Below are 288,358 nucleotides of genomic sequence, written 5' to 3' on the forward strand. Positions count from 1 at the left end.
TGGCTCTTAGAAGGTGAGTAGGAACATTGCATTAATTTGACCCAGACATCCGTGCACCAATGACCTCGGGGTTAAAGTAGAAGTCTGTCGATTTAAAAAATTTGTCAGCTGACAGGGGGGAACATAATGAACAATCAATATTTACCTCTCCCTGTGCCTTTACAGCGCTGTCTTACCACTCCAGGACTCCTGCCAGGCTCTAGGATGTCCTTTAACTGCGATGTCATGACCTGGTTGATTGACTGCCTTTTCAGCCAGTCAGTGACTGGGGTGGGACATTGCTGCAATCACTGATTTGACCCCTGGGTCCTCAAACTCCCGAAAAATTGCCTTCCAGCAGGGGTCCCAGAGCCTGTGACACAGCACTTTGTGGCACAGGAGATGTAAGTAGGGATTGCTTATTATGTTCCCCCCTGCCCCCTCTGCATAGGTGTAGCTACCATAGAGGCAGGATAGGCAGCTGCTATGTGGCCTGGGGATGCACAGGGAAGATAAGCGGCCACCTGTGTCCTTCTGCTTAACCCCTAATGTACTGCTGTGTGTAAGTGACCCAAAGTTCATTTACATGCTGCAGCATAGAAATGGTTTAATAAGCAGAAGACAAGGCGATCTCTGCTTAACTGCTCTGATAACCCCTGTCATCTGTTCTCCTGAGCCCTGCAGAGGTAAGGGGTTATCAGTGCACGAGCCATCTCCCTCTCTTCAGTCCTGTTTTTTGAGAGACTGACCCATGAACAGGACGACTGAAAAAAAGGTAATGGATAATGCAAATCATGTTATGGCAATTTATGGCAGCATGGCTTTTTTAGCCAAAATGAGGCCAGGCTGAGCTTACAACCACACAGGCCCAGATTTATCAAAGTGTGTAAAATAGAAATAGGTGTAAACTGCCCTCAGATCAGTTTTATTTTGCCAGTGCTGAAACCTGAGCTGTGATTGGTTGCTATGGGCAGTTTGCACCAGTTTTTACACTTTGATAAATTTGGGGCAATATTGTATATCTTTTGTGTTTTTTTCTGGTAAGAATTCAGGGTCGAAATGATTGTAAAATTTGTAAAATTTTGTAAAATTTAAATTGTTTTCTGTACCTATAGTTTATTTGATATAGATTTTGTTTTTATGTGAATTGACATTGCTTCTTAAAACTAAAGCTGGATCAAGTAGTTACACCTCTAAAGATCCTTTTATATTGATTATTGGCTGACATGAACACTCAATGCCAATAACTGGCAAATTAAAAAGGGCCTTTAACCAGCTGATGAATGAGAAATCTCTTGTTTGATTGCATCTTTTGTACAGTTGTTTAAATTATAGTAAGTCAGCCACGCCACTTCCTATGTAAACTTTTATGAAGGTAATGGTCTACACTAAGGGTGGTATTACACGGGCCGATGGGGGCCCGATAATACCTGTAAACGAGCGCCGATCTGCTACATTGGTGCTCGTTTACTGGGCCTATTGCACGGCCCGATAATCGTTTAACAAGGGCTGCGGGGACAGCGTTACCGATGTCCTTGCAGCCCTTGTTTAAACTGTATACATACCTATCCAGGCTGCAGGGCTCCTCTTCCTCTGTGCTTCTCCCCGGGTCCCGCGCGCTCCAGCTTCACAGCGGCTTGTCTCAGCTGAGAGGCCGCTCAGCCAATCACTGGCAGCGGAGGTCCTGGCCTGTGATTGGCCGAGCGGCCTGTCAGCTGAGACAAGCCACTGTGAAGCTGGAGCGCGCGGGACCCGGGGAGAAGCACAGAGGAAGAGGAGCCCTGCAGCCTGGATAGGTAATGTATTCTTTTTTGCATATTGTCAGCGCCGGCTGCGCACCGCTATTACACGTAGCGATGCGCGGTCGGCGCCCAAATATAATAGGTCAGAACCTATATCAACGATCAACCGATGACAATGATTACACAGAACGATAATCAGCTGGATAGGGCCGATTCGGCCAACTATCATTCCGTGTAATAGTACCCTAAGGATACCTCAGAGATGCGTGCAGTTAGGTCCCATAATTGATTGAGCCATGTATAGAGTCTGCAAAATCGTTTCCGGCAATAGTTGTGCAGGGGAAAAAGGCCATAACTGCAGCGAGCATAATGCTAATTTTTAACTTTCCTAATGCTTGCCCCCCACTTTGGAGGTAAAGTATACACGCTAATATATTGCAAAAGAGCAATTACCTAATTACCAAAGGCAATTACAACTTTTTGGCCCCTGGAGCCATCAGCAAGTACTAGATTTGCATTTAAAAGAGTCTCTGGTTGGTCTACTGGGTGCTGGCTACAGACTGTCCAGGAATGTTGCTTGTTGATTTCTGCAAGAAGGTTACAGGGAATTTAACATTCCTACAGATAGTCTACATTATTTTAAAATCAGTCCTGAATACAAGAGGTCCAAAAAACTATACTGATTAGTATCTTCACCCCTTCCCTACATTTATCATTTATATCCTGGTAGTATGTTCTTCCTACACAGTGCCATACATATATGATGTGGGAATGGATAAGCTGAGGTCCCCCTACAACAGCCCAAATCCTTGATAACTGTTAATCCTATGTTAGCCATAAACATAAAATACATAAGGACAAAAAAGGCTCCAAAGAACAACACTGCCACAAACTCCAGGTAAATCTTCTTTTCTTAAATTAATTTGTATATAACACAATTTCAGGGGGGTTTCTCTAGCTTTATCAGATCATATATGCCATGTTCACATAGTAGGAAAAGTATTCATTAATTCTGGAGCAACTACCAATATTGATGCCAATACACTGGGACAGTTGAAATGAACAACGTGTGACTTACGTTTCTGTGGTCTCTATAGTTTTATTGTTACCAACTTGTAGTTATATATAGAAAACAGGCTGAGTGAACTTTAATGGGTGCAACGTTTTGTGGACAGTTCTCTGCAGAAGTACCCAGCAATCATGTAAACTGGCTGCCGATGGGGTGAGAGAGCTCCTCAAATCCCTTACATGCCACAGTCAAGATTTATCAACAGCATATAGGGGGTTAAAGGGGTTGTCCAGCGAAAATACTTTTCTTTCAAATCAACTGGTGTCAGAAAGTTATATAGATCTGTAATTAACTTCTATTAAAAAATCTCAAGTCTTCCTATACTTATCAGCTGCTGTATGTCATGCAGGAAATGTTTTATTTTCAGTCTGACACATTGCTCTCTGCTGACATTTCTGGCCAAGAAAGGAACTATCTGGAGCAGGAGAGGTTTTCTATGGGGATTCATATAAAACTGAGGCAAAGTTCCTGTCTCGGCCAGAGATGTCAGCAGAGAGCAGAGTGTCAGACTGAAAATAAAAACATTTCCTGCATGACATACAGCAGCTAATAAGTATGGGAAGACTTGAGATTTTTTAATAGAAGTAAATTACAAAGCTATATAACTTTCTGATACCAGTTGATTTGAAAGAAAAAGATTTTCTCTGTACAACCCCTTTAGACTGTCAGGAACTAAGATTTTCCTGGACTGGGGCTGCTCTGTTATGCTGACAGCTGAGCTCACAATTTGGGGGCAGGAGACCCATGCTGGGCAGCTAGGCTGCCACCATAAGGTTGTTTATTGACTGCTGAAAAAACACTGGTAGTCAGTCACTAGGGGGGATAAAAAGTAATTAAAGACATAAAGACCTACAGAGGCACTGAGCAGAATCTATACTGAGTGACTGGTGCAATCCCGCAAGTGTCGTAAAGGTGGAGCAGGCTGTGTCAGGGGGTAGGCTCCAGAAGACTCACAGCAAAACATAGGAAGGACAAGAGCCATTGTGGTCTTTGGCCAGTGATGTTGATGTTGATTTGTCGTGACGCCAGCACTGTAGTAGTGCACAGGTGTGATGTTGGTACCTGCTTTGTGGTCGGTTTATGTCCCTAATGGTCGGTAACCTCCGGGCTTGTTGTGGGTCCCTTGGGCACTTGTCACGGCAACCTGGAGTGGTAGTAGACCCACCCGGGATGTCGATATTGCCACCTACAAGGAGAAAAATAACCCAAGGTAAATGGTGGTGTATGTGTGGGTGCAGGTGCAAACAGAGGAAGCAGAGTCCCGTGCATTTCATATAAAAATAGAACAGTTACTTAACAGGATTGCCAGGGAACAGTACACTCAATACAGATGCCAAATCTTGACAAACTTGGTTGCTGACAAGAGAGTTGACTTAGTAAGGAATAGGTGCCTGAAGGAGTAAGTGCTTTGCAGAGGTAGAGAGAAGAAGAGAGGAGTTGCCAGAGGAGCCCTTCCCAATGTAGATCCTGTACTCTGCCGGAACTGAAGGATATATAGAGATAGATAAGTGATACTCGTACTCAAGTTTAATCTAAGTCTGACCGCCTTCTGTCCCCTGGTATCGAAGAACCCGTCCTAGATGGGTAGCACAAGCCCCAGTTTTTGGTTATCTGGGTGTGGAAGACTTCCAAGGTTACCTGGTCATCTTGCGCTGCGCAGTAGGATACATACTTTTACTTTTGGTATCTTTGTCCTACTAAGATAAGCTCCTCTTGTTTCAGGAGTCTGCCCTGCATGTTTTTGAGAGGTTCCTGGTGTGGGCTAGGGTGATCCTAAGTGGCTTCTCCCCCCTACTTGGCCTTAACACTGCATAACTGTAGTAGTAGTTTGTATAGAGAAAATCTCTCTCTGCATCTGTCTCTGGTCCCTGTCAAGGGCCCTGGCCAAAGCCTGGCCCTTGCTTAACTTCTGTAGGAACTTGGGGAAAGATTTATCAAACATGGTGTAAAATGAAACTGGCTCAGTTGCCCCTAGCAACCAATCAGATTCCACCTTTCATTCCCCACAGACTCTTTGGAAAATGCAAGGTGGAATCTGATTGGTTGCTAGGGGCAACTGAGCCAGTTTCACTTTACACCATGTTTGATAAATCTTTCACTTGGTCTCTGTGTGTCTTCTCTCACTGAAAACTTATCTAAGTCTGAACTACTTCCTCCACCAGATTAACTCCTCCTACAGGGCTGTATCTAAACCCTCCTGTGAGTGGTGGGACTGAGTGTGGGTGAGAGAAAAGGAGAGGATAGGATAGAGAGAAAGAGCACCTGTAACTGGTCAGAAGACATCACATGACACACACAATTCACACTTTGGTTCTACAGCTGTGTATACAGTACAAAGACAGCAGAAATCTAAGGCACTTCATCTCCCACTTTAACCCACTCCCACGTGAACGACTAACTGGGGTGCATATACAACACCCGTGGTGGGACATAACACCATGGTCACTTTGGCACAACCAGGTGGATGGACCTATAGGCATACTCTGAGGACTACTGAGAATTTTGTCATGCACTCTTGAAACCAGCAAAGTTCTGTGTAACTCAGAACAGAAGCTTTTGTGTGTGTATAAATCACAAGATGACACAAAGCAATGTTTTATAATAGCTGATCATTCTGTTTAAAAAAAACTTTCATGAGTAATAGGAAAATATTATAATCAATGACATATGTTTTTCCAGATCAAGTAGAGGACAGAATTATGGAATTATTCAATGTTTAGGAAACTACAACATCAAAAAAACTTCTTAGTACTGCTCCTCCTTGGGCTTTAAAGCAGCACTATCAGCAGGTTCTTTGCAGAGAACCTGCTGATATGCTGCTGCAGCTGCCTCCCTCAGTAGTAGATTGCAGTTAGTTACAGCCCTGTACGCCCCCCCCCCCCCCATTGTTTCTAAAAACGCTAAATGCTCTTATGCAAATTAGTAGCATAAGAGCATTTAGGGCGTTGCTCTGGGCCAGAGAGCATCGCCGCGGCCCGCCCACCATGCATATTCACATCGCATGCACGATCCCCCCGGGCCGTCGCCGATCCTCCCAGCGGTCACTTAAGACGTGAGTATAAGATAGTTATACTCACATCTTGAGGGACTTCCCAGAGGATCAACGACGGCCCGGGGGAATCGTGCATGCGCAGGAAGCAGCCTGTCTCTGACGGGCCTGCTTCCCTGCGCAGCCGTCCTGTATAGAGCCCACCATACAGTTATGAATATGCAGAGTGGCCAGGATGGCAGGGGGCAATGCGGGGGCATGCAGGGCTGTAACTAACTGCAATCTATTACTGAGGGAGGCAGCTACAGGGAGCATATCAGCAGGTTCTCTGTAAAGAACCTGCTGATAGTGCCGCTTTAATGGTGATCTGAATTCTTTGAAGGATGGAATCTCTAAGGATAAGCAATATTCTACATCAAATGGGTGGCAATTTTTCTTAAAGAGATTTTAACAGATAAGCTCTTCAGGAACTAAATAAAAATTATTAAAAGTGATTTTTTTCCAGATTGAGATATTTGCCTTTAATAAAGGCTTTGTATGTTCTTTCATCCTGACGTAGTTATGATCGCATTGGATATCTTTGCTGGACCAAATGTACCTCTACTATGTTACTATCACGATAGTTTAATAGACTTACCTCTTTGCTACTGTGGTTTAGTGTGTAACCACACCACAGAATCTAAGAAGCCCCTGGTTCTTTATCCCTTACCCCCAGCAAGAGGGCATGGATGTCTGTGGCTTGAAATTCTATGGCCACTACCCTTAGAATGGTGATTGCTGGCAGCTGCTAACAAGGATATTGTGTGTTACAGAATGTAGAAAAGACTTCTAGACAGTAGGTCAAGGTTGGCAGATCATGCAGATGCAGAGTCCCAGAAACCATGTGCAACTGCCATGTGCTCACGTATGTACATTGGCAATGAATGTGTGCTTTTTGCTGGTTTCCTCAGGATGGTGTCTTACTGCCTTTGGTCCACAAGATGGCTCTTACTGTTTTTCTCCTATATAGAAAACACACTGAAGGACATTGAAGGGGTTAATTGTTATGTAACAGATAGAAAAAGCAGAATCCCTAAAGGAGTCCTTCCCAGGGCCTGGCCCTTAGGCCAGGTGCATGAGTCACTGAAAGCTTTATCTTGATTCTTTCTACAAGTTCCTGCCAGCCAGGTTATTGCTTGTTAAACTACTTTAGGGGTAACTACTGTACCTCTAAAGAGGGGGTCCAACCTGTCCACGTTGTGAGGGATTGTTACTAATCAAGGATCTGAAATCTTGAAGGCTGAACAAGGAGTTATATACACAGCAGTTTCGAGAACTGCGTTTAGCCTATGCGTCCCATTGACTACTGCTCGGTGTTCCTGGATAATTTGAGGGACTAGATCTGACTGGTCGTGCAACCCCAGGGCCTGTACCACTGCATCTGCCACTCTGTGATCTCCTCAGCATTAGATGGGACTTCCTAACAGAGCTCTGTGCATATGAGAGTGGTCCCCTTCTGATAGCCCCCCAGCCCCCCCCCCCCAAGCCTTATCTTAAGTCAAAAGTCTCTCTAAAAATTACAAGACTCTTCAACTCTAAATTGCTAAAAAGTACTCTTACCAGAAACCTATTCAAAAGAAAAAAGCTGGCATACCTTACTCCAAAAACATATTGTGGCTATGTTCACACGTTTTTTCAACTCCGTCTAAAATTTTGTCCGTTATTTTGAGTCTAAAATAACGGAAGTTATTTAGCTGTCTGGCCTCCCCTGCAATGATGACTGTTGGTACATTATTCTAGTTTGGGGTTACTAATTGGTCTTTGGGTTGTGGCTTAATTGAAAAGTCCATGGAATTTAATAGTAAAAAGAACGGTGACAAAAGAAAAACTGTGTGAACAAGTAGTAAAAAACGTCCACTGTTTGCAAAAGTCGTCTGAAAATAATTGTCATGATCATTATTTTGACATCCATTGGACTGCATTGCATTGCAGTCAGTTAAATCGCGGCAATAACAGACGTTATTTTAAATAGCAAAAGTCTTTTTTCTATTTTTGACGTTGTGTGAACATAGCCTGTCTGTGACTTTAAGAAAGCTGCAAGTAAACGTGTTACACTGGTTAAGTTACTCCACACTCTGCCTTTATCTACTACACAGGCAACACTTGGATCAGGGCCGCTTTAACCAGAGGGCAAAAGGTGCACGTGCACCAGGCCCACTGGTTAAAGGGCCCCCCTGAGCAGGCCGGCCTTTGCTATGTGCGACCAGTGCGGTCGCACAGGGCTCCGGCCACCAGCCTGTCAGGGGGAAGCGCCATGGATGGGTAATCTACTTACCCATCCATGGCGCCCCCTGCAGGGCACCCTCCCCCGGCCACTGCTGCACATTGTAACTATGAGCGCTTGGGGGGCTATATATTACAGGGGGAGAGCGCACAGGGGGCTATATACTACAGGGGGAGAGTGCACAGGGGGCTATATACTACAGGGGGAGAGTGCACGGGGGGCTATATGGGAGGGGAAGAGCATACAGGAGGGGCTATATACTACAGGGGGAGAGCGCACGGGGGGCTATATGAGAGGGGGAGAGCACACAGGGGGGCTATATACTACAGGGGGAGAGCGCACAGGGGGGCTATAAACTGCAGGGTGAGAGCACACGGGGTGCTATATGCTATTGGGGAGTGCACAGGGGGGCTATATACTACTGGGGGAGCACAGGGGGTGTATATTCTTCTGGGGGAGCACACAGGGGGCTATATACCATTGGGGGAGCACAGGGGGGCTATATACTACTGGGAGAGCACAGGGGGCTATATATTATTGGGGGAGAGCACAGGGGGGCTATATACTACTGGTGGAGCACAGGGGGCTATATACTTCTAGGGAGTGCACAGGGGGATATATACTACTGGGGAGCACACAGGGGGCTATATACTATTGGGGAGATCGCATAGGGGGGCTATATTCTACCAAGGAATGCACAGGGGGCGATATACTGCTGGGGAGAGGGCACAGGGGGGCTATTTACTACTGGTGGAGCATACAGAGGGGCTATATACTACTGTGGAGAGCGCACAGGGGGCTATATACTACTGGTGGTGCATACAGAGGGGCTATATACTAATGGGGAGAGCGCACAGGGGGGCTATATACTACTGGGGGAGCACACAGGGGTCTATATACCACAGGGACACCTTAAAACTATGGGGGCACAGAGGGGTGTAACTACTATATTGGGGTACAGAGGGGTGTAACTACTATATAGGGGTACAGAGGGCTGTAACTACTATATAGGGGTAAAGAGGGGTGTAACTACTGTATGTGCTGGAGCCTAAAATATTTGTCTGGCAGATTCTGGAGAGAGGATTCACAGCAAAAAGACTTCAAGGTGGCCCACGCTGGATGGAGGAAAAAGAGAAAAGTTGGCAGACTCTCATCGGGGAAGACGTCCCCTGTGAGTTACTGGATGTAACTGCACTCTGTTATAGGATCTGTAGTGATAGGGGTCATGGTGTGGCGGAATTATGTAATGGTATCATTGGTGATATCTTTCTGTTTTGTTCAGTGCAGTTTTCATGTAATATGTAATCACTGTATGGTGGAAATATTGTTATAAGGTAACTACTGTATGTATTGGGGCTCTTAATACAGTGTGGGGGCACTTTCAGTACATTATACTGTGTGTGGAGCTCTGATTCTGATAACCCGTGGGGAAGGGAAGAGGGGGGAACACTCTTGAGGGCTGTGCACCGGGCCCACCAATGTATTAAAACGGCCCTGACTTGGATTACCCTTTAACGGCGTGTTGGGACCTAAGAAGGATTTATACTACTTCGAGCTCCATGACAAGTGCCGCAGCAATACCTTACCATCAGCCTTTGTAAATCTACCTAGAACCCTTGGGTCACCACATCAATACATGAGATGGACAACAGGTTAGGGCAGGCAAAGTCAGGTCACAGTTCAGGGCAGGCAGCAGACAGAAGGGTGATCAAATAACAAGCAGGGACAAACAGAGGAGAAACATGCACAGACACACCTTTACACATTACTATTATAATAGTACCAAGAGAGATAGCAGTTATGCTTTTTTTGCATTTGGATCTTATAGGCACAATGCTGGATGCTCCATTTTATGCTTTGCCTTTTTTTTTTCATCCCCTTTGCAGCTTGGTCCTTTTTTGGTGCTACCTCCACTCATTGACTTGCAACAGTGTATAAGGCTGCAATAGGGACCTTTTAAGGTAGGATGAAGATCAGAGTAGTCTCTATTGATATCTGAAGGGTATTAGCTTTTTAGTTTGACTATTTAGTTTTGTATTTTTAAATAATTGCAAGAATAAAAAAAAGAAATGTTATGTTATTTTCTATTTCTATCAAATTTATGAAGACCACATTTATCTTTGGTTTCTAAGTAGTAATGTCAGACAGAAGCGATAATATACAAAGCAGGGGGAACCATGGGAATCCATAGTAAAAGTGAGAATGACACCAGACAAAAGTTGCAGCATGATCTCCTTGACCAGTGCAGACTGGTGAAAACTGAATATGACTTTCATTCAATCCTCCACATTCCATGATCACTTTGCCTCAACACCCACAACAACCACCACCACCACCACCACCACCACCACTGTACCCTCATATTAAAAAATATTGACTCCTGTTTCCACCCCTTTTGAATTTTATTTGTTTTCTTGTGAATTTTCTGGTTTTAAGGCATCATGGTTTGAGTGTTCTGTGCTGACACTTTGACATCTACACCTACCTGGTGTAATAGGAGATAATGAAAATGAAAGTTCATTCAGTTAATTGATAAGTATTGCAGTGTACTCCAGAAAACCCCTTAAATTGCCTTTGCTATTGTGCCCCGGGGAACCAACACAACATGTTTACATACTTCTTATACTTGCGGTATGTATCTTTACAATCCTACTGAAACAATAGGGACAGCACTGTACTCTAACCCAGGAAGTTTCCCTCACCTTCCAAATCATAGCAGATCTAATTCAGGCTGGGGCTTGCATCAGGGCACAGGACTGTGGAGGTAATCTCTTAGCTCATAGCTTAATCTTATAACTGTAACCCCTCTCCTCACAGACAGAGAGCGCTGCTATACTGTGCCCACATCTGCCCTGCTCATTCCTTCATGCTCCCTGCAGTCTCTATCAGCCCTTGTGTTTCCCATCCTCTCCATGCCTGCTAGAATGTGCCTGCACTTACATTCAGCTATACATACTGCTGCTATAATGTGCCTGCACTTACATTCAGCTATACACACTGCTGTTATAATTTGCCTGCACTTACACTCAGCCATTCACACTGCTGTATAGAACATTTTTTGTCACTGTCCTCCTGCACAGCTCTGTGATTCTCACTTCATGATTAGTCCATGCTGAACACACCCCATTCCGAATTGCTGTCATGTGACCACACATACCTCTGACAAACTGCTGCTGTTTTTTGAGGTTTATGCACAAACTAATTGCTATACTGGACAGTAATTTATAACATAACATATTCAGCTGTTTCTAATTATTTGTTTCATCTGTTTTACTTGTTATTCAGAACAATAAATCATTATTTTTGTGGTGTGGAACCAATTGTCTGCATTTCAATGATTTCTTATAGGAAAATTTGCTTTGGCTTGAGAGTGGATTTGGATTACAAACACAGTCCCAGAACGAATTATGCTCGTAATTCAAGGCACCACTGTATAAACCATTATAAAGACACCCAATGACCATTTTTGTCCTCAGTTTGGGTGTGGAATTGCAGCTTAGTTCCATAGAAGTGAATGAAGCTGAATTGTAATACCTTACACAACCTGAAGACAGGAGTGGTGCTGTTTTTGCAGAAAAGTAGCTGTTTTTTTCTAACTCTGGATAACCCCTTTAAATTCAAATTTGTGCATAACTGTACCAGATGGGCATCTAAAGGTATAAAACACATCTGTAAATTATATAATGGATTCTTCGTATTCTAGTTTCCAGCTTCACAATCTAGATTTAGGTTGCAAAATGCTGGCATATTTTTATATCTCCAAGTGAAGCATGCCCTACATACTTCTAATGCTTTTTTATGAACATACCCCAGAATGGCATTTTAACTGTACTCCCTATTTACTAGTACCCACAAAGATATTTCTGTTTTGAGGCTTTACCTTCTATTCTTTTCATGAAGGTTCCATGCTCCTTTGGGAGAAAGATCTATAACTGGACATCTCTGTTGCCTACTGGAAGCTGACATTTTGCATTATATCTAATCTAACACCATCCCCCACCACAATGCCATTTTGGACAGTAGTTAGTCATATATTTATTGCGGCTGATTCCTCAATCTCACAAAACTGGAAACTGGACACACTACCTTCCATACAGGTCATCATTTTGAGAGAAATAAACAGTGGCCCTACAAATAAGCCAGGTAAAATCACTATACAGTGGGGCCTTGAATTACGATCATAACTCGTTCCGGGGCCGCGCTTGTAATCCAAATCCACTTTTAAACCAAAGCAAATTTTCCTATAAGGAATCATTGAAATGCAGACAATAGATTCCACACTCCCAAAATAATGATTTTTTTTATTCTAAATAACACGTAAAACAAATGAAACAAACATTTAGAAAGCTGGATATGTCATAAGTTACTGCAATGATAGACAAAGTGGTCGGCATTACTAGGCAAACAATAAAGCTTGAATAGGCTGGGAGGACTCTTTGGATAATATAGTGCAGACGGGGGTGCTCTCTCTCCATGTACAGGTACAGTTATTTCACTAGAACATCATATAGAAGAAATTAGCTGGCACTTACCCGTTTCTTGAAGTTTCACTGCACTTTATTTTTCATTGTTCATATAAAAGACTTTGGTGCAAACACCGCCGGGACGCCAACACCCTGCACCCTCGTTTCTTCTATATGATGTTATATTGTAAGTTACTGTGCTGTAGCAATCAGCATGTGGAGTATAATGTATAGTATGTGGATAAAGCACAAAAAACAGCAGCAATTTGTCAGAGGACTGGGGAGAGGGGGTGTGTTCAGCATGAACCAATCAGGAAGTGAGAATCACAGAGCTGTGCAGGAGAACAGTGACAGTGTGAATGGCTGAGTGTAAGTGCAGGCAAATTATAACAGCAGTTTGTATAGCTGAATGTAAGTGCAGGCACATTCTAGCAGGAATGGAGAGAATGGGAAACACAAGGGCTGACAGAGACTGCAGGGAGCAGGAAGGAATGAGCAGGGCAGATGTGGGTACAGTATAGCAGCACCCTCTGTCCAGGGAGAGAGGGGTTACAGTTATAAGATTAAGCTATGAGCTAAGAGATTACCTCCACAGTCCTGTCCCCTGATGCAAGCCCCAGCCTGAAGTGGATGTGCTATGATTTGCAAGGTGAGGAAGACTTCCTGGGTCAGAGTACAGTGCTGTAGACCCCGCTATGCAGACCATGCCCCTCCTTCACTCGCGCTCCCACCCAGTACAGGGAGCTCTTACACCAAAGCAATGCTCCTAAACCAAGTTACAATTTTGAAAAACTGTGAGCTCTTCTTGCAAAACGATCTCAATCCAAGTTACTCTTAAACCAAGGTACCACTCTATATGGAATAAATGAGAAGAACATAAATTATATAAAGCAGATAAAATAATGGAAACCCTGGAAATGTATTAGAGAATATAAAGCTTTCCTAATGAGACAACTCAATTAAAGATATTTATGAAACATCCTTACAGCTTTGTGTTCTGTAGCAATAATAAAGTTATAGGGCTGACATCAATATTGGGAGTGTTTGGCTCTAACACATCACAGAACTTGTCATCAAACATTAATTAATCTGCTTAGAACACCAAACATACAATCTTTGTAGTACACACACATTTCCCTCTAGCCTAATATGTTTGTGATCCTAAAGCCATATAATTAAAGTCGTTTTCTCAAGCCTTCTACTGTGCCGAGGAACCAATGTAGAGGCAGCAATGAGAGGCTTTTACATCATAGGGATGCAGTGCAATGTATTGATACAGCAGATTTAGGCTATGTTCACAAAGTAAAAAGATATCAAAATACTGTTGTAATTTTGAGTGAGGACGTAGTTCATTTGGGTGGTTTTAATCAATTATGGACATTATTTTATACCATGGGAATTTCCAGCCCTCCAACTGTTGCAAAACTACAATTCCCATCATGCCTGGACAGTTGAGAGGGGAGGCTTGGAAACAACAATGTGCACTCAACTGTTTGTGTAGATCCCATAGAGAAGGAATAAGCTGACATTTCCTGTTCTGTAGTAAAAACTTTTCATCAAACAGGTTGTCCAGGTGAAATTAACTTGTCCCCTATCCGACTTGTCCCCGAGGATCTCCGCATTAGGCCTCGGTTTCTTTGTTATGAATACAGCCATGGGTACGGCACATGACTCTCAGCCCAATACATTCCTATGGAAAGTCCTCTTTCTGGCGGCTCCATGGGAAGGAATAGAGCCAAGTTATGGCACGTTGTATTCATAGCAAAGAAGCTGGGGGCCCAATACGGAGATTAGCGGGGGTACAGAGGTCAGGCCCCCTGCAATATCTTACTTGTCCCCTATCCTGTGTATAGGGGACAAGTTAAATTTGCCTGGACAACTTCTTCAATCTCATTATCATCACAGAATTGATTACAGTGAAAGGTGACTCCTGGGAGTTAGAGGACACAGGATCTACCTCTAATCACTATAGCTGACAGTAAGAGCTCAGCCTAACCCCGTCTGCACAGGTCACATAGCATGCCTAGAAATTGCTATAAGGCATATCTCTAAATGCTGTTAAATACAGCTCAGGCAAGATTGCTGCTCCCCATATTATTGTACAAATAAAATAAATGTAAAAAATTACAGTGAGACAATAGAATCAGTTTAGAGATAAAGATCATGTCTCAGTATCTGTTTATAGCGAGTAAAATAAAATACAAAATGTTAAAACTATTTGGGGTTCCCATCACTTCTCTGGAACCCACCAAATCCCCTATCTTATCTACATATAGGAGAGGTGGCCACTCATGTCACTCTATCAACTGAAGTCTTGAAGCACTATAGATAGTCAGTTCAGAGTAATAGACTACCTACTGTTGGCTGGATAGAAACAGCAATCTTAATAAGAAACGGACTTGAGGGACCAACCTGGGCCAGGAGGATGAGTACTGCAGGTCCCTTGCATCCTGAGTCTGCATTATATGGCTACAAATGTAGCCGTTATACACCAACAATGTTGGTGAATTTGGTAAGGGTGGTTGTTTATCCTGCACAGACTAGTAATAAAGCTGGCAGTCCTACTTCAGTCTACAGTGTCAGGAAACTACCCACCAAGGAAAATGTGCTTTACAGTGAGGTGACCTTCACCTATCCCTAGAGACGCTACAATGTTTTACATCAGCTGCAAGCTGGTTCATACTTGCTAACACTGTGCTATATGTAGCAGGGTTCAAGGTGTTGCACTGTTATCCCAGTTACTTGAATACTTTGCACTGCTGCTATGTACAGATGACCTATTAAATTGCCCTTTAGGTTTTGAGTAATCAGGAATTATTTGTTAAAGTGAATGTACCACTAGGTACAAGGCTTTGTGTTTTTTACACGAACAGACCAGCAACAGCGCGGGGATGCCAGTGCCGCAGTCCTTTTTTGAACTGCAGCTCAATTCCCAAGCTTGGTGCCGGTCTATTCCCGAGCACCGGTCCAGCATGAAGCTCTGGGGACGGGTCCGCTGGCCCCCAGTGTGACGATCTCCCCTCTGTGATGCAGCTCCATTGATTCTAATGGAGCTGCGTCACCGAGAGGAGGGGCTTTCGTCACACTGGGCACTGGCGGGCAGTACCCACATTTTTTTTTCTTTCAAATCAACTGGTGCCATAAAGTGCCAGAGATTTGTAATTCACCTCTATTAAAAAATCTTAAGTCTTCAGTACTTATCAGCTGCTATGTGTCCTGCAGGAAGTGGTGTTTTCTTTCCTGTCTGACACAGTGCTCTCTGTTGCCTCCTCTGTTCATGTCAGGAACAGTCAAGAGCAGCAGCAAATCCCCTTAGAAAACCTCTCCTGCTCTCCAGACTGGAAATAATACAACTTCCTGTTGGGCATACAGCAGCTGATAAGTACTGGAAGGCTTGAGATTTTTAATAGAAGTAAATTACACATCTCTGGCACTTTATGGCAGCAGTTGATTTGAAAGAAATTTTTTTTGGTGTACAACCCCTTTAAGATATGGATACATACTAATGTAATGAGATCAAAGTTTTACAGTGAAACTTTACATGATGCGATTGTAGAAGAACACAATTTAGTGTTCTTCTACAATGATATTAGTGTGCTGTATCAATCATTACGATATTGTTATAAAGTAAAAAATAAACTATACAAAGACATAACCCATGCAATAAAACATATAGTATTCTGATACTAGAATATAAAATGGTTATAATAGTGACTGTCCTGCTACTGCTTCAGTAAGTCAGGAAAACAGGATGCCAGGAAATAATTAACAGGACTGCCAGGGGCAACTATAGAATTGACAGAAACCATGCAAGGACAAAAACATCAATAGATCCTTCATTTTCCTAATCCGCTGCTTGCTTAAAATGCAGCTTGTGTTGGGGAAGCCGTCTTCAAATTATTTATTGCAACATTTTTCATTATGCCATATTGTTAATAGTTCTTATATTTTCAGTCAACAATGGTGTTTTATGGCGTCCTCTCTCTCTTTTTCATGACACTGGCTGAAAATATAAAGGATGGCATTGTATCTGCCATATGATTCCGCTCTGTTCTTTTGTGACACATGGATTCTATGCAAAGACATTAGTCAAACCAGTTAACCTCACCGCACAGTTATTGTGTGCCACACTTCTTACCATGTAAATTAAACATGGAATAAAAAAAAAATACAAATAATGGTTATGTTAAAATATAACCATACAATCATAAGCAACAACTACTTAGACAGAGCTGGAGTTTTGGACATTTAATAATAACAGAGGAACTACAGCGGAAAACAGCAGAAAGTTTTTCAGCTGCACAGTACCTCTATACAAGTGATCCACAGGTGTAATAAGATTAGGAGTCCATAGTGCTCAATGCCAATGTCCTATAGCACTGCTTCTATGACTGTCTAGGAAAGTCAAAGCACCACCATAACAATGCCACCTAGACACAGTGCCTCTAGTTATTGCTATCCAAAGTGTCCTTATAAAAGTGCTGATTAGGCACATAAGCTATAGTAAAAGAAATCCATGGTGCCAAAAATGTTATTCCCTTAGCTTATTAACAAGCTCCGCTCCAGGAAAGCACTCCAAACCCAAATACAGTTCTCCAGCCGGAGCGTATGCCACGTGTATACACTCCGGTCGTGATTCCTCTGACTTCAATGCAACGTACATTTTTAATTAATCACGGCCGTTGCTGCAATTAGCAACTATGGCCGTGATTAATAGAAAATATACGTTGTGTTAACATAGCCTAAAAATTGAGTCTTAGACTAAAAACCATATAACTAGCAAATGATACCAGGTTAAACAACCATATTACCAATACTGGCTCTTGGGTCAGGATCATGTAGCAGGCAGTTAGCATAACCAGCATTGTAAAACTAGCCTGACTTTCATCTCACTAGGTGACATTAACCTGAGCATCCTTTTGCTATGGAAACTGAGAGCAAACCAAGTCTGCGTGCCTATTTAACAAGGCGAGTGTCTCCTGACCCTGTGACCCTGACTATTTTTAAAATGTACCACTAACCTGTAATTAATTTGTCAGCCTTCCAGTGTTTGACCAAGGATTGAGGGTTTGCACTGTGCCCCTTGTTTCACTACATGAATCAGTTGCTCTTTTCTCTGGTGTGGGTGTCTGATACTGGCTCCAATTCTTCCTCAATAAACATCCAGTCCTGACTTTACCATAGTACCACCTATGCATCACTGGTAATGCATCTTGCTATTCCAAATGGTGGCTATTCTGAGAACTGAACCAAGTCCAAACTTCCTTGCATGGAACCCTGGCGATAAACACTCTCCACTCCACCAGTGCCAGACTGATCACAGAGCTAAGGTTCCATTTTAAGGGTGGGTTCACACTACGGAACCCGAGGGGAGAATTTCCGACGGATTCTGTAGCTTGTACCTGTTCGCGGCTGCGCGCCTTTCCGCTGGCTCCATAGACAGCATTGTATGGGCGTCCCGATTCCGCTATCCGCCGAAGGAATTGACATGTCAATTCTTTTGGCGGAATGCAGAATTCGTCCACGCATAGAATGGTGTCTATGGCATGGCGGGGAGGCACGTGGCCTTGAACGGGTATGCGCTACAGAATTCGTTGGAAATTCTCTGCTCGGGTTCCGTAGCGTGAACCCACCCTTAAAGCATGCCTTATCTAACACTTACACTCAGGCCAGGGAATCAACTGCTTAATTGACTTCTCTGCCAATAAAAGTTTATGATCAAGTTGCATAACAAGGTAAAATTCAGCAGAAGAATATCCAGTTCCTTTAGAGGATTTCCTTTTGTTTAAATGAACTCCACATTGCACTCAGATTACCTTCATTATTTTTCTTCTCCCTTGAGAAGGCCTGGTCTGGGCGTAACCTCTGTGGGAATGCAGTGTTGATCCTGCCATCTCTTTACTACAACTTGTCCTGGTATCTTTTTATAGGAGGTTTGAGGAACCTGGGAACTCATACACCATTGCCACAGCTGAGATATTGCCTCTTCACTGGGTGCCATCATTCGGTGGATATGTGCTGCAGGGAGAGGATTTATCCAGTAGGTTATAAACATCCATTGGCAGAGCAACCACTTGAGCTGTTGGTTTCATGGGCTGCATATACTGTAAAGGGGCTTACTGATTCCAGATATTGACGGCCATGTTCACAGCATTGATCTGGCCATGGCAGCCCTGAAAAATGGTGGATTGTTTGGGGTTCCCAGTATATAGAATCAGGAAACTCTGTTCCTTGATAGGGGAACCTTGGAGCTGCAACTGGTCTGGCATTACCTAAAGTGAGATGAAGGGGAAAATATATAGGATCTTTCCATTTTCACCAGAAACACCTGGAAAATAATTTCAAACAAAAAAAATATAAAAAAATATAAAAAAATATGAGAGCGAACTTTATATCTGATAAAATCATAAATATGTATCGTTAAAAAGGGAGCACAGATGTTACTCACGCTGAGGAGGGGAGTTTTGGAACACTCCCCTCCACCTCCAGGTTCTCCTTCAGAAAGATCTCAGCAGGCATCCAGTTCAGTCTTTGTTTCTTGTAGCTACCTTTCAGCATCTGGAGAGAAACACTGGGATTCCTGTATCGATTTCTCAAGTAAATTAGGGTTCTGTATACACTTTACTAGGTTTTATTCATGGAAAATAATTTGGATCTCCAGGTTGTAGTCTTCTTGAGCATTTTGGCCCACCTATTGCAGAACAGAGGGGGGGGGGGGAGCAAAAACTGCACCAGAAAATTTATGTGGTCAAAGAGGTATTTTTATTAGCCAGATTATAGCATCTTTTTCATTATTTCTAAACCACCAACTATAATGTACACAGGAATGTTACCATTTAAAAAAAATCTATCGTTCTAGTAGTAGCCTGTAATTATATAGTTACAAAGGGTCACCAGGTGTTTGGACAATGAGGCAGGACTCCAGAGCAAAACAACTCAGAGACCTAGAAGCTCCTCCGCCCCGGGCAGAAAGTCTTGGTGCCTGTGGATTACGTTTTAATCTAGAGACAGCAGGTGATCAGATAAATACCAACATGAAGTGGGTGTACGTGACTGGCTGCTTCTTCCAAAGACAATGACCTGCCTATTCACAGATATTGCACATCAGTCCCATTACTGTCTTGGACACAACCCATGGACAAGTATGGCTTGTTTCTAGAAGAATACACCATATTTTACTAATCCATAGCGCTGCACCAGGCATGGTCATATCACTAATCCCACATTGAAGTGTATTTATCTCTACAATGGAGATTTTGAGTTTTGTGACAGAGGGTATAGGAGAGAAGAGGTGGAGATGGTAGAAGAGGAGGTTGGTAAGATTCAGAGAACAGAGCTATATAAGTAACGGGGAAAACGTGAGAACAAGGGACGTATCATGTCTGCTTCTAAGTTTGATGGACATGCTAATACTTAAAAAAAAAGAATTTGAAACATTGGTCCATGTTGAAAAGTGATAACAAATATAGTAAGTTGTTCATTGATACACCTATGTTCACATACAGAAAGGGTAGATCTATTGCCAATATGGTGATATGATCAGACAAGACTCTGACAGATGAAACTGAGGTCATGCCGTAATGGGACATTCCCATGTCTCTTCTGCAAAAACTGCAGCGGTATCCTCAAAGGTGATATGGTTGCCCACCCCCATAGAAGACAAAGAGTGCCCATTAGGGGAATGCCTACTTGATACCCATTAGGGGAATGCATACTACATACCACTAACACAATTTATATATTGAAATGCCCATGTGGCCAGACTTATGTTGGCCAGACCACTAGGGTGGTGAAAATCAGACTTAATGAGCAACGTTCTGCTATTCGGTTGTATGTTCAGAAATTGAGACAGGAGACTGGAGAAATAGGATGTAAAGACCATAAGAGCTTTTGTGAGACTTCTGTAGCACGCCACTTCCATGAATGTGGGCATAAGGTATACGATCTGAGATGGTTGCTATTGGAAGAGGTTTCTGTGAAAATGCCAGTGAAAGGTAACTTTTTGGATTCATAGTCTGGAATCCTTGCACCCGAAAGGATTAAATGAACAATGCAACTTTTCTGTATTTCTGTAATAGGTTAGTGATTGTAGTCATGTTTAACATTTCATGACTATAAAAATAGTGACTTTTTGTAATCAGATTTTATATATATTTTTCAACTTTGATATGTGTTATATTTATTTATGCTTTTGTATGTTGTTGCATCACTAACTTTCCACTTGTTTGTTATTTTCCTATAGTGAAGCGTTATGTTTACCTAAATAATATAAATATGGTGGTGCGTACTCCCAACAGTAGCGCTTGGAGGGTGAGAGTCTCTATGGACATCTGTACTCGATGAGCGCTGCAGCTGCAGAATGAAGACCAATACCGTTGTCCGCTGTTGGGTGATGTTGTTTTTGTGCATTTTGAAAGTGATGAATTGTCTGTTCGTATAAGAATTTATCAAACAACGTTTTGCATAGTAGTCTGTGTCCTGCTTTTATGTGAAATGAACATTTTGATCCAGCGCTCAGAAGGACAAAACACAGCTTAATCTGCAGATTTTCTGATTATTTCATATACTCTAATGTCGTGCTATGTTATGGCAGAATTCCCCAACCTTCTCAAGATCAAGACCCACTTTCACACAGCCATTGGCTGTCTGGGCATGCTGGGAATTGTTTAGCAACAGCTGGAGAGCCACAGGTTGGTTTACAGCAGATATCAGACTATACATTGGCTTTTTATCTATTTTGTTACATTACAAACTGTGTTAAATGTTTTTTTTTATCTGAATTGGGTGTGATGCATCCACACAGAATAGTCTAAGTTGGTGTCACTGTAGTTATAACTTTTAAAATCTAAATCAACAGTAGATGTGATATAAAGCAAGGCTGCAAATTTACATTCATACTTGTTTTCTTTAGTTAACATGCTTTAAAGCGACTTTCCTTTTTTTCTGTGCCCTCAGTGTCCGACTGGCCCACCAGAGGATTCTGGGGGGGGGGGGGGATGACTTTCGCAAGTCACTGTAGTTGGAATTATTCTGGCAAATTCTAACACAGTGTCATTGGCAATTTTAAGGAAAACTATCACCAGGTATTTCTTATCTTCATCCTCAGGGCTGTTTCCTTGCAGTTTGTAGTTTAATACAGAATCTAATAAGGCTGTTTAGAGTACTGTGGACACTGCAGGATACATGATCTGGGGGCATAGCTACAAACCGCCTTACTAAATGCAGTATTAAACTACAAACTGCACGGGAACAGCGCCGAGGATGAAGGTAAGAGTCATACCTTCATCCTCAGCACCCTGTGTGCTATAGGGACATATCAGCAGGTGAGATTCCTCAAACTTGCTGATAGTTTCCCCTTAAATTCTCTTGTTTAGTCATAAACTAAATATAGAACTCATTTTTAGAGTATATATTTTATTTATTCTAAGCCATTTTTCTCTTTTTATTTTAGTTGCCATAGCTACATCACTTTACAAGTACATATCCCTAGTACAATTTTGTTTCCTTACTTTTTATTAAGTAGCGACAAGTGTTCGTTTTATGATGCAGCCTTTTTATACAAAATGTGTCAGAATCCCTCAGACTGGGGTGAAGATTTCAGAATGATCCTAAAGGAACCTAACTATACAGTCAAGGCAAAATTTGCTCATTATTTACAACCAGTTTTTGCTAAAAAAAAAAAAAAAGCAGTCCCCCCCCATACATTTAATACTGATGGCCCAACATCAGTATAAAGTATATAGGGACATTTAGAAACACTATGGGGGAGATTTATCAAACTGGTGTAAAGTAAAACTGGCTCAGTTGCCCCTAGCAACCAATCAGATTTCACCTTTCATTTTCCAAAGAGTCTGTGAGGAATGAAAGGTGGAATCTGATTGGTTAGCTCCTATATTCTTATATTCAGAAAGTGGTATTCCTGTAGCTCTGTATAACATGAAATGACTTGCCCATGTTAAGTGAAAGTCTAATGCAGTAATATTGTATTTCTAATTACAGACTAGAGAATGGCGTGCAGGCCAGCAAAAAGATATTTATTTGCATCCTGTATAGTAACAGGGTGGCTTGAGCGCTTTCCATAAGAAAGGCAATGTGATTGGTCCATTCCCCATTTGCTTTCTCAAAGGTTTTAATTAAATGTTCTCTATATTCATGAGCTTGCATGTGTGAAGCTCAAATTACATTTAATTTAATGCATACACATTTCACCTTTCAGGCTCGGCAGGTTTCCTTCAGCCTATGTTTATGATGAATTAGTAGGTCAGTGGAGTGATGTTTTATTTTTTTTGCACAATGGAAAGGATGCCTTACCTACATGAAAGGAAATCGGAGTGGCAGCGGCGGGGGTGGCGATCGGGGTGGCGATCGGGGCGGCGGGGGTAGCGATCGGGGTGGCGCAGGGGGCTGCGGGCGCGCAATCGCAAAACGATCGCAAAACGATTTTTCTGTACGATATATCGTACCATCTAAACGCTGATCGTTATAAAAAAAAATTGTTACTTCGAAATCGTTAATCGTGCGATCGGGCCAATAATCGCCTCATGTAAACTTAGCATAATGGTGCATTTACACAGACAGATTTATCTGACAGATCTTTGAAGTCAAAGCCAGGAACAGACTATAAACAGGGATCAGGGCATAAAGGAAAGACTGGGATCTATCCTCTTTTCAAATCCATTCCTGGCTTTGGCTTCCAAAATCTGTCAGATAAATCTGTCTGTGTAAACGCACCCTTAACTCCTCAGCCCGCTTCAAAGATCCCCTGCACATTATGACATGCTGGCCCGCCGTGCAGGGCCGTATTTACCACTAGGCACCCGTGGTCCGGTGCCTAGGGCAGCACCTTGCAGGGGGGCAGCACCAGGGAGCAGGGGAACAGAAAATTTTTTTTTTTTGTTTTTATTTTTTTAGTTTCCCTCCTCCCGTTCAGACTTGCCAGTAAATCTGGTGTCTTTTCCAGGGGGGTGGGGGGTATGGTGGTATTGGTCAGGTCTGGTATCGCCAATAGGTGCGTGCCAATAGGTGCAAACTGCTTTTCATGACGAGACGCTCCGTAAAGCAACAGGAAATTGCAAAGAAACTTTTAGTTTAGATGCATTAGCATCAGTTAAAATTTTTTTGCCAAAGTGTACATACCCCTTTAGCTCTCTCAGCTAACATCTGGCTGCAGTGTTTTTTAGCCAAGGTTTTGACATTTTTAGAGAGTTTTTTTTTTTTTTGCGACCAAAAATGCACAATTTTGCACTTTGGATTTTTTTCTGGTGCTTACGCCGTTTACCGTGCAAGATCAGTGTGTGAATGTGATAATTTAATAGTTCAGGTGATTACATATGCGGCAATACCAAACATGTTTAGTTTATTTTTATTTATAAAATAGGAAAAGGGGGTGATTCAAACTTTTATTAGGAGAGGGTTTTTGTTTATATTATTAAAAAAAACAATTTATTTATTTTTTTACACACTTACTAGAAGTCCCCCTGGGGGACTTCTAGTATAGCCACATTGATCTCTCATAGGTATACTGCATAGATCCATGAGATCAGTGTTCTACTGCTCTTGGCTGCTGCAGCCGAGAGCAATAGAATGCTGAGACGGGATCAGTGCCATTACAGCGCAGACCCGGTAAAGATGCGGGGATTGCTCCTCCGCGACCGCAAGTTTCTGGGGCTGTTTTATGGTTTGCATATTGCATAACAGCATTTGATGCTGGGAAAAACTGCCCACAGCAACCAATCACAGCTCAGCTTTTTAGCTGCAATAAAGTGAAAGCTGAGCAGTTTCTGGTTTACACAGCTTGATAAATCTGGGCCAGTATCTAAAAAAAGGGCTAAAAACCCTGCTATGTTCCCACAATGTAATTTTTCAGTCATATTTTCAGATGATTGTAATTTTGACCTTGAAATGACAGCCATCCAAAAATACATCCGAAAACAAATGTTTTTGGCCATTTTTTTTTTTTTTTTTTAAATCTAACCTCATATGTCCCTTTTGTGCATGGAGCCTCCAGAGCACCCTGGCTGGCCCACTCAGTTGATATTCATTAGGAGGAACGGGCTGGCTGGGGGTACATTGGTGCTCTGGGGGCAGTAAAATACTTACATTCATGCTCAGCGCTCTGTGCACAAAAGGGACATATCAGCAGGTTAAATTGGTCTAACCTGCTGATAGTTTCCTTTTAAGACTGGTGGTGTCAAGCCTCCTTCATGTGGCACCACACCAACTTCGCCCACTCAGTGGAAAGTGTCAAAGAAATTGCATCAGAGGCTACGACCGCACAATTTCTTTTTTTGGCCGTTTGACAGACATTTTTTGGACAGTCATAATTTCGCACCCAAATAATAGCTGATAACGGCCATTATTTGGACACAAAATGACGTCCGTAAAAAATAAAACAGACAAAAAAGGCGTTGCGTGCTCATGGCCTATTGCTAGAATCAGAATAAACAAGTGGCAGTGGGCAAGGACAGCAGTGAGTTATTCTCCTGAAGGTCAGCACTTCTGCAATTATCTCTTTCCTGCCTCACAATTTCTGCTATATGATACTGCATTTGTGTGTGTGTGTGTGTGTGTGTATATATATATACAATCAACACAAGCTTGTTACCTGTGTAATATAGATGCCAGACTGCAGGTCTGATTACCTGAACTGACAGCTGTCACCCCTGGTCTTGTGTCTGTAAATAGGAGGCACAAATCCTCATGTAACAGGCTTGTGTGAAAGAGGCCTATGTTTGTATATACTGTACATGGTTTATGTATACACTCTCTTCTCCTGTTCTAAATTTAGCAACAGAGGCCGATGATTGCTTGGTAGACTTTGAGATTTTTCCCTACATTAGGATCATTTCTAACGAGAAAATTTTCCATGTTGAGAAAATAAAATATCCGAAAGATGTTTTAATCAAAAATACTCCCTTTAAAAAGATTTCCATTTCTTTAAAAATTATATTTTTCATTACATCTTCAGGACAATGGCAAGGCTAAAACTGGTGACTGAATAGTGAGGGAAATACAAAGCAGCTGCAGCCTTGCAAAAGTTTGGTATTTAAAGGGGCATTGTGATGTATATAAAATATGAATGTAAGGATGGGATAAAATAAAAAATAGAAAAAAAATGTATACTTGCCTACACCTGGTCCCTCGGTGGTCCTGCTGCAGCTCCCGTTCTTCTGCTGCTGATCCCCCTGCCACTTGTCTTGTCAGATCAGCAGGATCTGCCGGCAACCAGGGGTAGGTAAGTATAGCTTTATTTCTATTTATTTCATTATATTATACAATATAAAATATTTTAAGGGGAATTATTGTGCATGGGGTCCTAAGGATGAAGGTATGTTTCATACCTTCATCTTCAGCGCTGTTACCTTGCAGTTTTAATGTAATCCTTGTTGGGGTAGGGCCTTTTGGAACACCGCCTCGCCCCCAGAGTGCCAATTCGTCCTGCTACATTGACAGTTTCTGACATGAACAAAGGTGGCAGCAGAGAGCACCGTGTCAGGCTGGAAATAATACACCACTTCATGCAGGACATACAGCAGTTGATAAGTACTGGAAGGTTTGAGATTTTTCTATGACTTTTGTATAACTTTCTGACACCAGTTGATGTAAGAAACAATTTTTTCCCCGGAGTACCCCTTTAATTGAAATCTATATATAATCTTATGTATCAATTTCTGTGTGATTTGTTGAATGTTATAATGTGAACATGGAAAAAGTTTCTGTTTGATCTGCTAGCAGCTTGTGTACCTTCTGCGGCTGTGATGAGTGAGTCAATGTTTAGAGCAAAGGTCTTTATGTTTCAGAGCGGCAGCCCATAACACAGATGCCTGCGCTTTTAATACTCACCTGGTCTAAGCCTTTGGATTTTTAACAGTTGATGGCATTTTCCAAGGATACGCCATCCATGTGTGATAAGTGGTATTGCATCTGTGTAACAGAGCTTTCCTGTAATACCAGACAGAGCAGTCAGATAAATCATGTAATATTAGTGAATGATCCTCAACAATCTAAAAGTACTGGCAAGTTCAATATGTTGGTATTTAGGATAAAGGGGTTTTCCAGCATTTTTTTTTTTCACTTTAAAGGGGTAACATGGTTAAAAACAAACAATCTTTAGCTCCCCATACCCTGCTGCCAGGGCCGGCGTCAGCACAGGGATTACTGGGGCAAGTGCCGGGGCCCACAGTGCCACTAGGGGCCCAGAGAGGGGCCCGGTGTTCTGATCTCATCAGGAGAAAGAGAAAGAGCAGGACATGTCAGCCTCCTGCAGAGAGAGAGGGATGAAAGTCCTGATCACATGACCCACAGGTCCTCAATACTACAGTGTGGAGACCAGCCCAACAGAGAGGAAAAGGGAGAAGACTGAACTGTGTGTGTGTCAGTCAGTGTGTGTGTGTGTGTGTGTGTGTGTGTGCGTGTGTGTGTCAGTCAGTCAGTAATGTGTATGTCATTAAGTGTCTGTGTCAGTAATGCGTGTGTCAGTCAGTAATATGTGTCAGTCAGTCAGTAGCTGTGTGTGTAAGTCTGTACTGTGTATGTCATTAAGTGTCTGTATCAGTAATGTGTGTGTGTGTAAGTAGGTAATGTGTTTGTCATTAAGTGTCTGTGTCAGTAATGTGTGTGTCAGTCAGTAATGTTTGTCAGTCAGTAGGGGTGTGTGTATAAGTCAGTAATGTGTATGTCATTAAGTGTCTGTGTCAGTAATGTGTGTGTCAGTCAGTAAGTGTGTGTGTGTGTGTGTGTGTGTGTAAGTAGGTAATGTGTGTGTCAGTGTGTGTCAGTACTGTGAGTTTGTGTATGTTAGGGGTGTCTCAAGTGAATGTGCATAGTTGATGGATGAGGGGCCTACTGCTACTCTGACACCACCTGGGCACCTGCTGATGCCTGCTTTCCAATATCTGGTCTTGAAAATGCCAGGTCCACCAATCACTGGTAACTTGTCTCAGACAGTGATTGGCTGAGCAGGCATTCTCAGTCATGTTTGTGTATTGTAGCCACGCACCACGACACCAAGGGGACCTGAGCTTTGCCAGAGCAGCGTCAGTGAGACCAGCCTTTTCTTATAATAATAATTAATAATAATAATAATATTTATTTGTATAGCGCCAACAGATTTAGTAAGACATGCCTATAATGAGAAATATCAAGCTTGCTAGCACCCACAACCCCAGGTCTTCTGAACATAAAAAAGACCCCTGTGGAGTACAGTGGTCTCCTGCAAAGCCTGTTCATTGGCCCTGAGCAATGAAACAAACACATAAAGGGTTCTGTATTTCTAAAATCTCTATCGATACTTTAATTCTTTAAGGTGATAACAATGTATCCATTGCAATGTATGAACTCCACATAAGGAAAATTGATTTTCTATTAAAAGTACATTCAAAGTTATATTGATGTGTCTATATAATGTATTATCATATCTGTGCGGTTCTGCCACACTGGTAGCTGATAGAAATCCAGGAAGTGAAGAAAAATGGCCTTTGTGCCAATTCACATTGCCTCCTGCTCCAACTGCTCTCCCACCTTTGGAGACAAATCTTCCATGCCTCTGTCTCACATTGTGTGTGTTTGCTGAGCACAGGCTGATGATGCAGACAGGGGGCAGGGCATGAGGTCACAGGAGGCTTGGCTGGATCCCCCAATCCCCTGAGTGATCCACCATCTCTGACCGGCCAGAAACAGGTGCAGCAACTTCGGCAATTGTGCAGAAGTCTGCAGTGAAATTATGACTATGTTCACACATATTGGAGTTTTATTGCAGTACTGCAGCGTCTTCACAAAAATGATGAAGTAACAAAATTAAATGATGCTAAATGGCAGAGAGGATGAGAGCCAACACTGCCAAACCCACCTGGTCAAAAAACAAGACATAAACAGTATACCCCATGTAAGATAATATCGGATAAAGTCCTTATTGTGGGGCTCAACTTCAAAGATAAAAGATGCTCGATCATAATATGTGCGTGAAAATGAAAAGAAAAAAAATGAAATTCAAAAAGTTCTTTACTTTATTCCAATATCAGCGTTACAGGTAGAGAATACAGCGTGCTGTGTGGTGTTACAGGTAGAGAATACAGCGTGCTGTGTGGTGTTACAGGGAAAGAATACAGTGTGCTGTGTGGTGTTACAGATAGAGAATACAGTGCTGTGTGGTGTTACAGGTAGAGAATACAGTGTGTTGTGTGGTGTTACAGGTAGAGAATACAGCATGCTGTGTGGTGTTACAGGTAGAGAATACAGCATGCTGTGTGGTGTTACAGGTAGAGAATACAGCGTGCTGTGTGGTGTTACAGGTAAAGAATACAGCATGCTGTGTGGTGTTACAGGTAAAGAATACAGCATGCTGTGTGGTGTTACAGGTAAAGAACACAGTGTGCTGTGTGGTGTTACAGGTAGAGAATACAGTGTGCTGTGTGGTGTTATAGGTAGAGAATACAGTGTGCTGTGTGGTGTTACAGGTAGAGAATACAGCGTGCTGTGTGGTGTTACAGGTAGAGAATACAGTGTGCTGTGTGGTGTTACAGGTAGAGAATACAGTGCTGTGTGGTGTTACAGGTAGAGAATACAGTGCGCTGTGTGGTGTTACAGGTAGAGAATACAGTGTGCTGTGTGGTGTTACAGGTAGAGAATACAGCGTGCTGTGTGGAGTTACAGGTAGAGAATACAGTGTGCTGTGTGGTGTTACAGGTAGAGAATACAGGGTGCTGTGTGGAGTTACAGGTAGAGAATACAGTGTGCTGTGTGGTGTTACAGGTAGAGAATACAGTGCTGTGTGGTGTTACAGGTAGAGAATACAGTGCGCTGTGTGGTGTTACAGGTAGAGAATACAGTGTGCTGTGTGGTGTTACAGGTAGAGAATACAGCGTGCTGTGTGGAGTTACAGGTAGAGAATACAGTGTGCTGTGTGGTGTTACAGGTAGAGAATACAGGGTGCTGTGTGGTGTTACAGGTAGAGAATACAGTGTGTTGTGTGGTGTTACAGGTAGAGAATACAGTGCTGTGTGTGGTGTTACAGGTAGAGAATACAGCATGCTGTGTGGTGTTACAGGTAGAGAATACAGCGTGCTGTGTGGTGTTACAGGTAGAGAATACAGCGTGCTGTGTGGTGTTACAGGTAGAGAATACAGCGTGCTGTGTGGTGTTACAGGTAGAGAATACAGCATGCTGTGTGGTGTTACAGGTAGAGAATACAGTGTGCTGTGTGGTGTTACAGGTAGAGAATACAGCGTGCTGTGTGGGGTTACAGGTAGAGAATACAGCGTGCTGTGTGGTGTTACAGGTAGAGAATACAGTGTGCTGTGTGGTGTTACAGGCAGAGAATACAGTGTGCTGTGTGGGGTTACAGGTAGAGAATACAGTGTGCTGTGTGGTGTTACAGGTAGAGAATACAGTGTGCTGTGTGGTGTTACAGGTAGAGAATACAGCGTGCTGTGTGGTGTTACAGGTAGAGAATACAGTGTGCTGTGTGTGGTGTTACAGGTAGAGAATACAGGGTGCTGTGTGTGGTGTTACAGGTAGAGAATACAGCGTGCTGTGTGGTGTTACAGGTAGAGAATACAGTGTGCTGTGTGTGGTGTTACAGGTAGAGAATACAGCGTGCTGTGTGGTGTTACAGGTAGAGAATACAGTGTGCTGTGTGTGGTGTTACAGGTAGAGAATACAGGGTGCTGTGTGTGGTGTTACAGGTAGAGAATACAGCGTGCTGTGTGGTGTTACAGGTAGAGAATACAGCGTGCTGTGTGGTGTTACAGGTAGAGAATACAGTGTGCTGTGTGTGGTGTTACAGGTAGAGAATACAGCGTGCTGTGTGGTGTTACAGGTAGAGAATACAGTGTGCTGTGTGTGGTGTTACAGGTAGAGAATACAGGGTGCTGTGTGTGGTGTTACAGGTAGAGAATACAGCGTGCTGTGTGGTGTTACAGGTAGAGAATACAGCGTGCTGTGTGGTGTTACAGGTAGAGAATACAGCATGCTGTGTGGTGTTACAGGTAGTGAATACAGTGTGCTGTGTGGTGTTACAGGTAGTGAATACAGCGTGCTGTGTGGTGTGACAGGTAGTAACAGTGTGCTGTGTGGGTGGGAACACAATGAAATGATAAAGTACTGCAAATAATTCAGTAACACAATAAAACTGCAATGTGTGAACACAGCCTAATGGTGCTTTTACGCAGACAGATTTATCTGACAGATCTTTGAAGCCCAAACCAGGAACAGACTATAAACGGGGATCAGGTCATTATGCAAAGACTGGGATCTATCCTCTTTTCAAATCCATTCCTGGCATTGGTTTCCAAAATCTGTCAGATAAATCTGTCTGTGTAAACGCACCCTATGGGAGGCATTTATTAAGTCCGGCGTTTTTTACGCCGGACTTAAAAATGCCCCCGCAGCTCCGGCGGTACGGGGATTTATGTAGAGGCGGACTGCCTGTACATAAATCCTGTGCGCGCTGGTGCGCACCGCCGAAAACCTACGCCAGCTGAGGACTGGAGTAGGTTTTCGGCGTACATTTGGGCGGAACGGATGATAAATCGCGCGGACTCTGAGTCCGCGCCCTCCGTTCCGCCCACTTCCCGCCTACTTTCCGCCCCCTGGCGTACTCGGCGCAAAGTGCCGATTTGCGATTATTTTATTCGCAAATCGGCCATTTGCGTATAAAATAATACGCAAATCGGCACTTTCCGCCAAAAATCATCCGTCCGCCGGATGATAAATGTGGCCCTATATGTTCTGCAACAGATCTGGGCGGGGAATGGGCAGGGTGGAGGACTGTGATGAACCGCTGAGGGAAAGCATTGCATTCTGGAACCAGTACTGCATTCTAGGAACATCTCAACCAGGAAGTACAGAAACGCAGTACAGGGGGGATTCTTCTCTTTTTTGTTATTATAGTTTGGGTGTTATTGATTGTATATTGGATGGATTGTCCTTATCTTTATATGGAGTCATTCCAAGTCATGTTTCATGCTCCAAGCAGTGAAATCAAGTAAAGTAAGGCATGTTTAAATTTTTTTTAACCAGTTTGCTCCTGTTAAATGACAATCCATTAATGTTGCATATTTAATGGTAATAATTGCTGACCTGCTATCCTGTGTCTATAACAGATGGCACTGCATTCACTGGTGATACATGTGCTATATAAGAACTCTTTGACGCTACCCCTGGCATGTGCCTGGTCTGGCCAGTGTTCCCCATCCTGTGGCTCTCTAGCTGTTCCAATACTACATCACCCATCATGCTCTGACAACTCTCCAGCTTTTGCAACACTACAACTGACAACTCTCTGGCTGTTGGAATACTACAACTCCCATCATGTAGTGACCAATCTTTGGCTGTTTTAGCACTACAATTCCTATCATGCTTTGACAATGCTCTAGCTGTCGCAACAGTACACCTCCCATTGTAACCCTGCAACTCTTCAGCTGTTACAGCACTACAACTCCCATCATGCCCTGATAACAAGCCAGCTGCAGAAATACTACAACTCCCATCATGCCCTGATAACACTGCAGCTGCAGAAATACTACAACTCCCATCATGCCTGATAGCACTCCAGCTGCAGTACTACAACTCCTACCATGCCCTGATAGCACTCCAGCTGCAGTACAACTCCTACCATGCCCTGATAGCACTCCAGCTGCAGTACTACAACTCCTACCATGCCCTGATAGCACTCCAGCTGCAGTACTACAACTCCTACCATGCCCTGATAGCACTCCAGCTGCAGTACTACAACTCCTACCATGCCCTGATAACACTGCAGCTGCAGAAATACTACAACTCCTACCATGCCCTGATAGCACTCCAGCTGCAGTACTACAACTCCTACCATGCCCTGATAGCACTCCAGCTGCAGAAATACTACGGCTCCCATCATGCCCTGATAACAAGCCAGCTGCAGAAATACTACAACTCCCATCATGCCCTGATAACACTGCAGCTGCAGAAATACTACAACTCCCATCATGCCCTGATAGCACTCCAGCTGCAGTACTACAACTCCTACCATGCCCTGATAGCACTCCAGCTGCAGTACTACAACTCCCATCATGCCCTGATAGCACTCCAGCTGTAGTACAACTCCCATCATGCCCTGATAGCACTCCAGCTGCAGTACTACAACTCCCATCATGCCCTGATAGCACTCCAGCTGCAGTACTACAACTCCTACCATGCCCTGATAGCACTCCAGCTGCAGTACTACAACTCCTACATACCCTGATAGCACTCCAGCTGCAGTACTACAACTCCTACCATGCCCTGATAGCACTCCAGCTGCAGTACTACAACTCCTACATGCCCTGATAGCACTCCAGCTGCAGTACTACAACTCCCATCATGCCCTGATAGCACTCCAGCTGCAGTACTACAACTCCTACCATGCCCTGATAAAACTCCAGCTGCAGTACTACAACTCCTACCATGCCCTGATAGCACTCCAGCTGCAGTACTACAACTCCTACATGCCCTGATAGCACTCCAGCTGCAGTACTACAACTCCCATCATGCCCTGATAGCACTCCAGCTGCAGTACTACAACTCCTACCATGCCCTGATAGCACTCCAGCTGCAGAAATACTACGGCTCCCATCATGCCCTGATAACAAGCCAGCTGCAGAAATACTACAACTCCCATCATGCCCTGATAGCACTCCAGCTGCAGTACTACAACTCCCATCATGCCCTGATAACACTCCAGCTGCAGTACTACAACTCCTACCATGCTCTGATAGCACTCCAGCTGCAGTACTACAACTCCTACCATGCTCTGATAACACTCCAGCTGCAGTAACACTACTATTCTTATTATATCCGGACAGCTATCAGGGCATGCTGGGAGTTGTAGTGTTGCCGCAGGCTGGGAAGCCCCGGTCTTACAGGAGTGAGTGTATGCTACAGGAGGGAACGGTCAGACGCAGAAAGATACCGAACCCGGGATTGCGCGTTCACGCGCGGGGCTCCCATTGCGCATGCGCGGCCCTCAACCTAGAGAGGAGAGCGGGGACGCGCACGTCGGCTGGGGATACCGGGGATACCAAGTTGCTTGTAGTGTAACACCTGGGCAGAGGGCGTTTTCCTTGGACATGAACAGAGCCGAGCACCGGAGGTGACAGGCAGCGGAGATACACCGGAGTACGGTCTGTAGAGAACCCCCCGCCTGGAGCCATCCTGCACAGTCCGGCAGGAGAGCAACTGCCCCCCGAGCAGCAGCACCATTCAGTCCTCACAGGGAAGAAGCCCCAGGTCAGTGTGCTCGCTCCGCGGCGCGCACTCACTGCTGCAGCCACCTGTGTACCTGATCCAGTGCAGCAGCAGCGTGTGTCAGCAGTGCCGCCGCAGCCTGGCATCCTCCCCCTGTGCCCACTACTGCCCCCCAGTATCAGTGTGTCTCTCCTCCTCCTCCTGCCGTCCCTCTCCGTGCTCTCCTCCTCCCCTCCCTCCTCTCTCTCCTCCGTGTGTCTGGAGCAGCCTGGCCGCGGACCTTCCTCTGGGACAGCCGCGGGATGAGGGGGGGCTGCCCTGGGCTGCTGCCGCCGCCGTGCTGCCGGGGATGGTGGGGGCGGATTGCGGGGGTGTGAGGTAGGTGCGGGGGTGTGAGGTAGGTGTGGGGGAGCGGATTGCGGAGGTTTGTTGTTGGGTGGGAGCGGGGGGTGGTGAGGACTCAGCATTGCAGAAGGGCCAGGCTGTGCGGGAATGTGCTGCAGGCAGGCGCTTCTCCCTGCTGGAGGGCTGCTGTGCCCTGTGCACCCATCCTGGCCTCCACATCCCCAGGCACAGCGCTGAGCACACGTCCTGGCTGGGATCCACTCTGCATGTGTGCTGGGATCCACTCTGCATGTGTGCTGGGATCCACTCTGCATGTGTGCTGGGATCCACTCTGCATGTGTGCTGGGATCTGCAGATGCAGAGGCCTCCATGGTGACTGACATGAGATCTGTCACTCGTGTGCTGGCAATGCAGCTATGGTGGATGGGCCTTTCCTGTCTCTGTTGCATTGGGATCTAGCATGCTATCCTCCTATCATTGCTGTAGGATGTCATAGGAGAAACTTTTAACTCCTTAAGCTCCCAGATCTGTCAGAGACAAGGACGTGACTGGTCACCACATCGGTCCCTCAGGACAACTAAAGAAGCTGTAGAGTGTGACTGTCCTATCAAACAGCTCCTCATAGCTCACGTAATGTTAGTGCTTGGATCTATGGCGTAAAGTAAGTCTTCCTTCACCTTTTAGCTTATTGGCGTCTTAGACCTGTTGCTTTCCAGCTGTTGGGAGACTACAGTTACTGGATGCCGTCAGGGCTTGTTGAGAGTTGTAGTTGTTGTCACAGGGTGGAGAACACCGTCTTAGGGCTGGGTTCACATCTAGATTCCATACAGCTAGTGGATCCGGCCGCTTTGCTGCACAATGGACACCAATGCAGCCCGAAAGACCCTATTTACTTTAATGGGGTCCCATTGTTTTTTTTTTGTTTGTTTGTTCTGCAACCAAGGCTGTGAATGGACCCTCTGAGGAAAATGTGAATGCAGCCTGAGGGGGATCACTGTGTTTGTGTATACATGTTACTGGTTTTCACTTTGATGTGTTTTTTTGTTGTTGTATAGTATGTAGTCTGTGCTTTTGTGTCCAGTATACCTTGCAATGCATTTTTTTTAATAATGTAAGGATTCTGCCCTACGACATCAATTTAGTGCATATGTTTTAATTCAAGAATATAGAACATTTAGATGAGCCTTGGAGAATAGTTACGTAGAAACCAACTACAATTAATACTCTTTAAAAAGACCACCTCTATGAGAAGACCACCCCTTGTCCAGACCTGATTCCTATATGTTCCACCATATATTATACATAGTGGTCGTCATCATCATCATCATCCATCAACCCCCTAGAAGACCACTTTTCATTGGGATGTTGGGTGGTCATCACAAAGAGATTTGGTAGAACAAGGGGGCACTTGCAGCACTTTTGTTATAGTTACGTACGGCTGTTTTAGTGGTGAGTAGGGGTCTTGGATAAGTAAGTTCCTATGAGGCAGTAGGTTGCACCAGCTGATGCCCGGCTGGCACGAAAGCGCAGTCACCATAATGAGCCTATTACCTCCTGACCTTCTTATGCATGGTCCGCTGATAATATCTACAGGATGTCTACTTCCTGAATTGGCTCTTGGATATCTGCCATGGGTTCACATTTATTGCAGTACGTCACCCTGTCAGCAATGGGGACTTTTGCATATTTTACTTGTGAGCTTTATCTCCGAGTTTTATACCCGACCACAGGTTAGTCCGTTTCTGGCCGCTCATTTGCAGGAAAGTTTTGTGGAAGTTTTTGGACCATTGGATGAGAGCAGACATCAGCTGTGTATTATACCTTGTAGTATACTGTGACATGTTTACATGGTAGAACTTCTAAGGCCAGTATTGGGCGAGATGTTCCCCAGGGCGAGTACAGGCTGTTGTTGGATACATGCGAGTTGTAAATACTTCAGGAGTCACATCAGCACTCGGCCCATTGGCTGCTCTCATCATGTATTACTTTATTATTATTATGTATCCATCAGGTATGCACTGTGTAAGAGTAGAGTTATGCAGTTTACTTCCACTGTAAATAGTCACTGCTGGAGGTGACTAAGAATTTTTTTTTATGTATTCTCTTTATTTACCTGCATGCTTAAATGGTCACTTGTTTAAACAACTTCCCGCCATATGGTAGCCAGTGTGATATTTTACCAAAAATGACTCCTTACTCCTAATAAACAGCTGTAAAGTTTTGGTCACTAGTTGTTTCACTTCTGCCTGTTAGACTCAGTCTGTCTCTATAGTAACTGCTAGATCAGGATGAAACACAGAAAGTGGGAGTGGGGCTTACCTAGTGTTCTGTGCAGGAGAGGGGAAGAGCAAGCCTGGGCTGTCTACCTGCAATCTGTATCTGTCCTCCAGAGGCCCCACACTAAGGGGGACAGTCACATGTTCCTCAATTATGGTCTGTGCACGGACAGTGTGCTACGGATTAGATTTTGGAACTCCCAGCATCATCATTCATGATGATGCTGTGAGCTCTGAAACAGATTAGGGTAACCCCTTCTAGTTTTGCTCCCATAGCAGCTTGCAAAGCCAGTGCATTAGTGACCCCTTATGCCTCCCCTTGCCAGCTGTAGTAGTGTACTATAGTGCTAGCCTGTTCAGTCTAGTGCACTTTAATGGGGTTTTCTAATATACTGTAATCAGTACGACCTGTTGCCACGGTCCTGTTGTTCCTGCTGTGCTGCACTCCGTTTTGCCTGTGTTGGTGCAAGGACTTCCTGCTCAGCCAGTCAGTGATAGTTGTGGTGTCCTACCCCAGTGATTGATTGGCTGAGCAGGAAGGTCCTTGTGCTGACCTTAACACAAAGAAGTGCAGCATAGAGATGACTGACAGTGACTGGGCAATGAGGAGAGTAAATCTAGGGTTTTGTCTATTTAAAGGTGTTATTCAGCGCTACAAAAACATGGCCGCTTTCTTCCAGAGACAGCAACACTCTTGTCTCCAGATTGGGTGGGGTTTTGTAACTCTGTTCTATTGAAGTGAATGAAGCTTAAAGGGGTTATCCAGCACTACAAAAACATGGCCACTTTCCCCCTACTGTTGTCTCCAGTTTGGGTGGGGTTTTGAAACTCAATTCCATTGAAGTAAATAGAGCTTAAAGTGTCACTGTCGTGAATTTTTTTTTTGGCAGAACTCAATAGTCCAGGCGATTTTAAGAAACTTTGTAATTGTGTTTATTATCCAAAAATGCATTTTTATCATGAAAAAGCAGTTTGAAGCTCTCCCCCCTGTCTTCATTGTTCTCCTATGGAGAGAGCTAAAGAAAAGACCAAAACAGGACAACAAAGAGTTAATCTACAAATCCCTCACGGGATATCTCCTGTGACAGTCACCAGTGACCTCTCTGAGCTCAGATTACAGCTGTCACCCAGCTCTGTGCCTGTAATCCTCTGTTATCTGCTTTCTGCTGCCGGCTAACTCCCTCCTTCCTCCTCCCCCCTCCCCTCTCCCTAGAGCAGACAGGGTACGTCTCCTGCAACAAGTCACAATTTTCAGATTTTTCAGAGTGGATGAAAAAGAGGAAGGAGGGGGGACCTGGGAAAAGGCTTTTTACATGCAGATAATGGCAGATTTGGCTAATAAACCCAATTACAAAGTTTCTTAAAATCGCCTGGGCTATTGATTTCTGCAAAAAAAAAAAAATACGACAGTGACTTTTTAATTGCAAACCGCACCTGAACTGGAGACAACAGTAGGGGGAAAAGTGGCCATGTTTTTGTAGCGCTGGATAACCCCTTTAAAGGGAATGTACCATCAGGCCCAGGCTAAAGCACTGGAGGGGGGCCAACCCACTCCCAATGGGAGGAAACCCCCGCCCCTCTATGACTGATTCTAATGGAGCTGTCTCATAGAGGGGCGGGGGTTTCCTCCCACTGGGGGTGGGTCGGCCCCCCTCCAGTGCTTCAGCCTGGGCCTGATGGTACATTCCCTTTCCACCTGACCTGGAAACAAGAGTGGTGCTATCTCTGGAATAAAATGGTCATGTTTTTGTAGCACTGGATAATCCCTTTAACTAGTGTTGTCATGGCTTAGCAGTAAGGAGTAGGTGCTGTGATTAGCCTGACAAGTATGGAAAAGGACAGACCCCACCGATTTCCAGAATTGTAATAGACAAAACAGCAGGCCATAACATACAGTGTGCTTTGCTAGTCTGGGGCCTGCCTCCCCCTTCCCCTCAGACTAGGACAGATCATCCGCACTTAGCATTGAGTTCTCCTTCCGGCAGCCTCTGAGGTTTTCCACCTCTATTGACTTGTGTCTTGGATGACTCCCTCTCTACAGCCAAGTTCCTGGCTGTCTGTACTCATACTGATATACACAGCATATCAGAGGTTACCAGTAGTAGACATTTGATGGCTCACTTATTCTATTCTCATTGTGTGATGTGGCTGACAGTCATAGTGTTTCCTATATGGATTCCCGAGTGGCTCATGACTGCTCAGTAATTCTCGGCCGTTGCCCGGAGTTAGACTTTAAATGACCAGCTGCTGAGGCATCTGTATTCCTAAACCCAATAGTGCACTTTGGAGGTGGCGGTCTAATTTGAGCTGACATCGGTGAGTGGCTATATTATAGAGGGTGATTGGCAGATGCTTCACATAATCACAGAATTGCTGCTTGTCTCCTTGCTGTGGAGGCCTTTTCCTGACTGCCTAAGTAGCCTATAGCAGAAGATACATTGTGTACTTCATGGCATTTGTTGTTTTTGCTGCTTCCAGGGTTACAAATTAAATGTTATTACACTTTGTATTTTATGAAATTAGCAAAGTTAAAAATGGCAGATATCATGTTCATTTTATTTAACTGCTGGAATCGGTCTTATTATTGTAGTGTAATGAATGCAGGGAACTGCAGAAAGCCAGGATTGTAATCTACGTGCGGCAAGAAACCCTAATCCAATAACTTTGGCTGATTATGGCATTTAGACTGGATGGCTTGCTTTCTTACCGGAAAAATGTGCTTGTTTGTGATGTGTGATTTGTTTTCTTTATTTATTAAATGTATTATTTAGTTGAACCTTTTTTAATATATTCTTTATGTATTTTACTTTTTAATCTACTTTTGTTCATATGTAATTGTTCTACACTGTGTGTCAACTTTATTGTGGACACCCATCCAGTAGCATGTCAGATCTCCTTTGCACGTCACAATCGCAGTCATCTGTCATGATATAGATTCATCTAGGTGTTAAAATTGTTCTGCGGTAATATTTGCCTTTGATGGAGGTACTGAGATGCTCTGTAGCATTAAAGTGAGACTGTACCCACAATCTGACCCTCCCCCCAAACCACTTGTACCTTCAGATAGCTGCTTTTAATCCAAGATCTTTCCTGGGGTCCATTTGGCAGGTGATGCAGTTATTGTCCTAAAAAAACAACTTTTAAACTTGCAGCCCTGTGTCAAATTGGTGTGGCCTAGAGTGTGTGCCTTAGACCTGTACCACCCCTCCGTCCCTTCTCCCCACCCTCCTCACCATTAGGAATGCTCTAGGCAGTATTTTTCCTATTCATCACTTGTGTGAACCCTGCACAGGTGCCTTAACGATCCAACATGTGAGCAGTGTTCACAAAAGTGATGAATAGGAGAAATCCTGCCAGGTGCATTCCTAATGATGAGAGGGAGGAGGGAAGGAGAGGCGGTGCATACACTCGAGGCCACGCCAATTTGACACAGGGCTGCAAGTTTAAAAGTTGTTTTTTAGGACAATAACTGCATCACCTGCCGAACGGACCCCAGGACAAATCTTGGATTAAAAGCAGCTATCCGAAGGTATAAGGGGTCAGATTGGGGGTACAGAGTCGCTTTAAGACCTAAGAAAACTCACTATTATGTTCCTAGACCAATCCATGACTATACGACCCTGCCATGAATGATACAAACTGGCACAAAGCTCAATGCTGGAAGCCAAGTGGAGTGGGGAAGAGAGGAGGCATGTATGCTGCAGCTCAGCACAGTCTCTTTGACAATTGTGCTTGGAAGGAAAATGATTTTATAGGATAATATAATTTGTTTTATCTTATTATCAGCTATCTGCCCATACCTGCACCTCTGATATAGTATGATATACAGTTGACAGATTCCCTTGAAGAGGCATGTGTATGAAATACCTTCCAGTCCTTGTAATGGTTTGCTGTACCCACCTCCCGACTCTGATACAGGAACATAATGGATGAATATTTGTGCTTGTTCTAGCACTGGGGAGTGGTAACACTGTTGCTTCCTCTTGGGCACTGGAGTGGAAAGACTGGCAGCACCAATCACTACATGTGGGTGACATTAAGATCTTTAGTAGAGCATTGAGATCAGTTTAAGTTACATGCATGGCTGTATTTCTTAAAGGGATTGAGCAGGAGGTCTAGATGTGTAAATTCACACTTTTTCTTTTATTTAAAATGTGTACACCATAAGCTTGGGCACAGAAGTAGCATGTAACTGAGCAGCAGTGAGCTAGGATCTGTTACATAGATCCAGTATAAACAGCTTTTTGCCTATGGCTCTGGCTATTACTCTGCTTACATAGTACATTTAGAGCATGCTTTATGACTTAAAGGAGAAGTACATAGTACATTTAGATCTGCTTTATGACTTAAAGGAGAAGTCCGGTGAAAATTTTTATTTAATTATTGTATTGTCCCCCAAAAGTTATACAAATCACCAATATATACTTATTACGAGAAATGCTTATAAAGGGCTTTTTTTCCCTGCACTTACTACTGCATCAAGGCTTCACTTCCTGGATAACATGGTGATGTCACTTCCTGGATAACATGGTGATGTCACGACCTGATTCCCAGAGCTGTGCGGGCTGTGGCTGCTGGAGAGGATGATGGTAGAGGGATGCTCAGTGTCCCCCTGCCATCATCCTCTCCAGCAGCCAAAGCCGCACAGCTCTGGGAGTCGGGTTGTGACATCACCATTTTATTAAGGAAGTGACATCACCATGTTATCCAGGAAGTGAAGCCTTGATGCAGTAGTAAGTGCAGGGAAAAAAGCACTTTAAAAGCATTTCCCGTAATAAGTGTATATTGGGGATTTGTATAACTTTTGGGGGACAATACTTTGGGGGACAAGCAGCGTTAGACATGAATTCGGTAGAAAGTCTGCAGTTCTTCCAAATAAAGTTCTTTTAGGTTTGAAGAGTGTCTCCGTAATACACCCTCTATGGGTCTTTAGATATTGGGGAAGTGACATGAGAATGCCAGATAACTGCGTGCAAAAACTAGGCAGGAACATAGGTTTAAAAACATGATAAACAAAGTTCTGCAGGAGATATCAAACAATAAAGCATAAGAAATGATCTAATAAAGAGTTTAGAGCTAGGGTCATACCCGCACTGTTTGTTCTGTTCTTCTGTCACACTGGACACTTTGGCAGAATCCAGATATCACAGATTAGTCGTTGACTAGCTCAGTCTGGCAAAACATTAAGGGGGAAGTGAGCACCAACCTGTCAGGTCCGCACTCGCAACCCGCCAGCTAGCCAGGAGCAGCGGGAGGGGCCGTGGGGAGCAGCGGGAGGGGCCGTGGGGAGCAGCGGGAGGGGCTGCTCAGATTATCCTTAGATTGTCCTGGCTGCCCATTGAATTCACCGGTGGTCTGCTGCTGACACTATTGTATGTAGTGTAGTGATGTAAGCAGACTGTCAATGACATGTCAGTTGCGTTTGAAAGACCACGATCACCGACATTGTGTATATTGGCTGATCTTGGTCCTATTACACCAAAGGATTATTGACTGGCAATTGGCCAAGTACAGACGATAATCGTTTGGTGTAATAGGGCCGTTAAACGTTGTAGCTTAGCCTGCCTCTTTTTTTCAAGCTTTCTGGGCCTACCTTGCAGCTTCTCTACTATAACTAAAGGTGTGTTCTGTCCTTTGCTTTCCAGGCCTAGTAACATGCAGATGCACCAGTTCTTGTACTGGAACCTGTATGATTATAGCACTTGATATGTAAGATTGGAATATTCAGTGGTAAATCTATAAATTTGTGAAGATTAACTGAAATGTATGCCATGAGTAGGTGTCAGGGTTTGGATTAGTTCTGTTTGAGCAAAGCTTTCATAACATAGAAAACATTTGCGCCAGTATTTGTCTAGTGTCATGTTCAAAGAACACCATAAAACATGCTTATCTAGCCCAGTTCCAGGGCTAAGACAGTTCATATACCCAATTTCTCCTTAAAGTGTCACTGTCTTTTCTTTTTTTTTTTTTTTTTAATCAATAGTCCAGGCGATTTTAAGAAACTTTGTAATTGGGTTTATTAGTCAAATATGCCATTATCTGCATTCAAAAAGACTTTCCCCAGGTCCCCCCCCCCCCTCCAATTCTCTCTCATCCACTGATCATTATCAGGAAATCTCGACTGGTTTATATCAGTCGGGCCCTGTCTGTTCTATGGAGAGGGGAGGAGGAGGAGGAAGGAGGGAGATTAGTCGTCAGCAGAGAGCAGAGGTTTACTCAGCGGGAGCTGTGTGAACCCCTATTCAGAGGTCAGAGAGGTCAGTGCTGACCTGAGAGGAGATAGCCTGGTGATGTAGCTGTAAATTAACTCTTGCCCTGTTTTGGTGCCTCATCTCCCTCCACCCTCCCCTTTCCATAGAGAACAATGAAGACGGGGGAGAGCTTCAAGCTGCTTTTTCATGATAAAAATGCATGGTTAATAAACCCATTTACAAACCCATTTTTGGTTAATAAACCCATTTACAAAGTTTCTTAAAATCGCCTGTACTATTGATTTCTGCAAAAAAAATGTAAACGACATTGACACTTTAAGACAATCAGCTCAGTGCCATTCCCCCTTTTTTCCTTGGGCCAAATAATAAAAAAGTGCCATGCCATTGAGCTTACAAGTGCTCGAGAATGTCCTTGTTCATTGTTTCACATGTCAAAACTTTCAATCTTTCCACTTGGTGATGGGAAGTTTGGGGCCATGATTTTAGGTATCCTGGTCACTTAGTCATTCGCTTGCTGGCAGGTATAAATGTAGTGTCCTCCGCTTGAAATTGTAAACACTGCAATATAGACAATGGTGTAGGACGTATGCGCTCAGGCTCATGCCCTCCACGTTCGCGTGACTCTTTGACTGGAGCTTGTTGGATACTAATCTCCACAATACACTTTGTTCTGTTATGTTCTTGGAGACAAGATGTCCAGGCATGTGTCCAGACATGGTCTGGTGTTTGGTGTCTTGTGATCAGCCAGTCCCGCTGTGATAATTTTTGCCCTCTGCAGTACACACATCTCCGGTCTTCTTTTCCAGCGATTACTTCCATTACTTGCTTATGTGAATCATGGAAAAACAGCATGGCTATTTATTGAACTGTATTAGTAGTTAAAGGGAACCTGTCACCCCCCCATGCCGGGGTGAAGGCCGCCCGACCCCCCGCTAGAGTCCCTTATACTTACCCCATCTCGCCAAGTCCTGTTCCTGGAGCCCGGCGCGCGTGCTGCTGAGGTAAGTCCGACGCCCATAGAGAATGATGGCTCCATTCATTCTCTATGGACGTCGGACTCATCTCAGCAGCTCGCGGGCCAGGCTTCAGGTGGGGATATCTCCCTCCCGAGACGTGGCGAGATGGGGTAAGTGTGAGGGACTCTAGGGGGGGGGGGGGGGGGTTGGGCGCCTTCACCCCAGCACGGGGGGTGACAGGTTTCCTTTAATAGAAATAACATATGGGTATAGAATAAACTGGTGCAGTTGGGTGTGGTTGAGAGAAATGCATTGCATGTGATCCATCTGGGTTTGTAGCTTGTGTAGTTGCAGGAAAAAAGTAAGTGATCCCTTACTATGTCACCTTAACGTGCTTACTGTATACAGATACAGGATTAGACCCTGTCTCATATGGGACAGGAAAAAACAATAATACTTGCTGTGTTAAAATACTATGGCTGTCTTGCATCTGGTCCAGAAAATGTTAGAGGAACTATCGCCTGTTTTCCCATCGCCCCCTTTTCAGATGCGTCCTCATCCTGGTTTATCGGAGAGGGGGGGGAGCACAAGGGAGGGGGCGAGGATGGGACGCATGGGCACTGCTGTGTTTCCATCTGACGTTACACATGCCTCCAGGGAAAATCCAAGCCCTGGAGATGTGTGGGATGTCAGCTGGAGACTTAGTAAAGCTTCTGACCACCCCAGTCTTGTTACTGTCTGACCATCACTCTGAGAGCAGTGGTCGGGATCCTAGGCAGAAGCTGTCTTTTCGGTAATGAGAGAAAGGGGACAAACTTTGACAGGAGTCCCTGCTCCTGTATGAATTAGTTGTTGAGTATAAAACAAATCTGATGGAAGATTCAAGCAAATCTTCCAGAAGCAAACTTCAAGAGACATACCTCTCTAGTTATATGTTAGTATAAATGATTTACTTCAGTAATGTCAAACCTGTCACCCCTTGACGGCCCCCTAAACCCACCCCACCCCTGGATAGGGCCCCCATACTTACACCATCCTGCCGCGCGGGCGGCCATATGTCCACTGTGGGACCGACCTCAGGACGGGACCAGCAGGATGGGGTATGTATGGGGGCTGTATCCAGGGGCAGGGTGGGTTCGGGTGCCGTCCAGGGGTGACTTCTAGGCCGCAGGCAAAGGTGGCCCCTCACCCTCCTCCCCTACAAGCACATGAGCGCAGGCAGCACCATGCGAGGGGCCTTCTCCACAGGCAGGCTCTTCTCTATAGGCAGCAAGAGAACTAACTGCCCCTGTCCCCAGCAGAGGTATCAGCAGGGTACAGAGCACAGGCTGACTACTATATGGAACACTATTCTGGGGGGATGGCTACTATATAGGACACTATTGTGGGAGGCTGGCTACTACATGGGGCACTATTCTGGGCGACTGGCTACTATATGGGGCATTATTGGGAAGGGTGGCTACTACATGGGGCACAACTCATGGGGGCTGGCTAACTATGTGGTGCACTATTGTGGGGGCTGGGTAACTATATGGGGCACTATTGTGGGGGTTGGATAACTATATGGGGCACTATTGGGAGGGCTGGCTATTATATGGGACACTTGGGAGGGATGGCTACTATACGCAACACTATTGGGAGGGCTGTTTACTATATGAGGCACTATTATGGGGGAATGGCTACTATATGGGGCACTATTGTGGGGGGATGGCTACTATATGGGGCACTATTGTGGGGGGATGGCTACTGTATGGGGCACTATTGTGGGGGGGGGGGTGGCTACTGTATGGGGCACTATTGTGGGGGGGGTGGCTACTGTATGGGGCACTATTGTGGGGGGGGTGGCTACTGTATGGGGCACTATTGTGGGGGGATGGCTACTGTATGGGGCACTATTGTGGGGGGATGGCTACTGTATGGGGCACTATTGTGGGGGGATGGCTACTGTATGGGGCACTATTGTGGGGGGATGGCTACTATATGGGACACTATTGTGGGGGGATAGCTACTATATGGGACACTATTGTGGGGGTCTGGCTACTATATGGAACACTATTGGGAGGGCTGGCTACTATATGGGGCACTATTGTGGGGGATGGCTACTATATGGGACACTATTGTGGGGGGCTGGCTACTATATGGAGCACTAATGGGAGGGCTGGCATCTATATGGGGCACTATTGTGGGGGGATGGCTACTATATGGGACACTATTGTGGGGGGGATGGCTACTATATGGGACACTATTGGGAGGGCTGGCTACTATATGGGGCACTATTGTGGGGGGATGGCTACTATATGGGGCACTATTGTGGGGGGATGGCTACTATATGGGGCACTATTGTGGGGGGATGGCTACTATATGGGACACTATTGTGGGGGGCTGGCTACTATATGGAACACTATTGGGAGGGCTGGCTACTATATGGGACACTATTGTGGGGAGATGGCTACTATATGGGGCACTATTGTCGGGGGGATAGTTACTTTATGGAGCACTATGCTGCTTGTGTGGCTTTGTCCGTGTTTTTAATTTTGGCCCACTGTTTGACACCCCTGATCTACATAATAAGGAAATGCAAGAGGTTTCATTTTACATATCCCATAGCAACTGGCTACATGCGGACGTACCATTGGTGTATGTGACAACCAAACAAAACCTAATGGTTTGAGGCAAAAATGCTAAATTCCTCCATTATGGTCTTCAAAACAGAACATGTGACTGTGGCCTTACATTGCTTTCTTTTCCTGTCCCTCCGAGGCATAGGACATTTATGGAAAATTCAGCAAACAATCAGACGTGTCTTCATAATATAATCCGTAATGACAAGCGCAATCTGACATTTTCATCGTTTGCCACTTTTGCTAAATAGTATCTACAGGGAAATGTCATTATTTTCTTCTTTCTCCTGCACTGGGGACTATTGTAGGCTCTAGCTTTTCTCACATATATCTTATGCCGGGTTTCCCTTGACATCCACATCCTTCCCCTTTTGGATCCTGAAATATAGTTTATTGACAATTTCCTGTGTGCATACTGATGTATTACTTGTGTGTGTAACATAGCCTGCCCAGTGATGAATTATTCCCTGCTATCCGTCCTGGAAATATTTAATTTCTTTCTCTTTTATGGCTCTTTGTCATCTGCTTCTCGCTGATTATATCCTTGAATCTCTGGAAGCGTCATATTTTCTTTCCTTCCAGCTGTAACGTTCTGCGGGGAAGAATAATGTCGCCCGCTTTCCCGTTTCTTAATTTCCATGTTGTTGTGCGGCAGATGACACACGAAGATGGGTCAAGGGTATCTACAAATATTAACAAGAGAGGGAATTTGTGCAAGCCTCAGCTGGGTGACAGAGTGAATTAATAGTGGATGTGGTGCCCACAAATCACATCCGGTCAGGTTTTAATTGGAAGCCAAATGTCACTGAGGATTTTCTTGAACATGTTTATAGGCCAGGCTGTCAATGTAATGCCTGAAGATGTGGACTGCTAAAATTAAAGAACGGAACTTGAGGTTCATATTTGGGGATCTTAAGGACATGCAATAAAGTTAGAGATTTTGTATATGGTTGTGCTGTGGTCTTAGCACTGCAGTTCTTATGATGCCGATCATTGAAGCTATATGTTCTGTCGCATCAAAGGTATTGGGTGCAGTACAGAGAATATATCAGCATTAAAGGGAGTTCCACATGCAGGGTCAGTATAATGAGTATCTGAGCCCTGGTATTAATAGAATTGCTGTAAACATGACCTCTGATAGTGTCATATCGCAGGCTGCCTTTTTTTATAATCCGTTCCTGTTTTCATTCTTTGTACATAATGATGCTGGCAGCCATATTGTTTGAGCGTCTGCTCTGTTAACAGCGTTTACAGCAGGCATGGGGAACCTCCGGCCCTCCAGCTGTTGCACAACTATAATTCCCATAATGCTAAAGCTTTGACTGCCCAGGCATGATGGGAATTGTAGTTTTTTAACAGCTGCAGGGCCGTAGGTTCCCCATCCCTGATTTAGAGAGAGACTTAATAGCAGCTGCATAGGTGATAATAGGCTGGAGGAGTTTTCTCTGGAAAAATGTTGTAGGCATGCTTTGTGACCTGTGCAGGAAGTGGTAGGTGCTGTGACCGTCCCCTCTTATTAACGGGGTGATCCTGCCCTATCTGTATACTGGTTTTACCTTTTACTTTAATCCTGTCTGTGATAAGGAAACTGCTGAAAAGTTTGGAGTGTTGGGGCCAAGTGTTGGAGGCCACAATAAAAATTGAAAGATTTCAGGACACCAAAGCTCTTTAAAATTAGGTTTAAAGTGAATGTACCTTCACCCTACATAAAAATATATTTTTTACATGACCTGGTTGGCACCAGCACCCAAATCCTGGTGGCACCGTCCATTTTTCAAACCGCCCCGGTTTCCCCAATCTGTGCCGGTTTCTTGGGTTGCTTGCTGCACTGCAGGTGGGTCCAAAGCCCCCAGTGCACAGATATCAACCCCTTAAAAAAATGTAGGGAAGAGGTACATTTGCTTTAACATAAAAACTGATAGGAAATAGGTAATTTCCTAAGGCGTTTTCCCTTGAAAACAGGCAGTTTATTTTAAATATAAGTAATTGATCATCCGGCCATTCCCTGGCTGCAGCGGTAAGGCCACATTCCAACATGTGGGTCATCCCTTTCAAGGGTGCGTGCACACTGAGGAAAAAGGAAATCCTCGGCGAAACCCTCAGTAAAATCTTCACTGCGGACTCCACTTCGAATTCCGTCTGCCTCAGTGTCTCAAAGTATAGGGTGCCTTTGCTAAAATTGCAATTTTTTTGAGTGGAGAGCAAAGGTGCCCTTTACTTGACATTGAGAAACTGAGGCAGGCAGAATTCGGAGTGGAGTCCGTGGCGGGGATTCCACTTGGAATTTGTTTATTTTTCTCAGTGTGCACGCACCCTAAGAGTATCATTTGTAGATACTATTATGTCATATTATATTATATCCATAATGTTTCCCCTGCTGTCATTTTTGTTAAGTTTCACTTAACAAAAATGACAGCAGCCCTGCAGCCGCTCACCTGTCCCGCCGCAGCCAGCCCACGCTCATCGCTGTCCCCGCGTCCCGTCGGGCTCCCGCGATGTCACCCAGCAGCGCTCCTCACCTTCCTGGCTGTGGTGAGTGCCCGGGGTCGGAGGGTCGCACTGTGGTGAGGCTTTCGGGTGCCAGTGAGGGGGTGGCCTTAGACGGCAGAGACCCCAGAATCGGCCCTGATTATATCATTACACCTAACTGTAGAGAGAGGAAAAAAATTAAGAAGTTGTTTTATTTCAGAAATGGTGCCACTCCCGTCCATAGGCCTTGTCGGAAAGTGCAACTTGGTGATGATTAGGGCACAGGCAGTATCACACAGGAGCTCTGTCCTTGTAGCAACAAGTAGCTGGCCGTGGTCATGTTCTGTATTTAAAAGGGAGAAATGTTTCCAAAATATTAGGTTTTATATAAACCAAAGCTGCAATATCAGGACACAGTTCAGTGTGTTATTGCTACTCATTATGTGTTTAGGAAAGTCTACCTGAGGTGATACGCATCGGAGTTTGTTGCCCTTATGTCTACCGGCTACAAGGAAACACGCGGCTGCCTGAAAAGTAGCAACAAATCAGTTATTTTTGCTGTGATTAAACCCTATAAAGGCCTTTATAAGTGGAGCTTAGGATGAGACAAGTAAGGTTTGTCTAGAATAACAGACACCATGCTACTTTGTTTTATACTACATTCTGGGACAATTGACATACCTGCAATAGATATTAGTGCTGATGTAGACCCTATGTGAACAGTGTGATCTAAAACCAATTGGTGGATGTCTACACTCATGCATATATAGTTACATTGAGGGTACAAACACACACCGTATTTGCAGGGTATATTCTGCTGCGATACGCAGCAGATTACATCTAAATAACTGAACACAGCATCAAATCTGCTGCAGATCTGCTGCGTATACGATGTGTGTGTTTGTACCCTAAAGGGGAACTATCAGTAAGTTAGATGAATCTAACCTGCTGATAGCCCCCTATAGCATCCGGGATGCTGAGGAGGAAGGTATTTGTCTTACCTTCCTCCTCGGCGCCGGTCCAGCGCTCTTAGGGTGCATGCACACTAGGGAATCCGCGCTTACGACCCACCGCGGATTCCGTCGCTCGTACCCGCTCGCGGCGTTGAGCATCTCCGCCTGTCCCATAAACACCATTTTATGGCCGGGCCAATTCCGCCGTCCACCAAAAGAATTGACATGTCAATTTTTTGATGGATGGCGGAATCCATCTGTGCCTAGAATGAAGTCTATGGCACAGGCGGAGATGCGCGCGGCGAGCAGGGGCCAGCAACGGAATCCACAGCGGCCTTTCCGTGCGTATTCTATAGTGTGCATGCACCCTAAGTCGGTGTAATCTTTGGCCGGGAGAACTGTTCCGCCATCCAGTCTGCCCACTCCCTTGATAATCAACCGGATGAAGTTGTGGGGCTGTGGCAGTGCTCTTAGCAGTGCTTCCAGATAAAAATTACGCCGACTAACAGTGCAGGACCGGCGCTGAGGAGGGTAAGACAAATAGTTTCCTCCTCAGTGTCCTGGACACTATAGGGGGCTATCAGCAGGTTAGACATCTCTTGTTCTCTTGCTCTGTCTTATTTAATTGGACATGAATCTTGATAAACGATCGTTTAAGACAGACATACCTGTGCCCCAATCCAGCCCCAATATAGGTAATTTGTGCTTATTTAAAGAACCTATAAGTTATGTTCACACATAGCATTTAGTCTTAATACAAAAAGAACTGGTATCACTCTCCTGACCTTCTTACTAATTATTAGAATTACAGTCTGACTGCTGTGACTTTTTGGGGTCATACATGCTGTATGTTTGGCTGCCTGCCCAGTGCATTATCAAATGTATATGAATGGCTAAACTGGTGAGAAGAGTCTTCATTGTATAGCGTCTTACAGTAAAGTGTGTGGGGCATGTAACAAGGGCTCTCACTTTACCTCCCAATGAGAGAACCTAAAACCTATTGAAAACAATATATAAATGGGTATATAGTAGATTGTGTGTGGGTAGTTCTGGATTTATAGGCAGCTGAAAGCCATTTATAATGTAAAATAGTCAAGTGGAATACTGGGAAAAACTGAATTCAAAAGATCTCAGAATCATAAATTTTTCAAGCTACGTGTGTACTAAAAACAAATGTCCCCTGACACTGGTGAACGTGCCACATAAAATATGTTTTCTCCATTTCCAATTGAGCAAATCATTGTCTGTCTAAACATTGTCGTCCACTGATGTTATTTTAAGGACCTCAAGCGTGGAATGCCCTGAATTCGCTCATGTCTTTTTCTTGATTTTCACCAGTATACCATTTACAGAAATTTTTTTCCTATTTCCTATCATGGGAATTGCTTTTATTGTGGCAAAAGATTATTTGCATATTCTTCTTTATACCGCTTGTTGATAATGTGGTCGGATTAGGGACATTGGTATTGATGGCATCTGAAAGATTTATCAGTGTGAATATTATCGAACATTGTCTTAGGGCCCTGCAATGCAGAGCAATAGTGTAGTAAAGACGACGATCAGCTGATGACAATGATCTAGCAGATCGATACTGGCTTACATCAAGTAATCGGGTTGTGTATTATGGCCTTTATTGTTCAAATCTGTATGTGTCTTCAGACAGCTCTATTACTACACTGCCTGTTTTTTGATAGAGGTAGACTTGTTAATTGTCCAATAAAGGTGAACTTATGTCAGCCGAACCCAACACTCGTGGCCGATTCAGACGTCAGTATACAGTGCATGGCGCTGTCCCCAGACTCCATTGACAGATGATATTGGTGGAGATAGGGGTCAGGCATCATGGAAAATTACTGCCCAACCCCTTGTTCTCTGATAAATCAGCCATTGCCAGATCAGTCTGACTGCAGCTTATCCCTCTTCTCCCTGTAGAGTAGGACAGCAGATACAAATGTTGGCCAAATTATCATTTGGCCGACAGTTTTTGAAGGTGTATGGCTACCTTAAAGTGGTAGTGCCAAGGGCAACAGGTTATGGAACTATGCTACATATGGGGGATAAGTGAGTCTATATCTCTCAAACGATACATTTTAGGAAATGTTTGTTAATTTGGAATATGTTTTATTCAACATAATGCATAATTGTAGTCCTAGTTTTCTTCGTGGCACCACCCTTTAAAGAGCCATGCCTAAACCTCTTTACCTTTTGTGTGGTATAAATAAGTGAAATTTCTTTAGGTGCAACGTTCTGATACCAAGCCATATCACTTCCCTGATGGTTGCTATTTAATGCTGAAGTTGGCCAAAAAATTTTGGCATCTAATTTTCCCTTGAAGTTGGTGATTGTAACTTACATGTAAATTACTCCTAGAAACTTGTACTGGGTAGGTTTTCCCATCTGAGGAAGTTAACCCGTAGGAGCGGATACAAGAAGCTGGAACTCCCACCAATCCTGAGAGGTGGACAAAATTGTCCCCAAAATGAATGAGGACTTTGTTTTCTCTGTGGCAGAAAGCTGATTAAATAACTTGCTCCATTAATTGTATGTCTCTATAAAGACTTGCTTTTTAACTGGAGATTTTATTTTAGGGATAAAATTTCAATTGTGTGTGAACATGTTTCCTGTTTACTAAGGTAATCTTTGAAGAATCTTGTTTTTTCTTTTCTAAGGATTGCTCCACAATTCTTCTTAAATATCATGATGCAAGCCCTCAGCACCTCTATTATCCAATGGAAGTCTTCTTGTAACTGTGCCATGCATTGTATTATAACTGTCTTATAGTTCTGGTATGCTTACAATGCATTGCCATTGTTCACAATGCCATTTCTATTATGTGTACACAATTAAATAAGAAATAAAAAGCTAAAGAAAGTCAGTATATAATTCACTTACTGGCCCAGTATAAATGGCCTTTGAGGTTACACTTGGGATGGAGGTTATTGGGCATCCATACTTTGTGCAGCTCTTTTCTATAAGGCCACATGGAGTGAGCGGCAGGAGGCCTCGATACCACTGTGTTGTAGTTCAAAACTAGGCCAACGTGATACTTGGCCAACCTCTATACCGCCTGCTGATCTCCAGATTTGGCCCCCTGGTCCTCTGTTATGACCAAAGCCATGGGTATGACACGCGACCCCGGCTCTATTAATTCCTATGGAGCCGTTGGAAAGAGCCTAGTGCTGTACTTTGCTTTCTCTGGCGATTCCATTCATATAAAGCAGAGAGGTCCACAGCTCCAAATAAGACTTCCAAAGTCTATTTCTTGTCCCGAAAATACATAACAAAGTTAAAAAGTACGCTGATGCGTTTCAGGATAAACTCCCCTAATCATGGCAATAGTAAGATCATTTTAGAAGTTATCTCAGAGCTCATGGCCAATAAAATGGAGGACGTGGAGAGTCTAGAAGTTCTCATGAACTGTCATCATTAGGTCTAGTTACAATTAAAGGGTAGCTATTGCTTTAAGAAAAAACAAAAAACTATTGACATGTCATATGTTTTGATCAGTGGGGATCTGGGAGCTGAGATCTCCTCCTCAAAATGCTAAAATGAATTGTCCAGATGGGAACAAAGGTCCCTTTACATTGCCTGATATGGGGCTGTGCAAGAATCAGAGATAGGAGTACCTTTACAAGACATGATAAATCGTGTGACCGGGCTGCACTAACGGTTGCTTGCTGCATTGTTTGTGCGGCCATCAACATTAGTTGTTATAAGCCGCATGTCTCCTGTTTACACAGAGAAATGTGCGCCCGTTAACTATGGATTTTCCCACTGGTTACAAGATCCTATCAGCCGAGAAGTGGCCATTTTCCTGATCCTCGGCGGATCGCTGACACTATTTACACAAGACGATTATCAGTCGGAAGAGCATTTTTGAAATGCTTGTTTCTGATAATAAGCCTCTTTAAAGGGGCTTTAACCCTATACAGTATGCCTATAATTTCATCAAAGTCCTCACATGTCAGTATTTTTGTTGGGGCTCTAGCTGCGGAGACCCCCGCCTATTGTTAAAATGAAGAGACAAAAGCTCCTTCCTCTCCATTCTGTGCCCTTCAGGAAGCCAAAGTGAGCAATATATAGACTCATAGACTTTTGGGGCGAAATTTATCAAGCACGGTGTAAAGTGAAACTGTCTCAGTTGTCCCTAGCAACCAATCAGATTCCACCTTTCATTCCTCACAGACTCTCTGGAAAATGAAAGGTGGAATCTGATTGGTTGCTAGGGGCAACTGAGCCAGTTTCACTCTACACTATGTTTGATAAATCTACCCTTTGGTGTATATCAGTATATTGCTGATATCCATATATACGCTCTGTGACCTGTATAGATAATTCTCTCTAGCCCATGATTAGGTGACGTCACAGGCACATAGAGGACCCTGTAATCTGTGTGCTAACAGATGGCCCAGGTAGAGTTTGACCTGTCATTTCCAGGTTAATAATGTATAGTTATGGACCGTTTTGCATCCTAGTACTAGAGACTGTGTCCAGCCGGCCCCTTCCTAGGTGGAGCGCAGCCTCCATGCTGTATGTGCATGATGTTCTTTTGGAGAAGAGCTGCTGATGCTGCGAGCAGCAGATCCCTGGCTCCAGCCCGGCTTCCCACCACACCTCCTCTCTCCTCCACACTAAAGCCATTGTACACATTCCTATCTTGTTTGTTTGTGGCCTTATCTCGGAAAGGTTGTGTTTAGTGCCCATGGTGGACAAGGCTTGTGACAGCTGTCTCCATGGCAACGATGCTGCATGATGTCACAGGCATGACGACGGAGTCCGTACTTGTTCCCAGGCAGAACTCTGTGTGTATGTGTGTGTGGGAGGTGAACACAAAGGCAAACTGAGTGATCAACAGGCGGGAGACCCAGCCATACAGAGAACGTCTATTACACTTACTGTTAATACAGAACAAAATCCAGCTCTGCTTCCTTGCATGCAGCAGACTTCCCAACACATGTTGTTCTACTTTGCAAACTGCGGCTTTGTCTTTCTTGTAAAAGCAATGTACTCTCTGTGGAAAGCGTCCTTCTGTGAGGAAAGCACAGGGTTGTACAAAGAATGGCCGTCACATCACTCGCTGTCCTAAGGCTTCAGCTGTTTCCCAGTCTCACATGCCTCCTAGAGCCGATACGTATTATTGGAAGCCATGTAACCTACCTGTATTTTTTAGGTAAAACCCTCATAGCTGTAGTCCTAGTCAGGCCCACCATGCTCCTCCTGCTTGACATTGTGTGTGTATGTGTATATATATATATATATATATATATATATATATATATATATATATATATATATATATATTAATTATACACTAATCTCTGAGTAAAATACCCACTGGAGATGGGTGAAGTGCAGAACTATCGCCTATGTATAATGCAATAAAAAGAATGGCCAGCACACCAATACCACTATGCACGTTATGCAGGGCCATGCTGCCATGGCTAAAATGCAGACAAAAACTAAAAAGTGCAGGGGAGTATACTTCTCAGGGAATATTTACAGTAAGGGTAGCTTCACACGTACCGTATCGCTGCGTTTTTGCTGCGTTTTTTACATGCAAGTTTTAATTTTCACATGAAAATCATGAGAAAATCAATGCCCATGTAAAAAACGCAGCGTTAGAAACGCAGCGATACGGTACGTGTCACAGATACGCAACCACAGACAGTTTTAGGAACCTTTCAAATGTATGCAGCCATTTACTTGCCAGTAAACATGTGAGGCGACCAGCGTGGGAGGAGTAGGCAAGTAGTTGTCTTCTGCAGTCCTGTCATCTCTGCTGGAGGGGGGTGCTGGACTTCTATTGGAGGATCTGTGCCGTGATCCTCATCTGGACATCGAGGCGCGGATCGTGGCATGGATCGTGTGAATGAGGCCTAAAAGCCCTATTACATGAAGGGATTATGGGCCATATTCTGCCGATACTGACCGTTACGGATTATAATCGCTTTGTGTAGTAGAAGACAACGATCAGCCGACGTGGACAATGTCAGCTAATCGCTGTCTTTAAACAGGCTGAAACGCTAACAATCAGCCTGTTAACGATCCGCTGCCATCGCCACGCGTAATAGGAGCAGCAGCTGAAGACCACCTCTCTCTCCTATGGGCTGCCCACACGATCTGACGTCAGGGGAATGAGGAGCAAGCGAGCACTGACCGGACAGGTCGGTGCTTGCTTGCTCTTCACATCTTCCCCTGTGATAGGGGCTTTAGTCCTAGCACTTTCAGGTTGCTTTTGGACTATTCTGTTTTTGGTTGTATTTTAGGCAAGGCAGCATGCCCCTGCGTAGTGTCAATAGTGGTATTGGTGTGCTGACCATTTTCAGGTTATTTTTTTTTTGTTTTTGTTTTTTTGAGTTCTCTAGCATATGTCAGAAGGTTTTCTTAAAGTGACTAGGACACTTTAAACACATTAGGTGGGTGTTCTGAGACTGAATCAAATTAACACAATACAAGGATTGTTTACCGGTAGGGCTCTGTTCACATCTGTGGCTTACAATTTTTAATCAAAGATTTTGATATTCTTAATGCATGAATAGTGCAGTCTGCTCTGCTGTTCTGCTGACAAGCATAATGGAAACCTGATGGAGCCCATTACATGTTAGTAGAGTCAGTCAGGATCCGATAAAAAACAGATCCAACCTAGCTGTCATGGCTGTGTTTATAGACTAAATCCGCGATGAGGTGTGCCTCATCTGTGCTATATTCACCACTGGACTCTGGGGCACCTGAGTAATGTAGTAGTCACAAGTACTGTCCAGGCTCTATGTAGCCAATGTCTATTAAATTATTATACTCCATATGTAATAAAATACTCTGGTCCCAACTGGGTAGATGATTTTGCAAGGCTTCAATAGACTCAAAACTAGAGAGAATTTAAAGTAGGAATGAAGCGAATAACTTTGTACCTATCTGCATTCTGCTCATCTGGATGCTGGCTTTCACGTCTGCTCAACTCTGTGTCGCTCATCCCCGGGTGCTGGGAAAAGATGGATCCAGTCCTCGGAAACTGGAAGAAGTTTCCCAGGACTGGATCCATCTTTTCCCAGCACCCAGGGAGAATCAGCACGGAGTGGAGCAGACGTCAAAGCCCGCAGCCAAATGAGCAGGATGCAGATAGGAATGAAGTGATTTGCTTCGTTCCTACAGTAAATTTACTCATCTCTACTTAAAACACCTAGCCTGTGCAATACAGGAGAAGATTAAAAGGGTCCTCTGGAGAAAAAAAAATTAGCTGGTGTCAGAAAGTTATACAGATTTGTAAATTATGTGTGTTAAAATTCTCCAGTCTTAGAGTACTTATCAGTTACTGTATGTTCTGCAGGAAGTGGTGTATTCTTTTCAGTCTGACACAGTGCTCTCTGCTGCCACCTCTGTCCATGTCAAAAGCTGTCCATATCAGTAGAGGTTTTCTGTGGGGATATGTGTTCAGCAGCGGTATGTGGTTGACAATAGATATTGATTTAAGTGTAGATTTATAAACCCATTTAAAGTGCATTAAAGGTTAGAAAAGCGAAAATATGTGAAACAGATTTATCAAACAGGCATAGTGGGGTGCTTCTCTTAAGCCGGACATATACCTTCAGTGGCCTTCAGTTATCTTTTCTCCCTGGCCCCGTCCTTCCCATACTCAGGAACGTTCGGCACGACCAATCCATTCTTGTGTTCTCTATGGGGAGGGGTAAGCTGCAGCTTGAGAGCTCTGTCTGGGACTTATATCTTCCAGAATGAAGGAGTTGGGCAGTAATTTTTCTGTCACGCCCAGCCCCTATTACAACCATCATCATCTGTGTATGATACAGAGGTATGATGTGTGTATGTAAATCAGTGCAGTACTTATACAACCTCTTTTTCCCTTCTATATGATATAACCTTGCTGGCGGCATTTGGTCCGCATTACGGTCCCAGTGCCTCCTGTTTTCATTTTAATGAACTGTTTGTAATTTGGAGGCCTGGATGTTAAGAGTCCGTCCTTTCTGCGGATGCCAGAGAATGTGTTATTTATATGGCTTCAGGGTTTTGACTTTTCCCCTAATAAATCCTGTGTAGGCTATTAAATAGACATAAACGTAAAGTCTTTGCAAGTAAGTGACAGCAGTTAGTATTCATGCTGTCTCCCACGTCCAGCGGTCATTGAGGAAGCCTGTATTGGAACAGGATGTTCAGTGTCTTGGATCTGATGCACAGAACGGATAAGCCTTTCCCTAAAGTTGATCTCTGTGATAGCAGACCCCTTTCTGATGAAGTCTCCGCTTATCTGTTTCTAGTTACTAAGCTGTGTTGAAAGACTCTTGAATTAAGGCTGAAGTGTTATTGTATTACTCAAGAACTCTTTGCTTATGTGGGTTGTCTGTTCTGAGGAAACGCTTTAGATAACATTTTTTTATTATATATATCTTTGTATTGTATAGGTATGTATATATAAACAAACACACATTACACACTACTGCATGTTTTGACTTCTTGAAAGGGGTTATCCAGGCTAAGAAAAACAAGGCTGATTTCTCCCAGACTCAGCACCACTTCTGCGGTTTGGTTGTGGTTTTGAAGGTGAGTTCCTTTGAAGTGGATGGAAATGAACTGTAATACCACACACAACCTGAGGACAGTGGTGGTGCTGTTTATGCAATAGAGAGTCTGTGTTTTTTTGTACTCCTGGATAACCCCATTAAACCTGTGCACATCCCTGTTGCTCTGGATTACTTACTCTCCCCATCAGAATCTGCCATTGTAGATTTTGAGTGAATAATAATCCCCCCCCCCCCCCTCCTCTTAGGGCCCTATTACATGGAACGATTATCAGGCGAAAGATCGTTATATCGTTTGAATTTAAATGATAATCGTTCTGTGTAATTGCAGGCAACGATCGAAAAATCGTTCGAATGTCGTTGATTTAGATCTGAACCTAAAATTATCGTTTATCGTTTGCTGTAATTCCACATTCGTTTGCTCCAGTTTCGCATTTGTTCACTAATCGTTCAGTGTAATTGCACATTGTTCATTGTTTTGCTGGGATCAGAAGGAATAAATGATCATAGTAACGATCGCAATAACGATCGTAGTAACGATCATAACTAACGACTATTGTTCTGTGTAATATGGTGAACGATTTCAGGTTAACGATAAACCATCTCGTTTGCGATCGTTTATCGTTAGTCGCTCCGTGTAATAGGACCCTTAGGGAATCTGCTATGAGATTTGCTCGATTTGTTGTGGATTTGTCTTGCAGATTTTACTGATGATGGGAAGAAAATTAAATGTAATTTTATAGTTAGAGGGTTTGTTAGTTTTAGCTTGTAGTCGACTACAAATGTACTTCCAGCCGTGTATGGTCATCATCTGCCAAATGACAGTTGTGGTGTCTGTTTATTGTATGCATTGTAATAGCGTTTAGACACTTTCCAAGCAGTGGTTTCCCTTCTGACTATTCTTGTACTAATGTGTTTTCTGATAACATTATTTTGCTTTGCAGGTGCCCTATTGAAATCTCTCCCGATCTTCCTCCCAATGCCACCGAATTAGTAAGTTCAGAATCAGAGGTCCACCCCCACCTCTCCACCAGACGGAATAAATGCCGTGTATCACCTACACAGCCGGGAGCTTCTGGGAAGCTGCCACAACTCACTCAGGAGAGGTTGGTACCGACATGTTTTTTTTAACGCACATGCTCGATCCACTGATTTTTGATGTATATGTGTACGCAGGTACTTTTATCCGTGAATGACAACTGTACAAAGTACCTTTTTAGCCAAATGTATAGAGAGAATTCTTTACACTGCCTTTATAGCATTGACTTTTACTGTTGACTGTATCTGTCTGTGAACATTTTATTTCTTTTCCTACCCACAGCAGAATGTCGTGGTTTAGTGGCATCTTGGTCCCCAAAGTGGACGAACGTAAAACAGCATGGGGGGAGCGCAATGGGAAGAAAGGCAAGCGCAAAAACACATCTTTGTGTGGCCCCCGTTACATGAGCTGCCTTCAGGACCCTGAGATGGAGCGCAACAGCCGCAACAACTTAGGCCTTCGATGTACATGGCAAGAGGACCATTACGGAAAGAAAGGGATAGGGGGTGACCTGGGACTAAAATCTGTGGCACTTGGCTTTGAGGACGGCGAGACCAAGGGCTCCAAAATGGATTCAACTGAAGCGGTTGGCATGGATGAGAACGAACATCACCTAACCCCTAGAGAGTGTTGGGCAAGGTTTCTTCAAGTGTTCCAATCAAAGAAGTTTCAGTCCCCCAAATTGGAGCGCTTGTATCAGCGCTATTTCTTCCAGATGAACCAGAGCAGTCTGACTATGTTAATGGGTGCCCTTGTGCTGGTGTGTCTGGTCATGCTCATTTTTCATTGCACACATGGTGAGCCCCAGGTAGTTTACGTTTCGGTACTTGCTGTTGCTATGGCCCTCTTTTTGTCACTCATGGTGGTGTGTAACCGTAATGGCTTTCACCAAGACTATATGTGGATTGTTAGTTATCTAGTTATTGCCGTCCTGTTTGCAGTGCAAATTCTTGGGGTTTTTATGGTCACCCCACGTAGTGCCTCTGAAGGGATCTGGTGGAGCGTTTTCTTCATCTACATCATTTATACCCTGCTTCCTGTGCGCATGAGGGCAGCAGTGTTAAGTGGGGTGATCCTGTCCTCTCTACATCTTATCATATCTTGGAGGCTTAACATGGATGATGACTTTCTTTGGAAGCAGGTAAGAACCTTTACAACTTTACGTCACTTCTAGCACATGTAACATTGGCGAGACAAAGAGTATGGCGGATTTTGGACTGCTTCTGAACATAGTTGGTCTATGCTATATCTCAGGCCTATATCAAGCGTCTGACTACTTTTTCCTATTTTGGGGGAAAATGGAGTAGAATCTTGAAGAATCCTGAAATTTAACTAAATCAGAATGCAGTGATAAAGTTTATTTCATTTTGAATGAAGTGAAGAAGCGCACACATGTTTGATAGAATTCATGTTTAGGTCTGGATTTTACGTTCTGGTTTCTCAAATGTCGATAGGATTTATAAAAATGATCTCACAAGTGTTTGTCATGGTTTGGAAATATCTTAAATGTTGTAAAGCCTCAGATGGTAAGATATTAAAAGAAATCTAATGGTATGGCAGGAAAGCCTCAGAGCATGAGAATGAAGATCGCCGACAGTGTTCAGTGATTGAACTTTAGAAATAGATTGAAGTTATGTGACAGATGTTTTCTTCAGCAGTGAATGCAAAATTTACTTTAGCTTAAAGGAGACCTGTAACCCCCCGTGATCCCCTTATACAGACCTCATCTGGCCGAGTCCCGCTCCCGGAGCCGGTCCCGGGACGGAGATATCCCGGTCACAAGCCGGAGCGCGTGCTGTGGGGAGAGGTCCGGCGTCCATAGAGAATGAATGGAGCCGAACTCGTCTCTGCAGCACGCACACTGCTCCATTCATTCTTTCATTCATTCATTCATTGCGTGTGCCGGTGGATATCTCCGTCCCGGGACCGGCTCCGGGAGTGGGACTTGGCCAGATGAGGTTAGTATAAGGGGATCTAGCTGGGGGTCGGGAGCCTGTCACCTCGGCACGGGGGGTGACAGGTCCTCTTTAAAGGAAACCAATCAGCCCAGTCGGGCTGATATGGTTCTCTAAACTGCTGTATACAGCTCCTGCAGCAGCCGTGGCACGTACCAGCTGCAGCAGGAGCTGTGTACCAGAAAAAAAGGACTTTAATCCCCCGTGCGCGTGACAGGCAGCAGCGGTGAAGTAGCCATCTGGGCAGCTCCCTGCCCGTATCTAGTCACAGGGCTCTGCATGTCCGCCTGCTCCAAGGGGATGAATGACAGGCAGAAAGGTCCTTTACTGGCCTCTCTGCCTGTCAATCATCCCTCCAAGCGCAATGACATTAGGAGAGCGGTGAGTAGATACGGGCGGGGAGCAGCCCAGATGACTACTTCACCGCTGCTGCCTGTCACGCGCCCGGGGGATTAAAATCCTTTTTTTTCCGGGTATACAGCTACTGCTGCAGCCGGTACGTGCCACAGCAGTTTAGGGAACCATATCAGCCTGATTAGGCTTATTGATTCCCTTTAATGTGTGGGAGAAGAGAAGGTTGTTGAGGCTACCATGCTCCCCCTAGCACCCCTAATCTTGGATGAAACAAATAAGACTGATAAAACCAAATGGGGGAAGGTGATCACAGATTAGTGTATTTTATGCCATGTTAGTGTGACACCTTCATCTGAAAATCTGGAGCCTCTTTCACTACTTAGTCACCCACCAATTGTTAGAACCAGCAGGGAGAAGCGCACAGCTGAGCCCTGCATCTCCACATACAGAAGTAGTGTCTGTAAACTTTTTAAAGTACCTCTTTCGGTTCTGTGTATAAAGCCCTGAAGATCTCTTGCTTGCAGCTTAGACTGCTCACCACAGCTTTATCATGGCTTCCATGGTGCTGCTTTATTAGGCCATGCACAGACACAGAAGTGCAGGATCTCTTCCTCAATGCCGGCCCACACAATAGATGTTACACTGCACCCATCAGTGGGAGAACTGAGTATTAGATTTAACTTACAGAGCAGAAATCTGCTGAATATTGCCATACCTGGGATATTGCAGATTTGATCAGGCTAAAAACAGATACAGGGGCACACCATAGGGGTAAGATCCTCAGAGACAATCCAGTATATATGCAATGGAAGGGCTCGCCTTCTGATGATCTAAGCACAACACCTTGCAGCCTGGTAAAATAATACAAAACCGATGCTTGTGAATCCCTCAGGTCCTGAGGCCAAACGGATACCTGGCAAATGAAGATTAGAGAGCACACTCACAGTGATAGCCATCTATCCGAGAGGGCAATGAAAAGCGTACTGTTGCACCTTTCCTTGCCCATTCGGATAGTCAGCCATCAGCATGAGTCTGCATATAGAATATACATGATGTCCATGTAGAGTTCTGCTCCTCATGTACACACACATCGTAGTTTATCCTAAAACAACACTTGAGGATGTGAATAATGTACCATTCAAACATTATGTAATGTTTTGAGGATGTGAACCTTCATAGAGCCTATGTAACTAGGTTTACAAGACTTAACGTGCAGCAACACAATACCTGTTCTCCAATACCCAGACAGTATAATATTTGCTCATTTAATAAAACCTTTCTTACTCTGCAATGTACATAACAGGTGGGGCTGGTCTATCATTTCCTTATTAGAACACTGCTTCCTGTTCTCTCTACCTGGCCGCAGCAGGAATGTCGCCCGATTCACCTGGTTCTCCCCAGTTTGGGTATTAGCTAAAATGCAAGCAAACAGGTGGATGCAATATACCAACAAATAACATAAAATACCACATGGTTTTTAAAACCTCTTCTATTGTCTGTTTAGGAAATAGACCTATTTAGGAGAAAACAAAAATTCCAGCTGTATTAAATTTTACTTTCAAAGGGCCTTTAACCCCAGAGCTTTAGTTCTGGGCTTCCATTGCAGAATCTATAAAAACAACCTAGTCAACCCGATTTTTCTGGTCCAGTGAAATGATGCTCACCAGCCAGAAACCTGCCGGACCCTGTTGAAGTTGTGCACACCAGCCAGAAACCTACCGGACCCTGTTGAAGTTATGCAGTAGATCAGGTGGCACCTTTTACCGCTGCTGAACAGAATCTGCCGTGAGGCCTTGAAGAAAACCTTCAATAGTTATGTGAACCTATCATTGTCACTTTGTAGCGACGGGACATTGTCACATGTGCAGTCTAGTGGTAGAGCAATGTTCATGTAAGCTACTGAAGTATAAATAATAAATCTGAGAATATATTAACCATATCTATTGGAAAATACCATTCGTGGTATGTAAGCATGGTGCGCATGGTTACAAGTTTGTATCAAGTTGTTTATTAACTTTCCAAGAAAGGGTATCTACTGTGGATGTATGCCTAGACTATACATAGTACAATCTTCTGTTGCTTAGCATTGTGCATGCTTGGTGGCTGCTTTCCGAAACACTATCCATCTTAGATGTAAGCTCGCATCCACACGAGGAATTGGCTGTTTTTAACAACCAAGAGGTAATTTTTTAAAATTATGTAAATAATTTACTCTAAATATAAAAAAAAAAAAAAAGTTAGCGCTTAGGTTTGTAGAGCCAGATCAAGTCCCCAGTGAAGTTCTCACCTCATCTCTGGTGCAGGTCGTGGAATTGAAAGAACAGAATGACAACCATGGGGGCGAAACCTGTGCCATTTTTTTTGCCCTCTTTGCTGTATGGTAAAGTACTGCTGTATCATCAGAAAGGTGATAAGCAATTCCAGTGCCGTCATGGACAGCGTTCAGTGGTTGGAGGTGGGGAATAAGGGAAGGTCACTTTGGTAAAGCAAGGAAAATTAAAAAGTGCATTTAAAATACCGCAATGAAATGATTTATGACTTGCTTACAGATGGACATATTAAAATAAAGAACAGTGTCCCCTACACAGAGGTCAGATGGGTAGCCAGGTTAAGCCCCCCGGCATCACTTGGTGTTTTACCAACAAACAACACAGGCAGGTGATAAGGGCTAAAAGGGAACACTATGTTCCTGCAAATCTGTGCATACCTGGATCATACAACCCAAGACATGATGCAATACAGCAAAGCACTTATACAGATTGCAATATCAAAACCTATAATCCACATAAGCGCTATAGGTAAAATGCTAAGGTTAATACCTGTCTGTCAGTCTTTCACACTACAGCTATTGTTTGATCTGGGAAAACTATGTGAGTGTGTCAGATAAAATAACGTCACGGTCATTACAGGTGACATTTCTGTATAAGCGCTGTGGAATAAATGTATTGCTATTCTAGGTTTTTTCCCCCCAGTTTTTTCCTCTCTAGGCTCCATATCTAATTTTCAGTTCTCCTTGAACACAACTCTAGCTATGTACGATATGTTACTCTGAAATGAAGGATGGACGTAGAGTCCCATTTGGCACGCCAATGTATTGCTTAGTGAGTTTATTTAAAGGCAATCCATTTAAATAGCTTACATTATGTCTTGGTCACATTGACCACCTTCTGTTGTTCAGATTACTAAGAGAGCAGTGAAGTTAAAGGGGTTGGACATGTGGAAGGAACACAGCCTTACAACTATGACGGGTTGTGTTCCCTCCATGATCCTTTGCTTCCTTTTGACTTCACTGACTTTCCAGCAATCCAGTCATCTAAAGAAGGTCAGTGTGACCAAAACATAATATAAACTATTTGAATGGACTTCCTTTAAATTCACATTAACAAATACATTGGTTTGCCAAGTCTGACTTGAACACATGAACACAAAGACTAGCTACCCCAGTCTACCCAGGATCTGATCATAGGAAAAACAGTAGAGGGCCTAAAAACAGTTAAGACAAGTTTTTAGAACAAAATAACATAAATGCATATGTATAGAACCTATCCATCATCCCTGCCCCTTCCCTCCATCCATCCCCTCCTTGGTTGAACTTGGACATGTCTTTTTTTCAACCATACTCTGTATGTAGCTGCAGTTGTGTCTCATTTACGTAGCACATTGAGAAAATAGGGGATCTTGCTCTCATGTAGGATGTTCAGGTATATGGAGAAAGTGCACAAAAAAAAAGTGCCCACCCTAACAGTGCCCCAAAAGACCCTCTTTTGTCTCTGTCGGCCATCAGAGACCTTTAGCTACATTCAGCACATGGGCTGAAAGCTTTCCTGGTGGATACACTGAACTTGTTCACCCTAATGCCGTGTAAACATAACTTTATTGTGATGTTGACTTTAATGCAATGAAACGAAAATACATGCCAGAAGGTTTCTTCCACTTTATAGGTCGCTGTTACCTAGCTACCTAGTTTCTTAGTCATATCCATTTTCTGTGGTTATTCATAAATGGTTGCCTATAACTTCAATGATTATGAGATGGCCTTCAGGAGTTTTATTTTTCTTCTCACAGAGTAATGACCGTGAGTAAAGTGTGACTGAAATGTTCTGAACATGAGTAATGTCAATATACAGTCATACAAGAAGTAATGCCAGCAGCATAGCGGTATTGTTGTTGTTCCCAGCATCTTTTAGACAGAAAGTCTACGCCTAAAACTTCAGCCCCTCCTATAGTCTGGTGAAATGATGGTCTCTAGTACCATTGTTTCTACAACAAATGTGTATGTACTTACATATAGGCAGTCATTTCTAAAAAGAAACTAACATAGTATGTGGAATGGACAGGATTTAATGCACCTTCTCTACTACTTGCTTACAAAACTTTCAGCAACATTGACCGCCTCCATAGGATTATTGTAGCCATCTGTGAGCTTTTTGCACCTGTCCACTGGTTGCTTCTACTTCAATTCTTTCAACCCCTTGTGTTCAAAGCTCCTTTTGTTTTCAAGGTTGCTTTTCTCAATAACACATTTTTTTTTTCTGGTCCTGGATAGTGTTGAGCGGACTTGCCTATCTATTTTGGTTCAGCAACATTCTCCGAACCCAAATGCCTGAAAGCTGGAGAAGTTGGGTGCCACCGGGTTAGAATGGATATAGCCTATGGCAAATCTGTTAAACAGTAGTCCTGAATAACCCCTTTAAGCAGTGGAGTCCTACCTGTCCTTCACTTATACAGTTTTTAGTAAGCAGTGTATGGTACAGAACAGTCTAGATGTCTCCAGCTTGGTTCTTTGGATATTGTAGTTGGTTTCTTCCTGAGTTGGTTTTCTCATCATACCCCCCTCCCCCATATCCTATAAGATTCTTGATTGCTGTACGACCAGGAATCTTCTTGATAACCTTTCAAACTACTAAGGTCAGGATTCCAAGGTTTTTAGACGTGGTCTTGTGCTCTTTAGACTCGTTGTCCTTGGTGTATAATGGCATTTCTGTCTGCCTAGACAGCTCTTTTATCTTTGTCATAGGGAAAAAGAAACAGGGATTAAAACTCTCCTTAAAGCATTAAATACACCAGCTATAGTCTGATTAAAGTCATGTGACCACAAATATGGGAAGCTTATTTCTAATTTATCACAGGTTAGTCTGATTTTGTCCTTTGTTTCACAATAAATGTGGGCCCTGGATTATCCCAGTATTAATTTTGTATGTGTTTCCTCTGACAAGCTTCTTCTTTTTTTATTTTTGTTTCAGACCTATGAGTATTGTTAGACCAAAGATTTTTACCTTGTTGAAGTTTCTGATGCAAAACTTATAGAGCTGCATAGCAATAAATAAGATGATGATATTGCTCTGCAAAGAACCAGATAAATGAATATTAATGTACTTAGATCAGAGGTATGGCTAAAGCAAGTTGCTAATCTTGCTGCACGTAAAGCCTATTTATATAACTTGGAAACTTTTAAGGGAAGGGAACTGCTCAAGGGTTCCTATAGTCCACGTGTGATTTGTTGTGTTGTCCATTTAAGTGTTTAACATGGAAACCTATGACGTTGTTTGAAATACAGGAAAAGTGAAAATTCCAGGAACAGTACATTATAACAAAGGGTTAATGTCTGTAGAGATGTTTGCGTGAAAGAAACCATCTGTGACTGTTTCTGCTTAGTGACGGGGATTCTGTGTATATAACATAAGATGGTATTGTTTATTGCCGTACTCTATTCTGCTTCCTCATGGATGGACTTGGGAACATCACTGAGACAAAACCAAGAATCGACATGTACAGTGGTAAAAAAATGTTTTTTTGGGGGTCTGGACAAGGAAATTTTATATATATATATATATATATATATATATATATATATATATATATATATAAAAATTTACCCAGCGCTGCCCGGGTATAAAGTGTCAGTGTGTTAATTTAGATTTGTTCAAATCTATGCCCTTGTTTGTTTTTTTTAAGGGGAAATCACCAGGAGCCCTATATACCCCTTTATACGCTATATACCCCGACAGTTCTGCACGGTTTATGTAAATAGAATTAGAAATAAACTAAAAACTTTAAACATCCTAAATACCTAATAGCCAAACTGAGATGTTATGTGATCAGACTGTATACAGAGCCTGGTTATATACAACATTGGCAGTTTTATATACAGAGCCTGGTTATATACAACATTGGCAGTCTTATATACAGCCTGGTTATATGCAACATTGTCGGTGTAATATACACAGCCTGGTTATATGCAACATTGGCAGTGTTATACAGTATACAGGCTGGGTATGTACAACATTGGTAGTGTTATGCTATGCCTGGTTATATACAGCATAGTCAGTGTTATACAGTATACAGCCTGGTAAACAACAATAACCGTGTAATACTGAGCCTGGTTATATACAACATTGTCAGTGTTATATACAGCCTGGTTATTTATAACATTGGTAGTGTTATACAGTGCCTGGTTATATACAACATTGGTAGTGTTATGCTGAGCCTGGTTATATACAACATTTACAGTCTTAGTGGAGGTCCTGTATACCTGTAGTATATAGTTGGCTGGGGTCCTGTATACCTGTAGTGTAAAGTTTGCCCCCCCCTCACCTGCTGACTGTAGACCATAAGTGTGTGTGTGTGTGTGTGTGTGCAGAAAGCCTGCAGCTTATAATAATAAGTGCATACACAATCCTGCATTATCATAATCTGGCCCTCTTAGGCACTACCTTTTATCCTTGGTGAGGACAACACAGAAGAGGTTTCAGAGTTTCTAATACTGTATACTCCTTCTTGCAGGTAGCCCCCGGACTGTATACACTCCCCCCCCCCCCCCCCCCCCCCCCCCCATTGCAGGTACTCCTATACTGTATACACTCCCTTCCTGCAGGTAGCCCCCATACTGTATACACCCCACACCCCCCACATATACATATATATAATTATAATTATTAGTATTAGATTTTTTTTTGCATAGAGTAAGAATTGATTGGTTCGATGTCTGCTTTCCATAGTGTCTATAAGAGTTTGTTCACATAATGCATTGAAATCCTATGTATTTCAGAGTTTAAAGAGGATGTACCACCAGGTACATCCTCTTTAACCTGAACCCACTGATCGAACGGCGCCAGCACGGGGAAGCTGGTGCCGCGGTCCGTTTTTTCAGACCAAGGCCCGGTTCCCATGCACGGCGCTGTTCTATGCATCGGTTCTATGCACCGGAACCGGACGGTGCTCAAGCACTAGAGGCCGGCCGGGCCACTCCCAGTAGGAGGGAATTCCCTCCCCTCTATGACGCGATTCCGGTGCATAGAACGGCGCCGTTCACGGGAGACGGGCCTCAGTCCGAAAAACGGACTGCGGCACTGGCTTCCCCGTGCCGGCGCCGTTCGATCAGTGGGTTCAGGTTAAAGAGGATGTTCTGCCATTGAAGTGTGTGGCAGATCTGCAGTATGTTCGCTGACCATACATAGGCTGTGTAGACGAGCACAGATCTAGGAGAGTTACAGCGAGGTTTGGGACATGTAAATATGGCCTTAACACATTCCACACAACTAGGATAAAAAATCTCCCTAACTTTCTTACTACTTTGAGGTCAACTTTGTTGTGTACAGTATGTAAGGGGATTACCTGACTCTTGCCTGGTGTCTGAGGGAAAGAGGGTTCAGGCGTGGTGGTTTTCAGAATGACGCATCCTTTCTCCCTACAGAATTGCTGCATCATATTTCCCTCTGTTTTAAAATAAGCCTGCATGTTTGGGCAGCCAGGTGATCGGCAAATTCATGGTGAATGATTGGGTGAAAAAGTTGTCAGCTGGCCTGCAATGGCATACTCTTGCCATAAATCCCTTAGGCCCCCTTCACACGTCCGGAAAATCTGTCCGGATTTCCGGACTCGTAGGCTAACATTAGACACGGACACCCTTCCGGTCCTTCCGGAAAATAGGACCGTATTTTTTAGATCCTGTCCTATTTTCGTCCAGAAATCCGGCACGGACGCCCCCATAGAAGTCTATGTGAGCGCCGGAATCACGGGCATTTTCCTGATGTATATCAGGAAAGTGCCGCGATTCCTGACTGGTAGAGAGCCAGCCCCGGCCGCCGTCCGATCACCCGCACACCCCCATCCCCCCCGCACCGCAACGCACCGCACACTCTGCCCGGCACTACAGGGCTGGCCGCCCCCCCCCCCCCCGCCGCCGCTCACCACCGGAACTGCGGCTCTCTGTCATCTGATCCTCCCCCCCCCCCCCCCCCCCCCAGGGAACTCACCACCGGGCCGCCCGCCGGATGCGCCGCACCTCAGCACTGCACTCTGACCCGGACCCCAACCTCGCGGCCCCGACAGAGCAGGATCCAGGACAGGTGAGATTACCCCTTAGGACTACTACTCCCACCATGCTCTGCTGGCAGGCCATGATGGGAGTTGTAGTTCTGCAGCCTGTGGCCATCCAGGTTGCAGAACTACAACTCCCACCATATCTTGCTGACAGGTCATGATGGGACTTGTACTTCTGCAGCCTGTGGCCATCCAGGTTGCAGAAGTACAACTCCCATCATGGCTCTGCTGGCAGGCCATGATGGGAGTTGTAGTTCTGCAGCCTGTGGCCATCCAGGTTGCAGACGTACAACTCCCATCATGCCTTGCTGACAGGCCAAGATGGGAGTTGTAGTTCTGCAGTCTGTGGCCATCCAGGTTGCAGACGTACAACTCCCATCATGCCTTGCTGACAGGCCATGATGGGAGTTGTAGTTCTGCAGCCTGTGGCCATCCAGGTACACGGGTACCTGTGATTTATGTTGGCATACTAGACCATATTATCTCATCAGGAAATCCTGAAGGTTTTTCCTGATGGTTTCCTGATGGTAAAAACGGATTACTGTCAGGAAATCCTGATACTTTCCTGATGACATTTGAGGTCTCCTGATCAAGATTTCCTGACAGTAAAAACTGACACGGACGTGTGAATGGGGCCTTAGCCATCAGTCATACTGAATTACAGTGAAGAGCAGTTCTATCAAATGTTTTTTTCCCCACTTTTAAATATCTTTAAAATGTTGGATGTGCTCAATGCACAAGGCCAATATCTGCCACATTTTTGATCACCTCAAGTGGCAGATGACTGTATGAATATGCAGTTTCTATGTGTGCTCTGTGTTCCTCACCAATTCTACATAGTTCCTAACCTACCCTTTAAGTAGCTCTAAATAGATACATAGGATGCACATAAAACCACAGAATAGACCCCTTCAAATACTACAAGTGGGTGACACAACATAACACAGCCCTTCTGAGGTACAGTACTTGTCTGAAATGTATGCAGCAGATTTCACCTTTGGTTCATTTTCCTTCCCCTCCAGCAGACTCCCAGAAGGACTCGCACATGACTTGGACCTGAGAGGCACCTGTATTTTTAGATCTGGTACTGAATAATTATTTGGCTTCATTAAACAAACCTAATTATCCTTAAAACACGACTTCATGGTTCATTGAAGACAGGATTACCGGTGCCCTGGGATTTTCCCAAATAATTCTCAATTACCTGGTCTACCTCATCCTCGTGACAGCCATTGGTCCTGGGTATACACTGACTCTCTAATTCTGTCTAAAAGAAAAAGTTTTTGAAAGGATGGTTTAATTTTCGGAGAAACAAAGCATGCATATAAGGAAATTTTGTGTGTGTAAATTATTCCATATGACCATTAAGAAGGATAAGAAATCATAGCCATAGAAAAGCACCAGGCTGAAGTAACTGAGGTGCTCCTTACACAGCATTGCTAAGAGTGAAATTCATTGATAAAACCTGCACTACATTGAACACATCCTCAGCATACACTGATCTCTATGCAGAATCATTTCACCTATGTGCTTATTGGGTTTTGATAACCTTATCCATACATTTTTTATTCTAAATTGCTGCATTTTCACAATGTCTATCAAAGTAATAAACCATGCAACAATTAGTAAGATGATGGTGGTCGTTTATTTTGTTATGAACCTATTAAGTATCTATAAAGGTGTGGTTAGTAGAAATCCCTTGAATGATCAGTATGTCAGGGGGGATATCCCCAGTAGTTATGCACTTCTCTGTATTAGAGTATATGGTAGTATCATATATAACAGTATAAAATGTGGCATGATTAATGTATAGGAGTATTCTATTAGTAGCTCTGTCTTATAAGATCTCTATGAAAGCTCACAGCCCTAAGGGCTTTGGTGACAAGGTCTAGTTGCCCTAGAGAATACATTGCCACAATTATTGAGACGGAGATATACACAGGATAGGATGTCAAATGCCTCTTCACACTCTTGAGGCTTGTTAGAGCCTTGCAAAGTGATTTCTAAGCCTCTTGTTGACTACGGACTGTTTAGATGCAACAAGAAAACAATTACCACCACCAAGGGTAGGTTCTCATTATTCTCAGGTTGAATTATTAGCACGTATAAAGACAAGGCATGGGAGAAAACATTAAAACCACTGACAGGTAAAGTGATTGATTATCCACCGACAAGGAGCAAGTGAGCAGGCCGTTTTTGTTGATGTGGGAAGCAGGAAAAATGGATGTGAGTGACTTTGACAGAGGCCAAATGTAATAGAATCCCCCAAACTGTGATGCTCCTGGTATGTTCTGATTTGTACCCAATAAAAGTGATCCAAGGAAGAACATGTGGTGAACCTGTGACAGGAACATGTGCGCCCATGGGCTTATTGATGTATGTGAGTTTACTAAGGTAGGCCAAGCATGCAAAGTTCAACTGCAATCCCCAGGAAGTTCTGGTAGTTGGTCTCCACTGAGCCTGCAAACGAAAACAGTACAGGGAAATAAACACATTTTTACTCCATTACATGTGTGTGTGTATGTGTATATATATATATATATATATATATATATATATATATATATATATATATATATATATATAATATTTTTTTTTTTTTTTTTTACCAAATCTGTTTTATGGGGCAACTAACTCCTTTTAAGTTTCTCTAAAAGTTTGCATTGGAATAGAATCAGGGCTGCAAGTTAATTTGATGTGACCTTTCTCAACTCTGCTAAATGTTGTAGGAAGGGGCTTGTATAGCACCTTGTCTCCCAGCTCCCCATTTGGTGTTGTGGTAGCTATTTTATCAGGTACAAGTACATTTAATTTGATTTTCATATTATATATTTGGTAGCAAAGTTTGTGTTCTTATGTTAGTTTTAGTTTTATGTTTGTTAAAATAAAATTACTATAATCGCGCTGAGCCACAGATGCCTTTTTTGCCTTTATTGTACTGGCTTATCCATAGCCTAGCTACATCTGAGTTTTCTTCTTGTGTTGTACATTGAGTTGGACACAGTCTGAGACAGCATAGCCCTCAGGCACGTCTTCAGAAACAGCCAGGGCAAAGGGGCTCCAGTGACGCAGAGCAGGCCGCTTTTGTGTCTGGAAATAAAATGGAGGAAGTGTCATGCAGCAGAGAAGGAAGGCAGACGCCATAGCTCTGGGGCTGAAACTCACATTGAAAGACATGTGTTTCTTATCAGAGCCTGTAGTGCTGCACATAATCTCCGAAACCTGCCAGATTTCTTCTGCATTCGGCCCCTGCTTCCTCTTCTCTGTGATCCTGGGTGAGCCCATGTCCTACATCCGCCACTCTCCTCGCTCTGACATTTAGCATTCTGTTTAATAATCATATCCAGACTGGTGCCAAAGACGGCAGTGTTCACGGAACAAAAAGTGTTAACTCCTTCTTCTGTGATGAAGCAACTGGTAAATAATCCCATTGTGCTCTTTGTGGAGCAGTTTAGCCCCATCTTCTGCAGGGACCTGCTGCTATATATTCTGTTTGTTTCTCACAGTAGTGTGGAAAATGTTGGACGTTGTCTCCTACCGAGAGCGACAGCGTTGGCATTGGTTTACAAAATGACTGGGAGGTTCTAGTGGTGGTTAATTCTGTGCCTGACTCCCAGTAACCCCCAATTGTTCCCCTACCATTGTGGCCGCATCCAGCTGTAGAAGACTATGGCATGGTGGAGGTGACTGCTCATTGACTATTGTTGGCTCTGTGTTCAGTACATTGTGTGGGTGCTGATTTTGATCAGGTCTGTGACGTGTACATGTTTAGATGGGACCTGTCATACTTTTGTTTCCCCATTACTTAGTTATTCTTGTGCACCCTTTCTTTCTTTCTTTATTTTCTTTAACTGCATGAACAAATTAAAGAGGAAGTCCCCCCCCCCCCCAAAAAAAAAAATGGCAGGAAGGCCGGGTCCCGTTCACAGCAGTCAGCTGTCATTCTCTGATGGAATCCGGGTCCGTCACATACCCGGCTTTTCCAGCTGCAACGTCATGGCCCTGCTAAGCAATTGCCCGCTCAGCCAGTCAATGACTGGAGCGGTGTCCTGACCCAGTCACTGATTGGCTGAACGGGCAACATTGCAGTTAAGGCCCTATTCCACGGAACGAATATCGGCCGTATTCAGCCGATAATCGTCCCGTGGAATAGGAGGCAACGATCAGCCGACACTGTTATTATCGGCTGATTGTTGAAGTCATTTGTCTTTCAGCATGTTGAAAGACAAACGACTTATAGCAGCGACCCTCCCTGTAGCAGCGGCCCTCCCCGGACTTACCTGCTCGCCGCTGCCGCGTGTAATAGCACTGACAGCGCTCTTTTGCTCCTCACTGTCGGCCCGTGTAATAGGGCCTTTTAGGAGAGCTGTGGGACATCGCTGGTGTGTGAACATGGTCGTGGACTTATGGTTGGTTGTAAAAAAGAAAAAAAAAAGCAGATGCATGTAATCTTACACCACCCTATCACACCCAACTCTGTGTATGTAGAGTTAAAGGGACTGTACCCACAATCTGACCCCCCCCCCCCGAAACAACTTGTACCTTCAGATAGCTGGTTTTAATCCAAGATCTGTCCTGTGGTGAGCTTGGCAGGTCATGCAGCTATTGTGCTAAAACGGGAGTGGCCTAGATTGTGTATGAATTAGGCTGGCCCAACCTCTCTGTCCCTCCTCCCCACCCTCTTCATCATTAGGAATGCTCCAGGCAGATTGCCTTTTATTCCCCACCTGTGGCAGCCCGGCACATGGGCTGGATCATTAAGACACCTGTGCAAATGTTCAGCATGGAGAAAATGTTCCAGTGGCATTTCTAATGATGAAGAGGGTGGGGAGGAAGGACGGAGGGGTGGTGCAAAGTTAGGGCACAGATACTCCTGTTGGGCACGGGGCTCCTAGTTTAAAAGTTGTTTTTAGGACAATAACTGCATCACCTGCCAAACGGACCTCAGGACAGATCTTGGAATAAAAGCAGCTATCTGAAGGTACAAGCGGTTTGGGGGGGGGGGGGTCAGATTGTGGGTACAGAGTCGCTTTATAGCACCAATGCAATAGGCTTGTATGTATTATCTAGGAAATAGACACTTGTACACTTTACATACAACAACCTTTGTAACGCAAAAGTTGGCAAGCATTACATTTCCTTTTGAGCTTTTTTGTACAGTATAGGAGCTGTACATTCTACGTTCTCATCATCTCATTTCATTGTCTCTTGACTTCCGGTGAGTTTCAAATTAAACAATGGTGACTCTGTGCTCAGTATAGTGACTAGAGGAACTAGCGTCCGTACGTTGTATGGAAGTAGTACATATTAAATTCACATAACATTCACCTGTGATACCCAGTTTACATAACACAATGTACATATAAAATGGAGTTGCTTTGTGGGCACATTGCAAGTCATTGTGTGCTAGTATTCAGCCATAGCCTAGAGATGCTTCCACAATTTTAGAGGTATTAAAATTCATCTCTCCCAGCAGTCCATACAGGCTGAATGTCAGCTCAGGTGATTGTAAGTGCTTTGCAGCAGACACTTTATGGTCAGATTTTGGAAAAACTGACCATACGGGTGCAGGAGCCATCATCCATCAGCTGTCTCCTAGCTAAGTGTTTGTGTTCTAAAGAAAAGGTGCATTCAGACTATGGAATCTGTGCCGAGAACATCCTGCTGATTTTGTCCCTTGCCCCCATGCACTCCTGCTTGACTCTCCGTCCATGTCATAAACTTCATTCTAGGCTCAGGCGCATTCCGCTGTCTGCTCAAAAAATTGACATGCAGAGTGACCATAGAATGAAGTCTATTGGACAGGCAGAGATGCGCGCGACGGAATCTGTTGGATGTACTTTGTGCGGTTTCTGTACTATGAACGCGCTCCCCAAAAAAAGAAGATTCCAGACTCTTGGCACAGCTTATCTCTCTGCGAACAAAAAGATCAGGCAGTTGAGATCCAACCCTTCTCTCCTCTGTTAGGGGAGAGTTGGGAGTCCCTAGTACACATAAAAGGGGTTATCCAGGATTAGAAAAAGCACAGCCACATTCTTGCACAAACAGCACCACTCCCCTTCCGTATCACTGTACGGCCAATTCCGACAATGTAAATCTATGAGGCTACTTTTGTCGGAATTAGTGAACAGCCAGTAAGTGGATCGTGCTGCCGCTGCAGTCTCTCACTGGCTATATCTCTTGATCGCAGTGGGTCTCAACAGTGAAACCAGCAGTGATCAATAACTTTTCACATGCCTGATGACTTGTCAAGAGTTATTTGTAACCACAGTGACTCTTTTAAAGTAATTTAAGTTTTATTTTAACACTAACTGTAGAAGGTTTTTAATCGGAACATCTCCTTTAAGTGCAAAAATATGCGAATAAGTCCAGTTCGTGTTTTCTTCTAATAACCACGCGCCAAATGATTTCATCTGAATGTAATTTTGGTCGTACTGCAATTACTGTTGCCGGTTATATCAATAAATAAACACTCATGTTGCATTTTGTGATTTGGAGGTTTTGTAAGTCACTGTTAAAGGGTAAAAGAAATCTGGTATATTCCTTATGCACCTTCATTTTCCAAAGCAAAGCACACAGTGAGCAGCATTGTCTTGTGGCAGAACATGGTGATCGGTCCTTGCGTGAATTGTGACAAGAGGCCATTGTATGCAGTGACTGCTTTCTCGATGGCACATAATAAAAATCAACAGTTGCTAGATAAAACTGAACTCTCCTGAACCCAGACTGCACAATGCGGAATGGGCAGAAGCAACTCATATACAGTAATGTGATTGTGTGCATGGGTATACTTTTATAAGCCATACAAGTGACTGTCTTACTCGTCTCTTGAAAGAGGTAGCTATCTATTCAGCTGTGCCTTATGGAGTGCTCTCTTTATCTCAGCCCAATAGCCCCTATAAGTAACCCTACCTCACCCATATACTAAATAAAGGAGAAGCCCATTTGCCTTCATCGTTCGTCAGCTGATCACCAGCCCTATTTGGCCGATAATCGCCCCCATGGTTATATTGGTGGTGATGTCACCTTTGCATCCCTGAACAATATTTATTGGCCTTAGAGAATCATCCTTATTTAAATCAGCAATGAACACATGATTCGAATTAAACAACAGAAACAGGCTACGTTCGGAACATGCTTTCCTAGGAGTATGTGTCTGCCATTTCAGTTTTAATGGCCAAACATAGTCAACCAATGACTGTTTGTTTGGTCCATTTCCCACATATAGTTTTACAGGACTCAAGAGTGTGGTCTCCTTAGACTTTTCTCTTTTTAAATCCATTTCTTGCTTTGGCTTCAAAAACTAATAATGATAAAACCTGGATGGATGTACCCATAAGCCTTCATGCTTGCACGCAGCAGGTGTTTTTCTTACCTTTGGGGAGGTGCTGTGACAGCAATAGGACAAACAAGGTTCTATGAGATTGGTTAAAGTGTTTGTTTGTTTTTTTTATGTCAAAAGACTTATTGGTTATGGTCTGGGGGCTCAGATCCTCATCAGTCACTAGAATGAGTGTGGAGGTACATGCAGATGAGGTTCACATGTGTGTCAGGGGCTACAATCCCGAGAGCTGTCACCGATTCTCCTCAGCAGCAGTAAATGGAGACTCTCTGCAAGGGTTCGGCTGGTTTTATTTTATTGGGTTTTAACTGAACAGAGAAACATGTTGACCATGTTTTTAGTCTGGTTATATGAATAGATTTTGCAGTGGAGACGCTGTATGGATGCATATCACGAATCGGTCACAGCTGCTTTCTTTTAGGGCTTGGAGGCAGGAGATTTGTCATTAAACTACCCCTTTAGCTATGTATAACGCCTGAGCTGCTGCAACTAGTTCCCCTTTCCTAAGACAGGGCCTTACCTGTCGTAGCTCCTTTTCATGTGCGGTTGTAAAGCCATACCCTCCTTTTTCCCAACTTTTTCACACGTCAGGAAAAAAATCATGCGGAACTTGATAAATCTAGCTTTCAGTCTGAGCACCAACCTTTTCAATGCAATTGAAGACTAACGTCCCACTTGTCTCATAAATCTTGTTGTTGACCATCGTGTCACGGTCCCGTGTTCTACTTTGTCATCTTCTGACGTCCATGGTTTTGCAATCCTCATTGGTCCTGTTCAGCGTAATTTATGGGAAAACGTTCTACTTTAGAGTTGCCAGAGCACTGGACAAGAGCCAGTTGCTTTTCTGAAGGTCATAGTATTTTTAGAATTTATTATCTTCATATTTGATGCCGGTTGCCAAACTTTACATCCCTTGCACTGGCTGAATCTTACCGCGTAGAGAGGTTCTGTGTATTGTAGGAGCTGTGGCTTGATATGTTCCAGCAAACTTGCACTAACATGGTTCTTGCAGTTGCTACAGCTACCTAAGAAGAATTAAAGTTTTTAAGCATTTTACTATTAGAGACTGGCGGTTTTGATTTTTATTTTTATTTTTTGCTAGAGGTTGAATTGGATTTATGCTGAGGAGGTAGGAGCTGAACCTTCACCCTCTTTGTGATACACAGTGGAGACTTTGGATGGTCTATCTCATTTGCACAATGCAATCATATTATCAAACCCTACTTCCTCAAGGGTATGACAGTCTGTGTGGATTGTGTTGTGTTAGACACAGGCCAGTTTCCCATAAGTGTGAAACATAGCTGCTGTCTTCTAAAAACAGTGCCGCCCCTTTCTTCAGGTTGTGCTTGGTAACTACAGTCCAGCTCCATTCACTTTTGTTAGTTCTTCGGCAGACCTGTGTCCGTATTACACAGATTGGACAGATAACTGGCCAATGTAATAGGGCCTTAAAGTGATCCTTGCACCTGGAAATTGAGTAAAGAAATTGCTGACCGTGTTACATAGTTCTTGAGAAAAGAATACACACATTCCCTCTCATGTAGCTTTCTGTGAGTACAATGTGATAAAGGCCCTATTACACAGAATGATTATCGACCGTATTCGTGTTGAAAGACAAACGACTGTGATAGCAGTGATCTGCTGCCTTTGCTTCGCGGAATAGGAGCGGTGGCAGCAGACTGCCGCTATCCTCTATGGGCTGCCCGGACGATATAGCGATCATACGGGCAGCCCCCATACTTTGTGTGAACATAGCCTAAAACAGCATTTCTTCAGCAAATTACAGTCTCAGAAAGCTACATGAAATAATGTTTATATTTTCCTATAAAACTATGTCAGCAGCTTTTGGTTCACTTTAAGGATATGTTCATTTTAAATAAATTTGATTTATTTTGATGCAGAATTGCAGCAAATCCACATGTGTACATACCCTAGGGTTGGAGATCCAAAATCTGAGGCACCCTGCTATTTTTTTATTTAATTTAATTTACTAGTTTCTAGTATATTGTGCAAGTTATTTGCTTTCGCTCCTACAAGTAATTCCTAAAAGGAGCACACCACCTGTTCGTCTTGCATTATGAATACATAGGAACCCATTTACCAATGGAAAATACCATCTCCTCACATATTTGGCAACAATAAGCCATTTCATAATGTTTGCATGATTATATAATACACAAGCAAACTATGAAACAACCATGCTCCCAGCTATGGGTGTAACCTGGCATTGTGAGCAGTAAAACAGCATCTCCTAGTCTGTAACTTTGCATGAGAGACACTGACTTCCTTTTGGAGAATATTCCTATGTCCCATTCTGACAAATGATAGCTTTATGATGTTTCCAGCGGACGCCTCTGTTACCCAGGAGCAAAAAGAATGCAGTGTTGACCCACAGAATCGATTTTCTAAAGTAGGACTGTGAACTGCGAGCCGCTCTCACCGGGCAATTTACAAGTAGTTGAGAGAACGCCACCGCTGTGCTAGGGACCTATTGTGCCACATTTATGTGCAAACACAGATTCCTTAGGCATGAATCATATGAGCTTTTTAACCCAGCAGATTGTCATCCGCCAACAAGCTTTCATTTACATCCTTGTTGACAAAAGTATAATTAGATATGAAAAAGAAAATGTAATGGCGCCATAAATAAAAAATTTTATTACTACTATTGTAAAGGTCCTCTTACATGTACCAATCTTGGGGCAGTCACAAATGAGTGCTGATCAGCAAGACTGATGCTCGTCTGCAGTGCCTTTTAAAAGTCACTATTGTGGTCTGTTTTCACACCCGATAATTCGCCCAGTTGAACGATTAACGATGTGTTGTTTTTTTATAACGATCAGCGTTTAGACGGAACAATATATTGTTTGGAAAAAAACGTTATTGCGATCGTTTAAGATCGCTTAAGCCCATCTCACACATAGGGTGAACCGTTGAAAGACTGTTTACATGAAACGATCTGCGAATTTTCCGTGAATGACCAACAATAATTTGAGAACCTGTTGAAAGATCACGATGAACGATTTATCGTTCGTCGCTTGATCTTTCGCTGTGTTTACATGAGCCAATTATCGCTCAAATGTGATAGTTATCGTAAAAATTTGAACGATAATTTTTCCGTGTAAACGCAGCATTAGTCGTGCAGCGGGGCCACATGAACAATCCCTGCATTGTTTGTGCAGCCGGTAAAATATATTGCTATTGACCGCAAATCTCCTGTTTACACAGACGTGTGGCTGATAGCAATACATCTTTAGCACCACATGAAAGATGCTGATGAGAGAGTGTTTTCCTGCGTATCAGCTGATCACTGCCACTTTTACACAGGCCCAATGAGCTTTTCTGGGAACTCTTATTGACAATAATCGCCCTGTGTAAAAGGTCCCGATATGTTTCAGTTAAAGGAGTATTCTTATCTCAACTACCATAGCTAAAGTAAAAGTCATGCAGGGGGGTGGGGGCAGCAAAATTATAAAACAAGGTAAACTTAATTATCCTGGTGTCCCGTAGAGCCGCTCCCAGGTCCCGGTGACAGCCACCGGTGTCCCGCAGCTCTCCTAGCTGTAACATCATGTGCTCGGGTGAGTGATTGCCGCTTAGCAGGGTCTTGACATTGCAGCTGGAAGAGCCAGGTATGTGACGTACCTGGTTTCCAGCAGAAGATGACAGCCGGCCTGGCGGGACCCAGAGTGACGCAGTGGAGACACGAGGAGGAGCAAGTTTACTTGTCTGTTATTTTCTCGCACCCTTCTGTCGTTTTTCATTTTCTTTGGACTTCTTCTTTAAACTTGTTGGGCATATCAACGTAAATATTTTTGCTAATACATTTATTTCGCAAATTTGTCCCTTTCTACTGATGGAATATACATAGCTATAATGTAGATGTTTAGAAATACAGTGTAAATATACTGTAGAATATCTGCAAAAGACAAAGTAGGGGATATATTATTGAACATGGCATACAGAAATCACAAGTAGAAAGGAGGCATGGCCTAGTAGGAAGAAGCGACCACTGCCAATTTACGAAAGGGCTTCAGCTGAAATGCTTGGTTATTGATATAAATTAGGGATGGTCCGAACCCGCTGAGGTTCGGGTTCGGCTGAACCCGAACGCTCGGCATCGGATTACCGCTGTCTGCCCGCTCCGTGCAGTGGGCGGATACAGCAGGAGGACCGCCTAGAAAACTGGGATACAGCCTATGGCTATGGCTGTATCCAGGCTGTTTTCCAGGCGTTCCGCCCGCTGCACGGAGCGGGCAGACAGCGGTAATCATTGCGGATGGTTCAGGTTCGTACGAACTCCGTACGAACTTGGTTCGGACCATCCCTAATATAAATGTTAAAAAAAATAAAAATAAAAATGTTTTGTATAAAATAAATAAATAATAAAAAATTTTGTATAAAATAAATAATATAGCTTTTAGTCCTGATGTAAAATTATGCCTATTAACCCAGTTTATTAACCCAGTGTCCCTACAACGAATGTGGAACTGCAGCCACTACTCCTGCTTCAAGCTCCTAATAATAATATGGCTGGGTATTGTTCTTTATGCCGATCCCTGATAGTATCAGTCAGGTGGAGATAGTGGCGGGGTTGTTGCTTCCAGTATTAGTTGCTGTCACCTTAGCAGGAGTGGCACTGCTGGTAATTGCACAGGTATTATCTCTGCAAACACTGTGCTATATATAGTAGCTGCAGCTGCAGAGGGATCCCTGGAGCCATTCGCAAAGTAAATGTAGATCTCGATTATCCGACAATGCTTGCTGCAGGGATCTGCCGCTCGCCATGGTGTGCTGAGAGAGTGCTGCCATCCTCAGGTATTTTTGGGTGTGTTGCAACAGAAAAATAAACAAATAAAACCAGAGAAAAATAAAAATTATAATTAAATATACAATGAACATTTATTCCATTGTTGAGCAGAAGTGTGGCCTTTGCTGATAGAAAATCCATGTATTTGTGAAATGCTTCAGCACTGAAATCACGATATGAAGGGTGACATTGGATAACAAACAGCCTGTCACTCAGAAGAGCAGGGGAGGCGTAAGGCTGGGATAGAGGAGGAGGACGCAGTCGGCTTGGTGGCTGCCCAGTGGGTCAGTAGTATATGGCAGCAAAGTGGGTTTTCTGCCATCTTAGCCCACACTGCAGGTTGACAAACATATGACACAGAGGGTGCCCAAAGTGTTTCCGCAGAATTCAAATTGCTTTCTGAATGCATGCATGAACAGCCTGGCCATGTTTCGCCCAACATGAGGCCACCAATGAACCCTGGTCAGTGAGATCGCCGCTTGATTGCTAGGCCTTTACAATCAAATATGCAGCCAGGCCTCACGAAAGATCCCTGTGCAGTTTGTGTGGCCCTTAAATTTCCTTATAGTGGGCTGCACAGAGAAATAAAAGCAGCTGGCTAATGATGACTATAATATCCATGGCCATCGTTCCTGTGTATGAGGAGGACAGGGAGACATAACTGATGTCAGTTATTGAAAGTGTATGGTGGGCCTTAAAGGGGTACTCTGGCGCTGATAAAATAGTTTTTAGATTTACCATCCCTCCTGATTCTGTCTCCATTTGAATTTCCTGCTGTTTACAGGTCACTGAAGCTCCAGTTGGTGTCTTAATTTTTTCTTCCTGGTTTGGGCTTTCCCATGATGCACTTTGTCTCCTGTGATGTCTGACTCTGTAAAACTGTTAGATGGCTTACATCTTGCTCAGCCAATCAAAGCTGAGCAACCTGTGTCATCTGACAAAGGGAGGCTGGCTTAACAGGGCTTAGACCTGCCTCCCTCTTGATGATGTCATTGTCACAAAATGGCTGCCACAGAGCAGCCTGGTGTCAACAGTCATTAGGTAAGAATGAGTTTTCTTCACTTTCTGGTGGGGGATTGAAGGGGGAAAAGGTAGGAAAGGGGGGCAGATAGGTGATTGAAGCATATTACACAGTTCTATAACTTTGTAATGTGTTTCAGTTACTGGGAAAAAGCTTTTAGCTGGAGTACCCCTTTGAAACAGCCTTAGATCTGCAAACAAGAGGGTATGTTTTCCTGTGTGACTTCATCAAGGGCTGCAGTGAAATCTGCATTAGGGTTAGATGTTGCAGGGCACATGTGGTCGGTAATACAGTTATAAAACGTTGTGCTATAGATGTTTACTGTTGCTTTTTTTGACTATTAATAACATGTAACCTTAGTATAGTATCCTGTATGTCTTGTGATTATAATTTCTAGCATTACAGCTATATCTTAATACATGATATCTAGTTTAGCCAAGCCTGTATACATTTTTGAACTAGTGCTTGTCCTTATGTTTTTGTGTATGATTTCTTATTTTATTTTGTCTTTTCATTACGATATTTTTGCAATAAAGATGTATTGATTCTGAGCCTTAATAATAATTCAAATGCAACAATATATAAAACTAAAGGCACACAGTAACAGCATAAAACTCAGAAAAAAACAGCCGTAGACATTCAGTATTTGCTGACTGAATGCATTTTCTGCCTACAGCTAAGTATGCTGTTTTGGTCCAGCTGAATATGCAGATCAGTTCTGAGGAAGCGGTGGAATAAGCACCTGCCAGACACCTCTGGTGCCAGTTATCTCTGAGGTAACAATAGCCACAGTCTGCCGGCTAAATGTGATCTCCCTAAGCTTTTACAATTACGCTTAATATCCATGCAGCCATCCATTTCTGTATAGGACAGCACAATAGTACGAAGTGATGACAGCAATACAGCTCTCCGTATACTATGGGCATTCTTGTGGTAGCGCTGGCAGCAATATTTCATGATGCTGTTTACTTGTACTGTTTCTAGAATAACTTATTAAAATATTTTTCCCAAATATTGCTTATAATTTAATGCTAAAATGACGCAGGTTGGGATTGTGGTGTTGACCAATGCCATTCCTGAGAAGGCTTGCATTCCTGGTAGGAGATCATGGGGCTGATAGCATGGAATAAAGAATGCTGGCCGTACCTGTTTACTCAGTATCACATTCACTGGGCGAACGCTATTAGGTTCTATTTTGTAAATTACACTTGGAGGCTTTAGTAGCATCCAGTCATTTTGTGAAGAGTCAATTATTATTGTGATTGAGAACGATGGTATAAAGAGATGTGAAAAGTTCTTTTATAACACTGATAGAAGTCTGGCGTTGAGTGGTAGCTAGTGTGCTGAGAAGGAAATGAACACATCATCATGGGTTATGAAATATCTGGAATTGAACTGATGGAACGCACAGTTTTGTGCATAGAACATAATTCACATAGCTCGGTTGTATGGAGCTTCAATAGGGGTCCTGGGGTCTTTACTGCACTTAAATATGTCTGATTTATATATATGTATAATCCCAGTTCTATATGTGCGTTTATAATCTGCAAGTTTTGCTAAAGACATCTTTCAGAATTGAAGGGATTTTATATCTAACTATTTTGTTAATTAATATAGGGACACATGGTAAAATGTCACGGGGTGTCAAGTGAATGTCATATATAGAAGAGATGAGAGACACAAAGCTTAAAGGGATTATCCAGGATTAGAAAAATGTCAACTTTTTGTACAAAAACAGCCCCACACCTGCCCTCAGGTTGTGTATGGTATTGCAATTCCACCTTATTCATTTCAGTGGAACTGAGCTGTAAAACCCCACACCCAAACTGAGCACAGGAGTGGTGGGTGTTTTTTTTTTAAATGGGCCAGTTATAATGCAGGAGTGTTTCTATAAACGCCCCTGCAGCCGATAATTGGGCCGTGTAAAATTGACCTTGATCAGGCGGTGTGCAGGAAAACGCTCAATCCTTGGCTGATTTGCATCTTTCGGGCAGGCTTCAAAATGTATTCTTATCAGCCCCATATCTTCCTGTGTAAACAGGAGATATGTGGCGGATAGCAAAGGTAAAACTGACAGCACAGAAATGCATATATTCATGCTGTCAGTTTCCTGATCCCAAGTGTTGTATTCTTAACTTCTGCACTGCTTGTGATCCGGCATCCCCTTTTTTCCAGCCGTTGCAGTACGTTCAGGCCACCACCGCCTCCTCCAGAATGTGTGATAGCTGAAGGAGGCGAGGGTGGCGGCCGCAGCTGGACTGGAGAGCCGGATGCTAGATCATGAGCAGTGCAGAAGGTAAGTATGCACTGCTTGTAATCTGGAAACTGACAGCACAGATATATACATATTCCTCATTTACAATCCTTGTATCGTTCATACAGCTTGGCAACTGTGTTGTGCTTTGTAAAGGCACAGCAAATGAGCATTTCTCCAATCGGTGCTCGTTTGTGTCCTTCTACAGTCCCATGTCGGGCCATGTTAAAAGGACCCTTAGTGTCTCCCTACTCTGTCATCACTTCAGGAGAATAATTTCTATAGAAGTCTATGAGACTGTCTCTTGCAACAAGGCAGGGAGAGAAGTGATCACCTGCTAACTTCTTCCTGCTGATCCTAGTGATCGGTTAGGTTTAGACCACAGACGCCGACCAATCAAAACTTTAGTCATTTGTCGAGGACATGTCAAAGTTTCTTTAAAATAACTGAGCATACATTGTGCTTTAACTTCCTCACAAACATTGTTAGGTTTAGTTCTTGTAGCTTAGAGTCCATATTTATCTTGAGAGGATTTATTGACTGGTTACACCCTTAGGCCTAAATGAGTGTATACAGCCCATAATAGTGTCTGTATAGACGGCTTCACTTTACTGAACAGGTGGAATGATTGACAGCTTTGCTCACTGACACTTTATGGGCTGGTAGATTTATATATGGTACTTCATCAAAGCCCTGGCCAGCAGCGGAATATGTTGTTGCCTTGGCTTTTTGTCTCCTATTTGTTGTTTTAGCTGTTAGTAATAAAGTAATACATTACATATTAACCAAGGCTTCAAGGAATGTCTACCGCAGAACAATGTAGTATTATTTTTGCTTTATGGTTCATAGCTAAATATTTGAAGCATTTTATAGACAATGGGAGTCGATTTTCATAGTTAAAAGGATTTTTTGCAACTAAGAAGCGTAGAATTGGGAATTATGCATGGTGTTCTATTTCATTGTGGTTTGTGACCAGTGGCCTGAGGCCTGCAGAGTGGCCCTAAAGATACCTCCCTGTCCTGTAGGCCTTTCATTATGTTCAGAAACTGAGATATGATATTATAATGTTAAAGGGGTATTCCAGTATCAAAGCTTGGTCCCCCGCAGCTCCAGTTCCAGAACCTTCTGGTCCCTCACTTCTTGTTGCTACTTCTGAGATAAATCCTCACAGCATGACCTGCTTGCTCAGTGGGAAAGGACGCTGCTGTGACAAATTATTGGCTTAGCGGGCAGATCTTACTCCAATGTCTTGCCCCTGAAGCAGCAACAAGCTTTGATCAGCGGAGGAGCGGAAATGGGAGCAACAGAAGAGACCATGGTGCGGGTTGTGGCACAGATCATGTGACTGGCTGCATTCACATCAATGGTCCCCACGGACAATTTTACTGAACGTGTGAATGCAGTAAATAATAAACATATATACTTACCTGCCCACACTCCCTGGTGTCCTCTTCCCTGTTGCGAGCTGACCGAGATGGAACAGCACCGCCAGTTTGCTTAGTATACGGGGGATGCCTAGAGACTGCAGTGCAGAAAGGTTTCCCCCGTTTGTTTCTCTATTGAATGGTCCCTTATGATAGCTGTGACAGGAGGAACGTTCCATATTTCAAGAAATAAATTCTTATGCGTGCCAGGTAGACAGTACAGACTAGAAGTTACTGTTTAATCTTTTTAATGCACATCTCTCCCAATTTATTATTCCCCTTCCTTTGATGTGACCTCTACCTGGTGCGTTCAATGCATTGACCTGACTGAGTCTTCTGTCCTAGTGCTATGATTGTCCTCTGGCGATATTGCTTAGTAATTGTGATAATGGAGTGGTTGCCTTTGTACAAGAGATTGCATACACAGTGCTTCAGCCTCCATAAAGTAAAGTATATGTGTGGCGCCTGCATGCAGCGTTGAGATGTTTTCTCAGCCTCTCCCATATAGGAAGATTTGTGGGTCACTCTCTCTAGTAATTAAATTCTGGTTCTCAGAAGGGGTGTTACTCCTTAGACCTTAAATTATCACTGGGCCATGCTGTGAAGGGCCTCCTGTGTTACTGCAAGCCTTCATTTTCTGCAGGCAAATTCTAAATATAAGCTGTAATTGTCAGTTTGAGTGTGTGCGTGTGCAAGCGAGTGCAGGGGAGAGACATCAGGAAGGGGATACAAGAAACCAGTCGTTTTGCTTCTCTTATCACACTTCAAAAATTTATCAACTTTAACCATATTTATCAACCTTAAAAGTGAATATTAGGCAAGTAGATTTTTCGTTTCTTGGAGCCTGCTTATAGGAAACAGCCTGCTATTTCATGAAAACATTATGCTTTGTGTACGCCACAAGTTTTATCATTAAAGTTAATATAGAGAAAGCACAAGAAGATCTTGATATTGGGCATACGATGAATCAGAAAGGCCATATGTGTAATTACTCTTTTACAGTATTCAGCTGTTAAACTTTAATGAATAAGATTATACTTACCCTGGAGTTCCACACCATGCTGCACACCATGTTAGTGGCGGTTTAGTAATGTTAAGACCAGATGTGTCAAACTCAGGCCCTCCAGCTGTTTTAAAACTACAATTCCCATCATGCCTGGACAGCCAAAACTAAAGCTAGACTGTGGTTTTACCCCCCAACCACCTCATACATAATTTCTGTCATCAGATTATTAATTATATCTATTCCTAATTATTTTTTCCTGGCCGTTAGTAGGTGATCAGCAGGGTGGTGACACACGCAGCGCCCCTGCAGATCAGCTTTTCTGCACAGCTGCAGCACTGGATGTAAACACAGTATATGTCGCAGTGCAGTACCCTGGAATCGCCACTACACAATGTATGGCACTATGGCTTTTGGCTCTGTACACAGATTTTTTTCTAGCGCTGCAACTGTACCAGTCATCTGATCAGCTCGGGTGCTACATGCTATTAATGGGTCCTTCCTGGAAAACCCCTTTAAGGTACTTATACATGTACAGGATTTGAAGAAGATTTGATGCTGCAGATTTCAATGTAACTAAATGATTGCGCATAGCATCACATCTGTTGCAGCTCCTGTATGTCTGAATGTACCCTCAAATGGCTATTCCCATATAGTTATACTCATCAAGTTAAACATTTTTGCAAATACATCTATTTAGTAAACTTGTCTCCTTCTCTTGATATGCTGCTCTTTCCTTCCCATTGTTGACAATTCGTCGTCTAGGTTATTGACCACCACTCTGCTCTAAAAACAGTGGTCTGGCTGGTGTATGTATGGCTATATATAGTATACATACCTATACATTTTATACAGTGTGTGTATATCTCGCTATACGTCTCCGTTATAGTTATACATACACCAGCCAGAGCAGAGTGGTGGTCTGTAACCTAGACAACAGGCTGTCAACAATGGGATGGAAAGAGCAGCATATCAGAAGGGGACAAGTTTGCTAAATGATTGTGCAAGTATAACTATATTAGCTGAGATGAAAATACCCCTTTTAATAAATCTAATGTGAAGCGCACAGTACTTTTAGTTATAAAGAACTGTACAAAAGATGGGAGATATATCTTATTAAAGTGAATGTACCATCAGGCCAGGGCTGAAGCATTGGAGGTGGGCTGATCCACTCCCAGTGGGAGGAAGCCCTCGCCCCTCTATGATACGACTCAATTGATTCTAATGGAGCCACGTCATAGAGGAGTTGGGGTTTCCTACCACTGCGAGTGGATTAGCCCACCTCCAATGCTTCAGCCCAGGCCTGATGATAAATTCACTTTAAAGAAAATTCCTTTTCCTCCATTTACCAGACTCCTCTACTCCCCACTGCTCCATGCACTGAACACTCACACTCTATCACATATGACATCCTTAACAGGAGAGAGAACTTTATTTTCACTAAAAGATCAGGTTACAGCTGCTGACCATAGAGGTTTATGGAGAGAGGAGGAGGGAGCATGGACAAAGGAGAACAGTGCTCCCCTATTTCTCATACACCCTAAGGTCGAGCAACATTGAGGATATTTTACAGCTTTAAAGAGCGTTACCTATAGGGAATAGTCACAGCCTGTACACCCCCCATCTGCCACTGCCATTCTGACCAGCATCACCTAGAAGTGACCCTGAACCCTTATAAAATATTTAACCTGACCAGGATTTACATTATAACAAAGTTTTCAGAAGTCTATGAAAAGTTACATTTTGGTTACTGTTCGGTTGTTATCATCACAGCCAAAGGCTGGTGCAACCATTTATGTATCAGAGGCTAGTTACTTATTTACATTTCTGATATGGGTCTTGTATAACCATGTTTGCTAAATAAATGGGGTAATAATTAAAAACATCTCTTTTACATTCAATTATTTTTTAGAATTAAAAACTTTACAACATTGTGTCATTTGTATACTCCCCTCTTGAACTCTGTCTGCCAGTCTGCTATCCTACATTATGTATGCCCCCTTGTTAGCCTGCCCAAGTTGTAGTCCTGTGATCTCTGCAGCATAGGCAATGTAAGTGCCTTTGATAGCTTGATAGCAAGTGTAGTACCTATCTACAAAAAACTATTTCCTAAGCATCGTATAATTGGTTTATTGTGGTTCATGACCCCAATGCTGCATAAAGGCCATATTACACTGCATAATAATAAGTGGAAGTGAGTGCTGACCTGTCGGTTCAGTGCTCGCTTCCACCTACTACACGCACAGACAGGGAGCAGCACAGACTTTCCTTAGATTGCTCGGGCTGCCCATTGAAGAAGGCGGTGGTCCGCTGCCGCCACTCCTGTTGCGCGTGATTCTATTATGACGTGATCAGGATTTTTCAACAAGTCAAAGGACCCCCATCTGATCATAGTCATTGAACAGGAGCTATCATACCAAAGGATTATCGGCCAGAATGGCTGGTAATCAGCCAAGTACGGTTGTTAATTGTTTGGTGTAATAGGGCCTTAAGATCTATTACAAGATGTATTACAGTACAGTCTTATAGGCGGCAAATATAAAAGACCTTCAACTAACATTCATAGGTAAACATTTGACCAGGTTTATCAGAGCTGTATATCTTAGATCCTTTTTCTAGGACAACAGACTTCCTGTAGATTAATTCCATTGAAGGACACTGTAGCCAGCCTCAGTCCTGAAGAAAAGGCCAGATAACTCCACAGTCAGGTCAGTGGCACAGCAGTAATACAACATGAAATCTCATGCTAAGAACTTTTATTTCGCACAGCCACTTAAAGAGAACCTGTCCCGAATTTTGGCCTGTCTTTTGTAGAAAATACATGCAGTGCTCATGATGAATAATTTGGAATTCCCTCTTTTAAAGCTCTGTGATGTGCCTGCTCCTCTGTTTGTTCTTTCTTGAAATGTATGGCTCAATAACCAATTGGGTGTTGCCAGTTTAGGGGGGGGGGGATGTTACTATACTGCCTAACACTATCCAATCAGAGATGGTGGTCTAGGGATACAACCCCAACTGGTAACACCCAGTTCTTTATTCAGTCATACATTTCAAATAAGAATAACAGAGGAACGGCAAATCACAACGTTACATGGAAAGATGTTCTAGAATAGTCATTTCATAGGGAATACAATAAGTATTTACTAAAACAGACCGGTCAGGAGTGGTGAAAGGTTGCTGTTAAAGGGCTGCTCCATGGATTTTTTTTTTTTATTCTAAAACTATGCTTACGCAAGTGTTAAATAAAAAAAAAATAATACATACTTCCTTGCTTCCCCATCTCCACTGCTGTAACAGAGTTCCTAAACCCTCTGTGCAGCACTTCCAAGATTGTGGTCAGTGCATACAGTTGCCCCCTTGCTGCAACCACTAATTGGCTGAGTGGGCAATTGCATGTGCAGACCCAAATCGTAGAAGTGCCATGCAGCTAGACTGGAAGCCCCCTAAGAATGGCTAAGCAGAGGGAGTGAGGAGACTTAGGGCCCGATTACAAGGGGTGATTATCGTATGGAAAATCGTTAGATCGCTTCAGTTTAATTCCATGTAATTTCAGACAACGATCAAAAAATCATTTGTGTTTCGTTGATCGTTCAGATCTGACCTGAAAGTCATTGTTCGCTAATTGTTCCCTCCAAATTTGTTCGCTGTAATACCGCATTTGTTCACTAATCGTTCTGTGTAGTTCCAAATCGTTCCTCCTTTCGCTGGGTTCAGATGCAGAAAATGATCGATATAACAACTACCGTTCTGTGTAATATGGTGAACGACTTCAGGCTAACCATAAACATTCTCATTAATTGCGATTATTGCATTATTGCGATCGCTAATTGCTTCATCTAATAGGACCCTTAGGGTACTATTACACGGAATGATAATCGGCCCGATTATCGTTCTGTGTAATAAATACAATGATCAGCCGATGACAACAATCATCGGCTGATCGTTGATATAGGTTTGAACCTATAATTGTCGGGCGCCGACCGCCCATCGCTATGTGTAATAGTGTAACTGACGATTTACCTATCCAGGCTGCAGGGCTCCTCTTGCTGTCTTCTTCTCCCCTGGTCCCCCGCGCTCCAGCTTCAGAGTGGCCTGAGGTGACAGGACGCTCAGCCAATCACTGGCCAGAAACGCAGCAGCCAGTGATTGGCTGAGCGGCCTGTCAGCTGAGACAGGCCGCTCTGGAGCGCGCGAGATCCAGGGAGAAGACCGCAAGAGGAGCCCTGCTGCCTGGACAGGTAATGTATAAAGTTAAGCAAGGGCTGCAAGGACTTTCGGTAACAATGTCCCTGCAGCCCTTGTAAAACGATAATCGGGCCATGTAATAGGCCCAGTAAACGAGCGCCGATCTAGCAGATCGGCGCTCGTTTACAGTTATTATCGGGCCCCCATCGGCCTGTACAGATATGCGCCTTGCTGTAATGACAGTGCCGTGTGGCTGATTCATTACAGCGTGCCGCATATCTGTACAGTTCACCCGCTTTTCCAGCCAGGAATGGTTTTGAAAAGAGGAGAAATCTCAGTTTTTCCTTTGTGACCTGTTCCCTGTTTAGTCTGTTCCTGGCTTTGGCTTCAATGGTCTGTCAGATAAATCTGTCTGTGTGTAATTGGGCCTTTAGACACTCCCAGGTTTTACAGTATAGCAATGCTTTACAGCACAGTATTTTTTAATTCTGCATGTGGGGAAAAAAAATAATACTCCTGTATAGATGATATTGTTTTCCTTCTCCATGCAAGCTCCAGGCCAGGGCCGCTTTAACCAGAGGGCACATGGTGCACGTGCATCGGGCCCACTGGTTAAAGGGGCCCCCCCGAGCAGGCCGGCCGTTGCTATGTGCGACCAGTGCGGTCGCACAGGGCTCCGGCCACCAGCCTGTAAGGGGGGAGCGCCATGGATGGGTAATCACCTTACCCCTCCATGGCGCCCCCTGCAGGGCCCCCCCATCCGCCGCTGCCCCCGTCCGCTGCTGCTGCGGCGCTTCAGCGCTGCAGCAGCAGCGACACTGACAGAGAGAGAGCCATTGGCTCCCTCCCTGTCAGTCACTCTTGTGGCCGCACTTCCTGCTATCACAAGAGGCCGCACTCTCCCTCTCGCGCCCGACGTCACTGGAGCGTCGGCGCGTGGGTAAGGGGAGTGCAGCCTCTTGTGACTGCAGGAAGTGCGGCCACAAGAGGGAAGAGAAGAGGAACGCGTGGACCTAGGTGAGTAAGTGTTTGTTTTTTTTCTTTCTATGTTATATAGCAGCTATATACTATTGGGGAGCACAGGGGGCTATATACTATTGGGGAGCACAGGGGGGCTATATACTATGGGGGAGAACGGGGGCTATATACTATTGGGGAGCACAGGGGGCTATATACTATGGGGGAGCACAGGGGGCTATATACTATGGGGGAGAACAGGGGGCTATATACTATGGGGGAGAACGGGGGCTGTATACTATTAGGGAGCACAGGGGGGCTATATACTATGGGGGAGAATGGGGGCTATATACTATTGGGGAGCACAGGGGGGCTATATACTATGGGGGAGAACGGGGGCTATATACTATTGGGGAGCACAGGGGGCTATATACTATGGGGGAGCACAGGGGAGCTATATACTATGGGGGAGCACAGGGGAGCTATATACTATGGGGAGCACAGGGGGCTATATACTACTGGGGAGCACAGGGGGCTATATACTATGGGGGAGCACAGGGGGCTATATACTATGGGGAGCACAGGGGGCTATATACTATGGGGGGAGCACAGGTGAGCTATATACTATGGGGGAGCACCGGGGGCTATATACAATGGGGGAGCACACAGGAGGGCTGTATATAACTGGAGGAGCACATGAGGGTCTATATACTACAGGGACACCTTAAAACTATGGAGGCAAAGAGGGGTGTAACTATGTAGGAGTACAGAGGGGTGTAACTACTGTATAGGGGTACAAGGGACCTAACTACTGTATGTGTTGGAGCCTAAAATATTTGTCTGGCACATTCTGGAGAGAAGATTCACAGCCAGGAGAAGACTTCAAGGTGGCCCAGGCTGGATGGAGAGAAAAAGAAAAGGTAACAGACTCTGATCGGAGAAGACGCCCCCGGTGAGTCACTGGATGTAACTGCACTCTGTTATAGGGTTGTACTGATAGGGGTCATGGTGTGGCGGTATTATGTAATGGTATCATTGGTGATAACTTTCTGTTTTGTTTAGTGCAGTTTTTATGTAATATGTAATCACTGAATGGTGGAAATAGTGTTATAAGGTAAATACTGTATGTATTGGGGCTCTTGATACAGTGTGGGGGCAAATTCAGTACATTATACAATGTGCAGAAAGGTAAGGGGGGGCCCACTCTTGAGGGCTGTGCACTGGGCCCACCAATGTATTAAAACGGCCCTGCTCCAGGCAGTACACTACCATAATATAGTACCCATAGAAGACTATGGCGCTCCACGGCTGTGTGCTTTCCTCTAATGTAGTATGAATAAATTGGATGAAATTGTGTCTCTCAAGCTGCGATCCCGTTTACATGTTAAAGGTTTAAACATTTGTTTGTACTAGACATAATTGCCGAGTCCTGGGCACTGTCAGCCCAATGAAAAGTACAGGTGTTGGAAAGGCTTTGGTAAATGGCTTTTTGTTGGACAGCCAATAGCCCAGATTTTCCATTACTGTCCTGGAACCGGTCTGTAAACCCTGACAAGAGCGGCGTTTGTGTATGCATATTCCCTGTCCATTACAGGCGGCTTTTAACTGGTGTTAATATCTCACAGACACGGCAGCAAAGTTATTTCGGGGTCTGTGCACCGCTCTCAGGCGTTTAGCATTTGTCAAAAAATGACACAACTTGGCCAGAAAACAAATGGCAAAAGCTACGTTATTCCGACTCTCTAAACATCGGTGACGTTTCTATACATCTCAGCGTCGTCTGTCATCACACTCCTCTCATTGTATAACCAGGGAGCTCATTATTTTAGGAGATGCTGTAAATGATGACCTGTTCTGACGGGTACGTCTTTCTCACAGCCATGGATTCAGACATCTTGTGTTAATGTTTATCCATCTTGATGTTTTTCCCAGTGCTTTGTTCAGTAGGGAGAACATAGTTTTTAGAATTGTCATAATTTTTCCTATGTTACTGTGAAGAAATTTAGTCATGTAATTAAATATGAGCAATGTGGGAAAAGAGAATTTCAATCATAAAGGGTTTTTTAATGGTCATGGATTATTCTTCTGAGACTGACTATGATGGAGGGCCCAAGTCCTCCACAGCCCTGCGGATAAATTGTGGCTGCAGAGAACGCAGATCAGTTTACCCTTTAAGTGAAATTAGTAGGTCCTTCATTCTGCTGGTTGGCAGGGGGCTCCTGGAGTCGGACTATCATTCTGACATTGACATAAAGTCCAGTATTTGCATGGAGAATTTTATGTGCCACCTACAATTTGCTTAAAGTCCAATACTCAGGCCTTCTCCAGTCCTACATCCATTAATGATGACAGTTTGTGCCTCTGTGGTCTGAGGCTATGAACCAGAGGGCAGCCGGTGAACTGTCAGCATGGTAATGGGTGTCAATGGCTCATTGATGTGCATGGGTAGAGAAGGCTAGACTCTTCCCACAGGTGAGGATTTGCACCACAACTTGCTGATAAAGTTTTTGCTGACTTTAACAGAAAGGTGTCCGACCAGATTGTGCATCACAGCTTGCTGGTTGGAGTGCTTGTGCTGACCCTTGCCCACGGCAGAAAACTCCTACTGCAGGCACATGGATGGCGAAGCAAGGGAAGAAGTTGGTGTGATGGAACACCTCTGGAGTTGAGCAAACTTTGAGCATGCTCGAGTTCATCTAAACCCAAGCATGCGGCATTTGGTTAGTGGAGGCTGCTGATGTTGGATAAAGTGCTAAGGCTGTGTGGAAAACATGGCTGTATCCATATTTTCCAGGCAGTCACAGGGCTTCATCTAACTTCAGCAGCCTCTGCTAACCAAATGCCGCATGCTTGTATTTGGATGAACTGGAACATGCTCAAAGCTCGCTCAAATCTTGCTCAAATCAAATCACCTCTCTATTACAACATGTAGATGGCTGGGTGTGTGTGTCACTTACCAGGGGAAGAGATGATACAGAAAAAGTAGAACATTAAAATACCTATCATATATAAAGAAATAAAGAAAAAACAAAAACACTTAAATGTTGGTATATGTTGTTACATTATACCAAAAGGGGCCTAACCCAACATAAGAAATGTTCAGAAAAATGGGAAATGGCTGCTTCTGTTCTTCTCTAAGGGTCCTCCAGCTGACAGACCAAGAAAGCGGGATACCCCTGGCATTTGTCCCCCAAACTTAGGGTCACATGACTGGGGAGGACTCATTCCTGAGCCCAGTGTCGAGCAGACTACATCTGAAAACTGCCCGGTGACACCTGCCGCTGGCAACCACGACAGCCTGCCACTAGGCAGCTCCAGAGTTACTAACTCTTCATGAATGGTCAATCATGGGTGAACTGTAATACCATGTTGACCCCTCCTGAAGGGTCTACTAGTACAGGTTGTAGGTGAGCTGTATGGACATCACTATTTTGTCTCTTATAGTGCGTTTACACAGAGATTTATCTGACAGATTTTTAAAGCCAAAGCCAGGAATGGATTTAAAAAGAGGAAAGATCTCAGTCTTTCCTTTATGACCTGTTCCCTGTTTATATTCTGTTACTGGCTTTGGCTTCAGAAATCTGTCAGATGAATCTGTCTGTGTAAAGGCACCATAAGGTAAGCTACCTGTGAGATAATTCACCTGGCAGAATGTTTGCCCAGCACAGATCTACAAAGACGTACTGGATGTATTGCTGCTCTCTTTGACCCGCCTTGTTCTGTTGTTGCTGAGTTAAACAGCTCCCACTGGTTATGTAATACTTTCATTTACCAAACATTTACCGATTTTGCTTTTCTAGCCCAGGAACCGAGTAGAATACATGATGTTAGCATGTAGGGTGCTTATTGTGTAAATTGAGAGCAGAGCTGCCTCTCCATCAGTATTCTTGTTAGGCCGAGGTTACACGCTGCTATGCTATATATATTGTGTACCTTGATGCTTTGATCGTATTATTGTAAGTGGATATACAATGTGTGTTCACAAACCGCACTCTGTAAAGTATGTAAATAATTTGGTTATAGCAACAATGGCATTCTTGGCTGTTTGTGCTTATGCTGATGGCTAAGATAGGCTCTTGTTCACACAGTGGTCACCACCATAGTTAGAACGCTACAGGTTTAAAGTAACTCTGTACCCACAATCTGCCCATCCTAAACTGCTTGTACCTTCAGATAGCTGCTTTTAATCCAAGATCTGTCCTGGGGTCCATTCGGCAGGTGATGCAGTTATTGTCCTAAAAAACAACTTTTAAACTTGCAGCCCTGTGTCAAACTGGCGTGGCCTAGAGTGTCTGTGCATTAGGCTGGCACAACCTCTCTGTCCTTCCTCCCCGCCTTCTTCATCATTAGGAATGCTCCAGGCAGGTATTCTCCTATTTATGTGCTGGATTGTTAAGGCACCTGTGCAGTGCTTACTGCAGAGGATTAGAAAAAATCCTGCCAGTGGCATTCCTAATGATGAAGAGGGTGGGAGGAGGGACGGAGGGGTGGTGCAAGGTTAGGGCACAGATACTCTAGGCCACGGCAGTTTGACACAGGGCTGCAAGTTTAAATTTAGTTTTTTAGAACAAAAACTGTATCACCTGCCGAACGAACCCCAGAACAGATCATGGATTAAAAGCAGCTATCTGAAGGTACAAGCGGTTTGGGGGGGGGGGCAGATTGTGGGTACAGAGTCGCTTTAACCAAGCAGAGTAAATTTTAAAGTTGAATGGCAGAAGTTAGCATAGTCAATGGTTTTTGATGCCGTGAGAATTGTTTCTCGCAAACCTGTAGGCTTTGTGTCAGTTCTTTTTCTTTGACTATTTCACCATTGCACCAGAATCGCTCCAGTTACGTGCGATAGAGGACTTTAGCCTCATCTACCTCCATATCTTTCATAAGCTCCTGTATGATCAGGATTGAAAGCATGGCTTGTTGTATCTAATCTGTAATGTATCTGTAAGACGCATTACAGTGCTCCAGCAGATGGTGTATCACGGCGTTACAGTAATCTACCGTACAAGTCCTCCAATCAAGGGGATCAGGGAAAAGTAGCACAGATTTTTGGATTATGTGTCTCAGTCTGATAATCTGTACACACTGTTTATCCAAACTCTAAAATATTGGATAATCCTAAATTCCAAATGGCTAATATCCAATAGAGCTGGAACTGTGAAAGCACAGGCTATGTACGCATACATTTTACCATACCATAGAAAGTGGCCATATTTACAGTTATTAGATACTTTAATTCATTGGGATTGTCCCAGCGGACAGCACTTGGACATTACAGAGGGAGAGCTGCAGGTCACATATTAGTAGAGAGTCACTGAAAATACACTCAGTACTTTGGGTAATGGGAATTTGTAAATTCTGATCTGCTTACATGTAGCATCTGGCCAATGCAGTAATTTAAAGGGGTATTCCAGCCATTAAATACTTACCCTCTATCCCTGTCTGACCTCTGGAACCAACTGTGGTCCCAAGAACGGGGATCCAACTCTCGACTCCGCTACAGCTATTGGTTATTTCCAGTGGCTCCATAGAGAAAGAATGGAGTGTATGCCAACCCATTGCGCTGCGGAATCTGTTGGCGCTATACAAATAAATATTATTATTGGTTATGTTAGGGGGAAATAATCAGATCATTGATGCAAGAGGGAGGGTTCTGGTATCTCTGTCCCTATTAAAGGGGTTATCCAGCGCTACAAAAACATGGCCACTTTTCCCCCTACTGTTGTCTCCAGTTCAGGTGCAGTTTGCAATTAAGCTCCATTTACTTCAATGGTACTGAGTTTCAAAACCCCACCCAAGCTGGAGACAACAGTAGGGGGAAAGTGGCCATGTTTTTGTAGCGCCGGATAAGCCCTTTTACCCCTGTTAAGGGACCTTCTGCAGAAAAAGATCTTAAAGGGATTGTCTCCCAAATTCAGAAGAAGCCAAGGTGGTGTTTACCATTGTTCAAGATTTTTTTAAGCCATGGGAATTAGACGTTTGGGGGGGGGGGGGGGGATTCCTGTTTTAGGGCTTTGACCTGCACTTATTTACAGAGCCTTTAGAAAGGGTTTATCGTGCAGACTGGCCAATCACTGGATTGTTCATCCACCCCTTTATTTCATCATCGTCAGCTGCACATTCTCGTTTACACAGAAGGATGGCCAACTAGTGATTACAGATGAGAGCAACCTAAAGGGATTATCCAGAATTTAGGGTAGCTTCACATGTACTGTATTGAATCCGCAGCAGATCTGACTAAATGAATGAACACCGCATCAAATCCGCACTGTCAAATCTGCTGCAGATCCACAGCAGATGTGATGCTGTGTTCATTCATTTAGGGCTAACACGTCCGTACGTGTATACGGGGCCGCAATCCGTGCCACAAAAAAAATGGACATGTTGTAATGCGGACCGTTTTTTTGCGGTACAGATCGCTTGGGGTAATGATGTGTGAACATAGTGCTCCGTGAAGCACGGAGCACTATGGATACACATACGGTAGTGCGGTCCGCGGCCTTTAGTCTAATTGTGGCCTTTTGTGCCTTTAGTCAAATCTGCTACAATGCGATACGGTACGTTAAACATGTTATGCTTACCTCTCTGCGCTCCTCTGGTGTCCCGATGTCTCTGCTGTGTCCCTCACTGAAAGCAGCTCCTCTACTTCTGAGATGAGTTTGTATTGGAAGTACCAGAGCTGCAGTCAGCTGTAGTCACCAGAGGGGTCACACCAGGACACTGGGGGAGGGTGGAGAGGTAAGCATAACATGTTTATTATGTTTACCAACCGGCCAGCAATGTATTAAAACTTTTTAAACACTGGACAATCCCTTTAAGCAATCCACTCATTTGATACAGCCCTAGGGAATCTGAGAAAACATGGATACAGCTTATGGTTGTATCTACGTTTTCCCGTGTACATCCTAGGGCTGCATCTAACTTCTTCAGCCACTGGTATTTTAGTGCTGAACTGTCGAACTCGAGCCATCAGTATTCCCTAGTAAAACATACAGCAGCTGGTTGTTATGGGAAAACCACCTTTACATATACCATATGTTACTGTTGTATTTTAGGGTAAAACTGGACCTTTAATTCTGTGTCTTGAAGGTTAAAGTGTGTCTTCTAGGTTATTATGTCACAAACCAGAGCCGGAGCTATGATCACATGGAGTGCATCTAATGCATATTACATGTGTTTTCATTTAGGGCTAATTCAAGCACAGGAAATAATGCAGAATGCATTATGGTACATTTACACAGAGTGATACTTCGCCCGATTAACGATTTAGAATGAACAATGTTTTTTTCATAACGATCAGCGTTTACACGGAACGATACATCGTACGGAAAAATCGTTTTGCGATCGCTTAAGCCTATCTCATACATAGGTGAAATCGTTGAAAGACTGTTTACATGGAACGATCTGCGAATTTTTTTGCGAACGATCAACGACCATTTGAGAAGTTGTTGAAAGATCAAAATGAATGATTTCTCGCTCGTCGCTTGATCGTTCGCTGCGTTAACACGTACGATTATTGTTCGAATTCGACCATTATCGTGCAAATTCGAACGATAAATCGTTCCGTGTAAAACCACCATAAGGGTACAAACCCACTTGACGTATTTGCTGCGTGAATCAGTCTTAAAAATAAGCAGGCAAAACGCAGGTTGGCTTTATACGATTGTTCTGCGTTAAAATACGCAATTGCGTATTTTTGAAGCATGAAGCTTGTTGTTAGCAAAGCATCAGTTGTTAACAACCTGTGTGAAAAACGCATGTAGCTTCATGCTTCAAAAATACGCAATTGCGTATTTTAACACAGAACAATTGTATAAAGCCAACCTGCGTTTTGCCTGCTTATTTTTAAGACTGATTCACGCAGCAAATACGTCAAGTGGGTTTGTACCCTGAGTAACAATTCGAGGCACAAACTGGAACACTTGAGTCCTATTTATCCATAGAGTGTAATGGTGCGTTTACACAGGCAGATTTATCTGACAAATTTTGGAAGCCAAAACCAGGAATGGATTTGAAAAGAGAAGAAATCTCAGTCTTTCCTTTATGACCCATTCCCTGTTTATGGTCTGTGCCTGGCTTTGGCTTCAAAAATCTGTCAGATAAATCTGCCTGTGTAAACGCACCATAACACAATCTAATATTCCATTGGTTTAGTAATGCATCAAAACCATCCCAAAAGGCCATCTCTTTGTGTGGACCATGTAAGTTCTGTTATTTAGTATGTCATTTTAAAGAGGATTTATTATACTGTAAACCAGTTCCAGAAACTCTATTGACTTCCTCTGCCAATCTGTTCACTGTGTGCACTGCTCAGTGGGTAGGGCCGAGAAGTACTGAGAAGAGAGACAAACAAAAATAACGCTGCCTGTTTATTTCAGATATCTTTAGGGTCTCTGCAACAGGACCCCCACCGATCAAAACCATGGTGCTAGACGGTGTCTTTTTTTGCATTTTCCCATTAGATTATATGCACATTCTGCTGAGCTGAGTGCACATGTATAGAAGGGGGATCGGGAGAGTGCTGTCAGCCGAGCGCTCAGCTGTCATGAATTGTGTACTTTTATTGTAAGATGGATGTGCATGTGCTTGTTTTTCTCTCTCTTTCACCGGGGTATGTGGAGGGATCCCTGGTGTGGGGAACTGGCTGCCTCCTGAGGCTGCAGCATTGTCTTCTTACCAGAGGAAATTCCTCCATATATCTGGTGTGGCAAGAGAAGCTAGACTATAGGCCCTATTCCACGGAACGATTATCGGCCGCTACGGACGATAATCGTCCCGTGGAATAGAGTGCAAGGATCAGTCGACATCGTTCATGTCAGCTGATCGTTGCAGTCGCTTGTTTTTCAACATGTTGAAAAACAAGCGACTGATATAGCAGCGATCTGCTGCTGTCGCTCCGTTGAATAGGCGCCATACTGACAATATTCCTAAATATGTAGTCATAGGAGCAAGATGTGGAAGTACAAAAAATGTTAATGATTTGGGCTTTCTAGGTTAAAGGGATTTTCCACTTAACATTTTTAGTCTGTACCACTGACTGTTACTGCTGCCTGTGGTGCTCTGAAGCCCTCTTTTACCGCTCTTATGCGCACCCTCTTGGGCACTCACATTACGCTACTTCTCTGTCCTGTATTATAAAGTGGGTGGGTCCACTTATTTATATGTGGATTGTTGGATAGAACACTTATTTAAAATTTAAATATTTTAGTACAGGTGTCCTTGCTGATGTCTGATGTTTGAGGTCACGTGTCGGTGATGCCCCACTGATGGTGCTGATGTAATCCATCCTTACCAATGGCTACCAATGAAGGGGCAGGCGGTATCCATGTTTTCCATTAGACACTAGGGCTGCATACAACTTCATCAGCCATCAGTAATCAAATACCAAGTGATCGCCATGCTCACACTCCTCTCTACTACCCACATTACGTTTTCTTTGTTTTAAAGGGGTTATCCAGGATTATTAGTTACATTGATATCTGCCCCATCAAATATGCTGCGGATCCTGTACTGTGTAAACGTACCCTAAACTAGGGAGAGATGACCGCCCCTCCGGGCAGTAGTGGCAAACCAGTCCTTCCAGCAGTGTTTCTATTACTAGACAAAGGCCTCGGACCAACGTTGATTCCGCCGCTGCTTGATAAGTATTGAAGGAAGGAAATAAATAAATGTTTGACCTGTGAGGATGTGAGTGTGAAGCCGCAGATGCAGGAACAAACAAGGAAGTAATTTAACAATGTAATGTAATCCATTAGCCGCCACAAATCCCACTAATACAGGCTTACTTTAATGGAGGGATGTTTCTCCGGAGCGACTATTTTACATTTGATATGAAAGATATGAGTTATTTAAGAAAGTAGCGAATCTGGGTTGAAAGCTGTAGAAGGGATTATTTGTAATTATACACTGTTAAAATGTCATCTTTTTTTTAGGGAAAAATCATTGGAATAGGACTTTACTCCATACTGCAACAATATAGAATTCTGTGCGGTCCAAGTCCTTTTTTTTAAGTTTGTTAGTACTTTCTTAGTACATACTTTGGGGGAGATTTATCAAACATGGTGTAAAGTGAAACTGGCTCGATTGCCCCTAGCAACCAATCAGATTCCACCTTTTATTTTCCAAAGAGCCTGTGAGAAATTAAAGGTGAAATCTGATTGGTTGCTGGGGGCAACTGAGCCACTTTCATAAATCTCCCCCTTTGTCTCTTTCTAAAAAGGCTTGGCTATAAATTTGCTATAATAACGTCCCCTAGAGGGGGCTTCCCCCAGCTTTCTCAGCCTCCTTTAGGCTGGGTCTGCAGTAATATGGAGGTGTGGACAGATGGCAGGTTTGCCTGTCAGGGCAGCCTCTAATGGTGGTGACATTTAGCTATCTCTGAAACCGATATAACTCTGAATAGACTGAACTGAATTTTTAAATAAAATGAGACTTTTTTTTTCTCCTCTGTTTCATTAGAAATGCGTTTTGTATGCAAATATGTTTCATGATCTTGACTTTCATTCACATTTCAGTGTTATATGTAAAAGTCATATGTAAAAGTCATATGTAAAAGTTATATGTAAAAGTCAATGACATTATCTGTTGCTAAAAGTTCTAGAACAGCAAACACCCAAGAGACTAAATCGGCATTATTGTTTAGGACTATACTCTCCCTTCCCTGTTTCCATGATGCTCTGTTTTGTCTCCTCTCCTACTTTTGCTGTTAAAGGACACGCCATACTGTGTTAACCTAATATACATTACATTAAGGAGATGGCTTCTAATTCAGAACGAAGCCATTCCGTTCAGGTTGTCTCCTTTGATTTTGACCAGGCTGTTGAAACAGTGCCACGATAGAGCTGTTTGTAAAGTAAGAGTTTATTGGAAAAGCTGGCACTATAAATTAGGACTTGTAAAGCCTGACGTGCTAGCAACAAGCATTTGTTATTGCTGGTAACAACCATCTATGGAGTATGTATCATGACATATATTATTAAGGGGGAACTCCAGTTTTCACATTAGCTGGTTTAAAAAAAAAAAGTTATTTAGATTTATAATCCTATTTGGAAATCACAAATCTTCCAGTACTTATTAGCTGCTGTATGTCCTGCAGGAAGTGGTGTTGACACAGTGCTCTCTGCTGCCACCTCTGTCCGTGACAGGAACTATCCAGAGCGGAGGAAGTTTTCTATGGGATTTGCTACTGCTCTGGACAGTTCCTGACATGGACAGAGGTGGCAGCAGAGAGCACTGTGTCAAACTAGAAAGAAAACATAATTTCCTGCAGGACATACAGCAGCTGATAAGTACCGGAAGACCTGAGATTTTTAAACAGAAGTAAATTAAAAATCCATTTACCTTTCTGACACCAGTTGATTTAAAATAAACATTTTCTCTGGCGTTCCCCTTTAATGGGTGGGTGGGTGTGTGTGTGTGTGTGTGTGTGTGTGTGTGTGTGTGTGTGTGTGTGTATAAAATATATATACAGTGGTGCCTTGGATTACGAGCATAATTTGTTCCGGGGCCGAGCTTGTAATCCAAATCCACTCTTAAACCAAAGCAAATTTTCCCACAAGAAATCACTGATATGCAGACAATTGGTTCCACACCCCAAAAATAATGATTTATTATTCTGAATAACATGTAAAACAGATGAAACAAACATTCAGAAACAGCAGAATCTGTGATATTATAAGTTACTGTACAGTAATGGAGAGGATGGGAAACACCAGGGCTGACAGAGACTGCTGGGAGCATGAAGGAGTGAGCAGGGCAGATATGGGCACAGTATAGCAGCACTCTCTGTCTGGGGAGAGAGGTTACAGCTATGGTGAGATTACCTCCACAGTCCTGTCCCCTGATGTAAGCCCCAGCCTAAAGTGGATCTACCATGATTTGGAAGGCGAGGGAGACTTCCTGGGTCAAAGTACAGAGCTGTAGACGCCGCTATGCAGACCATGCCCCTCCTCCACTCGCGCTCCAACCCAGTACAGGGAGCTCTTAAACCAAAGCAATGCTCTTAAACCAACTCACAATTTTGAAAAACTGTGAGCTCTTAAACCAAAACGCTCTTAAACCAAGGTACCACTGTGTATATATATATATAGAGAGAGAGAGAGAAAGAGAGAGAGAGCATTGCTACCTATCATTTCATTTAAAATTTCTGTTTCCAACCCAATCTCTCTGATGCGGTAGTGGAGAGGCGTCAGTGTCATTAGTTAGCCAGGACCCCCAGACTGTGTGTATAATTCACATATGTCATAGGCTCGAAGATAGATCACAAACTCTGCTAATTCACTCATAATAGCCAAACCAGCGTTTCCTCCAAAAGGAAGAGTCTCCTTTCTGTATACATTGCCTGAAAAATAAGTTGTCATACCACTGATCTCTTCACTGAAGTCTGTATTCTCCCCAGATCTCCCACCTAAAAAAGACAGAGGTCCCTAAAGTTCAGCAGTCAGTGCTGTAAAAAATAAATAAAACCAGAGAATTACTTTATCAAATTTAAAGGAATCTGTTAGCTGTGTTAGCTGCTAAGAGCTGCAGATAGTATTGGATAACTGGTATAAAAGTAAGCTTTACCCTTCATTGAGCTGATGCTGGTTGGTGGACTAAGGGCCCATTAACACTTAAGCCCCTATTACGCGGGGCGACATAGAGGAGCAAACGAGCGATGTCAGCGCTCGTTTGCTCCTCGTTCCCCACTCACTGCTGGCGCTATTACACAACGCAACAGCGAGCAGGTGAGTACAGTGGAGCTGTTGCTATCACATTCGTTTGTGTTTCAACATGTTAAAAGACAAACAACAGCAATGATCAGCCGACATCGTTCATGTCGGCTGATCGTTGCCTTTTATTACAGCCATATCGCCCGAATAGGGCAGATAATCATTTGTGTAATAGGGCCTTTAGTAAAACAGGCTGAAACTCAAAGGGAAACCCACGACGCGAACTCTGCGTCTGAACTCCATGTAATGTGTTGCGCCTCTGTTCTCCACTCTGAATTTCCTCCTGTTTTACTCCCTTGTACAGTACTCTCTCCTTTTATTTCTCAAGTTTCAAGAAGGTGAAGCCAAGCTGCTTTAAGGTGAACTATCAGCAATTTAGATGAATCTAAACTGCTGATTGACCCCTATAGCACGGGGGACGCTGAGGAGGAAGGTATGAGTTTTACCTTCCTCCTCGGCACTGGCCCTGCGCTGTTAGTTGGGGCAAACTCCGCTCCAGAGCACCGTTAGGTGCACTGCCATGTCATCCAGCCCGCCCCCTCCTTTGATTATCATTAGAAGGGTCAGGCCAGATGGTGCAGCAGTGCTCCAGAGTGGAGTTTACCCCGACTAACAGCGCGGGACTGGCACCGAGGAGGAAGGTAAGGCGCATACCTCCTTCCTCAGCCTCCTAGGCGCTATATGAGGCTAGGAGCAGGTTAGTTTTGTCTAACCTGCTGATTTTTCCCCTTTAAGTGCCATACTCTGACATGCCTCCTCGCTTGCTCTTACCTCCCAGCCCATTCTTCACTAACGTACTTGGCTCCAGAACCATATGGTCCTGGTTTTGCTGCTATAGTATAGTCGATAAAGTATGGCCGGATTATTGATGCTTAAATCCATCCTTTTCCCAATCCACAACCCCTGTAGCTTAGGGCATCCATCTGTTGCCCTCTGGTGCTATTACAAGCTCCTGTGCAACCTCCCAGACTGCCCTATCCTTGCTTTAACATGTTTATAAAGGTATCTGAGTGAGAAGAGAGTAGATCCATGGTACATCGCCGCTGAGGATACAAGAGGGTAACTATGGTAACAACATCTGCTCGCGCTGCCTGGCTTGCGTCGCTGTTACATTTTTAATGTTCGGCATTAGACAGAGCTGCAGAGGATAGCAAAACTTTCATTTCATGTGTTTGGATGAAAGAGATTTTCACAAGGATTCCTCCGTTTTCACTAGAGAGTTCCTCATCTTCTAGATGCACAAGAAGCCTTTTAATGAAGTCCTCTTATTACCAGAGTCTCCAGTCGTCTTACAAGTGGGACACATTCTGCCGAGGCCTCTGGACATTTATTCAGCTTTTAGTCTATAAAAGTAATATAAAATTAGTTTTGTACACTTCAGATTATGAAACTTTACGTGCAACACACAATATACACTTTGCCGCACTGAGATGAAGTATAGTTGAGCTGATGAATTTTGACTTGCCGATGTGTCAGACACTAAAAGGAGAAGTCCATCCAGACCCACAAGTGCTGGGTAATATACGAGTTTTTGATATTGGTGATATTGGGTACATGTTCTACTGTTCCAAGCCCATGCCTACTTACCGGGTACCAGCAGTGCCAAATGTAATAGCCAGATAGAGAAAAAAGAACACAAGGGGACGCCTAATAGGTGTAGTGTTACCAAACTGGAGGTGAATACGCAGGAGAACATAAAAGTAGGTCAAACTATAACCTGGCTGAGATGTGCAGACAAGCAGGCACAACTTTACTTAGGGCTTAGCATATAGAATCTGCTGCCAGGCCGGGGAACAGGTGTGCACACACTTTATGGCACCAGCAGCCTCAAATAAGTGCAAGAAGAGCAACCGAAAAAACCCATACGTGTCAGGCGCAGGATTAGAAGGAACTACAGGTCGAACTGCTTACTCGTTGCATTTTTTTTTTTTATTAGCGATGTGTTTCGATGCCGTTGTCTGGTACTAAACCAACATAAAACTTCTTGCACATTTATATATGCAGGTCCCAGAATTAATATATGTTTTACATAAGGGAAGCTACATATGAAAACTTTAAGTGCCGGATAACCCCTTTAAGTGCTGTAAGTTGTCCGGGCACTCCTAGTCCTATTTTTGTCCCCTTTCTTTTGTTTTACTTTTCTTTTGCCTATGGTGTTTACATAATTCTAAATGTTTAATCCTGAGGGATCACAACCGCCTGTCTCCTAAGATTAGAGGAAGGACAGAGCCTCGTTGAAGACATTACAAACTCCACAGTATGCGACTATAAGGCACAGCAGCCTCTTGCAGTGACTTCTACCAATAGTGCTCCACTACAGGACTGATTACAAACATTCCCGTCATAGCTGTCACAGTCATTCTCTAGACCTCCTCATTGAGCCGGTGGAATGCACTTAGTTATCTCTAATAGCAATCTAGTACACCATAAATGTTTAATGAACTATTAACTTTTAATAGAGTTAATTTAGAAAGTAGAACACACTGACTCATATGTCTGGACTGGCACATGTCACTTTATATAATGTGGACAATGTATGTGTGTGTGTGTGTGTATGTATATGTGTGTGTATATATATATATATATATTATTTATTTATTATCTTTTGTAATCCTTAAGCGGTTTGTGCTATTTAAACTCCTGTGTACTGAAGCAGGGGCAGATTCTCTTTGCCAAAATGACTGGCAGCAGCAGTGGTCTCCCTGCTTACACGTTCCTGGCGGCTGTACTATTTCTGAGGAGAAGTAGTCTGTCTGTCAGTTTCGCAAGGTGTCTGAGCTGGTAGAACTGCACCAATTCCAGCTTCAAATTTGTTATCACTAATTATTGTACACGATCCATTTATAATGGAGATGGAACTGGATTCGGATGTGTGGCTTACTTACTCCACATACCATCTACAATATTGTGTAATGCACAAAATGGATCTCTCAGTGTTGTATCATGTTCAGGTAACTGATAGGGGTATAAAACAAATATCACTTGTCTTTAAGATGATGGCTGTCTGCAAAATTATAGCATCATGTTTTCTTTCCAAGTGCTGTTGTCATAGACACTATGCTGAGCTGCAGCATGCATGCCTCATTCCTCCTTGCTCTGTAATTGGTGTACAGGGTTTGGTTTCCAGCACTGAGCCTTGTACATCAATCATGCAGAGAGCAGTGTTTGCTGTCACTCATGTGGGTTTTGATGGACAGTTTTCTTTGTATTTGTTTCATTTTGTCTTTTTTTCATCTATGTTGAAATAGATATATAAGTGTATATCCTGTGGTAGCAAAACCCACATGGAACATAAAGTTGTTAATCGTTTTAGTACCAACTAGCTGTAAAGGAGATCTCCACAAAGTTGTAAAGTTCCTTATAAACTCTTGAGTTCCTGTATAAGACAGTGTTATTTGTTATGTCTAGTTTAGTTATTTTTCTATTGTCTGGCATTATTTCTTTGCTATTATCATGTTCGCACGTTACTGAGTGTTCTGATGTCTCTTAACAATTTGTTCTCCAAGATTCTGGCTGATTCTCCTAGACATTGTTGGGGAATATAGTAGTTTCCAAGCTGTGATCGCAGGTGGTCTGTTCATAGACAAATGTTTCATGGATAGGAATTATAGGCCATGTACCATAGACCAATAAACAGTAGAAAACATGTATTTCTTTTAATAACCTGTATCATGGAGGGCCTTTTTGCTTGAAATGCTTTATCTTATTAACCGGTTCATCTGTCTTGTCCATCTCCTTAGCCTCAGGTACTGTAGACAAAATGATACAGAACGAGGCATTTTACTATAAAGTATGTCTCTGCCATAAAGACTCATTTCAGATTTGTTTACAAAATTTAATAAAATATGTAAAAGGTCATTTTATAGCTGCCTTTGCTTATCAAATTTGATTTCTACCCCTAAATAGACTTTGGGGGAGATTTTTCAAACATGGTGTAAAGTGAAACTGGCTCAGTTGCCCCTAGCAACCAATCAGATTCCACCTTTCATTCCTCACAGACTCTTTGTAAAATGAAAGGTGAAATCTGATTGGTTGCTAGGGGCAACTAAGACAAATCTACTTTACATTAGTTTGATAAATCTCCCACATTGTGTCTTAAAGCAATTGTACCATTAGGTACATCATTTTTTCTTTTTTTTTTTTTTTTTTTTACCTTAGCCACTCTGCACTCACGGGGATCCCTGCGATCTGGGACGTTTTTTTTCCCAATCATCAGCTCAGAGCACTGGGGGGCGGTGGGCCCGCCCTCTGTGCTCCGAGCTGGAACAGTGCTCACAAAAAGACCGACGCCAAGCACAGGAATCCGACGACTTTTCCAAAAAAAGGGCCCCCCACTGATCAGAAAGCGATGGCAAGGATATTCCATCGCTTTAACATTTGGAAGCCAACTTGTGTCATCAGGATGGGTGACGGTGCTCAGTTGAGTGCTTCTGTCCATTCTTCTAGCAATCGGCGTGGTTTCAGTGGCTAGACCCCAACCGACCACAACTTGTGACTCCCGAGAATTAAATGGTGGAGTTACCACTTATGAACATTATTCAACTGACTGGATTTGGGAGAACAAGGGGACATATGATTGACATAATGGGTCATTTTTTTTTTAAATTTACTGACTGTAAAAAAAAAAAAAAAAAAATCTTCAGGGTGTATTATTTATTATCTACTTTACAAGAAGCAAACTTTTATCTACAGATATTTTTTACTGAATTAATATTTCTTATTGCAAGAATTGTAATGTAATTTGATACGTTGGTGTATAGACAGTTGTCATATACTGGCAGGATAAGATACTGTGTATAAATAACCAATGTATTCATGTCTGCTGCGTGATAGTGATCGGATCATGTCTAAAGGTTAGCCGTCTGTCATACCCACTCCTTAATACAAATATTTCTTCATATTCGCTGCATAGTCACATCACAACTGGTGCCTGGTCGAACAGACCCTGCTCTATGTGTATAGAAATGTTTCACATGTTCAAAATGGAAAATTTTACCTTGCTTGTGCTTTTAACCATTTTGATGTCGCAGGAGTTTCGCAAGGTAGTACAAGACGTTTGTTGTTGAATCCCCAAGGATACAAAGAGGCTCATTTTAAGGCATGTCAAGGTGATTTAAAGCAGTGCTATTTTATTTGTGTTGTGCAGAACATCGGGCACTCCTGTAACACATCCACATAGCGACCCAGGGACAGTGTGATTTATACGAAAACTTCACATATTGTCCTCCGCCGTCTGGGAGTGACAGACTTCTCTTCCACATGTGATATGTGGACGTGACTTTTATTTTTTCCCTTCATTCCAATATGAATATGTAATAAAGATATAAAAATTCCTCTTCGGTCTTAGCTGCAAGGAAGCCTAAACCATGAGGTTCCCTTAAATGGACATTGAAATGTAGGTATGTAAGAGTTTTAATAGGCACGTCAATGTAGTAGGCCTTATTATATGCGGACATTTTCCATTCTTAACCAAAAATGGGAATTGATCCCAACAGAAAGGACCATGTTAGCCATGACTTTCTTCCCTGGTATCAATTTCCATTTTCGGTTAAAAGTAAAGATTGTATTATTCTGACAAACAAGTCCGTATGCAGAAATGTGTCTACCGCACCTGGAATTTCCCTACTGAGGAAAATCTAAAGGATTACATACATGGTGTCATCTAGGAGTCCGTACTGTACATGTGTGTGCCCCAGATTTTATGTGGCGGCACTGAGTCTCCTTTTCATGGAATCCTTTAAAGAGAATGTATGACCAAATTTATTTATTTTTTTTACTAATCAAAGCCAAGTAATAACTATTATTTTATTTATATAGCGCTAACATATTCTACAGCACCTCAATTCTGGGTGTACATACATTGACAAAACCAGACATTACAGAGATACACGTGTAGCCGTGAAGTTAAACATGAGGAGTGAGGGCTCTGTTCTTGTGATCGGTTGGGTCTGGGTGGTCAAAGGTCAAAACCCCATTGGTTAGGCTAGATTGGTATTCAGAGAGTCTATAATTGTGCGGCCAGGGCTGTGCAAGCATCACTAGGTTGTTTGTGCAGTCCTTTCCTGCAGGCCTTACTCACAGTTCTGCGTAAAGGTCTGCTATTTTTACTCTGTGATCCGTGCAATTTGGTCCATAACTGCATCCTAGTGCATCCGTATCCACATCTGCATAAAATCTTGAACTGGTTAAAAAAAAAACTGACTAGTTAGCTTTCTTTGGATCCGCATTTTTCACGGTCGTCATAGAAGTGACGTCTTTGAAAAACACAGAACCCATTCTACTGGCCAATCTGTGATCACGTCTGAGTTATGACATATCCTATTTTTTCCCGGCATGGGTGGTCTGAATTGACTCATAGGTTTTAATGGTCCCTAAAATTGTCCGTGGTCGTGGATCCGCTATCATGGACAATTTCACAGAACATGTGAATGCAGCCTAAACCTGCTATCAACTGCACATCTCCAATTACACGGAACGATGTGCAGTAGAGATGAGCGAACCGGGTTCGAGTCGATCTGAACCCGAACGTTCGGCATTTGATTAGCGGTGGCTGCTGAACTTGGATAAAGCTCTAAGGTTGTCTGGAAAACATGGATACAGCCAATGACTATATCCATGTTTTCCACATAGCCTTAGGGCTTTATCCAAGTTCAGCAGCCACCGCTAATCAAATGCCGAATGCTCTGGTTCGGACGGATTTGAGCATGCTCGAGGTTCACTCATCTCTAATGGGCAGCCAATGGCAGATTATTTTTTTGACAGGTTTGAAGTGAGTGATTAGCTGAAGAGTGAGAATTTGCTCGTTCATTGACTGATCTCTGGCCTTATTAGACAGGGCAGTATCTGCCTGTATTTGGCAGATAATCGTTTTGTGTAATAAAGCTTTTAGGGGATTACTTTTAGGGAATAACCCTGTTCAGATTAAAAAATTGTCTGGTATGTGCTATATTCTTGCTTTTTGGGGCACCACATCAGCAGATTAGAAACCTTTAACCTGCTGGTAAGTCTCCATAGTGCATAGTGAAGCAATTTTTAACAATAAACGATCTCAAATGAGATTGCTTATCATTAACCTGAAATCGTTCACCACATTACATGGAACGATAATCATACTCAACGTGATCCCAGCAAAAGAGAGAACGATTTGGAATTACACTGAATGATTAATGAACGAATGTGGAATCACAGCAAACGATTAATGATGATTTTAGGGTCAGATGTAAATGAATGATCAACGACACACAAACTACTTTTCGATCGTTGCCTGCAATTACACAGGGTGATTACCATTTAAATTTAACCAATAAAACGATTTTTCGCATGATAATCGTCCGGGGCAGATCTGTGCAGTGAGGGCTGTAGCCCTCTCCCCAGTGCACCAAAATGAGAAACTTACATCCTTAGTACCCCATACACTATAGGAGACATATCAACAGTTTAGATGCTACTAACCTGCTGATAGTTTCCTTTTAAACACATGATCAATATGTCGGAAGAATTCAGAACTTTCTAAATAAAGGAAGAAAAAATACTGTTTAGTAAATCTGGGCCAGTGTGTTTCATTACATGGTAGCAATAGTTATTAGCGGAAACCATGAAATAATCTCATTCATGGGGGAGAGTGTCATGTGTGGCCCCCTAGCCTTTGGTTGTAGATTGTTGGCCTATAGTACTGTGACAACAAAGTACAGTTATCTGTCTGTATTTAGTCTTTTATGTGTTCTTCCTCATATCTATATCACTCTAGCATACTCCTCTTTGACAACCTTTTCCCGTCTAGGCTATAGGGCAAACATAGAATTTGGTTTATTTCCTATGGAAAATAACTGGACAGCTTCTCTGTATGTTCGTGTGCTGTATTCAGGGTGACCTTGTATAGAGAATTCCCTGTGATGATAATATTCCTTGTGCGCTTGTCTCTGGCTTGAAGCCAAAACCCATGATGCGGGGTGATATTTGTGAGATGCCTGGTAGGACCATGCTGTACGTTCCTGCACTAGTTTATAGATCCATCTAGCAGTGGCAGTGATAACAATGTAGAGTCATGGAATCGATTACAGCGGCGTCTGGCGACTGTGTGTTCTTTTTAATTGTCCTCTGATCATGTTACAGTGAATCCTGAAAGTAGTCTTGGTTATTTCATTGTTACTTTACATAATAGAAGTTCAAGGTAACCCCCTACCCCAGGAGGAGGAAGCAGATCAGTCATTAACTAGGTCAAGGCCACATGGTATAAAGAGATTCTGGAAAAAGATGTCTTTGGTGCCGTCATCTCAAATGCCACATAAAACTGCTCTGGTTAACCTTCACCAGCCTCCATCTAAATGGCTCCAGTGTGCGGATCTGCCAGTTATATGATGTACTTTATGACTTTTTTTTTACAGTTCAATCCACTATATTGTTCTTGCCTCCTCCTTATGAGTCATATTCAGTTCTGAACTATTTCTTGTGACTTTCTTATTGTTAATTATGTAACTGAGCGATGATGGCTGAATTATATGCATAGCAAAAATGCTGATCGCTAGACTACTGCCTGTAGTCTTGTCTTGTAAAAACTGAACTGTTTGGCCGGAACATGTTCATAATATAGCTGGGTGGAAGAAAGTCATGACAATTGTAGGCAACGTGTTTGAGGGAGAAAAAAGCGTTACTGTGGTCTATGACACAGACATGTTGAAACTTTGGGTCAGTAGTGTTCTTTGTTGCTGATACCCCCACCGATCTTTTGATGTAGTCAGGAGAAGCACGTGGCTGAGTGGTTCTTGCCCTAGCTCTCGGTTTAATCTAACTTATTCAAGGAGATGGTTTTCATTGAGGGTATTTGCACACTGAGGAATAGGTGAAGGAATTGAGGATGAAGGCTTTTTCTTTTTGAAATTCCTCGCCTATTCAGCTCTGGCAGAATTTGGGTGGGTTCATACTACGGAATCCGCGCTGATAATTTCCGGCAGATTCCGCCGCTCGTACCTGCTTGCGGTGGCACGCATCTCTGCCCGTGTCATAGACACCATTCTATGCATGGGCGGATTTGCCGTCTACCGAAAGAATTGACATGTCAGTTCTTTCGGCAGATGGCGGATCTCGCCCACCCATAGTCTATGGCTTGGGTGGATATGCGCACCGCCTTAAGTGGGTATGAGCTCCGGAACTGTGCCGATTCCGTAGTGTGAACCCACCCTTTGAGTGAAATTTGAACAGCATTCAAGACCCATTGACATCTATAGGATTTCTGTAGCGGAATCCGCCTAAAGAATTGACATGGGCAGGCAACAAATCCATTACATTCATTAATTCCTTCCCCGTCTGTAACATCCCCAAAATTTGCGGACGTGAGAATGCCCCCTTAGTATGCGGAGTCTTCTCCTGCAATGTCCATTTGTACATACATTTGTCAGAGTTCAATGTGGAGAATAAGATAAATGTGTCCAAGTAGGGGGAGATTTAGTATTACAGACTTTAAAAAAAAATCTCAATTGCAGGTGGCGTGGTAAAAATAACAAACTATTTATACTCACCTTCCCTGCCGCTTCAGTCGTGGTGGCTTCTTCCTGATTCCTATGACATCACAACTGTGTGGCAATTGCACCACTCAGCCAATCACTGCCCAAGATAGCACACCACCATAGTTTCTGATTGGCTAAGAAAGGTTGTTACATTACATGGTGGCGATGTTAGCAAGAAGATGAGAATATCAGCCGAGATGGGGGATGGGTAAGTATAGCTTGTTTATTAGATTTACTACACCATCAGCCTTGTGAATTTCCCATTCCCGGACAGCAGGATATGTATCTGATCACACACCCTAAATAACATTTTATATTAGGAGTCAGGTGTATATCTATAGAAGTCCCTACATTGTTACGGGCTAAAGATTTTAGCAGTTTAGAAGTGTGGCTGGAGGGGACTTAGGGGTCATGTGGCATCTTTAGTATAATTCCGTAGCATTTTATCATGTGTGACATCTAGCTGTATTCCTGACATATACATATGTAGTGAGGGTTGAGACTGGAGACGCATATACTGTGGGTTTTTCCAGCACTGGACGCCTGTCATAGCTGCATGGCACAGGGCCAGACTCCAGCTGGCTGCGGTTAACCGCACTTACCACACAGGAAGGTGTAGCTTGTGCAAACCTTTGGCTGAGGGATCATTTCTCTCCCGGTTTCTTCTCTGTTCTCTCAGTGGAAACTGCCTGGTTCTCACGAGTATTTCTAGTTATTATTGCTTCCTTGTCTGTCATTGCTGTTTCTTTATGCTACAAAAGTGGAAAATCTAATATCCACTGACTAAAAGGAAGGCACCCTCCCTCCTCTTTGCTTTTATTTATGTATTTTTATTTTATTTTTCTCCTGTTTAATGCCTTCGAAAAGGGAAATCCCCTGTGTCCAAAAGTCAGTATTTGTTTCCAGAGCATTATACAGAACATGACAGAGTAAATGATAGACTGGTACATAGGCATAGAGGACCCTGCCTGCCAGGGCTTACAATCTTAAAGAGGATGTACCACCAGGTACATCTTCTTTAAGCTGAACCCACGGATCAAACGTGCTCAAGCACTGGAGGTAGGCCGGGCCGCCCCCAGTGGGAGGGAATTTCCTCCCCTGTTTGACGCGGCTCCCTTAGAATGAATGGAGCCGCGTCATACAGGGGAGGGAATTCCCTCCCACTGGGGGCAGCCAGGCCCGCCTCCAGTGCTTGAGCACCGGCCGGTTCCAGTGCATAGAACGGCGCCGTGCACGGGAACAGGGCCTCGGTCCGAAAAACAGATTGCGGCACCGGCTTCCCCGTCCTGGCGCTGTTCGATCAGTGGGTTTAGGTTAAAGAGGATGTACCAGGTGGTACATCCTCTTTAATTGCAAACTACACCTGAACTGGAGACAAGAGTCGGGTTGTCTTTAAAGGGGTTATCCTGCGCTACAAAAACATGGCCACTTTTCCCCCTACTGTTTTCTCCAGTTCAGGTGTGGTTTGCAATTAAGCGCAACAAGATATGATGGCTCTCTTTTCATTCATCTGAGGATCCCAATGTTGTCTGCCGATGTTTAGGGGAGATCGCTAGTCTCTCTTAGGTGACCTAATTTGACAGTGTTGCATTTCTTTATGTGGTTACCAGACTGCCCCAGGATGTGATAAACCTTTGTGTAATAAATATGTCAGTACACATGTGTTATAGGTCATGGACTTGGCCCAGGCAAACATGGCTTCCTTTAGCTGCACAGTCTTAATGTAACCCTTCTAAAGTTCTGCAACGTGCAGTCATTCACACGGTATAAATAGAGCCCATCTCTCCGCAGATCTTTCCTCATGTACTTATTATAGGATTTCATTGTTATATGGCAGAGTTTTATCAGCTTTAGGGTAATACTGTTTCCTCTGCTAGCAGATAATGCTTGTGCTGTGTAATTATCATATGTGCTAGAATTTCCTTCCCTTTCCTTACAGTGCCCACAGTGTGTAAAATGGCCCAAAGCACTGTCATAATTTTTTTTTGCTTTGGGAAGTCCATTTTATAATGCAAATGAAGGATGCCCAGTAGGCCTCATTGGCTGAAATGGGGTCCCTCCACGTACCCGTCAAAATGTCCATTTTCAGCAAGATCAGAGCTACATATACAGTGATCCCTCAACTTACAATGGCCTCAAGATACAATATTTTCAACATACAATGGTCCTTTCTGGACAATCTTAACTTGAGACCAGACTCAACACAACAATGCTACAGACAGTCAGGATCTGCTGCACATGTAAATAACTAGATGATCAACCAATGAAACTGGCCATTTTACTGGTAAAACCCCAGTATTGGTGAAATGCATGCACTGGTTGGCTGTCTAGTAGTGGTTCTCCAAGTATAGTGTGATACTACATGTCCTGTGCTGCTCTTTACCTGGTCCAGTTTTCCATAGAATTAGACACAACATACAATGGTCCTCCTGGAATCAAGTAATATACCTTTTCAAAACTCCCGTGGTTCTGCACTCAGTTCTAAAGCGAACCTAGTATGGACCTGCCGGAAGCTTTGTAGGCTGAACTGTAATAAACGTACCATGCAGCCTGTAGAGCTTCCACCAGGTCCATACTAGGCTCGCTTTAGAACGGAGTGCAGAGCCGCGGGAGTTTTGAAAATGTATCCATCAACGCAAATTAAATGGTAGGTACCTTTTTAGGCTCATAGATATTGTTGTGTTTGGTGACTTAGATCCCCAAAAGGTGTCCATGACCACACCGCATTGGAGAGATATTCTGGCAGCAACATTTGCCGTTCTGTGCCTAAGCAGTGCAGCTTCAGGCCTTCATATAATCATCCCCCAACATAAAAATAAGATTAAAAAGCAGTTCCACATTATTGATATGCGCTAAAGCCTTTTTTTCTTCAGATTGATCTCCTTTAGTAGAACAAATCTGTGTAATATGTGCCACAAAAATGATGAATAATACTAATTATATCTCTATCAAGGACACGCATAATCTGGGCACTTGCATGGTGCTTGTCATTATGTGTAATGACATTTCCTTCTGCTTTAAATAAAACATCTAAAATTTTGGCGGGGTTCCAAAATGAACATACATTTTTAAATGTTGGAAACAGGTTAAAAAAAATAGTAATACTCCTCTACCTTGGTCCCCCTCAGCTCCCATTCCAGCACCTTCCGGACCCCCGCTGGTCACTGCTTGTTGTGGCTACTTTGACAAAACACGATTAGTCAGTGATTGGCAGAGCAGGCAGGTCCTGCTGGGAAGACTTATCCCAGAAGTGGTGACTAGCAGGAGACTGGAAATCTCTGGAATGGGAGCCACAAGGGACTGAGACAGGTGAGTATGACTCAAGTATTTGTTGATTATTGGAATACCTCTTTAAATTCCATTGTATATGCAGTGCAGAACACTTTAGCTTAGATGATCTCTTCAAACCTTGAATTGAGTTTTCAGCTGACCACTATTTCTTTTGTCCCTCATAAACTATTTATACATATACATATTTATTTCAAGGGGAAAATGAGAGTAAAGTATCTGGCAGCAGATTACCTATCACAGTATTAATGGATCTAACACAACCAATTTAAAATTTTCATCACTTTAACAGTAGACTTCCCCATGCACATGGATAATTGTCCCTCATTCTTACAGAAATTTGTGTATTTGGATAACTTAAATATGTGTGTGGTGAGTTATGGACATGTACTTACATATTATCATGCCTCAGGTCAGGGGTGTCAAACCCAACTACAAAGTGGGCCAGAATTGAAAAGTTGTGGGCCAAGCTTGATATTAAGCATGTGTATAAGGCTGGGTTCACCCTGTGTTTTTGGAATCTGTTTAACGTAGACGTTTTATGGAAAAAATACGGGTGCAAAACAAGGATGCGTGTCATCCTTTTGGATCCATTTTTCCATTGACTTCCATAAAAAAAAATCAAAAAATCTAAATGGATGCGTTTTTTTAACAGACACAAAAGTAGTGTTGACTACATTTTTCTGTCCGTTTAAAAGTAACCAATTAAAATGGATATGTTGAACAGATTGCAAAAGCGCAGTGTGAAGCCAGCGTAAGGCATTCATAGTGTGTGCACTATGAAAAATGATATCATAAATTGCTATGACAAGTATAGGATAAGAAGGTACAGGGCACGATGTGGGAAATTTTTGAAAGGGAAGTATCTGCATCACTGCTACATGTACGGCCATAGGGATGGCTGGGCCGTGGCCTAGTATGTTGGCTTCTCTGTGAAACATCCAGCATCATGGGCTATACGTATGACTCCACACAGTAGTTAATCACATAACAGTGCCCTATACAGTACTCAATTCCCCCATTAGTAGCCTCTAATGGGCCTCCTTGCCTGTCAATCACCCCGAAAAGTGCGCTGACAGGCAGAGAACTGAGACTAGTTACAACCCAAATGACTAGTTCCCAGTATATGTTATAAGTTACTGGACAAACAACCCCAGACATGGTAGGGGGGCTTTTAACATAACCTATTAGTTGCTGCTGGGAACTTAATCAGAATAATTGTGCTGATTGGTTCCCTTTAACTCCCCCAGTAGTGCCACAATACTGGCCCACAAGTTGTTAAAGCGACTCTGTACCCACAATCTGACCCCCCAAACCACTTGTACCATCGGGTAGCTGCTTTTAATCCAAGATCTGTCCTGGGGTCCGTTTGGCAGGGGATGCAGTTATTATGATAAAAACAACTTTTAATTCTGCAGCGCTGTGTCTAACGGCCGGGGCTTACATTTGTATATGCATTAGGCTGGCACCACCTCTCCGTCCTTCCTCCCCACCCTCCTCATCATTAGGAATGATCCAGGAATGATCCAGGAACATTTACGTTTGAGCTTTGCACAGGTGTATTAACGATCCAGCCCATGTTCAATATACACCCAGGTGGGGAATAGGAGGCAATCTGCCTGGAGCATTCCTAATGATGAGGAGGGCAGGGAGGAAGGACAGAGGGGGTGTGCCAGCCTAATGCATATACCAAATGTAAGCCCCGGACATTAGACACAGTGCTGCCGGATTAAAAGTTGTTTTTATGACAATAACTGCATCCCCTGCCGAACGAACCCCAGGACAGATCTTTGATTAAAAGCAGCTATCTGAAGGTACAAGTGGTTTGGGGGGGGGGGTCAGATTGTGGGTACAGAGTCGCTTTAACTCCCCCAGTAGTGCCACAATACTGCCTGCACAATTTACAATTTTTATAAGGATGGCTGAGAGCTGGTTCAGGCTGCGGCATGGCCTCGGAGCAGAGGTTGGGAGCATCTCTGCGGTGAATTTGGAGCTCATGTTTCTTCCCTATACATGCAGTAACAAGTAAAGGAAATCTAGTATGGGCAACACTTACCAGAGGATGCGATGATCTCCTTGGCCCCTCAGAAATTACTGATATGCTGCCGCTTCACGCTGACAGAGACTGGCACCTCTCCGGCTCCCCTGTATGCTGCTGCCTAGAATATTATAATATGGGCGGTCCGCTTGGCCATTCAGACCACCCATATTGTAATCCACTGTGACATCCTGCGGGCCAGCTTAAAGGGGGTAGTGGGGAGCAAACATTTCTTTTTTTTTTTTTTTTAATCTAGCGCCACATCACAAAGTTTGTATAACAGAGTTTGACATTCCTGTCTCAGGTTCATTATTATGTATTCCAGATTACCAGTCATATTCTAGTGTAGGAAATAACAATCTGGTCAACCCAGTGTGTCCATCCATAGAACAAATGCAATCGGCATTATAAATATTTAATATTCTGCACGTTTTATCAAGACTACATTTTATCTACAGGATCATTCTTCAGTGTGATTGCCTGCAATGTACGTAGGTGGGAGCTGCAAAATATTTAACAGTATTTACAATGAAGCTGGCTAGAAGCCATAGATACTTCAGATCCTATTTAAGTTGTCTGTAGGTGATAATGTGCAAGGTTCTTCATTTGCAAGATCTCATTGTTGAGCTGTCATGAGGCAACCACTTAAAATGGTTATGATTACTGTGGGTGATGTTACGATGATGTCATGAATTTTTATATTTCCACTGTAGTTTACCCTCTAAACCCCCACCAGTTATGTAAAAAAACGGCCTAGTCACCCAGCTGTGCCAGAGAACTGCAGCATAGCAATAAGGCATCACTTTATGACATAGGACAGGCATGTCCAAAGTCCGAACTTTTACGGCCCCCCAGGTATCCGGCAGCAACAGATACCTTGCGCCACGCCACTCTAGTGCACAGAAAAGGAAAGCCGAAATCTCGCGATGTCCGAGATTTCGGCTTTCCTTTCCCGTGCACTAGAGCAGTGTTTTTCAACCAGTGTGCCGCGGGTGCTGTCCCCCTCACCTACTGGCCCGGACGTGCTCCTCCAATCAGGGGAGACCAGGAGCGTGGTGCGCCACACACCACGCTCCCGGTCTCCCCTGATTGGAGGAGCACGTCCGGGCCAGTAGGTGAGGGGGATGGTGCCCGCGGCGAGCATCTCAAGGAAGGTGAGCAGGGATGAGAGAGAAACAGGAGAGAAGCAGGGGGGAGAGAAACATGGGGATGGGGGAGAGAAACATGGGGATGGGGGAGAAGCAGGGAGGAGAGAAACATGGGGATGGGGGAGAAGCAGGGGGGAGAGAAACATGGGGATGGGGGAGAAGCAGGGGGGAGAGAAACATGGGGATGGGGGATAAGCAGGGGGGAGAGAAACATGGGGATGGGGGAGAAGCAGGGGGGATAGAAACATGGGGATGGGGGAGAAGCAGGGGAGAGAAACATGGGGATGGGGTAGAAACAGGGGGGAGAGAAACATGAGGATGGGGGAGAAACTGGGGAGAGAAACATGGGGATGGGGGAAAAGCAGGGGGAGAGAAACATGGGGATGGGGGAGAAGCAGGGGGAGAGAAACATGGGGATGGGGGAGAAGCAGGGGGGAGAGAAACATGGGGATGGGGGAGAGAAACATGGGGATGGGGGAGAAGCAGGGGGGAGAGAAACATGGGGATGGGGGAGAGAAACATGGGGATGGGGGAGAAGCAGGGGGAGAGAAACATGGGGATGGGGGAGAAGCAGGGGGGAGAGAAACATGGGGATGGGGGAGAGAAACATGGGGATGGGGGAGAAGCAGGAGGGAGAGAAACATGGGGATGGGGGAGAAGCAGGGGGGAGAGAAACATGGGGATGGGGGGGAGAAGCAGGGGGGAGAGAAACATGAGGATGGGGGAGAAACGGGGGAGAGAAACATGGGGATGGGGGAGAAACGGGGGAGAGAGAAACCTGGGGATGGGGGAGAAACGGGGGAGAGAGAAACATGGGGATGGGGGAGAAGCATGGGGGAGAAAAACATGGGGATGGGGGAGAGAAGCATGGGGGAGAAAAACATGGGGATGGGGGAGAGAAGCATGGGGGAGAAAAACATGGGGATGGGGGAGAGAAACAGGGGAGAGAAGCATGGGGGAGAAAAACATGGGGATGGGGGAGAGAAACAGGGATATCCCTTTTGTGTTTATCGAAACAGGCCCAGGTTTCACACTGAGTGAGTATAAATACATTTAGAATCTATATTATTAACTATATGTATAATATGTACTGTTTTAGTGTCATTTTGTGCCATTTTGGTTGGTGGTGTGCCCCGGGATTTTTTAAGTATAAAAAGTGTGCCGTTTTCAATAAACTTTGTAAAAAAAAGTTTATTTGCATTCATTTTAATGGTCCAAAGAATGTCAAGCAAAATGGTCGGCCCTCGCACATGTTCACTTCATCAAATTTGGCACTCTTCGAAAAAAGTTTGGACATGCCTGACATAGGAGACCCCCTTTTCTTACGGTCTTAAAACATGCAGCTGGTCCTCATATGACTCTGCAAGGATTGATCTGAAGATCCTTGCTATGTCTGCAGCTGCAATAATATAATTGCCTGCTGAGCACCATGTATATAGTGTAAGAGATAGCCATGACAAACAGATGTAGCTGGTACCAACTTTTTAGATGGTATGTCTTTCGCAAAGTGCCTCATATTAGTATACCTCTCTTTGAAGGGAGCAAGGGAACATGGCTTTGACAAGGGTCCTTCCTCTTGTGTGCTGACTTTCCTGCTTAGAATCTGGTGGCATGGACTCCCTCCGTGCTTCTGTTATGTACATTGCTGGCCTGAATGACTTGCTGAGTGTTTTGCAGTAGACACAAATAATAAAGAAGAAAGAATTTCTCTGTTTATTTCTGAGGGGTGGTACAGGCTCCCTGAGTCGGCAAAGATCACCTGTAACAGTGAGCTAGTGACGAATAAAGCATTACTGGCTTACTGTTCTGATTTTGACCGGAATCTCCAGCCCCACTGAAAAGTTTCTGTGCTGCTCTGCATGCTTGGCATAGGGCACCACAGAAACTGTGTATGCATTGCCATCACATTCACAGCTCTATGCAAAATGAAAATATGAGTAAAGATAAAATAAAAAGTAATTAAAAACCAGAATGAATCTGATCATGATAGATGTGTGATGTCTCCAGTTTCCAGGCATCACGATCACTGTCCATTGATACATTAATAATCTTGTACATTATATTTAAAGCAGCTGTTTGCCATAGTTGCTTTGGCTCCATATTAATAAAACCACTAGTCACTACCCTAGAACTACACTCTAGTATTGGTAAATGGCCCCCATTGTGTCATTTCCTTCAGCTGTTTCTCGGACGTTCAACCTGTTCATGATTAGCTTTATGATCTGATTGTATAGATTATTACTTTTACACTCACAGCAGGACAGCTGGATTTTATTTCCATTTGTAAGTGGACATGACTGTATTTACTTCCTGTACTGAATATAAATGCGTCTCTTAACAATTAAGTATGTGCATACAATTGCCATTCTTATTTCTTGTTTTTTTTTTTCTTTTCTAGTTAAGCGCCAACGTGCTGATCTTCCTTTGCACAAATATTATTGGAATTTGCACCCACTACCCTGCAGAGGTATCCCAGAGACAAGCATTCCAAGAAACAAGAGGATACATCCAGGCCAGGCTGCACCTCCAGAGAGAGAACCAGCAGCAAGTAAGTGTCGACTATATGTGCCCCCTTGGGCAGCACTACTGAGAAGAGGGAGTAGAGGTCCCAAATGCAAAATTAATAATAATGCCTCACATCTGCCATGTGCCATTCATGGTATCAGTGCTTAGGTGGCAGAAAGGCCTTTGTGGCACTTCAGGGACCAGGGCATAAGTCACTGCATCCCTATAGCTGCATCCTGCAACTAAAAATGATGTCCAAAAATAATGTGTCTCTTTTCCAGAAGGAATGAGCTTTCTCCCTAGTGCCACTTAGTTTTTTTTTTCTTTTTTTAAAAAGTCAGGGTCTTATACTATTTTTTCTCTGAAAAAAAGGGCTTGTTTTGCTGTAGGTCGTATTTTCAGAGAAATGCATTATGCCCCTACACTGTACACCCTCTCTATACAGTAGCTAGCCAACATACTTTGTCCCACTGTTTTTAGGCCCCCATACTGTAAGTTCCCCTGTAATTGGGCCTCCATACTGTATACCTCCCTCTCCATTTGTAGTTGTTCCCCATCTCTGCAGTAGGGCCCCAATACTGTGCACATCCCCCTCTGCATGTAGTTCCCATATATACCTCCCTCCCCCCTCTGTAGTTGGCCGCGTACCCTCTGTTCCTCTGTCCCCTCTGTATTTAATGTCCCCTATTATGCATCTGCCTACCCCTCCTGCCTCCCCTGAAGCTTGTGAAGAGCAGGTGGGGGTGAGGTATAACAAGTCTGGCACTGATTGGCTGATACTCAGCACCCAGTGTCAGGGATCTGGTCAGCTGACTCTAACTAGGGCTTATTTTTGAAGTAGGGCCTGCATTTTAAGCCTTCTTCAAAAAGCCTGCAAAATGAAGCCAGGTCTTATTTTCAGGAGTGGTCTTATCTGGGCAGCTTGCAGACGTGTATATTTCCCCTCTCGTTCTCTGGATTGTGAGGGTTTCAGACGTTTCCGGCATGAATGTTGGTGGTGGAAGAGGGGCCCATAACACCCTTACTGCTGCCAGTCAATGTGAAATAGTGTGCATATAAAAAAAAAAAATGTACACTACCGTTAAAAGGTTTGGGGTCACCCAAACAATTTTGTGTTTTCCATGAAAAGTCACACTTATTCACCACCATACGTTGTGAAACGAATAGAAAATAGAGTCAAGACATTGACAAGGTTAGAAATAATGATTTGTATTTGAAATAACATTGTTTTTCCATCAAACTTTGCTTTCTTCAAAGAATCCACCTTTTGCAGCAATTCCAGCATTGCACACCTTTGGCATTCTAGCTATTAATCTCTTGAGGTAAGCTGGAGAAATTGCCCCCCACACTTCTAGAAGCAGCTCCCACAAGTTGGATTGGTTGGATGGGCACTTCTGGCGTACCATACGGTCAAGCTGCTCCCACAACAGCTCAGTGGGGTTCAGATCTGGTGACTGCGCTGGCCACCCCATTACCAATAGAATACCAGCTGCCTGCTTCTGCTGTAAATAGTTCTTGCACAATTTGGAGGTGTGTTTAGGGTCATTGTCCTGTTGTAGGATGAAATTGGCTCCAATCAAGCGCTGTCCTCTGGGTATGGCATTGCAAAATTGAGTGATAGCCTTCCTTATTCAGAATCCCTTTTACCCTGTACAAATCTCCCACCTTACCAGCACCAAAGCAACCCCAGACCATCACATTACCTCCACCATGCTTAACAGATGGCGTCAGGCATTCTTCCAGCATTTTTTCATTTGTTCTGCGTCTCACAAACGTTCTTCTTTGTGATCCAAACACCTCAACTTAGATTCATCAGTCCACAACACTTTTTTCCAGTCTTCCTCTGTCCAATGTCTGTGTTCTTTTGCCCATCTTAATCTTTTTCTTTTATTGGCCAGTCTCAGATATGGCTTTTTCTTTGCCACTCTGCCCTGAAGCCCAAAATCCAGCAGCCACCTCGTCACTGTAGATGTTGACACTGGTGTTTTTCGGGTACTATTTAATGAATCTTCCAGTTGGGGACCTGTGAGGCGCCTGTTTCTCAAACTAGAGACTCTAATGTGCTTATCTTCTTGCTTAGTTGTGCAACGCGGCCTCCCACTTCTTTTTCTACTCTGGTTAGAGCCTGTTTGTGCTGTCCTCTGAAGGGAGTAGTACACACCGTTGTAAGAAATCTTCAATTTCTGAGCAATTTCTCGCATGGAATAGCCTTCATTTTTAAGAACAAGAATAGACTGTCGAGTTTCAGATGAAAGTTCTCTTTTTCTGGCCATTTTGAGCGTTTAATTCACCCCACAAATGTGATGCTCCAGAAACACAATCTGCTCAAAGGAAGGTCAGTTTTGTAGCTTCTGTAACGAGCTAGACTGTTTTCAGATGTGTGAACATGATTGCACAAGGGTTTTCTAATCATCAATTAGCCTTCTAAGCCAATAAGCAAACACATTGTACCATTAGAACATTGGAGTGATAGTTGCTGGAAATGGGCCTCTATACTCCTATGTAGATATTGCACCAAAAAAACAGACATTTGCAGCTAGAATAGTCATTTACCACATTAGCAATGTATAGAGTGTATTTGTTTAAAGTTAGGACTAGTTTAAAGTTATCTTCATTGAAAAGTACAGTGCTTTTTCTTAAAAAATAAGGACATTTCAATGTGACCCCAAACTTTTGAATGGTAGTGTATAAATAATTTATTGAAAATTTATCACAAAGTAATATAACTTTATTAAAGCAATGTATTAAAAATAAACAAAATTGTTACTCTCCAGAGTATTCATTTATTCCCTGGAATTATTGTTTTGGAACACATAGTCCTCTTTTTATGGGTTGCTGCTTTCTACCTCTGTAGCCAATAGATCTATCTCCGGTCACTCACTTGGAAAATAAGAAGGTTGTATAGCACCGTAACATTGTTTGCCCCATGAGCAATTCATTGTTTCCAATGAAAAAAGAAATGTACGCTCCATGTGGTTCCTATTTACTAATTGTCCCATCCACTACCTGCAGCTAATATTTTTGGCATACAGGAGTGCCAGGTAACTGGTTGTGTGTGTTTTTTTCTGTTTATATGACTGTACTTCTCTCCTGTGCAGGAGCGCCTCCTACTGTCTGTGCTGCCTCGTCATGTCGCAATGGAAATGAAAGAAGATATAAACACCAAAAAGGAGGACATGATGTTCCACAAAATCTACATACAGAAGCATGACAATGTCAGGTATTACAAGCTCTCGTCTACAAGTAGTAATTTTTTTATTTTTACAATCATTTGAAGAATTGGCGCTAGTTTGTGTCAGGACTGCCAATCTAATGATAAAAAGTAGCAGTGTCATTTTGGGAGTTGAAGTGGCTCATAGTGGCTTCATTTATGGTGATCAGGGAATGCTAGAACTCAAGTACTGTGGTAGAGGACTGGAGAAAGTTTAGCAGTCTAATAAAACAATGCATAATCGTACAACATATTGGAGATGCCATACTTCAGTAAATGAGAAATGCATTGCTGATCGGACCGTCTGTCTCCTTGCAGTATCCTCTTTGCTGACATTGAGGGGTTCACCAGCTTGGCATCACAATGTACGGCACAGGAACTCGTGATGACTCTGAATGAGCTTTTTGCACGTTTTGACAAGCTAGCCGCGGTAAGACTAATCAATATGAGCTTTCTGTTAAATGCATAAGTATTCTTGAAGTGTTTGTCACCAAAAACAAATTTCATTTGTCACATGTCCCCATTCTGTGTCTGTATGAGCAAGACAGCCCCATAGACTTACAATATGCGGGGGTGTCTCAATGTCAGGTAGGCGGGAGAGAATGCGCAAAGCACACACTTTTCTCAGTCCTTTTTCCTGATTGGTTGCAGTCTGAACACTCTGACCCCAACCAATAAAATTTTTAATATAGCAAAACTTTGTAGGGTTTTTTTTTTTTGTGTGACAGTGGACATTTAATTAGAGCTCCGCTTTATGAAGCACTCGTATCCAGGCTATCCTAAATCCACCCAGCAAAGAAAGCTATATGGATATGTTTTTTTTTAATTGCTATATTTTTCTATGAATGGTTATGTAGAATGTCAGAAGACCACCCAGAGCTAAAACCTCAGGCTTAAAGGGGTACTCCAGCGGGGGGGGGGGGGCACTTTTTTGCTGGGACCAGGGAGGAGGTGGCCGAGGGAAAAGACGTCCACTCACCTCCCCGGTTCCAGCGGCGGTTCCCGCATCGCGGCGCTCCTGTGGCCGGTTCCTGTCCGCTTCCGGGTGTCTGACGTGGGCCTGAAATGTGACGTCTCAGGTCCGCTCAGCCACTCAGTGACGGAGGCGGGATCCATTTCAAGTCGTATCGTCTCGGGCCCGCGTTAGACACCCGGAAGCGGCCGGGAACCGGGCACCGGAGCGCCGCGATGCGGGACCTGCCGCTGGAACCGGGGAGTCGAGTGGACGTCTTTTCCCTCGGCCAACTCCTCCCCGGTCCCAGCAAAAAAGTGCTGATACAGAGCAAATACAAGGCAGTCTGCTGCAGAGAATCAAAGTATGCACAACCCCTTTAATGAAGAGCTATGAAGATTTGAATTCAGAGAAATAAAAAAAACATCAGTACAGAGGTGTCCATATTACATTTTTATGTGTATAGGTTTCCAGCTGTAGTCTCCATGCTTGTTTAGAGCCAAACAATAAAAAAAAATAAAAATTGGCTTCTTTAGATATTGTGCCACACACAGCCTACACAATTTCTAAATGGTTGCACACGAGGAGGAGGCCCCCTGGTGAGGTTTGGCAGACAGACTGCAAACAGATTCTTTGGTTGCCTAACATTCTGGCATTTTAACTTTTCCTTGGAGCTTGTTCTCGGTGGATGCAATTTCATGGTTCTTCTAATTATGTTACTGAGTCATAGTTTAATAATTTTTTTTACATGATCCCACTTTTTTTTTTTTTAAGAATCGAATCTGTAATAAAAATGTCAAAAGCATGAGGTACATCTAGAGCCCAAGGGGGAGGGGGGGGGGGGGTAATAAGACAGCCTTTCAACTAACAATACAATGTACCTATGAAGGTCTTCTCAGAGCTGAATGTATTGCCCTGCATCCCTGCTATGTATTTCCATAATTTCCTAACTATCACTTTCTATTTTAAGGAAAACCACTGCTTGCGCATTAAGATCCTGGGGGATTGTTACTATTGTGTCTCTGGATTGCCTGAAGCCCGCGCCGACCATGCTCACTGCTGCGTGGAGATGGGAGTTGATATGATTGAGGCCATCTCGTAAGTGGACCTTTGCCTAAAGCATAGTTATATAGGCTTTACTAAGCTATACTTGTGACTTCAGTCATTTGCTATTATGGCAAGAAAGTCACAAAAGCAGACTTTCTAGAATATTCAAGAGTTACCTCCATATCAACAGCTGACATGCTGGTGTAGCTACAAATGGAGTAGGCTTCTAAAGTGTAATTATTTATAATATTTTTTTTTCACATAAAGGAGTTCCCCACTTTGGACAATCATTATTAATGTTATAGTCAATTGACACAAAGCTGAAAAATATTTTAATGATTAAAACTGCTCAGCATGGCAGGAGTGTATAAAAAGAACCTGTATTTGTCTGCAGCTGATCCCCTCACCAGTGCTGACTGTGGGGTGGTCCTGGTCCTAGAGCTTCCTGTTCACCATCCTGACACATAGGAAATGTCCTCTCAGCCAGTCACGGGCTGCTGTGGATAGCGATTGGCTGAGGGATATTTTATGTGTCAAAATAGAGAACGGAAAGCTCTGAGCAACAGCAGGGGATCAGCGCTAAATGCTTCTAGCTCTATTCACTGTGTAGTGCGGGCACCAATCAGTGACTGATCACCTATCCTCAGTCGGTTTTGCCTGGGTAGCCCCTTTAAGGATGGTTATGGTTCTAAACTGATCCGCACACCCATATATTTGCCAGCCACATATTCGTCTCAGATATATGTAGTCCATTAGCCCTGGCGCAAGGAAGATAATTCAGTTATATGTGGCGAAAGTTCAAAAACACTGCACTTTTTAGGATATGTTCACATCAATTTGAGATATGATAGATTTAACCATACTTTTATGCTTTTCTTGATAATGCTGTGCTCTTGACTACCATGTCTTTATATCACAGGCTAGTAAGAGAAGTAACAGGGGTAAATGTGAACATGCGAGTGGGAATACACAGTGGACGAGTTCACTGCGGTGTCCTAGGTCTGCGAAAGTGGCAGTTTGATGTCTGGTCTAATGATGTGACTCTGGCCAATCATATGGAAGCAGGTGGTAAGGCAGGGTGAGTACAATCTCATTCTAAACTCAATCTTGTGGCACATTTCTATATTACTGATCAATGCAAAGCTCAGAACTATACTTTTGTATTCATTCCTTCATTGGTGTTCTAAGTATCCTATCCTTTTTTTCCATTTAGGCGGATACACATCACAAGTGCTACGTTAAATTATCTGAATGGAGATTATGAGGTGGAACCTGGTCATGGTGGAGAAAGAAATGCATATCTCAAGGAACACGACATTAGAACCTTCCTGGTGACTGGATGCAGCCAGAAAAGGGTACAGGCACAACCTATTAACCGCATCAGTTTAAATAACACTGACTGGTGTCCTATCAGGCCTTGTCTTCCCAAAATCACATTGTAACTATCTGGGCAATAGGATGAGAGAGATGCCCCCCCCTTCCAAATTAGTATTTTTAACCACGTAGATACTTCAGTTGCTATTGACCGCTGCATCTAAGGGTCCATTTACACAGAAAGATTATCTGACAGATTATCTGCCAAAGATTTGAAGCCAAAGCCAGAAACAGACTATAAACAGAGATCAGGTCATAAAGGAAAGCCTGAGATTTTTCCTCTTTTCAAATCCATTCCTGGCTTTGGCTTAAAATCTTTGGCAGATAATCTGTCAGATAATCTTTCTGTGTAAATGGACCCTAAGGGCCTTATCCCATGGGACGATTATCGTTCGCATAATTGTTAACGATAAACGATCCAAACGACCGCTATTACGAAAGACCTGAAATCGTTCACCCATTTAGGTGGAACTATAGTCGTTACTTATGATCGTTCTTGCGGTAGTTTTGTCTTCGCTATTGCGTTCGTCACTACTGCGAACGACGTCTTTTTCAATGCGAACGAGCAACGATAAAAATAGGTCCAGGTTTTATTAAACGATCAACGATTTCTGGTTCGGTCGTTAATCGTTAACTGCTTTTCAAATGAACGATTATCGTTTAGATTTGAACGATTTAACGATAATCTGAACGTCCCGTGGAATAGGGCCCTAAGAGACTTAACAGCCGGGATCTGAGCTATCTCTGATCCCAGCCTTTGTAGCATAAAGTCAAACACACTGTAGCAAAGTACTTATGAAGTCCACTAATTCCTATTGCAGCTTTAGTATTTTGATCGATCACTTGGAGTGAAATGCTGAGTTTTTTGCACTTTGCACTAGGTCTTTGCACTTTTTTCATGAGTATGTAAAAAGTGCATAACTGCTGTTTCTGCCACCTGAAAGGCCTGCTCTTAAATGTAAATTGTGTTCCTATGTGTTCTCCACTTCAGAAAGAAGAAAAGGCCATGCTGGCTAAACTACAGAGGGCCAGAGCTAACTCAAATGAAGGCCTTACACGAGTCTGGGTTCCTGAGAGATCCTTTCCACGCAACAAAGGTTCAAAAGCATTTCGGCAGATGGTGAGTGTTAAACTATAAAGCACCAGTAAACTAGTGTTAAGGATAAACTCTGTGGTCTTACAACATGCTACAATCTATATTATATTCTTCATTGCCACTCTGTACAGCGTAACATTCTGCAACACTTAAAAGCCTTTTCACCAGAGGTTTCTGAAGCTGGACCAGCAATCTGCTAACAGTTGGGCCATTCTTTTATATTAATAAATTCTTTTATTTTTTCAAAGATTTATATAGACCAAAAATTAAAAGGGTTCTAAGGATGGTAATAGAGCAATTTTAAAGTGTTTTGTTTTATTTGATTGCTTAAAAAAAAAAAAGTTATACAAATTGCCTATCACTAAACATATATAACATGCCAGTTTTAACCAAAATGAAAAAAAAAATAAAAAATAGGTTGGTCACTGTAAAGTACAATTGGTATCACAACAAATAAGGGATTGTGTGGGTATGTAGGTGAAAAAAATTCAAGCGCTATGGAGGAAAAAATTTAAGTGCAAAAAAATAAGCCTGGTCATCAAAGGGTTAAAGAAGTCTGGGCAGGCATCCTTTTTTCACAAGTGTTGGGGAGAGGAAGGATAAAAGAAATAACATGCTTTCACCTTTCCGATTCCAGCGGTGGGCGTCGCATACCGCCAATTCAGTCCCTGGCCGCCTCTTGGTCGGAATGGGGATCCACTCAGACCAGGAAGCAACCAGGGACCAGATTAGCGCCGTGTGGCCACCAGCACTGGAGTCTGGGAGGTGAGACCATGTTATTTCTTTAATCCTTCCCTTCCTCAGCACTTTTGAAAAAGAGGACTGCTGATAGCACTTTTTGAAAAAGAGTCTGCCAGGACTTCTCCTTCAATGCTGGTTATAACCCTATTTTATGTACTCTGACAATACTATGATTGAACAAAACCAGATCGCAAAGCCACCTCAAAATGTGTTTGACTTAGAACGTTATTTTTATGTTTGAAACAGACCAAATGCACACAATGAGAGTTTTCTTCAGCTTGCCAGGTTCTTTGCTTAGCATACCCTGTAACCTATGTTTGCAATGTGCACACTGCAGCGAGTCAGGCATGGTGTGTCTTATATAGTATACAGTATGACAGTAAAGCTACAGTGTTAGTGTTTCCTGAATCCTTGGCCTCACGCAGACTGCTGATTTTCCCAAGGACTGAGCGTGAGAGAGGCCCCCTGGTGAGGCCAGGCTGAGACAACAGAGGGACGCACAGCGCTTCTCTCAGAAACACTTAATTAAATAGTTCGTCAGAGGACCTCCTGTGGGATCTGCCTAATGAGACATGCCAAGGGGCGAGGAACTCTCGAGTCACATGCCTTTCTCTGCCAAAGCTTTCCTAAAGGCATGATGCAGCCTTGTCGCATATACCCTAAAGACTGTCTATTTAAAATGTCTTATGCTTCAGTAGATTAATATGGAGGAGCGAGTGAGTCAAACTGCAGAGCGCACACGTGGTACCAGGAGGTATTTTACCCATTCTGATGTCATGCCGTAGCAAAGGCTAAAGCCCCTGGTAATCTATCTATAATAAATAAGCAGTAATTACTGATTCCATGTGAACATTCTGCCGACTAATGAGCAGAGCATCTGTATTAGAATAAGCTTCACAGTACACATGCTATACTCCAAAGAGAGACACGCTCATAGAGATTGAGCACATTAAAGCTCTGAGCTTCAGAAGGGGAGATCTGTAAAATCAAGATATATGTTGTGACAGATGCTGTCCTATAATAAACCCGGTAAATCTACCAGAATCCCATGTGTTGTATTTTTCCATAATTGTCTCAGTGTTAATGGGGGTCGTCTGTTTCTTTCTTGATGTAAAAAAAAAAATATATATATATATATAAATGGACCTGAATTCTTCTGCCAGATTCACCACTGCTGCTGTTTTGACTTGCACAGTTCCTGCTGCACACCACTTTCTGTTCTTTATCTTAACTAAAGGAAATGGCCACTCAGCCATTGAGTGCCTAGGGCAAGCCATTGCTGTAGCCAGAATGTGGTATGATGAGCAGTAGGGACTGGGCACCATCAAAATGGCAGTGGTGGGGGATCCAGCAGGTGAGTACAGATTTTTCTTTTCTCTTATCCTGCCGTGGTCACTTTAAAATAAACCAAAAAATGACAGACAACTTTAAATTGGCACATCATGGAGACATATAGAAAGTGTAAATCAGTGAGGGTTTGAGTGTTCAGTTCCCAAGTATTCCCTATAACTAGGCAGGAGAAATGCATGCTTAGTAGATGCTCTCCCACTCTGTGTCACGTGACCGAGCAGGTATTACAATGCAAGTGTATATTAGGGATTACATTCTAAATTCTCAATTAAAGGAGAAGTCGATTGAAAATTTTAATTAAAGTATTGTATTGCCCCCCAAAAGTTATCAAATCACCAATATACACTTATTACGGGAAATGCTTATAAAGTGCTTTTTTCTCTGCACTTACTACTGCATCAAGGCTTCACTTCCTGGATAACATGGTGATGTCACGACCCAACTCCCAGAGCTGTGCGGGCTGTGGCTGCTGGAGTGGATGATGGCAGAGGGATGCTCAGTGTCCCTCCAGTGCCCTGTGTCCCTCAGTGTCATCATCCTCTCCAGCAGCCACAGCCCGCACAGCTCTGGGCGTCGGGTCGTGACATCACCATGTTATCCAGGAAGTGAAGCCTTGATGCAGTAGTAAGTGCAGAGAAAAAAGCACTTTATAAGCATTTCCCGTAATAAGTGTATATTGGTAATTTGTATAACTTTTGGGGGGCAATACAATACTTTAATAAAAAATGTTGCCGGACTTTTCCTTTAACCTATCAGTAGGTCTATAAATTGTGAAAGGGAACTGGAGTACATGCAGGACCCACACAAACATGTGAAGAACATATACCTGCCTTGCAGATGTTGTCTTTTGGTTGGGTTTGAATTTGTGGACAACCCTGTAACATGTAAAGGGCCTCCCAACAGATCTCTCCAGCAGATAATGTCAGGGGAGAGAAACTTAGGGCATGGTGAATTTCTGCTGCTTATCCTTTTGTTCTCAGAAGAAACAAACTGGTACTACAGATCTTTCCCAATCTGCAATTAAAAACACAGGATGAAAGTAAATTTCTTATCTCAGCGCCGGATTTTAGGACATTTTGTTGGTTATTTCCTATGCTAATGATGAGTTTTGGTGCACTGGGGATGGGGCTGCCGCCTTCAGTGCACTGGTGCACCGATTCGCCCCTGCCAGCCCCTCCTAACGAATATGAGTCCCAATATTCATTAAGAGGGACAGGCTGGTCAGGGTGGACCATTGCACTGAGGGTGGTTGCCAGCACCTCTTAAAGAAGCAGGTTAGATGCTTCTTTAAGAGGTGAGTCTTGGAAGGTTGTATGTATTTGTATCTATTTATAATTAAACCTGTAGATTTATTAGGGTATCCATAAACATTACAGATAAATGTTGTTATCCTACACCATGGTTACATGGAGATAACCTCTGTGCACAACATTTAATTGGCCAGTCCACTTTCTATCGACAGCAAAAAAAAAAAAGTTTATCTCCAAGCAGCCATAGTTCCAAAAACCACACTTGGGGGCTTCATTTTTATATAGGGTATTTTGCTAAGTGATAGCACGTCATTTATTTTATATATTTTGGTAGGAGCCATTTTAGTATCCCTGTCCATCATATTGCACATGATTAGAGTTGTGGTTCAGCAATCATTCAGGAGGCTCCTTAGATCTGGCTCATATCAATTTTCTGTTTACAAACAATTTTTTGGGAACGTGCGATGCCAAAAGTGACATCAGTTCTGGATGACTGGCCAGAATTATCCATGATTTAATTGTTTCCTGTGATACTCTGCAGCATACCAGTTCTTATGAGCAGATGTGTGCTTGGAAACCGCCTGCATGGGAAGTTATAAATAAACTATTGTTAGACGTGACTAATTACTCGCTCTGTGTACGCGCGCTAAAGAGACGATATTTTTAACATTTTATTTTTCTATTTAAGAAAGAAACTGACTTTTGCAGAAAACATCTAAATATATTTCAATGTGTTGGGTAGTTTTATTAAAGTGACAGGTTGTCGTGGGTAAAAATAAAACCCAATCTCCTAGTGATGAGGCACATACAGCTAGGATAATCATCATTTATTTATAGACTGGGCCATGATTTCTTTTTTCTGATACTAATCAGACTTATGAACTCGCACCACAGTAGAGTGTACTAGTATGAACATCCCTCTTTATGAACAGCGCGCACATTTTTTCACCACAAAGTTCTACTTGAATAAGGCATGAACCTGATACAACACGTTTTTTGCCCAGAATGGGGCCTTCCTCAGGTGTGTGCCGTTTATGCAGGAACTGGTCCATGGCTACGCCAAAAAAAAGGATTTATTTTTCCCATACAAGTACACTGTACTGAGGTTTGAGTTCTTCAGCTAATAAGAGATGTCTCCCATCAGAGAAGACCCAGGCTGGGACAGGAGACTTGCCATAGTTTGCCATGCCATTGAAGGTGTCAGGCTGTATGTGTGTCTTTTATATATTTTTTTTTTCAGGGTTCTGCACAAAAGTACTTTTTTTTTATGGTTTTGTCATGTTCTTGATATATATATATATATATATATATATATATATATTTATTTTATTTTTTTGTAATATCCTTCTGTTGACATTTTTTTCCTTATTTAATTTTTTTTTGCCAGTCAAACCTATATCTGGTAAACAAACATCCTTGGAGAGGTCTAGTGTTCTAAGTTTCTCCCTTGTCTTCCTATGCTCATTGGTGGGGATGAATCGTGCTGAGCGAGCAGAAGTACACTAGCGGCATCCATTAGCATACCAGCTAGACCAATTAGCATGTCAGTAACAGCAATAGAATGCTAAGTATAGAGTCACTTACAGAAAAGGAATCTGGGTGCATTCTGTTATTTGAGGAAAAAATTCCCAGAAATATTAAGTAAGCATTTTGTGGTTAAATTATATGGTTTTTCACATTTTATGTTAAGACCGTGTGAAAAATATATATAAATAAACAAACATTTCCTCCATTTGCTGATTTATTGAACTAGAAAGCCTAAAATATTGCATAGACATAAGTATTCAGATCCTTTACTCCGTACTTAGCTTAAGCCACTTTGGCAGTGATTATAACCTCTAGTCTTTTTGGGTATGAGATCAGAAGGTTCAGACAATTACATTTGGGGATTTGGCCAACATATTCCACAGAACTTTATGGTTCTGGTCCCTAATTCATTTTTTGATGTTGAGGTGGTGTCCATAAGGTCATTGTTTTGTTAGAAGCTGAAACTTCAGCCCAGTCGATGGTCCAGATTCAGATCCAGCTTTTCGTGAATCATATCTTTTTGTTACATTCAGTTTTCCCTCCAACCTGATCAGCCTTCCTGTCCCAACCTCTGAAAAACACCCCCACCACTATGCTTCACTGTAGGGATGGTAGTGGGCAGATGATGTGCAATGCCTGGTTTCCTCCAGTCATGACACTTAGATTTAAGGCCAAAAAATTTAATCTTGGTTTCATCAAATTTAATGCGGCATTCATCTCTCTTACTGGGGAGAGGCTTCTCTCTGGTAACTCTGCAGTAAAGCCCAGATTGGTGGAGCTCTACAGTAATGGTTGACCTTCTAGAAATTATGGATCTGCCATCAGAACATATATTAGAGAACATATTGCATCAGTATTGCATCCTTATCTCAGACCTGTAATACTTGTGCTGCCCCCAAGAGGGGAAATGGAAACACGTAGTATGCATCCATATTCTCAGCATGCTCCATAGATATCCACACAGTAGTCTTTTTCCATCTGCAAAACAGACAACAGTAGTCAAATGCTTAACCAAAATACACGCCTCTTTTATCCATAACCCTATATAGTGCCATTCTCTCTGTACTACAGACCAAATAAACAGTGGTAATGGTAATGAAAACCCTTTTATATAATGATGCCCTTTTATATAGAAGAACTTTGTGTTTTCCTATGTATCCTATGCATGGATCTATTATGCCTTAGCCTGATGGTGATGATAATAAAACTTAAGGCCCTTTTGATACCACTAATGCCTGCTCATCGGCTGATTTGATCTTTTTATGCGATTGGTAAAATTATTGGTCACACATCTAAACAGGAGCTGATAACAATGAATTTATTGGCCAGACTAACAATACAGCAATCATTTATGCGGCCCAACCTCTCTGCCCAATTGTGCTTCGTAAAGGCACTGCAAGCGAGCCTAATCTGGAAGCTGTCCCACATCTTACACCTAAGCAATACAATACTTTTCTCAGTTTAGTTTTGTACACTGCATTATTGGCTTTCAGCTTGAAGTAATATGTGCACAACAAATGTACACGTATAATAATAAAACATATTTATATCAGCGGAATATTAATTGTAAAGGGTTAAAACCCTTAACACTGTTGTCTTTCTTTTTTTCAGGGCATTGATGAATCAAGTAAAGACAAGTAAGTAAAGGACACAATTGTGCTTATATACTGTTTATACAGATCACTGCTGTGTACACTTGCCTCTAAAGGTGCCCATCCACTGTTTTGGTCGACCGCTCTCTCCTCCAGTCTCTTATTACACGTGAGCATTGGACATGACCAAACATTCATGTGTTCCCTATGGGAAAGAGCAAGCTGCAGGCAGCTCTGATGCCAGCTTATCTTATGAGAAGGAAAGGTTTGGCATGCAAAAATCCAGCATACCCAACTTTTCTTTGCAGGGACATCATCTAACGAGAGAGTCAGGAGGCCCCCATATACCTTTTACTGTAAGCTAACATTAGTATACTATTTATGCACAACCAAAAGGGGTGGTGTCATAAAGAAATCTAGGTCTGTAGTCATGCATTATGTTATCATATAACTATACATATCATATAACATTACATATCAATGTAACTAAATTATGGAACACAGCATCAAATCTGTTGCAGATCCTGTGCATGTCAATAGAACCTAACCTGTTTGGGAGTTGGAATATGCTAGGAAATTTCAAAAGTTTTGACAGTGCCATCCATGTATAGCCATTAGAATGGAAACCATGTACTACCCATTGGTTGTCTCTGATGTGTCAGTACTAAACCAATGATGTTAAAACCCTGAACACTGAAGTGGTACAAAGCCACCACTTTACTGCTTATGCTGCTAATAGTCAGACATGTTCACCTTTTATCATTCAGCTTTTTCCTATTATAAAAAGGACCTGTTGTGTCTAGATGTAGACTTTACATTTATAGTTTTGCCTTTTCTCTATCTTACAGCAGGAACACGCAGGAAGCCCTAAATCCGGAGGACGAAGTTGATGAGTTTCTAGCCAGGGCCATAGATGCACGAAGTATTGATCAGTTGCGAAAAGATCACGTTAAAAAGTTCATCCTCACTTTTCAAACCCCAGACCTTGAGAAAAAGGTAACACACACTAAATGATAAAATCTCATGGTGCCTCATTGACTTGCATTGGCATTGCAGCCATATAACAAAGACAGTTCAGATACTTCATCCTATTATCCAAATGTCACTTGTTTTTCTTGCGGTAATAGAATAAAAAATGAATACAAGGAGCATAGCTAAGACTTCTCTAATGGAAATGAAAAGGAAATTGTGGCCAATTACCTTCATTTTTATTGATGTTTTCAGTTTAATATGAGCTTACAATAACTGCTAAAGTTATAAGGTCTTTGCATTTTCATAATTCTCTTGACCTTGCAACCTCGACTCCATCTTATTTTCTAAGTTTTTATGCACAAAGACACATGGACAGAAAATTAGATCTGCAATATGAACCTCTATTGGAGTCTGTGTGTCTTTGCAATATTTTTATGTGACATGGTATTTTCTAATGGAATACTATGAAGGAGAATTCTGTCTGATATCACACACGTTGACAGCTATAAGTTGTTTTATTTGCAAGGTAGTCATATGCCTTCAATTCTTCTTCTTTTGTGTGTGTTACAGTATTCTAAGAAAGTGGATGATCGCTTTGGAGGTTACGTTGCCTGCACCTTGCTAGTCTTCTGTTTTATTTGTTTTATCCAGATAGTCATATTTCCCCAGTAAGTATACAAGCACTGGACACTAAAATGGTTGTGGTCTTTTGACCACCTCTTTGATGCTATTATGGCATATGATGTTTATAAGGTGTGTGTCCATCAGGGACCTTCAGTAAGGTGTTTTTTGCTGTTTAATGGAAAAAACAGATACATTTATGTGCATCCATTTGGATATGTTTTTCCATTGACTTTCATTATAAAGAGACTGCTCAAAACGCATCCATTTTTTTTAGCATACACAAAACATAATGGAAAACCAAATACACACAAATACATCCATTATTCTATTAAACGTATCTGTTAAACAGACAGCAAAAACAGTGTTAACCCAGCTTAAGGCCCTGTTCACACTGAGCAAAAACGGCTGAATTCCCCAGTGTCCTGCATTGTGTCGATGAGAGGGCGCATGTGCCTCCGCTCAAAGAATTGACATGTCAATTCTTTAAGCGGAGAGTGGCGGCAGCGGAGGCGCGTGTGCTCTCCCATTGACACAATGCAGGACACTGAGGCGGACGGCGGACAGCTCTGTCACAGAATTCCGCTGTTTTTGTTCAGTGTGAACGGGGCCTATGGCAGAGTGGAGAACTGCTGTAAAGAGCATTTTTTGGGGGGCTGGTGGACTTAAAATGATACTGTCACCCCCTTTATGGGGGAGATTTATCAAACATGCTGTAAAGTGAAACTGGCTCAGTTGCCCCTACCAACCAATCAGATTCCACCTTTCATTCCTCACAGACTCTTTGGAAAATGAAAGGTGGAATCTGATTGGTTGCTAGGGGCAACTGAGCCAGTTTCACTTTACACAATGTTTGATAAATCTCCCCCTATGTCTGTATCTCCGCACCTATACCCGTATCTCCGCACAGCAGCTTAGATGCTGCACATTCACTGTATACCTGTATAACACTTGGCTGTGTAGTTTTTCTGCTCTAAAATTCCTTCATTTTATTGATGGACAGTGTCAGCTAGGTGGGGCTTCATGGCATTTGGGCCATCTCTCTTGTATGGTGAGTGCAATTATCTAACGGGGTGGTAGAAGGCCTAACAACCATGAAGCCCCGCCTAGGTGACACTGTCCATCCATAAAGTGAAGTGATTTTAGAGCAGAAAGAAGACACAGACAAGTTTTATACAGGTATATATTGAATGTGCAGCATCTAAGCGTGTGGATGATGTGGAGAACTGTACATAGAGTAAGATGGGGTGACAGTATCCCTTTAATTGAAACACTCATTGATTAAGTTTAGTGCTATGTAATAATTTGTTTTACCTTTTCATTTAAATATAGTTTAAGAACCATATTAATGGCATCCATCAGAGACCCGTTGAGCTCTGGGGCTGAATGAGACTGTAGGGTCCGACTGAAAGTGTCAACAGCTAGAACTTCCGTGATTCAGATACCTGAAGCATGGATCAATCTAAAACCAATGATTTCATGAAATTACAGTGGGCCGCTGCAGTGATCAATAAACTAATATCACAAATTGTATTTTCTTCGTGTCAGAATTGATTCAACTTCAATAATTGACAGGATGTGGCAAGAGATATTACCTAATAATTGCAATCTATTGAGCTTGGGGAGATGGCACTTATAGCTGAATTTCTCAAGTAAATTGTGTTTTCTCTCTGCAGTTCCTTCCTCATGCTGGGAGTCTACACCAGTATCTTCATTATTTTGGCCAATATCCTCTTTGTGTGTGCCGTGTATTCCTGTATAAAGGTGAGCAGGTGTGGAAATGATAAAGAACTGTAGGGGATGTTTCTTTTTCCATAAGTCGTTCATCATCTTGCTTTTCTAAAACAGCTGTTTCCATTAGTCTTGCAACGGGTGTCTCGAAAAATTGTCCAGTCACGTACCAACAGCACCCTCATTGGGATCTTCACCATCTTACTTGTGTTCATATCCGCTTTTGTTAACATGGTAAGTTCTAACTTATTCCAACCTTGGAATATCAGTCGTTTTAAAGTTTACTGTAGATAGTGACTCCTTGGCGCTTGTATTATTGAGGAATTAGTGCTATGGATTATAAAAGGGGTGGCTGTAAACAGTCATTTTGGCCAATGTACCATCTAATTGTCTTTCTGGTATTTTCTGGGCATTCCCACTATTATATCGCTGTCATCCATGTGAAATATGATCAGAGTCTTTGATCTCACAGTCTCTTATTTTCTGTTTCTAGTTTGCCTGTAATCACCAGAGTCTTGTTGAATGTGCTGCTCAAGAACTGAACATCAGTACGGATTCTGTCAATGCCTGCCATTTACAAATGCTTAACTATAACCTAAGCATGGAAACTGCTCCCTGCGGATCTGACCGACCAACTTGCAACTTTCCAGAGGTATGAATGCAGGCAAATAAGGAAACTGATGAAGAATTATAGTTAATGCAATATGAAGAAAAATAGATGCAGTCACTCACCAGCCATCGGCCATCAGACTCTCCTTCTGTTTACATTATAGTTAATGCACGGTTAGGAACAAAAAACCTTAGCAAGTGACTTTCAACATTAAGTGGGTTCCAGGACAAGAGGTGACTGGCTCAATAAACTATATCCACCATCTAAATCAGTTCAAAGAATGATATATGGCACTTTGTCTTCTCTAAAAACAGAAGTTTTGCTTCTTACTCTGGAGGATATTTTGTTTTCTTTGCTTTTTTTTTTTTTTTTTTAAATCAAGTGGTTTCAGAAAATCATACATATTTGTAAATGACTTTTACTTAAGTACTTGAAGGCTTGAGTATTTTTATCAGGTTTTCTGTGGGAATTTGTTATGGTTCTGAGCAATTCCTGTCACTGACAGAGGTGGCAGCAGAGAGCACTGTGTCAGAAATCTCAACTTCCTGTAGGGCATAGGTAGCTGATAAGAACTTGAAACTTGAGTTGCTTTTATTATATTAAAAAAAAAAAAACACAACTTAAGTTTCAAGTACTTATCAGCTACCTATGCCCTACAGGAAGCGGAGATGTCTGACACAGTGCTCTCTGCTGCCACCTCTGTCAGTGATAGGAATTGCTCAGATCCATAGCAAATTCCCACAGAAAACCTCAGAAAAAGGTGGCAGCAGAGAGCACTGTGTCTGACTGGAAAGAATACACCTCTTCCTGAACGACATACAGAAGCTGATAAGTACTTGAAGGCTTGAGTATTTATGAGTAAAAGTAATTTACAAATCTGTATAATTTTCTTGAAACCACTTGGGAAAAAAAAACTATTTACAAATCTGTATAACGTTCTGACACCAGTTGACTTCAGTTGACTTGAAATTATTTTATTTTCTATGGAGTACCCCTTTAAGATAGTGAGTGCTGAAAACAACAATGCAACCAGGTGTTGTATGCAGGATGACTGGGACACATATAGCAATTCTGTACTATTTTCTTTTTGGCAGTACTTCAACTACAGCATATTGCTGAGCCTGCTGGCCTGCTCCGTGTTCCTACAGATCAGCAGCATTGGGAAGCTGGCGCTGATGCTCTCTATCCAGATTCTCTACATTATCATTGTGGAAGCTCCCGAGGTTGTGCTGTTTGACAATTATGACCTGCTGGTGACTGCTAATGCATTGTAAGTCTTAACCTTGCAAGATGTGTATGAACCTTCATGTCCTGACATTGCAGCTAAAACATTTGATGTCTGCCATTCATTTTCTGGGCCCTAAAAAGTGAGTATTGTTATGTGAAGGCTGCCATAGAGGTGCAAATAATTTGGCAGACAGGGTGGAAATCAACAAAAGGGCACAAATGTATCAGTAACCCTTTTATAACACGAACATCATTGAAAATCTATTAAAAGAACTTACATTTGTAGAAAGCAGAGATAACTTTTGAACCTTTACTGTATAGAAGTTAAGAAAAAGTGTCCTTTTCCTAATCACAGCAAAACTAAACTATATAATTTTGTTTTAAAGGGGTTATCCAGCGCTAAAAGAATGTGGCCATTTTTTTGTAGCACTGGATAACCACTTAAATGAAAATATTAAACAAATTTCTAACCCTCATGTTAAAGGAGTTATTTTAAGGTTAGAAAAACACAGCTACAAAAGCAGTGCCACCCCTGTTCTCAGGTTGTGTGCAGTATTACAATTCAGCTCCAGTTACTTCAATACAACTGAGCTGCAAAACCCACAAAGAACCTGGGGGAAAAGTGGCCATGCTTTTCTAACTCTGGATAACACCCTTTAACTAGTTAGTATTTATTTCTGATCAACCAGTGTTCTCCCTATAAGGCTATGTTCACACAACATATCAGACCGGCCGTTCCGTGACCCCGGCCGGGTCACGGAACGGCCGGTCTGTGCCCGGATCATCGCGTCCGGTACTTAAGCATCAGCGCGCGCCTGCATCAGACCTTCCCCCTGCACACTATGAAGCAAGCGGTCGGAGCCGCTCACTTCATAGTGTGCACTGACAGGGTTTCCTACAGCTGCAATTCATTGCATTGCAGCCGCAGAAAACTGACATGTCAGGTATTTGCGGGGCCGCATGGGATCCCGGCCGGAGCGTATACTATGTGCATACGCTCCGGCCGGGATCCCATTGAAACCAAGGCATTGTTCCACCCCGCAAAAACTACGGACATTGTTGCCATCAGCAACAACGGCCGTAGTTTTACGTAGTGCGAACATAGCCTAAACGTGTACATTCAACTTGGCTATGTGCATATATTATATAGGGTTGGAAGAAAAAGGACAGATAAAATGCAAACCTGCTGGACTGCTCTTTTCTTCCTGTTAATGCTTGAGGCTGTGTCTAATAATTACGATCAGCTTAAAGGGGTTATCCAGGATTTGAAAAAGCACAGCTACTTCCTTGCAAAAACAGCACCACACCACCCCTGTCCCCAGGTTCCTTAAAGGTCAGCCTTTATTGACCTAACTGGACTACTTCATTTAAAGGCTATTTGTTAATACTATATATATATATATATATATATATATCCAACAAAACATAACAATCACTGAACTCAGGGAGAACAGTGAAAAATTCCAATGGAGGGACTATGTATCAGGGTGGTTTGGTGCTCTCTCCACTAGGAGGCACCCCTTGGCAATGGGCTTCCTTCTCTGGAGAGAGGGATATCTGGCTATTTCCGTGTTTTGAGACTCGTAACTGAGGCTCCACGGACCCCTTTTTTGCATATATATATATATATATCTTAAAATCTTACACTAAATAGAGCTAGGTACTAAAAATGTTTGAGATTTCTGCACAGTGTTTAGAGATATGCATTACAGCATAGGTACAATTAACTGGAGGTGACCCTATTGACTTCTCTGGAAGAGAAGCACTCTTTATGGATAATGCAGAGGTCATTGTGCAGGGAAAAAGAGGAGGCCAAGTTCTGTCCATCACCTATTGTGAATGGCCTGATCCCATCTATACACAGATTTCACCTTTCACTGTACTCCTATCTAAGATAGGGAGATTGCAGCTGAAGGCTATGTTCCCTCAATGTAAAAAATAAGGGCAAATAATGTCCGTTGTTGAAAAACAACATCCATTGTTAATTATCATGATTAATAATAAAGACCTTTGTTTTGCTACAATGGCTGTAATATGCCCTTATTTCTACATTGAAATAGCCTATAAGGGATCTCTGCAGAACTGGAAATGCCAGCTTATTATTAGGCTTAGTGGCCAAAATAAAAGGATTCCAGGATTATAAAATATCGCCAGTAAAATATAGCTTTGCAGTTACAGCCACATTTACATGTGAGGCATAGTGGATAGAAGTTGTGTGTCAATTGCAATGTATTTGGTTAAACACAAGATCATGGCCACCGAGAATGACCCCTCTATTCTCTTACTAAAAATCTTCTACATTAACTTTTTTTCCCCTACATTTTACCATCTTGCTCACATCATCTGCTTCAATGAGAATCCCTCCAGGCGCTCCAGTTTTTGAGTAAATTTGATGTAAAGTAATCTTTGTACGCATCATTACAGATGAGTGCTCTGTAAATTATAAAACGCTTTTCTGGAACTTGTAACCCCTCTTTGGCTGGGTAATGGGGGGAGTTGTGTGCAGCCCAGGTAGAACTGGCACAGAAGTTTCTATGTTGCTATATCTGAACTAAAGCTTACCATGTTCCTTCCCTGTAACATTTCATTCTTGGTGAGAGATGATCCCCTAAGTTTTATGCAGCCATTATCTAGAATCTAGAACTTGTAGCGCAATGTAAATGCCGAAAGAGCATTATCCTCTTCATAAAAAACTTTCAATTTGGTATTTGAATTTCTCACAATCTTCCAACATTCCTGCATGGAATGGAAACCTTTATTTGCTTCATTGTTGTTTCTGGGGCTCCTAACCCACCCCGATGGTTTCCTGCTCACACAGCTGACTGGTTTGTTACATGTTCTAGTCAATGTAGTCTCTTGGGCTGAATTCAAGGTTTGTAGATCCTATCTGCACTGTAATAAACTTTGTCAGAACAGGACTAGATCCGGAAAAGGTTTTCAGCCTCTGAATATAAACAGTAAATGTTTGTATTCACTGACAACAAGTTTACTGCAAGTATACTGTGCATAACTACAACAATAGCGCAGAGCCTTTAAAAAATAAACACCAGAAGTTCTTAAATTTGTTTAACATAAAACTTTAAAGCGAATATACCACCAAATACATCGCTTTGTGTTTTTTACATGAACAGACTGGCGTGATGATGCCGGTGCCGCGGTCATTTTTTTTTAACCAGGCGGTGGTTCAAAAAAAAGGACAACGGCGTCCCTGTGCCAGCGCTGGTCTGTTAATGTAAAAAATACAAGGCAGTCTACCTGGTGGTACATTTGCGTTAAACAATAGGTAATTTTCTGATGATACATTCCTTCCCAGGTCAGGGTCTCTAAATGGGCTGAAAATGTTGATGGGCCACATTCTTGTCAAATTCAAAACAATGCAGAACTATTGTTAATCAGTTATTTTCCCCATTTAGTAGTAAGACGTCCACGTAGTAGTAATGCCCTATATAATAATAATGCCCACTGTGTCCCACATAATAATAATGCCCCCGTGTCCCATTAGTAGTAATGCCCCATATAATAATAATAATAATGCCCACTGTGTCCCACATAATAATAATAATGTCCCCCTGTGTCCCATATAGTAATATTCCCCTCTACCAACCGGTCCCCATTTAGTAATAATGCCCCCCTGCCCCCATTTAGTAATAATGCCCCCCTGCCCCCATTTAGTAATAATGCCCCCCTGCCCCCATTTAGTAATAATGCCACCCTGCCCCCATTTAGTAATAATGCCCCCCCCCGTGCCCCCATTTAGTAATAATGCCCCCCCGTGCCCTAATATAGTAATAATGCCCCTGTGCCCCCATTTAGTAATAATGCCCCCCCCCGTGCCCTGATATAGTAATATTGCCACTGTGCCCTCATATAGTAATTATGCCCCCATTTAGTAATAATGCTCCCTGTGCTCCCCTTTAATAGTAATGCCCCTAGCGGTAGGGTAGGACTGTAAAGTGTCCATATTACATAAATGCTGATGGTGTGTTTATTTAAGATTTAAGCATATATTGTATCTTTAAAGAAGGCCTATCCTAACTTTTTATAGCGAATGCTTGCATTGTTTGTGAAATCTTTTTCTAGTAGCCCTGTTTTAAGATGTTCCTCTGTTACTCTTACTGGAAATGTGTAAATAGCCATCTGGGTGTTATTGGAATACTGTTATCTGTGATTGGATAGTCTCTGTAGGGACATGACCCTAATTGGTAACACCCAGTTGGTTATTTAGTCCAATGTTTCAAGTAAGAGGAACAGAGGAAGGAATGAATAATGGGGACATTTTGTGGGATTTCCTTAAAGTAGTTGCACTACAAAGCATTGACTTATAGTTGATAGGAAATAGCAATAGTAATATTTGCTGGCAAAGTAGATGATTGTAGTTTTTAGTACGGAGTCTATGCTAATCTCAGGGAACAGTATAAATACTTGTGTACCTTCCAGTTTTAATAAGTAATTTTTTTTTCCCCCAGTTCCTTCAATCACACACAAGAAGAGGAGCTGTGGTAAGTGACAACCAGTTAGACATGTTCTAGATTTCCTTCTATGTAATGTTCTAGCAGGATGTACAGTCTCTAAGTACAGTAAGTGGGAACATTATTGTATGTGACTTCTTAGGCTATATTGACTATATCTGTTTTGATGTCCTTAAAGTGACTGATTTAGCACCCTCATTATGTTAATTTTCCTGATCCTACGAAAGAACAAAAACATGGAAATATTGACACTGATGTGAACCCAGTTAGGACGGGTTCACGCTGCGTTTTTGCTGTCCGTTTAACAGAGCGGTTTTTAAATTGTTACTTTTAATGTACCCTTAAAACGTGGTCAACCACGTTTTTGTGTACTGTAAAAAACTAAAATTTATATTGGAAGTCAATGTAAAAACGGATAGCCACAAATGCAGATGAATCCACTTGAATAGAATGGATAGGTGTAGAATTAGTATTACAGGTTAGAGTATGACCACATTTATTACTGTGTAAAGCTGAATGTTTGTAATGATTTCTCCTGCTGGCTGTCTTTTATTTGTAGTCTTGTGGACAATAAGATACATCTGAAGTATGTAACTCCTGTCATCTTGACTGTGTTCGTTTTGGCTCTGTATCTCCATGCTCAACAAGTGGAATCCACTGCTCGTCTAGATTTCTTATGGAAACTACAGGTATATCTGACAATTGTAAAAGGAATATTATTATTTATAAATATATACCTTTGAAAAATGCTAAACTAGTGGTCATTAAAATTTGATTAGCAGCAGTACTATAAATTGTCACATGGTGCCCCCCCCGTAAACTCTCCGCCATTCAACATGACCATGATGCCATAATAGCTTTTAGGACATTCTACTTCCAAGAGTTATGGAGCGCGGAAGCATGTAGTTTGATATTTTATGTTGTAAGTCAAAAACACTGATCTTAAAGTGAATGTGTCGCCTAGTTTTTTTTTTTTGTTTTTTTTTATTTAGAGCCAGATGCTGAATTTTTTTTTCTACGCTTCTATTTTCTGTTTTTATTTTTATTTTTTTCAACTTTTAATTTACATTATGGGTGCAGCCATATTGCCTGAGCTGCTTATAAAAGGAAACTAACAACTTAGAAGACTGTAACCTGCTGTTATGTTTGTGTAGCATATAGGACGCTGAGAATGAAGGTAATTTTTTTCTTACCTTAATCCTCAGCACAGTTTTCAAAAAATCTTAATCAATATACAGTGGAGTGACGTCACGGCAGAGCACCGCCTCAATATTCATGAGGAGGGTTGGCTCGGTGCACTGAGGGCAGTAGACCCCCAGTGTGCCAAACTGCCTAATTTGCATATTATATAAAGTAAAAATTTTGTGAAAATGGCACAGGTGATGGAGTTAAGAAAATTACCTTTGGTCAAGGATATTAAGACCTTACGGCACAGCTTTATGGCTGCTCCTCACGCTTCTTCCAAGGTTTAGGGCTCCAGCCCTGTTTGGTTTGGTTGGTTTCATATTTCATTTAATTTTGAACCCTTTTTGACAATTTTGTTGTTGTCTATTTTATATGATGTACTCGCGTGTTGTACTCTTCTTATATACAAAATTTTATAAATTCTGAATTAAAAAAAAGAAAATTACCTTAAAGGGGTTGTCCAGCGAAAATCTTTTTTCTTTTAAATCAACTGATACCAGAAAGTTATATAGATTTGTAATTTACTTCTATTAAAAAATCTCAAGTCTTCCCATACTTCCCATACTGCTGTATGTTCTGCAGGAAATGTTTTATTTTCAGTCTGACACAGTGCTCTCTGCTGACATCTCTGGCTGAGACAGGAACTCGGTTTTTATCAGTCCCCATAGAAAACCTCTCCTGCTCTGGACAGTTCCTGCATAACTTTCTGATATCAGTTGATTTAAAAGAAAAAGATTTTCGCTGGACAACCCCTTTAATTCTCAGCATCCCTTCCACCCTACTGTCAATTTAACAATATTTAGAGAAATACTTTACTGCAAGCCTCATGAACATATGCACAATGGTGTGAAAAAGACCCTATGGAAATCTATGGTGTTTTGTAGACACCATTACTTACTGGGTCTTAATTGTCCAATCCCATGATTTTATATATTATATATATTTATTTTCTGGTGTCAATTTCCACTGTAATCCTTTCTGTGAAGATGTGATGAGACAGGTGAAAAGTAATATGTACAGAACAATATTTGTGGCCTGAATTAAAAGTGCAAGATTTTACAATTTTTTTTATCATATACTTATTAAAATGAAAAATTAGAGACAAAAATTAACCAAAAGTTCTTAAAAAAATGTTTAACTTGATTTTAATAAGTTGGTGATTTTTTGGTGACATGTTCCATTTTAAGGTCTGTATTTGTGACAGATTATTGAAGAATTAGGCTAGGTTCACACTGCGTTTTCAGCATCCGTTTAACGCATCCGTTTTTTTGCAAAAAACGCATGAAAAACGGATTGCAAAAAACGGATTCATTTGTGTGCATCCGTTTTTCCATTGACTTCCATTATAAAAAAAAAACGGATCCGTTTTTTTTGACGGACCAAAACGGACCAAAAAACGTTGCTGACCCTATTTTTCTGGACGTTAAAAAAAACGGATCCGTTAAACGGATGCTGAAAACGCAGTGTGAACCTAGCCTAACAATATAGTTCATGGGCAGTGACCTAGCATTGAGTAGTACCCATCATTTACTATGCATCAGAAGAGAAGATGGTGTATTACTAGAGCCTTACTATTGTTCTAAAAGAAATGCCTGATATTGTGATTTGTACTTGTGTCGTTCTATCCTAAACCTATAGTGATAACGATAATGGAAGGGTTTTTGTGAGGTCTTTTGTTAATTATATTTTGTGTGCATTTAGGCAACTGGAGAAAAGGAGGATATGGAAGAGCTGCAAGCATACAACAGGCGTCTTCTGCACAATATCCTTCCTAAAGATGTTGCAGCTCATTTTCTGGCCCGGGAACATAGGAATGATGAACTGTACTATCAGTCCTGTGAATGTGTGGCTGTAATGTTTGCGTCCATCAGTAATTTCTCCGAGTTCTACGTCGAGCTTGAGGCGAACAATGAAGGAGTGGAGTGTCTACGATTACTCAATGAAATTATTGCAGATTTTGATGAGGTGAAAATTTTGCTTGTGGTTTACTGTTTGTGAATATAGAAAAGCTAACCCTGATTTTAGGAAGGGCCTATTACTTGATTGAAGGGGGTTGCAGCAAGCTGAGAGTAGAACTGAGCTAAAGGTAGCTGCAGTACCAGGCACAGCCACACTATGTACAGAGTTATACCTTGTAAACAATGAACTTGCCCTCGGTTCATTATCCAGCTAGTACTCCAGCATTATGCACACTGATCGCCAAACTGAACCCAAGGTAATTATTAAAAACTGTTAGCATAGCCTCCCGACATGTTTCACTACAGAGCAGCAGCATCCTCAGATCAGTGGGGCAATTGGCCATTGCCCCATTGTGCCACTTATGCTTGTGCACCTGTAGACTGTGTAGTCGACCAAATATATAATGTAAGTTGGCTTATTTTATGCCAGAATATACACCAACATTTTGGTATTTAGGCCATACCCCTTTCTAACATGTCCCATCACATTGCACATGGCTGATTTTGTTTTACCATTTTAAGGCTTGTCCATTTATACAGCAAAAAAAGATCACCTCCTGTTGTCAGTAGTTAGTTTCTCAGCTTGAAAAATTTTATAGATGCCAGTTGGCATCAGTACAATTCTTTTCTATCAATACAAATTTCTTAATCACTTGAACTGTAGGCGAATCTGATGCAGATTATCATAAAGTCTTCAATGTGTGAACATGGCCTTAGAGTGCGTTTACATCTATTACATTGTTGAATGATTTACCTTCACCACTAAAAAACATTCTTGCCAATGGAATTATTTCAGTCATATAGTCCCCTTGAGCATGCTTGAATCCAGTCGTTCGGTATTTGAATACTGGTGGCTGAAGAAGTTGGATGCAGCTCTAGAGAGTCCCAGAAAACATGGATACAGCCTTAGGTTCTCTTAGGGTGCAACCAACTTCTTCAGCCACGGTTATTTAAATGCAGAGTGATCAGAGTCAAGCATGCTCGAGTTCCTCTCATCTCTAGTCTCCTCCATCCCTTCATTAAAATGATTGTCTACAGCCACAAAGAGGAAAAATGTGTTTTCAACCTAGGTCATGGGTCTCCAAACTGCGTCCCTCCAACTGTTACAAAACTACAACTCCCATCATGCCTGGACAGCTAAAGCTTTGGATTTGGCTGTCCAGGCATGATGGGAAATGTAGTTTTGCAACAGCTGGAGGGCTGCAGTTTGGAGAACCATGACCTAGAAGAAGCATGTTTTATGTGTAGGGAAGCTCAGGACTACTGTATACATTACAGACATAAATAACCTTGCTAACCTCTTCTACAGATCATCAGTGAAGAAAAGTTTAAGCAGTTAGAGAAAATCAAAACCATTGGCAGCACTTACATGGCGGCTTCAGGGCTGAATGATACAACTTATGACAAGGAAGGCAAATCACACATTACTGCCTTGGCAGACTACGCAATGAAGCTGATGGAGCAGATGAAGTATATCAACGAGCACTCCTTCAATAACTTCCAGATGAAGATTGGTGAGTATTGCTATATCAGAGCACTTTTTTTCTCTACATACTGGAAAATTTTCCATTTACCTTCCAGTCACTTCCATAAATTCAGCTTACAAGTCTCCTCTCCCAGATACACAAGAATATAGTTTATTATCGCCATCAGTAGAATTCACAACTGTGTTTTCTTTTTAATATCCATTGAGGTAAAGGGGAAGTTATGGACCTCTTTATCACAAGGCATAAACATGCCATCACTATCAAGGCCTTATCAATAAGAATTTATAATTTATAACTCTGCAATTTCTTTCTTGCTATGGAAGCAGCTTCCTAGATGTCATAGATTGTGTTTCTCCTGCAGGACTTAACATTGGTCCTGTGGTTGCTGGTGTTATTGGAGCCCGTAAACCCCAATATGATATTTGGGGAAACACTGTGAATGTAGCAAGTCGAATGGACAGCACCGGGGTACCAGACCGCATACAGGTTAGTGTCTTATATTATAACAACCATCCACTCTCCCAAGGTAAAAGGTACACTGCCTACACCCATCTTCATTGACGTCACCATTGAACTACACCTCCTAGCAATGCATAGTAATCTTATAGGTTATGAAGTAGATGATAAAAACTCATTCTCATTCTGATATGTTTCACTTTGCCTAATTTCCAGAAAGAGTGGCTATATGGCTGAAGGGTTCACTGTGGGTGAGAACTGAGTTTACTGTAGTTTACAATGGTAAAGCTTACTTAAAGGGGTACTCCAGCGGAGGGGGCATTTTTTTCCTGGGACCGGGGAGGAGGTGGCTGACGGAAACGACGTCCACTCACCTCCCCGGTTCCAGCATCGTGGCACTCCAGTCCCTGGTTCCCGCCCACTTCCTGGTGTCTGACGCAGGCCCGAGACGTGACGTCTCAGGTCCGCTCAGCCACTCAGTGACGGAGGCAGGATCTGTATCGTCTCTGGCCCAAGTCAGACACAAGGTAGCGTCCGGGGACCGGAGCGCTGCGATGCGGGACCCGCCGCTGGAACCGAGAAGGGGTAATCCACCCAAGAGCTAAAAAAGTAAATGCTCCCAAATGTGTCTTTCTAGCTTTTTCTAGAAGTTTCTGCCAAGTATCCACCTTATCTTGTAGTATCTGCCCATCGTTGGTTTAATCTGCTTCTGCTTAAGGGTATGTGCACACTAAGGAATTCTCGCGGATAACTTGCCGCGGGTTACGTTGTCTTCCCTGCACGCTCACATGGGACATGTCGATTCTTTGGGCGGATGGTGTAATGTACCTGAGCATAGAATGGAGTCTTTGGCATGGGCGGAGAGTGAAGCAGGAGCGCGGGAACAAACGGCGGAATCCGCTGCCAGTTATTCAGCAGAATTCCTTAGTGTGCACATACCCACAACAAAATATCTATTTATCTATTCATCTACATAAATAGATAAGAAAGAGAGACAGAGATGAAACAACAGTGTCTCCTTCCCTCTATACTGCTGAGGAGGCTGTCACTGTTCTGTTATTTCTAGAGATGAGCGAACCGGGTTCGGGTTCGAGACGATCCGAACCTGAACGTTCGGCATTTGATTAGCTGGGGCTGCTGAACTTGGATAAAGCTCTAAGGTTGTCTGGAAAACATGGATACAGCCAATGACTTTATCCATGTTTTCCACATAGATTTAGGGCTTTATCCAATTTCAGCAGCCACCACTAATCAAATGCCGAAAGTTCGGGTTTGGATCGACTCGAGCATGTTCGAGGTTCGCTCATCTCTAGTTATTTCCTTGGCCAGGTGCTCACTGATTGGTGTCATGTCAGTGGTGGGCAGGTTTACAGATGAGGTGTTACAGCAAGTGAGGATTTTTAGCAGCTACAGGGTGTGAGTCAGGATGTGCTGCAGACATACGGCCCAATTCATGTTACATAGTTACATAGTTAATACGGTTGTAAAAAGACACATGTCCATCAAGTTCAACCAAGGAGGGAATGGATACAGGGAAGGGGGAGGGGTGATAGGTTCTATACATATGCATCTATATTATTTTGCTCTAAGAACTTGTCTAGCTCTGCCTTGAAGCCCTCTACTGTTGTTGCTGTGACCAGATCCTGTGGTAGACAGTTCCACAGATTCACAGTTCTCATGGTAAAGAAGGCTTGTCGCCTCCGGAGATTGAACCTTTTTTTCTCTAGGCGGAGGCAGTGCCCCCTTGTCCTTTGAGGGGGTTTTACCTGGAACATCTTTTCCCCATATCTCTTGTAGGGGCCATTTATATATTTAAATAAATTAATCATATCTCCCCTTAAACGTCTCTTCTCCAGACTAAACAAATGTAATTCTTTTAATCTCTCCTCATAACTAAGATGCTCCATTCCCCTTATTAGTTTAGTTGCCCGTCTTTGTACCCTCTCCAGCTCTAGAATATCCTTTTTATGAGTCTGGTTCCAAAACTGGACAGCATACTCCAGATGAGGCCGCACCAAAGCTTTATAAAGCGGTAATATTATATCCCTGTCCCGTGAGTCCATGCCTGTTTTAATGCATGACAATATCCTGCTGGCCTTAGAAGCCACTGACTGACATTGTGTGATGTTCTGTAGTCTATTATCTACAAGTACACCCAGATCCTTCTCTATCAGTGACTCTCCCAGAGTAACTCCCCCCAGGACATATGATGCATGTGGGTTATTAGTACCCAGGTGCATAACTTTACATTTATCCACATTGAACCTCATTTGCCAAGTGGACGCCCAAACACTCAGTGTGTCTAAGTCATCCTGTAACATCTGCACATCCTCCATAGACTGTACTGTACTACAAAGCTTGGTGTCATCTGCAAAGATAGAAACATTGCTGTTATTTCCATTCTCAATATCATTAATAAACAAGTTAAACAGAAGGGGGCCCAGTACTGACCCTTGGGGTACACCACTTATTACCGGGGACCATTCGGAGTAGGAATCATTGACCACCACTCTCTGGGTACGATTTTTAAGCCAGTCTTCAATCCAGTTACACATTAAATTTTCCAAACCGATAGACTTTAACTTACCCATCAGACGTCCATGAGGAACTGTGTCAAACGCATTTGCAAAATCCAGGTACACGATATCCACAGCAGCGCCGCCATCCAGGCTTCTACTTACCTCTTCATAGAAACATATTAGGTTGGTTTGACAGCTTCTGTCCTTAGTAAAACCATGCTGGTTATCACTTATAATACTATTAGCCACTACATATTCCTGGATGTAGTCTCTTATAAGCCCCTCAAATAGTTTTCCCACAATGGACGTTAAGCTTACAGGTCTATAGTTACCTGGGGAAGTTCGAGAGCCCTTTTTGAAGATCGGCACTACATTTGCCTTACGCCAGTCCATCGGCACAATACCAGTAAGCAAAGAATCACTGAATATTTTATACAAGGGTAGAGAAATTACAGAACTGAGTTCCCTAAGAACTCTGGGGTGCAATCCATCAGGCCCTGGAGCTTTGGTTATATTGAGTTTATTTAATTTATCTTGGACCATATCTATAGTAAACCAGTTCAGTACATTACATGTGTTAGCAGCACTGGCCCCACCCACCTCAGTACTGGCCCCACCCACCACAGCTCCATCCTCTTTTGTATATACAGAGCTGAAGAACCCATTAAGTAACTCAGCTTTCTCCTGATCCCCAGTTATTAATTCCCCGTCGCCATTATTTAGGGGTCCTACATGCTCTGACCTTGGTTTTTTTGCATTAATATATTTGAAGAATTTTTTGGGGTTTCTTTTGCTATCTATAGCTACCTGCCTTTCATTGTGAATTTTTGCTGCTTTTATTACATTTTTACAGGTTTTGTTGACTTCTTTGTAATGTTTAAAGGCTACAGCTGACCCCTCTGATTTGTATTTTTTGAATGCCCCTTTTTTCTCATTTATAGCCCTTCTAACCTCGGTAGTAAGCCATGTGGGATTGGATTTTAACCGTTTATATTTGGCAGTACAGTTATTTAATGTGGATTTGAAGATTTCCCATTTATTATCAGTATCAGTATGTGACAGCAGCCGCTCCCAGTCTATGCCCTGAAGTTCAGCCCTTAACCCAGGAAAATTGGCCCTTTTAAAATTAAGAGTTTTTGCCCTCCCAACATGTTTTTCTTTTCTACACTTTAAGCTAAAAGTCACTATATTGTGGTCACTATTACCCAGGTGTTCATGGACAGTGACATCCCCAACCAGCTCAGCGTTGTTAGAAATAACCAGATCCAACAAGGCATCACTTCTAGTTTGCTCCTCCACAAACTGGCCCAGAAAATTATCCTGCAGGAGGTTAAGAAATTCCCTCCCCTTTGTGGTTTTAGCTGAAACGTGACCCCAATCTATATCTGGGTAGTTGAGGTCCCCCATTACCACTACTGTCCCCTCCCGGGCAGCCCGCTCTATTTGTCTATTCAACTGGCCATCTACCTCCTCAGTAATGTTGGGGGGTCTATAGATTACACCAAGAATAATTTTTTCACTCTTTACCTCCTTCTGTAGTTCTACACACAATGCTTCCACATCATCACAGTCATCGCCCATAATAGAAGCCTTTTACACTCAAGCTTAGATTATGGGGGGGGGGTGTTAAACAGGGTTACATCTCCCTTTAACTCTTACTTTGCCATGAACAGAATGCAGGTAATTTGTCATAAATGGCCGAACATAGAAGAGAGACCTGACACAAGGTTATTGGATATATTGCGTTGGGAGCACCTTCATTTTCTTACGTTTGGCTGTAGGTTCACATTTTAATTGATGTTTAGTGGGAGTTCCCATTCTGCACTCTTAATTCCTATCATTCACACTATATAACAAGTATCTTACACTCCTATGTAGTCAACACTGTATGCAAACACCATTAGCATTGCTCACCTGCCCTTCCCTTCCCTAAAGCAGTGATTAAAAAAAGTTCCTTTAAGTGCTTGGAAATTTTATGATATATAAATAAAGATATAATAATTATGACATCATAGCCCTCTTTCTTTGGGCTGTGAAGATAACAGTTTGTTGTTGTTGTTGTTGTTGTTGTTGTTGTTATTATTATTATTATTCATTTTACTTTAGGTTACCACTGATCTGTACCAGGTATTGGCAGCCAAAGGTTATCAGTTGGAGTTTCGAGGAGTTGTGAAAGTTAAAGGCAAAGGAGAAATGACCACCTACTTCCTCAATGATGGTCCAGCCAGCAGTTAGCAGGAACCTCTGCTCTAAGGGGAAGGAGGAGTTGAAAACCTCATATTGACCCCACACAGAGTATCCAGAACAATAAGGAAGCTACCTACATCTTCTGCAACAGTGCAGTTGCAAGGGGGCTCAGTGGTGCCAAAGCCTCGCACCTGAGATGGAGAGCTTGGCAGGGGAGTATATGTGTGGTGCTGTACTCAGTGTCTGTGCTGCCCTTACCCTGGAGACTGTCTCACCTGTACAACAAAAGCCCAGAGAAGCCGCTTTTCACGCCGGCACTTGAAAACAAAACACTCACAGGCGGTACTTGCAAATTATTTATTGTGAACGAGACATTATGCTATTTTTTCTTTTGTCTTTCTCTTCTTTTTTTAATTATTTTATTGAGATAAATACAGCAAAAGAATATTTTTTTCAGTAGACTTAAAGATGAAGCTTCTCTAAAAAACTGACCAAAGAGCCAGAAGTACGGGCCACAGCAGGGAGCGTGGGCATTGCCTTGTACGTTATTATGCGCTGTATGTTTTCTCTGGGGAGCAACATGTCTCCAGCAGCAGGTGGGAACAAGACGGTTCTCCATAGGATCCTCATCACCACCCACAGGGACGCGAAAGGGCAACAAAAATTCTGCAGCTCAATTCTTTCCTTCCATTCCACATCCCGAACCCCGATCTCTCATGTTCCACACTTCCTCACCTCCAGCTAATGGAGACTGACAAACAGGAGCAGGGGGATAATCCTACACGGATCTCTCAGGAGGTTCCACTTCAGTGCATTTTTTTCCTCTTTCTGTTTTAACTAGGAAGTGTTTTCGACAGACTCTCTGAGATCCCCTAACATCCATGGAGAGTTGCATGGGGAACCACATCCTCAAAGCAGATATCAACAGTCTTTGCCTTTTTGCCCCATTCCCTCAACTGCCTTTTATTCTGTGGAATTACATAAGCAGAAGGGTGAGGAAAATGATGTGCTTGTGTGTCCACATCCGACAATGCACTTGTCTTTTTTTCACTGTGAAGCTGTTGTTATCTTTGTCTCATTTGCCAAAATTCATTTCCAGCCTGTAGATTTATAGAGTCTCGGGTCTGGAGACAAGGGATAAATGCCTCATCCATTTGAGGCAACAGACTGTATTAGGTACTAGCTGGCCTAAGAATTCCTCAGGCTGCAAGGATAGCCAGCGCCTTAATCTTTATATTGTAGAATTGGTTCCTTGTACTTGTTCTGTAGCCATCAGATGGTCAGTCATATGGTAGTCCTTATGTAAATGATATCCGCTTGAGGTTAGTTTGCACATTGAGAAGAGGTAAGTGTGAGCCTCTCCAATGACGGAACATTGTGAAACAATACGCTGCTCAGATTTGACTCAAACGGTTACAGTATAAACGTGTCTCAACTAGCGACTCGAGAAATATGGTTGAGCTACAATTATATTCCAAGGTATTGCCTATGGTACCTTTGGTCTTTTCTGCGTGTTTTGCAAGATTTATAGCAGCAGTCAAGGGTTTTATGAAAACGTAGTCTCGGATGTAGACAAGTCTTGATCCCTAAATAAAGGGCCTAACCCAGACACCTTTTAGCAAAACATAAAAATGGAATATCACAGGGGAGTGCAATTCCATGTCTGGTGCCAAAGAAGGAAAAAAGTTACAAAAATACACTTGGGCTGCTTGTGTTGGCGCTATCATGTATTTTTTTACTATTTCTCCTCAGAACTGTTCAACCAACACTAAGTATTTTAGGGAAGATGTTGTAGTAAACTCTTTGTAGAGTTGTGTTTTATTTGTCTTTAGTGAAAGGTATCCTCTGGTTTCATCATAGCCACTGTTCCAGCACACTTTAGAGATATGCTAATAAAAAAAAAAAAGTATGCAAGTTGTTTCATTTTTGGAACACTGGGGCTCTGTGGCTGTTGCGGAATTACAAATCTCAGCATGCCTATGCCAGTGGAACTATAGCTAGTTGATGCCTGTTGTAAAGTCTCCGTTCAAGACTTTTTTTTTTTTTTTTTTTTCAAACATAACTAGGTGGTGAACTAACTCTGTTAAGTACTTTCTCGGTCTTTTATTAGATATGTTATGTGGAAATCCATTGTAATGATCTGAAGGACTTCGCTGCAGCCAGCATCTTTGTGGGAAACAGAGTGAAGTGCCTTTTTCAACTAGAAAACATATTTGGTATTAATACCAGTCTCCCAGCTATTACTACTTGGTTATATTACCCTATCTTGGTATCCCATATTGTGCGTATACATTCTGCCTTAGTAATTTATCTGCATCCATTAGTTCCTATAAGGTGAAATGCTCTGTTTAGCACCAGGTTATGGCCACCAAGTAATGTAGGAGGTAACTGTACTAGGTGGGCTTGCAAGGCCTGAGAACCAGTTTGGTGGGTACATTATCTTGAAGTTCTTGGACTCCATTTGTATCTTTATCCTAAGAATAATGACCTGCGATCTATCTGCTGAAACTCAGAGAAAGGGGTGAAGAATCAGGCAGATGAAGAATAGGGTAAATGCACATTAGACGGCTTACTAAATTGACAATGCAGATTCTTAAAGGGGTTATCCAGCGCTACAAAAGCATGGACACTTTTCCCCGTACTGTTGTCTCCAGTTCAGGTGCAGTTTGCAATTAAAGGGAACCTGTCACCCCCCGTACCGGGGTGACAGGCTCCCGACCCCCCGTTAGAGACCCCTATACTTACCTCATCCCGCCGGGTCCCGCTTCTGGATTCGGTCGGGTCCCGGAGATCTCAGCCGCTGCAGCCCGGCGCGCGCGCTGAGAGATGAGTCCAACACCCATAGAGAATGACAGGAGAGTCCAGCGCTCCGTCATTCTCTATGAGCGTTGGACTCATCTGTCAGCGCGCGCGCCGGGCTGCAGCGGCTGAGATCTCCGGGACCCGACCGAATCCAGAAGCGGGACCCGGCGGGATGAGGTAAGTATAGGGGTCTCTAACGGGGGTCGGGAGCCTGTCACCCCGGCACGGGGGTGACAGGTTCCCTTTAAGCTCCATTTACTTCAATGGAACTGAGTTTCAAAACCCCACCCAAACTGGAGACAACGGTAGGGCGAAAGTGGCCATGCTTTTGTAGCACTGGATAACCCCTTTAAATCCGCACCGCAAGTCAGTATCAGACAGGAAAATTTCTGCTATGTGTAGATGAGATTTCATAAATCACATAGACTTTGCTACCACTGTAATCTGCTGCAGATTTGTACAAATTTCCATGTGGAAAATCAGCTTCATCAGGGTACAGACACACACACCGTATACGCAGCGTATTTTCTGCTGCGATACGTAGCAGATACGCAGCAGATTAGATGTAAATAACTGAACACAGCATCAAATCTGCTGCAGATCTGCTGCGTATCTGGTGTGTGTGTTTGTACCCTCAAATTTGTTTTGTGCATTTACCCTTAATGTCGCAGCTTATCGCAACATTAGGGCCAGTTCACATGGAATAAAATCGCAGGAATTCCGCAGCGGAACTCTCTGCCACAGAATCCCGCCTGCTTCATGTAAATTGTTTGAGTGGACAGCCGCGGAGAGCTCTCCTATAGAGAAACAGTGTCACACTGAAGCAGGTGAGATTCCATGGCGGAGAGTCCCGCCACGGAATTCAGCAGATTTTACTCTGTGTAAACTAGCCTGTAGGGTCTTTGTCCTCGCCATCTCGATAAAATCTCTGCAGTTACCTAGGTGTCCATACAGACTGCAGTGTGGCCATCTGCAGACTGTAGAAGAGTTCAGGGTAGGGGATGAATTAGACCCTAGAAAGCTGTAACATGTACAGAAAACATTATTTTTATTGTTATTTTGATAAAGGAACGGCTCCCATCATCTTAGCTGATAAGCCAGATTGTGCAGTATGTTACAAGGAAACTATAAGTACAAGTGGATCTAATGTAAAACTTTGTTTCTGTCCTGTAACATTATAGTGTTTACTTACAAGCTTGTCACTATTTCCATGTGTGTGCAGTAGGCCTCGGTAGATTTAAGGTACTATTCAGGTATATCTGTGTCTGCATAGCAAAATCAATCCCACATTAACATGACTTCTGAACTCTCTTAAAGAGTACCTGTCATTAGAAAAATATACTTGTATACTTACCTGTTTCACTCCCCCACCACTGCTGGATCCCAGTCTCACCGCTCTGCACCTTTGTCAGTGTTTTTATAGCATCCACTGACATCCTGTTCCCATAGGAATTGATTGATCAGCATAGACTTTATACTGAGTGGCCATTTCCTGTGGAAGCAGTACGTCACCGGATGTTTTCAAAACACTGACAGCAGCACAGAGTGGGCAGCCTGGGATCCAGCAGTGGTGGGGGAGTGGAACAGGTAAGTATACATCATTGTCATGTCCCCGGATTTGTCCTCGAACAACCCCTTTAAGGAGATAAGCTGCTGACAGAGCTGTCTAGCAAGAGCTTACCTCCTTTCTCCATGTAGAACACATGAAGTTCTGGCCATACCAGACACTCATGTATAGAAATATAGAGAGTATGAAGAGAGCATGGACATACCTGTATAGTAGGTAACCTGGGGAGCCCCAGTGGCTTGTGCAGATTTACCTTAGTGTTAAATATTCTTTAATCATTGTAGTCTCATTGTACATCCTCCACCATTTACTTATGTTTTTACCATAGGAATTTCATGGTTATGTTCCATACTTTTGATACTAAATTCAGTAATAAGCCACACCCCATCTCCAAGACAGAATTAGGGAGGTTTTCGATATCTTAAGCTAATCCCAATTTTTTGATACATATAGATTTTTAGGATTCTGTTACTCCAGGTTTATATTGTAGTGTTTCTGTCACTTTAAAAAAAAAAAAAAAAAAACCTTCTGACATGTCCTAGAGCCGTTACATAGATTCGAGAGAAGCGCTTCACGCCTAGTCTTGCTACAGGAGTCTGCCTTGATTGTAAGAGTATGGAGACTGTCACTTGCAAGAAGATAGAGATCACATCGAAGCAAAGAGTGAAGCTGTTAAAGGGGTTATCCAGTGCTACAAAAACATGGCCACTTTTGCCCCACTCTAGTCTCCAGATTGGGTGGGGTTTGAAACTTAGTTCCATTGAAGTAAATGGAGCTCAATTGCAAACCACACCTGAACTGGAGTCAAGAGAGGGGGAAAAGTGGCCATGTTTTTGTAGCGCTGGATAACCCCTTTAAGGCTGCATTACATTTCTCGTAGATCGCCACTTGCTTAAAGAGCCAATTTCACAAATATTGCTAAATTGTTCCTGCAGTCCCGATCAGCCAACAAACGATTGTTTGCTCGATCATCAGTCGATCGCTTGCACTATTGCACAGGGAGCGATCTGTCTGATTTGTCAGGTGATCACTCTGTGTAATAGGGCCTTTTAGCTAAGTGCTTCTCCCAGGTAAAGGTCTGGACACCCATACTCTGACTGATCAAAACCTAGAGATATGTCAGAGGTATTTTTTTCAAAGTGTCAGTGCCCATTTAAATGATACACTAGATAGGTTCCTATTTGTAGTCAGTCACTAGTATTCAGTGGGCTCCATGTTTGAGAACTGTCTCTGAGAAAAGGCGACCTTATCTAATGCAGCCAAGACAGTAATGGCTGAACTCTGATTGCCATATGTAATAAGACCACCTCTTCTTTGGGACAGCTTTGATTCACGAGGCCCAATGTGCCTTAACCAATGGGCTTTATCATACTTTCTTCATGAGAAAAAGTGTTTCAACTCTATGTGCCATAACCTGTAAAGATGAGATGATCTTAGGAGGACCCTTCTGTAGACTGAGAGGCCACGTCGTCGAGGAGATAATCAAGACATGTGCGGCTTCACTACTTCTATTTGCTAAATACTCTGAAAGTGGAATCCAGTATGTTTAAAGTACTACTTTTCTAGATGTTTTAGAATGACATATATATTTATAAAATATAATTTAAATATATATATATATATATATATATACTATAATCTATATGTTTAAATTATATCAGATGGGGATATATAGAATGTAAATGTATATATATTTATATATGACTTTTGTAGAAATAAAAAACAGCTGTCACAGGTACTTGCGGACCGTGCCGATTGCTGTACACAAGATGCTCATTCATGACTGTTGACCAATTTAAATAAATTGAAGTAAGAATCCCAAGTATCTACCCCAAAGCATTAAGTATCTCCCCTTAAGAGTAATATTTTATTAAAATACATACATATTGGTTCGAAACCCAGGCTGCTAGAACAGGTGTGGCTGGTTTGTAATACTTGAATGTGTGTGTTTGTCTTGCATAGGTGTGTACTTGAAAAAAGTCAGGTGTCTATAGAGCAGTGACCTTAGGTAATATTGGTCACCATGCTGGGTCATTGTGGTTGCCTTTTATGTTACAAAAATGGTCTTTGTAAGTATTGCTGATGTAGCAATAGTACTTCTGTACTTCCCCCAAAGATTCCTATAAACATTTTGCAGAATATGGTGTAGTGGTGTTACAGCGGTGCAGTGTTGTTGAAGGTTGGTGGTTATTGAGCATTCCATCATTTTCATGTTTAAAGGGGCTTTCCAAGCTGCCCAAAGGATAGCTCGTCAATCACCACCGATCAGCTGTTCATCTATTTTCATTTTTATATAATCTTAATTTCACTTACCTCAGTAGGCAAAGGTCTTGTTGCTCTCCATAAGAAAAACCTTATAATAGCTTTGCCACTATGATACTAAATTCAAAGAAATGTAAACCAGCCAGAGCTTGCAAAACTGCTAAGTCCTCTTCATCAGGAATGCTGCCAATGTTTTTTTTTTCTGGTAAATTAGACCTTATAGACTGGACAAGAGCACAGTGCTTGTACAATGGCACATGCAGACCTTATAGTCCTGCATTATAGAACCATAGGCACAGTGTATCTGCTGTACCGTATCCTCCCCTAAAAGAAGATCTCTATAATATGATTTAATATATTCCACAGGATAGTGGATAGTCTTGGTTGTTTTATTCTGGACAACCAGGTTACAGGTACAGTTTGGGCTCTGGGTGCTGCATGACAGTCATGTACAGCACACATCTGTAATATGGCCATGGAACTTTACCTTCTTTATATTGGACCTTATTTTATTGTGTATTAATACATTTCCATGACAAAAACTGAAAAACCTAAAGCTACATATAGAGATGGTAACAACTGTGCTCATTTGTTCCTCTTTGAGTCAACTCCCCCCCCCCCCCCCCCCCCCAACTAATGCAAAACAGAAATAAAGATGGAGCTCTGGTTTTTGCCATTTAAAATATTATATTAGGTAACTGCATTATGAATAATTCTATAATGTTATTTATAGAATCAGTCATTGTACAAATGAGAGCAATTTCATCAGCCGTGAGGCATCCAGATTCTAAGCTGCTGTCCTAAGGCTGTATTCACACCACCAAGGAGGTCTGTTTATAAAAGGAGGCCATGACGCTATGCCCCATGTGTTGTATAAGATATCCAAACAGTGACTTATACTGGTGCTCAATGATTTATCAGCAGAATACAGGTCAATCAGGTCTTGAAATACATTCTCCTAAATTAGGTTTTCCAACCCCACTTTCAAAATCCAGTATAGTCTGATATCCATTACCTTCATTGCCCTCCGCTAATATTTTTTTGTGTGTGTCTATCCACTATTATGCTTTACCCCCGTTCCCCTGCACGCTTTTATGTTTACAAGCTGCACTTTCTGTAGAGGAGTATACTTCACATAAGACAGATCACTGACAGCCAGAGCTCACACTACACTTTCCTCTTTTATTGTAACTCCGCCCCCTTGTGGTAAAGCATGCTTGCTGCAAACATAAAATGGTACATCGGGCATGCTCTGGACTTGTACCTGCAGTTCAGGTGCTACATGACGCTATGTAGACAGGGCCTTCTTTTAGGTCTTATGACATGTACATCCAAAAAAGTAATGGGTAATACTGTAAATCCTATATCCTATTATGTATCTTTGGCATTGGGCACTGGAATGTTTTGTGCTTTTTTTTTTTCTATAAGTACCTGAAGGCAGATATCACTAATGCATAATGTTACTGAGACCTTTTGTTAATTTATTTGAAGGAGAGTATTTATATTCCCTAAATAATTATATTATTGTAGATTTAATGTTCTAGAAAGATGAATAAGACCTCATATAGTTTTGTCTGTGTATTAGCCACAAGCTATTATTGGATATGGACATTTCTTGGTATAGTAATAAAGTCCAGTTAGGATACAGAGAACCCAGCTGTATTCTAAGAGTGAGGGTCATCCGGCCTGCGGCCAGGAGGCTAAAAATAACTATATGGGCTCCTTACTCAAATTCCATAGACATTAACAGGAGTGTCATAATGGTCATTTGTAGAGATGAGTGAACCTAGTGCATGCTCGAGTCCATCTGAACCTGAACTTTCGGCATTTGATTGGCGGTGGCTGCTGAAGTTGGATAAAGCCCTAAGGCTATGTGGAAAACATGGATATAGTCATTGGCTGTATCCATGTTTTCCAGACAACCTTAGAGCTTTATCCAACTTCAGCAGTCACCACTAATTAAATGCCGAACGTTCATGTTCGGATTGACTCGAGTATGCTCCAGGTTTGCTCATCTCTAGTCATTTGCACTAAAAACTGTGGCCAGGGTAGAATTTAGCCATTACTGGCAAAAAAAAAAAAAAATTATATATATAATGACTGTGGAAGAGGTGGCTCTCTGGGCCTCAGCAAAGCCCAATAATGATCTTCCTGATTCCAAGAAGATCTTACTGAGTTACCTTTGGGGTGACAAAACTGATAATCAGTCCAGCTCCTGTGTCCCAAAACCATTTGTTACACAAGTAGGAAATAATATTTCTGTAATTTAGACTACCCAACAATGCAAAAAAGCGCATAAGTATATTATAAGATAGGAGGTTACCCAGGAATAGAAAAATAACGTTTTTCCAGAAACCAAGCCACTCTTGCTCAGTTAGACCGGGTTTACTCTGTGTGTTTTCAGTCTGTTTAATGGATCCATTTTGAAATGGTTACTTTAAATGTACAGGGAAATGTGGTCATACTCGTTTATCCGTTTCGATACTTTTTTTTTTTTTTTTTTTTTTTTTTTATGGAATTCAATAAAAAATACAGATGTACACCCCCCCCCCCCCCCAATAAATTAGATACATTAACAGGAAAAATGCAGTCTGACCCAAGCCTTACATTGAAGTGAATAGAGCAGAGTTGTATTACCACACACAGAGCAGCCATGTTTTTCTATTCCTGGATAGCCCCTTTAACAGTCAATCATTTTTATGGATGACTTTTTCGTCATACCTTCTTTTTTTTTAACTACTTTTATATTCTTGTTCTTTACCACCATTGTTATTATATTTTATGCCTTACCTTTTTCATTATTAATATGGTTTCTAGGATGTTACATATTCTATAAATAAGACACTACACTTGTAAGGATTTTAACATGTTGCATTATGTGTTGATGTTATTTATAAAAAGAAAAGCTGAAAATGTATTTGTCAATTGATCACATTATTTTTATGGTATTAATTTTATTAAAATAATTTTTTATGTTTGTTTAATTTTTCTTTTACTTTTTACATGATTGGGATTATAATAAAAACTATTTAAGATAAGGCTTCAGGTGCTGCAAAAATGAAAACAAATCCATACTCCCTTGCGCCGATACCCTGCTGCTGCCATTTCAATGGCTCCCTGTCCCCTATGCTTGCTATTTCTTCCCAGGGGGGAACCAGGAGTTGTTGGAATGGTCACAGCGGCAAGTTGTTGCAAATTGTATTAAAGGGGTTATCCAGGATTAGGAAAAAGCACAGTTACTTTTTTGCAAACAGCACCACCCCTGTCCTCAGGTTGTGTCTTGTATTACAACTAAGCTTTATTCACTTCAATGGAACTGAGCTGCAAAACTGAGGACAAGAGTGGTGCTGTTTCTGGAAGAAAGCAGCTATGTGTGTGTTTGTTTGTTTTTTTTTTTTTTTTTTAAAGCATGGATAACCCCTTTAAGTTTTCCAAATTATGTTTTGACCCCCTAAAGTAAGCATGTTTGTGACACATCACATTATAATAATGCCTAAAACTTGTCCTCACACTTTGTTACATAATTCCGCAGAAATTTGTCACATTTGTTAAAGATGTGAAAATTATTTTTATTCCTTTACTGTTACTAGGATCTTTGAAAGATCACATTAACTTATTAAAGGAAAACTCTCATCTAGAGATGAGCGAACCGGGTTCGGGTTCCAGTCGACCCGAACAATCGGCATTTTATTAGCTGGGGCTGCAGAACTTGGATAAAGCTCTAAGGTTGTCTGGAAAACATGGATACAGCCAATTACTATATCCATGATTTCCACATAACCTTAGGGCTTTATCCAACTTCAGCAGCCACCGCTAATCAAATGCCGATTGTTTGGGTTCGGGTGGACTCGAGCATGCTCAAGGTTCGCTCATCTCTACTCTCATCACCTTCATGATGGTGAGTTATCGGGGCAATCCCCAGCGGCTTCTCCCCGACCCTACCAGCCATCATTGATAGATCTCTCCCAGGTTGGACATTGGGAAAGATCTGTTAGTCAAGGCTGGCAGGGCAGGAAGAAGTACGAGACATGGCTGCCGCCACTGTGGTGTAATCATAAGGCGGTAATGTTTGTCGTTCTACTACACTGCCTTTTCCAGTTGCTAGTTGTATAGTATTTGTGCCGTCTGCCTGCTCAGAGGGTGGCACACATGAAAGGATTCTCACTGCAGAGAACATGCCAAGCTGCAGTATCTCATTAGCTCTGGTGATATTTGAGATCTCTGGATATATTTCCACCACCTACCGCACTTTAATATAGCTGCTATTTTTCTTTGTATACATTTCTAATGTTGTACATAGTCAATAAAACTGCATTTTTATTGACCAGGAAGTGACATTCTAATCAGTGTCTTCATTCCTTTAAAAGGTCCTAAGTAAACTTGCAAGTAAACTGTATTATATAAAAAAAATAATAACAATATATTATACAAAGTTGTTTCTTTAAAAGTGTAAGGAGGTCCAGGGAGACTTATGGCAATGTACAGTGATAAACTACTGGCAGAAAGTATATCCCCAATGCTGATGTGATCAGCTGACAAGCAGGCGGTTTCCCGCTCCATGGATGACCGCTGACACTTTTAAACAGGCCAATTATTGGCTGAATTTCTATAAACACTTGTCTATAATCAGCCCATGTAAAAGGGCCCTTACATGCTAGATGGTCCCCTGCAGTGAGGAAGTGAAGTGCTTATCCAAGTATTTCTCACCTACTGATCAGTGGGAGTAGGAACACCCAGACCCCATATGTCTTTGTGACATGTCAAAAGATTTTTAAGTGTCCCTTTCACCCCTTTCTTCCACCTAATCTGATTTCAGCTGCATGTTGTGTGGTACAGTAGCAATGCCTGGCATATCCTGATCTGTGGGCTATCAGTCAGAATCCACAGATCGGTTCCGCCCATGTGACTCTTCCTGGGTAATTTACATACAGTGGGGGAGCAACCAATCAGATTTCACCTTTCATTCCTCCCAGACTTTTTGGAAAATGAAAAGTGGAATCTGATTGGTTGCTAGGGGCTTTACACCATGTTTGATAAATCTCCCACAGTGTGTTCTGTTTTACATGTTCACAGTCTACATAATGCAAAATAATATTTTTTAAAAGTTAGAAAGCAATTCCCCTACAGTGTGTGTGTGTGTGTGTGTGTGTGTGTATGTATATATATATATATATATATATATAGAGATAGATAGATAGAGATAGATATAATCTAAAGACTGAATACCTAGTATCAAGTTCCCTTTTAAGGTTTCCTTTTATTTAGATGCTGTTCTTAAATATACTGTTTTAAATATACTGTTTTCACAGAGTCATATTACATCAAAATATAATCTTTTACAGTATTCTACAACTATAGAAAAAAGGGAATAAAAAGTCTTAAAAACAAAACATAAGGCATAGGCTATGTTCACAAAGACTTTTTTTTTTTGCCCGTTTGATGTTGCCATTTTGAGGAGAACTAATTGGGGTCATTTTATAATGACGGGCGTGATTTTACAAATAATGGCCATTATTCGGCCTCAAAATGATGGCTGTCCCAAAAGGCAGCCGTCAAACAGCCAAAAAAAGACACTGTGAACAAAGCTATAATATGGGATGTGACTAAGTACAATGTATTATGTGACTTAAGTTAAACTATTCTAAAACCATAAACCTATTATCACATTACATAATCCCATTAACATGTTTGGTACAGTGCCTGTTGGTATTAAATTATAGGCTCTGTGGCTTTTATATCAACCAATCACAGTTCAGCTTTTTTTTTTTTTTTTCATTTATAAATCTTTTCTACTGCCACTACTACTTTTCTGCCAGTGATCTGCCCCAGGTTTTAAATATGTTGATTCTTTTTGGTTTCTGGTCCACAGTGTGAACATACATTTAAGATTTTTTTTTAAATCATTTAACGCTTTGGGTTTAAACAATTGGGGTGGACTCCTCAGAGGTTATCTTGCTTGTTTTCATACATGAAGCCCAGTATGTTTCAGCCTGGCAGCATCCGTTTTTCTATCCGTTTATTTTTCTCCTTTTGGTTTCTTGCTGCTTCTGCGCATGCTCAGTGCATAAACGGATGAAAAAAAACGGATGTGAACGGAAATACCTTCCGTTTTAGATCCGTCCTCATTGACTACAATGTAAAAAAAAACGGAAGTGCACTTTCCGCTCGTGATCCGTTTTTTTAAGCGGAAAGAAAAATACTGCAAACACTATTTTTTCTTCCGTTCAAAAAAACGGATCTTGAATTGCATGATCTTGATTGCATGCAAACGGAGCACAATTAGGGCAAACGGAGCACACTAAAATATCATGGGAGTCTATGGGGATTTTAACGGATCCGTCAGTTTCCGTTTTGCCTACTCTAAAACGGAAAAGGTAGACGGAACGGTGCCGGATGGTCAAACGCTAATGTGAACGTAGCCTTAGTTGTGTTAACAGTATTCCTATTCATTTATTTACAGTGCACCAGAACATCAGATTACTACCCTAAGGTACTGTGTACTACATGCTGTAGTGTAATTACTGCCATCCCATACATTGGCACCACCCTACTGCTAGAAAGCTGCTTTTCTATATCTATTCTATGAGTGCTGTGCTATTGCAGGTTTTCCAATTCTTAGCCACAGTATATTGCAAAGTTTTTTCCACTTTAAAAATAATTTTTCTTTTACTAATATACTTTCCGCATTGAGGCCTTAATGTTTTCAATCATTAGCATGTATTATTTGAATGGAAACTTTTAGAGGTTAAAAATCTATTCTAATCATATGATCGATTAATGGTATAAATTCACAGCTTGTAACAGTAAGCACTCTCTCCTGTTTGTTCATCACACGGCCACAACAGATTTGAAACTTTTGATAGGAATACATTAAGGCTTCTCATTTAATGACATATGATGACAACCAACAGGTTTTATCAGAGTAACTGTATACATTTCTATCCTATACTCATACTCATAGGATTTGCATTGGAGGGGGGCTGGACAGCTCACCCCTGTGACGATGTGAGGTTATACATAATAAAATCTGTTATAACTTTCAAAATCTAAATCAACAGTAGATGTGATATAAAGCAAGTTTACCATGTACATTTATTATTTGTTTTGTTATGTTGTAAAACAAATCTGAACTTCAGAAATCCAGGTCCAGTCTCCTGAAGGCAGATTTTCTGACTTATGCTGGTTGAAAAAAACAGACTAAACACATGAAGTACAGAGAGTCACGGCTCAATGTGTCCATCAATCACATGACTGCCTTCTCTCTGTGAGCGCTCAGATGGCCTGGGATACACAGGACTTCCTGTTTTCTGACTCTTTGAGGAAAAAAAAGAGTCAGAAAACAGGAAGTGCTGTGTTCTCCATGATAACAAAAAAAAAAAAAAAAAAATATATATATATATATATATATAAATTGTAAATTTGTTTTATATCATATCCACTTTTGGTTTAGATTTTGAAAGTTATAACTACAGTGACGCTTTAAGCTCTGTGTTTTCTAATAGATGATTAAACTTTATAACTTTTGTACTTCTGCGTCTGTTGCTATTACATTTTCATAGGCAGACTAATGTTTAGAATTCAGTTAACTCCACCTTAAAAATAAAAAGACTGTTATTTTACTTTCCACAAACATTCTACATACCTGCAAAATTGTGCCCCGGATCAATGGTAAACACATGTGTGGCCTTTAAATGGATAAGTCTGCAAACCTAATAGTAATACTGCTATTTTATGCTAGCGTTTTTACAGACAAAGTAGCAAGAGTAGGCAGCAAGTAATCATGGCGATACCTCAAGCTAGAAAAGTGCTTCATAGTTAGAATAGGGACATGGGAAAACTAAGTAGATGAATTAGAAGTTATATACTAGCATTTTCCTCATTTTAAAGGGTATTTATGACTTTAAAGGTAGGGTTGTAGCATTACCCTGTGACAACCCCCTTTCTTAAAGCAGCTCCCACAATGGTGGGATAACAGCTCATTGCAGGGATTGTCCAGACTACAGAACTCCCAAAATTGACTGAAATTTCAATCTGTAATGTAACAGATCAGTTCAGGGCTATTTTCCCTCTACTGGATTTGATCGTTATTTGTGACCGTCATTTCCCGCACAAATCCCGTAGTGGGACCATAGCCTAGGTATGTATCCTAAGGACTTTAACTTTGTTTTACGAAATCTTTAAAGCAAAATGAATCACCAGGCAGTGAGGGAGTGCACAGTGTCAGTCTAATCCCAAACACTGGCCTAGCATTAAGCACTGGGGGTGGGCCTATCAGCTCCAGTGTGAGGCGCATCACAGAGGGGACATTGTCACACGTGGGGCCGGAGGGCCCCCTAGTGCTTTATGCCCAGTGCGTGCTCAAGAATATACCAGCGCCGAGCGTGGGAACCGGGCAGCGGTTCAAAAAATAAAATAAAATACTGTGCCACCGGTATCCCCATGCCGGTCTATTCATGTGAAAAACACAAACTGATGTACCTGGTGTTCCATTGGCTTTAATGGAAAAACTTTTCATGGTATCTAAAATATTTATTGGGGCAGTATTTGTTCTTTATGCCTAAAACAAATGCAAATGTAAGTTTGGCACTGGAATATAGACACTTGGACCTTTTAAACCTGACTGAAATCTATCCTGTAGTAGAATGTGAGATGGTGTGTGGGTCTGCGTGTGTGTGTGGTGTGTATGTATGTGTAGCATGGTCATCTATTTTAGATATTGAACAGGTCAACTGCTAGTCTTGTTTTATTAGAATGTTTTGGGTTTAGTAGCATACATGACTTGCATGTATAATAAATACACTACTTGAGGTACCTATAGCCATAACTCAGGGCTTTGAAATTGCTATCATACTTGATATTCCTTTCACTACACTGATTAGGAATGGATGGAACACGTTACTTTTATGAACAGTCGTCCTGAAGTAAACACTTATTCCCATCTTACTCTTATTATTTTAGTACTGTATCATTACACTGTTAAGTCTCTATCGTTCATCTTATTTAACCTACAAAAATTTGCCGGTTTTGTCATGTCTTTCAGACACTACTATTTGTTCCAAATGCTCCCACCCCTTAAATAGCACAATCGTCCTTGTGTAGTCACTAGTAATTGTGCAACATGGGGACTGGATATTGGACCTTGCCTTAGTAAATGTTATATAGCTAAATAACTGTGTGCAAATGAAACAGGGGTATCACATACCTCACTTCTCTATACAAATGGCCTTTGTGTTCTTGATATTGAGTAGGATGCTGGCTGAAGTATAACATTGAGGGCCACGACCACCATATCCCCTGCATGAAGTAAGGTACTTTAGTCCCGGTCTGCTGCTGAAAAGATTACCACCTGGAAAATCAGTTGTGTATAACAATAGGGGTTACAAAGTATCTGGCCCATTGTTTGCCAAATGTTATAATATATTGACCTGGAGACTACTGCAATCTTTCTAATAGGGACAAACAGAATTTATTTTTAATAAATAAAGTATAAAGTCTTCTCTGTCTACTTATGTTTGTGAAACAAAAGCAAACCCATAAGTAGTATTTTTGGACAATGGCATATATTTCGAAGACAAGGTGTCTGTAACATTGTACAGAAAACACTACAGATGACAATGGTGTTTGGAAAAAAAAAATAGAAGTCTCATGGCCTCAGGATGTTGATATAGAGATTTTCTATTCCTCTGTATCTGCTCTGAAACTTGCTATGGATTCTTAACCTGTATATTTGTATTTGAGGGGAGGGGGGGAAACAACCTGCAAAAAATGACTCATTCTGCGCCTGTGATGTCAGAGTGCATTGTTAACACCAGCCCTGTGTATATGTTTTATTTCACAAGAGTTAAAGTATTAATTCTGAGTTTGGCTTTTGGTCGTCTCAGAAATTTCTGGCCTCTTGTTTCTTTTTGTTGGTTTGTTTTTTCTCCTGTTAATTTTACTGTCAACCAAACACGGTAAAAAAAAAAAAAGAGAAACCATATCTATATACAAATATATAAATATATATATACCGTCTATATAAAAAAAATCTGCTCTTGTGTGTTCTTTTTTTTCGATAACAAAGCTTTCTATGAAATCTGAACATTTTTTTGTAATATAATTGCTAAAACAGACAAAAAAAGCAAATCACCATGTATTTCATTGAAATATTTAATATATTTAAGTATGAATAAAAATTGAAATATTTGTAACAATGATATCTCATGACTTATTTTTAAACTGCAGTGATGGATTGGGATATTGAAGTAGAGGTCAGTACAAAATACTGTGTAACCAAATCTTACAAGCACAATTCTAAACCAGAAGATCAATGTGAACTTAGGCGAGCGGTGGGACCGGCCTTGGGACCTCCACTGGAAGGCGTTTTTCCCGAGTTGTGATGACGTCACGACTTGGGGGGGTATGCCTGTCCCGATTGATGGACTGGCTGCTCAGCCAATCAGTGACTGGAGTGGCATCCTACCCCAGTCACTGACTGGCTGTGCGGCCAGTCCATCCTCCGGTTCATGATGTGTGCAGCGGCAGAGATCCAAGAGACTGTCAGGGGGCCCAAGGTTGGTCCCAACACTCACTGTGGGCACAGGAAGAGGTAAAGCTCCTATTACACAGGCCGGCTACAGTCCGATCATTTTAGTAAACGAGCGCTGATCTTTTAGAATGGTGCTTGTTTACTGGACTTAAAATGCGGCCCAATAAACAGGCAGTTAAGGGCTGCATGGACATCTTTAGCAATGTCCATGCAGCCCTTACCCAAACACCTTACCTCTCCCCGCTCCTGGTCTTCTCTCCTGTGCTCTCGAGCTTCTTGGTAGCGTCAGGTGACAGGCCACTCAGACACTGAAGCTGCGGAGCACAGGAAAGAAGACCGGGAGCGGGGAGAAGTCAGGTGTTTGGGCGTTAGCTGTCAGCCGCGCAACACCACTAGATGTAGTGATGTGCAGGCGGCGCCTGCCGATTTTAGGTTGAATCCTGAACCAACGATCAGCAGATTCTGCCTATTTTCATAGTTTAATTAATATTTAAGTTCATACTTGTTATCAAAATTCTTCCCTGCTGTTTTTTTAAAACAGCTGGACCTCTCCTTTAAAGAGTACCTGACATTGAATAACAAAATACTTTTTACATGTCACAGAGATGGGAAAAGTTTTAATGGGTCGGGGTCTGAGTGTTGTAGCTGGCTCTGTTACGTACTGTATCCATATATTTCAGGGGGCATTCATTTAGCAAACTTTCCTCCTCCCGATATGCTGCTCTTGCTCTGTCCTATTGTTGACAACTCATTGTTTAAGTTACAGACCACCACTCTGCTATAAAAACAGTGGTTTGGCTTATGTATATAAATCTATATATACACCAGCGGACAACTGTTTTAGAGCAGAGTGGTGGTCGGTAACTTAAACAATGAGCTGTCAACAATAGGACAGAGCAAGAGCAGCATATCGGGAGGAGGAAAGTTTGCTAAATGAAGGTACAGTGGTACCTCGGTTCTCGAACTTAATAGGTTCCGGAAGGCAGTTTGAGAACCGAGCAGTGTCTTCCCATAGGAAATAATGTAAATGTGTTTCATTATTGGTTGGTGCTGGAACCAATTACCCATAGTACCCATATATTACATTGTATAGTGCCCAGGATAATCCCTACAGTACAGGACAGAGCAGCACTATACTGTACAGTGCATTATACACAGGATACATTCAACAAAACCAGCAATTTTAGTACAGTAGTCACTGTACTCCTCTCTTATCCTGTACTGTATAGAGCCCCCCCCCCCCCCATCCCAGCACTGTACAGGATGGGAGATGGTGGTGCACTGCCTGTACTACTACTGTACTGTATATGCACTCCAGCAGTCTTATACAGTACTGTACCGTATGTGAAGCTTTACCACTGCTTAACTCACCAGGTACAACCCACCATCCACGCTCGCAAAAACGTTCAGATACAGAGTACCTCAAGACTGAGGGCCCAAAAAGTGTTTGAGAACCAAAGCAACCTTTTCTTGAAAATACAGTTTGAGTTCCAAGCAGTTTAAGAACCGAGCAGTTCAAGAACCAAGGTACCACTGTATTTGGAAAGATATATAATTTGATGAGCCCTACAAATATAACTATATTAGCTGAGATGGGAATACACCTTTAGGCTATGTTCACACTACGTATATTTGAGGCTGTATGTTTGAGGCTGTATAGCAACCAAAACAAGGAGTGGATTGAAAACACAAAGGCTCTGTTCACATAATGTAATTGAGTGGATGGCCGTCATTTAATGGCAAATATGTGCTGTTATTTTAAAACGGCTGTTGTATTGAAATAATGGAAGTTATTTACCGTTATATGGCGGCCATCCACTCAATTTCAACATTGTGTGAACAGATTCTTTCTGTGTTTTCAATCCACTCCTGGTTTTGGTTTCTATGAGGACCAAATACAGCCTCAAATATACATAGTGTGAACCCATCCTTAGGCTATGTTCACACTGCGTACGAATCCGTACGCAGGTCTTATGCTGCAGTACATGTGCGGCTGAAACTACGGGAGTGCGAAAAATCGACATGTGGCCGGACGCGTACGCACCGCGAACATACGCCCGCAGTACAATTATGCTTCCCTAGCTTGTTTCGAAGCGATCTGAGGCAGGTCATTTACTTGGAAATCTTCACCCAGCCCCGTAAACCACACAGAACCTTTTGGATCGAAAAATCAAGTTCAATTTGGCTGAAATAAGTACTTCGTACGGGAGCGCATGGTAATTCACGGCCGTGAGTTTCAACATTTCCATCCTCAAACAATGGTCTTGTTCGTTTTTCACGGCGCCGTATACGATCCGGCCGTAAGCTCATACGTAGTGTGCATTGTGCAGGCGTATATCGTATACTTTCAAGCGAACGCATCAACCTCAAAACTACCTGCGTATATTCGCGGTTCGCACTACGGACGGATTCATACGCAGTGTGAACATAGCCTCAAGCTGAAGTAACAACAATCACTTGTGACATTTCCAAGTTCCAAAGTAAAACGAGTTTGCTTCTTGGGCTGAAGATATTGGTTGCTGTGTTTTTAATTGCTAGAATAATAGTGCCCAAAAAGTGATGATAAATTATAAAAGGGTTATATAAGACTAGAAAAACATGTCTGGTTTCATCTCTTGTCCATGGCCTATGTCTGGTATTATAACTATAACTTTGTTCATTATAGTAGGCATGGACAATAGTAGTACTGTTATTCTCTAACCTTATAAAATGCCTTTAGCAGTAAGGTTAGAACTCTGGACAACTCCCAGAACTAGCTTGGGGGCTGTAAACTCTGCCTGGCACAATTTATACCATTTTCAAAGACTGCAAATCCTTGCAGCATATAATATGATTATAAAATAATTGCCAAGGCATTGGAGAGATATAAGCCATAAATATCTATGGGATTGGGTTTAACTAGCTGATCTGTAGGGTCCAACCAAGAATGCAGTTATCCCTGCAATGAAGTGAGCCCTACATTTGAGTTAAGTGCTCATAAATGTTCTGTAGCCCCATAGAAAATAATTGGCGTGCAGGCTGCGATCGCCATGCTGGCACCGTTAGTGCTGCATTCATTTCAGGGACTACTGCGTCTCCATTTTTGGGATTGGTGAGAGTTGGACCCCCAGTCCGGGGGGACAAATAAAAAAAATTTGTGAACTGCTGCTTTAAGTGCTTGTTCACATTATGATTGTGTCCGAAGTTTTGTGTATACATTGCAACTAGTGTTGAGTGAACTTGCCAAATTGCGGAGTCATGGAAACTTTATCAAAGTTTTCCTGGCAGCCTTAGAGCTGCATCCAACTTCTCCAGCCACCAGGAGTCAAATGCAGAATGTTTGGGTTCAGAGAACATACCTGAACCCAAACAGTTCGTCAACTTCACTCAAATCTAATCGCAACATGTCAAAAGAGGAAAAGCAAACTGGCATGGGCCCATTGACTTTAATGGTCTACTGCTGACTACATCGTAGGCGTATGGAGTGACACACACTGTTATGCTGCGTTTACACGGATCGATAATTCGCCTGATCGTGCGATAAAGATATCAAAAGAACAATGTTTTTTTTTTAGAACAATCATCGTTTAGACGGAACGATATATCGTTCTGAAAAATCGCTTCGCGATTGCTTAAGCCTATCTCGCACATAGGTAAAATCAGTGAACGACTGTTTACACGGAACAATCTGCGAATTTTTTTGCAAGCAACGATTTAAGAACATGTTGTAAGATCAAAATGAACAATTTCTTGCTCGTCGCTTGATCGTTCGCTGCGTTTTCATGTATGATTATCGTTCGAATTCGATCGTTATCGTGCAAATTCGCATGATAATCATTCCGTGTAAACGCAGCATACGTTTCAAAGTGGAAAATTAACTTCTGTAATCAAGAGGAGATCCACTGGGTAATCAGTAGTAAAGACAGAGGCTCCTGAATATTGGATGCAAGTGCTCTTGTGCATAATTTATTGGAAATAGAAGGAATAACAGACAAAGTTTCCGATGTTTCGGTGGTGACACCTTTATCTAGGAGTCCTGGTGGTAGCAGAGTTCCGGATGAGGATGAGGGCACTCAGAGGCTCTGGACATAGGTGGTGCCATACCAAGGCAGCGGCGTGCGACAGGCGGGAAACCAGCAAGACAAGGTCGCCTAGTGATGACGTGTCATGTCATGCATTATGTCATGAATGTCTGGAGGGGGAATAGCCATTTATAGTGTATCATGTACAACATACTAAGTCCACCGGAACTGGATTCTTATGTTTTATTTGATACTTTTCTCCACCAGTCGCCCTTTCCTCGATTGAACTACGTTAATATATGTGTCAGCGCTAAAGGAATATTCATTGCTAAATTCTCTTCACATAATAAAAAAAGGAATTTTCTGGAAAAATACCCAAAAGGTATTGCATAGCAAAGGTAAGCATATTAATGATATAACACGTTATTCCTCATGTATGTAACAGCAAGGAAAATCTGAATGACGACAGCAGCTTTGCATTTATCAACACATACGTCAGAGGAGCTTCAATTACAGCTTCAGCGATAACCTCAGCGCATTGTAAGGGATTATTTATAGAGCAGGCCTATTATTACAGGGTGGAATAGCTGAGGATCTTCTGTTACTCAACATCAATCTAGTCAACAACGGTGACCTTGTTAGGAAAGTAGCAGTTTGTATTGTGACAGAAATGTAGAGCACCATTGTAACCCTATGTACAAGATGTGTAGACTTCAGGTAAAAGGTGTATGCATCTCAAGATTGCACACTGAATAGCAATAGGGGGTGGTACATAGGGGTAGATGGGGGCAATTCAGTTGTTGTGTATAGTCCATAGAATGAGTCTGTATAGTGAACAACCTCTTACCTGAAAAAGTTATAGATTTATATCAGGAGACCAGGATCAGAATCCCCAAGAAAAACACTAATGAATGTATAAGGCTTGGTTCACACTGCATTTTTTTTTTTTAAAGAAAAAAAAAAAACTAATGCACTTCCACTATTAAAAAAAAAAACAGATGACAACAGATCCTTTTTTTTTTATGTATAGAAAACATGGTCAATCACATTTTTTTTAGTCAGTGGAAAAACTTATCCAAACAGATGCACTCAAATGCATCAGTTTTTTTCCATAAACGGACAGCAAAACCGCAGTGTGAACCCAGCCTAAATGTGCTTGATTGAAATAAGCTATGCAATACACATAGCACAGTGTACTCTAATGGGACCCTTTGTGGCGCAGCTCCAGATACTGTTGTCAAACAGATGGTACCAACTTGTTGAAATACTTGACAAACTGTTATTTTATTATAACATATGCAACCATTCCAACGCATCTCTGGTCCAAAATGCACAGATCATCGGGTATAAACATAAGGAAAAGCCTATTGTAACTGGGGCATATGTTATAATAAAGAGTTTGACAAGTTCTGGAGATCTATGAGACAGTCTGTTTGTCAATGGTGTCTGGAATTGCACCACAAAAAGTACTTTATCCATTGAAGTATATATCTTCCCTGGTAGGTTCTTAATTAGATAGATTGATCCACCCATTAAGCAGACAGGTAGTTCACCCATTAGCGCAGTATCTCTTATCAGTAGGCAGATTCTCAGAACAATTCAGGTACTATAGATGATATACTCATTACCAAGACAACAGAAGATACTCTAAGCTATGGGTCTCCAAACTGCGTCCCTCCAACTGTTGCAAAACTACATTTCCCATCATGCCTGGACAGCCAAATCCAAAGCTTTAGCTGTCCAGGCATGATGGGAGTTGTAGTTTCACAACAGCTGGAGGGCCGCAGTTTGGAGACCTAAGGTCTAATGGTGCGTTTACACAGGCAGATTTATCTAACAGATTTTGGAAGCCAAAGCCAGGAACAGACTATAAACAGGGAACGGGTCCTAAAGGAAAGACTGAGAGTTCTCCCCTTTTCAAATCCATTCCTGGCTTTGGCTTCCAAAATCTGTCAGATAAATCTGCCTGTGTAAACGCACCATTAGGGTACTATTACAGCAAGTGATTTTTTGACGACTAACTATAAATGATCTCAAACGACCTCTATGGCAAACGACCCAAAATCGTTCTCCGAATTACACGGAACAATGATCGCTCTTGCGGTCGTTTTGCCGTCGCTGTTGCGTACATTTCAGCTATGACTTCTTATTACACCGAACAATTTACGAACAATCAAATGATAAAAATGTCAGATTTCTATCAAACGACCAACAATTTCTCGATTTTCCGAACAGTAACTGTTCCGTGTAATACCACCTTAAGGGCCCTATTACACCAACAGAATATCTGACAAAGATTTGAAGCCAAAGCCAGGAATGGATTTGATTTCCTTTATGACCTGTTCCATGTTTATAGTCCATTCCTGGCTTTGGCTAAAAAAAAAATCTGCCAGATAATCTGTTGGATAGATGCTTATTTGGGCACCCAGAACAGAAGATGATAAGAGAATAAATTTCTGTTCAGAACAATTCTTTCTGAACAATAAACTGTTCACCTATAATTGCAGGATTCAAGTACTCATATAAACATCTGGAAGTCCCATGTCCTTTATTTAAAAATGTATTTCATCTCCATAAAAAAGGTAATGTGAGTCTGGGTCCTAAAAAAAACAACAAAAAACAGTAAAATACATACTCACCTGCCCCTATTCCCCACAGCTGCAGTTCCAATGTCTTTCCCTGGCTGAGGGATAACACATCAAAGGAATTATAAAGTAATAGTTGGCAGTGGGGACTGGAAGCTATACAAATCGCAGCTGTGGGGGATCAGGGCAGGTGAGTATGTTTGTTGTGTAGTTTTTTTTTTTTTAATTGCACCCTGACTAGCTTTTAAAATGTCTTATGGTAGAGCACGACCTACCTTAGCGCTGTCTTATTGTTTGTCTATCCAAGTAGGATCGGTCTAATCTCTGCACTAGAGAAGCAGTGCCAAGTTTCCTACTGTCTATCTTCCATGAATACTTAAAAAAATGTGTTCTAGTACTGGAATATTCCTGTAATAAATGACTTTCCTACTCTCCCTATAAAAGCATCAGTCATGTTGTACATGAAAGGCAACCAAAGCCCTGTATTGATTGAGACTGTGTTTTTATATGATTATGACACTCATTCTACAGGGATGTGTTTCATCTATATAACTACTGGATTGCCACTGCCACCCTCAAGGAAACATAGATGCGTTAGGCACCTTTAGGTCAAGGCACTGGAGATGGGAAACCACAATAAACATTTGGAAAATAGCCACAAATCAATACTAGGAAGTAAACCAGCAAGTAACTATAGATGGAAAGATCAGGCTTAAAGCCTTGCACCAGTGCCAGGAGCATACGCTGAAATTATAGGGATCCACAGAGCGCTTTTTACATTCACTGCTTGTCAATGTATATTGCAAATACATTGCATATTTAATGGTGTGGCCCTACAATCGCGGCTGAGCAGCTGATGACGCGCCAGAGGGGGGCCAGCATGAGGGACGGCTGGATCGGTCTGGCCGGCCTCCTGAAGATTACATCATTGTCCCAAGATGGCGGCTGGGGTCCACAGTAATTCGGTGAGTATAATGCACCACACTTCCAGGGGGGGAACACAAGGAAGGGGGCCCATTCACTTAAATAACACACATTACAAAGTTGTATAACTTTGTAATGTGTGTTATTTAGTGAATAAATGTGTAGCACCGCACTACCCCTTTAAGTGTATGCTGGTACAACAAGAACATAATGGCTACTATTTCCATGCTGCTCATCTGTTATCGTACTTTATTGCTTTCAGAAATACTTTATGTATAATCTACATGTTATTATGAGGTCTAATACTAACCATATACAATATGAGTTCAGCCAGTAGGGCCATTACAAGTATTCCAATGAAAAACTAAGCATTTGGCAACATGGAAAATCTTTTTAGATCAGATGGCACTCTAGGTGTATGATGGAAGAAGTATTGGCTGCCACACATCACGGGGTGCTCAGAACAGGCGAAATTCTTTATTTGTTATTGCCATTTGATCCACAAACCTGCAAAAAGATAAAGAGATAAGTACAATCCATTAAATACATTCAATTCTAACAAACATAGGAATATATTCTTATTTAGCCAAATCTGGGTTTGTAAATTGTACATCCTTTAGAAGGCTACTCCAGAAGCCGCCGTTACAGACACATCACTGATAACTAATGACAAGGACACCATGTATATCATTGTAAGACTTGCAAGGTGAGTGGATGGACATGTATAACCTCAGCTCTGCAAAGCAAAATCTAAAGCCAGCCATGTTCCACACAGCTTATACAGACATTAAAAACTACCTGGAATATTGCTCTGGTCCACAATCATTCCAGATGTTGGGACCTACATCATGCTAGCTCATGTCAAGGCCTTCCAGTGGTCATAGCCAAGGATCCTGGAGTAACCTTTGCTCCCCTCTTTCGGAAAAAAAAAAATAGCCTGTTTCCCAAACCATGAAATCTGCCACTCAGCTAAGGCCCAGAAACTTGGGACTACTACTGCCCGTGGACTACTGGGCATATGACAAGGCTACAGCAATGGATTGCGACCTCCGATGGTATTAGGAGTACTTTGGATGCTACAAAGTGTTATAATCATTTTCCCGTCTTTTGGAAGTTGTGGTCTACTTTAGGCCTAGAAGCCTGGATTGCTAGAATAGTTACAACTAGGATTACTCCGAAACAGCACAAACACTCAGGGTGATGGCTATGATATGGTAGCAGCCGAGTCTTTTATGCTGCCTGTAGATCAGGGAGCATAGTGGCAGCAGAGCTACAAGAAGGCTTTTTGTATAACGCTACTCTTTTTTTTTTTAGGTCCTGTTCAAATCAGTGGGCTGCCAAGATATAAGGACCCTAAATGTGGGAACCTCTTCTAATATTTTCCTAGGGGTATGTTTATTTGACAAATTTTCATGCTATAAAAATGCATTATGGAATTCACAGCCCAAATCCAAGGTGCACCCGTAGGGAGTAATTTTGACGGACAACTCCGTGCGGAATCCAACGCTCACTCCCCCACACTCCCACTCAAAATTTCGCCTGTCACATAGGCTTTGTTATATGCTAGGGCGGATTCCGTCATCTGCCCAAAGAAATGTTATGTCAATTCTTTGGGCGGACAGCGGTATCCGCTCGACCATAGAATGGAGTCTATAGAGCTGATGGAAAGGGAAGCAGGAGCGTGCGGGGATAAGCGGTGGATTCAGCACAGCGTTTTCTGCTAGAATTACTCCGTGTGCATATACTCTCAGTCTCTGCCGCTTGTATGCTGCAGATCTGGTGGGTTTGGGGGTTAACCCTGTTTAATAGGCCTCATTTTTTTTATTATTTTCACAATGCTCATTTCAAATCTATACAGGAAAAATCTGAACTACGGGATGCAGAATTTATGTGAAAAGAGCATTGCCAGTGAAATGGGTTTCCTAAACTAATAATCGCTCTGACTGCTTCTCTGTCAGCCAGTCACTCAGCTTTGCCAGACTCCTGAAGAACGCCATCTAGTTATCCACGAACAATAGCATAATATCACCCCATTCCCTGGAATGTAATATGGCAACCAAACAACCCTCAGGCACAGCTGGCACCTCCACTTTACATGGAGGAGATCACTAAAACTACAATATACCTGTGGCAGAGATTATCTTACAATATAATGCACTCTAGGCTTTTACTGTGTGTATTATATTTATTGGCTTGAAGGTTTATAGGTGGAGACCACTGCATATGAGCAATATTCACTGGTCCTCACATATGGCAATAACCCACCGAGCTGTTTTATAATTCATGAATATAGTTCACTAGGAATGAATTATTTAGTGTTCCGGGTGTCGGATCAGTGGCAGAGCTGAAACCGAGTGGACAGCCGTTAATGAATACATATTCTGCAAGGGTGTCGGCAGGCAATATTAACCAGCACGTCGCCTGCATCAACGTGGAGAATTGTATTGAAGTTGCTTATTAGCAGCAGGGCATGGCAAATCCACTGTGACCAAAGCAACTTTACACAGATTAGACTTTGCTGCAACATATTTATTATCAGCAGCTGCTTTTCTTCACATGTTACAGTTTTACTGTATAAAGACATATCAGACATGGAATCTGTAAGATTTTACATCTATTTAACACCAAATGTGGAACTACAGTATATGCTGACTTACACCAACTGCGCTCTTCCAGGGGATATATGGGAGGGAAATTAATTTAAAAAAAAAACCTCATTGTCTCTTTCTTGGCTTGGACTAGACATTCTATCAGATTTTTTTTTCTTAAAGTGGTGCACCTGGTTAATCTTTCCACTGCCTAGTTCAGTTCGACAACAATCTTCTATTCCTATACCACAGGTGTCAAACTTGTGGCCCTTCAGCTGTTGAAAAACTACAATTTCCATCATTCCTGGACAGCTAAAGCTTTAGCTCTTTAGGCATGAAGGGAATTGAAGTTTTGCATCGGCTGGAGGGCCACAAGTTTGACAGCTGTGGTCTAGTTTTAGTTTTGCCATCTTTAAGCAGTGCCACATTAAATGCAAAACCCTAATTATAAGTCCCACTCACCTGTCGGACAAGACTCTCTTTTTTTTCCCATCATGCACAATAATTTGAGCACATGCACTTTCATGTACTCCCCCCACCCCCATTTTTTTTTCTTTTGAGCAGAACTGAGCTTTTAGGAATAGAAGAATATGCCTAACGATATACTAAGGGGGGAATTTATTAATGGTTTTACCATAAAACTGAACGAAGAAAGACACAAGTTTTTGTGAAAAACTAAAAAGTAGCAAATTTTAGGATGACCATTAGTTTAAAGGGAATCAGTCAGCTGCAATTCACATTCAAAACCGCTGAACGCATGGTACCTTTCATATATCCATCTATGCTTCCATAATCTACAGAGTCAAACAGGCGTTCCCAAGCTCCTGAACAGCTGAGAGCTGTGACATCTCCTCGCCTTCCCCCCTTTAAATCATTATATTGACTGCCCCTAGAAGAACAACCCCAAAGCCGCATGAGTTTGATTATATTAACTGATTCTTTGCTTTGGCGCCTTTGAGATTTTGAGATAGCGAATAGCTTTTTTTAATCAGGTGGTCAATGCTTGTGGTTTCTTCTAAAAGAAAATGATTTCTTCCAGCTGGAAGAAGCATACAAGGTGACATGATTCCTACTAGATCTATATAACTAAACACAGCATCAAATCTGCTGCGTATCTGCTGCGTATACGGTGTGTGTGTTTGTACCCTAAAGGAGGAGTCCGGCGCTGGTAACTAGAGATGAGCGAACCTTGAGCATGCTCGAGTCGTTCCGAACCCGAACTTTCAGCATTTGATTAGCGGTGGCTGCTGAAGTTGGATAAAGCCCTAAGGTAGGGCTGGGCGGTATACCGTGAAAATACCGATACTGTCCCTGGCGTCAGTTAACCGACCTCAACTTTGCCAGGATGGTATCTGCGGTATTTTCACCCCCCACAAGTAAGACTCCTCCTTGCATCCCCCTCACCCCTGCCCGACGTATCTGTTCCTCCTCCTGACCCCCCGCCCGCTGTGTCCGTGCTTCCCCGTCCTCCTGACCTCCCGCTCGCCGTGTCCATGCGTCCCCTCATCCCTGACCTCCCGCTCGCCGTGTCCGTGCGTCCCCTCACCCCTGACCTCCCGCTCGCCGTGTCCGTGCGTCTTCTCACCCCTGACCCCCCGCCTGCCATGTCCGTGCGTCTCCTCACCCCTGACCCCCTGCCCGCCGTGTCCGTATGTCCCCGTCCTCCTGACCCCCCCGCCCGGAGTGTCCATGTGTCTCCGCTGCCTCCAGCCCCCCCCCCCTCACAATAAGATGGGCAGTTGTCCCCCCAGCATCGCCTCGCTGCCCTTCGCCACAATGTCCGCCCGGTTTGCTGCACCGTGGATGAGGTGAGGGCTCCCGTCCGCCTTCGCCCCCCTCTCCCTCCTCCAGGTATGAGCAGAACGGGCCGCCCGGGGGAACTACAAGTACCAGGGTGGACTGGGCAGAGTGGCATATGCCCTCCGGGACGGTACCCCCCCCCCCCAGCGCAGTTAAGTGTCGTCCCAGCTCCCCCCACATCTCTATATCTCCTAACCTCACTCGCCAATTAAAAGCATTACTACTATATGGGGGCACAGCAGGGATGGCATTTTTACTATATGGGCACAGCTGAGATGGCATTATTACTATATGGGGGGCACAGCTGGGATGGCATTATTACTATATGGGGGCACCGCTGGGATGGCATTATTACTATATGGGGGGCACAGCTGAGATGGCATTATTACTATATGGGGGCACAGCTGAGATGGCATTATTACTATATGGGGGCACAGCTGGGATGACATTTTTACTATATGGGCACAGCTGAGATGGCATTTTTACTATAAGGGGGCACAGCTGGGATGGCATTATTACTATATGGGGCACAGCTGGGATGGCATTATTACTATATGGGGGCACAGCTGGGATGGCATTATTACTATATGGGGCACAGCTGGGATGGCATTATTACTATATGGGGGCACAGCTGAGATGGCATTATTACTATATGGGGGCACAGCTGAGATGGCATTATTACTATATAAGCACAGCTGGGATGGCATTATTACTATATGGGGGCACAGCTGGGATGGCATTATTACTATATGGGGCACAGCTGAGATGGCATTATTACTATATGGGGGCACAGCTGGGATGGCATTATTACTATATGGGGGCACAGCTGGGATGGCATTATTACTATATAAGCACAGCTGGGATGGCATTATTACTATATAAGCACAGCAGGGATGGCATTATTACTATATGGGCACAGCTGGGATGGCATTATTACTATATGAGGGCACAGCTGAGATGGCATTATTACTATATGGGGGCACAGCTGAGATGGCATTATTACTATATAAGCACAGCTGGGATGGCATTATTACTATATAGGGGCACAGCTGGGATGGCATTATTACTATATGGGGCACAGCTGAGATGGCATTATTACTATATGGGGCACAGCTGAGATGGCATTATTACTATATGGGGGCACAGCTGGGATGGCATTATTACTATATGGGGGCACAGCTGGGATGGCATTATTACTATATAAGCACAGCTGGGATGGCATTATTACTATATAAGCACAGCAGGGATGGCATTATTACTATATGGGCACAGCTGGGATGGAATTATTACTATATGGGCACAGCTGGGAAGGCATTATGGCACACTGTGGGCACTATATGAATAAGGCATGTACCACTATATAACTCTTGGGGGCCTAAATAGTCTAATGTTGGCATACTTGTGTATACACGTCCTGTAGTGTGTATATTGGTGTATTCCTGTATATACACGTCTTGTAGTACATAGCTGTATACCTGTGTATACATGTTCTGTAGTGTGTATATGGCTCTATTCCTGTATATACACCTCCAGGGTTCTTCTGAGACCCCCCTATTAATGACAAATAATAGAAATAGACTAAATGTCCCAGCCTCAGGTTGATGCTCAGTGAGCTACCTTTTTCCCCCACTTTTTTTAAACAAATTGCCAGTTTGGCACGACCAGGTGGGTGTGGCTTGCAAAAGGGGTGTGGCTTAGAAAAGGGATGCGGCATAATTATCGCCCAATTATCGTTACCGCGGCTACATTTACGATAAACCGCGATATTGATTTAGGCCAATATCGCCCAGCCCTACCCTAAGGCTGTGGAAAACATGGATATAGTCATTGGCTGTATCCATGTTTTCCAGACAACCTTAGAGCTTAGCTTAGCAGCCCCAACTAATCAAATACCGAACGTTCGGGTTCGGATCGACTTGAACCCGAACCCGGTTCGCCCATCTCTACTGCAGGGGCAGGGAAGGAACATAATAGACTATCATTACTCATCCTTTTCTGTGCCTCTCCAGCACTAGATCACCACTCTGGGACCTCTTCTGGGCCAACATCACAACCCGGTTGATGGACTGGCTGCTCATCCAGTCAGTGACTGGGGCAGGAAACTGCATCAGTTACTAAATGGCCGAGCGTGCAATTCATCAGCTCGTTCAGCATTTTCCCCTGTGTTGTGACACCATCAGGACTTGGAGGCAAAATGTATTCTGTTGGGGGTCCCAGAGCCTGCGGTGCGGCACTTCGTGGGCACATGGAGAGGTTAATAGTGTTTGATTAATATTCCCCCCCCCCCCCCCCCCACCACCAGTTTTTTTATTTTTTTTAATGGACAGATTTCTCTTTTAAATATTCACTAATGGAGGATTTTCTTGGAAGAAATAATAATAAAAAAACTACAAGAAAGATCAGTTGCCCTGCATCCGGTGTTACTGATCATGTACGGCTAGTTTAAACAACTGTTTTGGCTAATATGGACTCAAATGTGTATTGGTGCGTTTACACAGGCAGATTTATCTGACAGATTTTTGAAGCCAAAGCAAGGCACAGCCCATAAACAGGGAACAGGTCATAAAGGAAAGACTGAGATTTCTTCTCTTTTGAAATCCATTCCTGGTTTTGGCTTCCAAAATCTGTCAGATAGATCTGCCTGTGTAAATGCACCATAATGCTACGATTACACGAAACGATTATCGGGTGAATTTTCGCGATAACGATCGAATTTGAACGATAATCGTACGTGTAAACGCGGCGACCGATCAAAAATCGTTCATTTTGATCTTTTAACATGTTCATAAATCGCTGTTCGATCACAAAAAATTCGCCGATCGTTCCGTGTAAACAGTCGTCGCGCAATAGTCCGGCCGCCCGCAGCCCGGCCCCCCGCTCATCCGCAGCCCTCTGCGCCGGCTCGATCGCCACCCCCGCCGCCGCTCCGATCGCCACCCCCACCGCCGCTCCGATAGCTGCCACCACCGCTCCGTTCATCGCCACCGCCGCGGCCAAGAGCATACGTTACCTGCTCCACGCAGCTCCCCTCTTCAGCGCATTGATTGGCTGAAGAGATGAGCCGGGAATTTTAAACGGCTCCTCTTGAGCCAATCAGTGCTCCTCTTCAGCACTGATTGGCTGAAGAGGAGCCGTTTGAAACTCCCGCCTCCCCTCTTCAGCCAATCAATGCAAGGCAGCACTGATTGGCTGAAGAGGAGCCGTTTGAAATTCCCGGCTCATCTCTTCAGCCAATCAATGTGCTGAAGATGGGAGTCGGGGATGTCCGAAGACCTGCTGCGCGGAGCAGGTAACGTATGCTCTTGGCCACGGCGGTTGGGGCGATCGGAGCGGGGGGGCCTTTGGAGCGGCGGCGGGGGGGGGGCAATCGGAGCGGCAGGGGTGGTGATCGGGTCGGCGCAGGGGGCTGCGGTTGAGCGGGGGGGCGGTCTGCGGGCGCGCGATCCCAAAACGATTGCAAAACTATTTTTCCGTACGATATATCGTACCGTCTAAACGCTGATCGTTAAAAAAAAATCGTTACTTCGAAATTGTTAATCGTACGATCGGGCCAATAATCGCCTTGTGTAAACTTAGCATAAGTGTGTCTGTGAAATGATCAATCATTAAATGATCATTCATACAATTGTTGTTCGCCTATCGACCTACTTCTCAGGTGTAAGGCCACTTTAAGCCTTTGACAGAGATAATGGCCTTGGGGGAAACATGTTCAGAACTTGTGAGGTTCTAAAACTTTGCAAAGAGCCTTTAAGGAGCATCTACAAACCAGCCCTTATGTGCCTGCCGTGGAGCTGAACATGTTAGTAAAAGATGGTTATCCTAGACTATTAAATACTGATGAAACCGCTTCAGAAAGATCTCATTGACAGGCTACTGGGTGTGATAATGTATTTATAACGCCACGCTCATGTGTTGAAGTCATGTGGGTTTTTTTTATTAGACACATTAATTCCGATCAGACTGTAAATTTGTCGCAGGTCCAACTTGAAGAATTATTTAAAAAAAAGAAATTCGTAATTTCTGTTCTTTTAACATTCATCTAAATTGTGCACATTCAGCAGCAACAGTAGTAGGATCCATGGTGCCAGCGTACTGTTATCTGTAGATGCTCTGTAGCATGGTTTACACTGGCTATACTGGGTATGTAGACTGGTAAGTTACTGGTTTACATGATGATTCCATAAATCTAGATTACAATCTGTATGTGCTGAATACAGGTTGGTAAAACCAGAAAGTAGGCCTACAAACATGCGAAAAGACACCACAGAGATGATCAGAAATTCAACAGGAAACAAAAACCTAATCCAGAACAAGTAAAGTAAACCAAAAAAATCACGATTAGAGATGAGCGTAACAAGAGCATGCTCGAGTCCAATCGTTTGGTAATTGAATACCGGTGGCTGAAAAAGTTAAATGCAACGCAGCTGTGTCAGTACAGTAACGTGACATACAGAGATATACATATAATTATCCATACATGAGGAGTGAGGGCTCTTAAGTGCTTACAGACTAAGAGGGCCAAAGTGCTTCATTGTTACAATGGTGAAACGGGACATGGGAATAAGTCCTCACATTGAATCTAAGCTCCAAGCATCATAATGAACCATGATGCTGGGAGCTCTGAGGTCCGGTCCACAGCATACATTTATGGTCAGTATATCAGTATTGGTCAGTGTTTTCTCGGACACCCAACTTTTTCAGCCACCCGTAATCAAATGACCAACAATTGGTCTTGAGCATATTCAAGTTGTGCTAATCTCTAATCATGATCAAACATCAAGAAGCGCATGAGTCTTCTTAGAGCAGTGAAGCCTAATCTGGGGCCTCAGACGACTGTTATGTCCCCATTCTGTTAGGCCCCGTGTTTGTATAGCTTCCTCCCCTAAGGTAATAACCACTGGCCTCAAGACATACAGTTTTGTCTGCTAATATGGTCACTTTGCATTTTTGCCATCTTCAAAACTGATGCAGTCTAAATGATTATGTATTTGTATCTAAAGGTGAGCTGTATATGGCTATGGATAGCATACACACTATCTATCTTCAGCGTTTCCCAAACGGGGTGCCCCGGCACACTAGGGTGTCTCTTTAAGCATCCCGAGAAGCTGCGGCCACGCATATGGGGGCACCTCTGGGGGCATTATTAGCTCTGGGGGCACAATTAGTTCATGGGGGCACCTCTGGGGGCACAATTAGTTCATGGGGGCACCTCTGGGGGCATTATTAGTTCATGGGGGCACCTCTGGGGGCATTATTAGTTCATGGGGACACCTCTGGGGGGGCCTTATTAGCTCATGGGGGCACCTCTGGGGGCATTACTAGTATATGGGGGCACCTCTGGGGGCATTATTAGTTCATGGGGGCACCTCTGGGGGCATTATTAGTTCATGGGGGCACCTCTGGGGGCACTATTAGTTCATGGGGGAACCTCTGGGGGCACAATTAGTTCATGGGGGCACCTCTGGGGGCATTATTAGTTCATGGGGGCACCTCTGGGGGCACTATTAGTTCATGGGGGAACCTCTGGGGGCACAATTAGTTCATGGGGGCACCTCTGGGGGCATTATTAGTTCATGAGGACACCTCTGGGGGCCTTATTAGCTCATGGGGGCACTTCTGGGGGCATTATAAGCTCATTGGGGCACCTCTGGGGGCATTATTAGCTCACTGGGGCACCTCTGGGGGCATTATTAGTTCATGGGGGAACCTCTGGGGGCATTATTAGTTCATGGGGGCACTATTAGTTCATGGGGGCACCTCTGGGGGCATTATTAGTTCATGGGGGCACCTCTGGGGGCATTATTAGTTCATGGGGGCACCTCTGGGGGCATTATTAGCTCATGGGGGCACCTCAGGGGGCATTATTAGCTCATGGGGGCACAGCAGGGAATCCTACATACAGGGGGCACAGCAGGGGATCCTACATACAGGGGGCATCCCACATTCCTACTCGCTTTACTGCACATAACACCAAACAGTGCAGTTACTTTGGGAGCCTACAGGAGGGAGAAAGGAAAGGAAGCTGCTAGAAATGTGCGGAGCCTAAATTGTTTGTCTCGCAGGTTCTGAAAAGATGAAACATATCTGGAAGGAATCATTATGGAGGACTGGACTGGATGGAGAGGAAAAGGGAAAGTGACGCCTCAGATCAAAAAAGATGTCACCTATGAGTCACTGTATGACCGTTTTCCTATTTTGTAGAACATTATTTAGTAGGGGTACCCCGAGCTAATTTTTTTTTCCAAGGGGTGCCCCGAGGTGGAAAAGGTTGGGAAGCACTGATCTAAATAGATAGATATGGGGATTTGCTACTACTCTAAACAGTTCCTGTCTCGGACAGATGTGGCAGAAGAGAGCCCTGTGTCAGAATGAAAAGAGTACACCAGCAGCTGGACATACAGCAGCTGATAACCATAGGAAGACTTAGGGCTGGGCGGTATACCGCAAAAATACCGATACCGTCACTGGCGTCGGTTAACCGACCTCAACTTAGCCAGGACGGTATCTGCGGTATTTTTGTAATTTTTCTGCTGCTCCTCCAGCTCGGACATGCCGGCGTCACTGCACACACAGCACAATAACTTGTGCAGGGACGCCGGTATCAGAGCGGGAGGTGGAGGAGCAGCAGGGTCCAGGTGACAATGTCGCCCGCCCCGCCCCCCGCAGCCAAGCGCCCCCCGCCCGTCTGAGCGCCCTCACCCCTTCCCTCCCCACCCGTCCAGGCCCCGTCCCGCCGCACCTGTCCGTCCATGCGCCCACCCGTCAAGTCCGGTCCCGTCCGGCGTCCCTGCACACACAGCATTGCCCTCCCCGCCACGCTCGGACGGGACTTGTGTCGGGTAGTGAGGTGCAGGTCGGTCGGGCATTCCGCCTAACAGCCGCGGCTGACCAGCTCTACATATCACGTCCCGCCGCCCCGGCCACACATGCAGGTCCCGGTCTCTGCAGCAGGCTGCAGAGACTGTAATGGTGATAGCGTCCTGCGGGTCCTGGAGCTGAACAGCGGGATCTGCATCCCCCGATCCCGCTCTACAGCTCCAGTAATGGCAGCGACGCTATCACCATTACAGTCTCTGCAGCCTCCTGCAGAGACCGGGACCTGCATGTGTGGCCGGGAGGGGAACCTGTGTGCCTGAATAAGAGGAGGGCAAAGTCCCCCTGTGTCCCCCCCCCAGTCGCCCCATTCCCCCCCCAGCTTCCCCAGTCCCCTGGTGTCTGCCCCAGTCCCCCTGTGTCTCCCCCAGCTGCTCCAGTCCCTCTGTGTCCCCCCCCAGCTGCTCCAGTCCCTCTGTGTCCCCCCCCAGCTGCTCCAGTCCCCCTGTGTCCCCCCAGCTGCTCCAGTCCCCCTGTGTCCCCCCCAGCTGCTCCAGTCCCTCTGTGTCCCCCCCCAGCTGCTCCAGTCCCTCTGTGTCCCCCCCCAGCTGCTCCAGTCCCCCTGTGTCCCCCCAGCTGCTCCAGTCCCCCTGTGTCCCCCCCAGCTGCTCCAGTCCCCCTGTGTCCCCCCCCAGCAGCCCCAGTCCCCTGGTGTCTGCTCCAGTCCCCCTGTGTCCCCCCCCAGCTGCTCCAGTCCCCCTGTGTCCCCCCCCCAGCTGCTCCAGTCCCTCTGTGTCCCCCCCCAGCAGCCCCAGTCCCCTGGTGTCTGCTCCAGTCCCCCTGTGTCCCCCCCCAGCTGCTCCAGTCCCCCTGTGTCCCCCCCCAGCTGCTCCAGTCCCCCTGTGTCCCCCCCAGATGCTCCAGTCCCCCTGTGTCCCCCCCAGATGCTCCAGTCCCCCTGTGTCCCCCCCCCAGCTGCTCCAGTCCCCCTGTGTCCCCCCCCCAGATGCTCCAGTCCCCTTGTGTCCCCCCCCAGCTGCCCCAGTCCCCCTGTGTCCCCCCCAGCTGCTCCAGTCCCTCCCAGCTGCCCCAGTCCCCCTGTGTCCCCCCCCCCCAGCTGCTCCAGTCCCCCTGTGTCCCCCCCCCAGCTGCTCCAGTCCCCCTGTGTCCCCCCCCCCAGCTGCTCCAGTCCCCCTGTGTCCCCCCAGCTGCTCCAGTCCCCCTGTGTCCCCCCCAGCTGCTCCAGTCCCCCTGTGTCCCCCCCAGCTGCTCCAGTCCCTCTGTGTCCCCCCCCCCCCAGCAGCCCCAGTCCCCTGGTGTCTGCTCCAGTCCCCCTGTGTCCCCCCCAGCTGCTCCAGTCCCCCTGCGTCCCCCCCAGCTGCTCCAGTCCCCCTGCGTCCCCCCCAGCTGCTCCAGTCCCTCTGTGTCCCCCCCAGCAGCCCCAGTCCCCTGGTGTCTGCTCCAGTCCCCCTGTGTCCCCCCCAGCTGCTCCAGTCCCCCTGTGTCCCCCCCCCAGCTGCTCCAGTCCCCCTGCGTCCCCCCCAGCTGCTCCAGTCCCTCTGTGTCCCCCCCAGCAGCCCCAGTCCCCTGGTGTCTGCTCCAGTCCCCCTGTGTCCCCCCCAGCTGCTCCAGTCCCCCTGTGTCCCCCCCCAGCTGCTCCAGTCCCCCTGTGTCCCCCCCAGCTGCTCCAGTCCCCCTGCGTCCCCCCCAGATGCTCCAGTCCCCCTGCGTCCCCCCCAGCTGCTCCAGTCCCCCTGCGTCCCCCCCAGCTGCTCCAGTCCCCCTGCGTCCCCCCCAGCTGCTCCAGTCCCCCTGCGTCCCCCCCAGCTGCTCCAGTCCCCCTGTGTCCCCCCAGCTGCCCCAATCCCCCTGTGTCCCCCCCAGCTGCCCCAATCCCCCTGTGTCCCCCCCAGCTTCCCCAGTCCCCTGGTGTCTGCTCCAGTCCCCCGGGCCCCAGCCCCCCTGTGTCCCCCCCCAGCTGCCCCAGTCCCCTGGTGTCTGCCCCAGTCCCCCTGTGTCCTCCCCAGCTGCCCCATTCCCCCTGTGCCCCCCCTGTGTCCCCCCGTGTCCCCCCTGTGTCTGCCCCAGTCCCCCCGTGTCCCCCCTGTGTCTGCCCCTGTCCCCCCGTGTCTGCCCCTGTCCCCCCATGTCCCCCCCAGCTGCCCCAGTCCCCCCCGTGTCCCCCCAGCTGCCCCAGTCCCCCTGTGTCACCCCCAGTCTGACCCAGTCACCCCCTGCCTGCCCCAGACCCCCCTCAGTCCCCCCCAGCTGCCCCAGTCCCCCCTCAGTCCCCCCCAGCTGCCCCAGTCCCCCTTTGTCCCCCCCCCCCCCCCCCGCTGCCCCAGTCCCCCTGGTGTCTGCTCCAGTCCCCCCCAGATTCCCCAGTCCCCCTGTGTCTCCCCCAGTCCCCCTGTGCCCCCCCCCCCCGCTGCCCCAGTCCACTGGTGTTTGCTCCAGTCCCCCTGTGTCCCCCCCCCAGCTGCCCCAGTCCCCCTGTGTCCCCCCCCCCCCCCAGCTGCCCCAGTCCCCCTGGTGTCTGCTCCAGTCCCCCTGTGTCTCCCCCAGTCCCCCTGTGTCTGCCCCAGTCGCCCCATTCCCCCTGTGTCCCCCCCCCCCAGCTTCCCCAGTCCCCTGGTGTCTGCCCCAGTCCCCCTGTGTCCCCCCCAGCTGCCCCAGTCTCCCTGTGTGTCCCCCAGCTTCCCCAGTCCCCCTGTGTCTGCCCCAGTCCCCAGTGTCCCCCCCAGCTGCCCCAGTGTCCCCCCCAGCTGCCCCAGTGTCCCCCCCAGCTGCCCCAGTCACCCCCTGCCTGCCCCAGACCCCCTTCAGTCACCCCCAGCTGCCCCAGTCCCCCTGTGTTTCCCCCCCCCCCCCTGCTGCCCCAGTCCCCCTGGTGTCTGCTCCAGTCCCCCCCCAGCTGCCCCAGTCCGCCCCCCCTCTTATAATCATACACCCCTGTCCTCCCCCCGTATAGTCATACGCCCCTATCCGCCCCCCTATGTATAGTCATATGCCCCTATCTGCCCCCCCCTGTATAGTCATACATCTCTATTAGTCATACACCCCTGTCCGCCCCCCCGTATAGTCACACACCCCTATCCACGCTCCCTGTATAGTCACACACCCCTATTCGCCCTCCCTGTATAGTCACACACCCCTATCCGCCCCCCCTGTATAGTCATACACCCCTATCCGCCCCCTATCCCTATGCGCTGCCTGTATAGTCCTGTAACCCGATCCCAACCTCCTGTATAGTAATACACCCCAATCCATCCCCCCCCATATAGTCATACACACCTATCCCTCTGTGACCTGTGTATACCCTGTAGAGGCTGTATACCTGTATATACACATGTCCAGGTCTCTGCTGAGACCCCCTAATAATGACAAATAATAATAATGATAATAGACTAACCATGGGTTGCTGCTCAGTGAGTTCTATTTTACTTTTTTGAATCAAAATATCGCCAGTTTGGCACAGCAAGTGGGTGTGGTTTGCAAAAAAGGGGTGTGTCATAATTATCGTTCAATTATCGTTACCGCGGCTACATGTGCGATAAACCGCGATACTGATTTAGGCCAATATCGCCCAGCCCTAGGAAGACTTGAGATTTTTTTTTTTTTTTTTATAAATGTAATTTTTATTAGTGGTTTTTCAATATAAACATATAAAAGACAACAGGAAAATTCCAAAAAATAAAGTTATCAGTTACATACAGTAAAGACCAAGTGGCCCGGGACGGGTCACCATCCATATATCAAATCTGGAATACAGGCTGTATGTAGCATTGCAGTAACCCATAGTAACTTCGAATCCACAGACAAACACTCACTCACCATCAGACAAACTGGACTTCCAAAAGTAGACCAGCCATAACAAGCACAATAGACAAGGGGGGGGGACAAGGGAAAAGACAGAAAGGAAGGCAAGGTTGGGAGGCAGAATTCTGTCAGTTACAATCGGACGGGGGGGTAGTGTTCATCCCAGGGAGCCCATACCTGATCAAATAACTCCATTTTGTTGTTTAAAGATGCCGTGAGACGCTCAAGAGATCGTAGTTCTTTCATTCTATCAACTAGGCATGAGAGGGAGGGAGGGGAGGTCTGCTTCCAGGACCTAGCAATTAAGGACTTAGCTGCAGTCAGTATCACTAAAAGTAGTTTAGAGGCTTTTTTCCTCAATTGTTTAGGGGACAGATTTAACAAGCAGACTACCGGGTCTATACTAATGGGATAATCGAGAATTCTAGTAGCAAGGGAGCAGACCTCCCCCCAGAAACCAGTAATCAATGAACACTCCCAGAATATATGGAACAATGTCCCCGTCGCTCTGTTACAACGCCAACACAGGGAAGAGATGGAGCTATTGAGTCTATTGAGGAGCTCGGGGGTATGGTACCAATGCATCATGACCTTATAGTGTGTCTCCTTGTATGTAGTACATATGGAAGAAGTAGCCGCCCTATCCCAGATAATGCTCCAGCACTCGGGAGAGATCACTCTGCCCACAGCAGCTTCCCATCTATCCATATATTTATGTCGCACGGGAGCATCAGAAGCAGGGGAGTTAAGAATGCTATAAATAGTTGAGATCAGTCCAGCAGTCGAAGTACCCATGCGCGCCAGTTGTTCGAACGCCGTCGGTTTAGCAACCGTAAGCGTTCCCAAGCGGCAAAGCATGAAGTGACGAACGTCTGAGTAGAAGGATCTATGCTCTACCATAAGTTCCTTCCTATCAACCAGTTTTTCAAAGGGGAGTAAAGTACGACTCACAGGGTCTACTACGTCTGCGAACTGGAACAGCTGCCTCGTGCCCCAGGCCCGAACAGTGTCTGGACTTGAGATTTTTAAATAGAAGTAAATTACAAATCTATATAAATTTCTGAAACCAGTTGATCTGAAAGAAAAAGATTTTTGCTAGAGTAACCCTTTAAAGCCATCGAACCATTCCATTTTTCTAAGAAAGCTTCATACTCAGAGGATGAATTAGGGCCAAAGCAATAACATGATATTACTACTGACATCACTGGGTAGTACCTGCTGCAGCAGATAACACTGGTGATGGAACAGCTGAGTGACAAACGCCTTTGTTCTAACCGGTGTTCTTACGTTCTACTCATTTCAGATTAGAGATCTTTCATGCAGATATCTTCTCTCAAGATTTTGAAAGGAAGAAAGGTGACTCACCTTGTCATAGGACTGTTGATCATGGGGTATCGGGCGCTCTGTATCCAAGGATAAACATTTTCAGGTTTCTCCTTGGAGTCCTGTGGCAGCCACCAGCCGTAATGTTGGCCTGTGGTTAAGGGCATCTTCTGAGTTTGTTTCGGGGCTGGAATGAAGAGGTTTGTTTTCTTAAAACAAGGTAACAACCTGGTTACTAAGAATTCTTTTACACAGGAAACCTCACTGCAGATAATCAGCCTGTGTAAAAGGACCAGCGATCAACCAACGGACAAGAAATCGCTTATTCATCACTGATCACTAGAGATGAGCGAGCATGCTCGTCCGAGCTTGGTACTCGTTCGAGTATTAGGGTACTCGATGGTGCTTGCGATACTCGAGACAATGGCATCTTCCTCTTCCTGCATGTTTGGCGGCTTTTTTTCAGCCAATCATCAAGCAGGAGAGTCTTTGGGAGCTCGTAGCATCGCGTGGAAACCCTACATGTCAATAGCAGCGATTGGCTGGCCAGATCAGATGACCTGGGCCTATAAGAATCAGCTCCCGTGGTGCTCGCGTCAGACGCAGGCTGGGAGAGAGCTGCTGTCTGTCAGGGAGAGTGTTAGGCAGGGAATTAGTGTGCGGTTAGGCAGGAATCCAACACAAAGAACCAAACAGTCCTAAGGGCTTAAAATTTTTAAAACATTTTTTTTTTGCTACTCTTGGCAGCTGGCTTGGACTTGTAGTGCAGCTGTCAGTAGTCAATTTGTCCTGTTGCTGACATTCTCTTGGCTGCCTGGGATCTGTAGTTCACCTATACCTATCCTCAGTGTCGGACTGGGGTACATTGGCCCACCAGGGAAATTGATTCTTGGGGCCCACCCAATATATAAAGACATAATCAGCGCCAAACCTTTCACGTTAGTACAGCGACTTTGCATAGAGCTGTGTATGTGACCAGCAACGCTAGTGCAGTGCCAGTCACTTATACAGTTGTTACTGATTTATGCAGTTGTGGTAAAACTGCACCATTTATGTAGAAACTTTAATGAAATTCCAACAATATTGCTGTAAAAACACATAAAAAATGTCATGTGTGAACACAGCCTCAGAAGAAGAAGGAAAAAATGACCATCTAGTCTGCTCCTCTATTACAATCTCCAGCAGAGGAGACCCATGACGGTTTATTCTAGCCTCACCATAAGGTGTTGGGCTAGAATAAGACTTTAAAGGACCATCATGAAAGGCATATCAGTGGTCAGTGTGTGAACATGGCTTTAAAATGTAATCTGCCATTTTATACATCTACTAGTAGAAGAGAGAGAACACCATGCGGCGCACATAGCGTATTACTGCAGAACAAATGTGTGTAAGTGGCTAAACTTGCTGCTCACCTTGGGCGGTCATGCTACAAGCCCAACACCGCCAGTCACTTTAGCGGTGGTTTGTACACCTTGATGCCGCTTGCAGCCCTTTCAACGGAACCAGGAGACTTGGTACAATAATTCAGCTGCGAAGACAGCACCAAAGTAGTCAAAAATCTTGTGACTTTATTCACTCCCTCTTGTGCAATGTTTTGCCTTATCAGAGCTAAAACGAAACATCGCGCTAGAGAGTGTGAATAAAGTCACAATAATTTTTACTACTTTAGTGCTGCCTCTGCTGCTGCTCCGGAGGGGTGCAGTCTGGTGAGGGGGGGGGGCATAATCCTACCTATCACTGATACTGCTGCTCCGGGGGGGGGGTGCAGTCTGGTGAGGGGGGTATTATCCTACCTATCACTGATACTGCTGCTCCGGAGGGGGTGCAGTCAGATGAGGGGTGCATAATCCTACCTATCACTGATACTGCTGCTGCTCCGGAGGGGGTGCAGTCTGGTGAGGGGGGCATAATCCTACCTATCACTGATACTGCTGCTGCTCCGGAGGGGGTGCAGCCTGGTGAGGGGTGCATAATCCTACCTATCACTGATACTGCTGCTGCTCCGGAGGGGGTGCAGCCTGGTGAGGGGTGCATAATCCTACCTATCACTGATACTGCTGCTGCTCCGGAGGGGGTGCAGTCTGGTGAGGGGGGGGCATAATCCTACCTATCACTGATACTACTGCTGCTCCGGAGGGGGTGCAGTCTGGTGAGGGGTGCATAATCCTACCTATCACTGATACTGCTGCTGCTCCGGAGGGGGTGCAGTCTGGTGAGGGGGGCATAATCCTACCTATCACTGATACTGCTGCTGCTGCTCCGGAGGGGGTGCAGTCTGGTGAGGGGGGCATAATCCTACCTATCACTAATACTGCTGCTGCTCCAGAGGGGGTGCAGTTTGGTGAGGGGGGCATTATCCCACTTGTGTCTGTGTCTGCTGCTTATATCTTTATTTTTGAGTCGGTACAATAGTTGAGAAGAAGTTCACACTATGGAGGTCCCAGTTGTGCAGGAGATCCGTGAGGCTTGGGCGCTGATCAGCTGATTCAGGATTCTCACATCACAGATGATAGGAGTTGTAGTAGAGGTAGGAGTAAGACAAATCAATGGATGAGGCGTTTCTAAGGGAATCCTCAATAGATCTGATGATCTCATCTGATAAAACCCGTCATCCATTGATTAAAGTCTTACTGTTATATCAACTACAACACCTATCATCTGTGATGTGAGAATCCTCAGCTGATCAGAGCCCAAGCCTCACGGATCTCCGGCACAACTGCACCTCCATAGTGTGAACTTCTCATCACATACATACAGTATACATATATACACAAATAGACATACTGCAGACATACACACTGTATACATATATACACAGACATACTGCAGCCATACACACTGTATACATATATACACAAATAGACATACTGCAGTCATACATACAGTATACATATATACACAAATAGACATACTGCAGCCATACACACTGTATACATATATACTCAAATAGACATACTGCAGACATACACACTGTATACATATATACACAAATAGACATACTGCAGACATACATACAGTATACATATATACACAAATAGACATACTGCAGCCATACACACTGTATACATATATACACAAATAGACATACTGCAGACATACACACTGTATACATATATACACAAATAGACATACTGCAGCCATACACACTGTATACATATATACACAAATAGACATACTGCAGACATACACACTGTATACATATATACACAAATAGACATACTGCAGACATACACAAACATGCAGACACAACACACCTTACATATATACATCTAATCATACTAACACACACAGACTCACCAACATGGATACACAGATACAAAAGCATGCAGATTACACATAATATATACACTATATACATGATAGAAAACACACACACACACACAGACATATATTACTCACATGCATAAACACATGACACATGTACAGACACACACTGATGACAAAGTTAGACAAGAATATACACAAACACTCACATGTTCAGCAGGGCAGGAGGCTTCAGTCTTCTTGTCTCCATCTTCTCTTCTCCCAGCCGGGCCCAGCAGCCTGCAGCCTCTCCCCATCTCCTGTGCACCGACTGCACACAGCAACAGGAGAGTCACATGATTGCAGAGGGGAGGGGGGATGGAGGAGGCCCTGCTGCTGCTGCTGCTGCTGCTCTCGGCATCTTGTGACAGGCAGGAAGAGGGCAGCGCTGAAGATGGGAGCTGATGTAAGGGAGTCAGGTGAGCAGGGGGAGGGGAGGGCCCATGATTGCAGAAAGAACGGGCCCTGATGCGGTGCTGAACTCACCCCAGCAGTGTGGGACCCAGCAGGGGGCCCCTTGAGCTCCCGACACTAGGCAGCTTCCAAACGGGAGGCCCCTCTCTGGCTTAGGGGAAGGGCCCTGCAAGAGGGAGGAGGGGGTGGGGCCCACCGGGGGATCCCCCGGCTCCCCGGTGGCCCAGTCCGACCCTGCCTATCCTCACTGTGCAGTGTCCTGTGCAAACGGGTGCCTTAAAAAAACCTAGTATCAGTTACACACATGCTCTATACGACTACCAGGCTGTTGCCCATAATTTGGCGTATTGTTGCGATTAGCCAGCCCCAGAGGCATGCATACATGCTGCCTCTGCTGTTTCCTGTCCATTTCCGTGGTGTTTCCATCATTTTCTGAGGTTTCCAGGTTTTCAGGCAACCTTCCCTGTGCAGAGCTTTGGTCCCCTGCAAAAATGCTTGAGTTTCCCATTGACTTCAATGGAGTTCGATACTCAAAACAAACACCCGAGCATCGGGAAATATTTGTCTCGAGTATAGAGCACCCAAGCATTTTAGTACTCGCTCATCACTACTGATCACATATTTTGTGCGGGCGTTAAAATCATCAGTAGTTGTGTGTACATCTCCCCATGTAAACGGGAATCTGCGGGCAACTATCATGAAGTTAAAAGGGAACTCCAGGTTAAAAAAAAATGAAACTTCTGCAGAAGCATATAGCATTACTTACCTATCTATTCCATTTTTGAAACTACCAAAAATCCATTTGTTTGGTTTTTTTTTCTGTTTTGTGTTTCTGCACTTCTTGCTTTATCAGTTGTACACAGTACTACAGGTTCCAGAATGCAATGCTTTCCCTCAGCTGTTCCTCACATTCCTCCACCCTGCCCAAAGCTGTTGCAGAACATCTAGGCTGTGTTCACACATTGCAGTTTCATTGTGTTACTGAATTATTTGCAGTAATTTATGATTTCATTGTGATCCCACACACACAGCACAGTTACTACCTGTAACACCACACAGCACAGAGTTACTACCTGTAACACCACACAGCACTCTGTATTCTCTACCTGTAACACCAGACAGCACGCTGTATTCTCTACCTGTAATACCACACAGCACACTGTATTCTCTACCTGTAACACCACACAGCACTGTATTCTCTACCTGTAACACCACACCGCACACTGTATTCTCTACCTGTAACACCACACAGCACGCTGTATTCTCTACCTGTAACACCACACAGCATGCTGTATTCTCTACCTGTAACACCACACAGCACTGTATTCTCTACCTGTAACACCACACAGCACACTGTATTCTCTACCTGTAACACCACACAGCATGCTGTATTCTCTACCTGTAACACCACACAGCACGCTGTATTCTCTACCTGTAACACCACACTGTATTCTCTACCTGTAACACCACACAGCACACTGTATTCTCTACCTGTAACACCACACAGCACGCTGTATTCTCTACCTGTAACACCACACAGCACGCTGTATTCTCTACCTGTAACACCACACCGCGCTGTATTCTCAACCTGTAACACCACACAGCATGCTGTATTCTCTACCTGTAACACCACAGCACACTGTACTCTCTACCTGTAACACCACACAGCACGCTGTATTCTCTACCTGTAACACCACACAGCACACTGTATTCTCTACCTGTAACACCCCACAGCACACTGTATTCCCTACCTGTAACACCACACAGCACACTGTATTCTCTACCTGTAACACCACACAGCACACTGTATTCCCTACCTGTAACACCACACAGCACACTGTATTCTCTACCTATAACACCACACAGCACACTGTATTCTCTACCTGTAACACCACACAGCACGCTGTATTCTCTACCTGTAACACCACACAGCACACTGTATTCTCTACCTGTAACACCCCACAGCACACTGTATTCCCTACCTGTAACACCACACAGCACACTGTATTCTCTACCTGTAACACCACACAGCACGCTGTATTCTCTACCTGTAACACCACACAGCACGCTGTATTCTCTACCTATAACACCACACAGCACGCTGTATTCTCTACCTATAACACCACACAGCACACTGTATTCTCTACCTGTAACACCACACAGCACGCTGTATTCTCTACTTGTAACACTGATATTGGAATAAAGTAAAGAACTTTTAGATTTTTTTTTTCTTTTCATTTCCACACACATATTATGATCAAGCATCTGTTATCTTTGAAGTTGAGCCTCACAATAAGGCTCTGATCCTCGCTGCCGTTTAGCATCATTTACTTATGTTACTGCATCATTTATGTGAATACGCTGCAGTACTGCAATGACACTCCAACATGTGTGAACACAGCCCTAATTTCACTGCACACTTCTGCCCAATTAAAGAAATTAGTGCAACACCTGCTTCTGGCCGGCTCGAGATGGTGAATCACTCAGGGGATTGGGGGATCCAGCCCCGCCTCCTGGGACATCACACCCTGCCCCCTGTCTGCATCATCAGCCTGTGCTCAGCAAACACACACAATGTGAGACAGAGGCATGGAAGATTTGTCTTCTAGGGGGAGAGCAGAAGGCAATGTGAATTGGCACAGGGGCCATTTTTTTCACTTCCTGGATTTCTATCAGCTACCAGTGTGGCAGAGCCGTACAGATACGGTAATACATTGTGTAGACACATATATTCAACTTTTAATGTACTTTTCTATCCACTGCACTGACTTTAGGGGAAAGTTGACAGTGGAATGTAACCTGAATCTGACTACAAAATATTCTCCTATATTCTCACATTTACATAAACTTACTTCTTAGTTGTTGGTGGCGTCTTACTATTTCTTGATACTTCTCTTGACTTATATATGGAGAAGTTGGAGCAAGAGGAGGAAGTTTGGTTCCATTTTTCACATTTTCTCCTATCAAATCAATAACAGCAAAAGTATAAACAGGTGGCGACATTCACAGAACAGTAGCAGAACACCCATAAGGGTCCATTTACACAGTAAGATTATCTGCCAAAGACTTGAAGCCAAAGCCAGGAACAGACTATAAACATAGATCTGGTCATATAGGAAAGCCTGAGATTTCTCCTCTTTTCAAATCCATTCCTGGCTTTGCCTTCAAATCTTTGGGAGATAATCTGTCAGATAATCTTTCTGTGTAAATGGACCATTAAGGGGGTATAAATTTAAGCTTAGGCTTTATATTATTATTATTATTATTATTTGCACAGATATTTTGCTTTTATAAAATATGACAATGGTTTTATGAGAAATAAGTGTCAGAAAGCAAAACCTTCATTATTGTCCATGCATTTTACAATTCTGCATAGATTTCTGAGTGGATTTGATGTTTATTTTCGGAGCCCAATACAATAGTTGCGGCTACGTGTCAATAGCTGACATTCTATTTCTTTTCTTTTTTAGACATGATGCAGATTACAAATGAGTGGTGTGAAAACAATATGGACCATACTAACTGTGTTTCCCAATAAAGGGGGTGTCCCACAATCAGAATGACAATTTCCTCTATACACAGGGTTGGGAATAAGTGTTTGATGGTGAAGGGCCTGACTGCTGAAACTCCCTCAATCATAAGAAGGGGGACCTTAGTGCTACACTGGGCCACCGCCAGATAATGGTTGGACGCAGGGGCGTCATCCCTGGCAGCATCCCCTGATCTGCATTAAAGGGGTACTCCAGCGTGGGGGCACTTTTGTGCTGGGACCAGGTGCGGCGCTCTGGTGCCCAGTTCCCGGCCGCTTCCGGGTGTCTGATGCGGGCCCGAGACATGACGTTTCTGAGCGGACTTGAAACGGATCCCGCCTCCTTCGCTGAGTGGCTGAGCGGACCTGAGACGTCACGTCTCAGGCCCGTGTCAGACACCCGGAAGCGGCCGGGAACTGGGCACCGGAGCGCCGCGATGCGGGACCCGCCGCTGGAGCGCAAAAGTGCCCCCCCCCCTGCTGGAGTACCCCTTTAAAGGCATCTCAGTGATCTCAGGCCAGGACTGGCTGTAAAACACTGGTCTAATAGTGGCCTCTGGCTGTAATTACTCTGCTGTGGAGAGAAGCATCTGGTTGAGTGCTTCTCTCCTGGCTGATGGACTCTGTATACTTTCTATGGAATCCATCTCCTGCACACATAGGGATCAGTGGGGGTCTCAGCACCAGACCCATCAAAAACCTTTGACAGGTGCTTATGACGTATCAAACCGGTTTTCTTAGATCGCAGTAACACTTTATGATCTTCACTAGAACACAGCACCAAAACTGCAGTGTGAACATGACCCTATATTGTGTATATACTGGGCTCTCAGCTTTCTGACTGGATTATACAGCAGGACTGATAGAGATGTAGGTCAGTGATCCTGTCTAGCCCCCCACATAGGAGGAGAATACAGAGAAACATCAGCAGCACAAACACTAAACCACAGCACTGAGCTCTGAGCCATAGACGCCAAAAGCAGCGGATCGGGCTGCGTTACAGGGGCGCTATCCCCAGCCCGGTGTGCCTGTGATCTGCCGCCTCACCTGCCGGGATCTGTGCGGCGCGCAGAGGGGTCTGATAGCCGAGGCCTGTAATCCCGAAGAAAGCCATGCTGGGTCCGAACACGGAAGCGTCTCCGGTTACCATGGTGAGCGCAGGAGGCGCGCGGGACGCCTGAATGAGACGTTACCATGGTGACCGCGCTCTAGTACGGAGCGGCGTGCGGCCTCACCGGGTGCTGCGTCGGCCTCACAGCGCTTATAGCTCTCTATATATCGGGGATGTACAAAGCCGGGCGCAGTCACTCCACCACCCCATCACCTGCTGGCTCCTCTTTGTCTATCTGTGCTGCATTCGGCCCCCTGCATCATAGAGAGCACAGGGGTCACACTCCCAGCCCTCCAGCTCTAGCAACACTACAATTCCCATCATGCCTGGGTGGCTTTAGCTTTGGCTGTCCAGGCATGATGGGAATTGTAGTTTTTGAGCAGCTGGCTGATACTTCAGGCCAAGCTCTGCTTCCATCCATATAAAAACATTTATAAGAGTCCATACTAAAAAAGAGTGGCCAGCAGCAATCTCCTGTACTCTGCTGTATATACCTCTATACAGTAAGGAACGCATTCACTTTGCTTTATGGAGATTTCATCTCTGTGCCTATAGTGCCACCTGGTGCCTTACTTTAACATTACACCCTATGTACCTTATGATTATCACTGGTATGCTCCAGAGGTTTTGCTTTGCTCAAATGTCAGGGATATTATAAAAAAAACAAACAAAAAAAAAAACTTTTGACACATCATCAGTCCAGTCAAAAGATATTGATCCAAGTGTTTGTCTTGCCGCAACGCAAAGATGTAGTTTGAGAATAAGCACAGTAGCAGTGCGCTCGAATCCTTGGCCTTCCACTGTTTCCAACACTTTAGCCTACGGGTCAATTCACACTGAGTAAACACGGTGGAATTCTGTGGCGGACCTCTCCGCAGCGGAATACCGTCGAGCTCAGTGTGCTGCTTTGAGTGAATGAGAGGGCGCGCGCTTGTCCGCTGACGCCGCTCTCCGCTCAGAGGACTAACATGTTAGTTCTTTGAGCGGAGAGAAGAGGAAGCGGATAAGCTTGCGCTCTCCCATTCGCTTAAAGCAGCACACTGAGCTGCGGAGAGGTCTGCTGCGGAATTCCACCGTGTTTACTCAGTGTGAACTGACCCTTAGGCAAAAGTGTTGGACTATTAGGGCCAGTTCACGCAGAGCAAAAGCGTCATGTCAGTTCTATGAGCAAAGAGCGACGGAAGCGGAGGCGCGCAAGCCCTCTCATAGAGACACTGTGGGACACTGATGAGGGCAGGAATTCCGCCGCTTTTTGCTCCATGTGAACTGGCCCCAATGAAGCAAAAGTGTGGGAATTAGTTGGCAGCAGTGGCGGTCTTTGGCACCAAGCACCCCAAGCGATCGCTTGGGGCCCCCAACATCCAGGGGGGCCCCCACGCCCCGCTCTTGTGCTCAAGACCGCTGGACAGGGCCGCTGCCCTGCTCGCTGCTGCCACCTGAACTGTAACTATGAGCACTCGTAATGAGTGCTCATAGTTACATGCAGCAGCACTGACAGGGTGGGAGACATTAGCCCCCTTCCTGTCAGTCACTCTTGTGGCCGCAGGAAGGGTTTTGTCCGCAGGGTGGCAGCTTTGTCCTTGTGGTGCCGGCACTCCAGTGACATCACTGACACCTCCAGTGACATCACTGGAGCATCGGCACCAGGACAAGGGGAGTGCGGCCTGGGGGAGTGATGTCACTGACGCTCCAGTGACATCACTGGAGCATCGGCGCCAGGACAAGGGGAGTGGGGCCTCTTGTGATCGCAGGGAAAACCCTTCCTGCGGCCACAAGAGTGAAGAGAAGAGGAGACGCCGGGACCCAGGTGAATATAAGTTTGTTTTATTGTGTTATATACTATATGGGAGGGGGAGCACACAGGGGTCTGTTTAACTGGGGGAGCGCACATCGGGGGTCTATTTAAACGGGGGGAGCACACAGAGGGGCTGTATAACAGGGGGAGCACACAGGGGGGCTATAGACTACTGGGGTTTCACAGAGGGGTCTATATACTACTGGGGGCAGCACACAGGGGGTCTATATACTACTTGGGGCAGCAGAATGGGGTCTATATACAACTTGGAGAGCACATAGGAGGTCTATATCCAAGTGGGGGAGCACACAGGGGGGCTATATACTACTGGGGGAGCACACAGGGATCTATATACTACTGGTGGGGCACACAGGGGGTCTATATACTACTGGGGGAACAAACAGGGGGTCTATATACTACTTGTGAGGCACACAGGTGGTCTATATATAACTGGGGAGCACACAGGGTTCTGTATACTACTGGGGCAGCACACAGGGATCTATATACTACTGGTGGGGCACACAGGGGGTCTATATACTACTGGGGGAACATACAGGGGGTCTATATACTACTTGTGAGGCACACAGGTGGTCTATATATAACTGGGGAGCACACAGGGTTCTGTATACTACTGGGGCAGCACACAAGGGGTCTATATAATACTGGTGGGGCACACAGGGTCTATATACTACTGGGCGAACCACACAGGGGGTTTATATACTACTGAAGGAGCACACAGGGGTCTATATCCAAGTAGGGGAGCACACAAGAGGTCTATATCCAAGTGGGGGAGCACACGGGGGGGTAAATACCCCTGAGGGAGCACACAGGGGGCCTATATACTAGTGGGGGAGCACACAGGGGGTATATACAACTGGGGGCAGCACACAGGGGGTCTCTATACAACTAGGACAGCACACAGGAGGTCTATATACTTCTGGGGGAGCACACGGGGGGGGCTATATATAACTGGGGGAAAACACAGGGGTCTATATACTAGGGGAAGCAAACAAGGGTTATATACTACTGCGGGCAGGACACAAGGGGTATACTATTGGGGGCAGCACACAAGGAGTATATATTACTGGCGGTAGCGCACAAGGGGTATATACTACTGGGGGCAACACACAGCGGTCTATTGTTTTGGAACGCGTGTCGAGGGGGGGGCCCCAGACATGACTTCGCTTGGGGCCCCAGAAATGCCAAGACCGCCCCTGGTTGGCAGCTGGGGAGTTGACCACACTGCCTGCATCTGAATTCTAGACTGTGTATAGTGGGGATTGGCAACAGCACCAGATAAAAAAAGAAAAACCAGCACTTGCCACTACACTGAGTAAAATAAAACAACTCTATAAGCCCCTGGGACGCTGAGCATGAAGGTAAGTGCAGTGTCCTTGAACCCATGTGCACACTTGCTGGGTTCTCCTTTAGTCCATTCGGCACTAAGGTCGCGGCCTTATTTTCAGGGGGGCCTTATTTTCAGGGTGAATGTATTACTTTAGGCTAGTTGGTAGGATAGTGGGGGTGTCTTATTTTAGGAGGATGTCCTATTTTCACCGAAACGCGGTAGTTCAGTGAGTCTTCCAGTTGTTCCTGTTCGGCACAGAGTTACTCCAGAGAAAGCGTTTCTTTCAGGGACATGGTCGTTGTGGCCAAGGACTATTTCAGATTTGCCTTTTACAGTTTCCTGTTTCCAGCAAAAAGATGGTACATGGAGTAATTCTCCCGGAAAACTCTGTGCGGAATCTGACGCTCGTCCCCACGCGCTCCCGCTCTCCGCCAGCTCTATAGACTCCATTCTATGTTCATGCGGATTCTACTGTCCATATATATATAGGCACAGTACACAAATAAAGTAATCAAATTGTGTTTCCATACACCACTACAATCAATAACTAAATCACAGTAAGGGGTGTGAAACTTCTATTAAAATATAACTTTTCATTCTCTATGTTAAAATTGGACAAACCCCACATATATAGACCAACAAACAGAAAAACACATATATATAGCCACTGTATTAGATATGCTATTGCCAACCATAGTATCACATATAATGAGAATCACCGTAATCAGGTATCTCAAATAAACTGTTTGTAATTAGATTACCAATGGGAGGCTTGGTAAAAAAAAAAAAACACACTTCAGGGTGGGGTTATCTCTATAAGGCAGGGACCATCTGACCCTATTTCAGTGTATGTCGGAGAATCTACCCCTGCTCGCCCAGGGTGGAGCGGGGCACTCGCCCTAAGAAGGGCCACCCCTACCCTGATCTACCCCTTGGTGCAAACCCTAATGCACCGTAACACACTAACGCAGGTCCCTTACCTCCGATGTGTTTCCTCCAGGTTGCCGGAATCCTCAGGGAAGTGGGGTACAAGGAAGGATGGGAAATACCTAAATTACAGGAGGGTTCAACAGCTACTGCAGTGGCAGAAAGCCGTTCGGTGCTCTGTGCTGGCTTGCACAGAGTGTGCCTGTTAACAGTGGCTACTGATCTTTTAGTAACCCTTTGACCATTTGTTTTTTTTCCTCTTTGTTTAAAATAGAATCCAAGAAACTGTTTGATCTTTTCTTAGGGCTTCTGTTATTAATTCTTCTTACTCTAAGATGGGCTTTCAATTATTGTGCTTGTGTCATAAAATCTTCCTCCTTGCCATTGATTTTTCAGAAACACAAAATTTGCCCACAGGAAATAGTTCTCTTGACATGAGGAGGATGATTGCTGTCAATGTGGACTAGCATAGTGGAGGATGATGGCTTCCTATAGCCTCTAGTTCAGATTTCTCCATTTTCTACTATAATTTCCTTTTCAATAAATTCAATATTTAAAAGTGAATATCATGTTCATTTAGCAAGTATTAAACTAGCCAAAAAGACTGATAAGAACTAAAGCTCCGGTCCAATTCAAGTGAATGGTAGCTGAGCAGAAGTTACAGGTCACCGCTATTACACTGCTTCCGGCCCAGTACACTGTCTACACAGGTGCTAAACAGCTTATTGGTGCAGGTGGAAGTTGTTGGCACCTTGCTTCAGTCTATTTTGGCTATAAACCCCTTTAACCCATTAAGGACATATAACTTTACCTCCCATAACCCGGGCATATAACTTTACCTCCCATAACTGTGCATTGCCGGTCAGGAACGTACAGTTACGTCCTCAGATGAAGGTGCCATTGATAGCTGGATGGCAGCAGTTGACCCTATAGGTACTGCAATCAGTACAATCGCAGCATCTATAAGGAATAGAGGGACAGTTCTTTACCCTAACCCTCCCTCTGCTCCACCAATGGAGCAGCCATGCTTGATTGTAATGGAGGTGCATCACCGAGGGGAGGGGATATTGTTAATCTGAAGGCGCCAGGCCCGCCTCCAGTGCATAGAACTGGGCCGATGCACAAGAAAATAGCGCTGAGAGTGGGAACCGGCCAGCACTTTGAAAAAAGGACTGCGCCACCGGCATCCCCATGCCAGCATGGTAGTGAAAAAAAAATTTCACTCCTACTGATGGCACATTCGCTCTTTCTGGACTGTACATAAAAAGTTCTTAAATTGAGCTTTAGTTCGTTTTCCATGCAATAAAAATATTATCAGCAAATCTTACAAACATATTTATATTCAGATACAGGTTTTAAGCATTGTAAACAAATTTATTTATTAATGTGGCCAGAATCAAGTTGGCAAAAGTGATTCCTTTTTACTCTTTTATTCAGGTATACCAGAATTGGCATCAGCGGCATAATGTTGGGGTGCTGGGGGGGGGATTTTGCCTTAGGTACATAATTCTTGGAATTCATGGAAAGTCAGGCCAGCCAAGCAAGTACCTGATAGATTGTTTACACAGGAAGCAGTGGGAGCCATAAACTATAAAACCTTCCTGGAACAGCCTTGACATAAGTAATTCAGTAAAAATGATAAGTTTCTCAGTGCTTAAAGGGGTTATCCAGCGCTACAAAAACATGGCCACTTTCTGTAACGCCTGGAGTAGTGGATCCACTGGACCGTCACCAGCGATGGCACTAACCTCACCAGGGAGCGGAGTCTAAGGGGCCGCTGGTTTTCACCAGAGCCCGCCGCAAGGCGGGATGGACTTGCTGCGGCAGGCGACCCCCAGGTCGCTACCCCTGGCTTGGTTGCTGGTGACGGCAGGCGAGGCGTGGCAGGAGCAGTAGGCAGGAGATCGCGCAGGCAGAGGACAGAAGGCGTGCAAGCGGGTGGCGGACAGGACTCAGGAACAATGGGAAGGCAGCGGGCAAGGATAGGGACAAGGACTAAGGACAGGAACCAGGGACAAGGACTAAGGTCAGGAACAACAGGGAGCTGGGCCAAACGCTATGGGAAGCATGTAGAGGCTCCAACACAAGGGACAGGGCATGCTGGGATTTATAGGGGAGTGATTGGTGCAACTAACCAATTAAGGGCGGACTGGCCCTTTAAATCTGAGACAGCTGGCGCGCGCGCGCCCTAGGAGGCGGGGACGCACGCGCCGGCCGGCACAGACCGAGACAGGAACGGAGGAGAGGAGAGGCGCCCCAGGGGCCGAACTAGCAGCAGCGCCGGGTCCCTACACAAGGATCCCGGCGGCTGCATGGGACAGGAGGCGGTCGCGGCGGCGACCCGGAACGCGGGAAGCCGCCGCGGCCATGACAGTACCCCCCCCCCTTTGGCCTCCCCCTCTTTCTTGCCTGCAAATGGCACAGGAAGCCACAAAGTCTTTGACATCTTGGAACAAACTTGGCCACCAGTAGTGGCGGGAGATCCGTTGCCCGGTCTTTCGGACTCCAGGGTGCCCGGCCTCCAATGAGGAATGTCCCCACTTCAAAATCCCTCTTCGAAGCGCAGGGTGAACATGGGTCTTTCCGGGGGGTATTCTCTGAAGAGTAGAGGTGACGACTGGTACTAGGCGATCAGGAGGTATACTGTGGCGAGGGGATGTGGGTTTGTGGATGAGATCCTTCTCGGCAGAGAAGGCATCCGCCAAGTCTTGGTCTTCTGCCGGTAGGCCGGATAGAGGCTTGGCGGGGTCAGGTGACGACACCGAGTACTTGGTCTGAGGTGACTTGAGACACTGGTTGGAACAGTCCTGACCCCAACTGATAATCTCCCCGGTTCTCCAGTCCAGCTTAGGAGCATGTAATTGCAGCCAAGGGAGTCCCAGGAGGATGGCGGGGGATGAATGGGGCAGGACGTAGAAGGATATCTTTTCCTGATGTAAAGGACCCACCTGGAGGACTAGAGGTGCGGTCTGGAAATATATCTGGTCGGTAAGAATCTCACCCGTGACCGAGGAGATAGTCAAGGGCCTGGCTAGTTGGATCACGGGTAGCCGCCATCTTTGGACCAATGTTGCCGCAATAAAACTGCCTGCTGACCCAGAATCGAGAAAGGCAGTAGTCTGGTGATTTTGTCCTGAGGGTGTCTGGATGGAAACCGGCATAGACAAACTTGGAAAGGTAGTGTTCACACCTAGGGACACCTGTCCCACCGGACCTAGGTGCGAGCATTTCCCGGACGTTTGGGGACGTAGGGGACATCTCAGTCGAAAGTGAACCGAACCACCGCAGTAGAGGCAGAGATTCAGCTCCAGACGACGAATTCTTTCATCAGGCGTCAGGTGAGCCCGCTCCACCTGCATGGGAATCTCAGGAGAGGGCTGGGGCACCGGAAAGTCAGGATTCTGGAAAACCGGCGCCAGCTGGTGATGGCGACGGGGCAAGCCTAGTAGATGTTCATGCCGAACCTCCTCCTCCCTCTCCGAAAAACGAGTATCAACTCTGGTGGCCAGTAGGATGAGTTCGTTCAGGGAGGTGGGTAGGTCTCGGGCGGAAAGCACGTCTCTCACCCGACTAGACAGGCCCTTCTTGAAGGTGGCTATTAGAGCGGCTTCATTCCAGTCCAATTCAGCCGCCAGGGTACGGAACTGGATGGCGTAATCGCCAACAGAGGAGCTCCCTTGAGAGAGGTTGAGGAGAGCAGTTTCAGCTGAAGAAGCACAGGCAGGTTCCTCAAAGACGGAGCGAAACTTGAATAAGAAGGTTCGGAGATTGGCAGCAGCAGGGTCATCTCGGTCCCACAGCGGCGTGGCCCAGGCCAGAGCTCTACCCTCTAATAGGCTGATGATGAAAGCCACTTTAGAGGGCTCAGTGGGAAACTGATTGCTTAGAAGTTCGATATACATAGTGCATTGAGTCAGGAATCCTCTGCACAACTTGGAGTCACCAGAGTATTTGCTTGGGAGAGCCAGTAGAAGTCTCGAGGTAGCTGCAGGTGGTGATAGGCGCTGGGCTGTAGTATGCTGCTGTAGGGCGGCAGTCAATTGCTGGATTTGTTGAGCCTGTTGAGCGACCACTCTGGCGACGTCCCGGAGATCCGGCACCTCGCCGGGATCCATGGTTGGAGCCTACTGTAACGCCTGGAGTAGTGGATCCACTGGACCGTCACCAGCGATGGCACTAACCTCACCAGGGAGCGGAGTCTAAGGGGCCGCTGGTTTTCACCAGAGCCCGCCGCAAGGCGGGATGGACTTGCTGCGGCAGGCGACCCCCAGGTCGCTACCCCTGGCTTGGTTGCTGGTGACGGCAGGCGAGGCGTGGCAGGAGCAGTAGGCAGGAGATCGCGCATGCAGAGGACAGAAGGCGTGCTCGCAGTTGGCGGACAGGACTCAGGAACAATGGGAAGGCAGCGGGCAAGGATAGGGACAAGGACTAAGGACAGGAACCAGGGACAAGGACTAAGGTCAGGAACAACAGGGAGCTGGGCCAAACGCTATGGGAAGCATGTAGAGGCTCCAACACAAGGGACAGGGCATGCTGGGATTTATAGGGGAGTGATTGGTGCAACTAACCAATTAAGGGCGGACTGGCCCTTTAAATCTGAGACAGCTGGCGCGCGCGCGCCCTAGGAGGCGGGGACGCACGCGCCGGCCGGCACAGACCGAGACAGGAACGGAGGAGAGGTGAGGCGCCCCAGGGGCCGAACTAGCAGCAGCGCCGGGTCCCTACACAAGGATCCCGGCGGCTGCATGGGACAGGAGGCGGTCGCGGCGGCGACCCGGAACGCTGGAAGCCGCCGCGGCCGTGACACTTTCCCCCTACTGTTGTCTCCAGCTTGGGCGGAGTTTTGAATCTCAGTTCCATTGAAGTAAATGAAGCTTAATTGCAAACCGCACCTGAACTGGAGACAACAGTTGGGGGAAAAGAAAAGTGGCCATGTTTTTGTAGCGCTGGATAACCCCTTTAAGCCTATGCAAACCAGGCCATGTGGTTTTGCCACACAGTAACTGACCATATGCATGCCTAGAAAATCTTCCCCAAATCCATCCAGAAATTTAGTGGATATCCAGTATCCCCAGTTTCAGAAAGACAAGTCCTTAACGTTCAGCCTATAACACTGCTGGTTATCCAGAGGAGGACAAAAAAGGGCAGATACAAAATTGCATACTAGGATAAACATTTCTTCTTGACTCCAAATGTGGCAATCAGAATAAATCCCTGGATCAATATGCCACCTCCAGAAATGTACAGGATTCCTCATGGTTATAGTTACAGGTTTAGGTATAAAAAGATCATTAGGAAGATCCCTGTACTGGCCACTCATATATTTGTATATTGCGATCAGATCATCTCAAAGTCATCTTTTTTCCAAACAAAATAACCTCAAGTTTGATCAGTACTGCAATCCATCCACTCCTGAAATTACATTGGTTGCCCTCCTCCGCACATGCTCAGGTTCAGTCGTGCGCATAACTGTGCACAGTATTCCAGGTGTGGTCTGACTAGTGATTTCTGTAAACACAAAACTATGTTCTTATCATTAGAATGTTCGCCGCTATGAATACATCCCGTGATTCTATTAGGCTTGGCAGCCACCACCTGGCACCAAGTTCACTTTATGCCGACGTAGGCCCTGCTCGCCTGATAGACAGGCATGGAGGTATGTTAAGGTGTGGAGGGGTGGCAGGCCTCCTCCAGTGGCATCAAGACAACATTTTTCTTTCTGTTAAAGAGGACCTGTCACCCCCTGTGCCGGGATGACAGGCTCCCGACCCCCCGCTAGAGCCCCCTATACTTACCTGATCACGCCAGGTCAAGCTTCTTGATCCGGTCCGGTGACAGAGATTTCAGCGCCCGAAGCCCGGGGCACGTGCTCCTGAGATGAGTCCAATGCCCATAGAGAATGAATGGTGTGTCCGACACTCTATTCATTCTCTATGAGCGTCGGATCAGATAAGTATAGGGGGCTCTAGCGGGGGGTCGGCACGAGGGGTGACAGGTTCCCTTTAAGTGCCTGGAAATAATCTGGGCACAGACGGGTGTGTAATAACGGTGCCACCTGTGTCTGGATGGTGGATAAAAAACAAAGAAACTGAGGGAGCTGCACATGCTTCGTGGACCACACAATGTTGTCTACTAGTGGTCTGCCTGAGCTGCCCATAATTTGTTTGCCTTGTGGGCCTATCCTCACACAACCACCGTTTTCAAGGCCTCCTAACAATTTGGTCAGAATGGTCTAAATCATGGGTCTCCAAACTGCGGCCCTCCAGATGTTGCAAAACTACATTTCCCATTATGCCTGGACAGCCAAATCCAAAGCTTTAGCTGTCCAGGCATGATGGGAGTTGTGATTTCGCAACAGCTGGAGGGCCGCAGTTTGGAGACCCATGGTAAATGGTGGGCAATTCACCTAAACGACCATCCTACTTCTTTTTTTTATTATTAGGGGCTAGGATAGGACCAAATTTCTTATAATATGAATTGGCAAAGCCGTCAGGGCCAGGGGCTTTTTCGGAGGGTCCAACGTCCAATACTTAAAGGGGTAGTGCGGTGCTAAGAAATTATTCACAGAATAACACACATTACAAAGCTATACAACTTTGTAATGTATGTTATGTCTGTGAATCGCCCCCTTCCCGTGTCCCACCACCCCCGCACGTGTACCCAAAAGTGTGGTGCATTATACATACCTGATCCGTGTCGCGCATGTCCTCCATCTCTTGCCAAGACGTCATCTTCGGACGGACGGCCAAACCGCTCCGACCGTCCCTAGTGCCGGCCGCCTTCTGCAGCGTCATCAGATGCTCAGCCGCGATTGGCTGAGCATAACTGTGCTCAGCCAATTGCGGCTAATGATGCGGCTGCGTCATCAGCTGCTCAGCCGCGATTGGCTGAGCATAACTGTGCTCAGCCAATCGCAGCTGAGCACAGTTATGACGCGGCAGAGGGGGGCTGGCATCAGGGACGGCGGCAGCGATTCGGCCGGCCTCCCAAAGATGACGTCTTGGCACAGGATGGCGGACGGGCGCGACACGGATCAGGTATGTATAATGCACCACACTTCCGGGTACACGTGCGGGGGTGGTGGGTAGGGGCGGATTAACTTTACCATAGGCCCCGGGCTGTTCACCAAGCCTGGGCCCCCCACCCCACTGTAACTGTGGCAGCACTAGCCTGGCGTTCATAGTACAGGACAGATAATGTCATGATGTCCTGATTTGTGAAAAATTGCCATTAAAAAAACAGTTTTTTGCAAATCATGGCAGAGTACACTACTGAAAGTATAAGTCTTTTTGGGTGGTCATGGGCCCCCAAAGAGCTCAGGGCCCCGGGCTGCCACCCGAAACGCCCCTATTATAATCCACTACTGGTGGTGGGACACGGGAAGGGGGCGATTCACAGACATAACATACATTACAAAGTTGTATAACTTTGTAATGTGTGTTATTCTGTGAATAATTTCTTAGCGCTGCATTACCCCTTTAAGAAACCAAGATTTGAGAATGAAAGGTGTAGTGCGGCGCTAAAAAATTATTCACAGAATAACACACATTACAAAGTTATACAACTTTGTAATGTATGTTATGTCTGTGAATCGCCCCTTCCCGTGTCCCACCACTCCCGTCCGTGTACCCGGAAGTGTTGGTGCATTATACATTAGCTGATCCGTGTCGCGCATGTCCTCCATCTTGTGCCAAACGTCATCTTCGGCCGGCCGAATCGCTGCCGCCGTCCCCTTCATCAGCCGTTCAGCAGCGATTGGCTGAGCATGACTGTGCTCAGCCAATTGCGGCTGAGCACAGTTATGACGCGGCGGAGGGGGGACGGCGGCAGCGATTTGGCCGGCCGATGATGACGTTTGGTACAAGATGGAGGAGATGCGCGACACGGATCAGGTAAGGTATAATGCACCAACACTTCCGGGTACACGGGCGGGGGTGGTGGGACACGGGAAGGGGCGATTCACAGACATAACATACATTACAAAGTTGTATAACTTTGTAATTTGTGTTATTCTGTGAATAATTTTTTAGCGCCGCACTACCCCTTTAAGAGCTTGTAATTGTGTGTGTGTGTGGGGGGGGGTAGTTTAGGGAGGTCTAAACCATGAAGTTTTGGATATTCTGGTCAGTATTGGGGATTTATTAGGATCATCTTGTAAATTAGAGTATGATAGTCTCTAAAGCAGGGGGCTATCTCATAATTTGCTTTCAGATAGGCTGCAAGCAGTTTACCTGCTTTCATCCTGCTTCTTCTAATCCAACGATTGGGCCCTATCTCAAAAATGTATTTGAGTGCTTTAGAGGCTTGTCTAGCAGTCACCGATCCTTCAACCATGCTTCTCCATCATCCACACTATCCAGTTTTACACAGTATGTAACCTGCCACACAAGAGACAACAGAACATTGGACTTGTTCTTTGCCAATGCAAGGGAGGCATATCGTTTATCAGCCCTACCACCCCTGGGAAGATCAGATCAGAACCTGGTGCATCTTCAACCTGTATACCACAACTGTAAGCCACTTGTACATAGAGAACCAGCTGTCACCCACATAGTGAGGATATGGACCGAAGAGAGTGATAAGGCTCTGAGGGATTGCTGTGAAACAACTGCATGGGAGAGCTGCAGGATTCCTATGGGGGGGACATGGAAGGCCTCACACACTGTATAACAGACTACATTAAAGGGGTTATCCAGCGCTACAAAAACATGGCCACTTTCCCCCTACTGTTGTCTCCAGTTTGGGTGGGGTTTTGAAACTCAGTTCCATTGAAGTAAATGGAGCTTAATTGCAAACCACACCTGAACTGGAGAAGGAAAAGTGGCCATGTTTTTGTAGCACAGGATAACCCCTTTAATTTTTGTGTGGACAACACAGAATCCACAAAAGTGGTGAGGTGTTTCCCTAACAACAAACCTTGGATTAATGCTGATACAAAAGCTCTTCTTCAAGGGGTAGTCCGGCGGGGGGGCATTTTTTTCCTGACACCGAGGAGTAGGTGGCTGAGGGAAACGACGTCCACTCACCTCCGCGGTTCCAGCGGTGGGTCCCGTATCGCGGCGCTCTGGTCCCCGGTGTCTGATGGGGAATCGGGCCGATTATCGCTCCGTGGAATAGGCCCCTAACAGTGAACTCAGCTCCTGCTGGGAGCTCCCACCTCCAGATCAATGAATGTAACAGTCAGTCATCTGACTGCAGGCTGATCTTCACAAATGCCCAGGTGAGAAAGAAACTCAGAAAGATCAAGGTTGGAAAGGCTGCAGGGCCAGATGGTATCAGTGCCCGGCTACTTAAGACTTGTAGGGACCAGCTGTGTGGTATTATTACATATATGTTTAATATGAGCCTGAAGCTAGAAATGGTACCACAACTGTGGAAATCATCATGTGAGGTACTAGTTCCAAAGACACCACATCCAAGGGACCTGAATGGCTATAGACCTGTAACACTGGCATCCCACTTGATGAAGGTCTTGGAGAGATTGGTTCTCACACATCTCCACCCTCTAGTGAGCCCAGCCATGGACCCTCTCCAGTTTGCTTATCGGCCGGGCATTGGGGTGGATGATGCCATCATCCACCTTCTACACAGAGCCCTTTCTCACCTGGAGAAACCGGGGAACACTGTGAGAATAATGTTCTTCGATTTCTCCAGTGCTTTTAACACCATACAGCCAAGGCTAATGAGAGACAAGCTGGCCTTTGTTGGAGTGGATCTCCATCTCTCAAACTGGATCCTAAACTACCTCTCAAATCGACCTCAGTATGTGAGAGCCAGGGACTGTGTGTCAGATACTGAACTGGGCTGATCACATGGACACACTGTACAGAAAGGGCCACAGCAGGCTCTACCTGCTCAGGAGGCACTTCTTAGGACCTTCTTTAACTCTGTAGTGGCATCAGCCATCTTCTTCGGAGTGGCCTGCTGGGGGAGTGGCATATCAACCATCGATAGGAACAAACTGGACAAGCTGATCAGAAGGGCCAACTCTGTCCTTGGAAGTCCCCTGACACCGGTGCGGGTGGTGGGGAAGCGAAGGATTTGTCAGTGGTCAGCTCCATACTGGAGAATGACTCCCATCCTATGCATGACACCGTGATAGCACTGGGCAATACTGTTAGTGACCGTTTAATTCACCCAAAGTGCGAGAAGGAGCGATATCGGAAGTCCTTCCTTCCTGCAGTAGTTAGGCTGTACAACCAACACCGACCTATGCAGAGATCACTCCACAAAAAGAACTAACATAGTCTAATGTTCTTATTGTATCTTTTTTTACCTTTTCTTCTCTTTGTCTACTTTAATCGTAAAGTATTTTCGTACGTGTAATATCTATGCTTCTGTAACACACTGAATTTCCCCATGGTGGGACTATTAAAGGATTTTCTTATCTTATGAGGCACTCTGCCCAGAAGTAGCCTCTGAGAGCCTTTCTATTAGGCCAGCTGGGGGGTCACAATTTTATACCCTCTCTCGACAAGACCATAGCGTAACCAGACGTAACTAAATGCAAGTGATACGGCTATCTGATATATCTCAGTACATTCGTTTTTTTCTACACATGTAGATATTTAATACCCCTAAGAACATAAGTTATATAGTATATTAAGATGTGGTAAAATATAGGGGTACAGAAGAATAAAGCACTCTATATAAGCCGATATAATTGTGCTGTGGTGCGAGTTGTAGTACAACTTAATGGCCACAAACAACCAGCACGCAGCGAGGAATACTACGAACTGATCCCGCCCTCCGCACTGCCTTATATAGAGAGCGCCAGTCTGTGACGCCACTTCGCCCCGCCCCTCACTGAGTTTCCGGTGTGCGCGCGCTGCCCGTCCTGCGTCCGGCATGACGCACTTCCTGTTTTCCCTCGCGCGTTCCCACCTATCCCGTCATGGCGCCGCCGAGCCGCTGGTATTTTACCCGGGAGCAGCTAGATCGCAGCCCCTCCCGCCGTGCCGGCCTGGACCCGGATAAGGAGCTTTCGTACCGGCAGCAGGCGGCAAACCTCCTGCAAGACATGGGCCAACGGCTTAATGTGTATCCTTCCCTGGCCTGCTCGTGCCTGGGCTCTTGTCAGGAAGGAAGGCCTGGAGCCGGGAGGCTGCGCGCCCCACGCCCTGCTGTACAGGACACGGGCGACTGCTCAGTCTATGGGAATGTGCGTCTGCACAGGGACGTCACCCGGGATAGGGCCGGCCACCTGTAACACAGACCTCTCATTGTAATGTGCGGCCAGAGGTCACGTGCCTGTGGGGTGTTCCAGGTAGTGGTGAATGGCACGGTGCTGACTCACTTATAACCATGGTAACTTGTCACTGACCAGTGTAGTCAATGAAGTGTTTGGACCATTGATGTAGATCAGCCAGCTCTAATGGTGTTTCCCATCCTGTGGCTCCCTAGCTGTTGCATAACTACATCCCCCATTGGATTTTTGCATAATGGGAGTTGTAGTTTTACAGCAGCAGAGGAGCCATAGGCTGTGGAGCACTGAATGAATCCATTCAACCATCAAACACAACACAAGGCACACAAAAAATAAAACCTGTAAAATACTTGTGATAATAAAGTGATGGCAGATGTGTGGTGTCATTGATTTACTGCTGACTTTTTATTTTTAGTGTGCCCTGTGTTGCCAGGAGGACAGTGGACTGATGGTGTACAATCCAGAGGAAACTGGTTTTACCTCAGCAACCAATCACAGTGCAGCTTTCATTTTGTGACCTTTTTCAGAAATGAAAGCAGAGCTGTGATTGGTTGCTGTGGGTAAATCAGATGGTTATAAGTGATACATCTGGGTTAGTGTGTCCCGTTTTTACGTTTATGTCTATAATAGGGATGAGCGCAGCTCAAATCCCATCATTTGGCACTTGAATATCGATGGCTGAAGAAGTTGAATGCAGCCTTTGAAGGGGGTTCTGTATCCATGTTCTCCCAGACTTTCTAGGGCAGTATCCAATTTTTTAAGCCGCTTGTATTCAAATATTGAACGATTGATTGAATATTGAACTCGAGTTGTGCTTATCTCTAATCCATATTCAGGCTCTGCATCGCCCTTACAGGGGTATTCCTAACTCTTGTTTTGCTGGTAAAGTTGCATACCATCTGCAACCAAAAGGTCAAAAATGGGCTTTATGCAGTTTTTGTCTGACACATTGTGACTAGTGATGGGCAAAATGTTTGGTTTTATCCAAACGCTTGACATTTCATTTATGGTGACTGGAGAAGTTGGATGCAGTTAGAGGGAGTCCTGGAAATGCTGTATCCATGTTTTCCTTGCACCCCCTAACTTATCCAGCCATCGGGAATCGAATGCCAAGCATTCAGAATCAGATAAACCTGAATGCTCGGTGAGGGTGCATGCACAGTACGGAATACGCGCGTAAAGGCCGCTGTGGATTCCGACACTGACCCCTGCTCGCAGCAGTACGCATCTCCGTCCGTGCCATAAACACCATTTTAGAATTGACGTGTCAATTCTTTCAACGGACGGCGGAATCAGTCTGTGCCTAGAATGGAGTCTATGGCACAGGCGGAGATGCGCCCGCGATGTAATCCGCAGCGGCCTTTACGCACGTATTCCGTAGTGTGCATGCACCCTTGCTAATTGTGAGCACATTAAAGGGGTTATTCAGCGCTACAAAAACATGGCCACTTTTCCCCCTACTCTTGTCTCCAGGTCAGGTGTGGTTTGCGATTAAGCTCCATTTACTTCAATGGAACTGAGTTTTAAACCCCACCCAAACTGGAGACAAGAGAGGGGGAAAAGTGGCCATGTTTTTGTAGTGCTGGATAAGCCCTTTAATGATACAGTTCTGTGATCTTCATGTGCAACCAAAATCGCCTTAAAGTGACTGCACCACCAGGCCCAGGCAGAAGCACTGGAGTCGGGCCGACCCACCCTTAGTGGGAGGAAACCCCAGCCCCTCTATGATAGGGTTCCATTGATTGATACATAGAGGGGCTGGGGTTTCTTCCCACTAAGGGTGGGTTGGAAGCCTCCAGTGCTTCTGCCTGGGCCTGGTGGTACAGTCACTTTAAAGGGAATCTGTTTCCATTGCAAACACTTAAAGAGGATGTACCACCAGGTACATCCTCTTTAACCTGAAGCCACGGAATGAACGGCGCCGGCACGGGGAAGCCGATGCCGCGGTCCGTTTTCCCGACCGAGACCCGGTTCCCGTGCATGGCACTGTTCTATGAACCGGAACTGGCCGGTGCTCAAGCACTGGAGGTAGGCCGAGCCACCCCCAGTGGGAGGGAATTTCCTCCCCTATATGACGCGGCTCACTTAGAATGAATGGAGCCGCATCATGGAGAAGAGGGAATTCCCTCCCACTGGGGGCAGCCTGGCCGGCCTCCAGTGCTTCAGCACTGTCTTTGTTGCTCACAGCAAACCTTTAATTTTATAGTGGTTAAGCATTTGCTGTTGGGCTCGGGGTTGTATAAAAATCCTAAAAGTACTATGCACAGTTTTGCACAGGAGGCAGGACACTGTGTAGTCTGGATGGCATGGAACCTGGAAGAATATATATATAAATTTTCCATTTTAAGCACTGCTCTCCTCCTATAGGGCATAGTTGGTAACAAGCTCATCCATGGGGGTCTGACTTGTGCAGTCAGCATGCCGTTCAGTTTATGTGGATCTTCCAAATGTTATTTCAGAAATAAATGGTAGATTAGTTGCAGAAAACAATGCAAATGTAAAGCTGTGTGTGACTATAACCTTAACACTCAATGGGTTTGCTAACTATTACATTGTATACTTTATATAAAGATGTATCATACTATAAACGAATATAAGGCATCACAGGCAAAAAGTTTGTGTGGAGCCCTGATACTCTTCTTCACTTTAGCCGGGGGCATTCTGACTCAATTGAACATACTACAATTTTTTCTCTCTGTTGGGCTCCACAATACAGCTATGTGCTAAATTTTACCATCTGTATTATATGTGGTAGAAGCTATATACATTTACATTATCATAGATGGGATGTAAGTTCAGTTTAGTAGAACTTAAAACACATGTGAAACTGGCCTAGGCCCCATGCATATGTCTGCATTAATGCTGTTTTGTACAGGGAGCCATAGAGGAACCTATACTGTCCTTGCTTCATATAAATTTCTGGCATACTCTATTGAATGTATGTACAGAGTTTTCTCCCCTAGGAGTGGTGGAGAGATGCTGTGATGTCAGGGGCACATGTATACTAAATAATGTAAATGTCTAGATGATTTGAAGCCCAGTCTAAATTGTTATTGAAATCTATTAGAATGTATGATTTTCCTTAGCTTTTACATCGTAGATCTCAGCTGACTATTAATACAGCTATTGTATACATGCATCGTTTCTATATGGTTCAATCGTTTACAAGATTCCACCGTAACGTAAGTGATATTGTGTGTATTTCCCTTTTCTCAAATGCCATTTATAAGATGTTTCAGGTCTCTAGGCACAGTATATTAAAGAGTTTTCTTTTTAAAATATCTTAACAGTTCAAAAGGCAATGTTGATAGCACTATAGACTTGTATATGTATAAGCAAGTCACTCCCACAGGAGACGGGATCCTAAGTCTATGGAGACTATCTCCTGCAGCGAGATGGCTGTCACTGACAGTCGGGGAGTGAAGTGTGCGGTATTTGATTACTGGTGGCTAAATAAGTTGGATGCAGCCCTAGAGAGTCCTGAAAACATAAATCCAGCCTATGTATCCATGTTTTCCAGGACTCATTCGGCCTGCATCCGACGTTTACGACGTTTACCAGAATGACATCTGGGACATATATTACACCCATAGAAAATAATGCACATAATCAAAGTATAATGTGGATCAGAGAGTCAGGAGCTGATAAGCAGAGCTCCCCGATGTCGGTATTTTTTTCCTCTCTAGTAGTGTTGATTACATTGAAAACAATGCAATATTTACATGTTTGAATATGTTCCTTAGGTAAGAAAACCTTTTTAAAGGTATACAAAATAGGTACTATGCCATCGACCTAAGGTAATATTGGTGCCAATGCCTATTCCTACTTTTAAAGTAAGAATCATGTATTAGAGAGCAGGTCTCCCGAATATCTTGTAATTTGTTAATATGTACAAGTAACTGAGATAGTCATAAACTATAATATTGTCAAACAGGTATGTATATGTATTTCTTTTTTTCTCTCAGACTGTAGCACCCGCTGCGCTGTTTCTAGCAGCCAAGGTAGAGGAGCAGCCTCGGAAGTTGGAGCATGTCATCAAAGTGGCTCATGCTTGTCTTAATGCTCAGGAACCCTTGCCAGACACCCAGAGTGAGGTATGTAACCACTACTGCGCTTTTAGAACCTCACAAATAGTCCTCATTGTAAAAATTGAGCATACATGGTACAATATGCCATACTAATATAGTAATTGGGATGAGATTTGCACTGTGGGCATATAAGACAACAAGCAGCTGTAATGGTTAGAAATACTTAGGTGGCAATCACACTCTGTAATGATGGTCCGTGCACGGACAATGTGCTACAGATTGGACTTTCAAAGTCCCTTCTGTAGCACATTGTTCGTATATACGGACCATGCATGAGATGTATGAATGCCCCTTAGTCTTAAAATATTAACACAATATGATAAACCACACCAGCCACATCTTACTGTGTTTGGTTATCCTTAACTACTGAACCCTGACAGATTTTTGAAGCCAAAGCCAGGAACAGACTATAAGCAGAGATCAGGTCATACAGGTAAGATTGAGATTCCTCCTTTTTTTCAAATACATTCCTGGCTTTGGCTTCAATAATCTGTCAGATCTCTCGTGTAAAGGCACCCTTAATCTTGTACTCCCTAAGGGCATGTATGAGCACATACGTAGCATGCTTGTTTTGATGAGTTAGATTCCCAAAGAAGTACTCAACTAACTTGCTTTCATGTACTCCGACTTGGTAGTATACAATACATAAAAAGGCCTCCTTCTGCACTGCAGAGATCTGGGGTATTACACAGACTTCTATGAAGAAGCTGTATGTATGTGTCTTTTTGCACAGGTCCACTTATTAGGAGTCTTTGTAAAGGCTCTTTGCTCTCTGCAGCAATATTACATAGTACATTTACATGCAGTATTTTATTTAAAAGAACACACTGCCAAGCTAATATAGGGGTTCCCTATAGGGGTTATTTCAGGACCCGTAAGCCAGAGCTGACAGCAGCTGCAAAGCGTCTCCCTGATCAGGAGCCAGTATCTCCATGCTTACATGGATAGACCCTTGATTTAATTGAGAACTGTGTAATACTTAAAGTGAATGTACCATCAGGCCCGGGCTGAAGCACTGGAGACAGGCTGACCCACCCCCAGTGGGAGGAACCCCCCTGCACCTCTATGACGCAGCTCTATTAGAATTAATGGAGCAGCATCATAGAGGGATGGGGGGGGTTCCTCCCACTGGGGGTGGGTCGGCCCGCCTCCAGTGCTTCAGCCCGGGCCTGATGGTACATTCACTTTAATTTCACCATTGATGGCACTATAGAGAAATTGAACTCTTGCTACAAGGTTCCATCATGGATTACAGTGATCACTATAGGATAGGACTCCCTGTTGATCATACTATTTTTGAGGGAGCCTTCCAATAAGAAGGGGTATCTAATGTGAACAACCCCTTTAGATGTCTAACCCTTTTAAAAGTTGTGGCTGTTCACTGTTTAGAGCCTTCCTGCTGTGATGATGATAGAACACCTTGACACAATTACTAATATTTTTTATTCCATTTATACTGGGTGTAGGGGAATCAGGCAGACAAAACCACAGTGCATGCAAGAGTTAGTTAGTTTGAACTAATACAAAATATTGTACTAGCTTAGCCATCCCTAACGTTTTGTGAAACTGCGTACTTCGCTGAGCATGCTTGTGATATCTACTTGTTTGCATGTAGCGTTGTCTTTCACTGGAACTTTTGCCTCTGTTGCTTGGCAGCTATGTATAGTATGCAGGCTTGACAACTGGGTTTGGTCTGCTCTTACCTCTAATAACATTTGATCAGAACATCAATCTTTTATTAAACATCATACTGAGTAGAAACTATTCCAAACCTTAGTTACTGCAAACCATGACCAGTTGGTGACCCTGCCTGCATATCCTGGTTGTTTTGTGCAGAGTGCTTGCCAGTGAGTAATTTGCCTGTCCTCTCAACAACAGGCATACCTGCAACAAGCCCAAGACCTGGTCATTCTAGAGAGCATTATACTGCAGACCCTGGGTAAGTCTTCCAGGATGGCTGAAAATGGGAGAGCCCGGAAAGCCCCAGCTAAGCCTTGATCACAGCCATGGAGCAAGACTGACCTGGAGGAAGCGTCTGCAGAATAGCACTATGTGATGGATAATAATCTTGCTGTTCAAGGGCCATACTACATCATTGTGTTGTTATGTGTAGTATTTAGTTTGGCTTTTAATAGTTTCTGTTATTTAAAAAAATGTCATAGAGTGATATCAAAAGTTTTGATTGGTTATGGTCTGGATGCTAAAACCCGCACTGATCGCTAAAACAAGTCAGGAGAAGCACTTAGCTAGGCACTTTTCTCTCCATTTCACTGCTCGCCCCAAGAGTCGGATTTGATAGAAAGTCAGTGGAGCCGTCTCTCACAGTGAGGAGTGATGGGGAGAGAAGCTCTAAGCTGAGCGCTTCTCCCTGCTCTTGCTAACAATCACTGGGGTCTTAGCGCCAAGATCCCAACTGATCAAAACTTTTGATATGTCTCTATGGTATGTCAAAAGTTTTATTTATATTTTTTAATGACAGTGACTCTTCAAGTTTTTAGTGCAGTTTTATTTTTGTTACTGAAGAAAATGTAGCTTCTTAAAGTATGGAGTGACATATTTACAATATAATGACCATTATTAGACTATGTCTGGTGTCTATTGCTGTTATTTTACAACTTGATACTTCAATAGTGTTATTAACAGTTCTTAGGCCCCGTTCACACAGAGCAAGAGCGGCAGAATTCCGCCAGCCTCCATGTCATAATGACACTCTATGGGAGGCTCGCATGCTGCATCTGTCTTTGGCGCTGAGAAACGCTGAGCGATGCAGCGCGCGAGCCTCCCATAGAGTGTCATTATGACACGGAAGCTGGTGGAATTCCGCCTCTCTTGCTCTGTGTGAACGGGGCCTTGCTGTCTGATGTTACTGATAGTATACTGCACATGTTTATATGCTTTGTGGTGATTGTTTAATCTTTTTGCTATGGAGAAACATAGGAGGAGATTTTCTAATCGACGTGTTTTATCTTTCCTTTACCATTGTTATGTTCTCCATTACATTAGTATACTTATTTTCAGCCCACATAGTCTTCATTTTAGTTCAACATTTTATGTACTGTCTTGTTTTCCAGGCTTTGAAATCACCATTGATCACCCTCACACTCATGTAGTGAAGTGCACCCAGCTGGTAAGAGGTGAGCATTCAGTTTCTTTCCATAAGCTCATACAGTTCTTTATGTGTTTAGGGTTTGTTTTTTTTAGTATTTGAACTCTTGCATTATGGCCTTTTAATATAGGTGGTATTTTATTGTCCTCTTAGATATTGTGGTTTTGTATTGATTGATCTTTATAGAGATGTAAATCATTTGCTAAATATTCTTCCAATTTCAGTGGTGCTCAAATGTCCAGTATATTTTCATGGACTAGCATAGGGGCCAACATGACTGAAGCTTTTTTTTAATCATCGTTTACCTATCTTCTGGATAGGAAATAAATGTTAGGCTGTGTTCACACATTGTAAAATAAAGGTAAAAGACAGCTGTTTTTTCAATATAATAATGCGCTCCATTGAAGTCAAAAGGAAATTGACCAGCAGTGCACACACTGTATAGAATAACATCTGTTATTGCTTAAGACCATCCCAGTAATAACATGCTGATGATTAACCACCTGCTTTTACAAAATGAGCGTTCTTTGTTGTTGTTGTTTTTTTCATCTTTTTACACATTGTTTTATTTTCACTCAAAATTATGGTTGTATTTAGCTTTTATTTTACTGTGTGTGAACATAGCCTTAGATTCATCCACTGGATTCCTCAAGCTAGCCATAGTCAGGAGGGGTTGTATGGTGCGGTAGCATGCACACTCCTGTAACAGACAACAGCAGATACAGACACAGTAAAGTGAACACACTCTGGAAGGATCTCTAGGGCTACAGAACCAGCAAGTTAGAAAATGTTTATCCTAGTCGACTATGCACATTGTGAATTAGAACCTAAAGTGATACTGTAATGCTTAGAATAACCCACCATCATTTCTCTCTTTCTTCTCAGCAAGCAAGGACTTGGCTCAGACATCCTACTTCATGGCAACCAACAGGTTAATTTATAAGCATATTTCTGAGGGTATTACATGAAAAATATTTCTATTCAAAAATAGGATGTTTTACGGGGTGTAAACATAGAATTTGTGAAATATTGCCTAATTTTCCTAAGTACTTTGCTAATAAAAATAAAAAAGAGTCCACTGGTGGATTTAACTTGTAGTTTTAAGGTCATTCCTAAAAAAAAAAAAAAACAATTTATCACCTATCCATAGGTTAGGTAATAAATGTGCTGTGTCTGCCCACTGGGACCTCAAGCATTTGTCATAACAGCAGTCCTCTTGTGATTCAGGTAGTAGTGTACTTGAGTGGCCACCTTTTTATTCACTGCTATGAGACTTCTATTCAAGAGCACTAGCGGTCCCAGCATGTATGATTTTGGAGGGAAAACCTGCCACCATGCAGGGAGTGGAGCCAACTGCTTCCACCTCCATGCTCACTTTAGTGTGGGTTCCAAGCGGTTGATCAGCTGGCAAGCCGCATGTTGGCACTCAGGCGATAAACTATTGATATCCTCTCCTGTGGATAGGCTAATAATAGTTTTAGCTGGAAAACCACTTTAATTCTTCCTTATTATGTCTTAGAAATCTTTGATGCCTTTAGATGGAAATATAGAGAGGTGCAAATTCTAGTACAAGAAAATAAATATTGAAGATGGCAAGCTATAATGTCCATTATAAGGATGCTTGCCTTTAGGGAAACTTGTTATTTCAATTAGATTTGATGTGTAAAATTATGAAGGAAAATCAGTGAGGAGGCCTAGTACTGAATACTTGGTATCTTCCACAATGATAGTGGCCATGAGGTGGATAGTTTTATGGTCACTTCACATTTTAGTCTTTAGGTCAGTATTTAGCACTAGTACAATGCTCAGTTCACAAGCTGCATCTGCAATTCCAGAGCAGTTTGCAGTACAAGGCATATAGATGGAAAACAAGCATGCCGCAGATTTTAGAATCCATAGCGTGCTCATGTTCTTGTGTACAGGTCCTATATTTTTACCACAAATTCCACCCTTCTAGTCTGTATAGTGATACACACTGGAAGAATTATCAGTAAGATATGCATGTGCACAGTCCAAAATTTTTAAAGTGTAATTCCCCTAACCAAACTTGTTATGTATAATATGTATAATCTGCTTTCCTGTAGTCTGCATCTTACTACGTTCAGCCTGCAATACACCCCTCCAGTAGTGGCTTGTGTCTGCATCCATTTGGCTTGTAAGTGGTCTAACTGGGAGATCCCTGTGTCAACAGACGGGAAGCCATGGTGGGAGTACGTGGATGTGACAGTGACACTAAAGCTTTTGGATGGTTTGTATTTCTTATTTTCTTTATTGTTTATTACACCAATTTAAAAAAAAATGCTGTATATTAGATTTACATATTATATATTAGAAGTCTTCCTAACTGGCATGTGTAGGGTCTTTTTCCTTCCGTTTGCTGGCATTTGTGTAAGCAGCTTTTTGCCTCCATGGTTGTTAAATGGACAGACTCTATCTGGTGTGATGTTGTTTCTGTGCCATTTATAATTCTCCCTGTCGCTGCTCCCCCTCTTCAAATGTGAATGTCTATTCAGGTTCCAAACTGCTGACACTGCTAGATAGTTGTTTGGTCAAGCAGACACATGGTACCTTTTATATATCTATTTGTACTTCCGTAATGTAGAAAAATACTTGTATTTGCATGTGCAAAGTGTCAGGTATAGGATGGGAGGGACAGCGAGAAGGCGTTTCATCTTGCTGCAATTCAGGAGTTTGTTAAAGCCTCTTTGACTTTATAAAATGTGCCATGTGTCATCTTGACGTAACAGCTATCTATCAGTGTCAGCAGTTTGGAACTTGAATTGCAGCTGACAGATTCACTTCAAAATGTCACTGTGGTTTGGAAAAACACATGTTTATGACATGTGAAAAGTTTTGAACAGTCTAGGTCTGTGTGTTTAGACCCATACCGATTGTGAGAATGAGCTGGGAGAAGACCGTGCTAAGCGCAGTTCTCTCCCAGCTCTGTATCACATGATGAGTCAGGCTCCAAAGACTTACATTAGGAGCCTGACTCTTGCATAAGTGCTGTGTGTAACTTAAGGTGACATGTTGATTTGGGGACTATAAAGTGCATTGCTGTAAGGAGTGTAGCGTTAACTAGTACTATATTCTTATTCTTTGCAGAACTGACACATGAATTTCTCCAAATCTTAGAAAGAACTCCCAATCGCTTGAAACGTATAAGAAACTGGAGAGTAAGTCTAATGGAATATACCACTTTTTGACCACATATCCTATAGCAACCAATATTTTTGGGGATATTGTCTTTGGTTGTATTCTCTCCCCCTCCCCCCCTTTTCCAAAAAATAAATAAACATTTTGGCATCTGATAGCGGCTGGCGGCAGCAGCTAGCCGCTGGGTATGTAGAGGTCTCTCCATAGCTCCTTAACAGCGCCCTTACATATGTGTACATCATTGGTTCATAAGGGATCAGAGTGCTGTTATCTGCTTCTCCTGCTGGAGACTACAAACTGGTTTAGCTTACAGTGTGCAGGTGGGCTATAGCCTAATAGATGGAGCCAAAACACTTTAGCTACATGTTGCCTCGTAGTGACAGCAGTCTATACCCAAGGTGTCTGTGTCAAAGAATTTTATGGTGAGTATTCAAAAACCCACCTTTTTACTTTTATAAACCTCTGTAGTCTTACTGCAGTCTCTTCTATCTCTCTCTATTTTCTCTGCTTCTGGCTCTCTAGCCACTCTCCCCTCTCCATAGATTTTAATGGGTAGCATGTAATTGATTCCTCAGTGGCTTGAGCTGTTTTTCAGATTGTATCCAGCATTCTATTTGTGCTGAGGGGAATACAAAAAGTTTTTTTTTTTCCTTGATTCCCTGTTTCTCATAATTTCTTATACTACTGGTTTATGCAGACTTTTGCACATTGACATTGCTCATTTAAATATATATAATTTATTTTATTTTTTTACAGACCACACAAACAAACAGCAAACCTAAAGAGGATGGGTGCGATGAGGATAGCAATGACAATTTTTCTGACCAGAATATACTTCGAATGTTCTCCCGTGGTGGCTTTACAAACTCCTCTTCCCCCATGTCTGATGCGTCTTCTCATTCATTCTCTGGATCTAAGGGGGATTCAGCAATGTCTGGAAGCTCATGGGGAGCTTTGCTACAGAATCCAAGGCAGCCGCAGAGGACTAGTGAGCACAATCCATGTACAGATCAGGCTTTGCCCATGAACAAACCACCTACCACTGCAAAAGTATCCCTGAAGGAGTACCGTGCGAAGCATGCAGAAGAGTTAGCTGCACAGAAACGACAGCTAGAACATATGGGAGCCAATCTAAAGGAGCAGTATGCAAGTGCTGCTCAAAACCTGCTCATTCAGCAGCAGAGAGAACGGGAGAAGGAAAGCCATACCTCACCCATCATTTTAAAGATTCCCTTGCATGATGTAAGTCATGAACGGACAGACAAATCTACCAGTCTGAAAATGCATCTTCCTGTAGCCAGCCGAGAGAAGCCAGAGGAGGGAAAGATTTACATTAAAGTGCCAACTGACGAGAGTGGTGGTAATACTGGCAAAAGTAAGGAAAAACACCGAAGTGGTTCCTCATCTTCTCATCATCATCACCACCATCATCACCACAACAGCCAGTCCCACCGCCAACACCATCAGGACTCATCCAGCAGCGGCAGTGGCAAGCGCTCTTTAAGCAGCACTTCCCACAAAACATCAGTTCCTTCTCGAAAGAGACCCTCTTCAGATGATGTCGGCAGCCATGATCCCTCTTTTCATAAACAAAGGAGGACTTCCAAAACTCCCACAACCGACACCCCTGTAGTACAGGCGTCACACAGACCCCGTAGTAGTCATGGCAAAACAGAGAGGGAAGCCTCTGCCGGTGCCAATGGACACAGTACAGCGAAGGTCATCGATTACCAAGACACTGTAAACATGTTACATTCACTACTAAGTGCACAGGGAGTGCAGCCCATGCAGCCGGCTCAGTATTTGCATCAGTATGGGGATTATCGTAGGCCCAGGACGAGCAATACAGACAAACCCAGAGCACCTCCTCCCCTTCCTGCTGAGCCACCTCCGCCTCTGCCACCACTTCCTAAATAACTGCTAGTGAAGTACACATCTTCAGACTTGCATGAAAGGGTTATATAGCCACTTTCTTAGCACTATTTTACCAGCATACTTTCTCTGTGCTCTTCCATATACTTTGTCGTGTATGTATTTCATGTCTTAAGTTACATTTTACAATCTTATCCTTTTTTTCCCATACAATGGCTGGTGTTTGTCGACCACTTGTCTCTCAACACTTTCTGTTGCTACACTTTTTCACGTTGTCTTGTCTCCCCCCCCCCTCTTCTTTAAATGGGACGTATGTTTTATATGTACCTTGCTATTTATCTTAACATGAAGATCAACGAGTTTTTTATTGTGAATCTCAAGGCAACTAATTGGAGGCCCATCTTTTTTATGAGCATGTCCAGGTACTTTATGTGAGAATCATCTTTTTATTCATTCACACTGAAAAGTAACTCTGCATGCCATTTGTGTGTGCAAATGGAATAAGTTATTCACAAATGCTTAACAGATCACGGACATGGTTTTTTTGATGGTCAGGTTTCTCATACATGTTTGTTGCTCATCTTTCTGTGGATATTTTATACTGTATAGTAATCATTCATTTTTCAGTCTGCTGCTTTCAACAATTCAGTTTCTTACTATTCCGTCTATGGCTGGTAGTATTTGACACAGGTATGTGACGTTAAATGCCAGTTTGACCTAATGCTCTAAATTATAATAATGTTTTTATTATATAGATAATACTATATGTGTCCATTCAGGAAATACAAAATGGACTTTAGTTTTATTTAGAAGTGACAGCCACCCCTCCCCCTTTATAAACGTATAAACTTTTTGCTTGTTGGTGTTCTGTAAAATCACACGAGAGGGGCCATTCTACTAATACATTTTCATCTATTCATCTTCCGGATCTCCACAGGTCCCTGAGTGTCCGCTGTGAGTAGAGCAGTAATGGGGTTGCATGGTCACGGCTTTAGTCACTTTAATGGAGCTGACAGCAAGAGCCTAACATAATCCTGATCTGCCCCATAGCAGTGAACGCAGTGGTCAAGCACAAGGAGTACTCAGTGACCTTTGTTCTTGAGATTGTTAGGGTCAGACTCTCAAAATCACACATTTGTCACCTGTGGATAGGTGATAAATGTTATAAGTTGCCCTTTGCTTTTGAGTTGAAAAAGTTGAAGTTTGGGATTGCTGGAAAAGCTGTGGTAGGGAACATCAGTACTTAGTAGCCTAGTTTATAGGGTTGAAAAAAAGAAATCCGTCCATCCTGTTCAGCCGTTTACCTTGCAGTGTTGATCAGAGGAAGACAAAATCCTGCATGAGGCAGAAGCCAATCTTCCTAAACCTAGAGAAAAAATTGGCTTCTACGTGGGCTGCTCCAAATTTAGTTTTGCGCCCTTTTATAAGTACATAATTACAAAGAACAAATGCACATATTTCTATTGAGAAAAGCTCTTTCCAGCACTGGGGAGCAATGATGATTGTGTCCTCTCAGACGCTGGAAAGAATGTGCTAGTGGTATAGAGTATTATGTGGTGCTAGCGCTTTAGCTAAATATGAGTTACATGGATTTCTCCACAAGCATGTTTAGCTATATATGTGTCATCTACTCAGTGCTACTTTTTAAACGATCTTAAAGGGAATGTGTCATATTGTTTAAATCAAGTATTTATGTTAAACATATTTAAAAAAAAAAAAAAGATTTTTTTAATTCTCCATGTCATCACTATCTGTTATGCTTTTTTTTTTTAATCATGAAATTGTTTTCATTATGGCCTAAGGGCCTGTTCACACAGACTAATTTTTGCAGAATTTTAAGCAGAGTCTGCACTTGAAATTCTGCCTGTCCTATTCATTGAATAGGGTGCTTCGTGCGCTCTTGGCCAAAACAATCCGTTCTTTTGACGGAGAGTGCACAAGGCATCCTATTCAATGAATAGGACAGGCAGAACTTAAAGCGTAGTCCACTGCACGGACTCTACCTAAAATTCTGTGAGAATTACTCTGTGTGAACGGAAACTTAGAATAAGATGACACTCCCTGTATAGATGACTTTTCAGACAGGATTAAGGTCCTATCAAATAAGGCAAATATAGGCCAAGCGATCAGCTGACGAATAAGCTGATCACTCAATTCTGACATGTAAAAAATGATTCTCTGTCAGCCATACATCTCCCTATGTAACGGGATGTGTGACTGACAGCTCATTAAAGCAAAGGTCACATAAATAGGCTTTGTAAAGCTAGGAGATTGGCACGTGTTTACGGTGCCTTAACAGTGAAAGGTAACACCTGTGTTTAGATAACACAGGATCCACCATTCACAGCTTACCTCTTGTCTGTTACAGAGCATGTCTAGAAAACTTTTTCATAGAAGTCTATATGTCAGCTGATGACTATTGTTTCCTGTGCTCCGTGTGGCAGCTGTCAAGAATATCTCTAGATGCTGTTAAAAGCAGTTTAGACAAGTTTGCTGCCCTCTAAATCGTGTACAGAAAATATAATTAAAAAAATCTACAATCAGAAAATAAAAGGATACAAAGAAAATAATGTGTTAGTGTCTGATTTTAGTAACAATTAGGTGTAACATTCTCTTAAACATATCTGGCCAGTTGCTTAGTAAGCAGTAGGAGTGATAAAACCCTTATTACACTTTATTGAATCACTACAATGGAAAGCTTAAAGGGAACCTGTCACCCCCCGTGCCGGGGTGACAGGCTCCCGACCCCCCGTTAGAGCCCCCTATACTCACCTAATCCCGCCGGGTCCCGCTTCTGGATCCGGTCGGGTGACGGAGATCTCAGCCGCTGCAGCCCGGCGCGCGCGCTGAGAGATGAGTCCAACACCCATAGAGAATGACAGGAGAGTCCAGCGCTCCGTCATTCTCTATGAGCGTTGGACTCATCTCTCAGCGCGCGCGCCGGGCTGCAGCGGCTGAGATCTTCGTCACCCGACCGGATCCAGAAGCGGGACCCGGCGGGATTAGGTAAGTATGTGGGGCTCTAACGGGGGGTCGGGAGCCTGTCACCCCGGCACGGGGGGTGACAGGTTCCCTTTAAGAGAGATGTGCTCAGCTATATTTACCTTCCTGGGCTCCATAATACATCTTGGTAATACAGTATTACAAGAAAAAGTGAAAAGTCCAGCACTAAAGGTTCCATTAAAGGGGTTATCCAGGCTTAGAAAAACATGGCTGCTTTCTTTCAGAAACAGCACCACTTCTGTCCTCCAGTTTGTGTGTTGGTTTTGCAGCTCAGTTGCATTGAAGTGAATGGAGCTGAACTGTAGTACCACCCACAGTCTGATGACAGGTGTGGTGCTTTTTCTAATCCTGAATAACCCCTTCAAAAATCTCTTTATTTAGGCAGAATATAAATAAGGCTTTAGTGCACCTAATCCATATCCCCCTCTGAATGTGTATTATTATATAGTGCTGCCCGAAATGTGCTGGGGTATGATTTCTTTAAAGTCTTTGGACGCCTTTCCACTGATTTTTTAATAAAAAATTCTGTAACTTCCTAAATATTCTTCGCTACACACGAGGTCACATTGAAAACGGGGGGGGGGGGGGGGGGGGGGGGAGTGGACGGACAGGCCACACTGGCTGTAGAAAGAGAGAGAAGAGAATACACAAAATGAAGGAAGAATCATTTAGGCTGCATAAAAGTATAGGGAGAAAGTAGAGCATACAAATTAACTTGTAAAGGCTGAAAGGGCCCGTTCACATTGAGCAAAAGTAACGGAACTTCAAGCAGAGCCCATGCTGCGAACGCCACTTGAAATTCCACCTGTCACATTGTTTCAGTGGGATTTCTCGTGTGCCTTCGCCCTCCACCCTAAGAATTGACGTGTCAATTCTTTGGGCAGAGAATGGAGGCACGCAAGAAATTCCATTAAATCAATGGGACAGGCTGCTCTTGAAATTCCGCCACTTTTGCTCAGTGTGAACGGGCCGTAACTGAAAAGTGAGCTACATTTTTAATGAAGACCTAATGTGAATTTTTTTTTTATACCATATTAAGTACAAAAAATATAAAATGTTTTCAGAGGTGCCCATAGGCTTTAACCCCTTATGCCAGCATGACCTACCAGTACGTTATGGGGTCACTAGGTCTGTATGGAGCCGGTTTTGGAGTCCTACCTGCTCCATACTGAACAGCTCCCGACTACATTTAGCAGCAGGGAACCATTGCTAATAGCCTGCACAGAGGGATCTCTCTCTGCTGGCTATTAATTGTCATGGCAACCTGATGCGTACACCGCACTATTGCTACAGTCTGGCATAGCGCTGATCTAATGGATAAATGTAATACACTAGTATTATATTGATCCCTATAAGAAATCAAGCAGAACCCCTATGGGAACTTAAAAAAAAAGTTTCTCAAGTTAGTTTTTTTTAATAAATAAAAAATGTCAAATCATATATCAAATTATATTGAATTAGCCAAGCTATTAAAATATAACATTGATCTTGCATAGTGAACAGCATATATGTAAAAAAATAAAATAAAAATAAATTCCAGTTAAAGCCATACTAGTGAAAATGACAGCTTACCACGCAAAATGAGTCCTTGTACAGTTCCTACAGTGGAAATCTAAAGTTATAGGTGACAGAACAGGGCAATTAATAAAAAAAAATTAGAGATGAGCGGATTTACAGTAATAATATTGGCTGTCGGCTTATGAGCCTGCTGCCTTTTAACTCAGGACTGGATCCAGCTTTTCCTTACATCTAGGAAGGAGCGGCAGTGAGTTAAAAGGCAGCAGGCTTATAAGCCGACAGCTGTGATAACGAACCAATTCTCTTCATTATTACTTTAAATTAGTGTAAAACAAAAATGTTTCATTTAAAACTGGTATATCACTATTTGGGTATCAGTATTGCACTGACATGGAAGAGTCAAGTGAACATGTAGGTTTGACCGCATAGTGAACAATGTAAAAAAGATCCACCTACACACACCCACACATTTTTATTTTTTTTTGTTTCACCTCACAAATATATATTTCAAATTTACAGTATATGTTGTGGAAAAATAGAGCATCATTACAGTGTATAATTGGTCCAGTAGAAATCAAGCCATATCACGGCTCTGTTGATGGCAAAATGGCTTTGTGTGATGATGCGTGATGTCAGAGCAGTGATGTATGCTCAAACACATGTACTTTCACACATGCTGTAATTTAATGTGAATCAATTTATTTCTATGGTCCAATGCACACATTTGTGCATGTTACAGATCTGTGTTGGGGCCATGGGCCATGCCTCAAAACAAAAAACAAATTATTATGTAATGAATATTATATTCAGTTTTTTTAATTAGTCCATTATTGACTGAGTAATACATATAGATATATATATTCCATCAACAAGCTGCATTTAACACCTTTATTCACACTGCTGTATATATATGTAATTGATAGTAATTTGGGGAACACAGTTTTTACGGCCTAAAGCAACTGTTTTTATTTATTTTTTTTCAAAACCAGATGTACGCATGTAAAAAGTACACCAAAAATACATATCAGTACACAGATGATATTTTGAAAAACTGTTTAAGATACGGCTTAAAAGATACGATGTATAAGTCAATATATGGCTTAGAATTAAAGGGATTTTCCCAGGGAAAATTGATTCTAACCTATGTTCAGGATAGGTGATTATTATGAAACAAGTTGGGGGTCTGATGTCCAGCACCACAGATGATCAGCTGTTCGTCCACAGCTCTGCCAAGCTGCTGACAGGGGTGTGCTGGGTGTTGGACCCCCACAATCACATATTGATGACGTATCTTGAGTAGAGATGAGTGAATATCGAGCATGCTTCTGCATTTGATTAGCGGTGGCTGCTGAAGTTGAATAAAGCCTAAGGCTATCTGAAAAACATGGATATAGTCATTGGCTGTATCCGTGTTTTCCAGATACTTCAGCAGCCCCAGCTAATCAAATGCCGAATGCTCGGGTTCGGACGAATTCAAGCATGCTCGATATTCACTCATCTCTAATCTTGAGTATATAGGGTAGAATGTTTTAAACTGATTATCCAAGATTAGAAAAAGATAACTACTTTCTTCCATAAACAGCTCCACCTTTGTGTACAGACTGCAGGTGGGATAACAGAGCTGGAGTAACAGTTTCTCTAATCTTGGACAAATCCTTAAAAGGGGTACTCCGGGCCGGGCGCTGAAACGGGGAAGGTAAGTAAACTCCAGCTTCAATTTCCACCCTTCTCAAAAATACCCCCCGGCCCGGAATACCCCTTTAAAGTATAATGGGTCAGTGCTGCGTTCAAGTAAGCAAAGACCCGGCAAAGGATTTATAAGGTGAATGTCTATTATTTTTAGCTATACACAGCTTATGATTCACATGTAGTATTTTTTTTTTTATCCAAAACCAGGAATGGTTCCAAAACAGATAAAAAAAGGAGAAAATCTCTCCGTTCTAGTTTTTCTCTACCGCTCCCACTCCTGGTTTTGACATAATTGGAAAGTATTGATTGATTGTAACATTATACTTGATCTACATATACATGTGCTTCAGAACATTATGTTTTCTACCCAGTGTCATTGGGCCGTATAATTAAACGGGTTGTCTGGCATTAGCCAATTTTTAATATATCACTGTTGGTATATATAAAACAAGAGCGTATGGTTACCGGTCTGTGCCGGTCTGGTGTCGTGTTGCCGGTGTTTTCTGACTGTAGAGTCACTACTTCCAAGCCAATCACTGGCTGAGAGGGTTCAGCACCGCTGCCAGTGATTGGCTGAGCGGACTGTCTGTCCCAAGATGAGTTTGTCTTGGAAGTAGATATATTAAAAATGGCTACCACCCCATTAACTTGACCAGATTTCTAGTTCAGGCTGTAATAGTGTGATTGTCAGGTAACCACTATATGTGCACTAGTAAGATTTGTTTAAATATCTATTATTTCAGAGGTAAGAAGGAATATATTCTCAGGAATTAGTCGCTGACGGTAGAATCACATAGTAATTTATTTGAAGAATGCTATTTTGTTGTGTTAGTCATGTTTGATAATCAGTTTTACACACTGCTGGCGGTACCTGAGTGTAAGATGCATAATATCACTCGTTTCAGAATGGAAATGTATTGCTCTTTTTTCGCAGCCATATTTACTCCTCATGTGCGCAGGATAGGGCAGGAAACAATTTGTTACATATTGTCTTTTGGTTTACAGGGCAGAACTTGTATAAGTTCTTTATGTCGGATGATTAGGTTAACTGAGCACTTCTTTCCTCGGCTTACTGTGATCTCTCAGGTGTCTCTGCAGAATACGGTCTCCAAGGGAGTAGATCCTATAGGCCCCAGAAGGAAGTTAAAGTGACTGTACCACCAGGCTCCGGCTGAAGCACTGGAGGCGGGCCGACCCACCCTTAGTGGGAGGAAACCCTAGCCCCTCTATGATGGGGTTCCATTGATTCTAATGGAGTCACGTCATGGAGGGGCTGGAGTTTCTTCCCACTAAGGGTGGGTCGGCCCGCCTCCAGTGCTTCAGCCTAGGACTGGTGGGACAGTCACTTTAAGGCCCTAATACACAGACCAGTTCTTTGCTACATCACATAATAGGATCAGCAATCAGCTGACAAGCAAATGCTCAACTGATTGCTCATTTCTGATATGTCAAAAAATAATCCCTATGTAATAGTTGATGTGCAGCCGACAGCTGATTAATGAAAGGTTATGAACTTTTTGCCTGTAATATTCTTCTATTTTGACAATTATCTTTAATTTAATGTGCATTGCTAAGTTTAATGGAGTCTTCCCAGATAATAAAACCACTACATTTTATGTATTTTTCTGTAAAAATAAATAGAGATATAGGCTTTTAGAATGATGTTTTAAAAAAAAGTTTTAGAAAGGATTTAAGCTTAAAAGGGTATTAGTCCCAGGCCATTTAAAGGAAATATGTTCCAAAGCCCACTTGGGTTACTTAACCCCTCCCAGGTTTTTAGATATGTTCCGCATGTTTTTCAGCACCTCTGTTGCTCTGTTCTAACTTTCTGTAATGCATGGACTTTATTCAGTATGGCGCTGGCCAGGAAACCACGGCTCCTAGCATGTTGTGTGTGCACCTTCTCCGTTTAAGTATGGTTTCTTCCCTCTATTTCATTTTAATACACAATGCTGCCCTGCATGTGCATTGCTTTTCTGCTTTCTTTTTTTTAATATCAAGACCAGGCTGAGGGCACATCTCTGTGTATGTAGATAATCTGTCCTCCATCTCTGCCGTGGGTCAGGTTGCAAGTGCTAACGCTTCCTACTGCAAAGACGGAGGACACATGATCCCTGTCTTTAATGGGAGGAACATGTATGCATAGCCTCAGACAAAAGGAATTATTAGAATATGTATCATTTATTTTAGTAAACATGCTTGTCTTGATACTGTATTTGAATAGACATTGGTAATGGAGATGAGCGAATTTACAGTAAAAACTAAGCAAATTGTTTAGTTAGCTCATCAGGTGCCGTGCCACTACTCCTCAGGTTCCTGGAAAAGCTGGATCCAGTCCTGGGAAACTTTTCCCAGTTTCCCAGGACTGGATCCAACTTTTGCTGGCACCCGGAGTGAAGCGGCACAGACTTAAAAGGCAGCAAGCTGATAAGCGAACTGCCGAGCTAACAAGGCAATTCGCTTAGTTTTTGCTGTAAATTTGCTCATCCCTAATTGGTAGTGATTTGTGCTGTATATGCATGCAATCATTATCCAATGGCTATTATTATATGTAAATCAGCAGTGTGTGTGCGCCGAGCAGGTAGAGGGCGCATGCCATCCCAGAACAGTGACGTTAATGCATCACATGTCCTCCATCTCTGCAGTTTTGTAGGGTTGTAATTGCTAACCCAGCTGGAGACGGAGGACATGTGATCCACGTCTCCGATGGTAGGCGGGAGAAAAGAAAGAGCAAGATGGAGCAGACGCCCTAAAGCAACTTTTTTACATCATGATGGGGTGAGTTGCATCTACAAACTCAGGAATGGCGCAGAGGCTGTAACTATAACCTGTTACAAAGATGCAAGGCGTGCAGAACAGAATTGAATGCTTGGGTTAAACATTATTCTTTGTTTACTTCTCCAGATTTATGTAAAGAAAATGAAAGAGTATTTAAGAAAGTGTGCTGTAGCTCATGATAATCAATGTAACCTACAGAAATATTATTGCAGTGTTACCAGTTCCTGCCAAAGTATCCAAGTGCTTGCTGTTGGCTCTTTACTCTAGTCTTTATACGTGGATGGTCCTGGATAGATCCTTGTAGGCATTTCTTTTACGTTTACTTGAGAATGTTGTATGATTTTATTTCTGACTAAGGACCCTACTACATGGGGTGAATATCGGCTGAACAGGCTGATATCACCCTGTGTAATGCTAGGTTTACACGGAGCGATAATTCGCCCCATCGTACGATTAGCGATTTCAAAGTAAAGGTTTTTATTAAGAACGATCAGCGTTTAGATGAAACTAAATATATCGTACGGAAAAATCGTTTTGCGATCGCTTAAGCCTATCTCGCACATAGGTTAAATAGGTGGACGACTGTTTACACGGAACGATCTGTGAATTTTTTGCGAATGACCAACAACGATTTAAGAACATGTTCAAAGATCAAAATGAACGATTTCTTGCTCGTCGCTTGATCGTTCGCTGCGTTTACACGTATGATTATCGTTCGAATTTGATCGTTATCGTGCAAATTCGCACGATAATCGTTCCATGTAAATCCAGCATAATAGGGCCAACGATCAGCTGACGAGGAGCAGATGCTCGTTCATTGCCTAATTGGGCCTTTTTGGTTAAAGCAAAGAGCTGCACAGATGATCCAGCGATCATTAGTGTCTACGGAGCAAACAGGTCGAATGTTTTACCACCCGCTGCTCCCAGCTGTATCTCTGTATCGCAGCGGGTTTTAGGAGTGAGATTGCTGCAGTCTGTAATTTTTGATAATAACAGTAAGGGCCCATGCACACCAGCATATAGTACTGTAGCTGCTTATGCCTTCCGTTTCATTGAGAAATAGAACACTTTTTTGTAGTACAGCTTTTAACAGGACCCCAAAACGATTGCTCTTGTAGTGTGCATAAGGCCTATGGATTCCCCTAAGGCTGTGTTCACACGTGCATTTTCATTGTGTTACTGCATCTTATAATTGGAGTAATTAATCATTACATTGCCGTCCTTTATTGCATTAACACTATGAAACTCTGCATGCGAACATACCCCGAACCCTGCAGGTTTACCACCAGACGCTTCTGATAATTATATTACTGAATTACTTACAGATTACTCAACTACAAAAAGTTTGCCAAGAGTTCCTATCTAATCTGAAGTTGTATTCACACACCGCAGATTTGTAGCAGAAATTTCTATCATTTGAAATCTGTTCCATGGAAACAGAAAAGACTGTCAGCAGAAAACGTCCACCTGGTCCAATCTGCCCTCATATTATTTCTTTTATTATTATTATCTTAGGATAGATAGATGTTTATTACATTCAGTTACTGTAGATTTACCAACCACATCTGCTGGAAGTTTGTTCTGAGCATCTACTACTCTTTCTGTAAAGTAATATGCCTCCGATCTTGGTCCTGACTACCCTCAGATTGTGCTCCTTGTCCTCGTGTTTAGTTTCTTATTAAAACACTTTTGTCCTGAACTTTATTCAGCACTTTAAATCTTAAAGTGTCAAACGCCTTTTTTTTTTTTTTTTAAAGCCCCATCACCTAAACTCACTGGAGCGGTACTATTTTCAAACAAGGATGGATGTTTGCTAACATTATTTGGTTATATTTTGCATTTATTGCCCCCCCCCCCTTGCTTTTTTGTAGGAAGTAGGAAATTAATAAAAGTGAATAGATACATGCTAGTAGAAATATGTGTATGTATGTATATATATATATAGAGAGAGAGAGAGAGAGAGAGAGAGAGAGATTGAAATTAGACTGGGTCATGTGGAAAACTCCATTTATGAATACATACATGTCTATGCAATGTGAAAATTAAATTTGTACTAGTTTGTTTGTTTTTTTCATTGTTTATGAGGGATGAGGGGGATTTTGGTTGTAATAAATATTTGCTTACCATAACAGGGACTGGATAATATTCACAGTTTGACTTTGATACACAGCAACGCATTGTCAATATTCCGTATGCTATTGACGTGGCTAAACCTCCCATTCCTGAACAGGCCTGACATACACTCACCGGCCACTTTATTAGGTACACCATGCTAGTAACCGGTTGGACCCCCTTTTGCCTTCATACCTGCCTCAATTCTTCGTGGCATAGATACAACAAGGTGCTGGAAGCATTCCTCAGATTTTGGTCCATATTGACATGAAGACATCACACAGTTGCCGCAGATTTGTCGGCTGCACATCCATGATGCGAATCTCCCGTTCCACCACATCCCAAAGATGCTCTATTGGATTGAGATCTGGTGACTGTGGAGGCCATTTGAGTACAGTGAACTCATTGTCATGTTCAAGAAACCAGTCTGAGATGATTCTAGCTTTATGACATGGCGCATTATCCTGCTGAAAGTAGCCATCAGATGTTGGGTACATTGTGGTCATAAAGGGATGGACATGGTCAGCAACAATACTCAGGTAGGCTGTGGCGTTGCAACGATGCTCAATTGGTACCAAGGGGCCCAAAGAGTGCCAAGAAAATATTCCCCACACCATGACACCACCACCACCAGCCTGAACCGTTGATACAAGGCAGGATGGATCCATGCTTTCATGTTGTTGACGCCAAATTCTGACCCTACCATCCGAATGTCGCAGCAGAAATCGAGACTCATCAGACCAAGCAACGTTTTTCCAATTTTCTACTGTCCAATATCGATGAGCTTGTGCAAATTGTAGCCTCAGTTTCCTGTTCTTAGCTGAAAGGAGTGGCACCCGGTGTGGTCTTCTGCTGCTGTAGCCCATCTGCCTCAAAGTTCGACGTACTGTGCGTTCAGAGATGCTCTTCTGCCTACCTTGGTTGTAACGGTTGGCTATTTGAGTCACTGTTGCCTTTCTATCAGCTCGAACCAGTCTGCCCATTCTCCTCTGACCTCTGGCATCAACAAGGCATTTCCTCCCACAAAACTGCCGCTCACTGGATGTTTTTTCTTTTTCGGACCATTCTCTGTAAACCCTAGAGATGGTTGTGCGTGGAAATCCCAGTAGATTAGCAGTTTCTGAAATACTCAGACCAGCCCTTCTGGCACCAACAACCATGCCATGTTCAAAGGCACTCAAATCACCTTTCTTCCCCATACTGATGCTCGGTTTGAACTGCAGGAGATTGTCTTGACCATGTCTACATGCCTAAATGCACTGAGTTGCCGCCATGTTATTGGCTGATTAGAAATTAAGTGGTAACGTGCAGTTGGACAGGTGTACCTAATAAAGTGGCCGGTGAGTGTATGTTCTAGTAAAGGTGTTTACAGCTTATTCATATTACATTGTGCACTCTATCTAATAGAATATAGCATCACTTTTGTATCATATGGGTATATGAGGCCAACTTAAAAGTGAAGTGGGGCACTTGACCAGGATAATGAGTTCTTTGCACTGATTTTGATCACTAGCAGAATGTAAAAAAAGCGGAAAGAAAAGTATTTCATCTGTTGCATCCAGCACACCTCCATACACATTAGATCAGGGATGGGGAACCTTCGGCCCTCCAGCTGTTGCAAAACTACAATTTCCATCATGCCTGGACAGCCAAAGCTGGCTGGCTGTCCAGACATGATGGGAATTGTAGTTTTGCAACAGCTGGAGGGCCGAAGGTTCCCCATCCCTGCATTAGATGGTCATGGGCAGTCCTGCGTTTGCCTATACCATTTTTTTTTTTTAAGCCCAAACTATGGGATTTTTTTTACCACAATAAATACAAAGCAATATTTAAATATTATTAAAATATCTCTATAACTTTTACAGTATGATTGGACATAGTGTTGAAATGAATGGCCTGTCAGGTTTGTTTTTTTGTTTCTGATAACTGCACAGTATAGCGTATAAGGGTCTGATTCATGTAGGGCAGCACTGACAAACATGTTTGCTTTCCTTTAGTAATGTATACTTGGGTTTACTGTGAGCACTTGCTTTATAGCTGTATTACCTTCAGTTTTTGTGATGAGTAAATATTGTACTGTAATGATGTCAGGTTGCTCAGTGCCGTGAGTAGTTTTACATATAAAAATGTTTCTCTGACTTACATTTGCATTAGTTGCTGTTTTATTGTGATTTTATTGTATTTACAGGTTAAAGGGGTATTTTGGAGGAAAGAAAGTTAGATTTGTAAATTACTTCTATTTAATAATTTAAACCTTCCAGTACTTATCAGCTGCTGTATGTCCTCGAGCAGTGGTGTGAAACTCGTACCCTCCAGTTGTTAAAAAACTACATTTCCCATGATGCCTGGACAGCCAAGGAGGGATGCCAATTTACACCCCTGCTTTAGGGCAACAGTTGCTGAATAGTTTTTTCTCTGGAGTACCCCTTTAAGTTATCCTGCTGAATGCCACGTATGCAGTATAAAGTCTGTCTTTAGTAGAACCCCATTAAATTTGAAATAGAGAATTCTTCTCAGCGCTTTGTTCTCCTGGGCTGCGAGAGAAGCTACTATTAAACATTTATGAGATTTTAGGCATCTGTGTTCTTCTGACAGTGGCTACAAAGCAGATGCTAGGAAATGCTGGATTCCTCACATTTGCCCTTTCACTTATAGCTGTTTATTAGATCATGTAATTCCTCAATGTTTAAGGCTCAGTTAAAGGGGTTGTCCAGCAAAAATCTTTTTCTTTCAAATCAACTGATATCAGAAAGTTATATAGATTTGTAATTTACTTCTATTAAAAAATCTCACGTCTTCCCTTACTTATTAGCTACTGTATGTCCTGCAGGAAATGTCGTTTTATTTTCAGTCTGACACACTGCTCTCTGCTGACATCTCTGGCCCAGACAGGAATTCTGCTGCTCTGTACAGTTTCTGTCTCGGCCAGAGATGTCAGCAGAGAGCACTGTGTCCGACTGAAAATAAAACATTTCCTACATGACATACAGCGGCTGATAAGTATGGGAAGACTTGAGATTTTTTAATAGAAGTAAATTACAAATCTATATAGCTTTCTGACACCAGTTCATTTGAAAGAAAAAGATTTTCGCTGTACAATCCCTTTAACATTACTGTTGTGACTTCTATTATAAATAGAAGTGTCAGATACGTCATACAATGGTCATCAATGGCAACTGGCATACCCCACATCCTTGTAATGGGGTACATTGGGTCCAGCTGAGGTCTCTCTCATTTGGAAAGGAAAAATAGCACTGTTTTGGAAGCTCCTTCAATGCAGATATGAAGCAAGCTTGGCATCTCCGGTGCGGCACTTCACTGCACATTAATACGAGCACTAGATTAGTATTGTTAAATCTTCTCACATGTAGGGAACGCTTATGGTGCTTTTACACAGAGAGATTTATCTGACAGATCTTTAAAGCCAAAGCCAGGAATGGATTATAAACAGGGAACAGGTCATAAAGGAAAGACTGAGATTCCTCCTCTTTGCAAATCCATTCCTGGCTTTGGCTTAAAAAATCTCTCTGTGTAAATGAACCATAACACAGGGGACACATAGCCATCTGATAAATCCTTTAAATAAAATCCTGTTTCATGTTCTAGTGGTTATTCCTATAGGCTCTAGGGTAATTGGCATTAAGATTTTAGTGTTTGAGTAGATTTATTGTTTATGGGAGATACAGGTTTAAATGCAGTGTTCAGATGTTTGCACAGTTTTGTGTAATGACTATATATTATCACTGTTGAGGAACAATCCATGTACAGATCCACGGTTTTCTGTGGACCTATAACATACTGCAGACTCAAGTCATCCTGCATATATTACATGTAAGCGAAGCAGAATATAAGCTAAACATATTTCACTTTCTCATATGACCAAAGAGCAAAAAGGTTATGTCTGGTATAGGGAAGTGGGGAAAGTCTCAGGAACAGAAGTAACACGGTGCTGGTATAGTAAGGGGCCTGTGGCTCATTTAGAGCATTCTCCGCTGTGAGCATCCAGAGCCCACACGTTCATCTCCTCTCGTTTTATCTGGGGGCTGGGAAATACAGCAAGGGCTTTTTACTACAGCTTGAATGTTGTAAATGAATTTTTGTAAATGAATGTTTACTATCTTGCTATGAGTACATTTTTATCCATTGCATCGAATAAATGTTTGAGCTCATATAAGAATGGATTGTGTCTGTTTTATTCATGAACATTTGGCAACATGCTCTTAATGTATTTAATTACACATTATATATACATTGCTCAAAAAATAAAGGGAACACTTAACCCAGTGTAAGGGTCCTATTCCACGGGCCGAGGAGGGCCCGATCAACGATGTAAACGAGCGGCAATCTGCTAGATCGCTGCTCGTTTACTGGGCCTATTCCACGGCCCGATGATCGTTGAGCGAGGGCTGCAGGGACATCATTACCGATGTCCTTGCAGCCCTTGCAGCATCATACATTACCTGCAGGTCTTCTCTGCGCTGTCTTCATCCCCGGGTCCCGCGCGCTCTATCTTCTGAATAGCCAGTCAGCTCAGTCAGCTGACCGGCCATTCTGAAGATAGAGCGCGCGGGACACGGGGATAAAGACAGCGCAGAGAAGACCTGCAGGTAATGTATCATGCTGCGCTTCTGAAATCGTCGGTCGCCCGCCGCGCACCGCTATTCAACCATAGCGATGCGCAGTGGGGGAACGATGATTTTAGGTCTGGCCCTAAATGAACGAACAGCCGATGACACGATCATCGGCTGATCGTTCTCTCTATTTCACCGAACGATAATCGGCCGAATCGGGCCAAATGGGGCAGATCCGGCCGATTATCGTTACTGTGGAATAGGGCCCTAAGTCTAAGTGCCCTATTACACGGATCAGGATGATTATCACTCTGAGTAATCGAGAGAACGATCATCGGCTGATCGTTTCTTTAGGTCCAGACCTAAAATCATTGGGCGTGCATTGCTACGTGTAATAGGGATGTGCAGTCCACGGCTGATGATTGTAGTATAAAATAAAGTATTAACTTACCTTACCAGGTGTCCTTAGAGGCCTCCCCTGGTCTCTGCAGCTCTAGCTTCTGCTCATCTCTGCTCCGGCCTCTGCACTGACACGCCATGAACACTCAGCCAATCACTGGCTGAGACAAGCAGCGGCCTCTGATTAGCTGAGTGGCTGGCAGCCTGTCCGGAACAGAAGGGAGAGCTGCAGACATCGGGGAAGGCCTCAGAAGAACGTAGTAAAAGATAAGTTAATACTTTATTATTTTGCATTAAAGGCAAAGCTGCACGACATTGCTAAGAATGTCCGTGCTGCCCGATAGCCTGTGTAATTGCTCATTTACAGTTTATGATTGGGCCATCCAATAGGACACTTAGTCAAACACACTTCTTTGAAATCAACCTGTCCAGATATGAAGCGACATGGATTGTGAATCAATTTCTCCTGCCCCCATAAAGAAGTGGTTCTACCGGTGGTGACCACAGACCATTTATCTGTTCTCATCCTCTTTGGCTGCTGTTCTGGTGAGTTTTGCATATTGTCATTGCTCTCGCCCCTAGAGGTAGCATGAGGCGGTGTCTACAAACCACAGAAGTTACTCGGATAGTGCAGCTCATCCAGGATGACAGAATGGCACATAAATGCGAGCTGTAGCAAGAAGGTTTGCTGTGTTTGTCAGCAAAGTGTCCAAAGCATGGAGCAGATACCAGGAGACAGGCCAGTACACCAGGAGACTAGGAGGGCAAGAACCCTAAAGTAGTACAGCTATCTCCTCCTTTGTGCAAGGAAGAGCAGGGCCAGAGCCCTGAAAAATTACCTCCAGCAAGCCACCAATGTCCATGTGTCTAAGGGGCTGAGAGCCCAACAACATGCAGGGCGATTGTCATTTGGCAGATTCGACATTGGTGCCCTGTGCTCTTCACAGGTGAGAGCAGGTTCATACTGAGCACCTGTGACTGGAGACGCCGTGAAGAATGTTTTGCTCTGGAAATTGGCTCTGACGCTTGAATTCACTACTGAATGCAGCGAAATTGTACATGGTTGAACCCCACTCTGTTCCAACGGATGACTTGAGACAAGGTTTACAAGGGTGAAGGGGTCTATGTGATTGGACAATCTCCAATCACATATAACTTATCCCATATATGAATATTGATGGTAGCCCAACACCTTTTTACAATCTTCTATACCCTACTGCACATTTCAACCTTTTTTTTTTATGAATAAACAGATCATCAATAAACATTTTTGTTACAGCTAACTTTTGTTTTTGTTTTAACTTGCATTCAATGTCTCTATTCAATATTTTTTTTCCGTTGAAAAAAAAATCTCACCCCTATCAGTTGAGGGATAATACACCTTATTCAACATATGAGGTGTCAGACCAATGTATGTTAGTAGAGTAAGCAATGTCATCAGTGTAACAAGTGGAGTGTAATAGCCAAATGGAAGTGGTTGGTGTGTTTGTGTCATATGAGCTGTTGGATTTATTAGGAATAGGTGTAGCCTATGGCATTCTGCTTTGTGTTAACAAGTCACTACTTCCATCATTTGTAACAGAACAAATAATTTTAAATGCTTCTAATAAATTGCCTCCTAAAGTTTGAATTGCAGTTATTAATATATTTTGTGAATCCAAAATCATTTTCATTTCGGCCCATATATCTCTTCATTTTCATTGAAAATAGTTAAAGCGTAACTTTCATGTTTTTTTATTGCAGACATCAGTAGTATAAGCGATTTTAAGAAACTCTGTAATAGGTTTTATCAGCCAAAAAAGCCTCTTTCTGTACTCAAGAAGCAATCTCCCAGCCTCCCCCCCTGACTTCTTATCTGTGCATTATCAGGCAAACACGTCTTCATTACAGAGAAGCCAGTGAAGACGGGCTCTGCTCTCTCCATTGTAAGCCTATGAAGGGGGGAGGGGCCGAGGGAGATGAGGGAGCAGGGAGAGGTGACATGAAGGTCAGCTGTTTGTAGACTGTCTGGGCACCTAAACCGCAGGATTCTGGGGTCAGAAAGGTCAGTGCTTATCTATGACCTTACTGAGAGAAGATTGCAGGGTGTTGTGCTTTGCAGGACTGCTCCGTGCTCAGTCACTCCTAACAGCCCCTCCCCTCTCCATAGCCACATAATGGAGACAGAAATCCTGCTTCATTTGATGTGAGGGGGGAGGCTGGGAGATTGCTTTTTCACTACAGAAGGAAATGGCGCCGCGGGGGGTGTTCAGAGCGGGGTCCCGCCGGGACCCCGCTCTGAACGGCGCTGATCCCGGCTGACACGTGCAGCTGGGCAGTGCCTCTGTTAGCCGGAGCGGGTCCCGTTGCCGCGCCGGCTAATTAAGCACTTCAATGCAGCTGTCAAACCTGACAGCTGCATTGAAGTGCTTTATGCAATGCACACTATCCCTGGTGTCTAGTGGGTCGGATCTCCCCCCCGCGATGTGATCACAGGGGGGAGATCCGTTCTTCTGCCCGTGCCGGGCCTCAGCGTCGGAATGATGCTGATCCCGGCTCGGCAGTAGATTGCTATGGCCTGCAGCAGGCCATAGCAATCTATGACCGATCTCATGGATCTTTGCTGTGTATATACAAGTCCCCCAGGGGGGCTTCTAGTGTATGTAAAAAAAAAAAAAAAAAAAAGTGTTTTTATTAATAAAAAATCCCCTCCCCTAATAAAAGTCCAAATCACCCCCCTTTTCCCATTTTATAAATATAAATTAGTAAATAAATAAATAAATAAACATATTTAGTATCGCCGCGTGCGTAATCGCCTGAACTATTAATTAATCACATTCCTGATCTCGCACGGTAAACGGCGTAAGCGCAATAAAATCCCAAAGTGCAAAATTGCGCATTTTTGGTCGCATGAAATCCAGAAAAAATGTAATAAAAAGCGATCAAAAAGTCGTATATGCGCAATCAAGGTACCGGTAGAAAGAACGCATCATGGCGCAAAAACTGACACCTCACACAGCCCCATAGACCAAAGGATAAAAGCGCTATAAGCCTGGGAATGGAGCGGTTTTAAGTGACATATATTTGTTAACAATGGTTTGAATTTTTTACAGGCCATCCGATACAATATAAGTTATACATGTTATATATCATAGTAATCGTAACGACTTGAGGAACATGCATAACAAGTCAGTTTTACCATAGGGCGAACGGCGTAAATGCAAAACTCCCCGAAATCAAAACAAATTCGTTTTTTTTTTCAATTTGACAGCGCAAATGATTTTTTTCCGGTTTCACAACATATTTTATGGAAAAATTATGCCTGTAATTGCAAAGTACAATTGGTTTCGCAAAAAATAAGCGCTCATATACGTCTCTAGGTGAAAAAATGCAAGCGCTATGGACTTTTAAACATAAAATGGAAAAAGCAAAAGCGCAAAAACGAAAATTGACTTGGACCTTAAGGGGTTAAAATCGCTTGTATTGTTGATATTTAATGTTTTCAGAAAAATGACCCTGAAATGACAGTTACGCTTTAATTTTTTCTTCTGTTCAGCAGGAGTAACATTTGGCTGAGACTCAGTTTGGCTTCCTGGTACATTCTCCTTACATGATGTAGTGCTCTCATTTTCCATTACACTTTCATCACATTAAGTAGGGGAATTTCCTGAGTGAAATATTTAATACTTTATACAGTTGATTAATATCTAAAAGTTGGTTTTATAGCATTACTGTCATTCAGGGGCGTAGCTAGGAGTTCAGCCTAGGGGGGGCGGGCAAGTCTGAGTGGGCCCCCAACCGATTAAGTTACCCATAGGGACCCTCAGCAGACGACACTGCTTTCCAAATAATAAAGGGAATATTCTACTACATTACTAGAATAGGAATTGAGAGCAGTGTAAAAGGCTTTCTACAATTCACATATATGGCCATGTAAAATGTAAAGGGGTTATGCACGATTAGAGAACCATAGCTGCTTTGTTCCAGAAACAGCACCACCCCTGTCCTCAGTTTGTGTGTTGTATTGCAGCTCACTTCCACTGACGAGAATGCGGCCAAATTGTAATACCACACATGTCAATCCTTTGGGCCGGACAGCGGAATCTGCCGGAGCATATAATAGAGCCTCTCACACACTGGTTATACACAGTCCAGGCTCTCAGTCTCTCACACACTGGTTATACACAGTCCAGGCTCTCAGCCTCTCACACACTGGTTATACACAGTCCAGGCTCTCAGTCTCTCACACACTGGTTATACACAATCCAGGCTCTCAGTCTCTCACACACTGGTTATACACAGTCCAGGCTCTCAGTCTCTCACACACTGGTTATACACAGTCCAGGCTCTCAGTCTCTCACACACTGGTTATACACAGTCCAGGCTCTCAGTCTCTCACACACTGGTTATACACAATCCAGGCTCTCAGTCTCTCACACACTGGTTATACACAGTCCAGGCTCTCAGCCTCTCACACACTGGTTATACACAGTCCAGGCTCTCAGTCTCTCACACACTGGTTATACACAGTCCAGGCTCTCAGTCTCTCACACACTGGTTATACACAGTCCAGGCTCTCAGTCTCTCACACACTGGTTATACACAGTCCAGGCTCTCAGTCTCTCACACACTGGTTACGGACAGTCCAGGCTCTCAGTCTCTCACGCACTGGTTATACACAGTCCAGGCTCTCAGTCTCTCACACACTGGTTACGGACAGTCCAGGCTCTCAGTCTCTCACGCACTGGTTATACACAGTCCAGGCTCTCAGTCTCTCACACACTGGTTACAGACAGTCCAGGCTCTCAGTCTCTCACACACTGGTTATACACAGTCCAGGCTCTCAGTCTCTCACACACTGGTTATGGACAGTCCAGGCTCTCAGTCTCTCACACACTGGTTACAGACAGTCCAGGCTCTCAGTCTCTCACACACTGGTTACAGACAGTCCAGGCTCTCAGTCTCTCACACACTGGTTATACACAGTCCAGGCTCTCAGTCTCTCACACACTGGTTATACACAGTCCAGGCTCTCAGCCTCTCACACACTGGTTATACACAGTCCAGGCTCTCAGTCTCTCACACACTGGTTATACACAGTGCAGGCTCTCAGTCTCTCACACACTGGTTATACACAGTCCAGGCTCTCAGTCTCTCACACACTGGTTATACACAGTCCAGGCTCTCAGTCTCTCACACACTGGTTATACACAGTCCAGGCTCTCAGTCTCTCACACACTGGTTATACACAGTCCAGGCTCTCAGTCTCTCACACACTGGTTATACACAGTCCAGGCTCTCAGTCTCTCACACACTGGTTATACACAGTCCAGGCTCTCAGTCTCTCACACACTGGTTATACACAGTCCAGGCTCTCAGTCTCTCACACACTGGTTATACAAAGTCCAGGCTCTCAGTCTCTCACACACTGGTTATACACAGTCAAGGCTCTCAGTCTCTCACACACTGGTTATACACAGTCCAGGCTCTCAGTCTCTCACACACTGGTTATACACAGTCCAGGCTCTCAGTCTCTCACACACTGGTTATACACAGTCCAGGCTCTCAGTCTCTCACACACTGGTTATACACAGTCCAGGCTCTCAGCCTCTCACACACTGGTTATACACAGTCCAGGCTCTCAGTCTCTCACACACTGGTTATACACAGTCCAGGCTCTCAGTCTCTCACACACTGGTCACAGACAGTCCAGGCTCTCAGTCTCTCACACACTGGTTACAGACAGTCCAGGCTCTCAGTCTCTCACACACTGGTTATCATACAAGATGCTGGGAAGCTATGTTACCTCAAAGTGGCAGTGCTATCAGATCCCACCTGCTGCTGTGCAGCCTCTCTCTCCTCCTCAGACTCTGTTTATTCTGGCAGCAATAGGGTTAACATCCGACCCGCGGGTAGCGCTGGGGGCGGGGCCTATCGGGACCAACCCGGTACATTAATTTACCGGCAAAACCGACTGATGACAACTCCTCCTGCCTTGTGGATAAGGCCCCCTCTGTGCAGGTGTGCATGGCAGCTGCGGCCCTAAGCAGCTACTGAGGGACTAGCCCTGGAGGCAAATTCGCCTCTGTCAGTGGGCCCCCAGCCTTGGTGGGCCCGGGAGCGGCAGCCCCCCCTGCCCCCCTCCAATTTCGCTTCTGCTGTCATTTGAAGAAAGCTTTGACGTTATCTGACTACAGTCAGCGTAGATTCTTACATGCAGTGGCAGATTTATTAAGAAAGGTCATGCCTATTCGTGAACCTGCCGAACCCAATAGTAGCGGGAGTTTATGGAAGCCTGGCATTTGAGATGACAGTCTTAATAAATTCCTCCTAACATGTTGGGCCATATAATTTGATCAAATTGCCATCCTAAGGACAATCTACTATGAGAATAATGTAAGCTCTTTTTTTAAAATTCCAATTGGACTTCCGTTTAGATATAATTAAGGAGGTTGCCGGGGCTGCAGGGGACATAGCAGTGCTATATACTTACTTGTCCCGCTCTGCTGCAAATGACAATCCCTGGACTGCCCGCTGTCTGCAGTTGTCATCTTCTTTACAACTTTCGCTGATGTGCCCTTCTGATAGGAAATGGCCGCTCAGCATAGACAGTTTGATAGTGTGTCCCCTGTAGCGCCAGCAGCATCAGAGATTTGTTTAGGCCCAACAACCTTAATTATTGTACTACAAACAGCAAATGGAAAAAAGACTCATTGATCATATTGACCACTGATTATTAAAATAAAAAAAGGTGATCTGATCAGATTGTTTGAAGTAGCACAGATACCAGCACAAGTAAATGTTGAGTAATATGGGCAATGAAGTATTTCTCAGCTTTGTTTATGATTGAGATAGATAGATAGATAGATAGATAGATAGATAGATAGATAGGAGATAGATAAATAGATAGATAGATAGATAGATAGATAGATAGATAGATAGATAGGAGATAGATAGATAGATAGATAGATATCCAATCGAAAATACTGCAGCACACCGTAATCAAAGTGAAAAAGTAAGGTGATTTATTCAATCCATACAGCAGGTAATGCGACGTTTCAGTCTCTACACTGAGACTTTTCTCAAGCAAGAACTTTTCTCAAGCAAGAACTTGCTTGAGACTTGCTTGAGAAAAGTCTCAGTGTAGAGACTGAAACGTCGCATTACCTGCTGTATGGATTGAATAAATCACCTTACTTTTTCACTTTGATTACGGTGTGCTGCAGTATTTTCGATTGGATATTTGTGTACTGGAGATCCCCAGTACACTGCTGGCACCCGACATTCACCTGATAATTTTCAGAGTGCAGCGCCATTTTTTTCTTTGTATAGATAGATAGATAGATAGGAGATAGATAGATAGAGAGATAGATAGGAGATAGATAGATAGCTAGATAGGAGATAGATAGATAGATAGATAGAGAGATAGATAGATAGATAGATAGGAGATAGATAGATAGATAGGAGATAGATAGGAGATAGGAGATAGATAGATAGATAGATAGATAGATAGATAGATAGATAGATAGATAGATAGATAGATAGATAGGAGATAGATAGATAGATGCTAGGAGATAGATAGATAGATAGATAGATAGATAGATAGATAGATAGATAGATAGATAGGAGATAGATAGATAGATAGATAGATAGATAGATAGGAGATAGATAGATAGATAGATAGATAGATAGATAGATAGATAGATAGATAGGAGACAGATAGATAGATAGATGACAGATAGATAGATAGATAGATAGATAGATAGATAGATAGATAGGAGATAGATAGATAGATGCTAGGAGATAGATAGATAGATAGATAGATAGATAGATAGATAGATAGAAGGGAGATAGATAGATAGATAGATAGATAGATAGATATAATAGATAGATAGATAGATAGATAGATAGATAGATAGCTAGATAGGAGATAGATAGATAGATAGAGTATACAGAGATCTTGTAGCACCCTGATAATCTGTGAATCAAATTGTGTTTATTGTTCAATAGTTAAGCATACAAGCGACGTTTCGTTGTCTCAATTGACGTCTTTTTAAAGCATATGTCATCATCCTCTCCAGCAGCCACAGCTCTGGGAGTCAGGTCGTGACATCACCATGTTATCCAGGAAGTTGACATCACCATGTTATCCAGGAAGTGACATCACCATGTTATCCAGGAAATGACATCACCATGTTATCCAGGAAGTGACATCACCATGTTATCCAAGAAGTTGACATCATTATGTTATCCAAGAAGTGACATCACCATGTTATCCAGGAAGTGAAGCCTTGATACAGTAGTAAGTGCAGGGAAAAAAAAACACTTTATAAGCATTTCCTGTAATAAGTGTATATTGGTGATTTGTATAAATTTTCGGGGCAATACAATACTTTAATAAAAATTTTGCCAGACTTAAAGCAACAGGGTCATACATCTCCAGCAGATAGGTTAACCTTATGGTGCGTTTACACAAAAAGATTTATCTGACAGATTTTGGAAGCCAAAGCCAGGAATGGATTTGAATAGAGGATAGATCCCAGTCTTTCCTTTATGACCTGATCCCTGTTTATAGTCTGTTCCTGGTTTTGGCTTCAAAGATCTGTCAGATAAATCTCTGTGTAAACGCACCATCAGTGTCTGCTTGGCTCCCACTCATGTGGCTACATGATGCCATGGAAGAAGAATCTGCGGGGTCCGAATATGTTCTTTGCAATCTACTTTGAGGAAACTTTTGCCTCAAAAACTCACTAAACAGACCTGTAATGTCAGGCACTACTGGGGTGTGGGAGCTCCCGGCCATGCTTGACTCTCCTTCTCTCCTCATGAAACTGTACGTCATCCTAATCTATACAAGAATATTATAAAACTGTCCACAAATACTCAGAAGTGACCATGAATGCAGCGAAGAAGATGTGAGACACATAAGTTATACTTATATAGTACGTATTGAAGCAAAGGCTTTCTGTCTGGACAACAATGATTACGCAATTCCCATTCCACCTACATAACAAATATGGCGGCTGAAAGCGGCCCATCCCGCCTTACAAGTGACTACGTACACTTCCTTCGTTCTGATTGGTCTACGTAATCTCGCGATGTTATGCATTCCCTATCAGAGAAGGTTGCGAAACGAGAAAACAGGGAGAACGGCGTCGTCTAATTTGACGGCCCTCACAGTAGCCAATCAGGGCGTTCGGGGGCGTGTCCTACAGGAATGAGTTCTGGACGGTGTCTCTTTTCTGTCTCAGTGTGAGAGGAGCGGCTGTGCAGGTAAAATGGCGGTTATGTGTGCTGAGTCAGTGTGTCCGGGCAGCGCCTGGCAGTGTGTGCAGTCATGGCTATTGCTCTATGACAATATATAGGGTCAGCCCGCCGAGTGTAACACAAGTCTTCTTTGTATGTGAGTGGATTTGCTTACTCAGCCTGCGGCTTGTATGCGTTTTTTCTCCATTAGTCCACTGCATGTGCTTATTGGGGGCTAACCGAGAAATAAACGCATGCAAGCGCAAGTTACTAGTGCTGGGGAGCGTCCTGTATGTTACACTGGTCACCGCTGAAATAAAGCTCTATAGAACGTATACAGAGAGTACAACTGCCTATAGGGGGCAGTGTGCATTATACTCTACAGAGAGTATATGTGCTTATAGAAGGCAGTGTGTATTATACTTTACAGAGAGTATATGTGCTTATAGAAGGCAGTGTGTATTATACTATACAGAGAGTACAAGTGCCTATAGGGGGCAGTGTGCATTATACTCTACAGAGAGTATATGTGCTTATAGAAGGCAGTGTGTATTATACTTTACAGAGAGTATAACTGCCTATAGGGGGCAGTGTGTATTATACTCTACAGAGAGTATATGTGCTTATAGAAGGCAGTGTGTATTATACTATACAGAGAGTACAACTGCCTATAGGGGGCAGTGTGTATTATACTCTACAGAGAGTATAACTGCCTATAGAGGGCAGTGTGTATTATACTCCACAGAGAGTACAACTGCCTATAGGGGGCAGTGTGTATTATACTCTACAGAGAGTACAACTGCCTATAGGGGGCAGTGTGTATTATACTCTACAGAGAGTACAACTGCCTATAGGGGGCAGTGTGTATTATACTCTACAGAGAGTACAACTGCCTATAGGGGGCAGTGTGTATTATACTCTACAGAGAGTACAGCTGCCTATAGGGGGCAGTGTGTATTATACTCTACAGAGAGTACATGTGAATGTAATATAGTCTGCAGGGAGTACATGTGTATTTGCCTATAGAGGGCAGTGTGTAGTATAGTCTACGGGGGGTACATGTGTATCTGCCTATAGAGGGCAGTGTGTAGTATAGTCTGCAGGGGGTACATGTGTATCTGCCTATAGAGGGCAGTGTGTAGTATAGTCTACGGGGGGTACATGTGTATCTGCCTATAGAGGGCAGTGCGTAGTATAGTCTACGGGGGGTACTGTATCTGCCTATAGAGGGCAGTGCGTAGTATAGTCTACGGGGGGTACATGTGTATCTGCCTATAGAGGGCAGTGCGTAGTATAGTCTACGGGGGGTACATGTGTATCTGCCTATAGAGGGCAGTGTGTAGTATAGTCTACAGGGGGTACATGTGTATCTGCCTATAGAGGGCAGTGTGTAGTATAGTCTACAGGGGGTACATGTGTATCTGCCTATAGAGGGCAGTGTGTAGTATAGTCTACAGGGGGTACATGTGTATCTGCCTATAGAGGGCAGTGTGTAGTATAGTCTACAGGGGGTACATGTGTATCTGCCTATAGAGGGCAGTGTGTAGTATAGTCTACAGGGGGTACATGTGTATCTGCCTATAGAGGGCAGTGTGTAGTATAGTCTACAGGGGGTACATGTGTATCTGCCTATAGAGGGCAGTGTGTAGTATAGTCTACAGGGGGTACATGTGTATCTGCCTATAGAGGGCAGTGTGTAGTATAGTCTACGGGGGGTACATGTTCCTATAGCGGGCAGTGTGTAGTGCATTGTTTCCACAGGTCATTGATATATCTTTTCATTAGTTTTTCAGATGAACAGAATTCGGATCCACGTCCTGCCCAGCAGAGGCCGTCTGACTCCTGTTCCAAGGACCTATGAAGCCCTGTCCTGTGGCTACACACACAGGCCATGCTCTCAACCTCGCCTTGAAGGCTATGAGTTTTGCATCAAACACATTCTAGAAGACAGAAATGCCCCATACAAACAATGCAGCTATGTTTCTAGTAAGAACAACAGACGCTGCAGTAGTGCCGCTCCTAAGCCAGATAAAAAGGATGGGTAAGTACAACCACATTTTTAGGCCGCGAGCATACTGCCATGTTTCATCTATGAAACAAATGTGTTAACCACATTTCACAGACTGAACATGTCCCTTTCAGTGGAAGACTTACAGCATTATACTGAGTTATGATACATTGAGCTCCTAAACGGATGGAGCACCTGTTCAGGAGCTCCCTGTACGATAATTCAGTAAGGTGCTTTGAGTTAAAAACTATATAATCTGAGCCCCCATACTGCACTGGGACAGCTATCTGCATCCTATTACTATACAATGCCTGATTGATGCATGATGTAAGAGTTCTGTATTTGTGTATATTTTATATATTACCTGTTAATCTTGGCAGGGTTTCTTTTTGTGCTGAGCATGCTCGTAGAAATGCCCTTGCTCTCCAAGCTCAACTTAAGAAGTCAAACCCAGGGCCAACCAGCGAGTCTTTATTATACCAGTTAAGCTCATATGCCCGAGGGGATCTTGGTACTCAGCCCCAAGAGAGCAGCAGAAGCGAAGCAAGTCGGATCCTTGGTATGTTGTTACTACTGCTACTCTTTTATCACATCTTCCTATAAAAGTGGTATTCTGGTTGGTGTGATGGAGGAAAATATCTGCAATGTAACATGTATGGCCAGCTTCAATGGGCACTGTCAAAAATCCTGGGTGGACTTGCCCATACTGTGTGGTAATTCTCCGATTTGAAGTGACTTTCTTGTTTGGCACATTTAGCTTGCAGTGTGTGTGGTAGGAGGCATAGAGTATTAACTGTTCCTTAGAGATTTGGTAATGGTCTTGATAGAGATGAGCGAATGTACAGTGCTTCATTTTCTCTGCAATCCGCTCATCAACTGCTGCCTTTTAACTCACTGCTGCTCCACTAGTTCTCCCAGTTTACCAAGACTGGATCCAGCTTTTCCCAGCACCCGGGGAGGAGCGGTAAAGAGTGGTGGTTAGTTAAATAGCAGCAGGCTGATGAGCAGAGTGCAGAGACAATAAGATATACAGTGATACTTGGCATAGATCATATATGTAGTTTATGTAGAGATAATATCATTGTACCATATTACTATTATCCATAATCCTATTTATTACAAGAGCTATTACATTAATGTCTTATGACTTAGATGAGGACAGCTGCAGTGATAGTGACCACGAGGCTGTAACAGTGGATCAGACCTGGATGGGAGATCTTGATAGTGAAGCAGACAGCCTGGACAGTGATCAGGAGGATCCCCTCAAGTAAGTATTAGCTATCTTTAATTTCTTATGTGTTTATGCAAAAAGATGAACATGTTTCCACTGGTAATGTAGGCATTTTAGCTTACAGTTGGGTTGTTAAATTGGATACCTTACCAGCAGTAAGAACCAAGGTCTCCCAGAGCGCGCTCCTGAGCTTTCATAATTACTGTTTAGGACAAATACAATAAAATTAGCCAATGTCAGATAAAAGAAAAATAGGGCACTCACCGAGACGTTTACTTCATCTTTATTCTTCTCGTATCAAACAATGTTAAAACAGTTTATTGCTAGCTGGATTATTGATAGTATAAAAAATAAAAAAATGTCAACTAATATTATTTGAAGTGTCACTTCCGTTATACCTTTCAAAATTAAAAATAAACAGTACATGTTAAATAAAGCAAGTTTGCAATTTACATTCATTATTTTTTGTTATGCTGTAAAACAAAGCTGTAACTACCAATAATCCAGGTCCAGTCTCCTGAGGGCAGATTTTCTGATTTGTGCTGGTTGTAAAAAAAAACAGACTAAACACAGGAATTCTGGTCATGGTTTAATGTGTCTATCAATCCAATGACTGCCTTCTCTGTGTGCTCAGATGGCTTGGGATACACAAAACTTCCTGTTTCCTGTTTTTTCCTTTAAAAAAAAAAATAGGAAGTGCTGTGTTTTTCATAACTAAAAAAAAATGTAAATTGTAAACTTTATATCACATCTACTGTTTTAGATTTTGGAAGTTATAACGACAGTGACACTTTAATATAAAAACTTGATTGAAATAACAGGTAATTTTCTCCTGACACATTCTTTTTACATTTCTGTCTTGTTTGTAGACATGCAGGGGTTTACACTGCTGAAGAAGTGACTCTTATAATGCGGGAGAAGCTTATTCGTCTCCAGTCACTGTACATAGATCAGTTCAAGAGACTACAGCATTTGCTAAAGGAAAAGAAAAGAAACTACTTGCATAATGTAAAGACGGAGCATGAAACCATTGGTATGTATTGAACTGTGTTCTTCCTCACAAAATTTGTGCCGACTTGCAGTGCAGATATTCAAATGAGGAAATTGTGTACATAACCAGTTGTGCATTTTGCATCAGATCGAGCACAACAGTTCATATGCTGCAAGTTTTATTAATCTGCACCATAGGAAACTTTCTGCTGCAGACTTCTTTCTGCTGTCTGTGCTTGATGACATTCAAAATCTCCCATCACTTCGCTGGTTCTGTAAACACTGTGGATTTTCTACATGGAAAATCTGCTTTACTTGCATGACATGTAAGCACACCCTAACAACCTAAACTACTTACTATCACCTTGTGGTGAACAGAACAAGTATTTCTTCCATTAAACACTCTTGGGAACACATTTTTGCTGAGGCCAATGCGTTTATTTAGCGAGCACAGCAAAAACCTAAGACTACATGTAATTTATTACATTCTTGTCTACATTTATTTTTAGCTTGTTCTGGTGGTCAGTATCTTGTCTCTCCCTTACCCTAGGGAGTAGTCTTCTAACTGGTCCAGAAGGAGACTCTGCTAAAGAGCGCGACAACCTGAGGAAGCTGAAAGCATTGCGTCGCTATAGAAAACGATATGGTGTGGAGGCTCTTCTACATCGGCAACTTAAAGAACGGCGCATGTTGGCCACGGAGGGGGGTTCCCAACAGGTATTTTTATATTTCTTACAGTGCTATTAAAGTAGAAGTCCAGTTTTATTAAAGTATTCTATTGTCCCCCAAAAGTTATACAAATCCCAAATATACACTTATTACGAGAAATGCTTATAAAGTGCTTTTTTTCCCTGCACTTATTACTACATCAAGGCTTCACTTCCTGGATTAGAAACAAAATATAACACAGCGCTCCATAGCATAATTCAGACAGGGCTGAAGTGGTGAAAGTAAGCACATAGAACTCTCACCTGAGTAGGTTGTGCTGATGTAAGGCACAACTCTTACTGATGGCATGTGAATGAACCGCAGCCACTCCCGACTAATCCCCACAGGGATTAAAGACAGTCAGTATCCTTCTCCACTCCAAGCCAGGTAAAACAGGCGCAGGTCCAAGAGGTAATAGTGATATAAAATATCATAAAATTTATTAAAAGAATTATGCCAGCGACACAATGTGTTTCGAGACCGGTCCGGTCTCTTTATCAAGTGTCTAGACACTTGATAGAGACCGTACCGGTCTCGAAACGCGGTGTGTCGCTGGCATAATTCTTTTAATAAATGTTATGATATTTTATATCACTATTACCTCTTGGACCTGCGCCTGTTTTACCCGCCTTGGAGTGGAGAAGGATACTGACTCACTTCCTGGATAACATGGTGATGTCACGACCCGACTCCCAGAGCTGCGCGGGCTGTGGCTGCTGGAGATGATGATGGCAGAGGACACTGAGGGACACAGGGCACTGGAGGGACACTGAGCATCCCTCTGCCATCATCCTCTCCAGCAGCCACAGCCCGCGCAGCTCTGGGAGTCGGGTTGTGACATCACCATTTTATCCAGGAAGTGAAGCCTTGATGCAGTAGTAAGTGCAAGGGAAAAAAACTTTATAAGCATTTACTGTAATAAGTGTATATTGGTGATTTGTATAACTTTTGGGGGACAATGCAATACTTTACTAAAAATTTTCGCTGGACTTCTCCTTTAAATTCGGAAGTATCTCTATATTCAAGATTATAAACTGAAAGCTGTAGTAGTGGCGAGCAGGCCCTGAATCAAGGCTTGTGGCTTGTTGTAGCTGTGGGTTTCAAACAGGTGCCTATATAAACTCTTCCTGTGGTCTGTTAGCTGTGCTGTTGACGCTCTATAGGCCCAGCTAATTCAGTTGGAAGAAACAATTTATTCCTTGCTAAAGGAAAATTCTCATCTGGGGTAGTAATGCTCTATCCAAATTATGCACATGATAGGGCATATCGAATTGACTGCAGGCGTCCAGCCCTGCAATTTCCGTGAGGGGGGGCCAAAATCCCCACTGAATAGACCTGTGGGCCGTGCATATGTGCCGCACCTCTATTCAATATCAGTGGAGAAGCCAAAGAGAACCGAAAGCTACATTCGGCTCTTTGGCGGCTCCCTTGATAATAGTATCTATAGGATACATGCGTGGCCTGCAGCTCCATTCAGCAGGAATTTCAGGTCCACGCCCTCGAGGGGGCCCCAGCAGTCGGACATCCGCAATCATGGCTATGCACGATCTTGAGCATACTATTGATATGGTATAAGTACCACAGATTGGAATACTCCTTTTATCGTAATGTAATTTTTTTCTGTATGTTGGTGATGTATGACTGCCATTTGTTTTATATATTTTCACACTAAAACTTTGGTTCCTCTAATGCAGGCTCACACGACAAGATCCAGTCAACGTTGCCTTGCCTTTGTTGAAGATGTACGGTGCTCTAATCCAAGCCTGCCGATGAGCAGGCACTGCTTGTCACGTATCCTTTTGTCTTGTGGGCAGTTTATGTATGAGCGGTCTTTTCCTTTGTAGTTAGTTCAGGTATTAAAGGTGTTAGATGTAAGCCAAGCCTAGATGGGATGCTGCCAAGATTGCTGGACAGTGGGGAGTAATTTGCATGCAGAACAAGGGTTAACATTTTTTCATAAGATATGCTGTACCTTGATGCACATAAATATCTTCTGAAAAGCCTCATCTGCCTCTTTCTAGTGGTTTGCGTTTTTTCATCCACCTATGTGTTGGTCAAGGAGGGCGTTTATAGTTCTCTACCTGAGAAATGTTTCTCCAATAGAAGGGTTTTGGATGCATGTAGATAGCACTTATATTGGATAGTCTTTTTTATAATTAAAAAAAAATAATTGAGTAGGAGGCCCTGGGTTAAAGCTGTAGGTGTGGTCCTTAAGGGTACGTTCACACGTACCGTATCCACAGCGGATTTTACACTGCGAGTTCACAGTGAAATCTGCTGCAGATACCTCTCCTGCCGGCCCCATTAACCCCTTGCCGCCGGGAAGATACTTTACCTGCTCCACAATCCGGATCCAGATTGTATAGCAGGTAAAGTATCTTCCCGGCGGCAGGGGGGTTAATGGGGCCAGCGCTATTCCCATGCAAGTATGTAATCATTGACAGGAGAGGTATCGATAGGAACTCACAGCGTAAAATCCGCTGCTGATGCGGTACGTGTGAACGTATTCTAAAGGAGAATTCCAGGCAGGGGGATTTTTTGCCAAAGTGCTGGGGAGGATGACAGTAAGAACATGCGTTTACCTTATCGGCTCCAGCAGTGATTCCTGTATACCGCAGCTCTGGTCCCCGGGCGCTTCCTGGTTAGAGGGGGGACCTGGGAAATGACGTTCCAGGCCTGCTTAGTCAGTCTGTAGCGGGAACTGGCCGAGTGGGCTTGGAACGTTGTTTTTTTCTGTTTTGTTTTTTTACTATGAAGTTATTGATTATCTATAAAATCAAGAAAATAAATATAAAAGAAAACCAAGCATTCACTACCGTGAGTGACCTTAATGGTTTACAGTGACATATTTTCTACGTAAGGTGTACATATGTTTGAGAATACCCTTAATTCAATCTGTTCAGATATTTGTCAAGACAGTAACCAAGTTCTTTTCAAAATGTGTGCGGGGTCTGAAGAAGTTCCTTGCAATAAACCTCTTCCAGTGAGCCGGTCTGAAGATCCCTGCTGTCCTCTTCACTACAGTTTACCGTCACCAATGTACAAGTCTGAGCCAGTACTGCCCGTGCCTGAAGCAATGGATATGACTCCTATGGAACTGTACCTGAGCACAGCTGAGCTAGAGCCTACTGAGAATTTACCTCTTGAATTCAGTGATGTAAGTCCTGTGGTTGGCAGGGGAACCAAATGATTGATGAGACATTGAGGAGAAATTTGTTTAATCCTCACAACTCATTTCCTTCCGCAGGACCTTGATGTTGTCGGCGATGGCATGCAGTGTCCCCCATCTCCCCTCCTCTTTGATCCTACTGCTGAAATGGCTTTGAATGACGTTTCAAAAACACCATTTGAAATACTTGCGGATGACTCTGAACAGACCACAGCGAATGAAACGCTACTGACAGCGGACTCCTTGGTGGGATCTGCGGGACAGGTATATACCAATATAGTGTAAAATTACTGACACCTCAGTTGTCCTTCTAGAAGTATCTTGGTGATGTCACTGAACAATTCCTAACTTCCTAACTTTATGCATCAGAAGGTACATCAGTCAGAAAACACTGCTGTTATGTAGGAGACCCATCACAAAATGTACCTCTAGCTATAAGCCACCTTCTATACATCAGTAGCACAACTAATGGGCACCTTTTAAAGCGTTACTGACACTTGGGAAAAAAAAGAAAGTTGATGTGTCAAAAGTTTTTACCAGTCCTTTAAAGTGCTATGGAGCTCATCTCGTTTATAGTGTGATGTAAGACTTAAAAATCATGTAAGAATAGGTTTTGCACTGAAGCTTATAGATGTGGATCTGAATCTTTTATATCTAGGTGTGGAGGTGGTAATCTATACATACAGACCTAAACAGGGATGTCAAACTCAGGCCCTCAAGCTGTTGCAAAACTACAATTCCCATCATGCCTGGACAGCCAAAACTTTAGCTTAATGGGAATTGTGGTTTTGTAACAGCTGGAGGGCCTGAGTTTGACACCAGTGTTCTGGTTTTCTGGTTACAATGGTCATTGCCCTGAATCAAGGCTGGTGGCTTGCTGTAGCTGCTGGTTTCAAGCAGGCGCACACATGGAACTGCTTCCTATGGTCTGTTGGCTGGGCCGGTTTTCTGTATGGCCAAGCCAATTCAGTTGGAAGAAACAATGTTCGCTATCTGGGTGAGAAGTGAACCCGACTACAACTTTGACTGACTAAATTTTATTTTTACTATTTTTCAGAGTCAAATCCAGTCAACAGGGACTTTGCCACAACTGAATGATCAGATTGACCTATTGGCATCGGTGCCATCGACAGCTAATGGAAACACAGATGGCGCCCCTCTCAACTGAATTTTGCTATAGGACGTTAATGTTATATTTCAATTACATAACTCACTTATTTTAACACTCAGTCTCTTACCTTAGACATGCTATGTGGTCTTACTAAAATGACTATTTTTTTTTAATCAATACAGTAATATGTACAGCTTGTTGTGAAGGCATTGACAGTAGAAAATTGAATACTTTTTAAAGTATTTGTAAACTAAAAATTTCTTTTTTCTTTACTTTTAAACAAATGTAACATTGCATCCTCCATATCAAGGGGGGATGCGTCATCAGACAATTACCTAATCCCCCCCATCGTTTAAATCTAGTTTTTGTTAAACATTTTTTTTTAAGAGTTTCTATATTTCCATTTGGCTATTATAAAAAAAAAATCCTGAAATCTTGCAGTTATGATTCTAGCCTCGGGTGTACATCTAAGCTGAGACTTCCTGTTCTGTCTGGTGATAAGAGAAGGCTGCTGTAAAGTCATCTGTACAGTATTACAGTGACATATGGAACCAGTAGATGGCACCAGTATAAAACAATAGCAGCTTCCTGTGAAATTACCTCTTTAAAAGGTCAGAGTATGCTCAGTAAGGCCCCATTCACATCAGGAAAATCAGTTTTTCTTAATAGGATTTATTGACCCATAGGGTTGCATTGAACACTGACACCCTTCAGGATTTTTCCTTAAGGTTGGCCATTCAGGAAAATAGGTCAGGAAATAATAGATCCTTTCCTATTTTCACCAGGATTTCCTGAACGGATGCCCCCAAGAAAGTCTATGGGAGCTCAGAAAACCCTGCTGCTTTCCTGATGCACATCAGGAAATCCTGAAGACACTACTGATGGTTTCCTGAACATAAAAACTGATTATGGTCAGGAAATCCTGATGCTTTCCTAAAGCCTTTTAATAAGGCCTCTTGATCAGGATTTTCTGACAGTAAAAACCTGATGACACTGATGAGTGAATGGGATCTCATGCTTCACATTCACCTAAGGAGACCGGGTCTGTCTCTTGTCATCTATATCCATTGGCCTTGCTGTAAAGCACATAGTTAAATGCAGTTAAAAGATTTGTTTTGTGTTTCTGCACCTCCTGGTTTCAGTTTGTGTGTGTGCTCAGTAGGCCTTGTATTCATGAGCACCAGCTCCCTCTGCTTACTGGCTGCTAATTGGCAGTAATACACAATTCTGTTCATAATTTCTGTCACTAGTTTATGCTGCTTTTATTTAAGACTGTATAAACCTAGTGACGACAGATTTCCTTTTAAGAATGACAGGCTGAACTGGAAAATCATGTGGTTGTACAAGTATACATTATATATTTTTTTTTTCGATTCTACATCTATAAAGCTATACTTTTTTCCCCTCACTATTTATAACTATTTGAGGCACTCTATGGCAAACGGCCTACAGTGCCCTATTCTGGAGCCATATGCACTTCAATGCAAGCTCAGAGCTGATGCACATAACTAAGAAGTGTGCATTAACCCCGTGATCAGATGACAAACTGGCAGGAATGAATGTCGTATTAGAAGTGGAATATTTGACTCTAGCTGCAGGGCTTAAAGTCTGAGAAAGTCTAAACATCTATGGTCTTCTCATGATTAGAGATATGTTCCTACAGCAGGAACGAAGCAAATCACTTTGTTCCTATCTGCATTCTGCTCATCAGGCTACGGGCTTTGAAGTGTGCTCTGCTCCATGCCGCTTCTCCCCGGGTGCTGGGAAAAAGCCAAATAATTATCCCCTTTTTGCAACTTTTTTGGATCAAAACGAGGAATTGTGTACAGACAGCCTATTGCACAACTATCAAAGCCAGTGCAGAAGAACCCTTAAAGGGGTTATCCAGCGCTGCAAAAACATGGCCACTTTTCCCCCTACTGTTGTCTCCAGTTCAGGTGCAGTTTGCAATTAAGCTCCATTTACTTCAATGGAACTGAGTTTTAAAACCCCACCCAAACTGGAGACAACAGTAGGGGGAAAGTGGCCATGTTTTTTGTTTTTGTAGCGCTGGATAACCCCTTAACCCCTTAACGACATCGGGCGTAAATTTACGCCCTGATGCCGGTAAGGGAGTTCAGAGCGGGGCCGCGCGGCGGCCCCGCTCTGAACCGCGCCGGTCCCGGGTGCCGCGTGTAGCCCGGGACCGTAGGTATTAGCGGGCACGGTCCGATCGCCGTGCCCGCTAATACAGTAATCGGATGCAGCTGTCAAAGTTGACAGCTGCATCCGATTACCGGACGCAGTGTCATCCCTGGTGTCTAGTGGGGAGATCGCTCCTCCGGGATGTTATCCCGGAGGAGCGATCTCCGTAAATGAAGCCGGCCGGGGACCGCTCCAAGATGGCGCCGTCCCCGGCTCGGCACTCGTTTACTTCCGGCTGCAGCAGCCGGAAGTAAACGAGTGCCTATCTCATGGATCTCTGCAGCATATCTATGCTGCAGAGATCTCAATGAGAGATCAAAGCACTTATACTAGAAGTCCCCCAGGGGGGCTTCTAGTATAAGTGTAAAAGTTAAAAAAAAAATGTTGTTAATAGTAAAAATCCCCCTCCCCTAATAAAAGTCTGAATCACCCCCCTTTTCCCAGGTTATAAATAAAAGTAAATAAATAAATAAATAAATAAACATGTTTGCTATCGCCGCGTGCGTAATCGCCCAAACTATTAATTATTCATATTCCTGATCTCGTACGGTAAATAGCGTCAGCGCAAAAAAATCCCAAAGTGCAAAATTGCGCATTTTTGGTCGCATCAAATCCAGAAAAATTGTAATAAAAAGCGATCAAAAAGTCGTATATGCGCAATCAAGGTACCGATAGAAAGATCACATCATGGCGCAAAAAATGACACCTGACACAGACCCATAGACCAAAGGATAAAAGCGCTATAAGCCTGGGAATGGAGCGATTTTAAGTGTCGTATATTTGTTGACAATGGTTTAAATTTTTTACAGGCCATCAGATACAATATAAGTTATACATGTTACATATCGTTTTAATCGTAACGACTTGAGGAACATATATAACAAGTCAGTTTTACCCCAGGGCGAATGGCGTAAAAACACATTTCCCCCAAATAAACAAAATGCGTTTTATTTTTCAATTTCATCACACTTTGAATTTTTTTCTGGTTTCGCATTGTACTTTATGCAAAAATTCAGCCTGTCATTGCAAAGTACAATTAGTGACGCAAAAAATAAGGGGTCATGTGGGTCTCTAGGTGGAAAAATGCAAGTGCTATGGCCTTTTATGCACAAGGAGGAAAAACCGAAAACGCAAAAATCGAAATTTGCTCTGTCCTTAAAGGGTTAAATTCATAAGTTATAAGCTGCTGACTTTGTACACTGACAATTCTGTGAGGGCTTGCATTTTATGGTCAGCTCTCCTGTCATCCAGCACCAAAACCTCTATCTACACAGTGACATCATACTGACTGAATTGTTGCATAACAAAGAGCATTGTATGCAGGCATATGTAATAATATAATTGGCCTGTTAAATGCCTTCAGTTGATATGCAACCTGCATCTATGGCTGCTGGAGAGGATGCTCAGTGTCTTCCCCCCTTATTTCAGGAATCACTGCTGAATCATTCTCCTACTTTACATCTTGACCATGTTATCATTTCTTGTGTAGTATGCCGCAGTGCTTCTGTACTGCGTTGTATAGCTCCAGTATGGCTATTACTGTACATAGTTTTAGGCTTGTCTGTAATAATATGGTGCAGGGTGGAAAGTGGTTAAGGAGGTAAGTGGAGTGTATTCTGAGCAGAAACTGGATACAAGTGGTGACCACAAGGCTGTTTTGGGGCTTGTTCTTTTTAATGTTTGTAAGTAACAAAGAAGCTTTGGTAGGTAAGGCTTTAATGTTTTCTGTTGCCCCAAAGTGTGCAAGTGGGTTGATGTTCCAGAAGGTGTCAGAAGTTTTCAGAATCAGTAGCAAAGAGCAGTGCATTCCTACACCCTTTTCTCATCCCCTGTTCAAGATCTAGCAGATGAACATCTAAACATATTTGTGGCACACAGACATTGTCCCCAGCACCTCCACAGATAGTTTAGTATTGCCTATTAGGAAGCCTTAAAGGGGAACTCCAAGTAGAGGGTAAAAAAATGAAACTTCTGCAGAAGCATAAAGCATTACTTACCTATCTATTCCATTTTTGAAACTACCAAAAATCCATTTGTTTTGGGGGAGGGGAGGGGGGGGGGGTTGTTCTGTTTTGTGTTTCTGTACTTCCTGGTTTATCAGCTGTACACAGTTTTACAGGTTCCAGAATGCAATGCTTTCCCTCAGCTGTTCCTCACAGTCCTCCAACCTGCCTATTCCCCACCCAAAGCTGTTGCTGAACATCTAGGCTGTGTTCACACATTGCAGTTTCATTGTGTTACTGAATTATTTGCAGTAATTTATGATTTCATTGTGGTCCCACACACACAGCACACAGTTACTACCTGTAACACGACACAGCACTCTATTCTCTACCTGTAACACCACTCAGCACGCTGTATTCTCTACCTACCTGTAACACCACACAGCACGCTGTATTCTCTACCTGTAACACCACACAGTACGCTGTATTCTCTACCTGTAACACCACACAGCACTGTATTCTCTACCTGTAACACCACACAGCATGCTGTATTCTCTACCTGTAACACCACACAGCACGCTGTATTCTCTGCCTGTAACACCACACAGCACGCTGTATTCTCTGCCTGTAATACCACACAGCACACTGTATTCTATACCTGTAACACCACACAGCACTCCGTATTCTCTACCTGTAACTGCACAGCACGCTGTATTCTCTACCTGTAACACCACACAGCACGCTGTATTCTCTACCTGTAACACTGATATGGGAATAAAGTAAAGAACTTTTTGAATTTTTTTTTCTTTTCATTTCCATGCACATATTATGATCAAGCATCTGTTATCTTTGAAGTTGAGCCCCACAATAAGGCTCTGATCCTCTCTGCCGTTTAGCATCATTTACTTGTGTTATTGCATCATTTTTGTGAATACGCTGCAATACTGCAATGACAATCCAACATGTGTGAACACAGCCCTAATTTCACTGCACAATTAGAGAAATTAGTGCTGCATCTGCTTCTGGCCGGTCAGAGATGGTGAATCACTCAGAGGATTGGGGGATCTAACCAAGACTCCTGGGACATCATGCCCTGCCCCCTGTCTGCATCATCAGCCTGATCTCAGCAAACACAATGTGAGACAGGCATGGAATATTTGTCTCCTAAGGGTGGGTTCATACTACGGAACTCTCGCGGATAAACTCAGTGGAATTCCGTTGTGTGTCCGCGCGCACGCCTTTCCGCTGGCTCCATAGACTCCATTCTATTGGCCGGCGTATTCCGCTATCCGCCGAAAGAAGTGACATGTCACTTCTTTCGGAATGGGGTCTATGGAGCCGGCGGAATTCCGCGAACATTATTCGCGAGAATTCCGTAGTATGAACCCACCCTAAGGGGGGATAGCAGAAAGAGCAGGAGACAATGTGGATTTGCACAGGGGCCTTTTTTTCTTTTTTCTTCACTTCCTGGATTACTATCAGCTACCAGTGTGGCAGAACCGTACAGATACAGTAATACATTGTATAGACACATATATTTAAAGGAGACCTGTCACCCCCGTGCCGGGGTGACAGGCTCCCGACCCCCGGTTAGATCCCCCTATACTCACCTAATCGCGCCTGGCGCGCGCGGTCACAGGAGAGTCCGATGCCCATAGAGAATGACGGAGCATCGGACTCCCCATTCATTCTCTATGAGCGTCCGACTCTCCTGTCAGCGCGATTAGGTGAGTATAGGGGGATCTAGCAGGGGGTCAGGAGCCTGTCACCCCAGCACGGGGGGGGGGGGGGGTGACAGGTCCTCTTTAACTTTTAATGTACTTTTAATAGAAAACAAGTTTTTTTATCCGGAGTTCCCCTTTAATTCTTTAAGGGGTTATCCAGCGCTACAAAAGCATGGCCACTTTCTTCGTGAGACAACACAACTCTTGTCTCCAATTCAGGTGTAATTTGCAATTAAGCTCTAGTAGCAAAACCCCACCCAAACTGGAGACAAGGGTGGTGCTGTCTCTAGAAGAAAGTGGCCATGTTTTTTTAGCGTAGAATATAGAAACTTGGTCAGCTCACCATGTGCAAAGTAGCGTTGTAAAATGGATGGTTTTCCAATCTAGGAATGGAGCACGTGCAGAAGGCTGGGCCGCGTTTCGGGATGGGCTCCCTTAATCATGGCAAGAGGCATGGCATCTTGCCATGATTAAGGGAGCCCATCCCGAAACGCGTTGGAGTGTATTTTAACTTTTTGTATGCATTTTATGGACAAACAATAAACTTTTGGATTCTATCTGGAGCTGTGGATTTCCTTTTCCCATGTTTTTTTTAGCAGTGTATAACCCATTTAAACTTTATTGCATTGTGTTGATACTGTTTTTTTCTGCGGCTATTGTACTATCTACCAGTCTTTTTATGTCAGTTTTTATTCTATTTGATTTTATTTAAATGTTAATTTTATATTCCATATTTCTCTTCTTTGACCTACACCAAAACCATAGGTTGGTTTTATTCCACATCAAACAAACATTGTACACCCAACTGGTCCTATTTTTATTAACATTTACAATTACTAGCATGATGTTTTGAGGACTGGTCATTATTATTTGTATTCTCCAAGTATGCTTAGTGGATGTATTTGCCAAAACAATGTGACGAGCCCATTCATACAGATTCATTTACACGTTTCAGCGTATTCATCAGTCATTGAGATGTGATATTCCTCTTCTCTTTAACCCCACACCAATCCACAAGGGTGCGCTAGTGTTTTGAAAGTGGTAGAGAGGGTTTGCAGAAACATCACTGCTTCATACACCAAATCATCTGTGGTAGGCAGGATTATTATAGTCTATTTCTTGCTGTGTTATCCCCTACATGGTGGTCAGGGTGAAGGATTATAAAAGCAGTCAAAGGATTAACGTACACTACCCCTGTGTTCTATTCATTGGGTGTCAGCTGGTAGTCTATTTGCTACTCAAACAGCTGGATGCCAAATAATTTGCCGGTTGTTACCCTATGAACCTGTAAGTTTGATGGAATCTTAAAAGGGTTGCCCAAAGATGTAGATACCGCATATATATATATATATATATATATATATATATATATATATATATATATATATATTTTTATATTTTATTATTATTATTATTATTATTATTTATTTATTTAGTTTAAAGGCTGGGGCTGGTGTGAAAATAATGAGCAATACTCACCTATCCTGAGCCCCTGCAACCGCCATGCACCTGCTTGTACCTCATGGTGACGCGCTGTCACCACAGGAAATCCCTTCCCAAGCAATCATTGGCTGAGGCCAGATACCACTGTACGTTTCAGTTCCTGAGGGGATTACGTGTCGCCAGTAAAGATGAGTTAAAGGACAACTCCCACAATTTTTTTTTTAGCTTATTTAACACACATTACAAAGTTATATAACTTTGTAATGTGTGTAAATAATCTGTCTGGCCCCCTTCCCCCACTTTCCGACCCTCTCCCCCAGAAGTTAAATAAAGTATACATTACATACACTTGGGCACCAGCAGCCTTATCATTGGCTGGAGCGCATCACATAGCTTCCAGCTTACTCAGCCCTGATGTGTTTCAATTACTGGGAAAAAGCTTTTAACTGGAGTACCCCTTTAAAGCCTGGTACGATCATCTCTGCTCCCAACTAATCCATTGGAATGTACACTTGGCTAAATATCCTTAAAGGGAATTATCCAGGATTTTTTCCAGAAACAGCGCCGCTCTTATCCCCAGGTAATATGTGGTATTGCAAATGGAGCAGGGTTGTAATAACACACACAACAGGAGGACAAGTGTGGCACTGTTTTCTGTGACGAGCAGCCATATTTTTCTTATCCTTGATAACTCTTTTGACTCCTCTTTCTCCCATCCTCATCATCGGGATGATTTGGGACACTCCATACATGTTCAATCCTCTCATGTAAACAAATTCCAAAGAAAACACTTTGGGAAAGGATTTAAGGAAGTACACATCCCATTCTTTTTTCTCAAATCCTATTTTTATTAAGATTTTTTTTTTCCAGAATACAACGAAAATACCAGTAGACACAGTTGGAAGTATAACAATTCAGCTGTACAATCCAACATTTGTATGAGGCCCTTAAAGGGGTAATGCAGGATTAGAAAACATGGCTGCTTTCTTCCAGATACAGAACCCTTGTCCTCAGGTTGTTTATGATGTTGCAGTTTAGTAAGATATAATACCACACTAATCCTTTTGGAAGAATGAAGCTATATTTTTTAAGGATAAAGGATAACCCCTTTTAAAGGAACTTAATTGCATCGCTGGTGGAACGTGAACCTGTTCCAGGACCTTATAGCTGCTGAGCACAGCTCTCAACACTGTGAGTGACTGGTAATTAGACACTGGGGTGGAGCCTCAGCATCTTGTAGTCACACTGCCTCCACCATCTTCCCAGCCGCTCACACTTAATTGGCAGCCTTAGTGCTGGTCTTCTCATTAAGTTCCCAGCGCTAAGACTGACAATCAAGCGCGAGTGGCTGGGGAGAGGGCGGCAGCGTTGACTTCGCCCCAATGCCTACTTACCAGGTGTCTATATATATATATTTTTTAATTGCTTCCCCGCAGGAGACTGTCAGGCACAACATTAGAGACCTGTACCCAGCAGCTATAAGGCACTGGGCCCAGTTTATGCTTCACCAAAGAGATGACCAATTCCCTTTAAGGTTTTTAGAATTAACCACCTTCACAGAAAGTGGCCTTTCGGCCTGTAATATAGTGCGCAGAATGAAACTATATTGTGTATGGTGTTGTGGTCACTTTCTGAGAAGGTCTTGAGAAGTTTTCTTCAAGAAACACCAAATTCAAAGCCATTACAGGACAGCCCCATCAGATATCCGTCAATCAGTCCCGCATTCATTTTTAATAATTAGATGGCACATGTATTTTCATCACAGTGTTCTCTATGACCCCAATATGTAACTGTGCATGAGGCTTAAGGGTTACATTTGACTTTTTAGGGATCTATTCATGTAAATTTCTGCTCATTCACAGCTGTCAATCACTGGGCATTTTGAATTTCTACACCTGATTCTTTTGTACTACCTGGAACTAACCCACTGCCATAGGGATGTGGCATTGTCTTAGGGCCCTTTTACACGTACAGATAAATCACTTAAATGCTTGTTCATCGACAACAAGAAATTATTTTTTCTTTTAAAGGGATTGTCCAGCAAAAAATCTTTTTTTTTCAAACCAACTTTTATCAGAAAGTTATATAGATTTGTAATTTACTTCTATTAAAAAATCTCAAGTCTTCCAATACTTATTAGCTACTATATGTCCTGCAGGAAATGTTGTTTTATTTTCAGTCTGACACAGTGCTCTCTGCTGACATCTCTGGTCAAGACAGGAACTCTGTCTCGGTTTTCTATGAATCCCCATAGACAACCTCTCCTGCTCTGGACAGTTCCTGTCTCGGCCAGAGATGTCAGCAGAGAGCAGTGTGTCACACTGAAAATAAAACAACACTTCCTGCAGGACATACAGCAGCTAATAAGTATGGGAAGACTTGAGATCTTTTAATAGAAGTAAATGACAAATCTATATAACTTTCTGATATCAGTTGATTTGAAATAAAAAGATTTTTTTGAAAGATTTTCGCTGGACAACCCCTTTAACCAACAGACATATAGACGATAAAACATCATTTGCATATCATAATATAATACGGATGCCTAAGAACGAGTGTTTACTCTCCTCCTCCCATTGAAAACTGTACTCAACAGACCGAAGTGTGCATGGTCAGGTTGCGAGGAGTAACCATTGGCCAAATGAGTGTTTAGCCATCAGCTATTGAAGGTGAATGGGCATCCTGTAGACTCATTAAAGTAAATAATTCACAAAAAAAAGTCTCAACAGGACATGGGAGAATTTTTATCTATATAACAGTTTAACAAAAAAAACAAAAAAAATTCTTAAAAATCGTGGTAGAACATTGTACTTTCTCGTAAACGTGAACTGAGCACTGTGCCAAGTTCCTTCCCACAGTACGGAAATGTCTATTGGCTACATTTCACCTATTAAAACAACCTGTGTCCTTAGATCTCCCTTGTAAATAGGATATTCTCCAAAGTTTAGGCCTGTAAGCGGCTTATAGCTCTAAGCTGCTTAATAAAATAAAGTTGTGGACCATCAAGGAAGCCTGGTGATATCACTGGCAACAGTGATATAGTCTGGGTGAAACTACCAACACCAATAATCATCCGAATAAGATGACAGTAGATTAGACTGTTCCAGGGAGTCAAACGCTTGACTATGGGGCCAGATTTGTTCAAACTACAAGGACGTTCTGAACAAAGTAGAGGAATGAGTATGACCAGGCCATGGTATCTTACCCAATAGAGGCAATTATAAAGCACTGGGAAATAACGTCACTGAGAACATTACAAATAGTACCTGCAAAGGGGACCTACCAGCAGCTTTTTCCTGAGTACAGTGTACATTAGGGCTTCTTACCTCGATTTAGAAGATTTAAAAGTTAAAGGATATAAACTTTAAAAATATTATACAAATTAGGAAATAAATTTCATAGGCCTTACTCCTACACTGTAGTCCTTTATCTTGTAACAATGCTATGCTTGCAGATAATCACCCACTATATTTAGATTGACAGACCAAACACTGCTGGGCTTTTACAGCCCAGGGAACACCCTGTGAGATTTATGTCCTATTTGTATAACATTTCTAAAGCTTATATCTAGTTGCTGGAACATTGGATTGAAATAAGAGTTATAGCTCCTGATTCAGGGTAAGAAGCCCTATGGCTATATCCATGCTTTCCAGGCTGTCCCCAGACAGTACCCTCACCCTGCTCAGAGCCGGAGGAGCGATCCCCGCATTTGAGTCCGGCCGGGTTGGCAGGTTATTGTTTTCGGCTGCAGCAGCTGAAAGCAATAGAGTGCCTATCTCATGGATCTATGCAGTATATCTATACTGCATAGATCTCTATGAGAAATAAGTGTACTTATACTAGAAGTCCCCCAGGGGGGCTTCTAGTATAAGTGTAAAAAAGTAAATAAATGTTTTTTGTGTTTTTTTTATTAATAAATAACCCCCTCCCCTAATAAAAGTTTGAATCACCACCTTTCCCCATTTTATGAATAAAAATAAATAAATAAAAAACATGTTTGGTATTGCCATACTATTAAATTATCACATTCCCAATCTCTCACGATAAACAATAAGCGTAAAAAAATTTCAAAGTGCAAAATTGCGCATTTTTGGTCGCATCAAATCCAGAAAATTTTTGTATATGTGCAATCAAGGTACCGATAGAAAGTACATATAATGGTGCAAAAAATGACATCTCACACAGCCCCATAGACCAAAGGATAAAGGCGCTATAAGCATGGGAATAGAGCGATTTTAAAGGAACATTAATTTATTAAAAAGGTTTTAATTTTTAAAAGCTATCAAATAAAATAAAAGTTATACATGTTACATATCATTGTAAAGGTAACAACTTGAGAAAAATGCATAACTTGGGCAAACGGCGTAAATACAAATACTCCCCAAATTTAAAAAATGTGTTGTTTTTTTTTCAATTTCATCACACATTTAATTTTTTCTGATTTACCAATGTACTTTATGCAAAAGTTAAGCCTGACATTGCAAAGTACAATTAGTGTCGCAAAAAATAAGGGCTCATGTGGGTCTGTTGGCCTAAAAATGTGAAGGCTATGGCCTTTTAAGCACAAGAAGGAAAAAACAAAAGCGCAAAAAAAAATTTGTCCGATCCTGAAAAGGTTAATCTCTACTTATATTAGGACAAACTGTAAAATTTACTTGGATGCCATAAATTAATATTGTTTAAGGGGGTTGTCGGTGGTGAGGTTAGTTTTTAAATATTTAAACTAATCACTTGTTACAAAAATCACTGGAATTTCCACCTAAATATTTGGTGGACAAAGGTGTACTACATGTACAACAAAACACGCTATCACTGAAAACATGTAGATCACTTGTTAGGATCTCAGTCAGCTATCTGGGCCTGAGGAGGCTACAAAGAAAGAAACCAACTTATCCATATATTTCTGGAGAAAAACAGCATTTTAGTCGCACCAGTGGTCGCTCAACCTATGATAGTTGTGTCATACTGTGTGAATCACATTGCATTGCACTTAAGGTAATAAAATGAGGTTGCCCAGAACCCACAGATGGCTACGACCCAGCAGTTGGAAGAAATCTAGCAACCGATGGGTTTGCAAGATGCAGTTCGTGCAAGATGCAAGTTTGTGCATTAATCTTGCCGGGCGTGGAACAGTTGAATCTGCCACCTGTTGCCCCAAGCATGAGCTATGTCTCTACATTCTGAACTGTGCACAGAACATGGAAACTCATCAAGACACTGACCCTGCATCTATAGGAGACTTGCAACTCACTGCTGTCCAAAAAGAACACAAAGGCTCATCTCACATTTGTGAAAAAAAACATCTAAATAACCCCCAAGAATTTTGGGTGATATTCTGTAGAATGAAGAGTCAAAGGAGAAACTTTTTAGAAGACATGGGTTCTGTTACATCTGGCATAAAGCTAACACTACACAATAAGGATGCCATACAGTCAGACATGATGGTAGTGTGGTGGTCTGGGGATGCATAGCTTCTGTAGGGCGTGTGACTTCATGGAATTCTGCTAAATGGAATACATGCTGAAGGAGAATATCTGCCTGTCTGCTATACTGTAGGTAGGTTAACAGGTGAGGAGAACAGCATTCCCAATGAAAAGCAAGACATTGTTGACCCAAGTGAATGGGGGGAATAAAACTTTATTCTTTACATAAGATACAGACCTGCGCAGCTTGAGTTATCCTCATAGCAGACTTCGTTTATTGCTATATAGCAGGGGTGGGGAACTTTTTCTATGTCGAGGGCCGGTCGGGCATTAATAAAATCATTTAAGGGCCGCATACTGTGCGCAGCAGTTAGTAGCGTGGGTTAGCAGCACCCGGGGCAAGGCAAAGTATTGTTTCCCTAATGCCCCTGCTATTGTAGTTAACCCTCTTTCATGCCCCTTGTACCTGATGTGAATCCTTAGTGATGCCCTGTAACCAGAGCTAACCTCCAGTGATGCCCCTGGTAGTTTAGTTAACCCCCAGTGATGCCCCTTGTAGTCTAGTTAACCTCCAGTGATGCCCCTTGTAGTCTAGTTAACCCCCAGTGAGGCCCCTTGTAGTCTAGTTAACCCCCAGTGATGCCCCTTGTAGTCTAGTTAACCCCCCAGTCATGCCCTTGGTAGCCTAGTTAACACCCCAGTCATGTCCCTGGTGGCCTAGTTAACTCCCCCAGTCATGTCCCTCGTGGCCTAGTTAACCCCCCAGTCATGCCCCTGGTGGCCTAGTGAACCCCCCAGTCATATCCCTGGGGGCCTAGTTAGCCCCCCCAGTCATGTTCCTGGTGGCCTAGTTAGCCCCCCCAGTCATGTCCCTGGTGGCCTAGTTAGCCCCCCCAGTCATGTCCCTGATGGTCTAGTTAACCCCCCCAGTCATGTCCCTGGTGGCTCCTGTTAACCCCCCTCCCCAGTCATGCCCCTGGTAGCATAGTTAACCCCAGTTTCTGCCCCAAATAAAAAAATAAACATCCCACTCATCTTTCCTCCGCTCCCACGCTGTCCAGGTCCTCTTCTCTCCCCTCTATTCTGTGCCCGTCTTCTCCTGCAATCGGCGCGCGATGAAATTACGTCATCGCGCACGGCCCGCAGGAGAGGAAAGACGTGGAAAGACGCCCTCTAGTGGAGAAGGAGCCGGCACAGACAGCATCCTCCAGGCAGCTGTCACAGACACAGGAGGATGCGGTGGATGCCGGCTCCTTCCCCTTCAGAGCGCCGCACGTCGCAGGGGAGCCGCGGGCCGCATCCGGAGGTGTCAGGGGCCGCATGCAGCCCGCGGGTCAGAGGTTCCCCATATAGAGTATGATATATGCAGGTACATTGGAACTCGTTGTACTCATACATTACATACAAGAAAGAAAATGCACCTATCACCACTTTATCTGTGCAAAACATTCTTCTTTTGTCTCGACCTGTAACGTGCACCCCAAGATCAAGGTCGGAGCATTATAGAGGAAAATTAGGCCTTTTTCATTACCCATATATTCTACCACCTCTCTCCAAAATCGCTGTATTTCATTGCACCTCCAAAGCATGTGTATGTAATCTGCTGATTGTGCTTTGCATCTTTGCATCCCTCCTATCTCTTCTCATCTTAGCTACAACAACACTGGGGGGGTAGTGTAATCTATTCATGATTTTTTTTATTGCGTAATTTGGTGATTCCTATTTATTGAGGCTAATGTTAAATTAATAGTGAAGCTGCTCTTTCTGGCTAGACTGGCGATCCTCTGCGAGTGGATCAATCACGAACCCCGAGCAAGGGTTCAAGTGGATCAATCACGAGCAAGGGTCAATGGCTAAATATGTACAGACATATGAAGAGGTATACTATAAAAAAAAGCATTCTGGAACTAGGATCTATCAGAACATTTTTGTTTTCCCCCTCTATTTATTTTGGGTATGTGCCCCTCACCGAGGGTGGGTGGGAGGATGGGAAAGCAAGGGGGTGGGAGGGATTTATAAGAGGTATGTCCAAGTAGTTTTTTAAAGCTGTATGTTGAATTGTCATTCTGAAAAATTGAAAAAAAAAATGCTTCTTTTATTCCATAAAGTGCATTAACATCAGTAACGCTCCAGCGGGTTTACATGCCAACATGTTAACCAGGTTCAGAAATGACAGCTGTTTCGCACTCTGGCACGCTTCTCCAGACCCTGCGTTTACTTTCCATGTCGTCATTTAAATGCCCTGCAACCACTCCTTCTTAGTGACGTATTCTATGTTTTTGTATGTTATTCTATGTTAACAAAGGATGGCTTGCTTCATATGTTGCAGATGATAGCCTGACACTACCAAACTTTATACTAGGCCATGCCAAAAAGCAGAAGATGCAGCAGAAAGGGCAGCATGAAATGGAGGAGAGCAGGACTGATAGCTAACTTGTTGGAGTCCAACACCACTGTTGTAGCTTTTAGCCCCTGCTCTTGTGCTTTTTCTGCTACAGCTCCTATTGAGCTCTAATCTTAGCTCCGCCTACAGGGGCAGGGCTAAAATCAATGTGGCATCCCAGCCAGCCCATCGGAGAGACACGTGCCCTGCCCACCTGATAACTCCACCTCTGATCATGTTCTGTGGAAGGAACAGGAAATAGATGCTGAACATGACATCACAGGAAGTAAAGAAATCCCAAGTGGTCATGTGACTAAGCCTGAGAACACAAGAGGAGCTAGAAATAATGAAAGTGTATATAGAACATACAAAACCCATAGAAGTCAATGCAATGCTAGTTTATTGAAAAGCCTCGGACACCCAACCCCTTTAAGTAGCTTTTAAGGTAATAGCAAACTTTTTTTCTTTTCTTCCATCACAGAAGCCTTCTTTTTCTGCAGTGACAGAATTTTGTGGGGGGCTGAGCAATATGCATAACAATGAACAATGATCCGGAGATAGTGGCAACTCTGGAGCACAGGACCTTATTCTCTAGTGAATTGGAGGAGCCCACTATATGGCTGCCAGTATGTGAGATACCAAAGCACTTTCAACTAAGAGCCATGTACTGTTGGCAATTACGAGAGATCATTGTCCTGTAGTTCAGCAGAGCTCTGGTAGTTCTGACTCATGTTAATAAATGCAAATATGAAGAGAATTGTTCTTTTTGTGCATTAATCTATACCAAATGTTATAGCAAACATAGAAAAGTAAATTGGAAACAAACTTTCAGTTTTTACTGTGGTAATTTTCCTTTTCTTAGCACCAGTTATATTTAGTTCTCATATAAACGGTGCTTTAGGCTTCCCGACGGTTTAATCAGGGCCTCTAATATCTATTATTATTAAGCGCCAACCAGTCGGTTGCAGCTCATGGCGACCATATGTAAAGTGTTTTCCACAAAGCTCTTGTTGGGGTCTTCAGGCTTCTCGAAAGTGTGTTCCTGATTTGCGTGATTGCAGCCAGCCATTTCCTCTTCGCCTTTCATTTTTAGTCTTTTACAATGAATATCTCCATAATGAGATGCAGCTTCTGACCTGTCATTTCTGCCCCATGTGAAAGGTTAGGCTTTTTTTGGTGGGGGATCTACTTCACAAAAGTCATCGACATTGAATTTCAAAGACATCATTATCATATTCCCGTCATTGTTGACCAGACAAAACTCCGTACCAAGGAAAGGCCATCAATTTTCTAATCTCGGAAAAAAAAACTTTAAAGTCACATAAAGTACCATAACCTGAACCGCTCTAATCTGTTGTCAAAGGAATATCACAAATGACAACCCATTGGAGTTTGATACACGTCTGATTGATGGGGGGCTGACTGCACAGTCACACGAACAAAGGGTCTTGAGGGCCCCTGTTTGAAAGGAGTGGTGGTCCAGCATGTACACTGCTACATTCAAACTCTGAGAAAGCTGAAGGTTGCTGAGTAAGGCCATTACATGGCTTTTAGATCATGCCACATATTATGGCATTTGTTATTAATTACCAAAATATCTCTTAAAGGGTTTCCCCCCCATCCAAAATCCCCTTTTGTTAGTAGGTCACTATTGTTAAATGTTTCAAATCGCTCAATTCCCCTGCAACGTAGCCGCAAAGCTTATGAAGCATTACAGGGATATCATTGATGTCTCTGGCTGTAAAGGTAATGCACAAACAGGCTGGGTCCTCCAGAGTGAGACCCTCTTTGTAGCTGCTGTCCAGATGCGGGTGCTAAATGGGGTATTAAAGGAGAAGTCCAGGGTTGGAGGAGGGGGATAAACATAACAACAGTCTATTACCTCCCGGCACTAGAGCAGAGGTCTGCTGATCCCCGCTCCGGTTCCCGGTCCCCCGGCCACTTCCTTGTTCCTGGTTTCAGGCACACTGGCACATACGGATAGAGGATCCCTGCCCTTGAGGGCTTACAATCTGCAAATGAACTCAAAATTCCGCTAATAGGGTGAATGAAATTTGGTTTTCTAAACCAACCACCACCTAGATGTCTCTACCTGAATAAATTGATTTATTTATTGATTTAGGGAAATACAAATAACCTTTATAAGTTATTGTATTGTAACATAAGAAAATGAATATTGGTGGATTTATTTGGCCTATTAAAGAGGTCTTCCCAATAAGTAAGGTATAGGATGAAATCCTATACATACTAAATACATAATGTAAGGCAGTACACGTGTTTTTTTGTTTTGTTTTGTTTTTAAGTAAAATAAACTGTACTGTTTTTCTCCACTGTTGATCTGACTTCCGTAATTCCTTTCTTTTCTGTTTAAAAGTTTTTATTGCTTAACCCCATCCTGCAGCTGCACACTGCAACCTGTGCCCAGGCTACAGCAACGTTAATTCACGTTCCCTGGATGACACAGGCACAGAAGCTGTGCCTGTGTCATCCGTGGCATATCCGGGCTGTCAGCGATAGCCATGTACCTGCCGCAACTGTTAGCATCCGAGCCGACAGTTTACCCTATAGATACTGCAGTCAGCATGACCACAAGCCTTTACTAGCGACAGGGGACATAGGAGAGGGGGCAGAGCTAGGAACTTCAGCTTATGGGATCAATATGATCCCATAAACTGAAGTCCAAAAACGACCTGGGCATTGATGTATATGACTACAATCTAAAAATTTTAAGGGGTACTCCACTTAAGAAAGATTTATAGAGCGGCCTGTTAGGGCCCTGTTACACTTGCTGATCTTCGCTGATCAGCGCTCGTTCGTAGTGCCTTTACAAGACACTATTAATTGTGTGGCTGGGCTGCACAAATGATCCATGCATCATTTATGCAGACATGTAAGTCAAGAGAAAAGATTTTGTTTGCTTGCTTTTTCTTTAATATTCATTTTCCACTGTTTTTAGGAAAGAATGTTAAACCTGCCTGGGATAAACATATATCTATCCTAAGATAATAAGGAAGGAAATAATAAATGGGCAGACTAAATGGACCCAGTGGTCTTTTTTTCTATGTGTCTATATATGTGTCAAGCATAAACATATACAGCCATGTAAATCTTAGCTGTAAGGACTCGTCTTTAGAGTTCATTTAAAATAAAGAAGAAGCTATTTAGAAGACAAACTATAAAATATAGGTATGCCTTTAAAAAATCTAAATACAAACTCAATAGTAACACTGGTTGCACTGGCACTAGTTATTACAGAAACCATCATCAGTGTGATGTGAGTGGATGTGCAGTGTTCGGGCAGGAAAGGTCTCATTCAGATTTTGAACCTGATCCAGGGGCCTTTAGCTATGCCACTGCTACTTCACATAGGAAAACATATTTTAGCTGCACTTATCCTGCTCAGATGTCAGCTTCTATTATTAGTACATTTTGTGGTCAGGAGCGAAAGAAATAAGAAAAAAAAAACCTCAGTCAGTTCCTCCTCCACCCCAGCTGTAGCGGCCGGGAATAAGAAGCCATCTGATGGTGGACTGCCCTGTCAGGTTTGACTTTTACCGGGTTTCCCTCAAACAGCTGCCCTAGCAAAAAGCCAAAGCATAAGTCTAGACAATGTCATTTTTATGTATGAGTGTGTCTGTGTGAACGAACATCTGTGCCTGTTCCAGTGCGCTGTGCACCAGGACCTGTCTGCTCCGCTCACAGTCAGACGCATTGTTGTGCTCACTGGCTCCATTCTGATAATTGTTTACAGTTTGAGACAATCACTCAGACAATTATCGAATTCCTTTCCTCGTATTCACACATGAGTGTTAGTCAGAGGCAAGGCTTCACCTTTTCTAATGGCAGTGTAACCAGGGTACATGGCTACCTAAACCATAAATAGGGGACATATGGTTCTAATTTCACAATATCCAACATGTATAGGGGTCACAAATAGTAGTTAGAATGTGATACTATTTCTGCATGTAACCCTTGTTGCATTGGTAATAATAATTGTAATAATTGAAGATGAAGTCAGATACATGGCTTCTGTTGTAAGTGCCCTTAGGCAGGAGCAGGATGTCATTAATAGCGCCCAGCGACATGATGACATCCATCTCGTGTAGTCCATTGCAGCAAGCAATCCCACCACACAGCAGGATATCATTCTATCATTTGCCTCTTACTGACTCCATGTGATGTGCCTGTGAATAGGCCATGGAATTTCCATTGACATTTGGTAAAATTGGTGAACTGTCCGAACTATGACAAAGATTACAATAAAAGTATACCTATCATACCTCTGTTAGTAGTCTCTGTGTTTCTGTTTTGTAATTTATATATATATATATATATATATATATATATATATATATATATATATATATATATATATTTGCTTTATAGGTTGTGTAAAGGT

General features: G+C 43.4%; 4 protein-coding genes and 2 non-coding genes across 10 annotated transcripts; 5 read left to right on the plus strand and 1 right to left on the minus strand.

Moving 5' to 3' along the window:
- The first annotated feature begins 33,652 nt into the window (after positions 1–33,652).
- ADCY6 (adenylate cyclase 6) lies at positions 33,653–160,136 on the plus strand. Of its 4 annotated transcripts, none has more exons than XM_069970111.1 (23): positions 33,653–33,745; positions 59,008–59,169; positions 59,385–60,243; positions 123,812–123,961; positions 127,017–127,138; positions 127,448–127,559; positions 129,052–129,179; positions 130,048–130,206; positions 130,342–130,483; positions 131,494–131,622; positions 138,078–138,103; positions 138,907–139,054; positions 139,601–139,698; positions 141,328–141,415; positions 141,500–141,616; positions 141,876–142,034; positions 143,087–143,262; positions 147,686–147,718; positions 148,248–148,377; positions 150,575–150,838; positions 152,141–152,345; positions 152,680–152,804; positions 157,400–160,136. In XM_069970111.1, exons 3-23 carry the CDS (start codon positions 59,389–59,391, stop codon positions 157,526–157,528), a joined length of 3,495 nt encoding a protein of 1,164 aa, XP_069826212.1. In that variant the 5' UTR covers positions 33,653–33,745; positions 59,008–59,169; positions 59,385–59,388; the 3' UTR covers positions 157,529–160,136. The 4 variants fall into 4 exon arrangements, with proteins under 4 accessions (XP_069826212.1, XP_069826211.1, XP_069826209.1 ...); XM_069970110.1 differs by lacking the exon at positions 33,653–33,745 and adding an exon at positions 34,004–34,081; XM_069970108.1 differs by lacking the exon at positions 33,653–33,745 and adding an exon at positions 54,409–54,705.
- Positions 160,137–182,381: 22,245 nt separating this feature from the next.
- SPMIP11 (sperm microtubule inner protein 11) lies at positions 182,382–221,784 on the minus strand. 2 transcript variants are annotated; one of them, XM_069970114.1, is made up of 4 exons: positions 221,727–221,784; positions 205,062–205,169; positions 198,535–198,679; positions 182,382–182,656 (listed from the first exon to the last, which is right to left on the minus strand). In XM_069970114.1, exons 1-4 carry the CDS (start codon positions 221,767–221,769, stop codon positions 182,608–182,610), a joined length of 345 nt encoding a protein of 114 aa, XP_069826215.1. In that variant the 5' UTR covers positions 221,770–221,784; the 3' UTR covers positions 182,382–182,607. The 2 variants fall into 2 exon arrangements, with proteins under 2 accessions (XP_069826215.1, XP_069826214.1); XM_069970113.1 differs by lacking the exon at positions 221,727–221,784 and adding an exon at positions 206,786–206,926.
- Positions 221,754–236,917, plus strand: CCNT1 (cyclin T1). The gene is made up of 9 exons (XM_069970112.1): positions 221,754–221,959; positions 225,226–225,307; positions 226,091–226,219; positions 228,092–228,152; positions 229,285–229,347; positions 230,205–230,250; positions 231,404–231,567; positions 232,425–232,495; positions 233,232–236,917. The coding sequence occupies exons 1-9, from the start codon at positions 221,814–221,816 to the stop codon at positions 234,390–234,392; spliced, it is 1,923 nt and encodes a 640-aa protein (XP_069826213.1). The 5' UTR covers positions 221,754–221,813; the 3' UTR covers positions 234,393–236,917.
- A 22,665-nt stretch (positions 236,918–259,582) lies between these two features.
- KANSL2 (KAT8 regulatory NSL complex subunit 2) lies at positions 259,583–269,292 on the plus strand. Its single transcript, XM_069970115.1, has 10 exons — positions 259,583–259,669; positions 261,428–261,683; positions 262,031–262,209; positions 262,803–262,917; positions 263,751–263,914; positions 264,422–264,588; positions 266,274–266,370; positions 267,483–267,736; positions 267,827–268,012; positions 268,806–269,292. Exons 2-10 carry the CDS (start codon positions 261,436–261,438, stop codon positions 268,914–268,916), a joined length of 1,521 nt encoding a protein of 506 aa, XP_069826216.1. The 5' UTR covers positions 259,583–259,669; positions 261,428–261,435; the 3' UTR covers positions 268,917–269,292.
- Positions 265,637–265,772, plus strand: LOC138794253 (small nucleolar RNA SNORA2/SNORA34 family). Its single transcript, XR_011363408.1, has one exon. It is a non-coding gene; the product is annotated as a small nucleolar RNA SNORA2/SNORA34 family (small nucleolar RNA).
- On the plus strand, positions 268,598–268,733 carry LOC138794252 (small nucleolar RNA SNORA2/SNORA34 family). The gene has a single exon (XR_011363407.1). It is a non-coding gene; the product is annotated as a small nucleolar RNA SNORA2/SNORA34 family (small nucleolar RNA).
- Positions 269,293–288,358: the final 19,066 nt, after the last annotated feature.

This window comes from Dendropsophus ebraccatus, chromosome 5 (assembly GCF_027789765.1).
Source record: "Dendropsophus ebraccatus isolate aDenEbr1 chromosome 5, aDenEbr1.pat, whole genome shotgun sequence".
NCBI classification, from domain to species: domain Eukaryota; kingdom Metazoa; phylum Chordata; class Amphibia; order Anura; family Hylidae; genus Dendropsophus; species Dendropsophus ebraccatus.

Excerpts from the sequence above, each read along its gene's own strand:
- ADCY6 (XM_069970108.1), top strand. The coding sequence starts at position 54,647 with ATGCCTCCTAGAGCCGATACGTATTATTGGAAGCCATGTAACCTACCT. Across the intron at positions 127,139-127,447 it reads CAGAAGCATGACAATGTCAG|TATCCTCTTTGCTGACATTG; the intron begins GTATTACAAGCT and ends GTCTCCTTGCAG. Across the intron at positions 141,617-141,875 it reads TATCCGCTTTTGTTAACATG|TTTGCCTGTAATCACCAGAG; the intron begins GTAAGTTCTAAC and ends TTCTGTTTCTAG.
- SPMIP11 (XM_069970113.1), bottom strand. The coding sequence starts at position 206,888 with ATGGTAACCGGAGACGCTTCCGTGTTCGGACCCAGCATGGCTTTCTTC. Across the intron at positions 198,680-205,061 it reads ACGCCACCAACAACTAAGAA|CCCCGAAACAAACTCAGAAG; the intron begins GTAAGTTTATGT and ends TCTTCATTCCAG. Across the intron at positions 182,657-198,534 it reads ATCAACAGTCCTATGACAAG|GTTTGTGGATCAAATGGCAA; the intron begins GTGAGTCACCTT and ends ATCTTTTTGCAG.
- CCNT1 (XM_069970112.1), top strand. The coding sequence starts at position 221,814 with ATGGCGCCGCCGAGCCGCTGGTATTTTACCCGGGAGCAGCTAGATCGC. Across the intron at positions 225,308-226,090 it reads TTACAAGATTCCACCGTAAC|ACTGTAGCACCCGCTGCGCT; the intron begins GTAAGTGATATT and ends TTTTTCTCTCAG. Across the intron at positions 229,348-230,204 it reads GTGCACCCAGCTGGTAAGAG|CAAGCAAGGACTTGGCTCAG; the intron begins GTGAGCATTCAG and ends CTTTCTTCTCAG.
- KANSL2 (XM_069970115.1), top strand. The coding sequence starts at position 261,436 with ATGAACAGAATTCGGATCCACGTCCTGCCCAGCAGAGGCCGTCTGACT. Across the intron at positions 261,684-262,030 it reads AAGCCAGATAAAAAGGATGG|GGTTTCTTTTTGTGCTGAGC; the intron begins GTAAGTACAACC and ends TAATCTTGGCAG. Across the intron at positions 266,371-267,482 it reads GAGCAGGCACTGCTTGTCAC|ATATTTGTCAAGACAGTAAC; the intron begins GTATCCTTTTGT and ends CAATCTGTTCAG.